The sequence below is a fragment of the Pelobates fuscus genome, chromosome 5, assembly GCF_036172605.1.
Source record: "Pelobates fuscus isolate aPelFus1 chromosome 5, aPelFus1.pri, whole genome shotgun sequence".
NCBI lineage: Eukaryota > Metazoa > Chordata > Amphibia > Anura > Pelobatidae > Pelobates > Pelobates fuscus.
In genome coordinates, this window is record NC_086321.1 from 117044957 (window position 1) to 117298399 (window position 253443).

At 42.0% G+C, this 253443-nt stretch overlaps 1 protein-coding gene across 1 annotated transcript; it reads left to right on the forward strand.

The window, feature by feature from the left end:
* The first annotated feature begins 113125 nt into the window (after positions 1 to 113125).
* Positions 113126 to 243575, forward strand: ZNRF3 (zinc and ring finger 3). The gene is made up of 9 exons (XM_063456967.1): positions 113126 to 113847; positions 207715 to 207840; positions 234196 to 234270; positions 236476 to 236607; positions 236815 to 236925; positions 237297 to 237464; positions 238148 to 238250; positions 240008 to 241603; positions 243319 to 243575. The coding sequence occupies exons 1-9, from the start codon at positions 113629 to 113631 to the stop codon at positions 243348 to 243350; spliced, it is 2562 nt and encodes an 853-aa protein (XP_063313037.1). The 5' UTR covers positions 113126 to 113628; the 3' UTR covers positions 243351 to 243575.
* The last annotated feature ends 9868 nt before the right edge of the window (positions 243576 to 253443 follow it).

Below are 253443 nucleotides of genomic sequence, written 5' to 3' on the forward strand. Positions count from 1 at the left end.
GGGGGAAGACAATAGGTCCCCCCCATTTGTATTTAGGGCCCCCACCCGCCGCTCAGGGGTGGGGGCCAGGGGGGAGGACAATAGGTCCCCCCCTTATTTTTGTTTAGGGCCACCACCCACCGCTCAGGGGTGGGGGCCAGGAGGGAGGACATTAGGTCTTCCCCCTTTTTTTTGTTTAGGGCCCCCACCCACTGCTCAGGGGTGGGGGCCAGGGGGGAGGACAATAGGTCCCCCCCTTATTTTTGTTTATGGCCCCCACCCACCGCTCCAGGGGGGAGGGGAGGGGAACTTATTTTTTTTTCTTTTACAGTGAGCAGCCACAGGCTGTATCATTTCTAATAAACACAGGTTACTGGCTATGCGGAGGATAATGTATAATAAACACAGGTTACTGGCTATGGGGGATAATGTATAATAAACACAGGTTATTGGCTATGGGAGGATAATGTATAATAAACACAGGTTATTGGCTATGGGAGGATAATGTATAATAAACACAGGTTACTGGCTATGGGAGGATAATGTATAATAAACACAGGTTACTGGCTATGGGGGGATAATGTATAATAAACACAGGTTACCTGCTATGGGGGGATAATGTATAATAAACACAGGTTACTTGCTATGGGGGGATAATGTATAATAATCACAGGTTACTGGCTATGGGGGGATAATGTATAATAAACACAGGTTACTGGCTATGGGGGGATAATGTATAATAAACACAGGTTACTGGCTATGGGGGATAATGTATAATAAACAAACAAAAAAAAATTGAATTCAGTTTCAGAATTAATCTAAATTCTATGCTGTCTAGGAGGTGGGAGGGTCTGGGAGGGAGGGTCTGCTGCTGATTGGCTGGAATGTGTCTGCTGACTGTGAGGTACAGGGTCAAAGTTTACTCAATGATGACGAATAGGGGGCGGACCAAACATCTCATATGTTCGCCGTCGTGGCGAACGCGAACAAGCTATGTTCGCCAGGAACTATTCACCAGCGAACCGTTCGGGACATCACTACCCATCTTGCTACATGTATGCATGCTTAGATGTATCCGTCCAGGATCCATACCTCTGTGGCAGGTGTGAAGCTCATATTGGAAATCTGTAGAAGCAAATTGCAAAATTGAGACAGATTGACCATCTTGAAAGGGGTTGGCAGCTCAATGAGCAGAGCTTAGTGGTGGCCTCTAGTGGAGTGGGAGGAGATAAGGCAGCTGGGAAGCAGGTATGTAGTTAGGTAACAGTTTCACTTGGTAGCGAGGAGGGGGGAGAAGGGGAGTATTGGGGGTCGAGAGATGAAATTTGCCTGGTTGAGTGAAGATGTTGGGGGCATTATCTCAGGAGTTGCTGTACTGGAGGAATTTGCTCCTTCAACCGCAGAGGGAGGGGCTTGGGGATGACCCAGCTGTCTATGATGGTTAGAAGGTTGGAGGAGATTTTAAAATAGTGGTGAAGGGGATGGACACAGAGATAGGACAGAAAGGGAATGGGTTTTAGCTCATCACTAAGGGATAGAGATGGGAGGTAGGGGCAAGATCAGAACAGAGGAGATATTTTATAGTAATAACAATTGACATAAATACAAGTGTCTCATGCTAATATGTAACCTATGATTACTAATGCAAAGAGTCTAAATAGCAAAATAGGGAAATTAGAGGCAATAGCATACACTAAGCAACATGACATAATAGGCTTAATGGAAACATATCGGGATGAGACACATGACTGGGCAGTTAACTTAAATGGTTACGCATTGTTTAGGAAAGATAGAAAAAACAGGAAAGGTGGTGGGCTATGTTTGTATGTCAACCATGAACAAGTGGAATGTGATGAGGAAAATATGGAAGCATTATGGGTAGATAAAGAAAGGAAATCAATTATTGGTTGGGATATGTTATAAAACAACTAACACAGATATGGATGAGGAAGAAGAGCTATTAGAGCAATTTGGAAAGCTGTACTTTTGGGAACACATTAATTATTGGAGATTTTAGTTACATAAACTGGCATAGATAGAGGAATCCGTTTTTTGAACCTCTTAAATTACACCTTCATGTCACAACTGGTACAAGCACCAGCTAGAAAGGACTCTTGTCTTCATCTGGTTATAACAAACAATGTTGATCTTTTGACAAACATTCAAGTAGGGGAGCATTTGGGCAATAGTGATCACAATATAATAATAATAATAATATAATAATAACAATAATTTGCAATTTTTATTGCGCTTTTCTCCCTGTGAGCTTCAAAGTACTTTAAAAAAAATAAAAAAACATGAAGACATAAAAGTTAGGAGTTTCTGAAGGTCAGATGAGCAGACTGAATGCCTGACAGAAGAGGTGGGTCTTCAGCTTTTCTTTAAAAGTCTGTAAGGACGGTGCCTCTCTGATTGCTCACGGCAAAGAGTTCCAGAAGGTAGGGGCAGCGTCTTTATTCTTGGCACGGACAGGAAGGATTTGCTGGCTGACCGAAGTGAACGGGATGGAATGTAGGGTGTCAGGAGCTCTTTCAGGTACTGTGGGCCTTTATATTTTAAGGCTTTGAAGGATAGCAGGCCAATTTTAAAATATGTTTGCCATTTAATTGGAAGCCAATGCTGGGAGTGGAGAACAGGTGTTATGTGGCAGGAGCGAGTTTGATTGGTCAGTAGTCTGGCTGCTGCATTTTTTTACAGTCTGAAAGCGATGGAGTTCTTTTTCTCGGAGGCCTAAGTAAAGTACATTGCAGTAATTTAGCCAAGAGGATACAAATGCATGGATTAATGTTGGCATATCATCCGGTGGAATTAATTAGTGTTAAGTCTTGTATCCTGGCTATGTTTTTCAGATGAAAGTAGGCAGATTTTATTACAGAGGAAATCTGCTGTTTAAATGATATAAGTTTCGTACCTTTGATGAACTGATGAGTTCAAAGCCTCAAAGCTCCAGGCCAGTTGGGTGATCATGGGATATTTTTGTTGCCTGGGGTCCCCTCACCAAGAGTAACTCTGTTTTGTCTGGGTTCACTTTAAGCCAACTAGCATTCATCCATTCTATGAGGTCTGCTAAGCAACTGTTGATGCGGCATGTTTAGTATGTGGTATCTGGAGCAAAGGAGAAGTAGAGTTGTGTGTCATCAGCGTAACAATGATACCTTAGGCCATGTCACTTAATGATGTCCCCCAGTAATAGCAAGTAAATTGTGAATAGCATGGGAGACAAGCAGGTCAATTCTGTTGGTGCCGATGAGCTTGATCCTGATGTTACTCTCTGTGATCTACCAGTGAGGAAAAATTTAAACCAGTTAAGGACTGTGCCTTCTAGAGAATAGATGTGCTGCAAGTGCTCTATTAAAATCCAATGGTGTCAAATGCAACTGAGAGATCCAAGAGGATTAGGATGGAGTAATCACCTTTGTCTCTCGCCATAAGGAAATTATTTATGGTGTCTTTTGAAATAAACTTGAAAAAAAAATGCATATGGGGTATATTAAAACATAGAATTTAAAAAAGCCAATTTTAATAAGATTATGGCAGCTTTACAACATAATGACTGGCATAAACGCTGTAGTGAATAAACCAAACACTGAGGATAAATGGAATATCTTCAAATAATTACTCTTCTCAGTATGTACCATTGCACAATAAATATAAAATAAACAAATTAAAATAAATGTGGCTTAGAGGGAAGGCAAACCAAGAAATCAAAAATAACAAAAGGGCATTTAAGAGGTATCCTATATAAGATAGCAAATAATGCATGCAACAAAGTGATTAAATGGTCTAAACTAGAAAATAAGAAAATGATCTTATTGAGCAAAATCAACCCCTTAAAAATGTACCTAAATTAGAAAAAAAAAATCAAAGTGTAGATACACTGAAAACAGATATGGGTGAGTTAGTTAATGAAAACCAGGAAAAGACAGAAATATTAAACATTATTTTTTCCTCAGTATAAGATAAGGAGGAAGCAAAAGATATACAAATGATTGCTACAAAAAAAACAAAAAAAACTTGCAGAAAATGTGATTGGATGACTCAAGACAAGGTGCTGCAGAAACTAAAGAAAGTTAATGCAAACAAAGCCCCAGGGTCTGATGGTATTCACCTATAAGTACTTAAGGAGCTAAGTGTGAAAATAAGTAAACCTTTGTTTTTAAGATTTCAAGATTTTTTTGTGGTATGAAAAAAGGGTTCAATCGGGGGCGGAGCCTGGCTGTGGAGCTGATCAGAAGTGTGTAACACGAGCTCCAGCCTGAAATCCCTGTTTAAGCTAAATAAACTTGGTTCTCATGCTACAATCTCATCAAAAACGCACCACCCTGGTAGGGGATGCAGGCTGTATCGTACAGAAACTACTCCCATAACACTGAGCCACTGAGAACGCTGGGCTGCATCACTGGGGCCTACCGCAGCAACAACAAGCCTGACTAGAGGCCTAAGTGGAGGTAAGGGTGCGGGTGAGGCGACCGATCACCCAGCCTGGGACACCCCAAAAGCCAATATTAACACTGCAGAGGACCACCCACAAGCCTCCCCCCCCCTGCCGGTGGGGGACATCCCGGCAACAGCAGCACACCCTCCGCTGACTCACACAGGGACTACAAGCTCCTAGAGTCACTGACCCCAAAATGGATGCAACGAGCAAGCCGGCAAACAGGGAGGACTGCGGGGAGCAGCTGAATAACACAATGATCAAGCTGGACGCTATCCTTGCTGCCTTCTGGGCCGGGATCTCGGAGAGGACGCTGACCACAGCTAACGTCAAGCGGTCTAATCCCGCGCCACTATCCCCGGTACCCACAAGCCCAAGGGGCGGACACAAACCAACAGTCACTAGAAGTCCCCTCAAAAGGCGCCGAAGAAGGGATCGGAGACACAAATCGACACGCAGAGGCTGCCTCAAGACAAGCACCCGCCTCCTCCTCAAGCCGCGTCAAAACCGCACCGGATATATGGCACCCAGCCCCCCGGGACGGTGACGACCAGCTGACGGAACAAACTTACCCCACCATAAGCCGGTAACCTGGCGCTTCACAGGACACTTGCCTCTGATGTTCCGTGTGATGGAGGCCCCCGGGGTATGTACCAGCAGGGCCGGATTAACATAGGGGCTGATGGAGCTGCAGCTCCAGGCCCAGGCCCATGGAATAGGCCCATTAAAAAAAAAAAAAAAACATTTTTTTTTTTTTTTTTTTACACACTACTCTTAGGTTTGCCACCTGACTGGTATTTTACTGGCACAGCCAATATTTGAGGCTGCCGTGCCGGTATTGCAGTAATACCAGCAATACAAATGCAGGTATTTTTCTCAAAATAATTAGATTACTCTGCAATACCAGCACCAGCCAGTAGGGGTCACTGTGTGTGGAGAGAGGCAGGGATAGGAAGTTACAGCATTTTCCTGCCTCTCTCTACTACTTACTGATCCATAGGGGAACAGCAACACAGCACAGAGTCCAGACAGCAGCTCTACAGCTCAGGTAAGTGAGGGATGGGGGGAAAGGCAGCAGGGACACATGGGGACACTGAGACACTAGGGGACACATGGGGACACTGAGACACTAGGAGACACAGACACTAGGGGACACATGGGGACACAGACTCTAGGGGACACATGGGGACACAGACACTGGGAGACCTGGAAACACTGAGACACTTGGGTACACTGGAAAACATGGGGATGCTGAGACTAATGGGGACGCTGTGAGACATTGGGAGACACTGAGACATTGGGACATGGAGACACTATGTCCCCATTTCTTCCAGTGTCCCCCATCCAGTCTCGCTAGTGTCTCAGTGTCCCCAAGTCTCCCAGTGTCTGAGTCCCATGTCTCTCAGTGTGCATATATGCCCCAGTGTCCCCATGTCTATGTCCACAACTGTCCCCATGTCTCCAAGCCAGTGTCCCCTAGTCTCCCAGTGTCCCCATGTCTCTGTGTCCCTAGTGTCTTAGTGTCCCCAAATGTTTCAGTGTCCCCATGTCTCCCAGTGTCTGTATCCCATGTCTCTCAGTGTGCCTAGTGTCCCCATGTGTCCCAGTGTCCCTATATGTCCCAGTGTCCTCATGTCTATGTCCACAACTGTCCCTATGTCTCCCAGTGTCCCCAAGTGTCTGTTTCCCAGCCAGTGTCTCCTAGTGTCCCCTAGTCTCCCAGTGTCTGTGTCCCCGGGTCTCTCAGTGTCCCCGGGTCTCTCAGTGTCCCCGGGTCTCTCAGTGTCCCCGGGTCTCTCAGTGTCCCCGGGTCTCTCAGTGTCCCCATGTCTCTTAGTGTCCCCAGTATCCTAGTGACATGGGGACACACTGAGGCATTGGGAGAAATGGAGACACTGAGACACTGGGAGACTAGGGGACTGGGCGGCATGGGGACACTGACACTGTGATACATAGGGACACTGAGACACTGGGTGACTTGCGAGACTGAGGCACTGGAAGCAATCCATCTATACAACAGAATCAAACTGTGAGTAGTTTGTTGGTGATTTTACAGAATTTTCTCTGATGTCACTCCTTGTGATTACACAAATGATTAAGGCTGGTATTTTATTCCAAGAAAGGTGGCAACCCTAACTACTCTTCACATACTCTTGCTTAAAGAAGCACTATAGGGTCAGGAACACAATCATGTATTTCTGACCCTATTATGTTAAAACCACCTGGCCCCTTCTTGCCTCCCTAAGTATAGTAAAATATAACTTGTATTCAAGTCTGCAGCTGCTGGCTCTGCCCCTGAACTGACTGTCTGCTGACATCATCAGAAGTGGTGGTCTGAGCAAATTGCAATACTTCCCCATAGGATTGGCTGAGACTGTCAACTAGGCAGATCAGGGGCAGAGCCAGCACAAGTCCAACATAGCCCTGGCCAATCAGCATCTCCTCATAAAGATAAATTGAATCAATGCATCTCTATGAGGAAAGTTCATTGTCTGCATGCAGAGGGTGGAGACACTGAATGGCAGTGCTGCACACTAGGCAGAACTGCCCCAGGAAGCACCTCTAGCAGCCATCTAAGGAGTGGCCAGTGGAGTTATTTTCTCTGAAAAGACAGTGTTTACTGCAAAAGGCCTGAATGGAATGATTCTACTTACCAGAACAAATACAATAAGCTGTAGTTGTTCTGGTGACTATAGTGTCCCTTTAAGTTTGGAATCTTAAAAGGGATGTATGTGAACAAAACTTGTGTGGACTGGCTGACAATAAAATTAGTTTAGGTAATGCAGACGTTGGTCTCTCTAACACTGTGGCATATCCCCTTTCTTCTACACTCACTACATACACCTTTTCTCTGTCTCAGACTATATACCAGGAACTTCTGCCTGCTAATAAGAAGGTAAGGAGACAAGTGGACCAGCGAGTGCTAGGGGACAGTCCTTAGAAAGCATGGAGTGAGAGCATCATTAGACGCATTTATGTAAAACTCAGGTTGCTGCCTGCTTAGTATGTCCTTAGTTGGACAGCCTGCAAGATTGGCGGGCAGCCTGACATGCATTCATGCCAGGCTGGCCTTCCAATTCTTTGGACAGACATGCCCCCTTTTTGGGCATGTTCTCCCCTTTTGGCAGGTCTGGTCACGTGATTCACACCAGGGGCCCAACCCTTTTACCCCACCCATTGACTTCCTGCTTCACTGGACACTGCTGTTAGGGGTTATGGATTTACTTAACAGATGAAAGCATAAATTCGAGAGAGATTAGCATAGAGTATGTGTTTTTTTTATAGCTGCATCCTATGAGTTTCCCTCCAACACCATCTCCATTAGATACATGACGCTTGGGAGGTATGACTGTTTAAGTGTTTTTGGTCGATAAGATTCTGTAATTAGGCCTATCATAATTGTCAGCACCAGGCCCAATGTGCTCTTAATCCGGCCCTGTGTACCAGGCGCCCAGAAGGGATCGGATAAGCACAAGCAGGAGTGCGGAGTCTGACAGGCATGTTTTGCTATAAATAGACTTCCACATTATGCTGTTACTCATATGAACTGCTCTCCACAAGCCAGCTATTCATAAAGTAACAATTGGTTTAAAAATGCTGTTATTTCACCTCCCGAAGAGTCTATAACCATGGTCCCTCATACATATATCTACTATATTTACTATACCCGCTTATGTATCTTGTTATTGACCAGTCTTGTCTCATGGGACACCTTCAGTTTGAATTAACACTAGCGGTAGTCCTGCTGACATGTCGTAACAGTTGATAACGTGCAAATCACACCCTAACCACAACAGCTGTTGTTCTTAATAATGCAATGCCTTAGACTTACAAACCCCAGCGCTACTAGCCATGTTAAATGCACGTTCAGTCTAGCATGCTACACTATACTACCTTTATGTTTAACTGCCTGTATTCCTCATGTTATCTATAAAAAAAATGTGCTGTCTAAACTGCTAAATGATATGAAAATGCATGCAGAAGCTGTCGTGGCTCTGCACACTTGTTGTGAATCTGAGCACATGAAAAATAAAGAATAAAAAAAAAAAAAAAAAAAAAAGGTTTCAATCTTTGCATGAAAGTTTTAGTCTTGTGAGCTTAACTTCTGTGGCTGGGAATTATTTGAAGGGTTTTAAAGTGATAAAAACTCTGTAAAATAATACAATGTGAGCAAGATATTACTTCATTGCAGAGAGATTTAGATAGATTGGTAGATGGAATTTAATGTATATAAATGCAAAGTTATGCTTTTTGGGGTAATAAATGCACAAGAAAATTACACCTTAAATGCAAGTAAATAAGGAATAATAACATATGAGAATGATTTGGGAATTGTTATAGACCTCAATCTAGGCAACAATATGCAATGTCAATCAGCAGTTGCTAAGGCCAGTAAGGTTTTGTCATGTATTGATTCTCGGGATGAAAATATAATTTTGCCTCTTTATAAATGATTGGTAAGATCACACCTTGAATACACTGTGCAATTTTAGTCACCTGTTCTAAAGAAGGATATTATGACATTAGAAAAAGTGCAGAGACGGTGTTATAATTTTGTAGCATGTTTTCTTTAAATGTATTACGTTCTGTACGATAGCATTATACAAATATATTCGGGGCCAATACATTATACATGATATAATAACATTATACAAATACATTTTATTTTAAATTTACATTGGACAATTAGGATATTACATCACAATCCAGTGCAGATCAGGCAAGGCCAGGACACAAATAGAAAATAATGAGACAAAGGAACTTGGTTTAATTTTTGGTCTTCTCTGTATGCTTTATCTATGCTGATTGCCAGGCGGAATGGGTTAGCTTATAACAATGACTGACAGGGAGCTAAAATGATGGGTGCCCAGTTTCAGAATAAAGATATCTACATGCAATTTTATTTTTCACAGCTCGTAAATACACATGTCTTAATAATATATAGACCATATAGAGTAAATAAATATACTAAAAATCATATGACGGGACAGTCCTTATTTAAACGATGAGTTGCTTAATTAATACAAACAAATGGTTCCCTCAATTTGTAATAAATACAGGTTGTAACCATAAATTCATGTTTCTTTTCAAGAAAGAAACTAAATACGCAACACACTTGTAAAAAAGAGAACAACAAACAGCACAACCTGTTATTCATTCTTCTCAGTTTGTTAATATGTGATTTATAGGTAAGCTAACTTAAACCCTCACTATGCATATACAACTACCCTGGTTATCATGTGACCATGCAATGCGACTATCTGAATAAAACACATGCATATGCCTAAATAATGAATACCAGGGATTACCAAGGAAACTGTATCTGTTTTTTGTTGTTGTTGTTGTTGATTTTCCTTTTTTTCCCGTTCTCTCCAAAACAATTCTCCTAACCAAACTCTTATATTTTTTTTATGTTCTATTTTATTGTTCTATGCAACTTGTTTATTTTTTAACGTGATCATGATAATGTTTGTTTAGAAACTCCAGTAGCAAATATTCTGCAGGTATGCTTACAACTAAGCCAGGTTATACCTTTAGCATTAATCCCTCTATTTGCTTTTTTTTTTTTTCCATTTTCAAAGTTTCTAAATAAAGTTTAAAAAAAATAAATAAGGGGGGCTCAGTGAATGGGCATACATTCCCAGGACTCCCCATGACCCAGGGAGCCCTTAACCCCTTAAGGACACAACCTCTGAAATAAAAGGGAATCATGACGGAATATTTCCGTCATGTGTCCTTAAGAGGTTAACACATATCCCCTCTTCCTCTTTTGCTATGATGAGGTGGAAGATAAACTCATTAATGGAAAAGGGTACATCAATTACCCCCAGCCTTCCTCTCCCCTGTGTGGAGGTTATTTGAGGCCAGAATAATATAAACATAATGTAGTCTGAATCTGTAACTGGAGCATTCTAGTCCTCGGAAACTGGATTTTTTTGGTTTCCCATCCCTTGTCTATGAATGTTCCCTTAATTTTCTTGATACATAAATCTTGGCTGTTAAATTAAAAACCAGAATTAGAATAAGCCCCATTGTTCCATTCTTTAGACTGATACAGTGAGATCAAGTTTATCTTCCGTTATTTGAATGGCTATTGTTATTTCGAATCAAAAATATTAGTAGAACATCATGCATCTATTGTCAGCTGTGCGTATCATGTCTACGTTTTCTACAGTGTTATTTACTCTCTCACTGACTGATATCCGTGTAACTTTCCATAACTCACAAAGAATAAAGGATTGTTAACCAAGACCAGTCAAACTTGTTCTTTTGTAATCAGGATATGGTCAGGATCACTAGCACATTTTATTAATCCTCGGAATAATGGCTATTGTGAAATGATGGATTTTAGGCAACTTGCTGTGTGCTTTTTGTTTTAATTCATTATTTATTTTTGCCATTTTCAGACATTCCCTTATGAGCAATAGCTCACAAGTATATCTCAAACAATATACAGAAAATTAATAATATAAAAAGCAATGGTACTTAGCTTATAAAGATGTATGACAGCCTCCCTAGGTCGCTACCCAAACAAGCAACCTATATCATATATAGTGTTGACCAGAAACAAAGAAGATTCGGGATATGGCTATATAAATGTACAGAGAAAGCATAAAACAAAACATAGTGTGATCACACTATGTTTTGTTTTAGGTTCTCTCTGTACATTTATATAGCCATATCCCGAATCTTCTTTGTTTCTGGTCAACACATTCCCTTATGAGCAGTGGAAACATTCAGGGTTATTCTCCAGACTCCAATTTGTACAGTACTGAAGATTAAATTGTAAAATTGAGACTAATATAGTTGATCTGAGACGCGCAGAACAGATATTTTAGCTTTTATTTTATGTACTTTTGTCTGGTAATCAGAATAATGCAATAATTCAGAAAGCATTAATTGCCTCTCCCCAAGTTCGAAAGGTTAATCCAGACGTGGACCCTAAGCTCACTGTGCCATGAGGGGTGTCAGCTACACCTTACTGACGAGGCCCAAAGAAGGCCGGAACAATCATCCAGGCTTGCTGTCTCTCTGCATTTCGTTTCTGGACTGCCCTTATGTGTGGGATTAGTCTGATTTGTCTTGGAACTATTCCTCTTTGTAATGACACAAGTGAGCAAAACTATTTTGAGATCCTAGCAGGGATTTCCCGAATGACAAGCTACTGAGTTCCTCTAAACGTTTTTCCGTTCTTAGAGTTCTCATATTTTCTGTTTTTGTTAAAATTCAGAATATCCATGATTGATATGTTCCATCAATGTCAATAGACGTCAGGTATGTAAGGTTACTTCAGTTCTCTGACCAGACAGAGTTAAAATATAAAAACACCTTTAAATGTATCTACATCCTTGATGGGACAAATAGGGCTGAAAGAGGAGCTAGAAAGGATGTGAAATACAAATAACCAAATGATGGGCACTTATTACAGAAAGCACAAAATATAAATTTAAATAGGGTCAAGTTGTTGCCAGCTGAGCAATATAACAGAAAATCATAGCTCAAAATATACCTTTCCGTATTTTTAATCTAATTATATACAGCCTAAGAAAAAAATAAAGAGGAAACAGCACTTTTATTTCCTACAGGTCCTGGTTGCGTTCCAACCTGGGGCTGGCATACTCCACTCTCATGGGGTCACGGCTTACCTGGGTTGGGAGTCCGGCAGGCAGAGAAGTATGCTTACCCTTGCAAGAAAACACAGGCCAAGGTGGTCAGGCAAGAATTCACCTGACCTGTGAGTCGGTGCACGGGGGCTGTGCAAGGTAAATCCAAATCGCGGTACAGAAACAAATAAACCAGGAGAATAGTCGTGGGAAGCCAAGGGTCAGAGGAAGCCAGAAGTCAGGATATTCGGAGTAACAAGCCAGAGGTCAATAATAAACTGGAGAACACGAAACAGCAGAATGATCACCAGAGTCAAGGAACGGACACTGCCTTCTGGGAGAGGCAGTGTTATATACCTGGCTAATGAGACATCAGGCTCAGGTGCAACATGAGTGGCAGGAGTAGTTCCAACGTATGTCCAGCTTCCAGTGCTAGATACTAGACAGGGCTAGATACAGGTAACAGTAAAGCGGAGAGATGGCTCAGAGGTAACACAAAGCACCAGAACTGCCATGTTCCCAGGTTCGAATCCTGACATTACCCCCTCCTCAAAGCCGCCTCCAGGCGAGAAAAAACAAGAAAAGGAAAAAAAAAAAGTACGGCCCAGGAGGTCACTTTTTAGACTTCTTGTTTCTGGTTTTGCCAGCAGGATCGGAGGACATAGCTTGGGCGTTCTTGATGGCTTGCAGTGCCCTTTCAAAGTCATGCAAATGTTTCGAAACCACTAGAGTCCCATCAGATGCACAAGTGAAGCCAGGAGGAGGATCATTCTTCACAGAACAATTTGCAATTTCAGGTACTACTGGAGAGAGGTTAGGGTTGGCAATGGATTTATTGCAAGTGGCAGGTACCTTGATCCCAGGTACCTTGATCTCTGAACCTTTTTCCTTATGTATGTTACCATTGGAGGCATAGGTACAGACGGTAGATAACTCCTCTTTAGATTGACAGGAAGGGATGATGGTACCAGCTTTAACATGAGTTTCTACCGGCAGAGGTTCAGACTTCTCAGGAGCACTGGGTAAGTTATTCACCATAGTTTGAGTACCCTTCTGTGTCACATAACGGGGGACATGACTGGCAGTAACCTTGGCAGCATCTAGACGGTGTTTCTGAGATGACTGGATAGGGCCATAGGGCACCCAATAGAAGGGGTCTTTGCTTGGGTGGACGAATTGGGCAGAGAGAGATGAAATGCCCTCTTTCTCCACAATATAGGCACAAGCCATGGGCTCTCCTACGGTCTCTTTCCTTTAGGGGCAACCTAGTCCTGATATATCCGATCTCCATAGGTTCCTCCCTGTCCAGAGAGGTGCTATTGCTAGCTGGAGTACACTCAGGGTAACAGGACAGGTTCCTGGAAGTGGGTTCACGCTGGAACGAGATGGGAACTTGAGAAGTTTGTACATAGTCTTTAGGTAACTGAGCTCTGCGGGTACTTTGAGCAGGTTTGGGGTTTTCATTCTTAGAAGCCAAGCACTGTGAGTCCATTGCAGACATAAACGACTCCCAAGTGTCCAAGACAGTACTATTCTCTTGCAGCTTCTGGTATGCCCAGACCTTAATCCGTCCAGAAAGTACATTGATAGCAGAACGGACCTTGATAAAGTCGGTGACGTAGATTCTGGGTTTCAAGGCAAACAGGAGTTCACAGTCCATCTTGAACATCGAGAAGGTGGAACAAGAACCGTCGAACCGGTCAGGCAGTATAACATAGGGTTCTGGATAAGCAGGTTCCGGGGCTGGGCGTACTGTCCCTTTAAGAAATAAAATTTCTCGCTGCAGCAGGCTAGACACTTGCTGGGGCAGGGGTGAGCACATCTCTGCGGACTCCATATTGGTCAGTTCCTCATGTCACGGCTTACCTGGGTTGGGAGTCCGGCAGGCAGAGAAGTATGCTCACCCTTGCAAGAAAACACAGGCCAAGGTGGTCAGGCAAGAATTCACCTGACCTGTGAGTCGGTGCACTGGGGCTGTGCAAGGTAAATCCAAATCGCGGTACAGAAACAAATAAACCAGGAGAATAGTTGTGGGAAGCCAAGGGTCAGAGGAAGCCAGAAGTCAGGATATTCGGAGTAACAAGCCAGAGGTCAATAATAAACTGGAGAACACGAAACAGCAGAATGATCACCAGAGTCAAGGAACTGACACTGCCTTCTGGGAGAGGCAGTGTTATATACCTGGCTAATGAGACATCAGGCTCAGGTGTAACATGAGTGGCAGGAGTAGTTCCAACGTATGTCCAGCTTCCAGTGCTAGATACTAGACAGGGCTAGATACAGGTAACAGTAAAGCGGAGAGATGGCTCAGAGGTAACACAAAGCACCAGAACTGCCATGTTCCCAGGTTCGAATCCTGACAAATGGTAAAAAGAACATTATAGTCCAGGCACGCAGGATCACCTACGCAGCAGTTTTTTGGAAGAACAGGAAAATCACACAAGAGATTCTGTTGAGATCTTTTTCAAGCTAACACCACAGTGTAGATCTACGTATTGTATAAGGTATACAATTAAACAAATACTTAATAAGCAATTTGAACATAATTACATTAAGGTGATACATGGGAAATGCACATAAAACATCAACAATCAAATTCCTGTTGTTCCAATAAAACTGCTGCCTTAGGGATCCTGAGTGCATGGACTATATTGTTCTGTTTATTTTAAAAGAACGTCAATAAAATATATATTGATCAATGTTTGCCTCTGTTGTGTAAGTGTCTCCTTTTCTAAATATACGGGCCAAAACAGATCGATTCAACTGCTTTCTGATGTGGTAGCAACACTAGTGAGTAACTCTTTATACAGATCTTAATGTGTAATGAATAAAAAAAAGCACATGAATTAGAGAATATTCAGAAAAAGAAAATGGTGCTGGGGTAGAAAAAAATATATAATAATTATAATATCATTAAATGTATTATACCTAACGTTAAAAAGAAAATAGGAAGTTTCCGTTGCTATATGTAATGGGAAATGCATCTTAAAGGTAACACAATAGTTTGAAACTTTATCTATATTTATTATCATGCCAATTGTTGGTGAAACATCTCATAATCTCAGATCAATAACTCAATGCCTTATCATGTTTCCGCCTTACATCCGTTTCTCTGTTGAATGCTTAATGATAACAACTTCTGGTGAATGAACACTGAAATGTGTAGTGTAAAATAATGCCTTCACTGTAGAGTTCTCTGTACCCTGTGCTTCGTTCTAAAGATAGCGCAGGCCGCTTGCGTCAGATGATGTTGGCCTTTGCCTCACGAATGTGGCTTGGCTTAATGACTGCAACGGCAAAACAACTGAAATCAATAGAGAAGAACATTTTCATGGCCATCTGTCTTATTTCTAATTAACTTTAATAGCATTTTAAACCTGGGTGCGTCAACTAATTTGCTGCTGTGTGCATTGGTTACAATGTGGGGTCTGCTCACTTAACAGTAATTTGTGTTTAATTTGAGAACAGACTTGCAACATTTACTCTGACATAACTGGATTTCTGCAAATGTTGCTGAATTGTAATTTTTACATGTCTATTTTTCGTTCTATTTTTGTTTCAACTTGGCTTTCAACCGATTTGTCCCAAATTTTGCAAGTAGGTAGACTTTGCTGTTTAGTGACCAGGTCACACAAACTGCAGACGGACTCACCGTGGGTCACTGTAGTTTGTACCTTGAATTTCAGCCTTAATAGTTATAATGGATTAGTAATAATATATATATATTTGTGTTAGGGGCAAAAAGACCGTATATGATGTAAGAGATAAGTATAAGAGTAGTTAGACTATAAAGGCAACTCGGTTGTGGTGTGCCGGAACTGACAATGAGGTAGGGCCTGTAAATAAAAGAGGGCCCACCCAAGGGTAAAGGGAGAACAAGGAGGATATGTTGCGTAGTGGGAGTGGAGGGAGGGTCATGTAAATCGCTAGACCACGGACGGTGTGGAGTAAGGTAAGGGTTCCCTTTAAGTAGGGAAGATCCATGCCTCTCCCACAATTACAGGCCAAACAGCCTTAATACTTGTGTTAGGGGCAAAAAGACTGTACATGGAGTAAGAGATAAGTATAAGAGTAGTTAGAATATAAGGGCAAGTCGGTTGAGGTGTGCCGGAACCGACCATGAGGTAGGGCCTGTAAATAAAAGAGGGCAATATAGGGTGATATAGTTAATGTTAATATATGGTATATGTGTACATATTCAGTATCTCCTGCATGCAAGCTGTCTGGATTTTATTATGGCACACAGCGATTTGTACTTGGTGCCCTGCTGCCCAGCCCCCTCTTATAAATCTCTTCAGTCTTCAAATATTTATTTAAAGTTTACTAAGAAGCACACTCTGTGCACGGCTAGGATACAGTGTATGATTTTACCATATGGTTAAGTATTTTTTGTTGAAAAGATATAATTTCTTTAAGACAATAGCATGTTATTTAACATCATGAAATAATTGTCTTTCAAACCAACGCAGGAATCAGATGGTTCAGTAGGTATTTTTCTATCTATCTATCTATCTATCAATCTATCTATCTATCTATCTTTTTTCAGTCTATTTATCTAGACAAACATTTTTGGTGTCTGAGTGCCCAAAGATCTGTGAGAAACCAGTTAATGGATCTGAAGGTGCAATTAAAAGCATTAAACATGCTTCTTATTTATAACAAAGCTGCATACTAAAGTTGTGCTTAGGACCGGATTTGCCAGTAGGCCGGTGCATACAAACATTTTACATTTTGTTTAAAATATAAATTTTAGCATTTTAATTAAAAGGATACTATGGTCACCAGAACAACTACAGCTTATTGCATTTGTTCTGTTGAGTATAATCAGTCCCTTCAAGCTTTTTGCAGTAAACACTGTATTTTTAGAAACAATGCAGCCATGGGTGTACCTAGAGCATATGGCACCCGGGGCGGGTCCTATTTTTGGCACCCCTCCCATGTAATCCATGTACAGCTACAATGCACAGTGAGAACTGCTGAAAAAAGGCCCTGTTATTAAACCTCCTCAGATAGCCGTCCCACACCAGCAGATCCGCTCTCATGGCCCGTGATACCCTCAGGAAGTGGTGTCCTTCCCGGATGCCCGCTGTGGCCCTTGAGAGGGATCGCCAGAAGGCCCTCTTTGCCGCAGTTAAGCAAAACTGATCTGCCAAATCAATGAATGCAAGTGCTGAAGCCAGGGCCGGTGCAAGGATTTTTGCCGCCCTAGGCAAAAAAATTTTTGCCGCCCCCCCATATGTCCTGCCCACCATGTGACATCACAATGCCCCGCCCATATGCTCTGCCATATGGGCCAACGCCAGTCTTCATAAAGGGTCTTTTATCTGAAAAGACAGTGTGTTTACATTAAAAAGCCTACAGGCACAGGCTATAGACACCAGAACCACTACATTATGCTGTAGTGCTTCTGGTGACTATAGTATCCATTTAATGTGAGGTAAATTAGAAATTAGTGCCACTAATAATATATTGGATTGCCTACTTACCACCAGATGAGGACAAGAGGCTGATGATGGGCTCAGTCTGGCTCCACAGGTCTGGTGTAGAAGAGGCTCTCTGGAGACTGTTTTTAACAGTGCTCACAACAATTAACGAACAGGAAGCAGCTCCATTTTTTAGGGCCCCTTACACAGCTCAAGGTCTGGGCCCCCAGGGGGCATACGCCTACAATGCCCACCCATAAATCCACCTACATGGCCCATCCATGAGTTGGGGATGTTTTATGTGTGCAATTTGTGTAAGGGATGTAGTGTGTTTATAGGGGATGTGTTTGCGTTTAAGGAATGCATTGTATGTTTCTGTGTGTGTGTGTAAGGGGTGCAAGGTTTGTTTCTGTGTATGTAATTTAATAAAAACCAAAGAAAAGAAAATGTTACTTGCGCTTTCTCCTTAATCCCTATGTATATTTAGACAAATGGAGGTCATTTAGTTGCTCCAATGGCCATTGGAGGGAATGCCCGCCTGCCAACGTCAAGGCAGACCCCCCTAAGCGGGTCCTAACACTGACCCTTCAGCCTGCTTCCTTGAGCTTCTGGCAAAGATATCTCTAATGAGACAGAAAGGGGTATTTTTTATATACACCCCTATACTTATTAACCCTCAATAGGGAACACATGGGATGGGCAGCAGCATTGTAACCAGGCTGTGTGATACAAAGTAAAAAAAATTCATAGTGCTCTCCCCTCCGGTCAATTATTGATTTCCCCCTCCCTTCTGTCCCTCTGTGTTCTCCCCTTCTGTCACTTAGTGCTCTCCCTTGGCCCCCTGTCCCCCTGCAGTCCCCCCTTGGTGGTCTTCTCACTCCCCCCTCTCCCCTTAGTGGTCCTCCCTCTTCCAAACCCCTTAGTAGACCTTCCCCTACTCCCCCCACCCCCTTAGTGGTAATCTCCCCCCCTTAGTAGTCCTTACCCTCTTCCCCTCTCCTTAGTAGTCCTCCCTCCTTACCCCCCTTTGATGGTCCTTCCCCCCTTAGTGGTCCTCCCTCTCCCAAACCCCTAGTGGACCTCCCCTCCTCCTCCCTCAGTGGTCCTTACCTCCCCACCCCCGTTCCCCCTGTGTTCCTTCATCCCCCTCCCCCAGTGGTCCTGACTCACGCCTCCCCAAGTGGTCCTTACCCTCCCCTCCCCTAGTGGTCCTTACTTCCCCCTCCCCTCCCCTAGTGGTCCTTACCCTCCCCTCCCCTAGTGGTCCTTACCCTCCCCTCCCCTAGTGGTCCTTGCTCCCCCCTCCCCTCCCCTACTGGTCCTTACCTTCCCATCCCCTAGTGGTCCTTACTCCCCCCTCCCCTCCCCTAGTGGTCCTTACCCTCCCCTCCCCTCGTGGTCCTTACCCCCCCCCTCGTGGTCCTTACCCCCCCTCGTGGTCCTTACCCACCCCCAGTGGTCCTTATCCCCCCCTAGTGCTCCTTATACCCTCCCTCCCCTAGTGGTCCTTATCCCCCCCTCCCTCCCTCCCCTAGTGGTACTTATCCACCCCTCCCTCCCCTAGTGGTCCTTATCCCCCCTCCCTCCCCTAGTGGTTCTTATCCCACCCTCCCTCCAATAGTGGTCCTTAACCCCCCTCCCTCCCATAGTGGTCCTTACCCCCCCTCCCATGGTGGTCCTTACCCCCTCCCTCCCTCCCATGGTGGTCCTTAACCCCCTCCCTCCCTCCCATGGTGGTCCTTACCCCCCTCCCTCCCATGGTGGTCCTTACCCCCCCTCCCTCCCATGGTGGTCCTTACCCCCCCTCCCTCCCATGGTGGTCCTTACAACCCCTCCCTCCCATGGTGGTCCTTACCCTCCCTCCCTCCCATGGTGGTCCTTACCCCCTCCCTCCCATGGTGGTCCTTAGCCCCCCTCCCATGGTGGTCCTTACCCCCCCTCCCTCCCATGGTGGTCCTTACCCCCTCCCTCCCATGGTGGTCCTTACCCCCCCTCCCTCCCATGGTGGTCCTTACCCCCCCTCCCTCCCATGGTGGTCCTTACCCCCCCTCCCTCCCATGGTGGTCCTTAACCCCCCCTCCCTCCCTCCCATGGTGGTCCTTACCCCCTCCCTCCCATGGTGGTCCTTACCCCCTCCCTCCCATGGTGGTCCTTACCCCCCCTCCCTTCCTCCCATGGTGGTCCTTACCCCCCCTCCCTCCCATAGTGGTCCTTACCCCCCCCTCCCATGGTGGTCCTTACCCCCTCCCTCCCATGGTGGTCCTTAACCCCCTCCCTCCCTCCCATGGTGGTCCTTACCCCCCCTCCCTCCCATGGTGGTCCTTACCCCCCCTCCCTCCCTCCCATGGTGGTCCTTACCCCTCCCTCCCATGGTGGTCCTTACCCCCTCCCTCCCTCCCATGGTGGTCCTTACCCCCCCTCCCTCCCTCCCATGGTGGTCCTTACCCCCCCCTCCCTCCCATGGTGGTCCTTACCCCCCCCTCCCTCCCATGGTGGTCCTTACCCCCTCCCTCCCATGGTGGTCCTTACCCCCCCGCACCCCCCCCTCCCTCCCATGGTGGTCCTTACCCTCCCCTCTGCCCATGTAGCGTGGCCGGGCGGCGCGGAACGCGGGACAGGAACCTCTGTTTCCTGTACCCGGCCACCGGCGGAATGACAGGAAGTGCTCACTCAGTGAGCAGTGAGCACTTCCTGTCATTCCGCCGGCGGCCGGGTACAGGAAACAGAGGTTCCTGTCCCGCGTTCCGCGCCGCCCAGCCACGCTACATGGAGAGACCGGCAGGAGGGAGCGCTCTGCGCTTCCCTCCTGCCGGTCACTCAAACCCGGCCGCCCTCACACAGCAGTGCTGCGCCGCCTGGGGCTTGTTAAAGCGCTCAGGCGGCGCAGCATGAGGAGCCACACCGGGCACAGGGATCCGGCGCCCCCTGGTAAGTTGCGCCCTAGGCGGCTGCCTAGGTCACCTTACAGGTGGCGCCGGCCCTGGCTGAAGCGTGACCTCCTTTGCCCTCAAAACACCCGTCAGCACCTCCCTCAACATTTGCAAATTGTCCACTGGCAATCAGCGCACCCCCTGTACCATAACCATTTCCAAACCCAGTAAACAGAGGCAAGAGGTCAGGCCATCAGTCTTCTCTGCTGCCATTAAGCCACTCTTTGCATCATCCACAGAAAATGCAAGCAGTCCCCCGGTATATTGTGAACTGACACACAAGTCGGCCAGGCAAAGAACCAGGAAGTCACACCCAGACTCCACTTCGACCACCCATTCCAGGAAAGTACTAAACTTCTAAAAATAAACACCGGAGATGGAGCACCCTATTGGGAAATAGGGATGTTGACATTCATGATGGACTAGCAGCAACTGAAAGCGGCCTCAATATCCACTTTTGCCAAAGGCGCCCCAGCCTCCTGACCATTATCTTGCACTTATCCACATTAAATGTCAGCTGCCACAACTCTGACCATTTTTTTAGTTTACCTAAATCATTTGCCATTTGGATTATCCTTCTTAGAAAATTAAAACCACTGACAGGTGAAGTGAATAACATTGATTATATCATTACAATGACATCTGTCAATAGGTAGGATATATTAGACAGCACGTGAACAGTCAATTCTTGAATTTCATGTGTTGGAAGCAGGAAAAATGGGCAAGCAAAAAGATGGCAGCATAATGCACTTTGGAAGGAAGGCAGGCTGGCGGAGGCAGTGTTATGCTCTGGGCAATGTATTGCTGGGAAGCATTTGGTCCTTGTATTTATGTGGATGTTACTTTGATACATACCACCTACCTAGAGATTGTTGCTGACCACGTACTCCCCTTCATGGCAATGGTATTCCCTGATGGCAGTGGCCTCTTTCAGCAGGAAAATGCACCCTGCCACACTGCGAACAATGTTCAGGAATGGTTTGAGGACCAAACAATGAGTTCAAGGTGTTGTCTTGGTCTCCAAATTCCCCAGATCTCAATCTGATTGAGCATTTGTGGGATGTGCTGGGGCAAGAAATCCCATCCATGAAGACCACCAGGCCCAATGCTACCACTAGGCACAAGGGGAGCACACTGCACAACCCACCCCTCCTGACAGTCACTCTATGTAGCGTGACTGAGCAGACCAGGTATAGGAGCTTCTACATTCTCTAACCGGTCTCACAGGGAGTGATCGCTAAGAGCAACAGACACTTTCTGTGAGACCAGGTAGAGGATGCAGAAAATCCTCCACCGCGGTCCGCTCGGCCATGCTACAGGGGGTGGGGGAGTGGGGGGAGGGAAGGAGGAAAGGTGGGAGGAGGGATATGGGGGGAGGGAACACAAAGGGATGGGCAAAGAGACCCACACAGGGCTGGGTTGGTGACAAAGAGACACACAGAGGGCTGGACAAAGGGATACAAAGGCTCAGGAGGACAAAAAGACATAAAGAGGGGTTGAGGGGCAAAGAGGCATACAGAAGGGCTGAGTGGGACAAAAAGACACACAGAGGGCTGGGGTTACAAAGAGGCACATAGAGGGACTGGGGGGGATAGAGAGTCACACAGAAGGACGGATGGTGTCAATTAGACACATAAAGGCTCAGGAGGACAAAAGGAAACACAGAGGGGCTGGGGGGTAAAGAGGCACACAGAGAGCTGGGAGGACAAAGAGGCATGCAGAGGGGCTGGGGAGGACAACGTGACACACAAAGAGCCTGGGGGGACAAAGAGACACATAGAGGCCTGGGGTGGACAAAGAGACACACAGAGAGGCTGGGGGCCAAAGAGGCACACAGAAGGGCTGGGGGACAAAGAGACACAGAGAGGGCTGGGGAACAAAGAGACACACAGATGGGTTGGGGAGGACAAAGAGGCACACAGAGGGGCAGGGGACAAAGAGGCACACAGAAGGGCTCGGGGGACAATGAGACACGCAGAGAGACTGGGGTACATAGTAGTTTTAAGTTTTATGCTTTTCATTTTTTCTATAAATCTGTTTAATAAAAATCCAAGTTAGCAATTTTTTTTTTTTTTTTATTCTGGCTGGAGGGGTGCAAATGGTTGGTCTTACTTAGGGTGCAAAATAGTTTACTGCCAGCCTTGGAATACCCACCTCGCAACTTCCAAGACTAAATAGATCTGCTAATGTCTTGATGCCAGATACCACAGGGCATGTACAGAAGTCTTGTGGAGTCCATGTATTGATGCATCAGAGATGTTTTAGCAGCAGAAGGGAGATCTTCCCGATATTAGGCATGTGGTTTTATTGTTGTGACCGATGAGTGCTCATAATAATGAATAAATACTCTCTCTAGAAAACATAAAAAACAACTCCTCAAGATTTATGGCAACAAGCATTTGATATAATGTACAAACAAATTCTAATGATGCTGGTTCAGAAGCCACAATGATATGCCTTTTAGAAATGATTAATTCCCCAGTTAAATATTTTTTTCAGCTGGACTATTTTAGTGTTATTTCATAGCTGACATAATTATGATACCTTCCATTGATTACTGAAAACTTTACCCACCTGACAGCTGCTTCCTGTGGTAAGAATTTTGGTAAGAAATATGTAAAATTGTTCTCACTTGAATTGTCAAAGTGAAAAAGAAAAAACAAAAACAGGTCATCCAGGAATCAAATAAAATGTAAATCACCTAGAAGGGGAAATTAGACATCCTTTTGCTCAACTTCGTAATTATTTTGTGATATAAATATTATGTATACAATAGTATAAAAAAAAAAGTAAAATTGAATTGACTGTCTTGCTACATACAGTAGAAGTTAAAAAGGAGAGATTTGACTAATTTGATACTCTGTTTAGATGACCAAATGTTACAGTCGTATAGTGACTTTGTTTCATCTTTCAGTTTAGCAGTATAGATTTTTCCTGTACTTTGGGAATCAGATACTATTCGTTCTGTTTCTATTTATCAGTATAGTAGGGACAATATTATCTGTACTTCTATTTATATTTTTTCTTTCTGTACCCTCTTTGTTCTCCCTTTCTTCTCTGATTGGGTTTATGTGGTGTTTTATATATGTATTTGTTCAGACCCAGGTATTTTTCCAGCTCTTCTTAAATTTTGAATCTATTAAAAGTTCATTTTTATCATACATTTTGGTCACTGGACAGCTCGGTTTCTTTTTGTTTGCCATATAGTAGAAGTTATTATTTTCACGATCTCCACTGAAAACTGTTTAGGCAATATTTCTATTTTACTCAAACTAGAGTTTGATTTGTCAAATGACATTACAGTGACACTGTAATGACCCTGCATTCACAAACACGAATACTGAACAAACTGGCTCAGTTTTCAAAGGCCTTCTAGAATTAGGAGGTACCGAATGCTTAAACCTAGAGAAAATTCTTTTTTAGTTTAGGAGTTTCGTAGCTTCTGCAGTACATGCAAGGGTTTGATGTAGCATAGACTGCTGGGCCCCTCATTTTACAGTTCAGTTGCCAAGCCATCTCTGTCCCAGTGGCACCCTCTGTTTGGGGCACAGGGATCATCAGATCTCACCTCCAACAGGGGGCCTAGTGCTATAATCTTGAGAACTCTAAACACTCAGAGCATTGCTATGGGTTATCATGGCAAGACTCTCGCTGGAGCCTGTCTTAGGCAAGTGTGCCACCAGCCGGAGAGTGCTTCCAACTTCCAAGATGTCCCTTCATTGGCCAAAGATAACAGAAGTATCAGAAAAAGGGAGGGGGGGGAAGAAATATTTCCTTTTTATTGTTATTATTATTTATTTATTTTTATTAATATTTTCTTCCCCTGTGCACCCTGAACATCTATGCCCCTCCACACACAATAGCCCCTGTACATAAACACTGTGGCACCCTACACACCCACTAAAGCATATATTAAAACACACACACACACTACAGCCCATATACATGCACATTAGATACCTTTTATGCACACTACAGCCACTAGATGCAGACACACTCTCTAGACACGAACTACACCCCATAGACAAATGCATACACTACACCCTTTAGACACACAAACACTCTCTACAGCCTCTAGACACACACAGCTGCTCCTATACAAACACAGATGCTCTGCAGGGACAGCAAACTGACATACTCACTTTCCAGTGGTGTGAGTGTTATTGTTGATGACATGACACGCACCATCTCTGTCCTTGTTCTCTACTACTGAGCTGCTCTGCAATTAAATACTGGGCTGAATTTTTTTTCACAGTCTGGCCCTGGTCACCAGTTCCAGCCCCCTCAGATAACCTTCAGCATAGGTTGGCTGATACCGGCTTCCCATAATCCTGCAGGGTAGAATGGTTATAAGAGATGATGAGAGTGCCTTTTTGAAGCCATAAGCACTGTTTTGTCCGCCTCTGAGTGGAACCACACCAGAAGGTCTCTTGAGACATCAACTGGGGCCCTGGGAGACTGACCCACTATGAAATATGAGTCCTCTTTTATAGACTTCTCCTTAGTAGATGGATCTAGGGATGTCCACAGCCATCAGATGAGGTAGGGCATCTCTTGTAAAGGCACTGAATCAGGAATGCCCGGATCCTTAGATTTTGTGCTAGTGCAAATCTTCCATAGTTGCAATTTTCATCTCAGGTCATTGGTGTTCCTGTGATAACTATTCCACTTTTGCAATTAAGTCATGGTAATGCCTGTGACAAACTCCCCTTTTCAAGTGAGTTTGCCATGAGTTCCTGGAGGAGCCTGCTTGCCAGCCTCCTGCCTTCAGACTATGGACCCTGTAAACTGTGATATAAAAGTCTCCGTTTGTGAAATTAGACAATTTTTTTCGGGAACCCAACAGCTGCACGAACCAGAGACCACCCTGGAGCTTGTTAAGCCTAATTGCTACTTTGTAGCAATTACCACCTCAGTGTTCTAAATGTTCGTCTGGGTGGCCGCAATTCCTATGGATGACCACGAGGTAGTGGTCATCTTGTTCGCATGAACGCAGGCAGCGGTGTTTGGTCGTTGAGTTCATGGAACCATTTTCGAATTCTAAAACTCCCGAACACCCCTGGACTTTCATGATCGCCTGTGTTCAGTTTTATAACACTTAGGAAGACACTGTTCGGTGGAATCATTCAGCTGAATAAGGTGAACTAGCTCGAGGGTAGAAATAAATGACTTCCAGAAAATTCCTGAACTCCTGAACTGATATGGGTGATTTTTGGATATGTTGGTCACCCAGATCTGGGGATGTAACTTTTGTGGGGTTTTATGTATGTTTAGGGTACGTTTGGGGTGTTTGGGAAAAAGTATGTTTTTTTCTGTGCTTGGAGATAATTGGATTAGATTAGTACAGTTCCTGATCCAATTATCTCCCAGCAGAGGCGGCTCTAGACTTTATGAGGCCTTAGGCGAAACTCAAACATGAGGCCCCACTAACAAAAAAGTGTCGCATATACACATTGATGCACAGTTTACCTGTGTATGTGCCTGAGAGTGTGTCTGACAGAGAGTATCCTTGTGTGTGAGAATGTATGTCTCTGTGAGCATGTTTGTGTTTTTGTATGGGGTAGCTGCTTGAAGTGTGTTGGGTGTATGGGGGGGTGATGGTGAGAGGGAATGGCGGGTGATGGTGTGAGGGGGTGATGGTGAGAGGGAAAGGGGGGTGATGGTGCGAGGGAGAGGGGGTGATGGTAAGAGTGAGCGGGGGTGATGTCAGAAGGAGGGGGGTGATGTGAGAAGGGGGGTGATGTGAGAAGGGGGGTGATGTGAGAGTGAGGGGGGGTTGATGTGAGAGTGAGGGGGGGTTGATGTGAGAGTGAGGGGGGTTGATGTGAGAATGAGGGGGGGTTGACGTGAGAGTGAGGGGGGGTGTGATGTGAGAGTGAGGGGGGTGATGTGGGAGTGGGGGGGTGAAGTGAGAGTGAGGGGGGTGATGTGAGAGTGAGGGGGGGTGATGTGAGAGTGAGGGGGTGATGTTAGAGTGAGGGGGTGATGTTAGAGTGAGGGGGGTGATGTGAGAAGGAGGGGAGTGATGTGAGAAGGAGGGGGTGATGTGAGAAGGATGGGGTGATGTGAGAAGGAGGGGGGTTGATGGTGAGAGTGGTGGGGGTGAGGCTAAGGGTGGTGAGGGGGTGAGGCTGAGGGTGGTGAGGGGGTGAGGCTGAGGGTGGTGAGGGGGTGATGCTGAGGGTGGTGGGGGGTGCTGAGGCTGAGGGTGGTGGGGGGTGCTGAGGCTGGTGGGGTGGTGAGGCTGAGGGTGGTGAGGGCGTGAGGCTGAGGGTGGTGGGGAGGGTGAGGAGACTGAGGGTATTGGGGAGGGTGGGGAGGCTGAGGGTGGTGGGGAGGGTGGGGAGGCTGAGGGTGGTGGGGGTTGTAAGGCTGAGGGTGGTGGGGGGTTCTAAGGCTGAGGGTGGTGGGGTGCTGAGGGTGGCGGGGTGGTGAGGCCGAGGGTGGTGGGGAGGGTGGGGAGGCTGAGGGTGGTGGGGAGAGTGGTGAGGCTGAAGGTGGTAGGGAGGCGGAGGGTGGTGAGGCTGAGGGTGGTAGGGAGGCTGAGGGTAGTGGGAGGGTAGTGAGGCTGAGGGTGGTGAGGCTGAGGGTGGTAGGGAGGCTGAGAGTGGTGGTGAGGCTGAGGGTGGTGAGGGGGGGTGAGCTGAGGGTGGTTGGGAGGGTGGTGAGGCTAAGGGTATTGGGAGGGTGGGGAGGCTGAGGGTGGTGGGGGGGTGGTGAGGCTGAGTGTGGTTGGGAGGCTGAGGGTGGTGGGGAGGGGGGTGAGGCTGAGGGTGTTGGGGAGGGTGGTGAGGCTGAGGGTGGTAGGGAGGCTGAGGGTGGTGGGGAGGGTGGTGAGGCTGAGGGTGGTGGGGAAGGTGATGAGGCTGAGGGTGGTGGGGAGGGTGGGGAGGCTGAGGGTGGTAGGGAGGCTGAGGGTGGTGGGGAGGGTGATGAGGCTGAGGGTGGTGGGGAGGGTGGTGAGGCTGAGGGTGGTAGGGAAGCTGAGGGTGGTGGGGAGGGTGGTGAGGCTGAGGGTGGTAGGGAGGCTGAGGGTGGTGGGGAGGGTGATGAGGCTGAGGGTGGTGGGGAGGGTGGTAATGCTGAGGGTGGTAGGGAGGCTGAGGGTGGTGGGGAGGGTGGGGAGGCTGAGGGTGGTAGGGAGGCTGAGGGTTGTGGGGAGGGTGATGAGGCTGAGGGTGGTGGGGAGGGTGGTGAGGCTGAGGGTGGTGGGGAGGGTGGTGAGGCTGAGGGTGGTAGGGAGGCTGAGGATGGTGGGGAGGGTGGTGAGGCTGAGTGTGGTGGGGGGTGAGAGAGCCTACCTTTACTCCCTGGTGGTCCAGTGGGCTCCCTGGTGGTCCGGTGGCCACTGCTCCCGGTCTGCAGCTCCGCAGAGCTGCAGACCATGTAATCTCGCAAGACCATCAGAGCGTTGCCGTGGTAACCCGCGGCAACGCTCTGATTGGCCGGTTTTCGCGAGACACATGGTCTGCAGCTCTGCTCACTGCGGAGCTGCAGACCGGTGTCTGTGGTGGCTGGCCGGGCAGCCAGGAGGGGCCTCGCACCCGGCGGCATACCGGGCAAGCCGCCGGGCCCCCTCCTGGTGTCAGGTCCTCGGTCAGTGACCGAGGACCTGACACAGTCTGCCCACAGGCGGTTTAGGTGGCCGCGAGGTCCCAGCCAGCGCGAGGCCTTAGGCGGCCACCTAAACCGCCTAATTAGAGAGCCGACTCTGTCTCCCAGGCACAGAGGAGGGACTATCTGATTTTGTATGGGAGTGTCCTGGACCTAAGAGCCAATGTAATTGTGTATTTGTTTTTACTGTGGTTTACTGTCATGTCCAGGGGGGAGTGTCCCTTGCATGGGGACATGCATATAAGGCCAGTAAACCTGCTGTAAACCTCGTCTTGAGCTCTGTGAGCACGTTTTTTTTATCAGCCTTACTTGTTGGAGTACAATTCTTGTTGATGGGATATATGGTCTACATCGACATCAGGGGTGGGTATACCTTTGATGTTCTTTTGTTATAGGCCCCCAAGGGAGGACCCTGGATAGTCTTACCCATATGTGTGGTAAGTACCTGTAGATCTTCACATATGAGGTTTGTGTCCTTTCTTGGAAGAAGGTCATCAGGCTCATCCATTGCACTTCTGAGTACTCAGGGGAAGGCTCTTTCAGAGGCACCATCTTTACTACATGCGGCCTAGTAGTTTGGAGAAGCAGATGAGTTATTTCAGAGTTGTTCGCAAAAGATGTTTTGAAATAGATGACAAATGTTGAGTAGTGCTTAGGGGAACAGTAGGTAACCCACAATCTCGGTGGCTGAGGAGTAAATAATATAAAGAAGTAGCCTCTTCTCAGAGCTCAAGAAACGCAGTTCAATCGATAGCTCTGCCCTTTTCTGAAACCATTTTTTAATATTATGTTTGATTTTTTTCTGCCTTAAATTTTGTGGAACCCACCTGTTTTTAAAACATTAGACAAGCCATATCCTGACCTATTTAGTTTAAACACAGGTTCCAAAATGCACATTTAATCCATTTATCCAGCAGTTTAGTTGCTTCACCAGCAAAGTATAATCCCTTAACGAATGACCTTTATTTAACCACCTGTGTATGTATTTCCTTCTCTCTAATTCTAAAGTTCACATCAATTTTGTTTTCCATCTTTGGACTGTACAATATATGCATGTCTGGCATGATAATTGTCATGTACCCAGGATAAATAAACATTCAGCAATAGAAATCCCATCTCAAGTAAAATACATTTTTTTGTGTATCAATATTCTAGAGGCGGGCAATAATGTCTAAAGATGGGTGACAGAAATTCCTAGACTCAATATGAACAAGAATAAGTCAACATGTGTTGTATGTCTAGATATATAAACTGCTCCAGAAGGCCTTGTGATATCTTATTCCGTTATATCTGATTTGGCATCATATAATCTGACTCCAGATCAGAGCTATCTATCTGGCAGCCCATGGGCTACATGTCGCTTGCTATGCTCTTATATGTGACTCAAAGAGGGCAGTCTTTTTTTCATAACATTATTTTCAAATACATATAATTCTTCATCATGGACTTTGTGGTCAGGAGGCCATCTGTAATCCTCTCTCCTGCTGATGATATTCAGGTAGGAGCAGTGACAGGGCTGTATCTGTCAAGTTCTGATACTTTCAGTTTCTCTCTGAGCATTAAGCCTGGCCGTTCTAACGTCTACTTATCTTTTCCTGCGGTTCCTATTTACTGTTTTGTATCTTGCTAAGGATTCTTCCGTATACTGACAATGTAGATGATTTTTACTGAAAAGAGATAATTACATGGTCATTGATGTATCAGGCCTCTTTACAGCTATTGACTTCAGGGTGCATGACCTGGGTTGCAGGCAAGATGAAGCTAAATCTCTTTACTCTGCAAATCTGAAGCCTACAAATGCTGTTTATTGCTGAACCAACAGCTTTTATGGGTCGCGATCACGAACAGACTACCACCAAATCCAACCAACAGAGAATGATTATTTTCAGCCTTCGGACCATCAAACATATTCAACACCCTGTTAAGCATTGGAGAACTCCAGACACTAAGCTCAACTGCTGACTGGATTTGACAATGCACCCAACCAATAGACCACTGTGGTGCAGTGATATGAGAGGTCATACTAGAGGAAATATTTTTATTGCAATTGTTACGCACAAATCAGTTGGACAGTAAAATGTTGGCTTGTGTTACCTGTTGGATAACGCTATTCTTTCTTGCTTGATTTTATTTCCTTTTTTTAATGTGATTGATTTTGATTGCCTATGACATGACCTAGTTCTGAATACCTTTATTAATGTCTAACTTTTGTTTGGGGAAATAAAGTATGATAGTGGCCCACCCTTTTAACAATGAGCAATATTTTTAATATTATGTCTTTGGGTTATTGTGAAGATATAGTTAAGCTTGTTTGCCCCAGGAATTATTTTCTAAACCTTGACTGTTAGTATGTTGTCTTCATTCCAAGGGGCAGGAACTGATACATTCTGTAAATATGCAGTTTACTGCGTTTACAGCCCCTATCTGTTTATATATCATTGACCTGATTATTTCTGTACTTTTACACTGCATCATGGGATTGATCTTGTCTTAGGAGCTGCTTTTACGGCTCTGACTCATGTTCTTCACTTGCAGCATGGGAGTGGTTCTGCAAATGAACAGGCTAGCAGAAAGGGGGTGAAAGATTTGTCACCCCAGGCTTGTCGGGTCACGTTTACTCGTGAAAGGGTCTTTTAGTGCTACAACCAGTATTTATGGTAATAGTTCACTTTACTGCACGGAGGATCTTATAAAAAGGCTGGAGTGGCAAAGGTCAACCTTCGCTTGCATAGAGAATGTCAAATTACACAAGCCGTTTTGAAATGTAGACATTACACTTCCTGTAAACATGTGTTTAGCACATGGTGTTGGCACCAGGCGAGAGTAAATTTGCAAAGACAAAGAAATAAACAGTGATTTCTGCTTTGTCCTCTCTGTCTATTCACTGAAAATGTTACTTATCTGTACGTGGTATGGAAGGTTTACATCGTTTTTAACCAGATCATGAGTTTTTTATGCAAGGTACTGTCACAAGTACACTTTATTTAAAACGCAGGGAGAGGTTGCAGACAAACTAACGACAAAACAATCATTTTGTGCACAGATTACTGTTATGAACAGATTACTGTTCATAGCTACGGTAATAATAAAATCAGTAAATATGTAACATTGTTACGAGATAATATTATTTAAATGCCCTAGGAAAAACTTGAATACAATAGCAATCTCGTGTTTCTTTCCTGGTAAAAATGAAATAAAAAAAATGTTTAAATAGATAAACAATAAAAAACAGCATTTTGTTAAGATGGTAGAAATATTCTTTAAGTATACATTATTTTTTATTATACGGTATCCCTTGTTTTTAATTAGTGACTATTATTAAAAGACTTTATGTACAACATTGCTGTTTTTGTTTGGATATGTGTTAAACATTTGCACTTACTGTACGTTTTTTTGATAATGTGAAAATAATTTAATCGGTGTTATATATGTTTGACAACAGGCAACTGACTACATAAATAGATAGACCATTATTGCTGAATACAATTCCACTAGTCCATAGTTTACAACCACTACTAGAGAGACCCTAATACTCCAACACAGGTAAATAAATGAAAGCAAATAATACAGAGTTTGAGTTCATATTAAATAAGTAAAAGTAAAGGTATAATTCAGCAGCAAACTGCTCAACAGAAAAAAAGAAAAGAGGTAGAGAATGTAAGTGAACAAATTAAACATATGAAGAACAGGAATACAAAAAAAATAACTGAACTTGACTGCTGACCCTCTCCCTTTTATCTTCCGTTACCCTTCCCCCCAATAAAACACAGACAACCAAATTGTGGGTAAGGGCAACGGCCACAGCTTTTATTATTAAGCCAGCATAATTTAAACCAACTGTCAGCTGCTGGGTTTTCCCAGCAGACAGCTAACACAACAAATCTTCCAGAGCCTCTTCAGCCTGAAGTCCGTCCTCAACCAGACCAGGCTGCGACTCCCCAAGCCCGTCCGGGCACTGCTCTCAGTTCCACTTGCTGGCGAAGGACAAACCGCAGCTGTGACAAAAGAAACAGAAAAGAAAACACACCAAACACAACACATATAACCATAACATATCCCGTGTTCACACCAACCCAGGGAGGGTGGGCGGGAAACAGCACTGCTAGGTTCCCTCAGCGTGCTCTCCAGTGGTCTGGTAAGTATTTCCCAGTGACCCCGGTCCAAGTTCATCCTAAACATTGTATCAATTTTTTGTCACCATGGCAACCTCTCCGGGCAGCAGTCATGCTCCCCCTCCTTATCCACTCCGGGGGTTGGCCTTGACTGCTGACCCTCTCCCTTTTATCTTCCGTTACCCTTCCCCCCAATAAAACACAGACAACCAAATTGTGGGTAAGGGCAACGGCCACAGCTTTTATTATTAAGCCAGCATAATTTAAACCAACTGTCAGCTGCTGGGTTTTCCCAGCAGACAGCTAACACAACAAATCTTCCAGAGCCTCTTCAGCCTGAAGTCCGTCCTCAACCAGACCAGGCTGCGACTCCCCAAGCCCGTCCGGGCACTGCTCTCAGTTCCACTTGCTGGCGAAGGACAAACCGCAGCTGTGACAAAAGAAACAGAAAAGAAAACACACCCATCCCTGGAGAGGCCTGCGTCCCCCCGAAGCCAGCGCCTGTTCAATGGCTGACTGTAATCCCAAATTAAATATATCCAGCCCAATTTCGTTTAGGTGGACCCCATCAGCCCTCATTATGTTTGCGTTGTTCCCTTCCAGCTCCACATGACGAGCCACAAAGCCACCCAGCCTACGCACAAAACGTGAAATCGTCATGTTGAAACGACGCCTGCCGCGCTCCACCGCCCTGGCGTGTGGCAGCGCCCCCCCAAGCCGGTCGAGGAATAACTTCAGACCACACCAGTGTGACCTCGCTGAAAAGCGCCATACAGCGGGCCAAGTCGTGCTTGCACGCGTAAATTAAATCCACAGCTCGGCACCGTCCCAAGTCATTCCCCCCGGCATGAAGTACCAGAACCACTGACCCGGTCACGAAGCGCCGGAGCGCGACGCACTCCGGATACACTTGGTGCCACTCCAAACCCCGTATCCCCCGCCATCGAACCCTAACCTGTTCATGCGGGAGCCCTAGATTCCGGCCGTACGGTCTGTGCTCAGCGCGCCTAGCCGCCCAATAAATAAAGGAGTGACCGATGATCCAAACATACCGGGGGGAACCTGTGAAGAAAACAACACATCATAACTACCAACAGACTATAACAGATGAGGACGTATATACAGTTGAAACCTGCGAGAATCCCATCGACCCATGCGCTGAATTGCAGCATCGGACAACCCTACCTGTCGCGCCTGAGTTGCTGCACCAATCCGGAAGGAGTGGGGAGAATATCCCTTATCCTCTATGCCCAAAGCCCGCAAACTAGTTTTAAAAAACACTGGAGAACTGAGACCGGGTTAAGACTGACCCATCTGCGTGAAGCAAAAAGGATTCTGCAGCCTCCGGCCGTAAGCGCGCGTATTGACCTACCAGCGCCACAGGACACCACCTACCCCCAGTAGCACCAATGCTAACCGACCTCCCCCGACCTAACTGATCTGTTTTGGACTTCCGAATGAAAACCTCCACTCCACTCTGCCCTATGCGAACGTCCCCCCTTTGAAGAGATGCCAGAGCCCTAGCCGACGCGGCCACCAACTCACCTATCCGCAGCGCAGCGTAAAAACACAGAGAAAAGGCCACCCTGAAAAGCAGCGCCTCGAAGGGGGAGAAGCACACCGCAGAGAGAACCCCACATAGATCATCCAATAAGTGGACGGACACCGGCCGTCTACAATCAGGAACCCTATCTTTCCTCCATCCCCGAAGAACCCTCTGGACCACGAACTCTTTTGAAAGGTCCTCCCACCCCATACAACGCATCAGGAAAGAAAGAGCCCCTAAACTGCGTTCCACCGATGACACCGAAGCTGCGCGCTCCCGTAAGGAAGACATGAAAGCCAAAGTAGACAGCAACCTACCCTCAGAGGAGTACAAACCGAACTCTCTCGCAAAGACCAGCCACCGATCCCACACTGCCCGATAGGCAGACCACGAAGCGGGAGCCAGCGATCTCCTGAACAGGTCTGCTAGGTTCCGAAATCGAGGGTCCATAAGCACGTGGGACATACCAGACCAGCTTCCTCAGCTCCTGGAGCGACCTCCCGAAAACGATCCCACTGAAAGCGAGAAAGAGAGTCGGCAATGACATTAGACACTCCGGGAACATGGATTGCTCGGAACCAAATGTTAAATTCCAAACAACGCAGAACCAACCGGCGTAACAAAGCCAATACTGGAACCGAGCCAGATGATAAACGATTCACCACATGGACCACGCTCATGTTGTCCGTGCGGAAAACCACCTGCCTGTTCGCAAGCTCCTCCCCCCACAATTCCACTGCTACCACAATAGGGAAAAGCTCGAGAAAAGTCAAGTTACGTATCAGGTCCGCCTAGCGCCATGCAGCAGGCCAAGGCTCCGCGCACCAACGTCCCCGAAAAAATGCCCCGAAGCCCAGGGAGCCGGAGGCATCCGTAAACAACTCCAGGGCCACGTTAGATATCGCTTCTCGACGCCAAATTGTCCGACCATTGTACCCTGCGAGGAACTCACTCCAGACATTCAAATCGTCCTTGAGCCGCTTGGTGACCCGAATAAAATGATGGGGAAGGCTAATGCCGACAGTAGCCAGAGACAGCCGTCTACAAAACACCCGACCCATAGGCATGATCCGACATGCAAAGTTCAAGTGGCCCAACAGGGATTGCATCTGACGAAGCTGCACCTTCCGCGCACCCTTCACCCTATCAACCATGGTCGTAAGAGTTCCCAATTTATCACTGGGCAAACGAAAGACCAAACCGATGGAGTCAATCTCTATACCCAGGAAGGAAATAACCGCCTTCGGGCCCTCTGTCTTGTCCTCTGCCACTGGAACCCCTAAATCTCGCATAACTGCCTTAAACTGTCCCAACAAATATTCACATTGCGAAGAGTGAACCGGACCGACGAACAGAAAATCGTCAAGATAATGCAAGAGGGAAGAAAAACCTGACACCTCCGATACGATCCATTCCAGCAATGAGCTAAAAACTTCAAAATAATAACAAGAAATCGAGCAACCCATGGGGAGGCACATATCGTAGAAAAATTCCCCCTGAAACTGACATCCCAACAAATGAAAACAGGAAGGGTGAACTGGGAGCAACCGAAAGGCCGATTGAATATCAGACTTAGCCATCAGGGCCCTAGGCCCTGCTTCCCGAACCAGATCCAGAGCACGATCAAAAGAAGCGTATCGGACCCGACTATCCTCCTTCGCAATCCCGTCATTAACCGAAGCCCCCGCTGGAAAAGACAGGTGATGAATCAGCCGAAACACCCCCGGTTCCTTCTTAGGAACGAGGCCCAAAGGGGACACCCGCAAATTATCAAACGGAGGAAAGGAAAACGGACCCGCCATCCGTCCCAAGTCCACTTCTTTTTGCAGCTTAGCCGCCAGAATCCCTTCCCTACCCCGAATCGAGGACAAATTGTGCGCAAACGACGCCTCCCCAGACGGAGTAAATGGGATCCTAAAACCGTCGGTGAAACCTTCCCAAAGCACCCGCGCATCCCTATGCCTGGGGTACCGTGCGAGCCACGGAAGCAGTTTTTTTTCGCCCGAACCGGAGTCCTCCCCCCGAGGAGCGTCATCCTTAGATGACGTCCTGGGGAGGGGTTTTCCTCTTCTAAAACACCGAACTGCCGGGTGAGCCCCACCACAGTGGGAACACTCATGTTTAAATCGACAACTGTTGTACCACCTGCACTGACTCTCATTGAAGAGCCAGCAGATGCCCTTCTTGATCCAGGCCGACACTCCACCAGGAGCGCCGGCGGCCGAAGGAAAGGACGATGAGGCTGGACGGCACGGGGTCATGAGAAGTAACCAAAGGTTACCATCTTGCATGCCAAAATGCATGTGCGGTCGAACCGCCATTTTTTGTCTAAATTGCTGGTCGTATTTAAACCAGCATTGACCCCCATAAACTTTATAAGCCCCCCAAATTAAATCCAAATAAGAAAACAAAGACGGGGCCCGCTCTGGAAACCTCGTCGACAAAATACTAGCGTAAGTTGCAAATCCTTGCAACCAATTACCGAAGGTACGGGGGAGCTCCTTACCTTTTCCAATCTCCGTCGCCTCACCGCGTCGCGGTCTATCAGCAGATTCCCTATCAAAAGGGACTAACGATATGAGGTCCACATACTCACCCTCAATATTTTCTCCTTCACCTCCAGCGACACATGCATCCCCAGGGGGGCTATGTCACACACCGGCCCCCCTGCAGTACCCTCCAGAGAACCCAACGGAGGGGTCCCCGTGGGAAGCGAAGCGTCCTGCGCAGTTAAGCCAACCTGCCCTAAGCGATCTAATACTAAGCGCAGCAATTTTATGACTTCCCCAGTATTCCCTTGTTCCAGCCCAGAGACCCCCTCTGCCCCTAACCAAGCGCGTGCGCACTCCAACTCACGGTTCTGGAGCAGGGGTCTCTCCATCAGCTCCACATCCGATCCATCCGTCAATACAGGTCCTGTGGCCAGCCTGCCAGCCTGCCCTCCAGGGGGCTGGCGGCTCACCCCCATGGTAGCTCCAGATCTTCTGGGGTGGGTGTGTGGAGGGGAATCCTGCGTCCCTCCCTCCTCTGTGGCTGCAGAAGCACCTTCAGGTCTCCTGGGGTGATGAAGAAGAGGGGAATCCTGCGTCCCTCTCCTCTCCCTGGTGGTCCCAAGATGCCCTGGCGAGTTCCTCCGCCGGCCTGCCTGCACCCGCTGGCCATCTCCACTTTCGGGGGGCCAGCGGTGCTCCGTTCCGGAATCCCCGGATCCATCTTCACCCGGACTTCCGGGTTCAGCAGTGGCCTGTGACGTCTGCGCTCTTTGACCCGCTGACGTCACGTACGCGCCACCAGCGTTCCGGCGTGCGGCGCCCCGCCTCTTCCGGCGTGCAGCCGCACGCCCTGACGTCACATCCGCTGCAGCCGGAAGAGAAGGGTGAGGACTGCGCGACCTCACCTCTCCCACAGCGCCATCTTGGGATCCGCCATCTTGATGGCCAGGCCCCGACCGGGCCATCCGACGCGTGGAACACCTCTCCCCGCTCCTTCTTGTTCCGGAAACCGGATTCCTCCGCAGGGGGCCAGCCTCGCTCGGCCCCGGACTGGTAGTAGTTGGTGGCACAGCCCTGGCTCTCCTCACCGGACTGGGAGACAATCTGGATGGCGGCCTGGAACGGCGGGTACGACGTCCTCTGGTGGGCCCCGACCCCTCTTGAGACTCCTGGGTGTTTTGGACGCTGTGAAGCAGTGCAGCATAGGACTCTGCGCCGTGTGTCCTCTGAAAGGCCTGCAAAATCGTGAGTAGAGCCTCTCTGGGCATGTCAGGGACATGAGCCATGATGTTAAGTTATTAACTGCAGTGGTAAAATTCTGGAACAGCAGTTTTTAAAACACTAACAGCAGTTTTTTTCTTTTAAGATGACCAGAAACAGCACTGCTAGGTTCCCTCAGCGTGCTCTCCAGTGGTCTGGTAAGTATTTCCCAGTGACCCCGGTCCAAGTTCATCCTAAACATTGTATCAATTTTTTGTCACCATGGCAACCTCTCCGGGCAGCAGTCATGCTCCCCCTCCTTATCCACTCCGGGGGTTGGCCTGTATGGGATCTGTAAAGAATACTTAAGTATCTGTGATTTATGTAAGGTAAACAAATAAAAACTGATGCAAAAGAAAAAAATGTCAAATTTAATATAAAAATTGGACCCAAAATGTGCAACTATCTGTTTACTGACGAAATTCTTAAGAATTAGGGGTACTATGATGCAATCTCGGTCTTCTCTAGAACTTAAGAGAGCAGTTTTGCCTTTGGCAGCAATGTTTGTACTGTTCTTTGGAAATGTAAACGTACAGGCTGGGATATCACTGAATCCTGTGTTATTTCATGCATGGAAAATGTCAACATGAGAGTACGAGGGAGCAGACATTTACAGAACAATGGTAAATATTAACAATGTAAGTAAGACATTAGGAACATAGACTGGGTTATCTACTGAAGGTCAAAATTGCTTCAAGTTCAGCCCAGATCATTTGGGGCGACTGAGAGGCTCAAATTCTGAGGAAATTCATGAGATTTAAAACAATGATCTGAATTGAGCAAATCAAACTATGAATTGATCTGTATTAGCCCTGAATTTGAACTTTTTCTAAATGACTGAAAATACTTCTGGATCCCTTCTAATGTCTTCCACGTGTTTCTCATATCCTGCAAAAATAAACATGACATTTAAAAAGATACCTTCCATTCCAACTCACATGGAACACATATCTCATGGTACCCATTTATTTTTGTGTTGAATTGTTAAAGAACCAGTGCTTTATCAACATACAGTTTAAAAGATACCTGTCATGATACTTTATTTAATTGAATTCCTCTTCTCAAATTATCCATATATTGTGCCATTGAAATCACTAGCAAATGTGCAAGTGTTGAAAAATCACCCCCATCCTCTCTCCTGATATTCAGACTATCTATCGGCATAGGCTCTATGCCAATGTCTATAAGCTGAGAACATGCCTACAGACAGTTCTCTTGCTTGTCTTCAAAGCTACAGGTACACCATTACCTCCCCCCCCCCACCCCACATTGGTATGAAGCCATAGTAACAGATGCCTGTTGACTGTAAAATACATTAATTGTGCATGTAGTGTACTATTAAATTATGTGTGAAGCATGTTCTTGTGACAGAGAAGAGAGTGAGGTCCTGCCTCTACTCATCCTATTCTAAGTGTTAATCCATTCAATTAGCTGCAGGGCTGGCAATGCAGCATTATCAGCATATTCAGGGGCTAAAACTGTTCTGCAGCAGGTGAGTATCACGAAAAGAAGACTAAGACACACATAGAGAGGATAGAAAAGTATGTATTTGGACACTAGAAATTACACACTGTAAAATAATCAATGACAAGTTGTGTAGGAGCAGCCAATATCTGGGAGCAGCCATTTTGTCTCCTCTGCCCATTAGGTCTACTGTTTGCCTATCTGTTGATGGATTGTGGGTAAATCTGGCGACTGAAACATGAATCTTGCTTTTCACGACTGCTACATGTAAGGAATGTAGTCCCTACTATTCATTATGTATTAGATGGTTATAGAGCCCTCAGGAAAAAATATAAGCAGAGATTCAGACACAGAGAGCTATACAGAAGAAGATTAAATCACGTTTATTTTTGGTAACAGAGCTGCTTTAACAAACATTAACTGTTCTATTGCCTGCTTTTACTACTTTAGAAATTCAGTTTAAAATGGTTTGACAATGGTTAGTTACAATGGGGGTTTGCCAGAGCACTCCTGGAACCATAACCACTACAGCAAGCTCCGGTGCTGGGAGTATTATTTTAACTTTGCTCCTCTGGATTTAACCCCGTAAGGACCAAACTTCTGGAATAAAAGGGAATCATGACATGTCACACATGTCATGTGTCCTTAAGGGGTTTAACTGACGCCGTGCTTAGAAGCCATTTACACATCTTGACTGAGTGACAGATAACATTTGAGCTAGTCATAATTTGCTTCATGTTGCACAGATTCATAACTTTAGCTTCTGTTGCTCTCTACAACAGTGTGAGTATTGGAATATCTAAGCGGCATTGTTAAAAGTGTAAGAAGTGCAGCAATCCATTCATCTGACGATGCCCATTGTATGTAAATATAACTCAGTAAACTGCACAAGGAATATGATGTTCTCATTTAACTATGATTTGTGCCGGCTGTTTAACCTTACTTATTTAAATCTCTTATATTAATCCAGACCAGACACAATATTCCCCCCGGTGTCTCATTTCATCCAAGGCAGCTGCGTATTCCTTCACCAGCTGGATGTATATGTACAGAAAAAAGGCTGACAATCTAAAAAAAAAATCAGGAAAACAGAGAATACACCAATGCGCAGAGTGATATAAAAATAGTATTTTACTGTTATCACTATTTGTTACACATCTAGAAAAAAATAAAAAGGTATAACTAGCACAACTTCACAATTACGCATAACTGACTACTTTTTGTTCTGTTAAATCACCCCTTTAGGTCTACATCTACAGCTAGAAACAGGTCACCATAGAGCCTGCTAATAAAAAATATCTAAAAGTATAATTACAAGAAAGTACCTTCAAATTCTTCTTTCAAGATGACATGTAGACTGTCAGCATATGTACTCTGATTGCTCTATGAACACATTAATAAACCATTGTAAAGATGCTAACTTGCTTTCAGATACAGAGTGTGGAGTAACCATAAGTCTAAATGTGTTTGAAAATAATATCTTATAATCTTTTAAACAGTACAGCACAAACTATGAGTAATCCGTAGATAATCAATGATAAACTTTTGTGTTTTTTTTTTCCAGATGACAGGTTCTGCTTAAACAAAATGACAAGCAAATCAAACAAATAGATAATGATGAACTGTGGGATTTTAAGTTTCTAAGCAGAAGGAAGTCAAGGTGACATTTTCTCTACAAACAGTACTAGTTCTTTGCCTCCCTGAGCAAATATTAATTGCTGCCAAATTATGAGGCTTTCGCATTCGTGCATTTAATGCTTGGAGGTCACAGAGTTGGAAAAGTAAACATCGCACTGTCAAAAGCTTTTGAAAACTTTGCGACCTTACATTTTGTGTAGTAAGGAATCAAAGTGGAAAAAGTCCCATTGACATATCTACCAATAGCTGGTTTGACCCAGCAATTCTGGGAATATTTTCAATTTAATAGAAAAAGAGGCCAAGACAACCTTAACCTAACAATTGTAAAAAAAAAAAAAAAAAATAGAACAGGATGCAAGAATCAGCGTTAAGTTATTATATATAAATATAATCTATCATTCTATTCAATAGGTATTAACAAAGAAGAAAGGAATGAAGAGTCTGTTTAATTTAAAATACTAAATATATATATATATATAAGCTGATAATAAACAATTAATTAATATACCCTTTCCTTCAGAATGTCCATATTGCATAGGTGTGGGAGTCAAAGTAAACACAAATTACCTGAAACGTGAGATGCTTGCTGACATAGTGACCATGTTGAGGGAATATTTTGAGACCAATATCCTGGACCAAACATGTCAAACAGTAGTGTGGGAAGCCCCTAAGAGAGTGGAGAGGGAACACTTTATCCAAAAAGGCGTAGCCCTGAAAAATAAAGAAGAGGGCCCAAATGACAGCTATCATTATGGAATTCTACTAGTAGAAGAACTTAACAAACGCATGCAACACCTGACACACCAAACGAGACTGATGCAGTTGCGACGGGTACTGACTTCACTACTTCACTCCAAACACCACAAGGATACATTGAGACTCAACGCTTTATTTTCCCTACACGAGAATAAGAGCGGTAGGTTTCTGGCTAGGATGCTGACTAAGAGGAGACAGGCAGTGTACATTGTCCGTATAAGAGATAAACGTGACAACCTACACCGCCTACCTGCTAGACATGTTCAATTAATTTCGGTCCGAATTTAAATTCGGCTGAATTTTGGCAAGCATCCTAATGTCCGATTTGCCGAATTTCCATAGTGCCGAAGTACCGAATTTCGGAAGTGCCGAACCAAAACGAATTGCCAGAGTGCCGAATTGCCGAAGTCCTGAATTGCTGAATTTCGGAAGTGCTGAACCGAATTGCTAAATTGAAGTGCTTCAGATTTCTGAAAAGTGGCAAAACAGGAGAGGGAGGGAAAATTAAGGAAATGATGACAGGAATCTAACCCAAACCCTACTCCTAGCCCTACCCCTATCCCTAGGTAGGGGTAGGGTTAGGATAGGGAATTTCCGAAGTGCCATATTGCCCAAGTGCCAAATTCCTGAATTGTTGAAGTCCCGGATTTTGGAAGTGCCAAATTACCGAAGTCCCGAATTTTCGAAATGCTGAATTGCTGAAGTCGTGAATTGCCGAAGTCCCGAATTTCGGAAGTGCTGAACCGAACCAATTTTTTTGCCCATGCACATCCCTACTACATTCTAATGTTCAAGACTTTGTGCGCACTTGTTACTCAGATCTATACTCACTCCTGCATCCCTAGTCAGAGTTGGCGATAAAAAGCCTATAGGACTTCATCCAAACATATCTCACATCACATTCACTGCAGACCCTAGACAGGGACATGTCAGACCAACTTGATGAACCAATTACACCTGAGTAGCTTACATTGGCGGTAGAGAACACAAAACTGGGCAAAAACTCTTGCCCAGATGGGCAACGATAAAAGCTTTGCCGAAATACTATATCCACCACTGCTGGCCTCCTATAACACGGTAAGAGAAGGACTTTGCCTACCTAAACAATCACTGACAGCACATATTACTATTATACAAAACCAGAGGTATCACTACCCAACATCCTGAAAGCTTTTAAAGCAATATCGAACTTAAAGATTAATTTGTCCAAATCATATATACTGAATGGAGGGGTCCCCAGAGCCCATACCATTCTGCCAGAGCTATACATTCCAATGAGCGGGTCACAAGATTTGATACTTAGGCATTTGGCTGACTAGTAGGAGTGGCGACCTATTCATGGAACATTTTGGCCCACTGAAGGTTAGCCAAGGACCAAGTCACAAAAATGAATTTCCTCCCACGAAGGCTTTACCTGTTAGAGGCCATTCCCATCAAGATCCCCCTAAAAAGTTTAGCATGCTCATACAGCCTAAGAAAAGGAGGAACTGGCAATGACAGACTTCTACCTCTATGATACAGCCTGCCACTTCTTGAGGGTGATGGAATGGTCAAAAACAAATGTACACAAACTGCCATACTGCCGTGGTGATGAAAGGGGTGGAGGAGGGTGGCGGTAATACTCCATATATATGTGCGACACTCTAAGGGTGTGGTGAAGAATCCTCAGGAAGTGTGCCCTTTTGCCATACCCATCCCCTTTTCTCCCCCTGACTTACAATGATGACTTTCCACCTGGCCTTGACCCTAATGCTTTCCGGGACATACTCAGCAACCCGACACCCAGACTTTATCACCTTCACTACACGACAGGCAGGAAGTCATCATCAGATATTCTGGAGGGCTCCACCCCCACCTTCATTCAGAGCTTCAAATATAAATAACTATAGAGCTTTCTTAACATCCTTCCCCAGGGTCCAGCATTGTCTTGCAAACCTATCCCATTTGAAAGGGCATGCATGAAGCCAGACCCCTTACCTCATGGGGTATAATTATTGTATTTCATGTTGCAATTAAAAACCCAGATGAAAAAAAAACAACATTTATGGGGAAATGGGAAACTGCCCTAAAACGTACATTTAGTGATAAGGAATGGGAGAAAATGTGCTATCTTCCACACCACTGCTCAGTTTTTTGTAAGACCCAGGAGACAGCCTTTAAATTACAGACTAACTGGTATTGCATTCCTGCCTTACTTAAATCCATCAATCTGTATTATTCCAACCTTTGGAGATGTGGAAAAGAGGTGGGCACCCTACTACAAATACGGGCGGGTTACAAGAAAATCCAACCATTCTGGTAAGGGATACATGGTATGCTGGAGACGTTCTCTGACAGGCCGCCCACTTGGACCCTGCCACAATGCTTACACCACATGAAAAACCCTAGGTCCAAGTATAAAAAGTCGATCTCTATACTGATCCTGTACAGTTACCTCTCCGTTGATGGTGTGGTTCCCCCAAATGGAGGAACTTAAAATGGGCGGCACCATGCACACCTACACGGAGATCTGGTTTCAATAGCTATTGACAGCTGCCAGAGCTGATTTCGCACCTACACTGCAGTATTAAACCTACTAGATGGACATATTGATACTTGGATGACAGCGGACTTCCCCACCTTACAAGCCCTCCCCCTTTTATTCTTCTAAACCTTTTCCCCTTCAGCATACCACCCAGATCCCCAGTTAGATAAGATGGGCCCCACTTGGGCATTAACCGACACTCAGTAACCAAGACATACTTAACGTTTATACAAATATTCCAATAACTTTAAATGTATTCACTGGACTGGGTGATAGATAGCTTGATCCCAAAGTTCTAGTTTCTTTACTGAGCTATGACTGTAAAATCAAGATTTTTTAGACCAAAACTTAGTCTCAATCAGTGTGTGAAAAAAGATAAATTCTGAATGTTGTAGAACTACAACTGCCATGATTCTTTCCCAGACTTTGGAAAGGCAACGCATCATGGAAATAACAATTTCACAACTTCTGAGGATCTATCATTTGGTTACCATTTGGGGTCAAAGTTTACTCAATGATGACGAATAGGGGGCGGACCGACCATCACATATGTTCGCCCGCTGCGTTCGCCACGAACAAGCTATGTTCGCCAGCGAACGGTTCCTGGCAAACAGTTCGGGACATCACTAGTCTTTAGGAAATGTGAAAATTACAAATCTGTTTGGAATCTGAAAATGTTCACCAAGTATTGGCCAATTGGACCAATTCTGATGCTTAGTAATTAATTATGTAAGTGTATATAAAGAAAAAGGGGTGTATGAATGAATGCTTGAGTGTCTAATTGACAGGGACCTGCTTAGTGCCAGTATGAATGCATATGTGTATTTGCATGTAATGGCAGTGTGAATGAGAGTGCAGGATTTGTTGAGTACTCGTACAAGCATGTAAATTCATATGTATTTGTGTATTGCTTTAGAATGAATGTCTGGATATAGAGGTGTATTTCTCTATAGTGTCAGTGTTGTTTTCATATTTAATGTTAAGATGCAAAAATATATTTGTGTGAGTGCCATCATGTTTATATGCAGGAGTGTATGTGCATTAATTGTCAATGTGTGAGAGTGTGTGGGTATGAGTGAATGCAGATGTGCTATTGATTGTAGAGTTTGTTTGAATGTAGTATTTTTGCATGGAGTCTGTGTGTGAACACAAGGGTGTATTAGAATGTTGTGTTTGTGTGTGGGTAAATGCAGGGGTAAGGCATGTCAGTATGTGCGTGTGTCTTTGAATGCAAGATATTATAGATGTTCCTGTGTGTGAATGCCTTAGTGTATTGAGGAAGGAATTCATAGATTGTGTTTTTCTGTTCCCTCACCTATCCCCACAATAACCCTCCATACTATGTGACCCAATATGTGTTGGTGGTGGTGACAAACCATGGGGGCCATCAGCTCTTGACTGCACTCCTATGACCAAATGCCAGCATGTCGGTCCATCCCTGTGCACTTTGTACTGTGCACTTTGTACGGTGCACAGGGAGGGTTGTATTATTAATGGGGAGATGCCATAATAAGCTGTGTCCCATTTCCTAAGCAACGATATGGTTAACAGGGTTATTGTTGGTTTAATATTGAGGACCCATAGTAATAATGACAGAGGTAACAATGTTATTTACAATTAATTTGGCTATAACAGAGTTAACAACCACCAGGTTCTTCAGTGAAATTTGTTGACATATTGGAAAATCACCATTATAGTTGTTCTCAGTAACCTTGACATGGTACAGAGAGTTAAGATGACCCTGGAACTGTTCTGACCAACAGTGCAGGATTTGAACAGCACACACTTTGATGCAGGAGTTTGTATTTATTTCTGATAAGCTTTTGCTTTTGCAAACACTGTTTCCTGTAACCTGTCCAGAAATGTAACAAATGCTGAAAAACTGTGTATCCCTTTCAATCCATGCTCTGGATAAAATAACTTGCAAACTCATATATCAATACAAATTCTATTTCTTTTTTATTTTGTTTAAGAGAATCTGTAACTACCAAAGCAATGCACTAATGTTTTCACTGACACAGAGCACTGCATTAACTTCTTTAACCCCAGTACCAGATAATTTTATTACACAAAATAAAAATACATTAACAAATTAAATTTATCACTGGGCTGTAAGCATCAAGATATGGGTTCCCACATTTTGTGAAAGTGCCCTCTATGACATATGATATATACAGAGAAGAGGGACAAAAATATAATACAAAATGTGAATGGTATTGATGACATTTTATGGTATAATATTACATTTCTTAAAATACAGATACCTCACAGAATTAACGATGCATTTTTTTTTTTTTTTTATATTCTTTATTTTTGTTGTGCACGAAAGAACATATGCATGTTAGCAATGCCACAATAGTAATCACATGTAATTTGTAAACAATTATTAGTTAACAGTTACATGGCATTCTGAGTGTCGCACAATTTTTTAAAGGTGTATAGAAGCTAAATACAAGCTGGTTAGTTACAGGCTTAGAACATTAAGACATGTAGCGTTCCTTAGGAGCAGAAGGGTTAATATAGGCATACATAAAGATTTCAACTAGCAGGGTCACTTTTAGCAGACACAGCTATATTCAGCTGAGCTCCTTAACAATTTGGGGAGAGACTAGCTAGCAGTGCAAAACATAATATTTTTCAAGAAACTAGTTAGCCTTGGATGAGTCCCATAATAAGTGTTCATTGTTGTCTGGGGTATACTCAAGTGACTCTAGAGTGTCCTGCTGCCCGGTACAGTCCATATGCTTGGTAAGTGGCGTGGTAAAGGCACCTTGGGTTCGTCATTGGGATTCTGCAGGCTGCCGCCATACAATTGGTTCAGTGATAGTCTCTATCAGCCGATGCCTTCTCTTGTGGGACAGTGAGTGGTGGTTGGTGTGATGTTGAAGGCCGCGGTGGCAGTGCGCAGTGTGGTGACATCCTTCCAGCCCCAGGCTGTTTTGTAGGCCTGCATCTCGGTGCCACGAACTCGAAGACTACTGGAGCTTGAGTTGCTTCCCCTCTCGGGGGCAATGGAGGGCCTGCTGGTCTTTGGCCGCTTGCGGCGATAACGCCTCCTTGCCTGTGGACGATGCGTCCGGGGTTTCTCCCTTTTGGCCTTCAGCCCGGGTGGGCTCTGTGGTGTGGGGGTGTGTGGGTTGCCTGTCGCTATGCCCGAGGGTTCCCCTCCCTGCATGACACACATGCAGTGATGCAGACACACATACTGGTCAAAATTAACCCTGCAAGGGCTCAGACTGTGCTTGCACAGTGGTGAAAGCATTTATAAGGCCTTATAAGTCTATATTATATGTAATCTTAGCCAGAGCGTTCTGCCCAATATTGCATAGCATGGGAAAATGTTTCCATGCAATATCAGTCAGAGAGCTATGATTGGTTCATAACACTATGACTAAGCTTAAATAGCAGGGTAAAGCCCTTATAGTTCAGTCTGTGCTGAGTCCTTGTAGGGCAAAGATGAATTGTGTTTAGCTTTTTGCCATTTGTTATCAGTGTTTTTTGCATTTTTTTATTACTTTTTATTAAGAGTTCCATTGCATATTGTGGATTTTATTTTGGACTTTTTGGGGGCTGAAGAAAAGAAGAGTTAGAAGAAATAAGGCTTTTGATGGTTAATAGCCCTCACCTGCCATCCATGGATGTGGGCTGCTGGACATAACATGAGTAGGTCACCCGTAGTATAAAATTACAAGCCCCCACCAAAGGCAACCTTGAATGGTATAGAGCCTTTTTAGTTACTGGGCAGCAATGTCAGTCCAGTCAATAGTTTTAAATATTCTGTAGATAAGGTAGCATGGAGATTTTATTTTAACCCTCCATATCAGGGGCATATGGAGGTTTAAAACCTCCATAGGTTTATTGTGACGGCTGGTTAGGGCTGCCAGTGGACAAATAGTACTTGCAATGAGCAATTCACTTGCAAAAACTTGCAAAAAACTTGCAAGTGAACGATAATGATGTGCATCCTGCCAGAGGCGTTCAGTCCCAAATTTGAGTAAATACAAATACAAAAAGAGAAGTCCTGCGCTTAGTCCCATTACTACTGGGCCAGCAGCAACGACTACAATACACATCAGCCCCAATATATAGTAAAAACCACAGAAAAGAAAATGTTACTTGCGCTTTCTCCTTAATCCCTATGTATATTTAGACAAATGGAGGTCATTTATTTGCTCCAATGGCCATTGGAGGGAATGCCCGCCTGCCAACGTCAAGGCAGACCCCCCTAAGCGGGTCCTAACACTGACCCTTCACCTTGCTTCCTTGAGCTTCTGGCAAAGATATCTCTAATGAGACAGAAAGGGGTATTTTTTATATACACCCCCATACTTATTAACCCTTAATAGGGAACACATGGGATGGGCAGCAGCATTGTAACCAGGCTGTGTGATACAAAGTAAATACAAATACAAAAAGAGAAGTCCTGCGCTTAGTCCCATTACTACTGGGCCAGCAGCAACGACTACAATACACATCAGCCCCAATATATAGTAAAAACCACAGAAAAGAAAATGTTACTTGTGCTTTCTCCTTAATCCCTATGTATATTTAGACAAATGGAGGTCATTTAGTTGCTCCAATGGCCATTGGAGGGAATGCCCGCCTGCCAACGTCAAGGCAGACCCCCCTAAGCGGGTCCTAACACTGACCCTTCACCTTGCTTCCTTGAGCTTCTGGCAAAGATATCTCTAATGAGACAGAAAGGGGTATTTTTTATATACACCCCCATACTTATTAACCCTTAATAGGGAACACATGGGATGGGCAGCAGCATTGTAACCAGGCTGTGTGATACAAAGTAAATACAAATACAAAAAGAGAAGTCCTACGCTTAGTCCCATTACTACTGGGCCAGCAGCAACGACTACAATACACATCAGCCCCAATATATAGTAAAAACCACAGAAAAGAAAATGTTACTTGCGCTTTCTCCTAAATCCCTATGTATATTTAGACAAATGGAGGTCATTTAGTTGCTCCAATGGCCATTGGAGGGAATGCCCGCCTGCCAACGTCAAGGCAGACCCCCCTAAGCGGGTCCTAACACTGACCCTTCACCTTGCTTCCTTGAGCTTCTGGCAAAGATATCTCTAATGAGACAGAAAGGGGTATTTTTTATATACACCCCCAAATTTGAGTAAACCCAGAGTTCTGTGAATATTCTGAATCGTATACTGTGCATAGGGCTTGAATGTGAAAGCAGTGATTTTAACCTAGATGCCCAATGTACCCGGCAATTGTAAAGTAAATATGAGAATTACCATTGTGGTTGGAGTTTGGTGAGACATATGGACAACATCTGATATTTAGTGAATAACCAAGTCAGTTTACCATAAAAAAAGCTCCATGTAGCAAACCACATGCAAGTCACATGGAAAATGAGAAGATATTGCTATTATGTCCTGCACAGTTACGCACATAGTGAATATTGCTGTGCATTTGTCACATTGTAAATGATTTAAAGCAATATGTTGATGTAGTCCCATAATGCATTTCTGCTATGCTCATTGGAAGTATTCTCTAATAGGCGTAAATATTTCTACTGTTTGAATGAGAGCATGTGTCTAGGATAGCAGTGTGTGGGAGGATACATATTTACCAAACCTGACTCATAGCTTTTCTGTGCCTGCTTTCTTACCTAGATACACATTACACCTGCTGCTCCATTAACATAACTCTGTTCTAGGAAAGGTGTTTGCATCTGGTAAGATCTATAAACCAATATAAATGGCTTCATCTGAAAGGTGTTCTTCACATCTTCATAACCAGTAAAAAAATAAATAAACCCAGAACTCAGATAAAGTATTTGATCCCCTGCTGATTTTGAACGTTTGTCCTCTTAGTAACAATAAACATGGTGTGTGTACTGTGTTAGCAATATTATATTTTATTAGCATTCAGTAAGAAGGTATAGCAACAGTTTAATGGAATAATCAACATCTTAAATAACAAAATACTAAATATTATACCAGTGTATACCACATTTTCATAATTAGTTATTATGGCTGTGGTAAGACTGTGTCATTGCCGTTAGGTTGTAGCTTTGCTGCCCATAGATTGATGAGATGGAGAAAGATGGGACATTTGAAATATTTCCAGAAAACACAGCAATTGAAGACACTAACATGTAACCATTTGTATTTGCTAGAACATTTAGGTTCTAACAGTGTAGAACACAATGGCAAGATAGTCCAGATCAGTAGCCTCAAAGGCAATCTCCGGCACTCCAGATATTGTGGACTACATCTTCCCTGATGCTTTATTTATTATTTATTTATAAAATATTTTACCAGGAAAGATACATCGAGATTTCTCTCGTTTTCAAGTATGTCCTGGGTCCACAAATCATTGCATTGTTACTTTAGGGTACAATAAAATACAAAAACAATATTAATACACAATATATACAAAACATAACATAGGGCAGGTAGCACATATATTATCAACCATGACAGGTGCATTCTGTTTTGAGGTATGCAGAGAATGATCTCTTAAAGGATTTTAGGCTTGGGGAAGATTTTAAAGTGTGCGGGAGGTCGTTCCACAATTGCGGCGCTCTGTAGGAAAAGGAGGATCGGGCGCTTTCTTTTTGTATTGAGGTAGACAAAATAAAGTGCTGGTACTGGATCGGAGGTTATAGGAGGTGGGAACAGCCAGCGAGAGCATTCTGCTCAGGTAGGGTGGGAGCTTCCCAGAAAAGCTCTTAAACACAAGGCTGGAAAGATGAAGGGTGCGTCTGGATTCCAGCGACAGCCAGTTTAGTTCTTTTAGCATGTCACAATGGTGAGTCCTGTAATTACATTGTAGCACAAATCGGCAGAAAGAGTTATACAATGTATTGAGTTTATTAATGTGGGATTGTAATGCAGATGCATATACTACATCCCCATAATCAATGATTGGCATCAGCATTTGCTGTACAATCTTTTCCATTACTGTAGGGCTTAGGCAGGATTTGTTTCTGTACCGGGCACTTTTGGATAAAGTGTTGATACTTTGCCAGCATTATGGCTCTTAGAGCACTATGGGACATGTGGACCCCAACACCTGGAGTGTCAAAGGTTTCCTACCCATGCTCTAGCTTAATATCTAGAAGAGTGCTGTCTTTAAATAACAAAAACTGTGTTGTTATCTAATCATGTCCATATCCATGTCTCATCCCTGATGTGCACTTTGTGCTTCAAAGTCAATTATTTCTCCTGTACGTGAGGGGTCTGGTTTTGTGGATAACAAGCAATGCCAATACCAGTCCTGTCTAACAGTAAATAATTTATATTGCAGCACATCTAAAGTAGCACCAATTAGAGGAGTTTTTACTAGTCAGAGCTACAGTTGTAGCTATTTATTGTCTATGTCTTGACAGTACTAGTACTGTTAGTGGGTAATGTATGTTTTTTTACAAACTGCATATTAAGTGAATTATATTGAGATAGTATATACTTGATTACTCTTTATAATTAGTCAGCTCTCTAAATTCGCTAACTATAAATCAGCATGCTATGTAGAATATTATTTGGAGCTTTCAAACCACATCCTTTTACAACGTAGACATCTTCAATTATCCATCAGTGTGGATTTTGCAGTATTTTTTTGTAATTCATTTTGAATAATTTTCTTTTTTTTCCCTTTACACTCACACACTTAAAACTGGGTCATTTTGCGTTTATTTACTAGATTTGAACTTTAAGAAAAGGTTTTACTTTAACCCCTTAAGGACCAAACTTCTGGAATAAAAGGGAATCATGACATGTCACACATGTCATGTGTCCTTAAGGGGTTAAACTATAAGTGTTTGTGATTTTCGAGAAAAGTTTCTTTGCAATTTATTAGTTCGGATTACTTTAAATGAACCCTGCAAAAACAAGTACAAGGTTCAAAATGAAGATTAAGTTATATAGTTCCCCGATAAAATGCATCACGTTGTACATTCTTCAAATTGCTCCCATGCCAATAAATGTAACAAAAAGAGTGCAGAATGTCCAAAGTGTCTTCAGAATTCTTCCTGCTTTAAAGCTTGCTAGTTGTTTAACATATAAATGGACTAACTGTATTTGCCTCAAACAACTCAGTTTTGCTAGCATGTCTATTCCTGTGTTATTCAGTGTGCTCTGTGTGTTTTGACCATAACCCCCACACAGAGCAAGAATTCATCTCTCCTTATTTACGTATAATCGTTCAATCAGTGTACTAATTTTCCACTTCTATCCCAGAAATGAATGTATAATTCTGCTTCTCTGTATCTTGTGAGATACTAAGTCTGTTTGAAATTTAATATAAAAAAAGATATGCCTTTAAAGGAATATTCCAAGCACCATAAACACTACAGCATGCTCAACCGGGTTTAGCTCATTAACTGAGAGCAAAGAGCTTATGTACTCGGTCAGTGACCTGGCTGTGCACTGCAGAGCCTAGCTCAGGAAAACTAGTCGAACCTCCTACATAGTAGCACACAAATACACCACTGCAATCAAATATACACACTACAAGCAAATACACACGGATTCACACACGCCATAATAGACACACAGACACTGCACACAAATACAGCCAAGCAATGAGGGGAAATGGTAGAATCCCAGCTGACAACATGACCAGATTAACATAGGGGCTACTTGAGCTGACGCTCTAGGCCCATGCTTTCCAATAGGCCAAGCTGCCTGATGGTTTTTATTGGTCTGCAACTGCCTGGAAAAGCTGCACGCCATACTCATGCCTGCATCATGGCCTGCATCATGGGAAACATTGCTCAGAAAGCCTAAAATGTCAAAAATAATTTAACAACTTGAATTTTTTTTTACCTATTAACAGTAGTATGCAATCCCATATGACTGGCTATGACCCCCTGTGCCCAGCGTGTTCCTCCACAGCTCAATCTGCTTGTGATGATGGATTTTATATGTTTGAAATGTCCACTTTATAATTGCGACATTTAGGGTTAAAGTTAGGGTTAGACTTAGGGAGTAATTTGTTTTATAGATTAGGGAAAAATCATTAAACAAATTTTTTTGTCTAGGGTTAATTTTACCTTTCTCCTATAGATAGAGTTAGAGTAAGGAGTGAGAGAGGTTAAGGATTAGCGAGTAAGACCTAATAAAGGCGGCATACGGAGGGTGATAATATAAAGGGAGGGATGGGAAGAGACAAAATTAAGTAGAGTTTCAAACAAAAAATAAAATAAAATAGAAAACACACAGTGCGCAGCTTAGGAAAGTAATCCCCTTGGGACGCCTGCTGTGTTTGGTCTTCCACCTCCTCAAAGCCACCTTCCTCCTCTGACTCCTCTTCTTCAGACTCCTCTCTCTGCGTTGCCTCTCTCTGCGTTATTATAAGGTGTGTTAAGTAGTACTATTCCTATCAGTTTAATCCCTGTTACGTCCCCTATCAGGGGACGTGTATATGGCATCGATTTTAGGAACCGGGAGATGGAAAAAGATGCTTGGTTGGTCCTCCTACTTCAAATTTGGGGCACTGCGCGTGTAATCTAATGTGCCACCAGATAGGAGTGGTGTGTTAAGTAGTCCCCCTCATCAGGCCTTTTTTAGTCGAATGTATCGCACACTGTCAGTCCGTTCGGGATCCATCCCTCATTCATCTTAATAAAGGTGAGGTAATCTAGACTTTTTTTACCTAGGCGACTTCTCTTCTCAGTGACAATACCTCCTGCTGCACTGAAGGTCCTTTCTGACAGGACACTTGAAGCGGGGCAGGCCAGAAGTTCTATCGCAAATTGGGATAGCTCAGGCCACAGGTCATGCCTGCACACCCAGTAGTCAAGGGGTTCATCGCTCCTCAGAGTGTCGATATCTGCAGTTAAGGCAAGGTAGTCTGCTACCTGTCGGTCGAGTCGTTCTCTGAGGGTGGACCTCGAAGGGCTGTGGCGATGCGTAGGACTTAAAAAGCTCCGCATATCCTCCATCAACAACACGTCTGTAAAGCGTCCTGTCCTTGCCAGCGTGGTCGTGGGAGGAGGAGGATTACTTTCACCTCTTCCCCTGTTAGATTCCCGTTGTGCTGTGACATCACCCTTATACCCTGTGTAAAGCATACTTTTTAATTTATTTTGGAACTGCTGCATCCTTTCCAACTTGCGGTAATTCGGTAACATTTCAGGCACTTTCTGCTTATACCGGGGGTCTAGTAGCGTGGACACCCAGTACAGGTCGTTCTCCTTCAGCCTTTTTATACGAGGGTACCTCAACAGACACGACAGCATGAAAGACCCCATTTGCACAAGGTTGGATGCCGAGCTACTCATGTCCCGTTCCTCGTCCTCAGTGATCTCACTGAAGGTATGTTCTTCCCCCCAGCCACGTACAACACCACGGGTGACAACGAGCACCCTGGGATGCCTGTTGTGGTTGGTCTTCCTCCTCCTCCTCAAAGCCACATTCCTCCTCTGACTCCTCTTCCTCACAAACAGTGACAGTACAGAATTGTGTTACATTCCCCATATGCTTACACAATTCATTCCTTTGCATACACATATTAAAGTTTTTTTAACATACCCATATCAAAGGTTTTTTAACATACACATATTAAAGGTTTGTGAGTCGCTTTCCTCCCTTGTGTGTTCTGTACCTGTTTAGCCCGCGGTGGTGGGAAGTAGGTGGGGGGGGGGTGTCTATGTTGCGACGGGGCTGGTGGCCCTACGAGGACCGAGTTGTCCTTTCTCCAGGTACTCCACATCTCCCACGCCCCCTTATGACACTGTGTACATGTATGTATTGCATTGTAGTGCGTTTCGTATATCAATTGCAAGTCTTGCAGAAGGTGTTGGGTATTGGGGGCCTTGGTGGATTTCCAGGATCTCGCTATTAGTTTCTGCGCAGTTAGTAGGATATGGTATATCAATTTCCTCGCCTTAGCCGGCAAGTCAGTGGAGATGTCGAGTAATAGGAAGGTCAAGCGGTCAAATGGTATGTCGGCTCTGGTGGCCCTGGTTATAATTTGGTGTACCTTTCTCCAGAACCCCACCAATGATTGGCATCCCCACCAGGTGTGTAGCACCGAACCCAAGTCCTGCGTGCATCTCCAGCAAGTCGGAGGTGTGTGTGGATACAACTTATGTAGGCGAGTTGGTACCATATACCACCTATACAGTGTTTTTTTGTATTGTTCTATGAGTGGGGCCGACGTAACCATCCTCTTTACGGAGGATGTGATGTGATTCCATTTACTCTTGGCTATGTCAGTGCTCAGGTCAGAGTCCCATTGTTTGGCCTGTGTTGAGCCGTGGAATGTTTGATATGGTTGGATGAGTTTATAGCATTCCAAGAGTGGTTTGAATTTAGGTGGAGGTGTCCCTGATATCCCTATTTTCTCTTGTGCCTTTTCTTTGTGTTGTCTGCTTAAAAAGGATTGGAGCTGTATATGCGAGTATTGCGATGTACGAGGTATGTTAAAGAGGGAGCAAAGCTTTGCAAAGGTCATAAGTTTGCTGCTTGTACTCATGTGTTGATCCCATAGGCGTTTGTGATGTGCGATCATGTGCCTTCGCAAAGCAGTTGTACCTAGGTGGGTGTTGGACTTCCCACAACTCAGTTTCTTTTGGCACAGGTTGCAAATGGCATCGCTGTTGTCAGAGGCAGACACACAAAAAAATTCCACACTGCTGAGCTCTGCAATGACGGCATTCTGGTGGTGGCAACAGCATGCGTTGATTGGCGTGCTGTCTGGCTGACCCCGGGTGCCGATGCATGCTGTCTGACTGTGCCACTAGCTCCTTGCGATGACCTCCCTCTGCATCCAACTCATCTCCTCCTCCTCTCTGTCTCCCCATCTGAACTTTCTCCCTGTTCTTCTTCTCTTCTAGCGGGCACCCAAGTGACATCCACGGACGCATCGTCATCATCAACCGCTTCACTTGTAACGGACAACTCAGCAAAGGAAGCAGCAGTGGGTGCAACATCATCATCATCACACCGTACGTCCATGTGTGTAATGCTGCCTGACTGAGACATATCCCTGTTATCTACATCCTCTGGCAATAATGCTTGTGCATCACTAATTTCTACCAACTGATGTGTAAATAACTCCTCTGACATATCAAGTGAAGCGGCTGTGGTGCTAGTGTTGGTGGTGGAGGCAGGCGGGCGAGTGGTAACTTGAGAGGTGCCCGAAGCTAAGCTGGAGTAGGTTGGTGCATCAAGGTTCCGAGCGGAAGCTGTAGAAGATTGGGTGTCCTGTGTTAGCCAGTCAACTATGTCCTCAGAACTTTTCGAGTTCAGGGTACGTGGCCTCTGAACACTGGGCATTATTTTAGGGCCAAAGGGAATCACAGCACCACGACCACGATGGCACCTGAGGGGTGGCCTGCCTCTGCCTGTCATTTTTTTTTCGATTAGTGGTACTATGCGTGCAGGGCCGGTGCAAGGATTTTTGCCGCCCTAGGCAAAAAAAAATTTGCCGCCCCCCCATATGTCCTGCCCACCATGTGACATCACAATGCCCCACCCATATGCTCTGCCATATGGGCCAACGCCAGTCTTCACAAAGTGTATTTTATCTGAAAAGACAGTGTGTTTACATGAAAAAGCCTACAGGCACAGGCTATAGACACCAGAACCACTACATTATGCTGTAGTGCTTCTGGTGACTATAGTATCCATTTAATGTGAGGTAAATTAGAGATTAGTGCCACTAATAATAGATTGGATTGCCTACTTTCCACCAGATGAGGACAAGAGGCTGATGATGGGCTCAGTCTGGCTCCACAGGTCTGGTGTAGAAGAGGCTCTCTGGAGACTGTTTTTAACAGTGCTCACAACAATTAACGAACAGGAAGCAGCTCCATTTTTTAGGGCCCCTTACACAGCTCAAGGTCTGGGCCCCCAGGGGGCATACACCTACAATGCCCACCCATAAATCCACCTACATGGCCCATCCATGAGTTGGGGATTTTTTATGTGTGCAATTTGTGTAAGGGATGTAGTGTGTTTATATGGGATGTAGTGTGTGTTTGCGTGTAAGGAATGCATTGTATGTATGTATGTGTGTGTGTGCGTGTGTGTGTGTGTGTGTAAGGGTGCAGGTTTGTTTCTGTGTATGTAATTGAATGCAGTGTGTGTCTGTAAGGGGTGAATTAATTATGTAAGAGAACGTAAGGGATGTATTGTGTGTGAGTAGGAATGCATTGTATGCTTCTGTGTGTGTGTGTGTGTGTGTCACTTAGTGCTCTCCCTTGGCCCCCTGTCCCTCTGCAGTCCCCCCTTGGTGGTCTTCTCACTCCCCTCTCCCCCCCTTAGTGGTCCTCCCTCTCCCAAACCCCTTAGTAGACCTTCCCCTACTCCCACCACCCCCTTAGTGGTAATCTCCCCCCCCTTAGTGGTCCTTACCCTCCTTCCCTCTCCTTAGTAGTCCTCCCTCCTTACCCCCCTTTGGTGGTCCTTCCCTCTCCCAAACACCTAGTGGACCTCCCCTCCTCCTCCCTCAGTGGTCCTTACCTTCCCACCCCCGCCCCCCCTGTGTTTCTTCACCCCCCTCCCCTAGTGGTCCTGACTCACCCCTCCCCTCCCCTAGTGGTCCTTCCTCCCTCCTCCCCTCCCCTAGTAGTCCTTACCCTCCCTCCCCTCCCCTAGTGGTCCTTCCTCCCCCTCCTCTAGTGGTCCTTACTCTCCCCTCCCCTAATGGTCCTTACCCCCCCCCCCCGTGGTTCTTACCCCCCTGGTCCTTACCCACCCCCAGTGGTCCTTATCCACCCCCTCCCTCCCCTAGTGGTCCTTATCCCCCCTGTGTTTCTTCACCCCCCTCCCCTAGTGGTCCTGACTCACCCCTCCCCTCCCCTAGTGGTCCTTCCTCCCTCCTCCCCTCCCCTAGTAGTCCTTACCCTCCCTCCCCTCCCCTAGTGGTCCTTCCTCCCCCTCCTCTAGTGGTCCTTACTCTCCCCTCCCCTAGTGGTCCTTACCCCCCCCAGTGGTTCTTACCCCCACTGGTCCTTACCCACCCCCAGTGGTCCTTATCCACCCCCCTCCCTCCCCTAGTGGTCCTTATCCTCCCTCCCCTCCGCTAGTGGTCCTTACCGCCCCCTCATGGTCCTTACCCCCCCAGTGGTCCTTACCCACCCCAGTGGTCCTTATCCACCCCCTCCCCCCAGTGGTCCTTACCCACCCCAGTGGTCCTTATCCACACCCTCACTCCCCTAGTGGTCCATATCCCCCCTCTCCCTCCCTCCCCTAGTGGTCCTTATCCTCCCTCCCCTCCCCTAGTGGTCCTTACCCCCCCTCATGATCCTTACCCCCCCAGTGGTCCTTACCCCCCCCCCTGGTCCTTACCCACCCCCAGCGGTCCTTATCCCCCCTCTCCCTCCCTCCCCAAGTGGTCCTTATCCTCCCTCCCCTCCCCTAGTGGTCCTCCCCCCCCAGTGGTCCTTACCCCCCACCCTGGTCCTTACCCACCCCCTGGTCCTTACCCACCCCCTGGTCCTTACCCACCCCTAGTGGTCCTTATCCTCCCTCCCCTCCCCTAGTGGTCCTTTCCCCCCTCATGGTCCTTACCCCCCCCTGGTCCTTACCCACCCCCAGTGGTCCTTATCCCCCCCTCTCCCTCCTTCCCCTAGTGGTCCTTATCCCCCCTCCCTCCCCTAGTGGTCCTTACCCCCCTCATGGTCCTTACCCCCTCCCCAGTGGTCCTTACCCACCCCCAGTGGTCCTTATCCCCCCCTAGAGGTCCGTTATCCCCTCCCTCCCCTAGTGGTCCGTTATTCCCCCCTCCCCTAGTGGTCCGTTATTCCCCCCCTCCCCTAGTGGTTCGTTATTCCCCCCCCCTCCCCTAGTGGTCTGTTATTCCCCCCCTCCCCTAGTGGTCCGTTATCCCCCCCCCTTCCATAGTGGTCCGTTATTCCTCCCCCTCCCCTAGTGGTCCATTATCCCCCCCCCCCCATAGTGGTCCGTTATCCCCCCCTCCCCTAGTGGTCCGTTATCCCCCCCCTCCCATAGTGGTCCTTACCCTCCCCTCCTGCCCATGTAGCGTGGCCGGGCGGCGCGGAACCCGGGACAGGAACCTCTGTTTCCTGTACCTGGCCGCCGGCGGACTGACACTGACAGGAAGTGCTCACTCAGTGAGCGCTTCCCTTCAGTCCGCCTGCGGCCGGGTACAGGAAACAGAGGTTCCTGTCCCGGGTTCCGCGCCGCCCGGCCACGCTACATGGAGAGACTGGCAGGAGGGAGCGCTCTGCGCTTCCCTCCTGACGGTCACTGAAACTCGGCCGCCCTCCATGCAGCAGTGCTGCGCCGCCTGGGGCTTGTTAAAGCGCTCAGGCGGCGCAGCATGAGGAGGCACAGCTGGGACAGGGATCCGGCGCCCCCTGATAAGTTGCGCCCTAGGCGGCTGCCTAGGTCGCCTTACAGGTGGCGCCGGCCCTGTATGCATGCAAGCTACTGTGACAACAGATATGAGTGGCACTGTGCACTGGCAGAAGTTGGCAGAGTAGACGCCGTAGGCCTGACACACACGCTTGCAGACAACTAACTGCTATTCAATCTATTACAGTCAAAATTTTATTTTTTGTTTAAATGTACACTACTGTTACACCAGATATGAGTTGCACTGGTGTGACACTGTGCCCTGGCAGGCCCTGAAACGCACACGTGTGTAGGAAACGGACTGCTATTATATTACAGTCAAAAAAGTTTTTTTGTTTTTTTTAAATGCAAGCTATTGTGACACCAGATATGAGTGGTGGCACTGGGCAAGTGGGCACAGTATACGCTGTGAGCCTGACACACATGCTGGCAGGCAGGCAACTGCAATTAGATTACACAGGAAAAAAAAAAGCAGACTGATGTTCTAGCCCTAAAAGGGCTTTTTGTGGTGCTGTCCTTACAGCAGAGATCAGATAAGTCCTTCAGGACTGTAGTGGACACTGAATACACTAGCCTAGCTATCAATTTCCCTATTAAATCAGCAGCAGCACACTGTCCCTCCTCTCACTAAGAATGCAGCTTCAGAATGAATCTAAAATGGATGCTGTCCAGGAGGTGGGAGGGTCTGGGAGGGAGGGTCTGCTGCTGATGCTGCTGATTGGCTGGAATGTGTCTGCTGACTGTGAGGTACAGGGTCAAAGTTTACTCAATGATGACGAATAGGGGGCGGACCGAACATCGCATATGTTCGCCATCCGTGGCGAACGTGAACAAGCTATGTTCGCCAGGAACTATTCGCCAGCGAACCGTTGGGGACATCACTATTGACAATATACAGACATTATCTTTAGAAACCTCTTTTAAGGGAGTAGCCAAAACTGAGGTTTCTGATATCTGATAATAATAACGAATTTCGACCAAACGCTTGGTCAGTTTATGAAAGGTTACCACTAAATTCTCATTATGTCAAAATAAACTGTGCAACAATGACAGTTTGCAAAACCCAAAATTACGTATCTAATCTTGATAACACCAACAGTCTTTCTTTCATTTCTCAGGGGTAAAGCACATATTCAGAGAAGTGGACTACTTGACTTCATGCTGTATAGAGTCCTGAAGTTGACCATATTCTTCACTTAGCGACCAGTTTGACTATCCCAAACGTGCAATCAATGTTCTTTCACAATCTGATCTTCCTTCAATGCAGTACCTCAATTTTCTACATATGAATTGTAATCAAATGCATTTACTTACCAACTACTTTTATGGATATTTCTCTTTGTATAATAGTTACAGTAAGCTTGTTTGCATGTCTTTTTGTTGAGCTTTAGCAGAATTATAAAATTGCCTAGAGCTGGACTATAACATGCTTTACCGCTGAGATTTGGTAATGTAGGCTCATTGTATTTTCATCTTGTGCTACAGCGCCACCTAGGCTTTGTACATAAGATAACTGACTATTCAATTATCACTGTTTTAAGTGAAGAAGAGAACTGTCAGGAATCAAACAAGTATCTTACTTGTAACTAACTGATATTTGTGAGATGGATGAATAACGAAAGACTAATGATGGACTTGGTGCCCAACTGAATTAACCGAATAAAGTTGATCATGCATCCTTACATGTGTTTTGCCATGGACTTACAATCATAATTTAGAATCTATATACAGGAGTGTTGCTCCAGCCCAGGGCTAAAATGTACAGACCCGCTCACATATGCTGACTCATGCTCCTCCTTAAACCGCCTTAGCAATCCCTATGTCACATTGTACTATTATCACATATTCTCACACATGCGTGTGAGTATTGCTTGTATGAATCACATTTTTTTTACTTCTTTCTGTTACGTTCAATTCTGTATCGCTTCCTCATCTCGCCTTCAATTTCTTCTTCAACAAAGATCTTTACAATGCCTCCCCATTTTGTCTCATGTATCTCTCTCCATTTCACCTCACATCTTTCTCCCTGTCCCATCTCCCGACTAGTCTCTCTCATCCATCCCTCTCCTCGCTTGTCTTCCTCATTGGTATCTCTCATACTTTACTCACATCTCCTGTCATACACCCCCTGTTTCATCCTAATCACCCTCATGGGTCTATCCAAGTTCTACCCCATCACCAGGTTCAACCCCATGCATGCCCTACACTAGCCTCAATCCAATGCCTGTCCCCTTACCTGCTTGATCGACATTTCAACCCCTTCTGGTCTTCCTCAAGATCTTGAGGAAGAACCGAAGGGGTCAAAACGTTGATCAAATACATGGAATTTTGTTTTTCTGCATAAACACCATTATATTTTGCACCTCATAGTGCAACCCTACTTTAACTTTTTTTATATATATTTTCAATGCACCAGGGCATTTTTGGAAGTAAATTTTGGGAAGGGGTGAGTGCCAAGCTATGTGTGAGCGTATATATACATGTTCACATACAAAACAACAAATACACACACACACACACACACACACACACACACACACATATATATATATATATATATATATATATATATTTGTGGTCAGGGAAAAAAGCAGAGTAAATGTTAACCATTATATGTACTAAAGTCATTTGTGGTGGGTGGGATGACCAATAGACGTCAGCACGGTATGGAGGTAGGTTTGGGTTTATATAGGCCGGATCAACCCCTCCCACAACTCCAGGCTTCGCCTTCCTATTTGCGGTCAGGGTAAAAAGCCGAGTAAATGTTAACCATTATATGTACTAAAGTCGGTTGTGGTGTGCTGAAACCGACGTTCGGGCAGGCCTGTAAATAAAGAGGGCACACCAAGACGGAATTTGTAACTAGGGAGTAGTGGGTGGGATGACCAATAGACGTCAGTCCGGTATGGAGGTAGGTTTGGGGTTTATTTAGGCGGATCAACCCCTCCCACAACTCCAGGCTCCTCCTTCCTATTTGTGGTCTCGGAAAAAAGCCAAGTAGATGTTAACCATTATATGTACTAAAGGTTGTGGTGTGCCGAAACCGACATTCGGGTAGCCCTGTAAATAAAGAGGGCAAAAATAGATTTGTAACAAATGCAAACTTTAATAGGTACGTAATCGGAAATATCAAACACGAACATATAACAGTTTATCCTTATTTAGCTAACTCTTTAAGTGCTTGTCTAAGTTATTTTTCAGGTTGTGGTATGTGTCGGTTGTTTCCATCGTCCTAGGCTTTTGATTATGTGCACTGGTACATTTTGACTAGAGGCTGCTGTTGCTGCACCTATACAAAATGAATGGCCAATGAAAGTCAAAGGATCGCAACCTATTTTTGTAAACTAAGTCCTAATGTATACAATGAATTTTGATGTTGTTAATGGGTTATCATGTAAGCTCAGTAGGGGCGCACTTTTGGCCTGACCTATCAGAGTTAATCGATACTGGTCAAGTAATTGAACTGGGCACCACTTGTTACCTGTAGGGAATAGTTGTAAGTCGATAGGTGGTCCCATTTGATTTGTTTTAGACTGTCGTAATGTTAAAATATAGTGGTCGCCTATTTTGTTTAGGTCAGCAATTTTTAGCATGTTGGAAGTGTCTTTTACTTTCTCTACTGTGAGCTCATTGGGTCGTAAGAAACCATAGAAGGCCAGATTTATAGCAGTTTTTATTGTATTGTTTGTTTCTTTTTCAAAAGGTTTCATATCCAAGACACAGGATAAGGTTCTGAAGTTTTTTCCATCTATTGGTTGCCACTTTATAGGTTTGGGGCCTTCTAATCGTAGAATACCTCTTAAAATGTTCTTTATTGGGTGTGATGACATAAAGGTACTTTGGCTGGGGTATGTGTTTATAAAGTGATATTTTATACCTGTTAGATATAGTTTTATAGTATTATGAGTGAGTTTTAGATTTAGGTGGAAAAATAGGTAAATGCCACCATAGTATCTAATGTCAAAGGGTTCTTGATTTGGTATTCAGTAATTAATCTGTTGAACATAACGAGAGCTCGACTGTATGAGCGTCTAGTGTTATCCGATAGAGCGATTTGCGCTAGCATTCTCCCATGAGCCATGAGTATTGCTAGTCCAGGATGAGGTCCTGGAATAATGCTGGTCTGTTTGGAATTCTCTTGGCTGTGGGATGAACTTGAAAGAAAACCTGCAAGTTTGAACGAGAGAGGGCGTCAGCTGCTGTGTTGTGATTGCCCGGTACGTGTACACAAACCAGAAAAAAGTGTTGTGTAGCTGCCAACCACGTAAGTCTCATGATGAGACTCATTAATTGTCAGGGAAGAGGACCTACCCTTATTGATTATTTCACACACTGCTATATTGTCTGTATAGTATTTTACTGCTTTTCCCCTCCATAGGTGGCCCCAGACTCCTGCTGCCACGATGGAATATATTTTGAAAAGTGCGGAGGTTCTATTGAAAGATGGCAAAGTTAATGTCTCTATAGGCCATATGCCTCTGAACCACCTGTCCCTGAGGATGGCTGGAAATCCTGAGTGGGTTGTTGCGTCTATCCATAACACTGTGGAGTTATTTGATAAAGGCAGGATGAACATGTTTCTCCGGTTCCAGTCTGATAAGAATTGACACCTCATGGTCAAATCTGCCCTAGCCGGTATGTCCAGTGTGACTATGCTGTCGTTGTTTGGTAGATTTGGTAACAGACTAAGTAGTCGTGAAATAAAAGCATGACCGTGTGGCATTATTTTCATGGCAAAGTTTAAAAAACCCAGGAGAGATTGCGGTCTTTCCGAGAACTGGTTCCTATGATGAGGAAATATTCAACCTCTGCCTTGATTCTCTGAAACTTGTCAGTAGGGAGACCAGCTTGCATCGTGGTTGAGTGTAAGCATATCCCTAAAAACGTAAATTTAGTGGTGGGACCTACTGTTTTATCAGTAGCTACCGGCACTCCTAAAGTGGCAAATAGCGCTTCTGTTTTGATTATACTTTGAGGAGTAGTTTTGGGGTCTTCTACTGTCAGAAAATCATCCATGTAGTGAATTATGATTGGACAACAGCTGATGTTTAGCAGAAGCCAGCACAGGGCCTATGCGAACAGATCAAATAATTTGGGACTACTTTTAAGTTAAGTTAAGCGGTTGGCAAAATAATAAAGACCTTTCCATCTTATTCCATGCAAATGAAAAAAAAAAAAAAATAATAATGATATGGAAATAGAGATGTGCATGTGAAAAATATTCGGTTGGTTCGGCATTTCGAAATTTGGGACTTCAGCACTTCGGAACTTCACCACTTTGGTTCGGTTCGGCACTTCGGAACTTCACCACTTCGGGACTTTGGCACTTCGTAACTTCAGTAAGTGTAGGGTTAGGGTTAGGGTAGTGTTAGGAGTAGGGTTAGGGTTGGTTTAGGGTTCGGGCTAGGGTTAGAGGTAGGGCTAGGGTAGGGTTAGGGGTAGGGTTAAGGGTTAGGGGTAGGGTTAGTGTAGGGTTAGGGGTAGGATCAGGGGTAGGGTTTGGGGTAGGGATAGCAATAGGGTTAGGGTACCCTACCCCTATACTAACCCTACTCCAACCCCTACCCAAACCACTAACCCTACCCCAACCCTTAACCTTACCCTTACCCCTACTCCAACCACTAACCATAACCCAACCCCAACCCCTACCCCAACCCTTAACCCTACCCTTAACCCTACCTCTACCCCAACCCCAACCTCTAGCCCTAACCCCAACCCTCTCCTGTTTTTCCACTTTCCAGAAATTTAAAGTAATTTAGGTGACTATAGTGTTCCTTTAAGGGGTTGTAACTATGGATGGGCTACTTCTGGACGTAATAGATTAAGGGATTGAAATGAGGCTTACGCTTAAGTTTCACATGATAGGTGTGACTGTATTATATAATTAATTATATGTACCCAGTAAGTAGTTTGTTTGTTTGTATGTATGAAATTATTTGTACTGAGTGCAGACATTTGATATTAATATGTAATTGTCATACTTATTATGTTTGTGAAGTTACGTATATTGTTTAGACTCCAATTATAGTATAACCCGATTACACGTAGTATGGTCTTTTAAGTTATAGAGCTATGTATGCTTGTAGCTGTAGGTGTATGTTGGCTTACATGTATTAATACAAATTGAGGTCTTTTAGTTACCTCCAATGGCCATGAGAGGATTGAGCCCACCTGCCACATCAAGGCAGACCCCCCTAGGTGGGTCCTAACTCTAACCATTCACCTTGCTTCCTTGAGCCTCTGGCAGATTGTTTCAGATTGTACAGATTGTAATAGCTTTATTTAAAAACACCTCACCTAGGCAAAAAACAATGGGGTTTAGTTCCAGTATATGATCATACATTGCATGAGCCTGCCACAACATCAATGTACCCCATTCTTGGCAGGTCCTTCTCTAGCAGCCTAATGCCTGTTCTTATGTGATTATTCCACTTACTTGGTAACTACTTCCTCCTGGGACTCTCTGCAGGTCAAGGCTAAATTGGCCCCAGCAGCACCTTATAATGTATGCATGTTCAGGTAAGTGCAGCCGCTCTCTTGGTTTCATTTGTATTTTTTTTATATATATTTCTGCGCCCCTCCTTATTAACAGAAAACATGAAACATGAGATTATTAAGGACCCTGTTTGAATGAGCTTGCAATCTAGAGCAAGTGAGATATGGAGGGATAAGAGTTAGCGGGTAAGAGAGTGAAATGGATGATAGAGACACTAATTATGGCCTTAAGTTAATATTTTTAGATAAACTTAAAAAAACAAAAAACAAAATATAAAAAATATTTCATATATAAGTGAATATATGAAAAATATCAAGATATTCAAATATTTTTCAAAATATTACATTATTTTTTAAGCTTATTTAATAAGATAGAATGGAGGGGACATACAGCTTTGAGAAATGAAAATTGGCAGGGAGGGTATAGGCTTGGCTAAAGAGAGATTTAAATATTTTAAGGGACTTCTGAAATTATTAGGTTATGGGGAAGACTGGTTATCCCTAAGGAATGTTGCAACCAGGAGAAGTGAGAAAGCAGGGGTGTACTAGACTCCAAAACTTCATATGGATGTATCACAAAACAAACAAAACAGGCGAAGGAAAGCTTTATAATTTGTTTTGTGATTCAGAGTTCTGTCTGTGCCACCAGAAAAAGTGGGAGGGAATGGAAAATAAGCTGATATTTAGAAGGGCAGCTGAGTTTGCCATGATGAACCGTCCTATGGTGTGGGCTATATCTTCTATCCAATCAAGAGGTAGAAAAAAAGTTGATTGATATAAAAATAAAGATAATTGATGGTTAGGGAACAGCCACTAATTATTTATTCTATTCACAGATCAAGTGAGAAATGATAGAGCGAAAAAAGTGGAAAATGGAGGAGCAGTAAAAAGTCTTTACTTCTAAGCAAGATTCTTCTAGAACAGTGTTCCTCAACTTTTTATGGAGAACTACCCCTGCAGGACTAACAAAGAATTCCTAGTACCCCGGCCTCTCGAAACTATTTTCTTTCGTTTTAAATTCCAATTGAAACACTGATACTTAAAGGACCACTATAGGCACCCAGACCACTTCAGCTCAATGACACTATAGTGATCCCTTAAGTTAGTCCTATGTTGGAGAATAAGCCTGATTAAAGGTAGTAACTAATATTTTTAAAATAAACATGACAATGTGAATATTGTGTATGTAAGGAAGAGAGTATGAACAATTCATCTGAAGTATAAAAGTGACAAAATGAAGATATAATACATACATAATAGTTATACACAGAGGATACTGGTGCACATACAGTTACACACAGAGTACACTGACACACACACTTACACAAGAGGACATTGACACATACACACATTTACACACAAAGGACACTAACACACATTTACATACAGAGGAAACTGGCACACACACAGACAAATTACTGACAGACAAATTCTCACTGATTTGACACACACTTACAGATACTTATTGACAGACACACACACCGTTACACACAGAGGACACTGACAAACACACATATAGGATACTGACACACACACACATTTACACACAGAGGAAACTGACACACACACTTGAGTGAGAGGGAGCAGTGCTGGAAGAGCACACAAATTACAACTCCATCGCCGTCTCCGCCTTCATTGTCCCCCAACTGGCCACCTCTTGGGGGCATTAAGGTGGCCACCCGGACACCACTGGGGGTAACCCCTGCCTGTGGTGTGCGTACAGCATGGGATACGCGTACCACGGGTTGAGAAACTAGCTCTAGAAGACAATTTGATTTCAGCTACAGACCAGCAGACAGGAATAACCATCTTTTACCCTTGCTGTGCCTGTGTGGGAGTGGGTATTCACCTGTGTTATTAATCCTAGTGTGAGACTAATTAGGTTTAGGTTTCTTCTGTGCTTACCTACTGACAGTGTCACTTACATCAACTTTGAATTGCTTTTCCAAAATTATTGCATTGAAAAAATGTGACCAAACTGAAATGCTACATAGTTGAATTGCGGTTAGTCCGAATCAAAAAGTTTTTTCAGATAAACGATTCAGACAAACAAAATGTTTTCTGCCGTGAACAAGTAAAGGGTGTATCTATGAATTACTAAAGACATGTATTGTGGCTAGGGCTGTTTTGTAAATATTAATATATTTAATTGAATCTTAAGGGGTACAGGAGCCAATGAAATGATTGGCAAAGGGGTGAGGTGTGAGGAAAGCTACTAGAAAGAAAAATAAACCTGGCAGCATTATTCACAATAGACTGTAGAGAGTCTCTATTATTTTCACAACTCTAATTCTCTCTATTTGGCTAAGACCTAAGTAGTATCCTGGCCTCACACCTGATGATACTGGGCCCTCTTGTGGTAATAGTATAAATTGCTAGCTTAAAGAGACACTGAAGGCATCATAACCTCTTCAGCTGATAAACAGTTTTAAAGGAACACTATAGTCACCTAAATTACTTTAGCTAAATAAAGCAGTTTTAGTGTATCAATTATTCCCCTGCAATTTCACTGCTCAATTCACTGTCATTTAAGAGTTAAATCACTTTGTTTCTGTTTATGCAGCCCTACCCACACCTCCCCTGGCTATGATTGACAGAGCCTGCATGAAAAAAAAACTGGTTTCACTTTCAAACAGATGTAAACTTACCTTAAATAATTGTATCTCAATCTCTAAATTGAACTTCAATCACATACAGGAGGCTCTTGCAGGGTCTATCAAGCTATTAACATAGCAGGGGTTAAGAAAATCTTAATTAAACAGAACTTGCAATAAAGAAAGCCTAAATCGGGCTCTCTTTACAGGAAGTGTTTATGGAAGGCTATGCAAGTCACATGCAGGGAGGTGTGACTAGGGTTCATAAACAAAGGGATTTTACTCCTAAATGGTAGAGGATTGAGCAGTGAGGCTGCAGGGGCATGTTCTATACACCAAAACTGCTTCATTAAGCTAAAGTTGTTCAGGTGACTATAGTGTCCCTTTAAACAGTTTACTAATTGTTTAGCAGACATTCTGCTGCAGTTACACTCCGCCTCACGCAATGCCAATTCAAACCAGAGATTGCTAGGAGCAATAGGCTTTGAGCTGATACTCTCAGTCTTTCAATTACAATTATTTGTATAGCGCTAACATTCTGCAGTGCTCCTACCCCTGTTATGACACAAAGCAGTGTGTAATTCTTTATCCATGTCATCATTAGGGGCTGGGCTGCAGGCTTACGGGACCGAGCATGAGTAAAATGTTTAACAGTATTGTGGGACTTGGCACCCACAGACTCCAGGTACCATAACCACTTAAATAGATACTAATCATCAGGGGTGGACTGACAGCCTCTTGGGCCCCTTATACCAGTATTAAAAACATGTTTCAAATAAGTGTGCATTTTTTTATTTGTATATGCTGTGAGGCTATGTGTATGAAGGCATGTTTGTATCTGAGTGTTAAAAATATTGCGAAGACTGTTGCACTTTGTCCACATCAATGCATGTGCTAGTTTGTATATACATACCTGTACTATGGTGTAAATGCAGCAGTGTATTTCAGCAGAATTTCAATGAAAGCAGGAATGTATTTGCTTGATTTGTTAGTACATGTGTATTTATATTTCTCTTCCTGACAGACATACATCTGCACTGATCCATGCACTGGCATACACTCACTTACAGTTACACAGTCATTGTCACACTGTTTAACCAACACAAACTTTCACAGACATATGTACTCACTCAGTGTCAGACACACTGTCATGATCTTCATCATGCCTGCCACTATGACACACATGGATTTGTGTTCTTGAGCCTGGCTGGGTTTGAACCTGGATTCTGTACATCCAAGTCAGTGAACTTACCTTTAACACCACACATCTTTGTTTTTTTCTGTTTTTCCATGTATCCTGTGTTGTGTCCTAGATCGCTGCACACCTGTTCCTGGTTTCAGGCTTAAGTGACAATTATCCACCTATTTAACCCCTTAAGGACACATGACATGTGTGACATGTCATGATTCCCTTTTATTCCAGAAGTTTGGTCCTTAAGGGGTTAAACTCTGCCTTGGTTCAGCCTCATTGTCAGATCGTTTTTTTCTCTTTGTGGAAATTCACTGTTCGTCTGACTCCTGGTTTGAATGACTGCCTGTTTGCCGCCTGTCCTGACTCTTGGTTACGACCACGACCTCTTTTTGGATTATCCTTGCCTGTACTATGTTTCTGGAAGCACTGTAATTTTACAGCCCCAGTGCACTGTTTCACAACCTTGAAGATTTCTACTTTGAGTCTCCATGTTTTTTGTTAAATTGCATAGGGTGCTTTAACTCTGCATGTCGGACTCCTCCTCAAGGTAAAACCCCTGACACATACACACACACACTGGGACATACATACTTACTGACAGATACACACATATACAACACTCACTGACAGACATATATACACTCAGTGAGAGACACACACTAACAGACATACACATACTCTCAGTGACAGACACGCATACACACACTGACAGATACGGATACACATGCTGAAACACGCATACACACACTGACACGTGCATACACACACTCTGTGACAGATACACAGACACTGACAAACACACATACACACTCACTGATAGACACACACTCCCTAACACACACACACACACACACACTAACACACTCATTAACAGACACTAAAAGACACACACACACACACACACACACACTCACAATTTTTTTTTTATTATTCAATCCACCCAGCCTCCTTACCTTTTGGGAGTGCTGGAGTGGATTCTTCCCTGGGGTCCAGTGGGGTTGCTGCTGGCTGGGCTGGCAGGCACACGAGCGGTCGGGACGGGCAGACAGGCTCGCTTGTAGTGGAGGTGGTGAGGGAGCTCTGATCTCCCTGTTCTGCTCCCTCGCACGGCTCTTGGTGATGCCAGAGTCCCTGGGAAAAGCTCAGGGGACAGTGCTCCCTCGTCGCCCGCCTCCTGCATCAGTGCATGCCAGCGATTGGGGGTGGCTTTTTTTGTCTCCCCGCCCCCCCCCCTGAAAGTGACACCCAAGGCAAATGCCTTGTCAGCCTCACGGTAAATACACCGCTGTCTAGTCTTCCAGGTTGTTCCTTTCAGCATGGCCACATGGTTGAAGCTGGGGGCAGAGCTTAGGTGCTGCGGGCTTTGGCCCCTGAAGCTTGTCTAAGGGGTGCTGCTCCAAGGGAGAAGCTTATATGGGGCTGTGTTTTATGTTCATGGAGGGGAGGGGGTTGAGGGAGCAGCTTCTCAGGATATTCTGAGGGCACTTGCCTTGGTGTCCCCCTTGGATTAGCCCCTGATGTAAGGTATGTTTGTAAATGCTGGTATATGAATAAAAGCGAGAGTGCTATGGCATGTCAGTGTGTGTGTGTGTGTGTGTGTGAAAGACAGTGGTGTCTTTAATCAGTGTGTCAGTTTGTGTGTGCCTGATTGTATTGCCTGATTGCATTTGTGTGAACGTTTGGTGAGTGTTTGAAGTCTACTTATCTTTTAGTCACTCTTTGTGTCTCCAACCATGTCTCCAATTCCTTCAAATTATCCTCCTCCTCCCTAAGCCCTCCTCTGGTGCCTACACTGCTATCTGTGCCCTTACCTTATGGAGAAAAAACGCTCCTTGCCCTGGACATTTGCCACAAATTCATGGAGGAGTGTAGAACCTGGCCTCCTGACCACCGACTAAGGGCCGTATAGAAAGTCTCTGTTCAGGAGTTAAATCTTCCCAACTACCAGTACTTAACCGCGACTGCTATGGAACTAATTTTGGCATGAGGTCTTCGTGGGTTCCCGGTCACCTCAGCAGGACTTAGCAGCAAATGTTATGGAACTGTTTTTGGCATGAGGTGACTGTGTGGTTCCCGGACAACTTAGTTTGCAGTTTTGAATCACTTTGAAATCCGCCAGGAGAGCGCTTTTTAGGGGGAAGGTGCCTGAGACTAAGGGGAACAAATGCTACCTAGGAGCCAGCTGGAGCAACTAGTATTGCAGCCGCAGTAGCTCCCTGAAGTTGACTGGCAAAAGCACCAAATGCCCTGGAACCATTTTGGGCATAGGACCATATGTGCGGCCGGTCAGAACTTTTACACGGTGGCATTTCCCCTACACTGCATGGATCTGAGTACTATTTGGAGAACTTGGGCGCTTAGATCAGGGCTATTTAACGATATAGAATTTTGTGGGTTCCTATTTGTTTTGTATGTATATTTTTATGTATGTTTTTTTTAATATTTTATGTTTACCGGTGTTCGTGCGAGTGCCAAGCCGAAAATAGTTCCAGGCACTCGACGACCAAGTACCGCTGCCCTCGGTCGGGAGACAAGATGGTAACCATTCTCCCAGCCACGTTTTCCGTTTGTATGAAGCCTCCCGAATGGTCAAAGAAGAACCACACAAAATAACCGGGCAAAATGCACAAAATAACAGGGGGAAGATACAGGCCGCCAATATATGGGATAAAAATTAGCTTGAAAATGTCCATTCCGCTACACTGCTCCCCCATAACCACAAGCCGGTATACACAGTCTGATCCTCCACGGAACGGCTTGGGGGATGACCGGGGGTGCTCACGGATCATTTTTCCAGTTCTGTCTGTCTAGACAACCCGTCAGCATTTCCATTTTGTTTCCCAGAGGTGGTAATTTATAGTGAAGTCAAAAGGCTGCAGCGCCAAACTCCAACGCAGGCGTTTCCCCCGCCACTCGGTTTAACCAGACCAATGGGTTGTGATCCGTGAGCAAAGAGAAGGGTTGTCCATATAAATAGGGTTGCAACTTTTTCAGGGCCCACACCACGGCCAGTCATTCCATCTCGATGTCGGCGTAGCTTACTTTTTCGAGGTAATAGCTTGCGACTGTTGTTAGCCACGGGATGTTCTCCGCCATCGGGCCTGACTTGGCTCAGTACTGCTACCAATCCAAACATAGAAGCGTCTGTATGGATGAGAAAGCGTTTAGTTGGGTTGGGGGCGGCCAAGACAGGCACTTTTACAAGTGCTTTTTTCAACTGTTGGAATGCCTGCTCACACTTACCTTTGTCCAGGGAGGAGGGACACTGCTTGCGAATACCCTGTTGGTCCTAGTGGTGAGTGAACTCTAGCCTGCAGCTCCAGGAGCCAGCGCTAACTCTTGCGAGATCAGAGAATTGCCATGGTAACCACGGCAACACTCCAACCTCACACCCTGCTCTGAACTCCTCTGCCAACCTCGGCCCATGGTCATGGCGGCCCACCAGGTTGCCACCCTCCCTAGGTTAAGCTTCTGTGGGTTCTCCTAATTCCCATTTTAACCGTGTGCCTCTTAACCTACATTACTTTCTGTGTGAACAATGTCTGGATTTTGCAGTCTGAATGCCCCATTTAGAATCTGTATTCATAATACTTTATAAACAAATATGAATACCGCACTCAAAAAGACCTTTGGGCAATAAAGCTTATTGCTAATCACGCTTTTAATTCAAAATATTTATTGTGTAAGTTTTAAATAAATTCATAAAGGTAATAGTATATCCTCATAGTGACACTCATTTCAAACTATTTACATATATATACACATACACAGGACCCTCCTTCGTCTGTAATAAAGTTCATAGTATATACACGTCAATGTACAATAGGTAATGATCCAAAAAAAACACACTGAGAAAAAATGATAAGAAAAAAATGATGAAAATGATGAATAATAAAAAAGGAGAAACAAAATGAAAAAATGAAAAAATAGAAAAAATCTAAAAAGTAGAAAAAAAATAGAAAAAAGTAGTGATAAAACGAAAAATTGATGAAACAATCAAAATAGAGAAAAAAAATAGAAAAAAATAGAAAAGAATAGAAAAAATTAGAAAAAATAATGCAGTCCTAACAAGATAGTAGTCCAGAATATAGTGCACTATATGTATCACTTTATAATGGATGGATCTCACCAATGTGTCAGTAGCTGTATGGTGTCCGTGGTAGGAGGATGCTGTAGATTGCAGATGGTAATGTCCTGAAAGGGGATGAAAAAAGGTGTTGAAAGTTTCCTGCTCAATGCACAGTGATCACTCCGGCATCAGTGGTCAGCCAGTCAGGTCACTAGGTACTCCTTTGAATGTACTGCTGTGTGATCCGGTCAGATAGGCAGGTCACTGGGTAATCTTTGGATGGGCGGGTAATCCTTTGGATGGGTTTGAATGGGCTGCGCGCTCGGGACGTACGTGTCCCTTCGATGGCCCCTGTTCTCTCCGTCCTCCGGACGGAGAGAACAGGGGCCATCGAAGGGACACGTACGTCCCGAGCGCGCAGCCCATTCAAACCCATCCAAAGGATTACCCGCCCATCCAAAGATTACCCAGTGACCTGCCTATCTGACCGGATCACACAGCAGTACATTCAAAGGAGTACCTAGTGACCTGACTGGCTGACCACTGATGCCGGAGTGATCACTGTGCATTGAGCAGGAAACTTTCAACACCTTTTTTCATCCCCTTTCAGGACATTACCATCTGCAATCTACAGCATCCTCCTACCACGGACACCATACAGCTACTGACACATTGGTGAGATCCATCCATTATAAAGTGATACATATAGTGCACTATATTCTGGACTACTATCTTGTTAGGACTGCATTATTTTTTCTAATTTTTTCTATTTTTTTCTATTTTTTTCTATTTTTTTTTCTCTATTTTGATTGTTTCATCAATTTTTCGTTTTATCACTACTTTTTTCTATTTTTTTTCTACTTTTTAGATTTTTTCTATTTTTTCATTTTTTCATTTTGTTTCTCCTTTTTTATTATTCATCATTTTCATCATTTTTTTCTTATCATTTTTTCTCAGTGTGTTTTTTTTGGATCATTACCTATTGTACATTGACGTGTATATACTATGAACTTTATTACAGACGAAGGAGGGTCCTGTGTATGTGTATATATATGTAAATAGTTTGAAATGAGTGTCACTATGAGGATATACTATTACCTTTATGAATTTATTTAAAACTTACACAATAAATATTTTGAATTAAAAGCGTGATTAGCAATAAGCTTTATTGCCCAAAGGTCTTTTTGAGTGCGGTATTCATATTTGTTTATGATTATGATTAGGAGGTTGTTGTGGGGTTAAGCCTCGAATACCTGCACCTTGCGTAATTGAGTGCCAGCACACAGTGTGTTTTCATAATACTTTAGTGCCCCATGGTCAAGCCATCCTCCCGTGGACCATATAGGGTTAAAGAAACCTTTATTTGCTCACCCAATTCCAGCGCTGATGTCCCTCATCACTGGGTTGGTGCTCCGCCTCCTCCACCTTCATCCAATTGGAATCAGTGCTTTCCTATGGGGATTTCACTGACGCTGGTTTTCCTCATGCAGTGACAGAGGGCATCCAGCGTCATTTAGAAGACCTAGAGTCCAGTAAACTCCCAGAAGCGCCTCTAGTGGCTGTTTTAGTACTGCAGTGTACCATTGTAGTTTCTCAATGTTTTACATTGCAGGACTAAGGGGGACTCTGACACTGCACACAGACCACTTCAAAGAGATTAAGTGGTCTGGGTGTCTATAGTGTCCCTTTAAACATTTACTTTTATTTTTTGCTTTGATGACCTTACATAGTTATATAGCTGAAAAGAGACTTGTGTCCATCAAGTTCAGCCTTCCTCACATATGTTTTAGCTGTTGATCCAAAAGAAGGCAAAACTCTTATTCTGAAGCGCTTTCAATTTTGCAACAAGCTAGGAAAAACTCCTTATTTTTGGCAGTCAGATATCTCTTTGGATCAAGCAGCTATTACCCCACTAATTAGAAATTATATCCCTGTATGTTATGTCTTTGCAATTATTTATCTTATTGCTGTTTAAACATATGTATGGACATACAGAAGTAAAACATCCCCACAATGCATCCTGGCTTCCTCCCCTCTGCTCTGGAGATAATTGAGAAGTAATTCAATTACCTCCCAGGACAAAGGCAAGACTCCATTACACACGTGGGGACACAAAGGCAGACTATCACTTTAAAATACATAATGGGACAAATGGTGCAGCAGATATATACATTTAACATATTCCCAGATAGCTCAGGTCTGAGTGCACATTATTAGGTGAATGGCACTCAGACCACACGAATACAGTTTAATTGCCATGGAGCCAAAGTCTTTAATTCCACGAATAGGCTCCATGGCTGTGCTATCTGGGTTAAAACATTCCTCCAACATAAAATACCGAATTTAAATGCATTCGTTACATTAATACGAATTAGAACCAGGGGCTGGAGGTTCAGCGGTGCCTGCACGTAAAAGTGTCCGGGTTTGGTGCATTAGCGCCGGGCAGAAAAGCGCTGGCTGCCCGGGGAGCTCCAGAACACCGCCATCGTGTGGCGGCTAAATGTAACCGCGACCACCCAGTAACAATTAATTAAGCTGCGGTTAACCGCAGCTACTGGGTGGTCAATTGCCGGCACACGCTTGTTAAGCCGCGGTTAACCGTGGCTTCAGGGAGGTAAATGGAGGGCGCACTCCAGCTTATGGGTGGCCCATTAACAGCGCCAGCCGGCTTCCCACGGCTCTGGGGAGGCTGAAACGAAGCTGTTTGTTCGGTAGATAGAATCTACCGAACGGCTGTGCAGAAGGGGAGAAATAAATCCTTCTGCACAGTAAAATTAACCCTTTAGCTGCCGGTCCATAATCCAAAGGCAGCAGGCAGGCAACCAGGCTTCTCCAGTTCACAGTGGCGAGGTTGGTTTTGCCACACTTCTCCCCTTTACCAAATAGACTAACAGGGTACCTGACCTCCTGCCGGTCAGTGCCCTGGTTAGTCCAGCAACCCACCCACAAAGCAGAAACCGCAGTACAGCCCACCCACAATAACTGGTTACTGCACCTGGGTAGAGCAGAACTTTGTGGGGGACTGGTAGTCTGCCTTGGTGGGTTGCTGAGTGGGGGACTGGTAGTCTGCATTGGTGGGTTGCTGAGTGGGCAGAGACCAGCGGTACTCTGCCCTGGTGCCAGTACTACCGCGGAAGTAGCCTGGTTGGAGCCTGGTTGTGGAAGGGAGAGACCGACTGTCTCCCCTCTGGATACACCGCTCTGTGGCTGGGGGACAGGACCGACCGTCCCTACCCCTTGTGCTGTAAGTGCAGAGACTACAGTCCCATCTGCACAGTGGTGGTAGACATGAGAGTGTAGTAAGTGTGCTAAATGGTGGCTGAGAGAGACTGAGTTGTGTTTGGGAGACCGGTTATGGACTCTCTGAATGTCCATGAGTGGGTCAGGAGTGCAGTTAAAGTCCCCGCAAATGACAGTGTGCCCATCCCTATACCGTTCTATTTTACGGGGGCCATACTTAGAAAGGATTTCTGTGTGTCGTTCGGGGCATACAGGGAGGCAACCGTAAGCTGGAGGTCATTTGGGGAACCCACTAGTATGAGTAGCCTGCCATCTCTACTGACATATTGTTTGGTGGGTGTAAAAACCCAGTCACTGTGAAAGTAAATGGAGACCCCTTTTGACTTGGTGCGAGACATGGCGTGATAGGCCTGAGCGGACTGCTTGACCTTGAAGGGGGGAGGGTTACGTTCACAAAAGGGAGTCTCCCTTTGGACATCTCCTGGGCAGTTAGTCTGCGCTTGTGGGGGCTATTAAGGCCCTTAACATTCATGGAGAGGATTTTTAAAGTATCATCCATTATCTATAGGCATGTATTTGCTAACTTGTGATAAATGTGGTTTTCGTAGCATCAGGCATGTTTGGCAAAGAGGGGAGTCGGGATAGAAACATAACATTAACAACCATACAACATAACTAAGGTATATACATAGCGCCTTCTGTACAATTGGCACTCCTCTTGATTGAGGCACAGGCCGGCAACCCCTACCGGCTACTGTGCTCATCCTTGGGAGTACGCTCGGTGTTCGGAGCGAAGTGTGGATGACTTACACGCTGTCCGTTGTGGCACAACCCTAGGGTATTAAGCAACTGTGTGCCCATATTCAGCACCTCTAGGGACCTCTCCCCCCAACTATAGCTTACCCTCCCAGCTTGTGGATAAGTGACATTGCTAGTGGGGGAATGACCGATAAATCTGCTAAAGTTGCAGGAAGCCTGCACAGGACCAATCCGCAGCCCACGTATTGCTAGGCCTAGTCGGGAACCCAATGGTGCTCGGTCTTCCCTCTATAAACAGTGTGTTCGTTTAGCTATACCGCCCGGAACGGGCTTATTAATATTGCCATGAGATGTAGGTTGACCAGTTTAGAGTGCCTGGCGATTAGAGTCAGATGCGTAAACAACCCCACAACAACAAGCAGCTTAAAGGATATATTTACGTGTGCTTGTCCACTACTACTGCTATCAGGCGAGAAAGAGTCCCAGAGGCACAGCCCTGGGTAGGCGGTGGGCCTGATCCAGAAGTCAGTGATGTCTGGCTACAGGGTTTTGCAGTGTCCCATGATGTATGACAGGAGCATATCCATTACTATGGTTTCATGGATTCCGCGGAAGCGAACATTGTTCCTCCTCGAACAGTCTTCTAGGTCCACGAGCTTGCGTTTAAGTAGGTGTTGTTCCTCCACTAAGTGGTGCACTGTATCCACGAGTGTATCGTACTCTGCGCAGATTTCTTCGGTGCGGGCCTCCAGGCGGTTTGTCTCCCTTTTAATTTCACATATTGCTTGTTTCAGGTTGGATTGTAGGGTGACCCTGAATTCTTGCAGCATGGCATACAGTCTTTTTTTCAGTGAGTGGAGCATCAGTGTATTGACCTGTTTCCTGGTCTGATTCCTGCAGGGCTTCAGATGTCTGCAAAAGGGATAGGCCATCGTCGCTGTCCTGGTTAGGCCTCAAACGATCTTTTCTTGCAGGGCGGATCAGGTCCGTTAATTTGTTTTGTTTTGTGGGTGCCATCAATTAGGCAACGCCTGACTGCCAATTTGTCGGTAGTAGGGCCGTGTATGCGATAAATAACCAAGCTTTTAAGTAATCCAGGACCGGGAGCTCTCACTCCATGTGTCCGCTCACTTGGACAGTCGGCCATGCCCCCCATGACGCCCCCTTTTTAGTGGTCCACTGTAATTGAAAAATGCCCGGGCCAAATTTTCTTCCCAGTCTGGCCCTGGTTGCGCTTCTGTCTGTATGTGTAGCATTTTGCTAGAAAACAATGCTTATACTGAGTTTAACCTCTTTGTTGCTGGAGGTGTAACGCCACCTCTGACCGCAGTATTTGGGTATCATGGTATGATGTTTTAGGTAACCATTTTAGAAGTGGTGAGAAAAAACTGGTGAGAAAGCTTATTTGCAACTTCCAGTTCCATAATGCAGCTCTAACTCTAATCTCTAATCTAATTTTGTGTTTACATGAGACCCCCTGTAATGTAATTTATTCGTTCTAGATTTACTACCATTTTTCGATAACTTTAATACATTTCACAATTGCTTCTGTTCATAACATGTATTACATTCATTTGAACACTAGAGGGCAATGCAGATAAGTAAATTATGAATCAAGCAGCACCAGTTATATTTGTTTGGGAATGATAATGCAACATATGTTAATAATGCAATCTTATTGCGTCATGTTTAATTTTTTTTATGTAAAATTTTTATTACATTTGAATTTACATTTCATTTTTTGACAAGTGACACTTTAGTGAATAACAATTAGGGGTTTATTCAATAAGGTTAGTTTAACATATCCCAGCTGTGAGAAGAAAGAAAATAGATTTTTGTTTCATCAAAGAACAATTCACATAGTAAAGTATGACTGATCACAATAACAGTATGCTTTATTTGTTCCAGAAGAGGATACACATTTAACGATCTGACAAGCTATAGTTGAGTCTCTGACCGTTTTATACATTGGTTTTGATGATTTGATCCTATTCATTAGGATAGGATCAAATGTCTTGCGTTGTATTGGAAGCCTGCCTCTACTACTCTCTTCCTCTATTCAAAAAGGTTCCTGTTCAACCCAAACGAACATCTATAAACCATGCACAGGCTTTTGCACAAGCCATAAAACCATAAAACCGCAATATGTGGTAACCTCTGTTAATGGAAAAAAAAAAGAATTGTTAAAAAAAAAAAAAAAAAAAAGTTCCTGTTCCTGTACCTGTGTGTGGTTTCCTTTTTTTTCTATTTCTCATGTCTAACGTGTAATGGCCAAGAGCACAGTTGTTCATGTCTTCAAGGAGAACATCTACAGTTTATGGGTGTTGTAATCTACTGTCATCTTCATAACATTAAACCCCTGCTCAGAGAAGAAACTGTGCCTATGTAACTTTGTAATTGGCTAATCAGTCTTTCTTCCCTTCTTAGCCTCCAAATACCAGAATACAAGACTCCTGATTGGTTGTCTTGGCAAAGATATAACGAACATTCACAATTTGAATAAACACAATCCTAAAGTACAAGAGTATATAGCGGCATATTACCAGTTATTAGAATGACCAAGCTTAAAGGATCACTTTAGGGTCAGGAACACACACATGTATTCCTGACCCTGTAGTGTTAAAACCATCATCTAGCCCCCCTGGGCCCCTCATGTCTCCATAAATATAGCAACATCTTACTGTATTCAAGCCAGAAGCTGTAACTCTGCATGCTGTTTGCCAAAAAAAACAAGCAGTCTGCTGACAACATCAGAAGTGGTGGCCTGATCCAATCACAATGCCTCCCCATAGGATTGGCTGAGACTGACAAATAGGCAGATCAGGGGCAGAGCCAGCACAATTCAAAAACAGCCCTGGCCAATCAGCATCTCCTCATAGAGCTGAATTGAATCAATGAATCTCTAAGAGGAAAGTTCAGTGTCTGTATGCAGAGGGAGGAGACGCTGAATGTTTGGATGCATTTTAGGCAGCCATGACCCAGGAAGCATCTCTAACAGCTATCTGAGGAGTGGCCAGTGAAGTTATCACTAGGCTGTAATGTAAACACTGCATTTTCTCTAAAAAGACAGTGTTTACAGCAAAAAGTCTGAAGGTAATGATTCTACTCACCAGAACAAATTCAATAAGCTGTAGTTGTTGTGGTGACTATGGTGTCCCTTTAATACTAACCCTAAAGAAGGTAAAATTACACAAGTGTAATCAAATAACAAGTCTAAGAATAACATAAATACATAATATTCTATATATATAATATAGAAGTCAGGTCAGAGAAACCAAAAGTCATGAATATGAAGAGGGAGGTGAATCAATAACCAGAAACAATCAGAACAAATATGAACGCACTATTGGAATCTTGAGCAAACCACAATAGGGCGATGTGCCCCAGGGTATGAGGGATTTATGAATGAAGCATGGTTATCTGTGTAATATTACAAAACAGTGATAATTGTAAATAAAAGGTATTGCAGTGTTCGGCATAAGAAATTAGACCTGAATGAAGGATGCATGGAAAACTTACATTGATTGAGCAACTACATGGAACGAGCAACGCTCAAGGCTGATAATGTAATGAGCACGGATTTGCACAAAACAAACTAATATCTTTTTGTCTTTATTTTTTTAGATGGGTCATTTTTGAAAAACAAAATGCATTAACTATACAATGAATTTAGAAAGAATGGTCAAATTCCATCTTGGAGTACACCTTTGAGTGTCAGGACTTCACCATGACATTGAAAAATCTAATCTTTTTAGTTAAATTGAAAAAATTCTGTCGGTTTATTTTTTGTCAGTTCCCTTTTTGTGAATAACACTGAATCTTTAGCAGCCAAACTAGGATGCTAGAGTGAAGGAAACATCTATTGTATCATGACTAATGAACATATGTAAAGATGATGATGTGGTTGCATGGCAAATCCTTTCTGGAGATACATCACCTGTGTCATACACAACACAAAATATATTCCTTGTGTTGAATGCACCCCAAGGCCTTTCTACAGCCAGGCCATTCTGTGCTTGCAAACATTTGATGTGAACAACAATATCCAGTAGCATAGCAAACTGCTTGCTGTCTGCATATGATTAAGTGCATCACCTGTGAAACGCGCTAAGTTGAGCTCTTTGGATGCTCCTTTCTGATACTTCACCACTCATGTAGTCCTGTAATGTGAATATTATCTTGAGTTTCAATAAAGGTTAAGTATTACAGGGTGCGTTTTAATAAGTGTATTTGTGTATCTGATGTTATGGGTCTTTCTGAAAACCTATGTTAGGTCCGGCCAAGCCCTGGCAAATTACACAATACATAATATTTGTTGTAAGAAAAAGTATTGTAAGTGAAAGAATTTCTGTCAAACTTGTTCGGAGAATATGATTGTGGGTAGAGCAACTATCTTGGTGTAATTTATTCTGAAACTTCAAGAAACTAACTGGAAAGAAAGTGACCCGTTCCCTGATTCCGACACATTGGCGATGGACAGAACCTCTGACTTCTCAGGACTGGCTTCAGAGAGTTGAAGAGATCAGACACGTTGAAGAAGAGGTGGCAATGTTGGGTCAGAAGCTGGGAAAATATTAGGAGGTCTGGAGAACATGCATTTTTTTAAACTGAATATGAGAGAATAGATGGTCTGGCGGCACAGAAGAGACGCCGGTGTGACATAGGGGATCGGAGCTTTCTCTTCACGGGATGAAGGAGACTACAGAGGGTGGCAACCCGTATCTAGCCAGTTACCTGTCCTTCACCCATCTCCTTCTCATCTCACCCATCTCCTTTCTCTCATTATCTATCTTAATTGCAAGATATGCTTCTGTTGGTGCAGGACTGCTACTTGTGACTGGGTTGTCCAATTTGCCATTTGGCTACTGTGGAGACAGTAAATCCTCAATCGAACAAGTAGTTCAAGGGTTTCCCACATTATGAACGCAGGGTTTACTATATCTAAGCCTTAGCAGGAAGGAAGATTCTCTTTCATAGAGCATCAGTTTTAGTAGGCCAGACATTGGTTAAATTCAACTGAGATGGAACACAACTCGCTGTTCAAAGAACTACTTAGCTGTTAGGGTTTTATGTGATCTTTGTTATGGGTTACATATGCTCTTACTTTGTACTCTTTATCCTCTATCATATTACTGCACTTTAATAATTTTTTTTTTTTTTTGACATTCTTTATTTAACGGTTTTTCATATTTTAGATCAAGTGGGGGGTACAGTAAAGAAAAAGGGTATAGGATGGGGGTTACAAAAGGGTTACAGAACACGCAATAGCTATGCTTGACAGATACATGTGCGTTTGAAGTTACACAGTAGGTTTTTGTTGGTTACATGAGGTTGTCTGAGGTTGGAGGACCAATGTAGTATTCCGTGTTTGTATCGGCATGTCGTAGTAACTCATATTAGTTGTGCAATTATTCATTTATTATTTGATTGTGGTCCTGGTGCATTTATCAGCTAAGGTGTATGTGGCAGGTGTGAGGGCTTAGGTGGGTCGGGCAGGCGGGCTGTATGCTACAGTCGTGCGTGGGGTGGGGCCTGTTCCGGCCCAGCCCGCCTCGTGCACTTCCGTTTCGGGTACAGGTGTGCTACCTGGGCCGCTAGGTCTTGTCCATTCACTGCTGCTCGGTCGCTATGTGTGCCGTTCCCTCAGTCCTAGGTACTGCTGTTGGGATCGTCTAGTCGCGTTTTTAAGTGTGTCTATCATGTCTGGATGTTGCCTACGTGTGGCGTGACTGTTCGGTGGTACCCGTGTACACAGGTCTATCGCGGCGCCTGCTGTGAGTCTGGTCATGAGCTATGGAGTATCGTACAGCGACTTGGGGGCTGGCGGTGTCTCATCCCGTCCGCGTGGGGTTCCGTCTACCGGTTGTTTCTTTGTCTGTGTATAATCCATCACGCTATGCGTGTTCCAGTCCAGTTCTGGGTATGGTTCAGTCGTGTCTGTCTCGGTTCCGAGGGGGGAAGGGGGGGGGAGGAGAGTAGGGGGTGAAGCGAGGGGGGGAGGGAATAGTTGAGAAAGAGATGGGTGGGGGAGTGTGGGGGTGCGGGGCGGATGAGGGCTAAGGTATGTGCTGAGGTCTCAGGGGGTTGTCCTGTCTGCAGTTATGAACAGAAGCCAGGGGGTCCACGTCAGGTTGCATTTCTCTGTGCGGCCTTGGAGGGAGGCCGTCATTGCTTCCATGTTGCGTATTTCTCCCACCCTATCCACCCATTGTTGGAAGGTGGGGGCGGTGGCCTTTTTCCATAGAGTGGGTATCAGGGACTTTGCCGCTGTCAGCAGGTGTTTTGTCAGGGATTTCTTGTACGTTTTGAGTGACATGGTCGTGTGGTGTAGCAACATGGGGAGTGGTTGGAGCGGGAGCTCCGGGTCCGATATTTCCCGGATGTTGGTGTTAACCATCTACCAAAAGGGGGTGATGGCTGAGCATGACCACCAAATATGAAGCATAGTGCCTCTCTCTTCTCCACATCGCCAGCAGGTCTCCTCGATGTCCGGGTTCATGCGGTGCAGCACATCCGGGGTCCTGTACCAGGTTGTCAGCAGTTTGTAGCTCATCTCCTGGTACTTTGAGCTAATTGAGCTTTTATAAGTGAGCTGAAATATTTGATCCCATTCTTGGGCGGTCAGGGTTTCCCCGGTCTCTCTCTCCCATCTGGCGATGAATTTCGGCGGTGGTCTGTTGTCTCCTTCCATAAGCATTGCGTATAGCGTAGAGATTCCCCGTTCTAGGTGACGACCGGCCGTGCAGTATTTCTCAAAGGGTGTGAGATCCCGATGGAATTGTCGCTTGGCTGCTGATGTGGAGTGGTATGATTTGACCTGTAGGTATCGGAACCGATCAAGGATCGTCGGGGTAGTGTCCGGGAGCAGGTCTGTCAGGGCTTTGAGGGTGTCACTGCCGCACCATTGGCGCATGTAGACCCAGTTCGACTGAGTGAAGTTTTTCAGGTCCGCCGGTGTTAGACCTCCCCCAATGTCTGGATTGTAAGTAAGGGGTGTTAGCGGGCTGGTGTGGGTGGTCAGCTGTTGTGGGTATCTCAGGGCGCACCAAGTCTTCAGGGTTGCATCGATCAGGGGGTTACCCGTCTTGAGGGCACTGAACGGGGTTCCCGTCCTCCACAGTTGCGAGGGGATTTTCCCCCCTACCTGGGTCACCTCGGCTCCCACCCAGAGCTTTTCCGTCGTGTGAGCGTGCCAGTCGGTGACCCTCAGCAGGTGGGCAGCTCGGTAGTACCCCAGTATCGAGGGGAGCCCTACCCCCCCACGCTGTTTAGGCTGTTCCAGTTGGTGTTTACTTATCCTTGAAACCCCTCTTCTCCACACGAATCCCCGTATCGCTGCAGAGATAGAGCGGAAGAATTCCCGTGGCAGGGAGATTGGGATCGTCTGGAAAAGATAGAGTAAGCGAGGTAGGATGTTCATTTTAATCGCGTTTATGCGACCGAACCACGAGATGTAGAGGTCCGTCCAACGTTGCATATCGGCCTGTAGGGAGGCCAGGATGGGAGCAAAGTTTGCCTGATATAGGTGTGCAAGTTCTTTGGTTAGCCAGATACCAAGGTATTTCAGCTTAGTGTCACACCATTTGAATCCGAATTGGGAGCGTAAGTGCGTTTCTTCGCCGGTGGGGACTGAGATATTGATTGCCTCCGATTTCTCCGTGTTGAGTCTCAGGTTCGAGACCTTCCCGAACTCACGGAAGAGGCTCAGGAGGTTCGGGATGGAGATCAGGGGTTGCTGCAGAAAGAAAAGCATGTCGTCAGCATATGCTGCGACCCGGTGTTCCACTCCCCCCATCTTATGCCCCGTTATACCCCCATCCGCTCTGACCGCCTCCAGGAATGGTTCCAGGGAGAGGGCGAACAGAAGGGGGGACAGGGGGCATCCCTGCCGTGTGCCATTTCGTATGGGAAACGAGGCAGAGAGGGCACCGTTAACTCGGATTCTGGCTGTTGGGGTCGTATATAATGCAGCTATCCAGGTTCTGATATTGGGTCCGAATCCCATGTATTGCAGCGTTGCCTCGAGATAGGCCCAGTCCACTCGGTCAAAGGCCTTTTCTGCGTCTGTGGAGAGGAGGACCAGACCTCCTCCCTGGCCCCTGGCCGAGTGAATGATGTTAAGGGCCCGGATAGTGTTGTCTCGGGCTTCCCTGCCCGGCACAAAACCCACCTGGTCTGGGTGGACCAGCTCGGGCAATGCCCGGGCGAGGTGCAGTGCCATGACTTTAGCATAAAGCTTTAGGTCTGCATTTAAAAGGGAGATGGGGCGGTAGCTCGCACAGCAGGCCGGGTCCTTCCCTTCTTTCGGCAAGACTGTCACTACAGCTCTAAGTGAGTCTACCGGGAGCTGCCGACCCTCCAGTATCGAGTTTAGGCCCGTTAGTAAGTGTGGCAGTAGGATATCTTTGAAGGTGCGGAGTTAGCTTGCGTGGAGGCCATCTGGTCCTGGGGCTCTGTTGGGTTTGGTTAGCTTGAGTGCTGCGTGGAGCTCCTCGAGCGACACTGGGTGTTCCATGCCTGCGGCCTTTTCGGGTGTGAGTTTGCGGGTGACATGCGCGGCGAGGTAATCCGTTAGTTCACGTCTGCGTCGTGCCGGATCACACGCATTGGTCGGATCTGCCAGGTTGTAGAGGCCGGTGTAGTATTCCCTAAACGCCTGCAGGATCTCCGCTGGGAGTCGTGTTACTTTCCGCCATTGGGTATTGATTTTGTGTATGTGGTTTTGCCTCCGTCTTTGTTGTAGGGTCTGGGCAAGTAGTCTACCACATTTGTTTGAGTACTCATAAAAATAGCGGTTGGACCTCTGGAGTACGTTGAGCAGCTTCTGGGAAAGTATGTCCCTGAGTTTTCTCCTCGCGTCTGTCAATCGCAGATATATGTCGTCTCTTGGGTCTCGTTTATGCGTGGTTTCCAGGACCGAAATCTGCTTGGTCAGTTCCAGGACTTGCTTGGCGTTTTCCCGTTTGCGCTGCGTACATAGGCTGATATAGTGCCCCCGAACCACGCATTTATGCGCCTCCCATGTAGTCAGCGGAGAAACCTCGGGTGTGGCGTTGGATTCAAAGTATTGGGTGAGCACTTGCGAAGTCAGTGCAGTGCATTCCGCGTCAGTGAGCACTGTCTCGTTTAATCTCCACTGGCGTTCCTTCGGCTTAAAGAGGGGTGATTTGAGATGGACGGTCACCGGGGCATGGTCGGAGTCAACGTGGATCCCTATATCTGCCGGACATGAGCAAGGGGAGGAATTCCTGTGCCACGAAGATGTAGTCTATCCTGCTGTGTTGGTTGTGAGGGGCAGAATAGCAGGTGTAGTCCCTGCCGTCGGGATGTGCTGCTCTCCAGCAGTCGACTAGTCCTAGTCTGGCGAGTGTTTGTTTGGCCTTGCGCACACAGTGGGCGCCTAGTATGGCGCTGGAGCCCCGGGAAGTGTCCACCCGTGGGTCCAATGGGAGGTTTACGTCCCCCGCCAATATCAGGAGGCCCTCCCGGAATTTCTCTAGTTGGGATAGCGTCCGGGCCAAAAATTAGTGTTGGCCACGGTTGGGGCAGTAGATATTGGCCAGGGAATATGGGCGGTCTGCTATGGTTCCTTTCACGAAAAGGAAACTCCCTAGCGGGTCAGCCTGAGTGGCAGTGCATTGAAACGGCACCGTCCCCGCAAAGAGAATGGCAACTCCTGAGCGCTTGGAGTCCCGGTGATTCGCAAAGAATCCCTGAGGGAATCGCCTGTCCTTCAGTGTGGGGGCACCCCCGTCTTTAAAGTGCGTCTCTTGTAGGAATGCTACAGACACCCTGAGAGACCATAACGTCTTCAGGAGTTGACTGCGCTTTTCAGGGATGTTGAGGCCTCTGGAGTTATTGGTCCAGAGCTTGAGTGAGGCCGGTTGGAATCCCTGTGACATTGCTGCGGTCTGTGTGTGTGGGGAAGGAGGGGGGGATGAGTAGGCAAAGAGGTGGTAGGGGAGTAGTTAGAAACAGTTAAGAAGAGTAGGGAGATGGGGGGGGCGAGGTCAGGGGTAGGGAGGATGTGTCAGTCAGTCAAAATCAGTCAACTGGTGTCGGGGTGGGTTGGAAGGGAAGGAAACGTCGGGTGGTGTTAGACAACTATGACCCAAGATCGGGTTAGCGCACCAGGGTCTATGCTACCTGTCTGAGGTCAGCGGGCAACCCTGGGCCCGATCTAATATACAGTTCGGGTCTGCTGCGCGGGGTCGCGGTGACCAGGTAGAGTGTAAGGGGTTAGTGGTCTTGAGGCTACTGCCTGTGACCGGCTCAACTAAGCAGCTAAGAGCTCCTGAGCCTGGTGGGGGAGCCAAGTGTGTGGTTGGTCCAATTGTGGACTGCGTGTACATAATACAATAAAGCTAGTCATATGAACAATATTCAACTTAAACATTTTTGCGAGTTATAATGTAACAGAAATTGCAATTAAACCGGAGAATAAAACAGAGTAAATCAGCAACTGTAAACAGATCATTGGGGTGCGGTTGAGGTGGGGGGCTGTCAGGGGTGTGGTGTTTCGGGCAATGCCGGCTGTCTGGGGCGGAGGGGGTCCCAATCTCGTGTCTGTAATATCCATGGTGGTCCCTCTAGTTCCTCCCATGCGGCCTTCCCACGTCTCCCCTGTCGGTGCGGAGTGTTCCCTGTCTTGAACCTGCTGGTATCAGCCTCCCCTGTCTAGTGCGGTCCCCAGGCCTGGTGTGGGGTAGTCAGATGGCTTTGCAGGGGAGTCTGCATGGCATGGGTCGGAGCGTCCGGGGGAGTCTCTTTCTCTAGTGGTCACTGTCCCCACATCTGTCTGGGGTCTGCCCTCCTTCCATTGCCCTTTTCCCGTCCCTCCCTTCCCCGCTGCTCGTGGTAACAACTCTGGGCCCAGAGAGGGCCTTTCCGGGGTGTGTGGCCGGGGTGTACCGGGGTTCGACCAAGCTTGAGAGTCCCTGGGTATAGCCGGGTCAGTGCCAGCATGAGTCCAGATCTCCGGTGACAGCATTGTCTCATGTCCGTGGGCTGTTGGAAATCCCCGGGGAATACATCCCCCCACATCACCGCAGGGCGGTACCAGAGTAAAGATATGCCCGGGGCCCCCCGCCCAAACAAACCTCTCCCTCCCGCTGGTTGCGTTGTGTTAGCAATGTGAGTCTTGGGTTTAGGGTCTATGTTGACCGAGTCTCGTTGTAGACTAGAGCCCGATACAGATGGGTTTGGGCTGAAGGGCGGCTACCTCGTGCAGCGGCCGTGCCGGGGGTCCCGGGGGGAGTGTGGGCTGGGAGTGCAGGTGTGTTTGCAATGTTACTTACATACCCCTGCTGGTGGCTCCGCTGCGGGGTCCAGGGCATCGGTGCCGGGTCGGGCGGAACGGCGGGGTAGGCTGGCCCTCCGCAAGGTGGGGGCCCCGCAGTCCTTGGGGTGGGCCGATCTGGGTGTGGCGGGGAGTCATTCTTCCGAAGCGTCCGGACCCCCTCTCCTCAGGGGCCGATTCCTACCGATACCGGGGTCAGCGGGATGTTGTGGTGGCCCCATCAGTATCCAGTTAGGGACTGCCACTGCCGGTAGGTCCAGGGCTCGCAGGAACCCGGGAACATCGTTTGGCCATCTTAGCGTGCGCCAGGCGTTGTCTTTACGTGCCTGCAGGCTAAACGGGTGGCCCCACTTGTATGGGATCCTTCTGTCTTGTAGCAAGCGGGTAAGCGGCTTCAAAGCACGGCGCGCTTCGAGCGTCAGGGGTGAGAGGTCTTGAAATAGAGATACCTGCGAGTCCATGAAGGTAATGGTCTGCGGCCTGGCTGCTCGCATAATAGTCTCTTTCAGGTGGAAGGATAGCAGGCAGCATATAATGTCTCTAGGCAGACCGTCATTCCTCGGGGGTCGGAGGGCTCTATGGGCTCTTTCGATGTGGTAAGTGTCTGGAGCGTCGTCCCCCAGTATTTGTGTGAAGAGCCTGGACAGTATGGCCACGAGATCTTCCCCTACCTGTTCAGTCAGGCCCCTGACGCGTATGTTGTTTCGGCGTCCGCGGTTATCCAGGTCCTCAACCTGTCTTCTCAAGTCCAGAAGGACCGTGCCCTGTCTGGAGGTGGCGTTATCCGCTGCCTGGGAGTGTTGGGAGGCCTGTAGGCAGTCTGCCTCCAACTCTGTTACTCGCTGCTCCAGGGCAGTGACATCTCTCCGCACCTCTTGAATCTCCTCCCTGATTGCTGTGCGCATTTCTCTCACCATGGCTGCCTTGTCAGCCTTAGTCAGCATGTTGGATGCTATGGCTGTTAGTTCCGCCGAGATTTGTGCCAGGGAGTCTGTTTGCAGAAATCCCGCCGTGGATTCAGCTGTGCTGCTGGCGCCCGGCGAGTCCGGCGCCATCTTGTCCGCCGGCCGCATGGATTTGAAGCCGTCAGGGGTGGACAGGTATCCGTCCATAGGTCCGGCTTGTCGTTTCGGGGAGGTAGTCCCTGCGGGTCCAGGAGTCATCTGGCGCCTCGTTTTCCCCATTTTTGGCTGCAGGAGGGCTGTGAGTACTGTGCTTTGTGAGCCGGGTTTGCAGAGCCTCACGAGCGTGCGGCTTACTCCATGTCCGGTCGGCCACGCCCCTGCACTTTAATTATTATGTGTATTTTACATGCTCGTAGATTTTTATACTTATACAGTGATATGCAATATCTTTTAATCTCAGAAATGTTAATAGTGTTGAATGACATGAATGTGTACAAATGGTTTATATGATTATATCACTTAAAACACACAATGTTCGTAATGGGGATCTTTGTAGTAGAAATCCCCTTGTGTCCAATGAGTAATATTGTGTAAATGTATTGACTTTATGTTATTTCATATACAAATTAGCAATTAATAACTAAATCAATAAAAGTACATAATGCTACCCATTCAACAAAGATAATTTCCGAATAGTTTGTGAACTATGACATGTAAGGGTACACTATAACAGAAAATATAGGAGGTCCAAAATGAAAAAGTAGGATTTGAGTATTACATTGATACTTTTGCTGTATATCTTTCCACAGCCAGAACAAAATATAAGCATCCTAGCTTGGAATGTTTAATTTAATGCCAGCACCTATGTAGTCCCTCAGATTTTGTCAAAAAGTTTAAAGTGGTTTTACAAAAATAAAAATAAACATAGGTTTTCTCAGTACAAACATTTCCGACCTGCTTGTGTCTGTCTGCCCATTCCTCCGCCATCTTGTGTCACCTTTGTCTTTCTTCCTAGCCAGGATACAGAGTAGCCTAAGCAAGCACAACCAATCAGATAGCAGAGCATAACAAACCTAGGATAGGAGAGAATTACTTATTGGTAGAATACCTGTTGCCAATGCAATATTTAGGTGAAAAATAGTAAACAGGTAGGAGAGTCTGAGTTAGCCAAGGCCAAGGACGCCAGAGAGCATAAGAAATGTTATACAGACTTGAGCCAGTGAAGCCAGAAATCAGGATAAAGGTTATGCCAAGCTAACTCAGGGAGCAAGATACCAGGATAACTGAATTACAAGCTATAGATATACAAACATTAAGAAACATGGGAATGGTTTAGAGAACCACAACAGGGCACTGTTCTATGCTAGAGAAGGGATAGGGTTTAAATAGCCCATAGAAGCGCATCCCTTGTATTGTTCCCACTTCCCCCTTTATTTGTACAATCTTTACCCCCCACTTGTGCATCTCTGCCCATCTATCCCTACTTTTTATCCCTACAAAATGGAAAAAAGCTGAATTGTAGAATATTTCTAATTAGTCTATTTGGACTATAATTGTTTTTATTAAAACCAAGGAGTTCACTAAACAATTCCTTGGTTTAGTGGAAGTTCCCTATTTATTGGCCTCAATCATGTTTTGACATAGGGTTAGTAAAACCCTTTTATACTGGAAAACAAAGGAAGTCCAGTACAAAATATAATATCAGCATTGTGTACACATATACAGAAGTTGGCCAATTTTTTAGCCGTAAACCATTGACAAATTTAAGTTTTGTGTTGCCTGGGCCTAATTAGGGGCATGTGTTCCTCTGAAGTGGTACAATGATTACATTCACTCATTGTTAACCATTAGCAAACAAATGACATGTTTAAAAATGTCTTTAATTTTAAAACCCTGATAAGACAGGCATTGGCAGAAAGCAGAGATGGTGTGCATAAATTAGGACCTGACAGTGAATCACAAGATGTCGTGAATCAGGAGATAGATCACAGTTACTCAATGAACACAAGATGTACTTTCCTTAAATTGCAAACACCTTTATAGAATAATTTGAACGAACACTTCCTAATCAGTTCTATCTACAGTATAAATAATATAAAATGTATTGAAACTTTCCATCATTTTTATTATGCGTGGGTTAGTTCTTCCCCATAAAATAACTATATAAAATTGTCAGAGTCTACTATGGGAGGTAACTGTGTATGCTACCATGGAAAGTAACCTGAACAATGAGGTATAGCAAACTAAAATAGGAAAAATTTATTGAGACTAAAAAAGTCTGCTGAAAGGACTCTGCATCCATAACTACCCTTCAGGGAAGATTTGCAGTATTTTCTGAACGATTATAAAGAATTACAGATGAAGCCTCAGATTCAGCCACTCAGAGTCACTGGCAGATCCAGAGCCTTATCTCGGGAGGAGTACTCATAGATTATTTAAAGAAGCAATCCAGGCACAATAACCACTACAGCTCTCTGTAGTGGTTATGGTTCCAGGAGTGCCGTGGCGTCCTCTCAGAGTAAATAGTCAAGCTGTTTAAGAACAGTTTGACAATTTGCCTGTGGTCTGCCAGGATAGGGGCGGCAGTAGGGGATAGGGCCTCTAGTAATAGCTTATTAATAATATTCTATCAATATACAACTCCTGCCTTTAAAAAATATATGTTTACACACAAGTAAAATCTTATATCAACGTTTTTTTTATCGTATGTCAGCTTGTTTATAACGCCCTTCGTTTTGCTACAACACTGTGGAATTTCACTAGGGCTCAATAATAATATAAAAGAAAACCTAATCTTGCTTACATCAATCTAAATTGCATTCAGACATGTGGCACCTCAAATTTGACAAGCCTTGCCTTAATGATGCTCTTAGATCTGAATTACCTACAGGATTTTACCTTCATTAAATTGAGATATGACATAATTCAGCCCTACAAACATTTTAGTGAAGATGCTGACTTCTGGGATATATACGCATGCAAGAAATATATTTATGGCATCACAAACAACCTCCACCTGCTCAGCAGATCCATCCCCTGAGGAATCGGTCTTCTGGGAATCTACTGAAAAACAATGACATCAACACTGGTAATCTATCTTGGTAGAAATATCTACTGAGATAGTTCGTACCTAATGAGTAAATGACTATGTTTCCTGCATTGTTGCCTGCAAAATATTCACATAATCCGTTTTAAATTTATCAAAATAAATATTCTGCCAGTAAAAAAATAAATGAACACTGATTACTAGTGTATTTATAACTTCTGTAATTTCATTTACTGTATCTGCATTGTTTACAATGTATTTTATTTTATCAAACCTCCGTTTCCCAGTAAACATTATATTAAAATAAATAAATAAGTGCACAGTCCTCACTAAAACATGACACAGGGCTGAGTGAAGTTTTGGATGACATGTTTCTGGGAGGAAGTGAGGAAATAAATAAAATCAGCAATACTCCTATTGCCACTTGCCTATATATACATATATATATATATATATCTTTTATTATTCTTCCTTCCACTGAATCTCGATACAAGGGTGCCTCCATTATGTTCTGCTCTATCTATGTCCCTTCTGTGGGATAATTAGACCATAATAATAATTAGACCAATGGAATGTGGGTAAATTAGTTTAGTAACTGAAATCTGTAGATTGTTCTCAATATAACAACCAGTAAATAACATGATAGGTATATCTTCCTAGTGACAGGAACAGCCAATCAGAATCCTCTCCTCGGCATAATAGGCAGTATCCAGTAAACCACTTACTCTTTCTTGCAATTCCAAAGAACAAGGACAAAAAAATAATCAAACAGAAAAAGAACTCCAAATAAGAGGACGTGTGTGAAATCATGTTGCTTGAAAAGTGTTGAATAGGTCGAAAGTAGAAATCTCTAAATGTATGATGACCGCTTGAACAAGTGCCTTAGTTTTATCTTGAGCTAGCAAAGGGCGATTGAGGGCAATACGTTTAAGGTGGATGTTACAGGATTTGGAGACCAACTGGATGTGAGAAGAAGCTTGAATGGTTGGAGTAATAAGTGTCCCATTGACATGCAGGATTGAGGTAGACTATTTGATGAGGGAAAGATGAGGAGTCCAGCTTTAGAAAGATTAGATGTTACAGAGCAGGAAGACACCCAGCTGGAGATGGAAGAGAGGCAGCTTGTGACTTGTACCAGAAGGACAAGAGAGAGCTCAGGGAAGAAAAGATAAAGCTGAATATCATGATCAGATAAATGATACTGATATCCAAAAGAGTTTATAAGGCAGAGGCAGTTTAAATGGAGTGTAAAATACGTCCATGCCAGAACCTTGGATAACACCAAATAAGATTGACAGTGGAAAGAGGATGGCACCAGAGAAGCAGACATTAAATGAGCATTCAGAAAGATAGGATGAAAACCAGGAAAGTATAATGTCAAGGAGTCCAAGGTTGTGGAGGATTTAAAGAAAAAGAGAATGGTGAACAGTATCAAAATCAGCAGAGAGATTCAGAAAATATTAAAGAGTTGAGAGATTACCTTTAGACTTAGAATATATTAATTCATTGGCTACTTTGATCACTTTGGTAAAAGCAGTTTAAGTAAAATGGAGGGAGCAGAAGTCAGAGTGAAGAGAGACAATAAGGGAGTTAGTATTGAGAAAGTGAGTTTGAGGGGTAAACATAAACCGCTTAAGAAGCTTAGAAGTGAAGGAGAGTTCCATTGACCTAAGGAGGAGGTGATACATAGAAATCTAGATGCTATTGAGTTGGTTAGTAGGGAAATTTAAGTTGATAAAAATGAGGGAAGGTATATCAAAGGAGAGAAAGTAATGAAGCCAAGCAGAAAAATATTCAAGTAATAGTACAGGAGAGCTGGTGGGACAGCAGAAATGAGACACTTGGAGGAGCTGAGGGTAGGGAATTAGACACATGGAGTGGCTGGGAGGTGAATGAGGACATGGAGGCTGGGTAAAATGGGACACATGGAGGGGCTGAGAAGGGTGAATGAGACACATTAAGGGGTTTATGGAGGATGAGACAGATAGAGGGGCTGGGGGGATTAATAAGACACATGGAGGGGCTGGAGGGGAAATAGGACCATGGAAGGGCTGAGGGGAAATAAGACACATGGAGGGGGTGAGGTGAAATTAGACACATTGAGTGGTTGGGTGGAAATAAGACAAACTGAGGCTCTGGGGGGATGAAGCACATGGAGGGGCTGGGGGTATGAGACACACTTAAAGTGGCTGGGGGGGCATGAGACACATGGAGTGGCTGGTATGAAATGAGACACATGGAGGGGCTGTGGGGAGGAAATGACACAAATTGAGAGGCTGGGGAGGAAATGGAACACATGGAGGGCTGGGTAAGGAAATATGACACATGAAGGGTTAGGGGGAAATAAGACACATGGAAGGGACATGGAACACATTGAATAGCTGGGGGGAGTGGGACACATGCTGGGGCTGGGAGAGTGAGTCAGACATATGGAGGGGCTGGGGGGAAATGAGACATATGGAGCAGCTGGGGTAAAAACGAGACACATGGAGAGGCTGGGGAGAGAAAAAGACACACAGAGGGGCTGAGGGGGAGAAAGAGACAGACAGAGGGGTGGGGGGGGAACACACCAATGTGCTTGGGGGGAGAGGGATACACACAGAGGGGCTGAGGAATGGGAACAAGAGACACAAAGAGGGGTTAGGGAAGGGGTGAATGAGACGCACAGAGGGGCTGTAGGGAACGTGACACACAGAGGTGCTGAGACAAAGAAAATGACACACAGAAGTGCTGAAGCGGAGAAAGAGACAAAGGGACTTGGGCTAAGATACACATAAAATGTGCTTGAAGGAAAAAGACACATAACCGGGGGGAAAGAGCCATACAGAGGAGCTGGTTTCACAATAAAAACACATGGAAATATGTTAATTTTATGTAAGTGACATTTAAAGGGACACTATAGTCACCTGAACAACTTCAGCTTAATGAGAAAATACAGTGCTTACATTGAAAGCTAGGAACATCTCTAGTTGCAGTCACTCAGAGTGAACCAGAGGGACTTCGGAGTTGATGGAGGCATAATATGCCTCCATCCACTCAGATCTGCTGTCAGCAGAGCACAGGGCAGCACTGTGCACAGCATCCTGTGATTCAGTATCTCCTCCCTCTGCATGCAGACACTGAACTTTCCTCATAGAGTGTCAGGATTACAGAATGATCCAGCACGTAGAATTGTGTAACACAGAGGACTGATAGGTAACGTATACCGGACCTTACGACCTTAGGATACAGAAAGAGACACAACGATAAGGAAAAGCCAGGAGTCAGGGATACCAGAAAATAGGGAAGTCAAAAACAATGCCAAAGTCAAATAACCAGAATACCAGAATAAATAATGCGCTCTCGGACAACCACAAGGGAAACCACGACAGGGCACTGAGCAGGATGAGAACTGGGCCTAAATACCCCTCCTCTAGATCTGATAGGCTGAACCGGCCTTTGACCCCAAAGGCAGTTACCAGGTTACCATTTGCATAATTGCTGCTCCGCATTAACCGTTCTGTGGATTTGGTTGCTGCTCGGCACAACTTTTCCTGTGTGGACAGTAAATGCCATTAACTACATTTTTATAAGCGGATGAATACGTGACATAGAGATTCATTGATTCAATTCAACTCTATGAGGAGATGCTGATTGGCCAGGGCTGTGTTTGAATCATGCTGGCTCTGCCCCTGATCTGCCTCCTTGTCAGTCTCAGCCAATCCTATGGCTGATTGTGATTGGATCAGGCTACCACATGTCAGCTGACTGCTTGTTTTTCTGAGTCTAACAGCATGCAGATTTACAACTTCAGGCTTGAATACAGTAAGATTGTTACTATATTTATGGAGGCATGAGGGGCCCAGGTGGGCTAGATGGTGGTGTTTGTGTTCCTGACCCTATAGTTATCCTTTAATATATGTATGTATTTTTATTCACTATTTATGAGAGTACTGCAATTTTACTCGATATATTAAATTTTGGCAGTTAAAAAAAAAATTGTAGAAGAAATTTTAATTATTATGAATTTTGTCATACACCATAAGTTTTACGATTATTTTTCAGTTGTGGTTGGTTTGTACACTGCTGTTTTTGATATTGTCCATGGCAGTTTGTTATCTTCTTGGATAATACTTTCTTTGGTTCTTTCTTTTTTTTTTGCCATTTTTATTCAGGGTATTGCATTGTTGCTAAACATACGATTGCTTGCTATTGGCTACCAAATAGCATGTATGCCATTTCCAATGTGCTATCCTGTTTCTGCGTTACGTATTCCCTTTTCTAATTCTTGAAAAATAATTGAATTATCCACATAACATCCCCATGAATATTTTTTTTTTTGTACCACTGCACTCATTTTCAATTGTTTTAGTTTAAAATGTTTAAAATGTACACCTTGAGGGTTGTTTTACTCAACCATGTGTTGTGGTAAATGTGACTTAATAACCAAATTTTGATCAAGCTTTGAAAACAGAATTTTGAGAATGTTTGAACTCTATTATGTTGGTCCAAATTCTGCTGTTTGGTTATTGTGTTTAGTCTGTTGTATAAGTAAAATAGTGTGGTATGTCATATCTATAACACAACATTTTTACATCCTCCATGAATGGGTGCCTGACACGCAGACAGCAAAGTAAAAGAGAAGCAACATTAGACAAGCACTAATAGAATCACAATCCGCTTCTTTGCCATTAGACCACCAGGGAGAATAGGATTGAAATATGTAAAACGAAAAAGGAGTGTTAAAATCAAAACAAGAACGTTATGAGATGAAAGGAAGGAAATGAGATGAAAAGAAGAGGGAGAGATAAGAAATGAAGTGGAGAGATTGAAGAAAGATAAAATGAATGAGGGATGAGAGAGTAACATGACATGAAACGGTGGATTAAGGCTAATAAATGTCACTGAATATGTAAAAGGATGATTTGAGGGTTATCATTCGGAAATTATCACAAACTATAGAAAACTGTCCCACCGAGGAATGGACATCAAGACAGCTTGGGACCAGCACTATATAGTGTCCCATATACATGGTTATTCATTAAAATTAGAATTTCTGGGAATTCAACATGCCCAGATTAAAAATTTAGGCCAAAACAGTCAATTTAGAAAATTCTAAGTCATTTATGCATTCAGTTGGCATTGCATTTGAAATTCACTTTGAATTCACAGCTATTCTCATCAGCAGGGTAAATAAGCACTGCCTCGCCCTGGGAACCTGATCAAGTCTTTGCTCCTGTTGTTGTATTCAGTTCCTGTGTTTCAGTCTCTTGAACTTATAGTCCAAATTGGCCCTGGCTTCTGTCTTCGTTTATCCTGATCTCTGGCATCCTTTGACTTCGACTACACTTAGTTAATCCTGACCTCTGGCATCCTTTGACTTTGGCTATTTCTTGACTATCCTGCTGTTTGTGTCCTTGTCGGTACTGCATTGGAATCACCTTTCCTGCACAGCCCCCGTGCACAGATTAACAGTCCAGGTGGCTTCTTATCTGGTCACCTTGGACTGTGTCTATCTGCAAGGGTGAGCAAACATATCTGCGCTACAAACTCCCACCTCAGGTAAGAACCCATGACACAAGCAAAGAGATCTGTTTGACTTTGACCAGGCCCAAAAAGTGATGGCTAGACAACTGGGTCAAAACATCTCCAAAACAGCAAGTCTTGTGGGGTGTTCCCAGCATGCAGTGGTTAGTACCTACCAAAATGGCCCCAATCCTGATTGATGCACGTCTGATCACAGCTACTGTAGCTCAAATTGCAGAAAAACTTAAAGGGACAATATAGTCACCGGAACCGCTATAGCTTAAAGTAATGGTTCTGGTATCTATAGCCTGCCCATGCAGGCTTTTCAATGTAAAAGCTGCCTTTTCACAGAGTAATACTTCTAGTGGTAGTCACTCAGATAGTAATTACTGCTTCCAGTCCAGCACTAAGTGAGGAAGTCAGAGTGTGGATGGGAAACCCTGCGTCTGCCCTCTGACTGCAGGAACCGTAAGGGACTGCAATTAATATGGTACTACATGGACTACCAGGAAATAATTTTTAGTTAATATATTGCAGATTTGCTATGTTGCAAAGTTCGCACACAAAAAAGACCAGCTCTGGGCCCACTCTGGGTTGGAGCTCCAGGTTTAAACACTGGTCACTTTATGGGTAATCTGTCTCTGAACACAGCCAAGATCAGGAGAAAATAAAGTAAAATATTCAAATCTGTCCTAATGTAAAAAAGACAGAAACATATTACTAATGCAGAATTTCTACTTCCACATTCCCAATATCAATTTAATAAACCTTTTAAACATGTTAGACCAGTGGTGCTTAAAGGGACTCTACAGTGCCAGGAAAACAAACCCGTTTTCCTGGCACAAGAGAATCCTAGAGTGCCCTCCATCTCATGTTTCTGAAGGAGTTAAAACCCCTTCAAACACTTACCTGAATCCAGCGCCAATGTCCTTCGGTGTTGGGTCAGGCTCCGCCAGTGGGGGAGATGTCCGCCAGCGGGGGAGACCTAATGTGCCTGCCCGCACGCGCATTAGACCTCCCCATAGGAAAGCATTATTTAATGCTTTCCTGTGGGGATTCCAGCGATGCTGGAGGTCCTCATGCATAGGGTGAGGACGTCCAGCATCGTTTAAGCAACCAAAGAGTTGTTTAAGAACCCGGAAGTCGCTCTAGTGGCTGTCTGTAAGACAGCCACTAGAGAAGGACTTAACCCTGCAAGGTAATTATTGCAGTTTATAAAAAATGCAATAATTACACTTGCAGGGTTAAGGGTGATGGGAGTTGGCAGAAGTGGTCTGGTTGCCTGGAGTGTCCCTTTAAAGGGACATTCTAAGCACCAGAGACATTACAGCTTAATGTGGTGGTTCTTGCGCAAAAAGACTGTCTCTACAGTCTCAGCAATGTAAACACTGCCTTTTCTACCATTTTTCTGCCGGACCAATGTTTGGCATCTTCACAATCTGCTCACAAGTGGCAGCTGTGGATAGACCAGCACAGGTAAGGAACACAGGTTAGTACATTTTTTACAGGGGGACAATTATCTAAATAGGCAGGAATATACTCTAATATTAGAAATACATGTTTGTATGTCTAACATTAAAGCATTCTTTTAATCTTTTGTAAGCAGAACCCATGCTTTGTACATGGCTTTAGCTTAACAATCCAATGGTTAAATGTAGAGCAAAATCAAACAGGATTCACAAATGTTTTAGATTATATTGTGGCTTCAACTTTTTCTTTTAGATATAAATTAATCAGCTTTCATATTTTATTGCCATTTATAAAGCACCAACAAATTCAGTAGTACTGTACAGTTTGGTAAAGAAGGCCCTTTCCAGCTCATATAGTCCAGTAGTCCTTAATTCCCCCAAAATTAGTAGGGATTGCCCGATATTGATTTTTTTAGAGCATATACCGACAATCTGTGAACTTTCAGGCCGAGAGCCGATAACTTACCGATACCGATAATCTGTACATTTACCATTTTGGAAAAATACACTATTTCTACACAAATCTACTGTTAACTGAACGTGTTTATTATTTTATTTTTTTTGCAAATCTTTTTTTTTATTAGGGTAAATGCACAAAATATACATGCCAGTTAGATTTTTTTATATTTTCAAGAATATAGTTGCATAGCTGAAAAAAGACTTGCGTCATCAAGTTCAGCCTTCCTCACATATGTTTTTTGCTTTTGATCCAAAAGAAGGCAAAAAAAAAACCCAACAGTTTGAAGCACTTCCAATTTTGCAACAAAGTAGGAAAAAAAATCCTTCTTGACCCCAGAATGGCAGTCAGATTTATCCTTGGATCAAGAAGCTATTACCCTACATTGAAAAATGATATCCTTAAATATTCTGATTTTGCAAGTATGCACCTAGTTGCTGTTTGAACATCTATATGGACTCTGATAAAACCACTTCTTCAGGTACAGAATTCCACATCCTTATTGTTCTTACAGTAAAAAACTTGTTGTTTGCCTTAGACGAAATCTTCTTTCTTCCAGTCTAAACGCATGACCTCGTGTCCTATGTGAAGTCTGGTTTGTAAATAGATTTCCACACAATGGTTTGTATTGGCCCCGAATATATTTGTATAATGTTATCATATCCCCTCTCAGGCGACGTTTTTCTAAACTAAATAGGTTAACATTTGTTAACCTTTCTTCATAGCTGATATGTTACATTCCTTTTCATCTAGACTGATTTCTTTGAGTGTGATAACTAATCTATTGTGTGGAACTGTATCAAATGACCTCCCAATAATCCATCCACTATGTCAGCAACATGCCAGACCCAAGCACCCGGGAGACCGCAAACTGTCCGGTTAAGCCGATCAGAGCGGCAGATTGCCCTATCTACTCTCCTAATGATAGTCCTCTACCACCACAACCTGTCTAGCCTTCATTACATTTTCATCCCCACCTGTACTAAAGGGGCTGTTCCCTCTGGTGTTAGAAGTAACAGCTTCCTTTAATACAGCTACTCCTGAGCTGATGCTTCCAACATCTTCACTCAAACGGGCAAATCTGCTAGGTTGCACAAAATCAGGACTAGCTAGCCCTTTCCCTCCCCTCCTCTACCTCGTCCCACTGTCACCCAGCTATGTGCCTATGCACTATCTGTCTTATCTCCTCCCTCTCTACTACCTGTTCCCACTAAACTCTGCTCAGTGGGCAGCAGATTGTCGATCTTGTGTGTGTAGTGGATGCAGTGTGTGTGTTTGTGCAGTGTGTGTGTATTGGATGCAGTGTGTGTTTGTGAAGTGTGTGTCTATAGTGAATGCAGTGTGTTTGTGTAGTGTGTTTGTGTAGTGTGTGTCTATAGTGAATGCAGTGTGTGTGTTTGTGCAGTGTGTGTGTTTGTGCAGTGTGTGTGTATTGGATGCAGTGTGTGTTTGTGTAGTGTGTATATATAATGAATGCAGAGTTTGTGTAGGTATGTAATGTGTGTAAAATGAGGGGGTATTTGTTTTTGTTTTTTACTTTTGAAAAAAAAAATATATTTTTTTTTACATTTTGTTTTAGTCCCCCTCCCTGCCTCTTACCTGGTCAGGGAGGGGGATATGGCATTCCCTGGGGGGCCCGCAGAGGTCCTGGGGGGCTCAGCACACTCTTACATAACTTCCCAGCAGCTCCCTTCAGCTCCCCTGTCTAACTCTCTTGGCCTGCATGCTGCGCGGTGCGTTGCCATGGTAACCCAGTCCTTATACTGATATTGCTGAAAATACAGAATATTGGCCGATAATATCGGCCAGACCGATAATCAGTCGATCCCTAGAAATTAGTATCTCTTCAATTTTAGTGAGCCCCATTGGTAGGAGAGAGATTATATAGATTGGTGAAGACAAGAATAAGAGTGTTTCCCGATGTATAGGTTGCTGAATTAGACTCTAGCGTGAGGCCAAAAGAGGAGATTACAGAGAGCATACAAGAGACATCATTGCAGTTGGGGTTGTTGATTGAGATATTGAAATCCACAAGAATAAGGGTTGGCGTGCTAGAATAGAGGAAGTGGGGTTGTCAGGAAGAAAAGTGTTCAATAAATAGCCTAGGATTACTGGGGGTGGAGGTGGGGCGATAAATTATGGCAAATGTTAAAGGAGTAATATGCCCACTTGCATGTGGCATCCAGACGGAAAGGTAGATATCCTACCTAATGTTCTCCCTCTTTGGCACCATCTTCAGACCCGGTAGATGAAACCAGTAACTGTCCCACTGGGTTACTATCTCATGTGTGGTATACAAAATGTGGTTTATGGAAGATGCTGCGAGACACTGGGTCTGTTGCATTTGCAGCAGGTGGAAGCTATTTGAGTCCCTTTAGAATATCAGTGAAATTCCATTGCAGTATGATTGTCTCATAAATGTTCTATTTTCTGATTTAGAATGTAAATACAGATTGCTAGAACTTAGTACACAGTATGTCAATCACTATATTGCAGAGCTTCAAGATATTGCCCTTTTTAGGTTATTTCAGTTAATTTTTACATAAAGTGTTTACGTATGTATAAAGTGTTACTAGGAATTTAATGCAACGCTAACAAACAAACTAACAAACACCTGATACAAAACATGCTCATAACTGACATACTCTACCAGAGCCTGGGATAAAGTATACATTAATATGTATTTAAAGTATAGTGAATTAGTGTATCTCTTTTTTTTCTTCTAGATGAAAGACTCTGGTCTAGCTGTATGATAGCTATTATGCTTGGCAACTCTCTAATGACAGTGACATTTCTTGAACATAATATAGTACATTGATTTATCATGCCTTCCATTGCTCTCAGCCAATCCTTGTTGTATAGGAGTCTGCATCATTAAAGCGGCACTGTCATGCCGAACTTACCTTTCCTCAATCTCTTCCTCTTCTACCCCTCTCTCAGGATCTGTTCTTCTTTTCTTCCTGTCTCCTTTAGTTTTCTTTAAAACCATAAGACAAAGTAGGGACTCTTTGTCTTATGGGATTCCTCCGCTTGACCAGCTCTGACCAGCGGAGGAGCAAAGTGTGCTTCATTTCCGCTGGTCAGAGCAATTTTCCCATGATCCCTAGCTTTCCTCCCTGTTCCCACAATGCTTCCTGTCAGTATTGCCAAACGTCCTGTCACTTAGACAGAACGCCGGCAAAACTGCCGAATTGCATCCTAACAGAATTCTCCATTGGTGTTAGGATGCAATTCGGTACTTTGTTTGTATCGGAATTTCATTCTAATGAATGAAACTCCGATGCTATTCATTGCCGCGGCTGCATCTTGCAGCCGCTTAGTAGATAACTCCCTAATTCCCACGGTATCAGGGAGCTATCTACTAAAAGGCTGAAAGACCTGAATTGGTCTTTCAGCCAACTTTACTAATACTAAGTAAAAATTACTTAGTATTAGTAAATAATATGCCCCTACTCGCTATACCGCGAGTAGGGGCATGTCTAGTAAGCAGTGAGCAGCCTGTGGCTGCCTGTGGCTGCTCACTGTAAAAAACAAAAAAAAAAACCCAATAAACACCCCCCCTCCCCTGCGCGGGGGTTAAAGATTGGGGGGGGGGGGGAACCTACTGTCCCCCCCCCGCCCCCACCCCTGCGCGGTGGGTGGGGGCCCTAATAAAACAATAAGGGGGGGGGACCTTCTGTCCTCCCCCCCGGCCCCCACCCCTGAGCGGTGGGTGGGGGCCCTAATAAAAACAATAAGGGGGGGACCTATTGTCCTCCCCCCCTAGCCCCCACCCCTGCGCGGTGGGTGGGGGCCCTAATAAAACAATAAGGGGGGGGACCTATTGTCCTCCCCCCCTGGCCCCCACCCCTGCGCGGTGGGTGGGGGCCCTAATAAAACAATAAGGGGGGGGACCTATTGTCCTCCCCCCCTGGCCCCCACCCCTGCGCGGTGGGTGGGGGCCCTAATAAAACAATAAGGGGGGGGACCTACTGTCCTCCCCCCCGGCCCCCACCCCTGCGCGGTGGGTGGGGGCCCTAATAAAAACAATAAGGGGGGGGACCTACTGTCCTCCCCCCGGCCCCCACCCCTGAGCGGTGGGTGGGGGCCCTAATAAAACAATAAGGGGGGGACCTATTGTCCTCCCCCCCCCTGGCCCCCACCCCTGCGCGGTGGGTGGGGGCCCTAATAAAAACAATAAGGGGGGGGGACCTACTGTCCTCCCCCCCGGCCCCCACCCCTGAGCGGTGGGTGGGGGCCCTAATAAAACAATAAGGGGGGGACCTATTGTCCTCCCCCCCTGGCCCCCACCCCTGCGCGGTGGGTGGGGGCCCTAATAAAACAATAAGGGGGGGGGACCTATTGTCCTCCCCCCCTGGCCCCCACCCCTGCGCGGTGGGTGGGGGCCCTAATAAAACAATAAGGGGGGGGACCTACTGTCCTCCCCCCCGGCCCCCACCCCTGCGCGGTGGGTGGGGGCCCTAATAAAAACAATAAGGGGGGGGACCTACTGTCCTCCCCCCGGCCCCCACCCCTGAGCGGTGGGTGGGGGCCCTAATAAAACAATAAGGGGGGGACCTATTGTCCTCCCCCCCCTGGCCCCCACCCCTGCGCGGTGGGTGGGGGCCCTAATAAAAACAATAAGGGGGGGGGACCTACTGTCCTCCCCCCCGGCCCCCACCCCTGAGCGGTGGGTGGGGGCCCTAATAAAACAATAAGGGGGGACCTACTGTCCTCCCCCCCTAGCCCCCACCCCTGCGCGGTGGGTGGGGGCCCTAAATGAACCCCCCCCCCCCCCATCAAGGTGACTAGGGGTCCCAAGCCCCTAGTCACCCCCCACCCAAAACATTCTATCCCCTACCTACCCCCCTCACCCTAAAAATAGTGAGGGGGGAATAAAATAACTAACCTGTAAAAAAAAAAAAATTAAACTTACCATTTGACGTCTTCTTTTTTCTAAATTCTTCTTACTTCAGCCCCCCAAAAGGCCAAATAAAAATCCATAAACCCGTCGCACTTTAAAAAAAAAAAAAAAAAAAAAACCGAGCGCAAACAAAAATTAATCCATCTTCACCCATGGAGGGCACGCCGCGTACTGAGCTCCGCAGGGCGGGTCAAGGCTTATAAAGCCTTGCCCCGCCCTGCAATTAGGCTTAGAACACAATGATTGGTTGGTTTAAGCCAATCAGAGTGCTCTGTGTCATTTTACACAGCGTGGGAAAATTCAAAAGAACTTTCCCACGCTGTGTAAAATGACAGATCACTGTGATTGGATGGTTTTCAAACCATCCAATCACAGTGCCCTGTGTCATTTTACAAGCGTGGGAAAATTCCAAAGAACTTTCCCACGCTTGTAAAATGACACAGAGCACTGTGATTGGATGGATTTCAAACCATCCAATCACAGTGCTCTGTGTCATTTTACACAGCGTGGGAAAGTTAAATTTTCCCACGCTGTGTAAAATGACACAGAGCACTGTGATTGGATGGCTTGAAATCCATCCAATCACACTGCTCTGTGTCATTTTACAAGCGTGGGAAAGTTCTTTGGAATTTTCCCACGCTTGTAAAATGACACAGAGCACTGTGATTGGATGGCTTGAAAACCATCCAATCACAGTGATCTGTCATTTTACACAGCGTGGGAAAGTTCTTTTGAATTTTCCCACGCTGTGTAAAATGACACAGAGCACTCTGACCCCCATAGAGTGAGGAGGGGACCTGGGGGGCTTATGAAGTGGTGGGGAGCACTGCTCCCTGCCGCTTCTATAGTTACATATTACAAGGAGGGAGCTGCACGCCGGTAGCTCCCTCCTTGTAATAAACTGAACGAACAAACTAACACTGATACTCAGTGTTAGTTTGTTCATCTGATTTTTTCTATTCATTCATTCGTCTGTCTGATGAATGAATGAATAGATGAAATTCCCGTTCGCATGTCCAGGTGTTTCACTGGGCATGTGCGGGAATCTCACAGTCTGTGTAGTGTGGGTAGATGACGTGTCCCACAGGGACTTCACCTACCCACACAAAGATGGCGGCGCCCTGAATATAGATCGGGGCAGAAGATAAAGAATTAAAAAGAGGTAATGTGGGGGACTTAGGGGCATTTGGGGGTGACTAGGGGGTCGATTGGATGTAGTGGAGGCGGGAGGGGAGTTAAAAAAAAAACGGCATTCGGCATGACAGTGCCGCTTTAATGTGGCTGGAGAGGGATAGGCTACGGGTGCCAAAAAAATGCATGATTATTTTATTTATTTAATCAATTTGCTCCCAAAAAGTTTCACAAAAAACTGTGGCATGATGCAAGACATCTTCTACACTGACTTGTAGTGCTTATAGTGCCCCTTTAAAAATGGTAGTTGATATATAATGATATGGGCTTGTGAGGCTATGGCTATTATGTCCAATGATCAGTCTACACCAGGGGTAGGCAACCTTTTCGCATGCGGCACAGATGCCATGTTTGTGTAGGGATGGAGGGACGCATTCATCCATATAGTTACAAAAGCAATATAGTAATGATACGAATACTGGTAATAACAATAAACACAGGGAATAAGACAATTTCTTTAATTTTTCAGCAGTTTAGTAAATGGCTACCTAATTTGGTCTCGTATGTGTGATTGCTGTATATACAGATAACAAATCAGAAAGCTCTCTACTAAATAGCTGAAATCTCAAAATTAAGAAAATAAATTTTCTTCTCCACATGCCCCTTTCTTTCTCATTTGTGTTATACCTCTTCTCCCCTTGACCCATACTTTTGCATATATATCATTTTTCCATGATATAACATATCAAACTGTTACTTTTCAGAACACTTACATTTCCCCCACAGCGCCACAAACACACATGCACAACAGTCATACAGGCACATATAGACAGACATACAAACACACATACACACTCATAGAGACAAACAGGTGCACAGACACTCATACAACCATACATAAATTCATACAGACACAGCCATACACACAATCATAAAGGTAACCAGAGAGGTATAGCAATGCAGACACAGCCAGTCACATACATACACACTGATACAGCCACACATACAGATAGCCATACAGCCATACAGACAACCATGCATACAGACAGCTGTGCAGACACTCATACACGTATAGACAATCATACAGACAGCAACAGCCATTCACATACAAACACTCATATTGACAGTCATACAAACAAACAGTCGTACAGACAGACACAAAAACACAAATACAGACAACATTTATGTGTGTCTGTGTTTTGGTAAAATACTAGGAGCTAGAATGGATTTAAAATTTTGAGTCTTTTTTTTTTATATAAATTTGTGGTTTTGTTGGTAAAATGCTTTTTAAATATTGGTCTTAAAATTGGTGTTAAAATCAGCCAGTGTTTGTGTTTTTCTTTGTTTTTAATAGCTTTCTCAATGTGCTTTGCTATTAAACTTTGTTATAAAAGAAACATTAAAATCTCTTTTGTTCTTTCTAGCAATTTTTTTACTTTTCAACAGGTCGACTCTATTTCATTCTTCTACCTTTTTGGGGGCGTTAGTTAGATCAGGAGGATAATGTCTTTTTTATTTTTTTTATTTCTTGTTTAAAATTCATACTTGTTCTCTAAAATAATTTTTCTCCATGCAATTTCTTAAAAGTCTAATTTGTTGGCCTTTTTGTATATTGTTCAGCCAGTTAGGATGGTGACAACTGGAATATTCAATGAAACCATTACCATCTGTTGGTTTAAAATAAGTTTTGCTGTATACAAGATTTTCTTTGATAAAAAAAGTTAAATCTAAAAAAATGTATCTTGCTAGTTTGAACATCAGCTTCAAACTTCAATCCGAAGGTATTGGTATTGATAAAATCAAAAAATTCTTCCAGTTGTGACCTTCCTCTCTTCCTCCAGATAATTAAAACATCATTGATGTATCTTCTCCAAAGCACCAGGTTAGCACCAAAACTTGGGGAACAGCCATACACATACACAGACATTCTCTATCTCTCACACACACACACACTTAAAAAAGATTAGTGACTTGCCTGGGTTCCAGTAGCTGCCGCATGCTGATAAGAGTCAGAGCTCCCACTCTGACTCCCTCCTCTCCTCCTGCACGGCGCTCTGTTGGCTGGGAGGAAGTGACGGCTTCCTCCCAGCTCTGACATCATCACTGGGTTTAAAGCGCCGCAGCGCTGACCACGCCCCAGGAAATCCATTGCCATGCAGCCCTGGCAGTTTTTCCACGTGGTCGTGGTCGCACCTGGAATGACGGGCCCGGTCGCAGCTGTGACCGCGGTAATTCCGCCAGTGCCCCTTTCTGTAAACCTACTCTTGTCTTGTGATCTAGCTCCCTTTCCATATACTAACTTTATATATGCAAAACCAAATGCATGACAATATAGGTCATACTTAGTATTACAGATTTCACCATTAGTAATACAAATAACAGCCCTATTAATATTTTTTTTTCACATAGTGCGCCCAGGGCTGTATTACCCATTAGGCAAAGTAGGCACCTGGCTACAGGTGTCTGACCACTAGGGGGCACCTGTTTTCTGCAATTAAAATGTGCCTGTTTGAGCTAAAATACACACTCAGACAGTCGTACACACAGCCATACAGACAGAGGTATGCAGTCACAGCAATACAGACACAGCCAGGGCCGGACTAGGAAAAAAATTTGGCCTGGGTCATTTTTTTAATCACAGCAGCCCACTGAGAAGGGGGCGGATCAGTAAGGGGGGTGGGGGTGTTTTGCCATCACCAATGACAAGCACGCCCCCTCTTAAAGTGAGCATGTTGGTTCAATCCGCAGAGCCCTTCTGAAAAGCTCTTGCATGTCTCCATAAGTGGGATACCAAAGGACAAAAGTGTAAGGAAAGCATATTTGTACATTGTTTAGAGCCTGCGTGTGGGATTGAGTGTGTGTAGAGTAAGTTGATTGTGGTGTTTTGTGTAAATGTCAGTTTCAGTTGTGTTGTGTTTGTGATGTAATATGTATGGCTAAGGGCTGTAGAGAGTGAGTATAGGTGATGTAGCGAGTGTGTGCATAGGGGCTGTAGTGTATGTGTGTGTATAGATGATGTAGTCTGTGTAGGTGTTGTAAAGTGTGTGTGTTTAGGGAAATTAGTGTGTGTTTGCTTACAGGGAATCATCTAGTGTGTTCATAGGGGATCCAGAGTATGTATGTCATTAATGTAGTGTGTAGGTGGTGCAGTGTGTGCCTATAGGGGATATATTGTGTGCGTAGGGGATCTAGTGTGTGTGGAGAACCCAGAGTGTGTGTAGGAAATTTAATGTGTGTAGAAGATTTCGTGTGTGTGTAGAGGATCCATAATTATGTACGGGATGTAGTGTGTGTGTATAAGTGATGAAATGTGTGTCTAGAATGTAATGTATGGAGGGTTGCAGGGTGTGCACTGTGTGTGAAGCATGCACTGTGTAAGGGGTGCAGTGTGTGTTAGGAGTGCGTGTATGGGGGGTGCAGTGTGTGAGTTTGAGGGGTGATGGGTGCGCTATGTGGTCTTTGGGGTGTTGTGTGTGTGGTGTTTGGGATGTAGTGTGTGTGTGTGTGTTTGGGGTGTAGTGTGGTGTTTGGGGTGTAGTGTGATGTTTGGGGTGCTGTGGGGTAAAAATAAAAAACATATATACAGTATTTGTATTTTTAAAAAAAATTATATTTATGTCCCCCCCCTCCATTCTTACCTTTGCGTGGGAGGGGGGACTTTGTTGGAATCCCTGGTGGTCCGGTGAGGAGTGAACTCTACCCTGCACTTGCCCGATAGCCAGTCCGCGCCTGGACACAAACATACACACACACACACACAGCCACACTAATAGACAGTCATAGAACCACACAAAGTCATACAGACACCCATATAGACAGCCACACATACAGATCGTTCTGAAACAGTTTAACCCCAACGTTGCCGCCTGGGAACAATGCCAGTTTCCAAGCCAGTTTAGTGGATGGGGAGTCACCGATTGGCTGAGAGTGTCAACTGACTGCTCTCAGCCAACCAGAGGCACCTCTGCTCGGTGGCACTCTGCGATTCCTTAATCTGAAAATTCAGAATCCAGATGCCGTCTAGGGGTAGTGGATATTCTTGAAGAATGCTGCAATATTCACTTCGCAAAGGGGGTTATGAAGAATGTATGTGTGCTCCAGCTGTGACAATCTAAAACAGTGATATAATTACTATTAAGTTATTTTATTGCAGATTATGAATATATAAAAAAGTTACCATGTTTTGCAATTTCTTCTTTGAATTATCCTGCATTTCTTGTACTGTAATAAATTATGCAAATATGAAAATAAAAAGTGGGGAGGGATAAGTACCAGGAGCCTTGGCCAGCGTCACCTGTGTCCAGTCAGCCTCCTACACTTGGCATCATCTCTGCAGGAACAGTCACAGAGGGTGTAAAACTAAGTGCTGTCCCAGCTCCCCCAGTGTCTGTGTGAGAGGTTGGACAGGAAGTGACAGGGATCAATTCCCACCTGCCCACTAACAGCCTCTCACACAGGAAATGTCTTGCAAGATGAGCAGGGGAAGCGCTCAGTGATGCACAATGTATAATCACTCCTGCAGCTCTAATTTCATCAGTCTGACTGGTCTATAGAAGACATTGGAGGGTAAGTACTTTGTAAATAAACCTTCAAACTCCAGCACTCAACGCCTAATCCTGAAAATAAACCCTTCACCTTAATGTGTGACTTCTCTTGAAACACCTCATGTACCCCAATACTAAATTTAACCCAACTCCAACCCTAAACAGACTTTATACTACAACTGTAACCCCTATCAAGCTATTAATCTATTTAGCACCCCATGTAATCAAATGACATTAACCTTAAAAGGAAACCCCTCCCTCACACCCCACTGTGGTACAGAAGGAGTTAACCCTCAAAGGTAATAATTAGCTTTGCCGGGTTAAGGACGTGGGCAGTGCCACAGACCACTTCAATGAGCTGAAGTGGTCTGGGTGCTTATAGTGTCCCTTTAAATCCCCTTTACCTCAACCACATCTAACATTATCTTTAACCCTGCATGGATTTACACAGCCGCATACACTTACTATACTCACAGATTTAAACAATACATTACAAACAAGGCAAATATAATAAAAATTATACCACGGAGTGCACTCGAATGACTTAAAATACACCAAATAACTGCTTTGTTTTATGCAGTTGTGCAAAAGCATGCAGTCAGTCAATGTTTCAGCCCCATTAGTTCAACATGCCGTAATATGACAGAATTATATGAAATGTCAACAGTATAACATTATTATAATTTTGTTATAATTAAATATGGCCTTTACTAACTGCTCTTGCTTTTTTGAAAGTAAAGAGCCCATACTTACGCAAATACTCTCACTGACCTCCCCCCACACACACTAGCGCTTTAATACATACACACTACACACATTACACATATATACACACAAACACTGTTAAGCAGTGACATACACACTAATATGTACACTCATAGTTACACATATGTGCATGCACACAGATATACGCACACACACTGTTACATACACACAAACACTGTTACACTTATACACACACTGTTACACATAAACACAGACACTGTCACACATACACACAATTTTTTGCATATACACAAACTTATTCGCTCACAGATCGAGTGTCCCTGCATTGCTACACATTACTGTGGCAGAAATTTTAACACCGGCATTATTTAGGCAGACTAAAACTTGATGCTTAAAGAGTTATTTGGACGATATGGGCTTTGCCTAGCCTTTATACTCTGTGTATGGCCAGATTTTACATTACTGTGTAAATAGAATATAATCTTCCACACAAATGAACTTGCAGATCCCTGGTTCCAGCCACCAGTACCCCATTCCTGTCTTCTCTCCATTTCTTCCCTTCACAGCTCCATGTGCTGGGAGGAAATTAAGTTTATTCACTTCCTCTCAGCACAGCGGCCATGGAGGATCAGTGACTGTGGTTGCCGGGTATGGGGGACATGTCCCTGGACCTGTTTTTCCTGTCACAGGGGTCTAACATATATGAGTGTCCCGGTAAAAACAGGGCAGTTGGCAAGTATTCTATATTTTTATATTGCTTAAATTTTCGTTGGCCAAAGGATTGCAATTCCCTTGTCAATTCTCCACAATGATCAAATTTGCGAACAAGTTCTGTTATAATCTGACCATGTTAGAAAGATTACAAAACATTGTATACCATAGAATCTCATATACATTGCCCCTCCATGTTTCTGGAAATCAAGAGTGAGAAAATAATGTGTGTGTGTGTGTGCACACTTAATTGTTTCCTTGAACAATTACTTCACAAAATTATTATTTAGCCTTCATTTGCCACCTATGCACCCTAAATTGACTCTGTCACGACCAGCCACGTGTTACGACTTCAACAATGCAATTTGCCTGCCTGGTCCCTAATCAGTAAGAAAATAAATGCTATGCGTAATTTCCTCGAAATGTCATTTTTCACAGCTTTGTCACAATTGTGCATTCCTCAAGAAACGTATGTTATGTATCATTGTAATACATTAGATCCACTTTAAAAAGAAATAATCAGCTGGAGAAAACCATTTGAGAAAAAATAAAAAAAAATAAAGTCAATTTATGATTGCATTAATACAATTTGTTGAAGGGCAAGCAAAATCTGTGAGTTAATCTTTTTTTTCCTCTGTCACTCCTTGCTAGTATTTTTGTTTTTGTTTGTAGTCTTTTATTTTCAGGTTGTTTTTTTTTTTTTTCTTCTGCAGTGTCCCTGGAGAATTATTTCTTTGATCTTTGTCTCCCCTCCTTCTTTCTCTGTCACTCCCAACCCTCTGACATTCCCTGTGTGTCTCTCTCTCCCCCCTGCCCTCCCTCCTGCATACCCCTTCTCCTGCACACATTATATACATTATATGAGGACAGTTTGGAATGCTGCAAGTACTTCTTGATCTCCTCTCTCTCTCTCTCTCTCTCTCACACACACACCCTCCCTCGCTGCCTTTTAATTCTCCTTGTGTTCTCCTCACTCACTGACTCTCCCCTCCCCTCCCTGCCTGGGAGTGGATAGTGAGGGGTCAGAGAGATTTGGGAGGCGGGGACAATCCCTTTTGGGTAAAAAAAAAAGAAAGACAATCACGTGGATGAGATCAAAGGGATGCCGCTTGGCAGAGAAGGGAGAGAGAGAGGGAGAGAAGAGAGAGGGGAAATAAGAGAGAAAGAGAAGATCTCAGAGCCATGTAAGTGACAAAAGCGGCAATGGTGAAATGATAGGACTGTTCCCGATGTGATCCCCCTCTTCCTGCAGCGGGGATCTGCTCCCAGCGACCATCCCCAAGATTCTGGATTCTGTTTACTCATTTGCTACAATCGCCTGGAGATTCTTTTTTGGATTTGGGGGGGTGGGTGGCATTTGCATTTCTTGCTGGGGTTGTGCCTGCAGGACCAAGAGAGTCCGGATCTCCTGAGCCAGTGGGTCCTTCATTGAATCAGCTTCACCCACCCAGCCCCCTAAGAACTTGGAAATTATGTTCCCGTCGGTACTGGATCCCCATCCTGCGAGATGAAGCAGCCAAGGATCCAGGCAGGATTGCCCCTGTTTTGGCTAGGGGTCCTGTTGGCTGTGGGTCCCAGGGGGTCCCTAGCCAAGGAGACTGCATTTGTGGAAGTGGTTCTGTTCGAGTCCAGTCCCAATGGAGATTACAAAACCCACACTACAGAGTTACAGGGCAGGTTTTCCCGAGCTGGAGCCACTATTAGCGCCGAGGGGGAGATTGTGCAGGTAAGAAGAGAAAGGGGGGTCCCCCCAAAACTTCAAACCCATCCATGCAACCCCTGCATGAGGGTCCATGCCTGGAGAGGGGAATGGCGAGCAAGGGATGATGAGCCTGTATTATCTGGTGCACATTTTCTGTCTGCTAAATGCTGAGCTCCCTTCTTGTTGGTGAGAAGAAAACTTTCCTCTCTTGTGGGAGGGGGAGTGATTTAGGAAGGGGGCAGTTTGTATAGTACTTTGGTCACAAGATGGCTTCTATACTATGAGTGTGTGTACTTCATTCACAATAACAAGGGACGCTCTGCTATTGAGTAACCCAGTGTGAGTTGAGATAAGCAGTGTTGTTTGGTTCACAGTTATGTGCCCTATCACCAACCTTCCACAGATTATCCATCTGCTTACAACTTTCTTTTATTAGTGCATTTGATAATGTTTACTGTACATTCAGAATCTTACACTTTACCATCTGCAGCAAAGCATGCTGTTTGAAGTTTGTTTAGGTTTTTTTTTTTTCAAGCTGTGTATTTTCTTTATTCTTATTTTGAAGTGTATTGTTACGTTACTAGACACGTATAGAATGCCTACATTCTTTGAATAGTATAACACGCACACAGCAGATTGATGTATGCATATGTTTTTACTCAGTAGCATGTGGATATTTTGGCATGATGAATGGACAGACCATTGTTGTAGGTTTTTTGTTTTTTTTCCCACTTGGTCTTTTTAACGTTGTGTTTTTAGAACAGTAACACTGTATACAGAAGTTTATTTTTGTTGTGTTCCAAAGTTGTGATCCATCACATATACTGCATTGCTGTTTATTCTTTAGTCCATTATCCTGTGTAGTAGGCAAATGCTAGTTTAATAGTTTTTGTCTAGACTGCATCTATAGGAATCCTAACCATCAAAGACATTGCTCTGCTGTTAAACGGGATGTGGATTTGATTTCAAACACAATTAATTCTTACTTTTGTGCCAAACTCATGATTTGTTTGTGACAGTTAGGGGTGGGGGTTGAATTAGTTCCATTCTTACATCATGCATTGTCTATACTCTATACCCTGTAAGCAAAAGTATAGTGTTTTTTTCTTAGTCATGGGGGGGAAAAAGTATTGCAGAATTAATTATGTTAGTAAATGCATGTTCTTCATTGAGTTTGGAATGTAGATCATTCAGTGAGGGGCACATTCTGCCACTAACACATTGTACACAACTGTTTATCTGTGTTACACTCTTGTGAGGTAGTGCTGACAAAGTCGATTGGTTGGTACAGCTTAAAAGGCCTGGATTTTTCCCTGCTATGTCCTATGCATTTTTTTAATGCCACATGCGGAGCATTTTGTTTAACCATCTCTAAATGGAACTAATTTGTGTTGTTAACACCTGTATTTCTCAATTACTGTTAGCAAGCATTGCAAGTCAGAAATACAAGCACACATTTGGTTCTGTTGTCAAAACAACTTGCGCATGTCAACAATTACATTTTCAGTTTTTAAAAAAGTTATTTTTGAACATTTCTATGCTAGTATGTAGATGTATCAATTTGTAGTTCAAGACTATTGTCGTAGTTTGTTGTAACTTGTCCACAACAATATTGTTAATAGTAAAACATTAAACATTGATCACCTCTATTGTTTAAAATGATTACACTTGCTGTACTTATTAGTAGATGCAAACACATGTGTTAGATTGCATATCATGATAATTTTAGAATGCATTTATAATATTTCATCATGGGGACGCAATGATAGAAGAGATGGTATGTTGATACCAACATGCACATGTTTTACGATTGTACAATGGCCATGACTTGGGTTCTCCTCACTTGACATGTAATGGTTAAAGTGTATATACAGGAATCCACCCCTGACTGTGGCCCTCACAAATACAATTCAGATGCTTTTCATTGATTCGAGTACAAGAGAGGAAGCATGTTTCATGGAATAGGAACATTCTGTTTTCAGAACATAGTATTTGAGTAGCAGTCATTTTCTTCTACACTATATGATGTTTGTCAAATGGCTCTATAGTGTTTACTTTACTGCATAAAATGGAGCATGACAGATATCAATTGTAGTGGCAGGAGATCCCTCTGCTGTCACTCATTAAATTCTAAATGTAAGTAATGATTTAATGACTTCTTTACTTCATATATTGTATAATTTATTTGGTAGAACAAAAACATGCATGAGGAGAATAACATAAAACAAACTCCATAGTGTACATCAAATAGGCATATTTAATGGCACATTTAAGAAATCCAATATAGTGACCCATAGGTGTCAGTTTCCTGTGAACCTCAATCAAACCTTCAGGTTCTATTCCGACCACCATTTTTGCAGTCAAAAGTTTATTTAAAAAGGTAAAAAGCAAGCTCATTATTTTAATTTACTCTATAAAGTAGTCTTTTTTTTTTCCCCAACATGTTCATGCTAGTGCGTTAGTGCCTTGAATTGTTTGATCTCAGAAGGCCTGTAGTCTTTTCTTAGCACTTGTAGCTGGGCAGGGAGTGATCTTCATATCCAAAGGATTCGAAGAGGCAATCCAATAAGGGAACAAGCATCTTAGGGATGCATCAATAGGGACCAGAGCATGATCTGATTACTTTCCAGGTATCCTGGATGTGTAAGGACCTATTGTTATGGGTATACAATGTTGGGATCTGCTTTGTGAAAGAGATGCTACTTCCTGTAACCAATAGCTGCATCCTTCCTCTGCTAATCACTAGGCAGTGAAACAAGATACAGCATATGATGTCGATAGCATGTATCTTGTGGAAGAAATTATTCATATTTACTAATAAATCCAAATACAGTCATATTAGGAACGTTGTGCACTGATGGCTTCCAACATCGGTTATGTACAGAGAGATAAAGTAGGTATTAGACTGAATTCTGCTGATTTTTGGCAGATCGACTATTTGGCCGAAGCACCATGCCGACCTATGACCGAGCAAATGATTATCACGGTGAGAGTGCTTGTTTGATTCAGGATTCAGTCTGTGGTACCACCCCCCCCCCTCTTCCTCCCCCCCCTGCCAAACCACCCTCCCCCCCCCCCCCCCCCAGAGATGATTGATGGGAGAAAAGATGATTAATAGCTAGGGGACAGACATGGACTGTTGATTTTATTCACAGTTTAAGTGAGAAGTGACCAATAAAGGGAGAAAAAAAGGAGCAGGATAAATATATATATATATATATATATATATATATATATATATATATATATTATAGTGTATATTTAATGAATACTGTATATACATATGGATTTTATTTACTGGTCTTCCTCTTGGTTACTTTTTTTTAAAATTAGATGTGTGGACCAATTGGCTGGAAAATGCACCTATCAGTGTACGGCAAAGTATGTACATAATATTTGTATAATTGTATTGTGCCGAACAAAAACAATGTTTCAGCAAATAATTATTTGGCCGAACTGCACAATCTTCCCATGCACAAGTCTAGTAGTTATATTGAATACTACTTAATATGGTTTACGCCAATTTCCCTCTACATCTCTTTGTTTCTCAAAGCAAATAATACAATTTTATTTAATGTTGGTTAAAACCATTTGAACCATTATGTTGTCTTATGTGAAAATTGGCTGGTGACATATATAACCTTGCAATGTTTTGCCTTCCCTTAGTAAAATGTATGGTTAAAGAGATGTGATTCTCATTGGCTGTTTTTATTGGACATGAAATGTACCATGATGTGGACTGTGCTAGTGTTTGACAAATTATCCCCAACTGGACAGAATGCATGCATGGAACCCTTTCAGTCAAAACTACCGCCATCTGAAGGGTTATGATGACTAGTATTCTCTGTACATTTACGTTCTTAATTCTCTGTGTCATTTAGTTTACATGAACAAATAGGTTGCTACATGTTATTGCAATTGGTTCACAGTGCCGTCCAGTTTCTCTGGTGGAAAATGCTGTGTAATCTTTTAGATGTCTTGCCAGCCAGAAGTTATGATCACTGGTTTTCAACTTTACGTTTATGTATGAGTATGTTAATTCTATGTGTCATTCGGTTTACATGTGTGGTATCTGAATGGACTCTCTGTATAGTCCAGTTTCTGTGGTTGTGTTTGCTGCGTTTGCTTTATTTTGATTAGGAACTCTGATTGTTTACTCAGTGGCTTTCTGTAGCTCAGATGTGGCCCGCGGCTACTATTTGGCACCCACTCCATCAAAGTATCACCCTTAAGACCCACTTACTGAGCCAGTGGGAATACCTTCTGAATTACCTTAAAAATAAATAATCTATGCTACCCAAATAATGGCTAAAATGACAATTTAATAAAATATTAAGATGACCGAAATCACTAGCTAAAAAATTGCGTGACTTGTAGAAATGTAAAAGTTATACATGTGAGAGGTGCAAAATACCATGACTAATAAAAAATATTAACAATTACAAACTCATGCAGGTTATCCGCATAGTTATCCTGAATCAGTAGTATAAGACATATAACTATCAGAAACCCCTACCTCGATGTTTCCAGCAAAATAACACACAAGGCTCAATATAGGTGCAAGAGCCCATAGGCCACAGTTATATAAGGAGTGCTCCCGGGTACTGATACTTGATGGTATGGTAGTGTTGCTAGTATGTTCCTGTAACTGTAGAAAAATGTCAGTGATGGTATTCCCCATTCTTCTAGAATACTTAAATAGAGTGCCAACAATGTCCCTGTAAGGTAGAAGAATTGCTATGTGGTAATCCAATAAGTAACAATACAAATCACAAGGCAAACCTCAACCTGCTGGAAAAGGGTTCTGATTTTGCACAGATTCCTGACAAATACGTGATTACATCACCTTGTACGTCTGGGAATCTGCGCAAAATCAAAGTGACCTAGGAAAAAAATAATACACTCATAGGCATTATTCTCCAATTACAGGAACGAACTAGCAACACTCTCAGATAAAACAACAGATTTAGAGATTTAGAGAATTTCCACCATCTAACTATTTTGAACCATAATAAATTAGTACTTTTAAACATATACATATTGGTTTTCTTTGGTGCATTTCCAATCAAGATTTGTATGATCTTGATTCACTTAGTAACCACTGGTATATGGAATTCTAGCCCGGGCACCCTAACCTTACCAAAGACACCATATACAAGGGACGTCTAGACTTGGAACCCCTGATATGTGTGAACATTTCCAATGGTGCTCACCAAGCCTGTAGTTGGCAGGGCATCATAGGAAATAAAGTTCACACTTATCTAAGTTCATCCCTGCTATTGTTCTAATTTGGTTTAAAGTACGACTAGAGGTAGAAGAGAGGATGTGAGGAAAACAAATAAGTTAGTGTTTATCTGCATAGAATTGACTGACCCCCAGAGTGTTGCCATCATTGCGAATAAAATATCTAAACAATATATGGCAGGGTTTTACAGCTTGGATGGTGGTCATGGTTGAATAGGAAAGATAATTGTTCTTGAGTGTTTCATGCTGTATCAGTGCAAAACTGCACTTGCTCAGACATTAAACAATGTTTATGGCCATCATTTGTAATATTACAAATAATAATCCAATTATTGTGTGATTTGTTAATCTAAGTAAAGTTCCTTGGATAAGGACGCTATATAAAATTGTTAAATAAGTAAAAGAACACTAAGAGCTGAGCGGGTACTGGATTTCACATATTAAGAGATATTTATGAAATAAGCAACTTGCTTCAGTAACTATGGACTTCAACTCTCAGAATGCCAGCCATATGGCCAATCCTTGAGTGTGTTACTCCACTGGTTAATTTTTTTAAATGTCAATGTTTTAGTATATTAAGGCACTGTGAGTGTGCATTACAGTCACGTAGAACTTCAGTAACATCCTCATTAGCATCAATTGATGACTCTGAGCACTGTTTTTGTTTATTCCTGACTGTGATTTTAAAAATGTGTGATCATTTCAGGTGAGTGTTTTCTCATTCAATGCCAATTTTTTTACTTTCTAGTATTTCATACAATACACTGATCAGTCACAACATTAAAACCATGTTCCTCATATTATGTAGTTCCACCTTGTGCAGCCAAAACAGCTCTAGTACCTTGAGGTATGGACTTCACAAGACCTCTGACATTAGCAGCAGGTCCTTTAAGTCCTAAAAGTTGTAAAGATGGGGCCTCCATGGATCGGATTTGTTGGTTTCAGCACATCCCACAGATGCTCAGTTGGATTGAGATTCAGAACTTTGCCCTGAGAATAACATTGCCTTCACTGAACTGTCTTCTTCCTATAGTGACTTATGCTGTCATCTCATCCCCAACAAAACACACACACCCGGCCATCCACCTGATCTAAAAGAAAACATGTTTCACCAGACAAAGCAACTTTCCTCCATTACTCCATGGTCCAGTTCTGATGTTGCCGTTTACATTGAAGGCACTTTCTGCAGTGGACAGGAGTCATTATGGGCACTCTGACCGACCTATGGTTACGCTGCCCCATATTCAGCAAACATGAACCTTTGTATCATGGCCAGCATTAAGTGTTCCAGCAAATTGAGCTACAGTAGCTCTTCTCTGTGATCAGACCAGATGAGCTAGTCATTGCTCCCTACGTACATCATTGAGCATTGGACATCCATAACCCTGACACCAGTTCACCGGCTGTCATTCCTTGCACCATTTTTGTTTAGTACTAACCACTGCGTATTGGAAACCTCCTATAAGACTTGCTGTTTTGGAGTTGCTCTGACCCAGTTGTGTAGCCATCACTATTTGGCCCTTGTCAAAATCACTCAGATCTTTTTGCTTGCTCTTGAAGTGTAGGTGAAAAAAAGAACTGACTGTTTACTTGCTTCCTAACATATCTCACCCCTTGACAAGTACCATTGTAAAAATATAATCAATGCTATTCACTTCTCCTGTCAGTGGTTTTAATGTTGTGACTGATCAGTGTAATCGCAACCATTAGTCTTGTGAGAATTGTGCTACTTATAGCTGGAGTGCTACCATTTAAATGCTGTGAAATTTAAACTACTTTAGGACTTATGCCATGTGATAAGGTTAATGTTTAGGTTTTGCTGTGGCAGATTTGTATCACACACATGCACGTTTACATCTGGATGAAAACAATGTTGAAGAAGTGTGAGGTGTATATAATGGGAGTGCATACATAATAGACTGTTAAACCAGGGCTCGACAAATCCCAGGCGCAAGTTCGCCGTGGCGACTGGGATTTTTGTCCTGGCGTCTGTGATTTGCTTGCCCATTCTGCCCGTGAGGTGGCCGGCTGTTTATTAGTGGAGGCGGGCGGCCGGCAGGCTCATGAAGAGCATGGGCTTACGTGTGGGTGATCAGTTGGTCGACCAGCCAGCTCTGTAAGTGCATGGGTGGGCGGCCTTGCGAGTGAGAGTGTTGGTTTGCGCACGGACGGGAGGCTCCTGGAGGTTTGAGACAGATGGGCAGGTGCGTGGGGGAGCTGTAATATGACTTCATTCCGGCCACGGCATCACTAAATGGTGCTCTATGGAGCAGTGCAGGGAGATGACTGAAGCCCCGCTGGACCACAGGCAAAGCTGAACCAAGGTAGGGAGGCTGGGTGGTCAGATAAATGTGTGTGTATATTGCAGTGAGTGTGTCAGTGCGCCAATAAGCATCTTCTCATAGAGATGCATTGATGCAAGGCGTGAAGACGCTATACGTAGGTACTGTGCAGCACTGATCCAGGATGTACTCCAGAAGCCGTCTGAGTGACTTTCAGGGAACAATGTAAATACTGCCTTTTCTCTGAAAAGGTAGGGTTTACATCGGAAAGGGTGCAGGGACCGATTATAGACACAAGAACAACTACATTAAGCTGTAGTGTAGCTGTAGCTGACTATAGTGTCTCTTTAAGAATTGTATTTTTGACATTAAAAAACATGGCTTCTAACATTTTTTTGCTGACTCCTAGATACCAAGCAAATTTGTCAAGCCCTGTGTTAAGCCCCCAATAGGCAATAAAGTGCCAAACTACAAGTGGCTTCATCAAATTAAAAAAGGAATGTCGGGCACACACCTGTGCAGGAACACCAGCATATACTACCTCTCAATGATTGTGCCTTAACTTAACTACAGTGTACATTTTTTCAATCTATTTTATTTAAGCATGTACGTCCAAACCTTTACATTTTACATTGTATTGCTGTTTCATGTCTCATACATTTGGGAGATCTTATAAGACATCTTGCACTCTATATATCTTAGCCTCTGCGGGAGCCTTGCTTGATTCTAATTCGATTTTAAAGTGTGTGAATTTCCAAAAAATCTTTCATTTGCGTATAAAATCCTTGTGCATGGGGCTTAGTGGTTGGGATAACCCATTTGGGTCTTGTATTAATGCAAGAAGTGGATCAGATCCAAAATAAAACCTGCAAAAAAAGAATCCTTCTATTGTTTTTTTACTAATATATTTTTAATGCAGACTACAAGACATTAAAAATGAGCGAAAAATCCAGTGTCCTTTTAATACTAGGTATTAGCAATAGCTGATACACTTTGTTATTTGTGTATGCATTCTGGAATAGCTGATGGATTCCTTGTCTTTCTCCTATTTGAGCGAAAAATACTTATTGGTTTTCTGGATGCTTAAGTAAAGTTAGGTAATGTTTAATGCTGTTTCAAAGTGTTGCTTTCAAGCTTTGCTGATTTGAATTGAGTATATACAGTCCGTTTAATGCACCATGGGAAGGGGACTGTCTCCTCTCATCCAGGTGTACATAAAGAAAGGGGAGACTTGAAGAACAGTATTTATTATTATTATTATTATAAATATTAGGGATGCACCGAAATTTCGGCTGCCGAAATGTTCCTATCCCCGAATTCTTAACAATTCAGATGATTATATATTACAATGAAAGATAGTAATGATAACATTAAAAGTCAAGAATACTGCACTTGGGACAGAAGGGGGGGGGGGGGGACCCTATGGTACAGGGTAGATGGTAAGAACACTGGGACAGGGGAGGGGGGAAAGAACACTATGGGACAGGGGTGGGGGTTAAGAACACTATGGGACAGAGGAGGGGGGAAAGAACACTATGGGACAGGGGAGGGGGGAATGAACACTTTGGGACAGGGGAGGGGGGAATGAACACTATGGGACAGGGGAGGGGTGAGAACACTATGGGACAGGGGAGGGGTGAGAACACTATGGGACAGGGGAGGGGTGAAAGAACACTATGGGACAGGGGAGGGGGGAAAGAACAGTATGGGACGGGGGGGAGAACACTGTGAAACAGGGGAGGGGGGAGAGAACACTAAAAAAGAGGGAGGGGAGAGGAACATTAAGGGGACGGGGACGAGGAACATTAAGGGGACGGGGACCACTAAAAGAGAAGGGAAGTTTTCCATATTAGATTAATTAAATGAATTAAAAAGTCTAATGTTAATAAAATTATAGGATTTTTTTTTTTTTTAAATCATTTGGGGGTGGGGTCATTTTTGGTTTCGGCTTTCGGCCAAGGGCATCCTGAATTTTCGGTTTCGTCACAGAATTTTCATTTTAGTGCATCCCTTAATTTATTATTATTATTGCCATTTATATAGCGCCAACAGATTCCATAGCGCTTTACAATATTATGAGAGGGGGGATTTAACTATAAATAGGACAATTGCAAGAAAACTTACAGGAACGATAGGTTGAAGAGGACCCTGCTCAAACGAGCTTACAGTAAGTTTGCTTAATATAGTTGTTTCATATTAGCAGTGCTTAAGGAAAGGACAACAGGGTGCTACAGGAATTAAACAATGTAATTTAATGTAAACTCACCATTTATGTAAGTTATTTTCAAAATGTAGTTTCAAAAAGAGCACATCCATATCTAATCAAGTTATTTGAAAGGGCTTTTTACGCTGTAGGCTGTATAACAGTTGATCTAAGTAATTTGGAAGTAGTGCCTGGCTCCCTGGCTCCCTGGCTCCCTGGCTCCCTGGCTCCCTGGCTCCCTGGCTCTGTCCCTTCTGGTCACAGGGTTATTACTAAAGAGAGAACTGTCAGAAATTCAAAGTAAATTTCAAATGAAAGGCCATACTAGTTGAAGTGGAAGGATGCTTGAATTGGAGAATTTTTCTAACTTGGCTATTTCAGCCTTAAATGTGAAATTCTCTTTGATGTCGTGAGTTATTCCTGTGAGAGTTAAACAATTTTCGAGCAGTTTAACAGAAAATAAAAGCCCATGACCACCCATAGTCCAGCCTGAGTGAATGGCTAAGATGTTACACACTTGCTTCTTGCCACATCAATTCATAGCAGAAATGACACTGGAATAGGCCGAAAACTTTCAGCTAACACTCTCAGCCAATGACCTCTGCCCATTACTGCTCAGACAGCACAGGGGGCAGGGGTTAGGCATTAAAGGAATACCAAAATGTGTAATGTGTATTCCTAATTCCATAGCGTCCTACTCACTGTTTAGGTGACCGGCCACCCCTGTAACTAGTAAAAAGTTAACTTACCTTTTCGCCTGATGTCCAGCTTCCATGGCTGAGATATTTAAGATTGATGATCATAGCCTATCCAAGGCTTTTCCATTGAAAAGCATTGCGAGACTAGTGCACGTGTGCCACAAAAGACTGTTCTGTGCCAATCCGTCTCTTTGAGACCATCTGATTAGAATAGCCGAGTTTTACGCAGCTATTTCGGAAGTGACGCTAGTAGCTATCAGAGTGACAGCCACTAGAGGCACTTAAACCTTGCAACATCCTGCAGAATGGCAATATTAAAACCGGGGAACATCCCACCCGAACCACATCATTGAGATAACGTGGTCTGTGTGACTATAATGTCTCTTTTTAAACATTAAAAAACATTTCAACGCTAAATGGAAAAATGGGTAATGGGGACTCCAAACGCTAAATGTACTTCACTGAGATGAAGCAGCTACAGGGCCTAGAGTGTCCATTTAACCATTTTTTTTATGGTCTACTTTTAAATGTAAACACATAAAGCATACAGTACTAATAATTATTATATGGTTTGTTAAATGCAAAGTAAATATCAGAATCTTAGTAACCAGATTTAAATGTGATTTCCTTCCCCCTCCTTTTGTGCGTAGCACAGCATTCACTAGTCAGCCATATCACTACTGGCCTCTCATTCCACTCTCCTCACACAACAACAATAAGCTTTATGACGCTCTCAACAGCACTTTATGGCTCCCATCATATACAACAGCCAACAGTTGTCCTTATAATACCCCCAATTACATAAGCCACCACTCTGCAATTTTACAATGTCCCTTGCTCTTCCCACATCCTCTATATAAGTACTAAATGTATATGCATTCACTCTGTTCTTACAGCGCATGATAGTAGGGCTTACCACTGTAGTAGCGCCAAAAACAGAAACAATGCAACACTAAAAGAATGAATGTATAGTTACATCTTGAGCTGTCACTGACTAGCTGACAGGCAGACAGACTGGTATCTGGGTACTGGTTCTTAAGTCGTGGTCCATCATATATACATATTTAACATATTTAGGTTTAAGAATGTTTTGGCTTGGTTGGACTCTGTAAAGCATTGCTTGTGTTCAGTCCCTTTGTGCCAATTGTTTGCTGCCCTCCCTCTAATCTCATCTGAAACTTTTTAATGCAAAATTAGTAACTTAAACAAGCCATTTAAAAGGCTTTTCATCCTGCCGAGCTGAGAGATAACGTCAGGACTAAGCAAAGTAAAGTAGCATTTTATTCTTCCTGCAGCTTTTCATAAAACGTATATGCTCATACAGTTTATATAAACTCTTTTGTAACCCTTTATGTGCTGAGGAACGTAAGGGATTTGCCAAATGTTTCTTCTTTCAGTTAGCAGAGCAAGTCTGTAAGTAAAAAAACATTTAGTAAAAGCGATTTATATTCATGTATAAAAGCATTCTTTATTAGAATTTTTTATAAATCATATTTGCTTTTTATTTGTGTACCAAATGTGACATTTTAGACATGGACAATTTTGTGTGACCATCGTCATTTTTGTTCTGAATGGCATTTGATTTCTGTTAACTAACTTTTCTCTAGATTCTCTGATAATATATCGCTTGTTTTTAGATGTATTGCGCATTGAGTTGGGTTCATGATTAGGAGGTCAGTACTGGAAGCAAATAATTTAATTTACATAAAAAGCCTTTGCTGTGCCTTTACCAGAAAACCATTTTGATATCAGTGTTAATTTATTATTCAGTCAATAAAAAGCTAGTGAGAACTACTTTTATTGGATTTTAACATATATTTCAAAGAAGATTATTTCTCTTAAAGTGTTAAAGTATAGAAACCACATTCTAACCAACATAAAAATAATCTTCTCAATCATTTTAGATCTTTCACAATGACTGCAAAAATGTGATATATTGAGTGCTACAAGAGACAATTACCTAGTGCCAGCATGTTAAATACTGCAATAAAGGGCATTTTAAGAGATAATTTGACAGACAAATCAATACTATTGGCTCTGAGTTCTGCTCGCAAGCTTTCCATATTGAAAGCATAAAGATTGCATGTGTTTTGTGATATTACTTCATATATATTTCCCAGGAAATCTCAGTAATACCAGTTTTGATCCTTTGGATTGCGTGTGCGTTCATGCTTGTACCTTATTCCCTTTATCAAGTTGATGGCTCTTTTCTACTGAAACTATCACAAAATATATTTACACATTTCACATTTGCCTAAGAGTTCTATCACATATCCAGGAAATCTCACTTTGTGGATTTTATCTGCAAGCTTTAGTTTAATCTATAGCATATATAAACACACACATGGATAATACATAATCTTGAATATTTCTTTGGAGTGATGGTTGAATGATTTACAGATACGAGGGGTTGCTGTCATCTGAATAAGGTGCAGTAAAGCTTTAATGTTCCACAATGTCTTGTTGTGTCATCTGGCCAGTTGGGAATAATCAGAGTTGCAGTTATACAGCAACCACTGGATGATAAGTCTCTAAAATAATATTTGTGACTGGTAATGTCACCAGACGCAAGCAAGAGGGCCGTTGACCAGTTCCATGGGGAAATGGTTTCCAACCTGACAAAAATCTAAGACTTATAAGCTGTTACAGTAGTTACAGTAGTTTATATTATTGGTTCCTTTGATCTATTGATCTATTGCACTTAAATCTGTTGTGTTGCTTAGAGCTACTACTGTATTTACGTTAATCTAATACGCCATCGAATCTAATGCGCGCCTCAATTTTTGAAACCTTGAAGGTGAAAAATGTTTTTGCTGGCGAATGTAATGCACATTTATACAAGGATAATACAACATTGTGCTACTATGAAAGTGTTTATTGCTGTATACCATAGCATTGATGGTAATTACATTTTAGTGTTACATGTTCTATACTTTCTTATGCTCTGTTTCAGGAACAAAATTTGCCTGTGTGAATTCGCCAGAATGAAATTTGCCTGTGTGAATTCGACTGTGTTAGTTCTGTCTGAGTGAGTTTGTCTGTTTGAATTCACCAGTTTTAATTTGCTGGAACGAAATTCGCTGGTGTGAAATTCATCAGAAGATTTCGAATTTTGCCCCGAATGTAATGCGCCTTCAAATCTAATGCGCATTTACATTTTGGAAACGTTATTTTCCAAAGAAAGGTGCGCATTAGATTTGAGTGAATAAGGACATTTATCTAAAATGTTTGATATGCAGTTGTACACACATTTGTATTTAAGTATAAATGCAATCTATGTTGTGGTACTCCAAAGCTACTGTAGTATTTGATGGGTAGTAGCATACCAGCAATCAGAATATGCATAATAAAACGTGACATGCTTAGGAATAGAAATGCTTAAATACAGCATATTTTGACCTTTGCTTGAAAAGTGTGTGTGTATATAGATATATATGTATGATTTGTGGTTTTATGGATATTTGTGTGTGAGTATGCATATGTACAATACATGTGTAAGCCTATATGTTTGGAGATATATATCAATATTCATAATTGTACATTGCAATTTTCCATAGATGTAGACCACATTTTGTCAAAACGTGTGTTTAAAAAAACAATGTTTTCTGTTTGCGGGAGTTAAAAATGGGACTTAAGTACAGACTGCAGTTTTCTGGATTGATGGGAGAAGAAAGGCCCTCCTTTGTAACCCAGACAGTGTTCTCCACCTCTTGGGCGTCTGGTTTCCTACTTTTTTAACATGAGCTGCCAGCCTTAAATATTGCGTTTTACTTTCCCCTATGTGAGGATGTGCCAACCACCTACGCAGGCTTAGGAAACTGTATATTCACTTACCTCAGCCTCTCCTGTACTTTTATATGATTAGGTACTGCATTTAAACATGAAGTAAGTAATTCCAAAAATGAAAGCAGGAGATATTTATGTTTCTGGGCATTTATAGATGTCTGACAATATGTCCTTGTACTTAATGTAGATTGTAGCTGAATCTCTGCACATGTAGTAAGGTCTGTTGTGATATCCTAGTCGGATGATATAAAAACTTTAAAGGAACACTATAGGGTCAGGAACACAAACATGTATGTATACCCTATAGTGCAAAACCAACTATTTGGGTGGCTTGCCCCCTTAAAAGTTAATAAAACTCACCTTATTTCCAGCGCTGCGCGGGTCTGCCGTTGCTGGCCTGCCCCCTTGGTGACATCATCAGAATTGCCAATGTTTAGCCAATCAAATCCAATGCCAATCCAATGCTTTCCCATGGGGAAAGCATTGGATTGGCTAAAATTGGCAAGGGGGCGGGGCCAAATGCCATTTTGTCCAATCAGCACCTCCTGATGGCGTCGGCAGCCAACGTGAAACAGCAGAACTTGTGTTCAAGAGTTGAAGTAGTACAGGTGAGGTCTACAGGTGAGGTCTAAGCTCAAAGTGGTGGAGGTATTTGTGGACTGTGATAACCCCCGCCGGTTCAAGGTTACTGACAATATTGGTAGAATTGAGTCCACACTAAGGTTGGGTTGCTCCCTTGCAGATAATAGTAGGTTCAGTACCGAAACGTCACAAAATGGGGGATTCTGTGTTCAATTTGATTAGCTAAGGAGCAACATGCATTCTGCTCAGACAGCGGTCAAACCATGCTTTCTGAACTTTTGTTTTCAGAAGCATTTCGAGGGTAAAGTACATGGAACATAATTAATGCAAATAATTTAACCCCGTGAGGAATTAGCTGTTACCTACATGCAAGTAATTTAGCCCATATTTTCTACAAACAGGATTATTTACTAAAGTCAAATTTTAGACCAGAGCAGCTAAACTGAAAACAGAGCAGACTTAGAGAATTTTTCCTGTTCACCTATTTTTAACTTAATTTTGAAATTCACCTTGAATTCTTACTTAATGAATAAACCTGTAATTTATGCTGTGCTATTTTTATGTGACAGGTATAGTTGAATAAGATATTTTATTTAAAAAAAAAAGGAAACCAAAATTCCGTGCATCTGATCTGGCCAGCTCAGTATTCAAGTTCACACAGTAGTTCTCCTGAAGACACTAAAACAACATGTCTCTTTCTCTGTCTCTCTTTTTGATTGCATAGATCTATCCCCCACCAGCCGTCACTGTGTCTCAGGTTGCAGAGCTTCCTCCACTTGTTCTGTCGGTTCAGAGATCAGAGGTTCCTGCATGTTGGATCTGGCAGCGCCAGGGGCCAATTTCTATCTGTGTGACAGCGTTTTTAATTTAACAGCGCTGCCTTTGATGTTCTTCAAATATTTATAGGCAAGTTTAGATGACTCCAGTGGGGATTATGTGTTTGTGTGTGTGTGTGTGTGTGTGTATATATATATATATATATATATATATATATATATATATATATATATATATGTGTGTGTGTGTGTGTGTATGAATATTAATGTATTACTATATATATATATATATATATATATATATATATATAATATTTATATGTACACACATAATATTTCAAAGACAAGCTTTCAAGAGTTTGTCTTTGAAATATTATGTTAGTCCAATAAAAAAGGTATCATTGCATACTGCAATACTCTGGTATTTTGGCATTATGTATATATACATACATACATGTCAATACAATGTTAAACAAATATCTGCACACTAGTCAAGCCATAAGACTTGCTTTTCCCACAGAAATCAAAAATTTGCAGTGATGTTACTACCGCAAAGGATTCTGGGCGGCATATACACTGCCTGCCCCCCCAAAAAGTCGCCACCAAAAAAAAGGTCACACACTCTAATATTTCGTTGGACCGCCTTTAGCTTTGATTACGGCAAGCATTCGCTGTGGCATTGTTTCGATAAGCTTCTGCAATGTCACAAGATTTATTTCCATCCAGTGTTGCATTAATGTTTCACCAAGATCTTGTATTGATGATGAGAGAGTTGGACCACTGCGCAAAGCCTTCTCCAGCACATCCCAAAAATTCTCAATGGGGTTAAGGTCTGGACTCTGTAGTGGCCAGTCCATGTGTGAAAATGTCTCATGCTCCCTGAACCACTCTTTCACAATTGGAGCCCGATGAATCCTGGCATTGTCATCTTGGAATATGCCCGTGCCATCAGGGAAGAAAAAATCCATTGATGGAATAACCTGGTCATTCAGTATAATCAGGTAGTCAGCTGACCTCATTCTTTGGGCACATAATGTTGTTGAACCTAGATATGACCAACTGCAGCAACCCCAGATCATAGCACTGCCCCCACAGGCTTGTACAGTAAGCACTAGGCATGATTGGTGCATCACTTCATCTGCCTCTCTTCTTACCCTGATGTGCCCACCACTCTGGTACAGGGTAAATCTGGACTCATCAGACCACATGACCTTCTTCCATTGCTCCAGAGTCCAATCTTTATGCTCCCTAGCAAATTGAAGCCTTTTTTTTTTTCCCAATTAGCCTTCAGTCCCAATCCCATGAGTTCCCTTCGCATTGTGTGTGTGGAAATGCTCTTACTTTCACTATTAAACATAGCCCTGAGTTCTACTGTTGTTTTTCTACAATATGATTTCACCAAACGTTAAGTGATCGCCGAGCTTAATCAATCGGGATTTTTTTCTGACCACTTTTCTTCCTCAAAGACGATGGTTCCCCACTATCCTTCAAGCTTTTAATAATTTGTTGGACAGTTCTTAACCCAACCCAACATCTTTTCCACAACCACTGGATGTGTCTTTCGACATGGTTGTTTAAGAAATGAGAAGCTACTCATTGCATCATTTGGGGTTAAATAACTTATTGCCAGCTGAAAGATAATCGCCCATGCAGTAACTATCCAATAGGAGGCTCTTACCTATTTGTTTAGTTAAATCCAGGTGGCGATTTTTTTATTTATTTTTGCCAGTCAGTGTGTATGTATGTGTGTATATGTATGTATGTGTGTATATGTATGTATGTGTGTATATGTATGTATGTGTGTGTGTGTATATATATATATATCAATATATGTGTGTGTTTGTAAGCACATGTATATGTACATACAAACAGATATCTAATGTTAGATGTGTTTATATATTCTTATTTTTAACAAATGGACCGCTCTTAAGGGAACTTTATGTTGTATGGAAATCAAACTTATATTGGTTGCGCTATTGTGTTTTACCCCCCCTCCTTTGCTGAGATTATAAATCGTGATATTCTCAGCCAATCCAACGGTTCCCCAGTGACAATGCTTTTTCTCCAAAAAAACAGGGTTTACACGGCTGTGCCTTTTAAACCGTTTTAACTTCCTACTTGGGGTCTCTTGTAGTAGAATGGTGCATGGAGTGTTCCTTTAAGGAGACACTGGCAAATCAATTTATTATCCTACGCCTCAGCAGAATGAAAGTTTCCCCCAAAAGTAATTATATATCTTTTAGTAAACGTGTTTCCTTTCTAATTTGCAAGTTTTGTTAAGAGTATCTGTTGCCTTTGTTAAAGAGGAAATGTATTTGCCTCAATTTTAGAACAACGTAGTGGTTAACTAATTAGCTACTGGTTGTGCTAGACGTTTTTTTTAAATTCTTTATAGTTTTATGTTATTTTCATTGACATAATTTAAGGACAAAGTATGTAAATTGAATTAACTCTTCCAGTGTCATAAGTATGGTGCATGCACACCTACAGTGCTGCTGGAGAGAATGCTGAGCACACGCATGGCGTCATTGAGCAGCAAAGTTACCACAATATGGAATAGCAGCAGAGGTGAGGTTTTTTTGTATTCCCTATTTCTGCTTCTTTATTCATCCAAGACATCCCTGAAATTTACTGGGGCAAAATAACAAGAAACTGGCCCTTAAATGGGTCAGATGTTTCATCTCTAAGGCTTTTAAAGAGGAAATATACTTGATAAAAGTATTTTGTCCTGACTAAAAAGTGGAGTTTTTTTGTTGGTTGGATTTTACCACTAATTGGCACTAAAGTGATTGAGCTCTACACCAACAGAGTGGTGGGGGCATGATATTCCCTACATTTTTATGTCATGTCTTGTCCTCTCTACTCATGAACAGAATGCAGCGAATGCTTTCATCAATGATAGCTCAGACATAACCATAAACATTTTGCGCAACCATATATTCTATTCAAACACCAAGCTACCTAATATAGTGGTGTGCAGAAAAGCTCTGCTCCTAAACACCCTGTGTTCACAGTTACTTATAATAGGTGTCTGCTTTGAGAAGCACATGCCTGATGTAAAATTAATACGCAAAAACAAATCACTAATAATCTCTGTCCCCTTCACAAACTGTAGAGAACCAGCCCTCCCTAACGAATATGACATAGGGAAAAAGGTTTGCATTGTTTTTGCTTTATGTAGTTACTGGGACCTATTGTTGTAATTATTAATGGGTCATTACATTCCTCTTTGTAAATTGCATTCCTCAGAGTATCACTTGTTTCACAAATAAACTTCTCAAAAAATGTCATGCTGAAATGCTTCCCTGGGGCACTCTGGGGGCATTCAGTTCTTACTACGCTGTGTTTACTCTGTCAAGCCTGGTATTATGTATGTTCACCTGTGTCCTTTCCAGAGATAAGAAGTTCTGGCATGGTTATGCACTTGAATGTAAGCTCATGATACAACATGCTTGCACATGCTCAGTAAGGTCTGTAAGAGAAAAAATACTAGAAGCTCTGGATGCCACCCTTTAATGATTTGGATAGTGTTTCAACAGCCTGAGGTCCAGACAGAATTTAGGAGCCAAGTAGCCATGACTTTTAATCTCTGTTGGCTGGCTCCTGTCTAATAAGAGCACTGTGATTGGATAACAATGAGAGTGTTTTTTCTTTAATCCACTTTGCAGGGTTCTTTTTGCTTAGTCGAATTTAATAAAAAAAGTGTATGAAAGAAATTCTTATTTGTGTTAAATAAAGTTAGAAGTAATTTTTCAATGCCCTAGATCTTACCCGTCTGCCGATTAATTTTGCTTTTAGCATGTGCATATTGGCTAAAAATTTGAAATGGTACAATTCTCACTCACGTGATAATGGAAATGGAAGAATGCAAGTATAGTCACTCATGCAGTTGCCTTGATGGTTTGCAATGATGCACAGTTCATCTTTTTAGCACATACACTCTTATATTTTGGTAATATTTAAAATATATTTGTAAAAAAAAATGCTGTGTATACAAATATGCAGGGAGAATGTGGAACATAAAATATATTGCATTAATGAATATTAAAGACACATACATCTGCTTTCAGTAGATTGTTTTTCAATATGGAGGCAACCACCTTGGAATTCTATACCCATTTATATACTTTTAGTGAGAACTATGGAAGTCGAAATGACACCCAATCAGCCCCCAATAAGAATCTTGATTTGTTGAGTAGCTCATAAAACTCTACTATGCTTGGTATCATTTCTTTCAAATCCCTAATGGTACAAAGTTCCAATTGGGACAAAGAGATAAATCTCCTGAGAATTTTTATATTGCAAGTGGGGCACATGCCAATTTCCCTGCTAAGCAATTTATCTTGCATATTTTAACCTTCAAGTATATTCTCTCATTTTAGTGGCTTCAGCCTAATTCTACACATGTAAACTTGCCTCACAGACACTTTGCTGATATAATACTCAGTCTTAAAAATGAAACTATAGCGTCTTCCCACCAGAGAAAAAGCCCAGGATTAGCTCGGATTGTTTCTCAGCAAAGCGCATGAGCTTGGGAAAGAAGTTTTCAAATAAGAATGGATTAGTGAAGGAATAAAATTGAAGTAAAGTTTAATATACAGCCCGTCTTATGTCATGTAAATACAGCATCCTGTCTACATGCTAAAGCTTTGATATTACTTTAATGGGGACATCGTTGGCCATTAGGAGATCTAATAAAAGCTGAAACCAGGAACTGCTGATTTTGTGATTTTGACTGCAGTGGTAATTCTTAAAAATGTTTAACTGGATTTTATTAAAGCTGTAACCAAAGTCATTGCATTATCTTCTCAAAATCAATGTCACAGAATGTCATAGATTATCTATTGGTTGACGTTTGTTCAGTTCAGCTTCCATTGACTGGGAGATTGTGGATTTTCCATAGTAGCCTCAATGGATATATTGAACATTAAAGGATACATAACAGAAATCAGGTAATTTACTGTTGGAAGGAATCAACTGACCCATTTTTCTTTGGAGCCTTCATAGGGGAAAAGAAAGCAATCTTTAATTTTTTTGTAGCATTGCTAATCTACCGTATATATTATCCCTGCCCCACCCTTAATGTGTGTTGTGGTTGTGCGCAATGTTCATGAATGTTAGCTGTAAATAATGTTTGTGTGTGTTGTATGTGCTGGCTCTATGTGGTGTGAGGAGTGTGTCCTGGCTGTGTATATTTTATATGTGTGTGCTGGCTGTGTATAATGTATGTGATGTGTGCAGGCTGTGTGTAACGTTGCTGTGTTTTAATTCCTGTTGGACCAGTGAGTGGGGGAGGGGGTTAAAAGTTGCCTTGTGGTCAAGCAGAGTGATTTAAACTAGTTATTATAGTGTGTGTGTGTGTGTGTGTGTGCGCACGCACGTGCGGTGGGGGGAGGGGGTGAGGGGAAAGGGGGGGGGGGTTAAACCTGCATGGTTGTCCAGAATGTGTGGTAAACCTTTCTGTTGGTCCAGGGGGGTTAGAACCTGCCTGGTGGTCCAGTGGGGAGGGTTTAAAATTTGCCAGTGGGGGTCAATGTCCCTGGTGACCCAGTGGGGTGTGTGAGGTCTGCACCTCCAGCAGGTACAGTCTTCAATAATTGATCCCTTGCTTTCCCAGTATTCAGTGAGTCAGGGTACATTCTGGCAATCTAAGCAGTAGCACTCTGACTCACTAGTGATCACCAGCCTGCAAGGGATCGATTACTTACGTCTGCACCAGCTAGAGGTGCACACCACACAGTCCCTGTGCGGACTCTGTCCTCTCCAGGAGCTACTATACAGTTTGCCTGCGTCAGGGCTGAAGGAAAATATTAATCTATCTGCAGGGAAAAGCTCTGAAGTCATTAAATTGCTGGTATTCTGTCAAAGTTTAAGTTCCCTGACTGCAAGCATATGGTGGTTTGTATCAGATGGCATATGGGGAGGAATAAAGGTGAGATGGCTTAATGGAATGGTGAGAACATTATAGGGCAGGAGGTTATTTTGTGTATATTAGTGGTATAATATAAAGCTACTTTATCCTTGCAAATATATTATATACCTTTGTAATCTGTTTGTGCATGTCTCCAGACGTGTGTGATGGCATTTGGTTCATCATTACGTAACATACTATGTTTTGTTCTTATTGTTGTACTTACCGTAGACTAAAAGTTCAATACAAAGTTTTGATTATTGGGTTATTGGTGAGTATTTGAAAATAATGACTACATTAATAAACTAAATTGATTTAACCAGTTTGGACTTTTAGAACTATCACGAAATGCGTTATTTTCTAGTTTCATTTTTATATGCCTCTCATTAACAGTCTGGACGGGGACCTCTTATCGTTTTGCATTTTATCGCTTAGGATAGAAGAATAGTGCCTGAATAATTATTGCACTTAATACTCCCCTCTAATGCAAACTTTTAAAAGTGCTAATTTTACTAATATATACCTAGAGTTATGATGGGGGAAAACAAGTGTTTGGGAACCCCTTTCACCTGAAGTCAGTGGATACATCGCTGCAAATTTTGAGATTTCGGTGGGAAAAACAAACAAACAATGTATTGACTATGTATATTGTGAAAACCATGTATTTAATTAGATACAGTCCATAGTTTCATGTTATATTATTACATGGTAATATACAAATTCAGTTTGGTCAGGATTATCTCTATTCCACAAGTAAATAAGAAATTGTGCCTGTTTTTAGAAAGTTGAAAAGGAGCCTGTCTGGATACTTAAAGGACCACTCTAGGCACCCAGACCACTTCAGCTTAATGAAGTGGTCTGGGTGCCAGGTCCCTCTAGGATTAACCCTTTTTTTTTTATAAACATAGCAGTTTCAGAGAAACTGCTATGTTTATACTGAGGGTTAATCCAGCCTCCTAAACCTCTAGTGGCTGTCTCATTGACAGCCGCTAGAGGCGCTTGCGTGCTTCTCACTGTGAAAATCACAGTGAGAGCACGCAAGCGTCCATAGGAAAGCATTGTAACTGCTTTCCTATGCGACCGGCTGAATGCGAGCGCGGCTCCTGCCGCGCATGCGCATTCAGCCAAAGACGTCGCAAGGAAGAAGAGGAGGAGGAGGAAAGCTCCCCGCCCGGCGCTGGAGAAAGAGGTAAGTTTAACCCCTTCCTCCCCCCAGAGCCCGGCGGGAGTGGGTCCCTGAGGGTGGGGGCACCCTCAGGGCACTCTAGTGCCAGGAAAACGAGTATGTTTTCCTGGCACTAGAGTGGTCCTTTAATCAGGTGTTCCACAGCAATACGGTTTCCAAATGATCGGATTTTTTTTTAAGGAATAAACACCATAACAACATAACCTCCTTGCTTGATGGCAGAAGGGGTGCCCCTGCCTTTCACTGCAGCAATCTAAAAATCAAATATATCAAGGGCAAAAGCTCTGCTTTATCTTGCTTAATTATTTTTAGGGCCAGTAGTGTGAAAATATGACCAGCCACTTATCAAACCAGTGTGACTCTACAGAAAGCATGTCAAACTCAAAGTCTAGCACGGGCCAAATAAACAAGGTTTAAGTTTATGTGGGCTGCAAAAAAAAAAAACAGTTTCATAGAAACGTAGGTTTATTTTGAAAAGTACAGTATTAAAAAACAAACAAACAAACAAACAAAAAAAAAAACCAGCATCACCCTCTACTAAACTACAGCATCCCCCTCTACTAAGTCCCAGCATCCCCCTCTGGCCAACAAGCAGACTCCACTCACATTGCCGCTGCCAGTATGCGACTCCGGAGTCCGGCATCTGGTATACGCCAAATGACTCCATCCGCATTCTGTGCCAAAGGGGATCCTCCCGCTACTTCTTAAAACCCTGTGAAAGTGGAGCACGTCGACGTCACACCACTGTCCAGCTGCGGCCATCGCAACGCAGACACAGACACACACTCACACTCACTGACAGACACACACACACTCACTGACTGACACACACACACACATTTATACATTTTTGCACACACTCACATCATTCCCTGGGGTCCAGTGGGGATCTTCCATCTGTAGATCTCCTTACTGCTCCCTCACACGCAGTGTAGTGATGCCTGGTGCTGGAATATGACGTCATATTCCGGCACCCGGCATCACTACAGCAGGCGCGCGCAAGGGAACAGGAAGACTGAGCTCCCTCCCTGCCACCAGCGTCCTGCTTCCTCCCCGGCCTGGTAAATTCAGCAGAGTAGGCACCTGCAATGTGGGGAGAGCAGGTGCCTACTCTGCTTTACACCAAGCATGTACTCGCCGGGTCGCAAAGATGTCCATTGTGGGCTGCGAGTTTGACATGCTTACTTTACAGGGTTGCCATGACTAGAACCTGTAATATAGATATAGATAAAAATGTTCAGCACAACGTTTGGTGAGATAAGCTACTGCTCTAATTATAATCAATAATACAAAAAACAGATATTTTGGAATGTTGGACCAGGTAAAGGTTTCTAGGTACATAGAAACTTGTCCCTTGCTGGATAACATCTTATTAAGGACCATAATGATCCAAATTTTGCACCCTGTTCAGGAAATAACAGAGAAATTGGTGGCTCAAATTGATGGTGGCATTTAGTAAAACTGTAACATGACTGAATTTTAGTGCCTGCCAGTTTGTTACTGCAATCATTGCAAAGTGTAGGTTGGCTCAGATGCTGCTTGTGGGAGGCCCAGCAGTGGGATAGCGGGATTTGGCGGAGGTCTTAGTTGGCAGAGTTATGTAGGAGAAACATTGTGGAAAATCTAATTTTACCACAAAACTACCACTTGTTTATTTTATTTAACACCTAGTAGGGACTCTGTTAAATGTTGAAGGGGCACAAAAAAAATAATGATGTTTAATTACATGGAAGGCTGTTACGTTGGGCTGAGAACCAAAATGATTAAGACAATCAATATGAGCCCTCAAAAAGACGCAACATAGCAAACTGCATTGTTTTACCTCATTCTCTCACACACAAAGTAGAGACGAACTTAGTGTTGTGATAATTTATTTTACCCTTGAATACTCTCCTATGGGTATTTATTAAAATTATAGACAGCAATCTTTTAGTAAACTGCTTGTTTTTATTTAATGTACCCAATGGAGTTATTTGACTCATAATTTGACTATTAGAAAAACTGTATTATGACTAAGGATATGGCAAATTTTAGGCAAGGATAGGCAAACTCAACAATTCACAGTGATTTTCTCAGATTCATCCTAAAATATTCAGTTCACTGGTCAATGCTCCTCAATTCTCAGTTTTAGCAAATAAACCTCTCAGGGTTGGTACATGACCAAAGAAAATAAGATGAAAAATTCTCTAGAAAATAATCTTTAGCAACTCTAAATGAGGATTATGGGTGTGTTTCTGTATGAAAATCAAAACCTTTTTGATTTTACGTAGAAGTTATTATCTGCTTGCCCAATATGCTTGGTTTATGTGATCTGAGTTTAGACACCTTGGAGTTTCACCGAACTAGAGTTGTCATCTTTTCACAGGTAGTTATGGTGTTTGGCAGTGCATGAATAGTGCTGCCTGGCATTATGTGGAATTCACACACTGTCGTATGAAATCATCTTGCTAAGCATGACCTTTAAGAACTAGTTTTGGTGTACAGGATTTGCATTGGCATTGAAAAGATGGAATGTTTTAAAATAAAAAAATATGTCCTGTATAATTTGCAGTTTGAAAGATTCCATTAGGACAGAGCCTAAGTGCTGCTGACACAATACAGCTCAAACTTTCCATTCTCGTTCAGTAACAGATTGAAAGTTGATTGAATGTGCCGGCACAGCATGTTGGGAGTAGTATTTCAGAGGGCTGCTTGTTCGGCTCCAAATACCAATCACCACATTTTCCACTGTTGAATAAACATCACTCCTAAGTGGAACTTCTTTAAAATGTATATGTTGAAGTAACGGGGCAAGTTCAGACGCTCTGGATGATAGATGGAAGTTATTTTCATACCTCGAGTAATGCTGTAAGTTACGAAACTCTACCGTGTTTCCTCTCATAAATGAGTTCTGTGAGCTGCTGCCTGTGCGCCTCATACAGCCAGAAATGCAACACTCAGAGCAAAGCCCCCGCTTCAGATTGGATTGCACCAGCCTGGGAAGCCAAAGCATCCTTTCTAGTGGAATCCAGTTACCTTCTCTTGAAAGCAGAGCCGAGTAAATTGACTCCAGTTAGAAACAGACACCATGCGGTTAAATAAAAAAAATACAGAGCTGGCTGGATTCCCAAAATCTGTGGATCAACAGCAGAAATGACTTAATAGAAACCTTAACTTCCCACCCAGATCCTTTTTATAAGTTTGTTTGATACCAGGTGGGGAGTAGTCTACATTTGGCCCCATCATAAGAGTCATACGTTCTTCTATAGCAGCATGACAATTGTTTTATTTTAACATGAATGTGTGTGTGTATGTTTATATATATATATAATATAAACGACCTAAAGGTCTCTATTGTAGATTATCCTACTCTTTAAGTGCCGCCCAGTAGTGTTCCCAATGTGCTGTTTTATTTTCTTTATGATCGAATAAAGAAAATGTGGGCAACCCCCCCAAGAGGAACTCAAAACAGTCATTCTAAACATCATGTTCGAAAGTATTTGGACATTCCATCTAATTAAAGGATTTTGCTATTTCGACCCTGATTTGTGCTGACAAATGTGTAGATAGTCAGACACAGTCATGCAGTCTCCATACATAGTTCAAAGTAGAACGGCCTATACTGCAGACCTTAGTGACTTTCTCCATGACACTGGTACCTGGGAGTCTCCCTCAATTCAGTCAATTCAGGATATGATAGTGGATGTAGTGGGCCCAGCTTGCTTGATACAGGTCAATACTAAAATTTGTATTGTCATCGGTCTGTAACACTCGCTGTCCAATTCCATACTGCCAGTGAAAGCAAGATTGGCACAAGAAGTGTTCATTGGGGCATCATGGAATGCATTTCCATGACTGAACTGATGCAAACAAGTCCTCATAAGTCACGTGCATTGGCCAGACTGGTGAACAAAATATAATGGTTCAGAGCTCTTTTTTGTGTTTCAGGCTCTGCCTTTTAGTCCCTATAAGGGTCATCTAAATTGTCCCGCATATAGTGACATTCTAGATAGTTTTTCCACCCAAAAGATCCTTACCTGCCAACATGACTGTGTTCCTGTGTACAAAGCAGTGACCATACATTGTCTCGGAAGTTCTGAGTAGTACCATGAAAACAATGGACATGAATATACATTTTATAATGATTATTGGGCAGGGGCGTATTAGCCGCGAGGCAAACAAGGCATTTGCCTTGGGCGGCATTTTCCAGGGGGCGGCAAAAAAAGCCGCCCCCCAAATGCCCAAGGCAAATGTCTTGTTAGCCTTGCGGCTAACAGACATGCTGGGCTGCTGCTGGGCGGTCGGGTGGCGCTGCTGGGCGGGCGGCGAGGGAGCACTTCCTCTGAGCTGTCTCTGCTCAGCTCCCTCGCGCGCCGCAGAGTGAGGCTGGGAGCCGGAATATGACGTCATATTCCGGCTCCGCCTCCCAGCCTCACTGTGCGGCGCGCGAGGGAGCTGAGCAGACAGCTCATAGGAAGTGCTCCCTTGCCGCCTGCCCAGCAGCCACTGGACCACCAAGGAAAAAGATGACCCCCCCCCCAGCATTCCCAAAGGTAAGAAGGCTGGGGGGGGGGTTAAAGTGAAAAAAAAAGGAAAAGTGTTAATGTGAGTGAGTGTGAGTGTCTGTTAGTGTGTGTGTGTGTGTGTGTGTGTGTGTGTGTGTTAGTGAGTGTGAGTGTGTCTGTTAGTGAGTGTGTCTGTTAGTGAGTGTGAGTGTGTCTGTTAGTGAGTGTGTGTGTCTGTGTGTCTGTTAGTGAGTGTGTGTGTCTGTGTGTCTGTTAGTGAGTGTGAGTGTGTGTGTCTGTTAGTGAGTGTGTGTGTGTGTCTGTTAGTGAGTGTGTGTGTGTGTGTGTCTGTTAGTGAGTGTGTGTGTCTGTTAGTGAGTGTGTGTGTGTGTGTGTGTGTGTCTGTAAGTGAGTGTGAGTGTGTGTGTCTGTTAGTGAGTGTGTGTGTATCTGTTAGTGATTGTGAGTGTGTGTGTCTGTTAGTGAGTGTGTGTGTGTGTCTGTTAGTGAGTGTGAGTGTGTGTGTCTGTTAGTGAGTGTGTGTGTGTATCTGTTGGTGAGTGTGAGTGTGTGTCTGTTAGTGAGTGTGTGTCTGTTAGTGAGTGTGTGTCTGTTAGTGTGGGTGTCTGTTAGTGTGGGTGTCTGTTAGTGTGGGTGTCTGTCTGACTGTGTGTGTCTGTTAGTGTGTGTGTGTGTGTCTGTTAGTGTGTGTGTTTGCCTGTGAGTGTGTGTGTCTGCTAGTTTGTGTCTGCTAGTGTGTGTGTTTCTGTTAGCTAGTGTATGCGTATCTGTCAGTGAATGTGTGTGTGTGTGTGTATTTAGAATGCGGGGCGGGTAAAGGTTGGGTGGGGGTGGCGCGCAGGGGGGGGAGGGGCGCCTGAGTTTTGTGCTGCCTAGGGCAGCACAAAACCAGGATACACCACTGTTATTGGGTCTGCTGGGAAGAAATGCATCCCTGTTCTAACCATGTTCTCTAATGATTAATGACTGTAAATTATGACTAACAGCCACTGGTTCTACTTACGATGGAAACTTCTCCAAAAGCATATTGAACTTTCTGATCCAAAACCATAGTAATGCATTATTGTTTATCACATCTGCTCTGATATGAATGTGTTATCACAAGCCAAGGCTTTAGCTTCAAAATGATTACTTTCATTGGATCTGAATTATCAAATAATTCTTGGCTTGCATTACAATCTTTTGTTCCAGAGAAATTGTAACTTCTTGATACATTTTTGGATGGATGCTCTTTTCGGAAGGTCTGGAAGTTTGCAGTTTTTGTGATTTACCCTTTCACTCTTATTAAAGGGGCAGACCCACACACCAGGAAAACAGATAATATTATAAACACTGTATGTGAATTTAATTCACTTCTTCTGGAAGATATAATCCTCTAGTGAGTAAGTTTTTTTTTTCTTCTACTTGCTCACCCCTCCTCTTCTGTTTAATTATAGTCTTATTTGGTATAATAGCTGTAATTATTGCTCTACACAGTGTCTCTTAAAACTAATTATTCTACCATAAGTAGTGAAACAGTATAACAAAAGAGAAGAAAAAGGATTAACGATGAGATCAACAATATACCTCTATATCTAGTTAACAAGATAGAATCAGTCACTCTAATAATTCATAAACAGCTTTGTTACTAAAGAGTTTAATGGCAATCACTAAAATAAATTGGCATGTTAATCATACAACTTGGTTTGGTCATCTAATGACATCCGCTTTTACTGATGGAGAAGAACAGAACTTCGATGATCTTTATATTTGCCTTGTGCATCATAACCCACTGATCATGGCCACTAATAAGCCATGGCATCGTAACAGAGTATACATCCTACACTGGCACAGTATCTCTTATTCATTCCACGTTACTCTTTGTCGATGATGGTAAATTAGCAGGAAATTTGATTCTACTTAAACAACCACACAAAAATAGGCGGTATGTCAAAGATATACACTCCAGCATAGATTGTGGAGAATTAACAAGGGAGCTGTAGTTTTTTTGGTCAAAAAGCTAGATCTGTGGCGGAGGTAATCAGATTCCACTACTTAACCAGCTCTTACATTTTTGTCTAAATTCTACAACTCCCTATTCATGTTTATGTGAATAAACTGGCAAGAGTGGTAACAAAAAAGGATTTTAATGTTCTAGGTTCTGATACCAAATGACTATGAGGAACGTGGAAGAACTCACTTGCACTGTCTAGACAGGTTTGTGACGTATTTTACTGGAGTCACTGGGCATTGAATAGATCCTTTATTACCTATTAAACCTTGCCCATTCGATCCCTGGTGAAAGCTGTCTTATTTTAACTGCAGTGTGCCTAAAGGTGCTGTGTCAGTATGCCGTTTAAGGAGTTAACTTGTGTGAATAGTTAATGGAAGCGGGTGGCGCTGTAGAAACCTGTGCAGCCAAAGCCATAATGATCCTTTCAAAAACCCACACCTTTCCTCCGGGCTCATTGAAATGGTAAGATCAAAGCACACACACTCGCAGACTCACACACACATCCTTCAAAGCAATGCACGATTGATACTGAAAACGGAAAAGCTGCTGGTGATGTAATATAGCTTTTTATTTCACCCCCTTCTCCCGCCCTTTCTCTCTCTCCCTCTCTCTGTTTAAACAAAGGCCGCCCTTGTTTATTTAGAGAAGCAAAGTGTGCGGAGAGTTGGGGAGGGAACAAGAAAAGATACCCAGGTATTTCAAACTACAGCCTGATTTCGGGGAATGCTGCCAAATATTACAGACTGATTGCCACCCAGGTTGATTGGGTGCTTGCCCCCCTTCCCTATTTTGCTGTTGTTCATCTTACTAGCTAATAATACATTTAACTGATCTGCTGCAAAAAAGGGAACTGTAGAGGTAGTGACTTGTCTGCCAAGGATTGGGATGAAACGGTTATTATATTAATGTGTGTACGTGCATTAATTATTTTATATAGGGCAGCGAGATAGCTCAAGGGTTAAAGCTCCAGTTACAGTATCTCAGCATCACAGATTGTCTTCCAGACAGGGGCAGTCCTGATTTGTATCCTTCCATTAAAATGACTAATGGTAACATCTAGATCCCAGGATGTAATATACTAGTAAAAGCTAAAGGTTCCTTCTCTGTTAAAGCTGCACTGCCACCGTCTGAGCAATTTTACAGAATTTGCAAAGACTCCCGATGATGACTACACCTCTGGTGGTCTGGTGGCCGGTTAAGGCAGGGAAAGGTAATTTCTACTTACCTGAACCTGTCCCTTGCGTGCACCGCCATCTTCTTCAAGCTGGTCCTCTTCAGCTCCTGACGCCTCTGTCAAAGTACAGCATTGCGGTTATGGAGGATCTCGCAAGACTGTGAGATCCTCCGCAGATGGAGCCAATTCCCTGCAGCCATCATTGGTGATGGCTAAGGGATTGACACTTCTAGGCGGTGGTAGCTCCGCCAAGTGTCTAGAAGTGTCAGGCAGAGGAAATATACGTAAGACAAAGTAGTACATACTTGGTCTTATGCTTTTATTTACAAATAGATAAAAAACTAAAAAAAGAAAGACAGAGTAGGAGAGAGGAAGAGAAGAGTTAGCGATTGGGAAAAGGTAACTACTATAATGTTATTGTTATATACTTATATGACTGCATGTAATAAAGATCAGGGCACAGTGCATTGAATCATGCATGTTTAAGTTTTGATCTATTGCTGTCAGTACCTCTGGCACCTTGACGTGAGTCCGTACTTATATGTCCATACCTACAAAGTTATATCAACATAGTCAAGGAAATAAATTAACATGTTAAAAAAAAATATATATATATATAAATAAAACGAAAAAATATGTAATTAAAAATAAAAAAGGTAAAAGACCTTAAGAAAACTACAGACATAGTATATGTTTATAAATGTGTCATATATCTGACATATACACAAAATAGATATGCAACATTCCATAAATAAAGAACTGAAAGGAAAAACATTATAAAATACTTTTTCCACTTTTCTTTGCTTTTAACTTATTAGTTAGGTGTCTGTGAGGTACACCAGGGAAAACTTGGTTTTCACGTATATAATTCTATTTTGTCTCTAGTGTGTATATATATTTTTAGTTTTTCACTTTTTATGTCTTTGCCTTTTATGCAAAGCTCCCCTAAGAAGTCATATCTGCTAATATTTTGTTTTGAATATCTTTATTGTTTTCACAATATAAACGCATATATCGAACTGAATCATAGTAAAGCAGATATTTGCCCACGCAGGGGCATAAGCATTGGTAAGTAAAAGTATAGACAGTTTGTCGCTTACGCAGAAGCGAATTAGTCTTAGCCTGTATAATGTGACATAACGGATTGGTTCATATTGTCAGCTGGCCTATGTACTCATGTTAGTTTTACGGCTGTGTGTTTTAGTTTTTTGTTTTAAATATTTTTTTTTTATTGTAGTCGTGTCAAAAGCTAGGGTAACAAACATTTTTTTTTCTTTTCTTTATAGCATGCAGGTGCCTGCGCAGAGGCATGAGTCTCAATACAGCGTTATAAGCCATTGGTTGCCTACGCAGAGGCGAGATTGGCATTCTTTATGCATTGTAATTATCTGTCATACTGTGCGATTTGTGCATGTCTGGATGTGCACGTTTTTTTGTTTTTTTGTTTGTTGTTGTTTTTTTTTGTGGTGGGCACCCAGGTACATTTTTGGAGCTTGTTGTGGATTTGTTGTGTCTAGTTAGTCCCTGTGTGCTTTGCGTATGCTAGTGTTTTCGTCTATTCGTCGCGTCTTTTGGGATTGCTGATGTTGCGGTTGATTTTTACTTATGGCTGTGTGTAGTTGGCCGTTATACGAGAGTGTAGTATTGTGTAGTTGTGTGTGACATATCTCCTGTATGTTATCTCTCCTGTTTGCCCCTGCAGTAGTCCCGCTCGTCTCGGCCTCTTGCCGTGCTTACTACTGTAGAGTTTGCAGGGTTTGTTGGGGTCCGGTGGGTGGTGCGGAGTCTATGTTTTCTAGTAGTACTGTGTCCTTGGGTCTTTTGTGTATCTTGTCATGTTGGCCCCTCTTTCTGCGTCAGTTTTATATTCGGTCTCCGGGTTGGGTGAGTGTGTTTGTGTGCGTGTTCTTTTTGTGTAGTGTTTGTTTTAGCGTGTTTCGGGTGTGGTCGTGTTGGTTGTTCGATGTGTTAGTTTGTCCGTGTCTCAGTGGGGATCGCCGTAGCGAGTCGTCGTGTTTGTGTGTTGTTTAATTGTCTTCACTCTTTTCGGTAGCGTGGTCTTTTTGCGTTGGAGTCTGTGTTCGTCCATTTTGGAAGTGTTAGGGGTGGGAGAGGTTGAGGGGGGGGATGTCTTGTCTCCCATTGCCGCTCCGGCTCACCGCGCCCCGCGGCCTTCCGAATCCTCACTCGGGTCTGTGTTTCTCCCTCCCTCTCTTCCTGCGGTTACTGTGTTATGTGGCGGTGTTGAAAGGAGTCTGAGGTAGTATGGCGTATCCAGTGGAACCAACGTTTTATGTAGCGGTCCCTTTGTGTTGGGGTATTGGCTTTCAGGTCCTCGAATTTCCGTGTAGCTTCCACCTCCTCCACCCATCGTCGCAGTGGGGGTGTGGTGGTCTGCTTCCAGTATATGGGGATGGTTGCCTTGGCTGCGTTAAGTAGTCTGGGAATGATGGATCTGGCGTATGTCTGTGTTGACATGGTGGTTCGGTGTAGGAGGAAGGCGGCCGAGGTCCTCGGCAATAGTTCGTCTGTTACATCCTGTATCGTTTTACGGATAGTCTCCCAGTATGGACGGATCCTGGGGCAGGACCACCAGATATGTGCGAACGTGCCCACCTCCTCTTCGCATCTCCAGCAGGTGTCTTGTATTTCTGGGTTTCTCGCGTGGAGCGCTGACGGTGTTAGGTACCACCTGGTGAATATTTTGTAAGAGTTTTCCTGTAGGCGTGCGGAACTCGGTGTTTTCTGTATCAGGGTGATGGATTTGTCCCATTCTGCCTCGGTCATGGGTTCGTCTATGTCTTCCTCCCAGTTTCTGATGCAGGGGGGCGCCAGTATATATCTGCTTGCGATCAGGACCGAGTAAATCTGCGATATAGCTCGTGGTGGTTCCTTGTCCTGTGTGCAAAGGAGTTCGAATGATGTTGGGTCTCTCAGGAGGGATGGTTTTTGAGGGATGGATCGGGCGTATTGTGCTATTTGTGCTCTCGCCAGAGTGTGCATGAATGTGTGTGGTCGATCCGGGAAGAGTTCAGTCAGCGGGCGGATCATGAATGGGCGTTGGAGGACGTCTTTCATGCGGAAGATTGGTTTCTGTCCTATCGCTCCCAGGGTCGGGCCGAGTTCTCCCGCTGGGAAGTCCGGGTTGCCCCTTAGAGGGAGGAGTGGGCTCGGGTCTGTTGTTAGGTAATGTTTCGTGCCCTGTCTGTGCCAGACTTGCATTGTCGCCGCCACAAAGGGATTGGTGATGCGTTTGTGTCTGTACGCTGTTTTAGGGATCCATGGTAGTGTTCGGAGGTCGCATTTGGTCATGTCCGATTCCAATTGGGTCCATGGTTTGGTGCCGCTAGACACCGACCAGCTGATAATTCTCGTAAGGTGTGCAGCGTGGTAATATTTCTCAAAATCCGGCAGCGCCAAGCCCCCTCGGAGTTTAGGTAGGATCAGTTGGGAGTGTGCTACACGTGGGGATCTGCCCTTCCAAATGAATCTGCGGACTTCTGTCTTTAGCGTCAAGAAGAACGTTTGCGGGGCTAGTATCGGTATTGTTTGGAATATGAATAGCAGTTTGGGTAATAGCGTCATCTTAACCGCATTCACCCTTCCCAGCCACGACATATAGTATGAGTTCCATTTGTGTAGTTCTTCTGTTGCTGTTTTCAGTATCGGGAGGTAGTTGTGTGCGTATAGATCCGCCGGGTTTGGAGTGAGCCAGATTCCTAAGTATCTCATACGTTGGTCGCACCAGCGGTATGGGTGTTGTCTCTGGATCGTTTGTTTGAGTGTGTGGTTGACGGTCAGGTTCAGTATCTCCGACTTCGAGTGGTTGATTTGAAGGTTCGAGAGGTGGCCGTATGTCTCGAATTCCGTCTGTATGGCTTGTAGGGAGGTCATCGGGTTCGTGACTACGAACAGGAGGTCGTCGGCGTATGCCAGAATTTTATGGTGTGTGTTTCCAATTGTTAGTCCTTGTATGTCCGCATTGCGTCGGATCGTGTTGAGGAAGGGTTCTAGTGTCAGCGCAAAAAGTAGGGGCGAGAGCGGGCAGCCCTGCCTGGTGCCGTTGTGTATCTGGAAGGGGTCCGATAGTGCGCCGTTGATCCTGATTCGTGCCGTGGGGCATGTGTATAGCGCTGTCACCCAGGTGAGGTATTTTGCCCCTATGCCGAGGTGTCGGAGCGTTTCGAACATCAGGTCCCAGTCTACCCTGTCGAACGCTTTTTCTGCGTCTGTGGACAGGAGTAGCACTGGGGTCCGTTGCGTTCTGGCATGGGCTATATTGTTCAGGGTTCTAATGGTGTTGTCCCTTACCTCCCTGTTTGGGATGAACCCCGTTTGGTCGTGGTGGATAGTAGCAGGTAGCAGCGGTGCCAGTCGGGTCGCGAGGACGCTTGCCAGGAGTTTGAGGTCCGTATTTAGCACGGAGATCGGGCGGTAGCTAGGGCATAGTGTCGGGTCTTTTCCCTCCTTCGGAAGAAGGGTAATGTTTGCCGAAGTAAATTGGGTTGTTGGTATGGCCCCTTCGTGGATGGAGTTGAGGGCTATGAGGAGTTTTGGTACTGTTTCCTGTGTAAAGGTCTTGTAGTACTGGAGCGGAAGGCCGTCTGGTCCCGGTGCTCTGCCCGTTTTCGCTCTCTTGATAGCGTGTGCCAGTTCCTCCGGTGTTATGGGTGTCTCCAGTGTTTCTCGGTCGGCCTCTTCTATTTCGGGCACATTTGCTGCAGCTAGGTACCTCCTAATGTCATCAATGGTACTGGGTCGCGGTGCTCCTGGGGTCTCCCGTCGGAGGTGGTATAAGTCTTGGTAGTAGGCTTGGAATGCTGTGGAAATCTGGTCCGGCATGTGCCTGAGTCGCTGTTGTGCGTCTTTGATTTTTGGGATGTAGAGTTGGGTTTTGCGTTGTCGCAGTAGGTTCGCTAACAGTCTCCCGCATTTGTCCCCGTGTTCGTGTATCATGTGCTTGTAGTGCTGGTAGGAGCGTTGGATCGAGCGGTTGAGGTGTGTGGTGAGTTGGTCTCGTTTGGATATTAAGTCCCTGTACGTCTCCGCGTCTAGGGTGCGTTTGTGCCTGGCCTCCAGGTGTGCTATTTCCTGGCTGAGGTCGAGGACCTCCTGCACCGCTGCCTTCTTGCGTGCTGCACATATCGCGATGATTTGGCCACGTATCACTGTCTTGTGTGCCTCCCAGCATGTCAGAGGTGTCACATCGTCTGTCTCATTTTCCTCAAAGTATTCCTGGATGGAGTGGCTGATCTTGTCCACTACGGATTCGTCCGTGAGGATCGATTCATTCAGTCTCCATGACATCTGTCTGGGTCGGAACAGCGGTGATTTCAGCCGTATGCGGATCGGGCAGTGGTCCGACCAGGTCATTGGTAGGATCTCCGCGGTGGTGAGCAGGGTCAGGTTTTGGTGTGGCATGAGAAAGTAGTCCAGTCTTGTGTACGTTGAATGGGTCATTGAGTAGAAGGTGTAGTCACGGGTCGATGGGTGTAATGCTCTCCAGCAGTCCGCTAGTTGGTGGTGATGAAGGAGGCGGAGCGTGTTAGCGTATCTGTTGCGTGGGGTTGTGCCGTGTGTGGATGAGGAGTCTTGGTCCGGATGTAGTGCTAGGTTCAGGTCTCCGCCGATGATCAGAGTGCCTTCTGTGAATTTCATCAGGATGTTGAGTATTTGTCGTAGGTAGTGGTGTTGTTTCGTGTTAGGGGCGTACACGGTGGCAAACGTGTAAGTTTGGTCCAGGATTGTGCCTTTTGTGAAGAGATACCTTCCTTGCTTGCATCTGATGGTGGCTTTCTCCGAGTAAGGGACTCGCCTGGAGAAGAGGATGCATACTCCTTGTGAGCGTCTATCTGGGTTGTTGCTGAAGTATCCTGTTTGGTAATTGCGGTCCCTTAGGGCCGGTGCTCTGCCTTCTTGGAAGTGTGTTTCCTGGAGGAATGCTATTGATGCCTTGTAGTGTTTTAGGTCGCGCAGAAGCCTCGTTCGTTTCTCTCTAATGTTTAAGCCGTGCACGTTGTAGGAGACTATGCTCAGTTCCTCCCGAGTGAATCCGTTCGGCCCCGGGGTCAACATCGCCCGGGCGGCCAGGGGAGACAATTTGGTAGGGCAGTGGGGGGAGGGAGGGGGAAGGAAGGTGCGGGGGGGGTGTTTGTTGGTGTAGTGTGGTGCGGTTGTGGTCTCGTCTGGGTTTTTGTATTAGGTTTGTGTGGTCTTGTTCTGTCTTAGGTGCTACGTGTTGTATACAGGTTAATGGACAAGTGTCCCGGTGGTGCGACTGTTGGACCGGCCTGTTGGTAGGTCTGAGTCGACTTCGGGAGTTGTGTGACCCCTTACCGGAGGGGGGGGTCTTACGTCCTATGCCTGTGGGGGTGGCGAGCTATGTGTCTGGGGTGGCTCGGCCGTGGCGTCCGCCTAGTTTATGTGGGTTTTGTAGTATGTGGTGGGTACGTGGTTCGTGGTCTCCCGTCTCTCCAGTGGCTGTGTGTTTGGAGCGTCCGCTCTGTCTCTCGCTGTATTTCATGTGTGGGTCATCTATGGTATATTAAGTGTGCAATTGCTGTCCCTCTGCTGCCTCGGGGTGGTCAGTTTGTTTGGTCGTCTCGTCAGCTGGTCCGCGGGTGTAATTGAGTTGGGGGGACCTCTGTTTGCGGGTCTTGTGTGTTTATCGTTTTGTTTGTGCATCTGATTGGATTTGTGAGGCTAGGTTTTGCTGGGTCAGGGCGTTCTTGTGCAGCTTTGGGGTGGGCCGTGTCGTGGGTCAGGTCTGGGAGTGCTATTTCGTAGCCTGTTTTGGGTCTCGCGTTGTGGCGCAGTGCAGGTGAGGATTGGGGTGAGGTCACACCATGCAGCGGTGTTCTATTACGTAGCTTCCCCCACGTGTTTCTCGTCTCTAGGTCATAGATGCTGTCAGATTCATTAATAGGTGCTCGTCTGATGCCATATTTGGGTGGGTTCGGGTGAGGCGCGCGTGTGTGGGGAGCGTTAGACTTGCATTAACATTTGCAACATTGGTAACAATTGTAACATTTATAACATTTACATCTTTAAAGTTAATTAAATACCCCCATGGTCATTTCCGTTTTGTATGCTTACTATTTTTCTGCAAAGGTTTGTTTTGCTTTTGGCCCTCTATCTATTCCCTATATTACTATGCTGTGCTGTCTGTATTTGACTTGATTTGGGGTGAGTATGCGTATGTATTAGCCTTAGACTGTTCCATATCTGTGCCTGGTCCCCCTGAGCGGTATCTGGTCCAGTATTATGGTGACTATATTTAATTAACTTTTTTTTTATTATTATTATTATTATTATTATTTTTTTTTTTTAACTATATTTCCCCCCCCCCCTCTCCCTCCCTCCCCGTACATACGTCCTGTGTATCTCTTCCTGTCCCCTTTCTGTCTCCCCTCCCTCCTGCATCAATATCCCCCTCCCCCTCCCTGCCTCCCTCCTTTGCCTCCCTGCCCTTGCATTTGTCTCACTCTTCCTTTCCCAACCTCCCTATGTGAGATGTGGTTGCGATTCTAATGTTCGTGCCACCTTTGCATGCAGTCTTTTTGCCATTCAATGTCACGGTGCTGGGTAGTTGTGGGTGGGTTCGCCTGTTTTCTCGTCAGCCCTCTCAGGCGGTGGCGTTGGCACGCTTTCCCGTCCCCCTCCCCAATAGTTCTGTTCCCCCCCCTTGCGGTGTGGGTCCCCATGGAATGCTATGAATGTTGCAATTTTTGTCCCCTCTGTCCCCCTGGTATCCGTCCCCCACCCCAAATTCTGCTTGTGTAGATGGTGAGCCCGTGTTTGTCTCTGTTTTGTGTCCCCTCCCCCCTCCTGTTACTCACTGTTCGTCGTGCACTGTCGGTGCTTCATGGGTCCCCTTGTTGTCGTCTTGGCTGCGTGGTGCGTCTTCTGTTTATTGATCCCGTCTCGCTTGGTCTTGGTTCCAGCCACGTTGGCGTTGGTGTTGGGGCCTTTGAGGGCCATTGTCAGGTCTGCGGGGTTGGGGCGGTCCTGGTGGTTGCTGGAGGAACGACCTCGCTAGCCAGTCGGGTACTTGTACTGGTGGGAGGCCCATGGTGCGCATGAAGCCCGGGACTTCTTCTGGTTTCCTTATCACCAGCTGGTCAGGACCGTGTCTGGCTGTTAGGGAGAATGGATACCCCCAGCGGTACGGTATCCCTGCTTGCTGCATGGCCGACGTCACTGGGCGCAGGGCTCTCCTTGCCTGCAGCGTGTATCGGGATAAATCTTGATAGATGGTTATAGTTTGCCCTTCCAGGCGGAGCGTGCCCATGCGGCGGGCTATGCGTAAGATTTCTTCTTTTAGCTGATAATTGTCTAGGCAGCAAATTATATCCCTGGGTTGGTCCTCTGGAGCTGGTTGGGGTCTCAGTGCTCTATGTGCCCTTACCAGGCCTATTCTGGGTATATGCTGGCCCCCTAGTACCTGGGTGAAGATCTGCCTCAGCATTTCTGGGACATTTTCTGATGGGCCCCCTTCTCTCACCCCGCGGACGCGCAGATTCAGCCTGCGGCCGCGGTTATCTAGGTCGTCCACCCACGTGGTGAGGTGCGCCATGTCTGCTTCCTGGGCTGTTACTGCTGAATTAGTGTGTTCTAGGTCTGTCCGCAGGGCCTTGGTTTCGGCCTCCGCTACTGTCATGCGGGCCTCCACATTGGATAGGTCCGCTCGAAGTTGGGCGACTTCTTCACGGACTACGCGGCCTAGGCGGTCTGAGAGGGCCTCAAAATCTGATTTAGTGAGGAGGTTGGGTAGTATGTCCCTCCACTCGCCGTCCGGCGTCACTTGGGGCTCTGAGGTGAGGGATGGGGCCGGGGAGTATCTGGCTGGTGTGGATGGGAGTGATTCCGGTACCTGGCTTGAGGCCTCCATCTCCGTTTGCGGTGACAGGGCGCGGGCCGTGGCGTGGAGGTAAGTTCTGATCGACTGTTCTCCCCCGCGGCCCGCGGGTCTCGGGGTGCTTCCTGGGTCAGCTTGCTTCTTCGTGCGACCCATCTGCGGTGTGTGGACGAGCTGGATGAGCGTGATGTGTGCAGTTTATGCGGGCGCCACGAGGAGCTGTGGGTTTATGCGTCCATCTTGGTCGGCCGCCGGACACGCCCCCCCATATCTGCTAATATTTTGTAACTTGGGGAGGTCGAGGACTGGAGTGGTTGAAGTTCTAATTAGGGAGATATATTGACATAACGCTGCCCCTCCTTAGTGCCTCCATGTTTGCTGTCACACACCATGTGTCTTTAGTTGCTGCCAGGAGCTCTTTCAATTGTGCTCTTTTGCATATGCGTGAGGGTATATAATACGATATACAGAATAATCCTATTAGAGTATGAGATCATATGTATGTCATAGACATCTATTGCTCCTCACACACAGTGATATCTGTTCCTATCAGCTATCAGAAGGGCAGACTGATGTGGCATTGCATGATGAGGTAGTGGAAACGCTGCCCATTGCCACACGTTTGACCATAAAATAGTACAGCATACAGTAGTAATTAGCTCAAACACCTGTGTGGTATCCCCTTCACCAACACCTTCAAATGAATAATACAAAGATACAAACAGGTGGAGATATAAAATACTTCCCTCTTTTCTTGGTATTATAGTGTATGCTGAAATACAAACAGGGGGTACACAATAGTGCAGATTAAACATTTAATAACATATGTTGTCAAATATTGTATAAAAGCACACTCACAAGGATAGTACCAAATAGTACGTGGCTCCAGTGTGTATCGCCTTCGGATCCTTTTTGAGAGATCCAAACCCCACTTCTGATAGGAAGATGTTTCAGCTGGTGCCCTCCCAAATGATGAAGTTGCAAGTCCAGGTATAAAATGAAAAATGTATTGATGTATAATAAAATAAAATAAATTGAAGGAAATAAAATGAGTCCATAGTAGATTCACCAATCTTGGACTACTATGGACTCATTTTATATACTTCAATGTATTTTATTTTGTTATACATCAATAAAGTTGTCATTCTACTAGCTTTTCCTGCAGTTCTTGAAATGTTTGGAATCTTAATATTTGCACAGCCAGGCCTATCAGACATCCCTATCTAAATCCAGATTTAATTTCTTGCGTAAACCCATAAGTGACTGATTTGAAGTGGGTCTGTGTGTATAGGACACAGCGTCACCTTGAATTACAAGAGTATTACTAAATGCTTTTGATGTTACTTCCCCACTTCCTGAGTCGTCTCAATACCTCTTTGATGGATTATTGCATTTTGCCTTTTCAAAGCAACGGGTATTGTGTGTCTGGTTAACAGTAAAACAAAGCCTTTACGTTCTCGTCTGGCCCTTTGCTCAGTAACCCTGGGAAGAGTTGATTATTTTAAAAACTGTTGGGCCGTGATTGGGTTAATAAACAAAATCGTTTATAAAGAAAACAAATCGGGTAAGGAATGCTTTGAAAGGAGGACACTTAAAAATAGAAGGGCCAAATTAATTACAACCCACTTCTTAAACATGCATATTTATTTTTTTTCATAGGTCCAAGTTTCATTATTCTTGCAGCAAATGGGTTAAAATATCCTGAACATGGCTCAAACTTTATCTGAAATCCCTCAACAATGTGTAACTAGATATGTAGATTCTAAATAACAGTCTAGTTTTAGCCAGTAGTAGTAGTAGTATTCTATTGCATGCCAGTATTTATTAATGGTGGATTTAATACAGACCTCTAAATGTTTTACTCTCCATTTATTGTTCTAAGAGAACTAGCATTCAGCTATACTTAGCAATGTTAGTATGCTATTAGCAAAATGTTTGTTCCGTATAACAATTGTGCTGTAATGTGTCACCTGGATTATAGTTAATTATGGTATTGTGCAAGGTATTAATCAACATTGTCCCAGGCCTTTGCATAGTACATGAATAATACACATATTTGGGTCTTTCACACCAAGCTTCTAGATTTTTACTTGGCCATCAATACAGGTTCTGAGTAGAGATGTCCCGAACAGTTCGCCAGGAACTGTTCGCCGGCGAACATAGCTTGTTCGTGGTCGCTGCGGCGGGCGAACATATGCGATGTTCGGTCCGCCCCCTATTCGAATATTCGAATAGGGGGCGGACCGAACATCGCATATGTTCGCCCGCCGCGGCGACCGCGAACAAGCTATGTTCGCCGGCGAACAGTTCCTGGCGAACTGTTCGGGACATCTCTAGTTCTGAGTGTAGTACAATCAACTTTAACTCACTTTATGAAAATGCTTCAACTTTTTAATGAAATGCTCCATATTCTTTTAGATTTTCTTTTAGAAAATCTTTTACATTTATATTAACGATTTAGCAAATAATGTGACAGCCCAGTTCATTCCATGCACAGACAGAGCACACATTGCAAATCAAGAGGAGAAAGAGAAGCATGTCTTCTTTACAGGGGAAAAAGTATTTGATCCCCTGCTGAATTTGAATGTTTGCCCAATGACAAAGAAATGACCAGTCTATTATTTTAATGGTAGGTGTATTTTAACAATGAAAGACAGAATAAAAGCAACAACAAAAAATTCCAGAAAACAACAAAAAAGTTATAAATTCATTTGCATGTCAATGAGTGAAATAAGTATTTGACCCCTTCGACTTAGTACTTGGTGGCAAAACCCTTGTTGGCAATCACAGAGGTCAGACGTTTCTTGTAGTTGGCCACCAGGTTTGCACACATCTCAGGAGGAATCCTCTCCAAGTCATTAAGGTTTTGAGGCTGACGTTTGGCAGCTCGAACCTTCAGCTCCCTCCACAGATTTTCTATGGGATTACGGTCTGGAGACCGGCTAGGCCACTCCAGGACTTTAATGTGCTTCTTATTGAGCCACTCCTTTGTTGCCTTGGCTGTGTGTTTTTGGTCATTGTCATCCTGGAATACCCATTCACGACCCATTTTTAATGCCCTGGCTGAGGGAAGAAGGTTCTCACCCAAGATTTCACGGTACATGGCCCCGTGCATCATCCCTTTGATGCGGTGCAGTTGTCCTGTCCCATTAGCAGAAAAAAAAAGCATAATTTTTCCACCTCCATGTTTGATGGTGGGGATGGTGTTCTTGGGGTCATAGGCAGCATTCCTCCTCCTCCAAACACGATCAGTTGAGTTGATGCCAAAGAGCTTGATTTTCGTCTCATCTGACCACACATTTTATAGACACATTTTATACACTTTCACCCAGTTCTCCTCTGAATCATTCAGATGTTCATTGGCAAACTTCAGACGGGCCTGTACATGTGATTTCTTGAGCAGGGGGACCTGCGAGTGCTGCAGGATTTCAGTCCTTTACGGTGTAGTGTGTTACCAATTGTTTTCTTGGTGACTATGGTCCCAGCTACCTCGAGATCATTAACAAGATCCTCCTGTGTAGTTCTGGGCTGATTCCTCACCGTTCTCATGATCATTGAAACTCCACGAGGTGAAATCTTGCATGTAGCACCAGACCGAGGGAGACTGACAGTTATTCTGTGTTTCTTCCATTTGCGAATAACCGCACCAACTGTTGTCACCTTCTCACCGAGCTGCTTGGCGATGGTCTTGTAGCCCATTCCAGCCTTGTGTAGGTCTATAATCTTGTCCCTGACATCCTTGGACATCTTTTTTGTTTTTGGCCATTGTGGAGAGTTTGGAATCTGATTGATTGAATGCTTCTGTGGACAGGTGTCTTTTATACAGGTAACGAGCTGAGATTAGGAGCATCCCCTTTATAAACGACACCTGGGAGCCAGAAATCTTACTGATTGATAAGGGATCAAATACTTATTTCACTTATTGACATGCAAATCAATTTATAACTTTTTTGACATGCGTTTTTCTGGATTTTTCTTTTTATTCTGTCTCTCACTGTCCTACCATTAAAATTACAGACTGATCATTTCTTTGTCAGTGGACAAACGTTCAAAATCAGCAGGAGATCAAATACTTTTTCCCCTCACTGTACGTGGACAGCTAAGTGCAAAGGCAGAGCTTATAACAATGATTGACAGGAAGGCAAGATGGAGGCACCCAGTTACAGGAAGAGAGAGATCTGCAATTCAACATTTCATCTTATTTTTAAGACTTTGAAAACAAATGAATGTTAAAGGGACACTCCAGACACCCAGACCACTTCTGCCTATTGGAGTGGTCTGGGTGACAACTCCCACTACCCTTAACCCTGCAAGTGTAATTATTGCAGTTTTCATAAACTGCAATATTTACCTTGCAGGGTTAACTCCTCCTCTAGTGGCTGTCTTTGCTTTTAACTTACTACACAGGCACTAGAGGACACTTCCGTGTTCATAGAAGTGTGTTATAATGACGCTAGACGTCCTCACGCTGTGTGAGGACCTCCAGCGTCGCCAAAATCGCCATAGGAGAGCATTATTCAATGCTTTTCTATGGAGAGGTCTAATGCGCATTCGCAATAGATCTCCCATGCCGGCTGACGTCGGCGGGGAGGAGCGTGGGCGGACCCTGACCCCGCGCCGAGGGACATCGGCTCTGGATACAGGTAAGTCACTGAAGGGGTGGGGGGTGGGAGAGAGAGGGGACCTGCAGTGCCAGAAAAACGGTTTGTTTTCCTGGCACTGGAGAGTCCCTTTAAATATATAGAATAAGTAAACCTGATATAAAAAATCCTGGTCTGTGACCGTTCCCCTTTAATCTAAATCAGTGGTTCTTAAAGGGATTCTCCAGTGCCAAAAAAACATATTATATTAGTTTTCCTGGCACTGCAGGACCCTGTAGTGCCCCTCTCCCTCCCACCCCCCATCCCAAGTTGCTGAAGGGGTTAAAACCCCCTCAGTGACTTACTGGAGTCCAGCGCCGATGTCCCTCGGCGCTGGTCAGGCTCCTCCTACTCTTCGCCCCCGCCTACGTCAGCCGGCAACGTGCATTAGACCTCCCATTACGAAAGCATTATTCAATGCTTTCCTATGGGGATTTCGGCAACGCTGGAGGTCCTCACATAGCGTGAGGATGTCCAGCGTTGCTTAAAATACTTTTCGTGTTCTATGAACACGGAAGTCCCTCTAGTCTGATAGACAGCCACTAGAGGAGGACTTAACCCTGCAAGGTATATATTGCAGTTTATGAAAACTGCAATTATTACACTTGCAGGGTTAAGGGTAGTGGGAGTTGGCACCCAGACCACTCCAATGGGCAGAAGTGGTCTGGGTGGCTGGAGTGTCCCTTTAACCCCTTAAGGACCAAGCTTCTGGAATAAAATGGAATCATGACATGTCACACACGTCATGTGTCCTTAAGGGGTTAAACCTTGGATCGGAACCTAAAAGTAGACCCATACTAGCTGGCTCAGGCACCTCATATTTGGCATTCCCCAAATAACTGCCTCAACTAAAATTGTTTCCTGTAGTGTCACTGTCTTCAAACCTTTTCATTTTTTTTTCACAGTGACAATAATTGTGTTTTTGCAGAAAATATTTTGCTGTATCTTATATTTAAGTGGTAGAATGAATCACAAAGCTTATGCCATATGCATCATCTTAGGCACATTATGTTTTATATAATGCTATATATAAGTAGCACATACACAGTTTAATTGTTGTTTAACAAAAACTCTTCCTATGAACTGTATTCTTTTTTTCAGTTCTGTCTTTCTGTGTCTTTTTCCTTTTAAACATATATAGACGTGACAAAATTGGCTGAAAGAGTTGCCAGCAGGAAGTTTGCCCCAGAATATGCCCCCCCAGGTGGAATTTTCATTTTTTTTTTCTATATACAGAGAAATGGGTTTTCTGTCTTTTGAGTGCTGCGTTTGCTAACAAGTTTCAGTTTAATGTGTCCGCCCGTGAGAGAGGGGATCTGCCGGCTGCAGCCTGCTGTCCTTTGAAAGCTGAGATCTTTAAAGTGCAGCCAAATGCTTAGTGAGTGAGGAATGATGTGCGGTGGAAAGATTGTGTCTTACTTCCTGCTAACATGCTCTGCATATTATACCTCATCTATTATACCTTCTTCAAAGCTGCGGCTCAAATCTGAGGCATCGCTGCCATCTCCTCTTCCATTAGGCCCCATTGCAGGGGTATGTCTGACTCTGTGGGGGTTTATCCACTAAACACTGAATTGTAGCAAATTGGGGGGGAAAAAGTACCCAAACTGTGCCTGTAGCTAAACTGGTGAATTTTAAGAGATCTGCACTTTTTGCTTAAACTATGCACCTCTGTTTTCATTTCAATACGTTTGTATTTAATGTTTAGTAAATAAAACCCCTTTAAACCAGCGTTACTATATTCCTTATAGTTTATTAATATCACTATGTGTACAGCATTAAATCTCACTGATATTTGGGATGTTCTCAAGGCCTTAGGTTTGGTCTGGAAACCTCTTCCTAATATCTGGAAGGAACTTACTTTCATGGATTGGTGCATTGCGCCAGTAAGACTCTCTGGTTGGGAAGCTTTTGGGAATTCCTTGGGTTGACTGGCAGTGCAGCTTAAAGAAAATCTGTCATCATTTTTATTATTGTTAAACTTCAAAGGTTACATGTAATATAGCCTCTTATGATGTGTATTATTATTTTAAATGAATGCATCTAAATGCATCTCCTGGCTTACCTTTGCTCCGTCCATCTTCAATTACTATTTGGTCAAAGCACAACTAATCTGACTAAGAAATTCAGACTGAAAAATATGTGCATCTCAGAGGTGTTTTAATGCCAATTCAGGAGAAAACCGTATAGTAAAACACACAATTGCTTCACGATTATATAACGATTTGGTTATATAAACTGTGCAACAAAAGGGGATTAAAGATGGCTGCCCCACAGAACAAGGATAGGCCATGAGGTGCACTAAAAAGAGGGGTTTACTTTTATATGTGTGCATTACAAGATAATACGCACATAGGCTGTAATACATATAATCTTTTATTTTGTAAAAGTAAAGAAATAGGAAAAGTGAAGAAAAAAAAATTCTCTTTGAATTTGGAGGGAGAAATTACCTGTGTATATGGTTACATATGCGTGCATTTGCTATGTACCATGTACATTAAAAACATGAAGTCCAACACTTACATTGTTAAAGTTTGAAGTGCTTGTTTTAAGGCCAGTGTCTAGGGGCATGAATTTAATTCTATGTGACATTAGTGACCTATTGATACAAAATGTATGTGTTCCATACCTTCCAACTTTGGTGGGTTGGGTAAAATGGGTGTGGGCCAGTGATGCAAATCATGTCACTGGTGCCCCCTAAAGGGGGCAGACTCGCCTGAAAAGTGGGTCTGCCCAAAGAATTGACAGGCATGAATGCACACTAGGTTGCCTGCCAATCATAAAGTCAAGCCCACTAAGGGCAGACAATGCAGGGAGAACGGTTTTAGTGATCTCTGCAGAGTCCTAGTGCCCTTAGCATAGTGCCAGTACTCCTAATGATGAACTTGCATTATATTTTTTGGGACACCAGGGAAGAAAGTTGGGCAAAAGACAATAAAATCAGGACTGTCCCGTTGAAATCGGGAAGGTTGAGAAGCATGGTATTCCGTTACGTAATTCGCAATATAAACAACAAAGTATTACACATGTTAAGGGCAAAATACTATAGACCATCCAGAATTTTGGATACACTGCTCCATTTTAGTTAGCCTTTGTCAGGCAGCTAGCTGGGATAAGTTAGTTCACACAGGCAGCATGTCTGATGTAAAATTAAGTGTTGTCAATGTATTGAAAAAAGCTGACATATTTTATAGCATTTCCTCACAATGTATGTAGATTAATACATAGGTTCAACAATTCTCATTGGTTAGTAACTTATCACCAGAAGGTGATATAGCAAGACTTGGACATTTTACCATTTCAAACACATTTGCTCCAGTTGTAGAGGTATGTGATAAACTCATGATAAACATTCTTGAAACAAAAGAACTGGGTAAGAAAAGAGACCAGGCACTTAGAGCCCTTTGGTAAATGTGCCCTCCAAAAGAGGCACATTTAGCAGGTATGCATGGTAGTGGGACTAGAACCAAAACTCAGTATTGCAACCAAGCATGTGTATTGTCGTTGTTGTGTTTCTAAAACCATCCAGATGTGACATTTTTTAAAAGTTCATTCCTATTTGTCTTTATGTTACAATGCCAGGCATTTACCACTTCGACTACCAAAATAATGATGTCTTGATATCTGCTCTCGATAAGGTATTTAGCAATTTAGCATGTTTTGAATTTGTTGTAGTACTGCAGCATAATTCAAAAGGTGGTAAAGCCTTTCACAAGAGTATCTAGTTAATGCATAAAAAGGTGCCATGTTCATTGTAGCAGTAGGCCAACATTCCCTGCATGGAGATGCTATGAGAAAATGACCATTGTTGTGCAGGTGAAAGGTCAGTTGTGAGTAAAGCTTAAAATATTTGTGTTTGTAACACAAAGGACACACACATATTACAACTTATCTTTAGCCTGCTGTTCACTATTCAGAGTGCCACAAAAGCAGAGTCTGAATTGAATTCCTCTGTTTGTACATTTTTTTAAATTAATATTGTTTGTTAATAAAAGGGTTTATGAGGGTAATTTTCTGAAGCCCTTATAATGTCCGATGTTGTTAAACCAGTTTACCGTTCACTTGGTGGTAAGGTTACTTTGTTGACCTTTGTCTCTCCACTATAAATTAATTAGCAACATTTGTTTTTCCTTGCTTTTTATTTTATTACTGATCAAGAGTCCTTCTTAGCAACATCTATAAGTGACATTTTAACAATACATAGGTTAAAATATGATTATATGGCCTTTTAAATAAACAGATATATAATGTTATGTGAATGCATTTCACGATATGTGGGGAGATAAAACGTTGTAATTAACACAAGAGACAGCCTGATCTTGGGATAGAAAGGACACACAGTCAAGGAATATTTATTTGATAATAGAGAGGAATAATATTTGACTTAATTCTCCTTACCAGATTCCATCTTTGCATTTGATATTTTTCTTTGTGCCAATCACAGCGACACGGAGTGTCTGGCAAAGACCTCGGCAGATCGAGTCCTTGTCAGAACTTCCTCAAGGACGTAGGTTCATTAAGAGCAACTGGCATTTCATCCCACACATGCCATTCCAACACACAAACATATACACACGCACGCACATCACAGCTACCGGTCTGGCATTCCTATCCATTGGAGCTTTGGATCTAATGTACATGTAGGCTCCGAGGGTGTCTATTCTAAAATCTCTTTGCCCTTAGAGAATCCATCTATTGCTTGCAAGATGAGAGTGAACAATGTTTCAAAGCGAATCTGCCTGTAAAAATGTCAAAAATGTAGGTTGATTGGTTTTCAGATATCACAGTGTGTTCCTGAATAAATCAGCTAAAAATAAATTGCTTTTCATCTAAGGAGGACAACTGTGTATTATGAAGTTTGACTTAGAACCCCACACTTGAAACATTCCTTGCAGTCCCAAGCACTCAGAAGATGGGTTTTATGTTAAGCCTGTAGGAGATTAAAAATAAAATGCATTGTTTACAACTGAAGATGTATTCTATTCCCACATTATTTGTAAAATCCTGACTTTTAATTATCACCCTGGAGGTAGGTATTGTTGAACGACAATTCCCATAACTCTTACCAGTTGGTAACCACAATAAAAATAAATAAATTTATATTTACTTTTTTCTTCTTTAAATATAGCAGACATATATATTCTAAAGTGCAAGTACTATGAAAAAAAATTGCATGTATGTCTTAAATGTGCACTAAATGATAAATACATAAATGTTTACAAAAGTGACATGAACAAATTTAAATCAGTGCTTACGCAAAATAAGAATCTTGAAAAGCTCTAAAAACACCCATTTATTTTGGATTAAAACAATGAGCACTAAAATAGATGTTTTTACAATGCTCCTTAAAACTATCAACTGGCATAACTGGTATAATCCTTTAGGCAACTGTTTTAGTAGTACTCAAACAAAAACAATTAAAATATGTTTATTCAAGGTTGTGTATGTCATTTATTTTATTATAGTGCATTTCACTTAAACATAATGCCACTGCTTTCACTTAGAACAGTCTGAAATACTATCTTTTGCCAAAGCAGTGATCACAGCTCTGTATTATTTATGGCCAACATATTTTATATGGATTAAGATTGCAAACCCCCATTATTGTTAACATTTGTGGATTCCAGCTAGGAGTATCCTTTAGAGCTGGGACATGTCTATGTTTAACTCCCGGATCATTGCTATTCTTAATTGCCACTCTTTTCAAGTGACCCTTTCTGACCTTTAAAAAGACATGCTCGCAATCTCCCTAATCACAGTGCTTTCTTGTTACTGAGAACTCTATTTCCCAAACAGAATTGGAATACTAATAACACAATGTAGAGTTTTCAAGCACTAAGTTAAAGCCCAAATCTGGTTATAATGAACAGAGATATTCTTGAGAATGTCATGTAGGTGTTTAGCTTTATCCACAAGTCTGGTGGTGTTGTCAGAAGTTAGGGTTATAGAAGCATGTTTACTTTTAAGGTTCTGCTATCTTTTTAACGCAATATTGGTATAGTTCTGATCTCAGATACTCTGCATATACCTCTTAACATTTCAGCGGTCTTTAACATCAACAACACAAATAAACTGATTTAGCCTGCATTATAATGTGGTTTAATGTTCGAGATCTAGACAATGGGAGTGTGCTAGTGATTGGTACAGAATGCAAAAGAAGATCCCACAAACCCTTATTCTGGTTCTTTTCTCTTTAAACAGTATAAATGAGTTTTACATTGTGAAGTTGGCTTAATCACCATCAGCTTTGGGTATGTGACTTGTGGTTACAAATATTAAAGGAATTAAATTCCTTTGCCCATGTTTTTTTTCTTTTTTTCCCATGTACGAACACCCACCTCCCCTTGAAATATAGTGTGTTTCTGTTGTTTGTTCCCCCTCCTCTGTACCCTGGCTCAGCCGCACCCCAGAGCTAGCCGCGGCAGCTGCAGAACTGGGAGGGCGAGCATGTTTCTACCCAGGCAACTGCTCCCCTGGCAACCAGCTCTTTGAAGATGACCCCCTTGTGGTTTGCTTGTTATCTCCCTTGTGTAGAATTATTGATTGGAGTTTGGGGGAGGGGTGTACTTCACAGTCTTTTCTTGTAAGTTTCCCCAGCTAGACTTTTTCTTAAGCTTATTACATGTTTGTCTTGATGTGATAACAGTATGTGCTTATACTGTGCAGTTTGGATCTGTCTGTCTTTCTGTATATCTCTCTGTTCGACTATCTGTCCATCTGTCAATTTTTTTCCATTAGTAAAGGTGCACATATATGCATACATACTTTTTTTCTTTTCTTTTTTTTCAGGCAACTGCTCTTTACATCTCTCCATCTCTCATGCTCACTTTACATTCTAAATCTAAATGCCTCTTTGTTATTGTTTATCCCCTAATTGGCAACAGACCAGTTGCCCCTCTTTCACACAGTGAGCGACACCAGTGATTTGTGGTCCTTGCAATGTAGTTATAAGATTGATGCTCTGAGACCTCTTCTCTGCTACACTTGTCTCTCTCACATGCATTTCCTCCTACCAACTGCTTGATTGTTCCTGTAACTTATCTATGTTTATTTTTTCTGTGCTCATTATATCTGTTTTAGCCTTAATACTTTTGTTTTTGTTTTGTGCTTATGTCTCAAGCCCCCTAACATCCTTTCCTGCATCCTGGTACGACCAGACACTTGCAATTCCAGTAGGTCTAATTACATTTATTTAGCAAAAATGATTCCTGTAGCCTAAAATGTTCCAGAATAGACACATCTCCAGCCACATGCCTAATTAGTGTTCCTCTTTGGACATATGATATATTGGGAGGTATGCACATATCCTTCATCCAAGGAAAGGTTCTCTTGTTTGTGGTCAAAAAAGTGTATTGTTGAGAAATGTTGTACGATGATGTCTAGTTAGCAGCTGGTTCCATTGTAGCCAAATATAGAAGTCTATACTACTTGATATTAAATGAGCACCTCCACCCCCGTAACAACTTCTGCTCATTGAATTTGTTATGGTGTCAGGAGTGTCTGTGCACTGCCTACCCTTCAAGGATTACACCTATTTTTAGTAAATTATCCTTGATTTTGTGACTCTGGTGCCCACTCTCCACAGTGTGAGGAGGATTTAGCTGGGTAGCTGGTGATTTAGGAGCATCAGATGACATTCAGAGAGAAATAGTGTGTACTTACTCTATCAGTGGGCAGCCAGTTATAGGCTGAGAGTGTTGGGGTAAAATCATTGTTTAACCCCTGCTGGTAAGATGGTGACCAAACACGCCTGCCCACATAACAAGTTCAATCAACTAAAGTTGTTATAGGGTAGGGAGTGTTCCTTTAATGAGCAACCATTGTGAATAGCAGACTTCATCTGTTACAAGATTTTTTAATGGCTCTAAAATGGAAATAATAGATACAACATCCTTGCAAACCTCCTCTGCTGCTTCTCTGTACTTTAATACCTTGTTATACTCCTCATTGGCTTCCCAGTTCTCATAACATTGCACAGGAGATTGACAAGTGGCTTCACGTGGCCATGTGCATTTATAATAACATTTATACACTTTATGGAAACTGGTATCCAAATTAGGGACAGTCCCATCAGATATGGGATAGCTTCACTGCTTTGCTTTCACCTTGAAGCAAAATAATTACAGGCCAGGGTCATTCCCTGTAAACTCAACTCACCAACAAAGCACAGTTGAAAACTACAAGTCACGGACCATTTACTAAAGTGAGAATTATGGGGATTTTAAAGTGAATTCAGAGTTGATTTCAAATTTAAGACCAAAGTAGCCATAGCTACTTTGACCTTAAAGGGCACCAGTTTTGCCCCAAGCAACTTATGCACGTGAGGTTTAAAAATAGTTTATTCTCCTAGCTGTCAGTCAATTCCTCAGCATGCCAAGGCATTGACTAACAAGAGAGAGCAGGAAAGACCTCCCAAAGGTGCTCTCCTCCCATAGCAACCACAGCACATGTGCTGTAGTTGCAATGGAAACCCCACTAGAAGTGCTGGCTAAGGACGGAGTTGCATAACATCACTCCTTTCCGACGCAACTAAGCCAGTATGCCAACATCACTGACCAGATTTACCCTGCTTTGCGATGCATCCCAAGCAGGACAAATAAAATAAGAACAGAGGCAGAGAAGAGGACAGCACGGAGGTGGGTGTTACATGAAGAATAACACCCACAAAGCATGAAGATGGGATCGCTGAAACAGAGGTAATGGTAGTAAATCTCTATATTTTACATTGATTACGCTGTGTATCTTTGTGATATATGGTATATTCATTGTATATGGTAACGATTTAAGGTAAGTTAAATGATTTATAAGAAGTTCACTTTAAATGTGTAATTTACTTTGAATTCCCTTAAATTCTCACTTTAAACTCTTTTTCCACTTAGTATTTTTTTTACTTCATATTTAAGAGGATTTCATTAGAACTATACAAGAAGGTGTCATGCCGTTCCTTACAAGAAATATGAAAAACTGATAAGGCAGTGCTTTGAAAAGATGGTTTCTGAGTTCAAACTGACACTCTTCAAGCAGTGGAGTACAGATAACTTTCTTATCTTTAAGATTCCCTTTGAAGTCAGTGATCTCTCAGTAGATAACCACAATGGTGAAATAACCTATTAAGGCGTCAGCTGCTGTATGCTACTTGGTGTTCAAATTCTGTGCAGTTTACAGTCAATGTTTATGGAACAGGATCATGGGAAAACCCACTTAAATAGGCTATTGAAGGCTTACTCGACCCATATACCTATATACCTACGTTTAGAGCGTTGTCCAGCAGAATCTGATACTGTTATGTCCTTCTTTCCTTGTTAATTGCATAATTTGCTCCTGTTGCCATGAGCATTTCATATGTGAGATTCACATGCAGATTATCTCTAAAATTTGATACATGTTGACTTCACAAGATCTCCTTTTTTGGCTTTCATCATTTCTGATACACTCTGTGCTCTTTGCATGTCTGTACTTGACTAGAAACGGAGGGAACTGTGATACCACCAGGGGCCACGAATAGTGGTGCAGTTTGCATAACATGAATTACCTCTGTTTAAAATTAAAATATAATAGATTATTAGTTGCTGATTTATGACTAGATTACAGAATTGAAAGTTTACTAACATATTAGCTTGGGTTATGAAACCAAAAGAAGGAATTGCCTCTAACAGTTTGAAGTCGTGTTGGGACTATGGGGAAAACATGCATATCTGACAAAATGGTTCTGAGACTGTACTTCTGTCTAAAGTAAAACAAATAACAAATTCTGCTCCTTATTTGTTAACATTTGAATGGTCTAGGAGTAATAATAGACACAGGGATTGTAATTGTGTTTGTGCACAACGCTGTGTACCAGTTCTTCAGAGTCCAGTCAGGAGAAAGTGCTGCGTATATCTCAGGACACCACTTCGCAGCCAGCAGCTCAGTTACCAGACTGTCCAGTCAGACACTGGCCACTTGGCAATATTTCCCTGATATATATCTGGATGCACATTCTAGTAATTGAGTAACCAGCAGCTTCCCCATACAGTTAGCCAGTTAGGGGGCGCAAATGGCCGACAGGCCTGTACTTTGAGACCCCTCATGTAGAAAGTATTGAGAGAGAACATACAAAGAAGACGAGAATTTAAACAATGTTTCCATGTCTTCTCTTTTCCAATATGCTCCATGATAGTACCTCAACTGTGGTGGATTGATGTGTTTTACAATTTTTTTATATATATATATATATATAACATTTGAAATAAAATTGATCATCATAAGAAAAAGGTTAGCACAAGTTGTGTTATTTTCAATGTTTTATTTATTGGTGTGACAGTTTCTCTTTTAAAAAAAAAAAAAAAGAAAAGGCTAAACTATTCCCTTGTAAGCAGAACAAACTCTATGTTTGCTTTAAACGTTTTACAGGATGTCACGGATGTAACTGTTATTGTATGTGCCTGCAAATCTACTCAAAGTGGCTTTAATGAACTAGTTAAGGGCTCTCTATCATTTCTCTATTGGTACTGGGATAACCCTCAATAAAGTATTTTATTCCACAGATAGAGGAAGGAGCTATACTGAAAAAGTGTGCATGGTGTGCTAAGGGGAGGAATATTGATGCTAGATATCAGACTACAGTAACCCTGACACTTGCTCTGTAAAAATAAATGTGATGTGTGGGGGTCATACTTTCTGGAGTTTATGTTCTAGACTGGTTAGATGGGTAAAACTGTGCATAGCGTGTAGAGAATAATAAATAGAATATTGAAAGTGAACTTTGCAGGTAAAACTTGGGACAATAAGTGAAACTCATGCAAAGTTGTACAGATACAATTTATCAGCTCTAAAATTTGCCTCGCTCAAAAAACAACAACTTTATCTTGTTTAGGAACCTTTCTTGCTAGAGTGTATTGACTGTTGTGGTCAGGAAGAAACTAGATTTGGAGATTCATCATAGAAATTCTAGTGTTTCCGTTTGTTATCATTATATAAAAAAAAATATTTAGAGATGTCTTAAAAATATGTATGAAGGGGGGCGGAGCCGACGGCGTTCAGGAGCAGACGCCATTTCACTCAGCTCCTCAGCCATAGCCCCAAAAACCGACTACTACTACCGCATAGCCAAACATCCAGGGCTGCGATAGCGACCCTCGCACTGGGGTCCACGAACCGGTCCAGTGGATGCCTTTTTTATGCCCATCGGGCGTGAAACTCCGGCGCAAAGTGCCTCGGGCCTACAGGGCGGGAATCCCGCGGCGGCCGCACAATACCTCCTGGGACGAAGACTTCTGGGACACAGATCCACAAACAGCCTACATACCCTGGGACACACCAGGACCCTCGATGAGCCGCAAGTCGCAAAAACCGGCTCCTGCCGCAACCACCTCGACTCACGATATCGGCCAGATGCTGACCGCGACACCCCGCACGTGGGAGCCCGCAACCCCCCGGCAAAAGTCTACCACAGACCCGGTGAGGGATAAGGTACCTGGGACTGGAACACAAACTACACCCGATACGGAACCGCCTGCGACAAAGCGGGACATACATGATCTCTTGGCACACTTCCAGGACATGTTCTTTGCAGAGCTTAATCTGGTTAAAGCAGAAATGCAAGCCATCACAGAACGCCTTAGAGTCACTGAGGAGGACTCTGCTGAAACAAAGCTACACATGGCCACCCAGGGGGAAACCATAAAACAACTACAAACCCACCACTCACAAATAGCAGCCAGAATGGATGCACTGGAAGATAAAAGCAGACAAAATAACATCAAGATAAGAGGAATAGCGGACACAGTACCAGCAGAAGAACTGCCCCATCTTATTAGGCGACTAACTGCGGCCATCATCCCGACCAAGCATGCAAAACAGTTTGCCTATGATGGACTATATCGCATCACAACATACTCGCAAACACCAAATACCCAGCCTAGGGATGTCATACTCTGCTGCCGAACCATCGCAGACAAACAACGACTGCTGCAGGCACTACGGGGGAAAACCCCATTCCAATTTGAGACTCACTCACTCACGTTCTATCAGGACCTGAGTAAGGCCACACTCATGTGGCGGAAGACAATGCGCCCCATCACGCAGCCTCTGCAGGCCGCTGGTATTCCCTATAGATGGACTAACTCAAGGACACTGCTATGCACCAAAGAAGGGAAATCCTTTAAAGCAACCAACCCCGCCGAGGGCCCTCAATTTTTCAAAGCCTTAGGCCTTCCAGCGCCAGACCCAGCGACACTACCCCAGAGAGTCTGGGATGTTGACAACATACCCCCTTTTATCCCCGGAAGGGACATGGACACTGTCACATGAATAAGACCGCGACTGCATGATGTTTTCTGATTAACGTTAACACAACTGTTCAAATATTGTACCTTAGGCCAATACGTGCACATATGCACTGTTAATAGTTCCATAGGCATTCTTGTTTAATCATGTTCAATGTCTTCTTGTTACATACACAAACGACTTCCACACTGATCCATACATATGCTCCTGACGCTACTGTCCGAACAACGTCAGAGGCCCCACTACCTGCTCAGCCACTACACACAATCACCACAAAGGGACCCTCTGACACTGATACGCTCCTACTCTCCTCCCCCCCCTCCATTCCACCCTGTGAAACAGGGGTACTAGGACACATAATGGACACCGGGGTCTAGACCTCGCGAGCGAGCCACACAATTAGCCCATAATACCCCAGAAGCAACGTGACAATGGGGCCAGGCCAACACCTCCTAGCCCTACCCTCCAGTCCCATCGAACAGACCAACTAAGCCAACCAGAGAACGACACCTTTGCCTGAAAACAGGGCAACCTATCCAGTATGGGCTAGCCTAACAACATAATGGGCATTACGCCTATTGCCCCCTACTCACATCATACAGACATAACTTTGTGACACCACAATTCATTCACATGTTAACTAGTTACTACTGTAAAACATAACATGTCACTAAATAAGCACACACCAGTCACTCTACTGCTATTACCAACACTCTGCTCCAACATGTGTACCTCTTTTTTCTTTTTTTTTCTTCATAGCTGATTTAACTACTGTTAGCCTGTTATACCTTATAATTATAAAATGTGCAACTGTTTAACTATGTCAAAGTTTGACCCGAATTGCCAGCAGCTGCTATCGTGGCGCTGCAGGCGTGTTTGTAACCAATTGCACGAGAAAATAAAGAATTACAAAAAAAAAAAAAAATATGTATGAAAATCATAGATCATTTCATATTTTTATTTAATTTTATTAAAAAAAGCTGCTATTAGTTAATTGCTTGTGTTCTTTCATTAATAAGATTATTTTTTCATTTGTGAGCTTGCCCCAGCATCCTTCTTGGGTATTAAACTATCAGTACAAGTTACTTTTTTTCCCAGCATTATTAAGGTTCTTTTAAAAATCTGTAATTTTTGTTGTTGCAGTTTTGTGTTTTTTTTCGGGGCCTTTACATTTGCCAGTTTCTTTGTATGTAGACCACTACTCCCATTTATCAGCCAGGTCTGGCCCCTTCTGATGGGAGTTGATGGAGCTGGATAGTTGCAGTTCCCTGGCCTAAGCAACACATAGAAACTGACAAATATAACTACAAATACATTCACGCGCGCATGTTCTACCCTCTCCCCGAAAACAAACCTCAGTACATCCTCATTGATTTCATTTCTACAGGACAGAAGAATGCATGTAGTGATGTGCAGAGTTCTTTGCCAAGCTCAGAGAGGTTGGGAACATAACTCGGTTTCTGTTGCTTCATGCCCTGTAGCAGTAAGGAATTTGAGCCCGAACAAAAGAAAACTGTAAAACGCTGTGTGTGTGTGTGTTTTGTACCTTTAACCCTTACCCTGCTGGGCACAAAATCCCATGAGTAGGAATGTCTGGGATCTAAGCGTATTTCATTTGTGGATTTAGTCATTGAATTATATTTTCCTAATACTTTGTTGTGTTGATAACGATCATTTGTGAGCATCCATCATCTCTTATATTTCTTTTACTGTGACACTGTACCCCTTAGCAAGAGGCCAATCAATTATCTTTTGAAAGACAAATGCTATAATTTCATTATGAAAAAACTGACCATTTTAGCAGTTGTATCAAAAACTTTTTGTTAACCTGTAATTCTTCAGGAGGCCGAATGGAATTATAAGTATCAGATCAATTCTAAGAAAAAGGCAAATATAAGAGTAAGAATCATTGGAATATACAATGGAAGACTATGCAGTATTAATGCAAAGAAGATCCTGTGCTGGGAATATTTTGGATGCAGATGTTGCATATTAGACGCAGGTAGAGTTATGTTATGATTGTTTGGGGCTCGTGGGTGGCAGAATGTTTTTGGACCACCGTAGAAGCTTTGACTATGCACTGTTTGTGACCCACTTTGTGCCTGCTTTGGGATAATTGAGGAAGGAAAGAGCCCAAATATTCAGGGCATGACGCAGCCCTCTTCCCTCAGGCTTATGTAAGGTATTTTGCTGAATTTGTTCAATGGTACATATTAATGTATAACAGACCAATCACTGTAAGGTGTAGGGTGTATTTGCTTTTATTGGCATAGACTTTCTGATAAATGTGTATATAAACGTTTGCACATTTTACCTAGTCTGTAATAACTATGTATCCTCTTTCTATGTAACCAGACAAGTCTAGGTGTAAGACCTTCTATTTGAGCACACCTCCCTACCTCCCCCACCCCCTCCCTCCCTAAAAAAAAAAAAAAAAAAAAAAAGAGTCAACACCAGCAGTTAATTCCTATTCTCTGCTATTTTTAAAATATGTGTGCTGTATATATATATATATATATATATATATATATATATATATATATATATATATATATATAATACCTACATGGACAAAAGTATTGTGACACAACTTTTAATTATTGAGTTCAGGTGTTTCAATCAGGCCCATTGCCACAGCTGTATCACCTAGCCATGCAGTCAGCATTTACAAATATTAGTGAAAAAAATGGGTCGTCCTGAAGATCTCAGTGAATTCAAGTGTGTATACTGTGATAGGATGCCACATTTGCAGTAAGTCAGTTTGTGACGTTTCATCCCTGTTAGATATTCCACTGGAAGTGGTATTCTTGGAAAGTATAAGCAACAAACAGCCACGAAGTGAAAGACCATATAAATTTGCAGAGCAGGTTCACTGAGTGATGGGGCGCATGGTGCGTAAAGTCACCAATGCTCTGCTGATTCCATATCTAAAGGGTTCCAGACTTCAACTGGCATTAATATCAGCACAAAAACTGTATGGCGAGAGTTTCATGGCAGCTGCATGCAAATCTCACATCACCAAGTACAATGCCAATGGTTAGATTGAGTGGTGGGAAGCACGCCGTCATTGGACCTTAGAAACTTGTTCTTTGAAGTGACAAATTATGCTTCTCTGATGGGTGAGTCTGGGTTTGGCAGATGCCAGCAGCCTGACTGCATTATGCCACCTGTAAAGTTTGGTAGAGGAGGGATAATGGTATGTGGCTGTTTTTCAAGGGTTGGGCTATACCCAACGAGGCATGGACTCGAGGCATGGACTCCACAAGACTTCTTAATCTGTCCTTTGGTATGTGGCCCAAGGTGTTAGCTGCAGATTCATTAAATCCTGAAAGTTGTGAGGTTGGGCCTACATGGTCAGCCGCAATCTCTAGGTAGGTGCTACATATCACAGTAGCATCCACATGAATGCCAGGACCCAAGGTTTCCCCGCAATACATTGCCCAGAGCATAACACTGCCTCCGCCAGCCTGCATTCTTCTCATTGTGCATTCTGCTGCCCAGTCTTCCCGAGGTAAGCAAAGCGCACGCAACCCAGCCATCCACCTGGTCTAAAAGAAAACATTGCTCCATGGTCCAATTCTGACACTCATGTGCCCATTAATGCCAGAGGACAGGGATCATCATGGGAACTCTAACCAGTCTGCGGCCGTGCAGTCCCACATGTAGCAAACTGCAATGCACTGCGTGTTCTGACACTTTTCCGTCATGGCCAGTACTACGTTTTTCAGAAATTTGAGCTACAGTGGTTGGACCAGACAGGCCAGCCTTCACTCCCCATGTGCATCAACCTGTTCATGGTTGTGGTGGATATTTGATATTAGGCATTGTAAGCCATTCATATTGTGTTATTTACACATTTCATTCATACTGTTATTTTTGTTTGTTTTAATTGTGCAGTAAGGTTTGAAGTTTAGTTTTAAGGTCATTCATTTAGGAATATGTCACTTTACACGTTAGTTGTAGTCACTTTTGGTAGGTACTAACCACTGCATACTGGGAACACCCCAAAAGATTTGCCATTTTGGAGATGCTCTGACCGAGTCATCTAGCCATTACTATTTGACTCATGAAATTCAAAAACTTTCTGTTAATTTGCTGTCCAATATATCCCACCCCATGACAGGTGTCATCGTATAGATACAATCAGTTATTTACTTCACCTCTGGGTGGTTTTAATGTTTTGACCGATCAGGTTATTTCCTCCAATAGTAGAGATCCCTTGGTATATATTTTGTCTACATATTATGTATTTGTATAGGTTGTGGTGGCATTACTGGGTTTTTAAATAAAAATATATATTTTTTTTTATTGTAATGAATGTCATTTAATTATGTCATTTATTTATTTTACAGGGTATTTTATTTATTTTTTTTTTTTTTTAGACAAAGATCCTAAAGGGTTGGTTGAGTGAAGTCCAGACTTTGCATGATAACAAATACTTAAAGGGACACTATAGTCACCTGAACAACTTCAGCTTAATGAGGTTGTTCAGGTGAGTGCTACAGCTACCCGGAGCCTTTTTCTTGTAAGCACTGTATTTTCTGAGAAAATGCAGTGTTTACATTGGAAGCTTGGAACACCTCTTGTTGCAGTCAATCAGACGGCCACCAGAGGGACTTCCGAGTTCAGAGGCCCTAAAAAGGCCTCTCGTCCGATGCATTCTGGGTGAATGCATCAGACGGGCTATCAGCACACAAAGCACTGTGAACGCGCTTTGTGTGCTGACAGCCTGTCAGCACTGCTGTGGGCGTGGCTTCAGCTGACAGCTTCAGCTTCAGCTGACAGCTGAAGCCCGAACCCACAGGGGCGCTTACGGTCCCCAATAGTGGTTGAAGGGGGGGGGGAGACCGGGTGGGGGCCCTAAAATTATCAATAAGGGGGGGACCTATTGTCCCCCCCGGCCCCCACCCCTGAGCGGTGGGTGGGGGCCCTAAAATTATCGATAAGGGGGGGGACCTACTGTCCCCCCCCCCGGCCCCCACCCCTGTGCGGCTGGTGGGGGCCCTAAAATTATCAATAAGGGGGGGGACCTACTGTCCCCCCCCGGCCCCCACCCCTGAGCGGTGGGTGGGGGCCCTAAAATTATCGATAAGGGGGGGGACCTACTGTCCCCCCCCGGCCCCCACCCCTGTGCGGCGGGTGGGGGCCCTAAAATTATCAATAAGGGGGGGACCTATTGTCCCCCCCGGCCCCCACCCCTGAGCGGTGGGTGGGGGCCCTAAAATGATCAATAAGGGGGGGGGACCTACTGTCCCCCCCGGCCCCCACCCCTGTGCGGCGGGTGGGGGCCCTAAAATTATCAATAAGGGGGGACCTACTGTCCCCCCCGGCCCCCACCCCTGAGCGGTGGGTGGGGGCCCTAAATACAAAGGGGGGGGGGACCCTAGTTAACCCTCCCCCCCCCCCAAAAAAAAATATCTCCCTACCTACCCCCCTCACCCTAAAAATAATGAGGGGGGGAACATTAACTAAAAACCTGTAAAAAAAAAAAAGAGATAAAAAAAAACTTACCATTCGATGTTTTCTTTCTTCTAAAATCTTCTTTCTTCAGCCCAAAAAAGGCCAAATAAAAATCCATAATAACCGACGCAATTAAAAAAAAAAAAAAAAAAAAAAAATAATCCATCTTCACCCATGGAGGGCTCCGCGCAGACTGAGCTCCGCAGGGCGGGGGAAGGCTTATAAAGCCTTGCCCCGCCCTGCAATTATGCTAAGAACACTCTGATTGGTGGGTTTAAGCCAATCAGAGTGCTCTGTGTCATTTTACAAGCGTGGGAAAGTTCTTTGGAATTTTCCCACGCTTGTAAAATGACACAGAGCACTGTGATTGGATGGATTTCAAGCCATCCAATCACAGTGCTCTGTGTCATTTTACAAGCGTGGGAAAATTCCAAAGAACTTTCCCACGCTTGTAAAATGACAAAGAGCACTGTGATTGGATGGCTTGAAATCCATCCAATCACAGTGCTCTGTGTCATTTTACAAGCGTGGGAAAATTCCAAAGAACTTTCCCACGCTTGTAAAATGACAAAGAGCACTGTGATTGGATGGCTTGAAATCCATCCAATCACAGTGCTCTGTGTCATTTTACAAGCGTGGGAAAATTCCAAAGAACTTTCCCACGCTTGTAAAATGACACAGAGCACTGTGATTGGATGGCTTGAAATCCATCCAATCACAGTGCTCTGTGTCATTTTACAAGCGTGGGAAAATTCCAAAGAACTTTCCCACGCTTGTAAAATGACACAGAGCACTCTGATTGGCTTAAACCCACCAATCAGAGTGTTCTTAGCATAATTGCAGGGCGGGGCAAGGCTTTATAAGCCTTCCCCCGCCCTGCGGAGCTCAGTCTGCGCGGAGCCCTCCATGGGTGAAGATGGATTATTTTTTTTTGCGCTCGTTTTTTTTTTTTTTTTTTTTAATTGCGTCGGTTATTATGGATTTTTATTTGGCCTTTTTTGGGCTGAAGAAAGAAGATTTTAGAAGAAAGAAAACATCGAATGGTAAGTTTTTTTTTATCTCTTTTTTTTTTTTTTTTTTTTTTACAGGTTTTTAGTTAATGTTCCCCCCCTCATTATTTTTAGGGTGAGGGGGGTAGGTAGGGAGATATTTTTTTTTGGGGGGGGGGGGGAGGGTTAACTAGGGTCCCCCCCCCCTTTGTATTTAGGGCCCCCACCCACCGCTCAGGGGTGGGGGCCGGGGGGGGGGCAGTAAGTCCCCCCCCTCATTGATAATTTTAGGGCCCCCACCCGCCGCACAGGGGTGGGGGCCGGGGGGGACAGTAGGTCCCCCCCTTATTGATAATTGTAGGGCCCCCACCCGCCGCTCAGGGGTGGGGGCCGGGGGGGGGCAGTAAGTCCCCCCCCTCATTGATAATTTTAGGGCCCCCACCCGCCGCACAGGGGTGGGGGCCGGGGGGGACAGTAGGTCCCCCCCTTATTGATAATTGTAGGGCCCCCACCCGCCGCTCAGGGGTGGGGGCCGGGGGGGGGCAGTAAGTCCCCCCCCTCATTGATAATTTTAGGGCCCCCACCCGCCGCACAGGGGTGGGGGCCGGGGGGGACAGTAGGTCCCCCCCTTATTGATAATTGTAGGGCCCCCACCCGCCGCTCAGGGGTGGGGGCCGGGGGGGGGCAGTAAGTCCCCCCCCTCATTGATAATTTTAGGGCCCCCACCCGCCGCACAGGGGTGGGGGCCGGGGGGACAGTAGGTCCCCCCCCTTATTGATAATTGTAGGGCCCCCACCCGCCGCACAGGGGTGGGGGCCGGGGGGGGGGACAGTAGGTCCCCCCCTCATTGATCATTTTAGGGCCCCCACCCGCCGCTCAGGGGTGGGGGCCGGGGGGGGGCAGTAGGTCCCCCCCCTCATTGATAATTTTAGAAAGCGAGCTGAGCTGTCAGTCAGACAGCTCAGCTCGCGAACGCGCATTCCGCGCACATGCGCGGTAAAGCGCTCAGGTTCTTCATAGGGCGGCATTCAATGCCGCTCTATGAAGAACGCGATTGGTGCAGCGCGAAGCCGTCCCATTGGGCCCCGCGATTTCGTCATTTTGACGAAAAAGGGGGCGCGGCCGAGCGGGGAGCTCGGCGCTGGAACGGAGGTAAGTTTTTAATATAAAAACACCGTTTTTTTTTTTTTTCATGAATGAAAGTTCATATAAAAGCAAGAAGGAAGGCTGGGGGACCTGTCTTTCTTGCTTTTATATGGTGACTATAGAGTCCCTTTAAGGGTAACTAACCTTGTTATTTTCCCATTGGAGTGGTATTCAGTGAGGTAATTGGTTTTAACTTCCCATATAGGTGGGGATCTGTGTTTGATTTGATTTATTTTATTTGTTTTACATTATTCCATTTCTTTTGCTGTTCAAGTCAGGATGTCAGGTGCATCCAAACAAAAATGTAAGACTTCAACAATAAACTGCTGCGTTATATTTTCAGTCTTTGCAATTAAAACTATTGCGATTGGACACTGTTGCTAAAGATTATAGTAGTGAGAGAATGAGTTTGCAATTACTACATATTCCTAGCCATGCATGTGTGAGTGGGGTACTGGGAGAAATGTGTCCCACATGTCCCAGAAGTCGTCTTTGCATGTTTGTCTACATTTACCCAACATTAGTCTAGTCTTTAAAAGCAAATACAATTATCCAGCTCGTAAAACTCTGTTTTACAACTCTCCCTGCAGAACCCCTATCCCTTAATGACAAGCTGCTGCTAAACAGAAATTTTTTTCTGGTGTCACCCAAGATAAAAAAAAAAAAAAAAGATGGCTGGACGGGGCTTCAGTTTTGACCATAATGGAAGTTGTAATAAAAACAAAACAAAAAACAGCTTGTTTTAATTCATGGTTTCCTGTGGATGAGTTTCAATGCAAGCCTTATCTATAATATTGGCCATTTCTTGCATTATTAACCATTTAATATGTTAGATTATATTTAAAGTAATTTTCGGTGCCTTATAATGTTTCATTTTTTTCGTGCTCCATCGTCTTCTTTCAATTGAATTTTAATGACTTATGTGATGATTGCATTTAACATCCTGCAGCAAATCCCACAACTCTCAGGCCTCACTTCACACATTTCCAGAACCATCAATACTCAAGCTCTGCATTTTTCCTCAGCACTACCCACCCACGTTCCTCCTAAATTTATAGCATGCTCCCCCAGTTGTTTGAGATTCTCACTCAATTACCTCTTCATTCCCTTTACACTTTACCAATAGCTGCAACTCTCTGTGAACTTCTTTTAGCAATCACTTCCAAACTTCCCCTGCTACCTGTTGTCTCAAATCCCCACTGTATTCTTTAGATTGTAAGCTCATGGGCAATCTAGCTAAGCACTTTGTATAAAAAAGCTTCAATGGCTAGATATCAGCTTTCGGGCAGGGCCCTCTCTACCTTTTGTATTTGTCGGTGTATATTGTATGTCCTCCACTAATTGTACAGCGCTGCGGAATCTGTTGGCGCTTTATAAATACCAGTAATAAATAAATAAATTTAAAAATTGTGATATTTTCACATTTCATTCATACTGTTATTTTTGTTTGTTTAATTGTACAGTAAGGTTTGAAGTTGAATATTAAGGTAATTAATTTCGCACTATGTTGCTGACCTTTGAAGGAAAGTCCATATACAGGAATGTGTACTAACGAAATTTGAATGGTCATGGTTTGCACAATTCAATGCTTCTCTAGCCTTTTTATTAACAGCCATACTATTTTATGGCCTCTCATTGCTGCCACTCCGTCTATTTGTCAGAGATCATCAATGTTGATATCAGCCAATCCAGAGCTTCCCCATTGGGTAGCATTGGACAGCTAGTGTGCATGTGTGGCAAAAAGCTACACTGCGCCAATCAAATGCTGCTCTATGAGTAGCATTTGCTCTATAACCAACTTTTACTTGGCTATAGCAGAGGAAACACCTCTAGTGGTTGTTGTAGAGAATCAATGGGTTGGAACTATGCATGTGCGGTCAAATACCACACTCCGCAGCATTTGATTACAGGACCGAATTTCACTCGGATCTGGAGGAGAAGCACCTCTAGTGGCTTTTAGGAAAACAGCCACTAAAAGTGAATTTAAACTGTTGGTACAGAGCTTTAATGTTTTACATTACATTACAGGGTTAAAAAGACAAGAGCACTGCACCCAGATATAAAGTGGACTTTAATATTTTAATAAACATTTTAAAAGTTCATCCAAAAATATTAAATAATTTTAAAAGCTTATCCAACAATATTAAATCATCTAATAAGGAGGACAATGCCCAAGTGCACATCATAGAAAGTGTCCGCTCCTGCATCCGGAAGTATAATTTATACAAATCTCCACTCCACTCTACTCTAATAGAGTACCCTAATAAATATAACAAAAGCATATGTTGGGGTGAAGAAAATAAATATTGCCACCATCAAAATTGTGTCAGTACCTCTTTAATTGTAAAGGGTAAACATATGTGTGACAGACTGGTTTGGATAAATACAGCTTCAGCAGGGAGCTGTACACTGTGCTGTTCTTAAAATATAATGTAGGATGTCTCTTTATACCCATTCAGTTTTTTTTTTCTTCCCTGACAACTTCTTCCTTTTCCTCTCTCCTCTGAACTTGGCCCTGGGTGCCTGCTGAGACTTATAACATGCTAATACACTCCCTAGGGCAATCTGGAGGGAGGGTGTTTGCCACAACGCTTAAGTCTGAAGTGTTTCCAACAGCTTCCGGAGCGGTCGAGGGGTCCCCTCCCTGATGGGATAGCCGCCTGGCCTTAATTGCACTCGTCTCTGGATATTCCAGGAAGCCACGGATGTACATAATCTGGCTTCCTCCAGGGTCCCTGCACGCAATGTTTGGGAGGCTGCCTGGCCTTCCTCCATTTGGGGTTAACTCCATCATTGCTGGGATGCGTACCTATCATAGTATAATGAAGAAGTAACCTCCCTTAATGAACATATGCCTTTATAATGGCCTTATTGTTCATTGTTGGCTTTCAGACACTTATCTGTACTTTCTTTTATTCATGCATATTGAAAGAAGCAGTAGGCCTGGTTTCCCTTTTATTGAAGTAGAGATGTCAAAATCAAGTCTCAGGGATGCACAAAAAAAAAAACAGGCTTTCAGTGTGTTGCTTACAGCAGTATACATGGTTAACTGGTTAATTGCATGTTAATCGCGGAAACCTCAAAGTGGCAGAATTGTAGTCTTTGAGAACTTAAGCTACTTGTAGAAAATAAAACATTATGCCATGTCAACTTCGTTCCGTTGTGAATATGGAGTACTGCAAGATTTACACCCCTACAATCTCTTCCCCTCCCAGATCTTAAAGCTGTACCTTTAGTTCATGGGTATCAAGGTTAGTCTTAAACCTGTATGTCTTAAACACCTAGGCATTAATTGTTAATACTGACCCCATTCTCTCATTATATTTTTAAAATAGCCAAACAAAAAATGTGTATATATAAGTCGTCAGGGCAACTTCATTGAGCACATACATGTTTTGGACCTTGCAAATGAATCAAGCTTCAAATGGGCTTGAAGCCTGTTACATCTCTAACCACACTTTCTACTGAGAGCAAATTGAATATTTTATGATGTACTCGTTACCTGGCTCAATATTGCTGTAAAATAATGAACATTAAAACAAAAAAAATCACCCTGTTTGCTAAAATCTAAAAATTATTATCCAACCAGTTTCATACATTAACCCTTTCGGGTACCAGTAAAGTGTGCTGTGCATTTTATTGTCCATTTTATAGCACTCAAAGTGAGACAACCAGTTTATCACTATTTAGCCAAATTGCTAGCAAATGTATAGATACAAAAATATATATATATTTAATCTTAAAAATTACATGTTTCTTATATTGTGATACAATAGAACTTACATTACATCAACATAGACTACATTTAGATCAAAATTTAGTTTGAATGTATATATTTGCTAGGAAAACATGTTTACACAATGTATGAGTTCATTATTTTTTTCTACACTACAATAATTTCTTCGTCTGACAGGTTCATGTTTGAAACTTATACACACATTTTATTGCATTACCTTTAAAAGATTGTTTAATGGAATTACTACCTTAATAAATGGTAGACATTGGTCCTAAGGAGACACATAAATCTCTTTGTCTCTTCCTGTGATTTGTTACATTGGCTGACACCCTAATGAGTGAACTTAAAGGAACACTCTAATTAAATGGCAAACATATGTGGCAATCGCCAAACATGAAGACCTCAAGGTCTTAGGGAATAGCTAAGTAATAATATTGTTTCCCTATAAGAGTAATCAGATGCTGATATTCTGCATATTGTGGGATAAGTATTTTTAATTTATTGCACGTTTGGCATATTATTTTTATGCACAGTGCACTTTCACTGGTATGACATTCTAATGGTGTATCGTATATAGAAGTCTACATTTTAAAAGTTACACTATTTATTCGCATGGAATTTGTATTTGCACTTTTGAATATTTAAAGATACAGCGCACGTCTTTTATATTTCTTAATAACTAAGTACTGCCCGATAGCCTTTAGAGGTGTGTTTTTCAATAAGTATAAACATTGCTGTTTCTCAACATTAATGTAACCAACATTAACTTTTACATAAAGATTTTGAGCTTGCACACAAGATTAAAAACAGAATTTGATCCTTTGGTCTGAGGAAGAAAGTGCAGGTGAATTATGTATATCCTCTCTCCATTACAATAGGCAATCTCATACAGGGGTTTGTAAACAACACTAACTGCTTTTAACAAACTTGTAATAAACTCTAGTTAATATTTTTTTTTTTTTTTATGAAACCAACACAAATTGCATTATAAAGCAATATCCTCTTGTAACCATAAAACAGTATCACATGTGCATGATCTATGGATATGTTTACAGATTTATTTAGTTGTTTCATATTACTTCCTATTTTGATACAATAGAGATGATAAATATAAAAGCCTTGCCAGGGTGACTCCAATCATTATAACCACTACGGCCCACTGTATGTTGTACAGAAGTGACTATAGCCAAGCAGAACTCTGGTTCCAGGCTGGCTGATGACACCTCAATGACACTTCTGGAGGTTGAGTATCACATCCGGCAGCAGAGGGTTTCAACTATGTATATTTAGATTTAAAAAGTGCCATTTCTTTAGGAAAGCTTATGGCCTCGCAGAGTAACCTCTACCTCACATACCTGTTCTTGCTCTCTCCTAAAGGGCAGCACTCTACTCTCTCCTCCAGCTCTACTTCACTCCACCTTGTTTGATTGCTACCTCCTGTCCTGTTGTGTTTTACACCCCACCTCCTATAGACTGTAAGCTTGTTTGAGCAGGGCCCTCTTCAACCTATCGTTCCTGTAAGTTTTTGTAATTGTCTCATTTATTGTTAAATCTCCCCCTTTGATAATATTGTAATGCACTACGGAATATGCTAGCGCTATATAAAAACCAATAACAATAATAATAATAATAATATATTTAATAGTGAAATGCTGCATATACTTGCTCCAGGCATTGTGACTTCTTCAAATCACTAAAATGGTCATGGTGCTTTGAATAACCCTTTAAGGTGGAACACTCATGATCGTGCTGTAAAATGTTCTGATTTTTTTTATAATAAACGAGAACACTTGATGTTGCATACAGACATGCTTTCCATGTGAACTCATTTCTTATCCCAGCTAGCTGCCTGCCAAAGCTCACCACGACCTGTCCTGTTCAGGTATGTTGGCCAACAGGTGAATGAAGAGTAGCCCTTTGTAGGAATGTGGTTCTATATTTATTTAACTTTCATTGTATGCAATGGGGTCAGTGGCAAAGGAGGTTAAATGTATGGACACATTCTATACTCCCTCATTATTATTTAAAAATTATGTCAAACGCTTATAAATATAGTGCTGATAACAAAACATTTTTTTAAAATTACTGGTAGTATAAACATAAAAGTGAGAAATTCAAAGTTATTGATTTGTTTGTGAAACATACATAAAACATTGTGTTCAAAAGAAACCTTAAAAAAAACAAAAAACAGGAAATATTAGCTAATGATTTTCTTTTATCATTTGGTGAATATATCATATGTGTGTACTACAGAAAATATTTGCTAGGTTAATGGTTCAGTTGTATGTGTACGGTACATAGCCTTCTTGACAATTTGTTGAAGTCTAACCATGGGTAAAGTTGACTTCTTGTGTTTAGTGTATTGTATAGATATGTTAACTAATAATGCCAACAGTTAGAGTTTGCAACTGGTTTCAGACAGACTCCTCACACACTACTGTAGTTACAGAGCAAATAGCAGTATTTCATTCTAGTCTGTGGGGGTCTTTTTTTATCTCATAAACCACTGTGCAACTGAGGTTTATGGAATACATATCTGATTGGCATTTAGATAGAAAATGTGGGATGAAGGGGGGATGGGGGGGGGGGGGGGACAGTTATTATCCCATAACCACCACTGTTATCTGTAGTTATTATGGTGCTTGGAGCCTGTAAATTATATGTTGACAGTAACACATGATGGTGTCTAATTAAAAGGAAAACTCCAAACTCCTAAAAGATGTAAAGATTTAGGGGTTATAGGAAAACGCTAACATGAAGGTGTTATGCTTGCACATTAATAACTAAAACATTTTACTTACCTTTATTCCTGTGGTGTTCTAGTCGAAGCTGCACTTCTTGCTAATCCAATGCTTACCATAGGGAAGTTTTGGGGACTTGTGCGCATGCATGCCAATTGCTGCACTGTGCATCTCATCATAGAGGTGCATCTCTGTAGGGAGTGTTCAGTGTCTTCATGCTGAGTGTAAAGGTGCTGAACGTCAGTTTTGTTATCTGTCTGAGTGACAGCCACTAGAGATGGCGTTAGGCAGCACTGGAAATACTTCCCTTTCTCAAAAGAGGCAGTATTTACTCTGCTGAGATTTCAGGGACAGTCTATTTGACCCAGAACCACCATATGAAGATCGTCCACTATTTTTCACTTTAAAGGGACACTATAGTCACCAGAACGACTACAGCTTAATGTAGCTGTTCTGGTAAGGATAGTATGTTCCTGGTGGCATTTTCTTGTAAACACAGCCTTTTCTGATGTGCTTTCTGGGTCAGTGCTGGACATCGTACAGCGTCTCCACGCTCTGCATAGAGATGCTGAACTTTCCCCATAGAAATGTATTGATTCAATGAATCTCTATGAGGTGATGCTGGTTGGCCATGGTGGGGTGTTTGGCTCTGCCCCCTTCCCACCTCCTTGCCTGAGATCATCAGAACTGACAAAATCAGCCAATCCACAGCTTTCCCACGGGAAAAGCATTAATCTTAACTGATTTTTAAGAAATGTTATTATGTATAATTTGGGAGTGTTCTTGTAAGAAAGAACAGTAACAGGTATTGTTGGTTACAAAATGGCCCCTGTTGCATCTTTCTACCATACATTGCTTAGAAACTTAATAACCAGAGATGGAGCCTATTCCTGTGGCACCACCATAATGTTACATTTTATTTTCCCATTGCTTTTTCTTTTAGGATAGAGGCAATGAAATCCCTGTCTTTTGAATTTACTTTTTTTTTTTTCTCTCTTTAACTGCTCTTAGAGTAATCTTAAAAAACACTACAGACCTTGCGTTTGTATATTTATTTTTGCAAAAACAGTGCAAAAGGCATATTCTGGTCACTGATCCATGCAGCTGTTAAACACTTGGGTAAAATTTCTTTGAGGAGTATTTTATCAATAAGAGAAGAGAACAGCAGCTGTTCATTCCTTTTAACCCTTTCCCCACTGGTTCTCGTAACATCTGAAGAAAAAAAAGGAGGGCAGAGAAGTCGAAAGCAGGGTATTGCATTTTTTAAACCCATGCAACACTCGTGTCCATGAATACTTTATATGCATTTTTCTGTGTTCCTTTGAAAAAGCCATATTTGGTAAGCAGTGGTAGTCCCTAATACTCTTTGTTAAATCCTGTGTTGCTGTGGGACTCCTTTGTAAAATATCATATGAATGCAAGCCTTGTTGGGATACATTGCTCGTTGCCACAGTCATGGTTCTGGAATCATTTGCACAACATTATATTTGTATCAATCTCCAGGTACTTTTATTTAGATCTCTGATTTAGCATTGAGATCACTCAGTTAATGACTGTATTATTCTAGAATGTTAATGTATCACCCAAGCTTCCTCATAATATAGGAATATGTTAATCCCCTTTACCTTTTGAACCAATTCTAGATTTGCATCAAACTAATAAAAAGTATTCTTAGTGTGAATGGTAGCATAGATAGTCTGGGATGTGGTGCCAAGTAGATATCCAAAGAGGTCAGGCAGTCAAGGGTCAGGAACCTTGAACCACTTGACCTGTCAGGAGTCCGGTTTCAAGTCAGCTGGTAGAGCAGATCGGAAGAGGATTAAGGGAACGGTGCTGAAGCGGAAACAAGAGGACTTTAAAGTAGAAAGAGAGGCACCAGAACTATTGAACAGTGTCTGGTGTCTGCCCCAGATTTTTATACAGCCAGAAAGGATGTGTCACATGTCAGAGCACCACCATTCAAGGAACACTCCCACCTCCATAACAACCGCAGCTCATTAAAGTTGTTATGGGCGCAGGAGTGCCTGGCAACCATCTTACATTTAGGGGTTAAGCCATATTTTAAAGATTCATCCCACAGTTAGAGCTCTGGCATTAGATAGTTGTCCAGGCTGCTTTTCTCTTTTGCTCTGTAGCATGAGAAAGGTTTAGCTGGTCAGCTTTTAATAGGCTAAGAGTTTCAGCTGTTCGGCTTGATAAAGACCATTGCAGTAGTCGAAATGTTGCTGTTTTACACTTTGGGCATCTGAATAAAGGGACAAACTAGTTTCAAAAGGAAGTGCTGAAATTTATTTTTATCTTTTATTTGAATATCCCCTGGTTTGGGTGGAACCAGATTACCTGCACCCTTGTGTGGTTGGTAGGTGCTGTTCTTATTTTGAGAGTTTTAGCTGTGTTAGGTGTTGGAGCTCCAACTTCGAGGTTAAACCATTGGGAAACAATAAAGTTAGTTCTGATGCCAAATGAAGGGTCTGTGTACCTCTATGGAAATGTGGTGTAGGCTCATCATCCAGCTCGTTAGCAATAAAGTGGGAATGCATCCCAGCACCATTTAGGTATCCACAAGTACATGAGGATCTGTAGTTGACACAACATGACTCGCAACCCTACATTTCAGATTGTGTAGCACCTTTAAGAAATGTGTAACATTCTTCTTACTAAATGGCCCCATTGGATATTTTGAATTGTTTTGACACGAAATGTTTATGTTGCTGAATCTTTGTCCACTATGTCTATATATCATTCGGTGGAGGTCTTCAAAATGGGTCTTTCTAAGGATCAAAGACCGGTACAAGGGCTTCAACTGAAAGACAGATGAAGTTTTCTTTCAAAACGAACATCCATAAATATTTTTGACATTTCTTTTTGTCTTCTCTTCTCTGTAAACATGTCGAACAGAGACAGACTCACAGAGGATTGATTATGATTTTCTTTGGCTGCTCCCATCTGGCCGATAGAACTGTGTTTTCAAGAAGCTTGCGGATCATGCTAGCTATGCCCCCTTTGTTGACTGTAATACTTTCTGAATAATGAGAAATGTAGAAATGCATATATGCATACAGACCAGGACATACTTGAAAACGAGAGAAATCTCAATGTATCCATCCAGGTAAAATGTTTTATAAATAAATAAGTAAATAGCTTCCTTATATAGTGGTGCAATGGCTATATATCATATTGTAGCATAACTTTCTACCAAACCACAATAAAACATAGTATATTGAACCAAATCTGCACCAACATATTTTAACCAATTATGAGCTGTATTGGTTAATATGCTTGGAGTGTGCTTTTAAGTACATTCTCAAATATTCTAAATAGTCACATCCACATATCATAATGATTTTAACGAAAAAAAAACATTAAAATATAGTTATTTTAATGCTTTACCTTAAAATATGTGTGTTCATTTATTAATGCAACCAATGAAATTAAGACTTAAAGCATACCTGTTATGCTTTGTTACACTTACCATAAATAAATTCCACTTAAGAGTTTATCTACACATTGTGTTTGCTAAATCGCTAACAAATTGATAGATTTCGGTATGAATTGACATTAAATTCACTTTTCCCATCCCTCCTAGACTCTATGCCGATGTTGGTCTGCCTGAGTACATGCTTACAAGCTATGTGTGGGCTGTTCTCAAGTCCAGCTTCGTGTGCATGTCATTGATCTTAGCACCATCTTTTATGTGCAACTGACAATTGACTTAATCTGAAATTAAAAAGCGTAAGCATGTCTATGCATGATTTTCAGTGAGTCAGTGAAACTCCATAGAAGATAAGTGTGAAAAAGGACATTTTAGGAAATTACACAACTAAAGGAAAAGGTTTCAACAAAGTTTAATTTTCAACAACAGGTTCGCTTTAAATGATTTTGAGGTACCTCTTAAGTTATTTGTGTGAATAAAATATTTACAGAAATTTATGGAATAGTGTTAGGAATACCCGCGATGCTTTACCTCACATGGCAGCAAATAAAGGGTTAAAAGCCCCCCCCCCCTTTTTAATTCTTTATTTTTGTTTCAACACCGAATGCGGCTCAAAAACAGTAGGAGGCCCACGCAGGGGCCGATCATTGACATATAGTACATTTCTTTTTACAGAGAAACAAGTAAGTGTGTACAGCATATATCAGTTCCTTAGTGCCGTTCGGTGTTGTTTTTAAATTTTAGGGCATGTCGGGCCCTTAGTTCGAACATGAACATAAATTGAGTCCACTCACTGCAATACATGGCAATTTAACTGTTTTTTTTAAAAAACCTTTCAAGTTTTGTGCGGTTCTAAAGTCCGCACGTCAGGGTCAACATCGTTGTGGTCGTGTGTGTCTCACTCAGAGCGGTTCTCATTGGTGTGTACAGGTTGTGTTTGCTAAAGCGTCTAGCTTGGCTTCGATCTGTCTTGGCAGCGGACGCCTCGTGGGTCAGACCCCTTTGGGCATGTACAGCTATATCCTCGTCAGGCGATCTCCCCGATGGGGGCGATCACCTTGGAGGTGTCAGCAGCCTGTTTATGGTGTTCGTCTCTGATGTGGGGTGGGTCCCTGGAGGACCGCCTGTCGGGTCGTGTGCTTGTGTTTGTCTAAGTGCCATCATGAGCTGTCATAGCCTTGAGTGTTCTGCGCTGAATAACCTTATTTTGTTACCCAATTGGATTGCTCTGGGTGATTCCCTTAAGCATTCAGGTAGTCGTGAAGGTTGGTTTGGTTGTCTGTTCTGGTGTATCGCGTATCTGGTGAGATAGGAGTTGGGAGGGGTGGGGGGGGGGTGTTGGACGGGACTGTGGGATGAAGTGAGGGGGGGAAGAGGGATAGGGTTATGAATCGTCGGGGCGCCCGGCGGGTATTGGTCTCAGCACTCGTCTGATCCCCTGATCAATCTGAGTGGTAAAAGCCCTTTTTTAACTTACCTGATTCCAGCGCCGAGAGACATCAGGACACCACAGTGATTCAGAAACCTAATGCGCATGCGTACCGAGCTCCGCACTTAAATGAGCCTTTCCCTACAGTAAAACTTTGAATCGATGCGTTCTTGTCAGATTTTGTAAAAATGTCAAAGCTTCAGGCCATGCAGTTTCCTTTCACCAGGAAGAGCCTCTAGTGGTTTCCAAGAAACTGCAATAATTAACATGGCAGGATTAAGGAGACAGGTGCACTGCACCCAGACCACTTCAATGAGATGAAGTGGCCTGGGTGCCTATAGTGTCCCTTTAACAAAATACCGAAAGTTTTTTTTTTGTTTTTTTTTTAACATTATATGCCAAGCTGTCATAGCACTGCCATGGGATGTGATGCAAATTAATTAAATCGCACCTGTTGCAGGTGCACACACTGTGAGTAGTTGCACACATAGAACTAATTTTATAAGAATGTGGAAAACGCTCGTATAGCATGTTTTACATAGAACTTGAAGTAACTTATATCTTCACCATGAACATTAAGTCCTGCCGAGGTCTATGTGTTTTATATAATACGTATCTCTGCTGTACTCTTCTCCTCAGTAAGCATTCCTGTATTTGGAGGGGGAGGTGAAGGAGTAATTTACGATCCTCTTAATCTGGTCTTAATCTGGTCTTTTATATTGAATATATATATATAAAAAAAAAATTCCTTAAAAGTAACTGCTGCTTCTGCTAACACACTGAAAGCAGTAGTAGCAGACAGACCACTCACAAACCATACTACATCAATCAGCCTCTTAGACGGTTTTTTCTTTCCTCCATTTTTTTCATATCCCATAAACAGTGGTCCACCAGGGGTTGATGGAATAAGCTCCCTATTAAGAAAATTGCGTGAAAAGGAAAATACTTTTTTTTTAAACTTATTTTTATGAATGGCTTAGCGTCATGTAGAACTTACTCCTGAGAGGAGGCAGGAAAGGGTGTTTGGTGGATCCCAGGTAAGATGTCAATCTGTCACTAAAATGCTTTACTACTTAAATTGGGTGTGATGGCACCAGTGCACTTCTGGCACCATAACCACTATCTTATGATGTAGTGGTTATGGTGCTTTGGCAGTTTCTTCTAAAAAGCACTAATATAATCCACACCATTATACAGCATTATTAATGTGAGAACTGGCAGCGTTTCACATTGATTCCAATATCAATACACAACATACATGATAGGACCCTAGTAGTGCGCAGGACATTTCACAGCAACAGCATATGGTGTGCATTGGAACCATTTTAATTTTCACACGCTGAGCCATTGTCCCTGAAATAGCACAGTTTGTGATCCTTTTACTCTCTGAGGACCTAGCCATGCTTTGTCCGGGCCCCTCATATTGCCACAGCTCCTAAGCAATCATCCTTGGGCTAATCCGGCTCTTAAATCTGTACACTTGTGATGTATGTTTAAAGCGCCAAGTTTATATATGCTATAAGAGTGAATGTAAAACATGAGTATGGCTAATTAATGCATTGTACAGTTTGCATAGCAGTCATCAGTAAGAAGTTGTTGTATTCTTCTAATAACACATATAGGTTTTGGGGTTCAGCTATGATTACTTGGTTGCCAGCAATTGATATGAGTAAAATAACCTGCTTGGAAATCTGTGCTACAGGTCAGATCCATTTTGTAACTTTGTATATTTTATTGAGCTTTTAGCTTATCTCCATATAGGTAAGAAGAACTAGTTTGTTTGCACAGTGTTCCCTAGGTACAGGAGATAAGTAATGTTTAACATTTATTAGTAATAGTGAAGAAATTATCAAGCCCTGATCAATTTATGACTCTCCCTTTGATGTTCACAGAGTAGAATATGCCTTTTGTATTGTTGAGCAATAAAATTTTATGGCACATTTTTTGTTGTGGATGTTTTAAATACACTTGGGGAAACTAGTGTGGCTAATAACTTCCTTTCAAACCCCGCTCGCACTATTTCCTATACCAACAGTTGTTTTTTTGTTGTTTTATGTTTGTTAAGCTATGTTTTAATCATCCAGTATTTTCCGTTGTAATGTATAATGTCACGTCTGCAAAACACATTTTATGCATCTTTTCCCTATCCATATTTGTGCTCGATTTATAGTAGGTGTTTGTCAGGTTATAGTTTGTTTTATACTTAAAGACTGTTCAGTAAACTTTTCAGATCTATTCGCAGTTGCCATTCACCATAAAGCCAGTTCTAGATTTAGATGTCTCTGTAGTGATGATAGTTTATATTTCAATTTTACCTCTTCTTCTTATATTTCAGTTGTTTTTTTTAACATTGTCCATAGGTTATTATGTCTTAACTACTAAGACTGTGCATATGAAGGACATACAAAAATATACTGAGGGGTTTGTTCATAAACTCTGACCTCTAGTCAATTGAAAACCAAATATCAATAGTTGCTGAGCTTTTTAAATCGGCAATTTTTGCATAAATTTCACAGTTCGATTTTCAGCTTGCTGCAGCATGGTGTTGGGTGAATAACGTCGCTCCCCTGCAGGTAAAATAAAAGTATTTTTAAGAATAGCCCTAGTGCTGTGTTTATCATTTTGTGTTTTACATTGTTAGTGCTAGTGAAACATTATAAAACTCATACAGCATGGTATTAAAATGTTTATAGTTTATGTTATGGTGTTAACACTTTAAAGCAGCTCTTTCAATTTTGTGATGTTGGCATACTTGTGTGCAGAGATGGTAATGGGAGAAACTCTCCCTCACAGGTGCCACCATTTTACTTGTGATCTCAGTCTTCAGCTCCTGGTTCTTTGTCCAACAAGTGTGGTCACTGGACCATCCCATGAGGCCACTGGACTAATTGTGCGAAACGCAAGAAGTTGCCTTTTTCCACAGTCGCTGATAGTGATGGCTGCTGGGAATTGGCAAAAGTTGAAATAAGAAGCTCTACCTTTTGCTAAGTTTAGTGTGCTTTACGTTTGTCCATAAGACAGTGTAGTCCCTACTTTGTTTTATCTTATCTGTTGATTGCATTGGAATTTAAATGAAATTCAAACAAAGCCACTGTGAGTCTTTCATAAAGATTGGTTTTCATTATAAAATACTGAAGAGTGACAGAGCCACTTTATGGAGCAATGGCAGTAGCTGCAGTGATGACTTTAATTCACGAAGACCCTTAGCCAAACTAGTATGTTTTACATATTTAATAATAGCAGCTTTTTAAACACAGTACTAAATAAGTAATAAGAAATACATCCCCCTACCTCGTTATGGAACAACCTGCTTTAAATAAGGTTTTTATATATATATATATATATATATATATATATATATATATATATATATATATATATATATATATATGAAAATACTCTGTAGGCCACAACAAAATAACAGAAAAAGTTATTTACATATGAGCTGTAAAAGCCATTGGGAGAATTTCAATTAGATATATTTTTTGGCTATTTAAGATATTAATTTTGATTAATTGTCACAACAAAACAATTATTTATAATTACATGTTTCACTATTCAGTAAAAAAAATATGATACACATGTGTATCATGTTTGAGTCTATTCATAATAGATTGTAAAAATGCCACATGAATAAAACATTTTAAGACTCTTTTAAAATGTATTTCAGAAACCTATGTTACTCTACTTTTTTTTTTTTTCTTTCTTATTAATTAGGCTCCATTTTACCAATGCAAATTTCTACCTTGTGACTTCTGTGGAAATTCTTCTTAATTAGTCCCTGAAATCTCTCATCATTCTTTTTACATATCAGATAATTTATCACCTGTCATTAATGGGGTTGAATAAATTAAAGAGTAGGATTAATTACATAAATTAGGTCAAACACGATTAACATTTCAAAAGATATCAGGTTCACCTTAAGTTTAATCAATCCATACCTTTTGCATCAATGTGTTTTAACTGATGCTGCCAGTTGATTAGAGACTAGAATTACAACAGGATATATTTGCTACGACCAACTTTCTTTAACAGATCATATGTTACATTTTACACTTTATATTAAATGGTAACTACATGGTAACTAAAAGGACTGGATTAGACCCCCACATTATTGATTTCTAAAAAAAAAATAATATTGTGTCCAATTAGATTATTCTGAACACTTAATGAATATATTATAAAGATTAATAGCTATTCATTTTCTTTATCTCTGGGATAAACTGCGGTACCTGTGCCATTGGTGCTTGTGAATGATTACGGTTTTCCTTATTTTCTATATTTTATCTCCTGGGTACCCCACGAGGGGCCTTACATTCCATGTTCTTTTAGTCAGCACATTCCAAAGTGGAAGTCATTGCTCTGAGTACATTCCACACAACTTCTTCCTTTAGGAAGAGGGCAGATTGGAGAAGGGTGAACACTTCAAAGGCTTTTGTCCAGCTGCTGATTAGGAAGAAGATTAACCCCTAAGCGTGCCTTCTGGCTAGGACAGGGTTAATCATAAACCAGTATTGTGGCAGTGACAGGTATATATTAAATAAGGGTGATTGATAGCTTTTTACTTTTGTAAATCATTTGTAGGGCTTGGTTTGTCTTTCTCCCTAAGCACAAAGGAGTAGAGTCTGATATCTTTTGCTACTTATATAACTAACTGCTTTTGTTTGGCTGGGCAGCCTGCTGTGCTGGGCCTGCCATTGGCAACTTGCACTTATTTCCTGTTTATTAATGTTAACTAGTTTGAGGAGCCCATTAACTGGTGCATTTTTACTTAGCACGGTATTCGTTATAAAATTAAAAAAAAATATATATTTATTTCATTTGGGGGGGGGGGGGGGGGGCACATGATGCTTATATTACAGGAAACTATTTACAAATGTTAAATGGTTCAGGAGCTGGGGAAGAGGAATAAAGTACTGGCGAAAATGTGGGTTTGAAATATTTTACTTTGGGGTTAATATTTTATGTCTTTTAGTTTAGTAGATGATAACGTTATGTTAGAGGACGAATATTGTAACGTTAAGGGAACACTCTAAGCACCATAACCACTACAGCCGCCAGTGCTCTTGGCCTGTCATTGACAGCCAGGTGAAATGGAGCCACACTTGAATAAACAGAAGTGTAGTTTGAACATTATCAGTGTTGCAGAAGAGAGGATATAGGGTGTGGGTATCAAGCAGAGCCCTGTTTTTCGTCAAAACATTCTAAAACAGTCTCACAAATACGGAGGGAAGGCACACACTTACAATGAACTATAGTGGTTATGGTATATGAAGTACTCATTTAAACAGTGCTTTTAGTGTTAAATTAAGTTAAAACTGTTCTGGACAGATATTACTGAAAAAAAAACCTCCTCATAAATATAATAGGTTTTGCTAATTGTATGGAAATAACTAGTCTTAGTTTGTACAGTGCTGCGGAATTTGTTGGAGCTTTATAAATTAAAATAATAATAATAGGAATCCAGAGCAACATATTTAGTCTGAAAGGAGGTTGAATCAGCGCCCCTATTATGAAATAAATAAAGCATAAGGTTTTAAAATCATCTCTTATCCAGTAAATAACCCCATCACGTCCGATAACATTAATACATGGGCATAAAAGGTAAGTTTCTTTCTCCTTAATCCCCTTAAAAAAAATTTCTTAAGATTCTGTGACTAATTGGATTGTTTTTCATTGTCCACTAAAAAATGTTGTGTGAGATCCTTCCGGTCTGCACTGTTGTGCGTCCACATTAGCAAAATCAGCTATGTGCAATTTTGGCTGTGTGTCAGCTGTTACAAAAGTACATGGCAGAGCTAATTAAATGGCAAAACATCTGTAAAACATGTGGCAGCTTACCATGAGAAGGCACCAGAGGACCCTGGCACTATAACTACTACAGTTTACTGTAGTGGTTATGGTGTATAAAGTGCACCACTCTCACTTATACCTAATGGGTTATAGAAACAAAATTGTACGCCTGTTCCATATGTCACTGAACCATATTAGCACAGAGTCCAAAATCTACCCCAGTCATTACCATTGAGTGAATATCCCACCGTCCCTATGCTCCTGTTAGCTGGCGTACCAATGGCCTCAACCCTTACTCATAGGTTCTATTCCATTGGATGGGATAAACTATCAGAATCCTTTGGGTTTTTTCCCTCCTTTCTTTTGTAAAACACAGTTCATTGTTTTTGCACTTTTGTAATCCAATACAATTAGTTATAAGTTTTTTCGTAAACTCCGTGATTTACAGTAATAGCCAGTTATGCACAAGGCAATTGTGATTGATATTTCAGCCCATGTCATGGTTACACGCACAGTTGTAACATTTACATAGTTGTGTCCACTAAGCCTCCCGTTAAACTGAAAGGGAGACCTGTAATTGGCTGGCTTAGTCCAGACCAGTCCTGTATGATCTCGTGGTCAGAGTGGATCAGGTCCATAGAAAATCACAGGAGGGATATTCATCTTTAATTATTTATTTTAATACAATTAATTTACATAATTATTTACCTTTATACCGTTGTAAATTCTCCCACAGAGTCCCATTGTTATCAGTTTAACATTTGTTCTAATTTGTTAATTTTCCTTATATTTGAATAATACATTACATCAAAAGTGTGATGCCATGTTGTCCTCATGCTTCGCAAAAACACACATCAAAAAAGGATCTTAAGAAAGGGTGTTACGCCTTCAGGAAATATCTAATGTATCTTGGATCAGCATTTCCTTTAATAAACAACATAGTTTATTGGTTTTATGTCCTTGACTTTATAGGATGAGCACCTGTAGCCTCTGTTATTGCAGATAAGGGATTAATACAACCTCTTTTACAGATTATTTCCCTGTGGGACACCCAGCCCACATTCACGCTTTACTCCTTTCACTGCTATTCTAGTCGGGACAAAAGGCAGGAAGCAACTTCTCTCACTCATTTAGGGAATGTCCCTCTCTAGGTGGATCTTGTTACTCGCTGTAGGATTGAGATGCCGCAAGTTCTGTGTGTAACTGTAACCTGCTTTAATACCTCGCTTTGCTGCTTTTGAAGTTATTTTAAACACCTCTTTCAAGCCCCATCCAGCCCCTCTATCACACTTTCTGCTTGCCAAAGCAAACCAAGTTTTAACACTGTGAATTAATCTTGGTATTCGTTTATCTCTTACTTTGCACTATAGAGGAATTAGCTAAAGTGTGGCAAATTGGTGATCTGTGATTTAGTCTTGGACATCTTCCAGAATGCAGCAATATCACTTACATAGTTCATAAAAAAATCCTATTTGTTTTAGCTGGCTGTGATCGGAACATTGCACATAGATGACCATTATAATGTGAATATAACCAGATAACACAACCATCATCTAGTGCTTCAGCACTTCCTTGGTTATTCTATAATGTAAAACGTTTTTATACAATTGTTTCCTGGACCAAATTGCTAACGTAAAGAACGAGGTTCTATAATCACAAACACATGGTGTGCAAATTCAATTTTCCCAATCTATAAAAGAGTGTGCAGGAAGGTAAAGTCTCAGCGCTCACACCTTCGTGTAGTAACAGTGGTTCTAGCAGTGTGCATGTTCCTGGGTTTGCAATCTTCAATAGTGAGCTTGGTCCCCAATACCCCTTATTTGGCAGGCCTGGTGACAGGTTAACGTTCTCTGGCAGTAGTAACCTGTTAGCGTAGTCACTGATTGTTGTTTCAGAAGGCAATGTCTATTCATATCTAGCTTTGTCTGAGTATAATGTTCCTCATCCACCTACTTTGACTAGGTTCCAGGTTGTACAGCCTCCTAATTTGGATGAGAAAGCCGGTACCAGTCCTTCAGGAGAGCACAAGTCCTGGGTTTTCATTCTCTAGTAGATGACATAGTGCTAGGAAGTTGCACAACCTCCTAATTTGAATGAGAAAGCTGATACCAGTCCTTCACATAGCTAGTTTGACCGAGTATAATGTTCCTCATCCATCTACTTTGACTAGGTTCCAGGTTGCACCAACCTCCTAATTTAAATGAGTAAACTGGTTCCAGTCCTTCAGGAGAGCACAGGTCCCAGGTTTTCCTTCTCCAGTACATGACATAGTGCTAGGGACAAAGATGTTCAAAGTTCTCTTTATTTTCAAAGGAAACGTGGTCTCACAGTCAAAAGTAAGACTAATGTTTTCCATATAAGGTGAATTATTTTAGGATCTAATTTTTTATATTTATTTTTTAACCTACATCTCTCAAGCAGAGCTTGGGTCCAGAGTGACATCTTCCAGAATGACAGAATGTTGTTACCAACTTCTCTACCGCCACCCCAAAAGAGAACTGTTGCATGCACCGACTGCATTCTTGACTAGTGAACATAGCATATCCTATAAGCGGGGCGACTGGCCTCAAGGTCACCGTTAAGGAATAAAGAGCAGCTGAGCTCCTGTCACTAATAACGAGGGCTGATATGTAAGGATTTGGAGACTGCACATCACAGAGTGGAATCTGAGACTATCCCTTTCCACACAGTGACTTGGCGAAGCTCTAGACAATTTAATGGGTCTTTTCTGTTGTGTAGAACAAGCAGCTGGCTGGTTAACCCTTTCAGAGCAACACTCCAGCACCTGTGGATGGGTTAGAAGGACCACTAGCAGGAATCTGCACTATAAATGGGCTGCATGCTGTATCCTGTATAATAGATTTAATCACTAAACTTCAAATAGTAATGAATTAAAATCTGCATGAAAAAATTGGGCCCGAAATAGCTGTTCTGGAAGGAATCTGCAAATTAGCTATAGGAATAACGCGACTATTTAACCCTGAATTTTGTTGTACAATTCAGTTTAGTGAATAACTCTGCAGATGACCAGTTAGCCTATTCAGTCTTTCTTCTTCGCTATTCCCCACATCCGTCCCTTGTCTACAACAAGTTTTCCCATCACATCAGTGTTTATTATAGTGAAGCTGCCTGTTCTGTTAATGAGGAGAGAGCAGAAATAGACCAGACATACAAACCTTTTAGTCTCTGATCTTCTGAACTCACTTCAATACCATTTACCAATTCTGCTTTATTTACTGTTATACCCCAAAAGAGACAGATCTAAATCACTTGTTTGCTGACTAGTGTTGAGGAAGGAGGCAAAGATTTCCTTTTGTTTTCAAACTGATGTAGCAGATTACAACTGATAGCTAGCTACTAGCTTCTCTTTTAACCCCTTGTTTGCCTCTCACAGTGCTTTGTGTTGCTTTATTCAAGGACGATGGCACTGAAGGGGTTGAAACTGTTCTCCTTTGATCGCTCAAGCTCACTCTATGTTGCTTCTAAAAGCATGTCTGAATTTGCTTACTCTTGAAGCCTTTTAACATCACATCTCCAGGGAACGACTCAATGAACACACTATGCTTCTTATAAAGAAAGCACATTACCCCCTGTGCCTGACAACCTTTAGTTTTAGAGCATGGAGTCTGATCCTTTGCCATTTTCCCTCCCAAGTTCTGTATTTTATTGAATCTATCGACATCTAGTTATTTTCTCTCTATAGGGTCCAAGCATATTTACACAGCACGATTACAAACGAAAGGGGAAACCTTTGTGTATGTGCTAAGGGGAGAGCATCAAGTGAATAAATGCTGTTTACTCTTGCTATTTAGCCGTGTTTGGAGATGGTAGCAGACCGCTTGGGGCATGATGGCCTGATGACAAAGGTGTGAGCATGATAGCACATAGCTGTTTATTTGTCTGCCCTCTCCTTTTCTAGGAATTAAAGTTAATTAAAACGTTATAGTTTTCATTAACCCCTTAAGGACACATGACGTGTGAGACACGTCATGATTCCCTTTTATTCCAGAAGTTTGGTCCTTAAGGGGTTAATGGTTGTTCCTTTTGAAATATGCTTAAGATCAGGATATGGCAGCCTACAGCCTTTCAGCTACTGGACTTAAGCATTCAACATTCACAGCTAGTGTCTGGTTGAGCTTTAACTTTATCCTGTACTACTGAATCACTGTGTCTTACATTTAAGAACTTGCTTCTGATCACACCCAACAAGCTGTTGGATAAAGCCACCAATTCTCAATACTTAAGTAGTGTGAAAATTGATTATTACACAGGAGATGACCATTTTCAGAAGTACCAGGTTTGTTATCAATTACTTTCATACACTTTTTTTTTTTTTTTTTTTTTACAAGAAGCACTGCCAGCAGCTTACCACTGTGGACCATGTGCGGAGTACTGCAACCGTGCTTTTGCATTGACCAAAATGCTCTGCTATGGGTTTGTGTATCAGAGAGCACCACGCAGCACTGTTTGCAGACCTGTCTCTGGAGTTCCACTTCTTGAAGCGAGATCTCAAATCTGATGTGAAGCATTTTGGAGCATCTATAAGTGAACTAACAACAAAACCTTGTGTCTTTTGCTGGTGAGAGATACATTTCTGTATGCTAGAATATAGCAAACACTGGTAATTTATTGTGGCCGGTACAGGAATCTTCTCCCGTTTTTTTGGTTAACTGATTCCATTCCATTTTTATTCTCTCTCTGTTCTAACTTTCTACATTTCTTGTTGCAGTGCTGTGAGTGGCACTTGCTTTCTGCAGCTGGCAGCTCCTCATTCCATTCATTTCTTTTATTTTGGTTTAATGCCATCAAAAACCAGCAAAGTCAACAACTGCGCTTTCAAACCACTCCTTAATCAAAGTCACTTCAGCTTGTGGGCCCACTGGCATGATACAAAGCCAAATGAGCAAAATAAAGTTGCTCATTGAAGGAAACTGCAATTAAAGCACAAGTAACTTTGCTAAATTCTACTTTTTCAAGTTTTGTGTGTGTTATTTTATATATATATATATATATATATATATATATATATATATAATCACAATCAACACAGACACTTTTAATTAATAACTGGATGTGTTCATAATACCCATTTCTCTGCATTTGTGGGTCCAGGGCCTTTTCCCCATATTGCTTCTTTCCATGTCTACTTGGGAAAATGCTGCACACTCAGGCATTCCTTAAAAGGCACCATGGAGGTTAATTTAGTTTGCATCATATGCTCTTTGTAAATAGTCAATCCTGGACCGTAGTAAATCTATAAACATGTCAAATGTACCCATATTTTCTATGGGCCTGACTAATACTAACTTGCAACCGTATCACAATACAAGATTCTACTGAAAATGTTAAAGGAACACTAAAGCGTTAGGAATGCAAATGTATATTCCTTGTGCTTTAGTGTTCCTGTCCCAAGATCTGGAGCCCCCCATTGTTCGTCATAAAAGGTTCTTTAAAAATAGATTTTTACTTATGTTTTTCCAGAGCCAAAGCTCCATCTGTGCTGCTTACTTATCATCGTCCCACAGCCTGACGGAGGAGGCCTGATCTCCTCCAGAGTCAGTCCAAACCAATGCGCCTCATAGAAGAGCATTGGGGTACCTGAATATTCAGTGCTTTTCTATGGGGCTGCAGTTTACTTGGTTTCTGCTGCAGGAAGCGCCTCTTGCCTAAATCGATCAGTCAAAATTATCCAACATAAGGGCAAACTGCAGACATCAAGGACAGAGGACAACAAAATAGAGGCATCCAGGTGTTGAAGGAAGACTAAAAATAAAGACAAGTGGCAAAGAGGGGAGTATTAAGACACAGGGGGTATTAGCAATGGAAAACCAATGTGACTGAGCCGCTTTAATGACCATGTCACAATAGCAAGGGAAAACTTCTTAAAGTAGATCTGTCACAAGTGATTTATTTATTTGTAAACTTAATAGCTAGCTATGGTAAAAAAAAAAAAAGTTTGTTTTTATAATAACATAACTCATAACACCACTTGTGACAGTTCTTCTACTTTGAGACATTTTTCTTTGCTGCTATGGCACCAAGGTAATTATCATTTTCAGTATTACTTCAGATAGCTGCAGGTTATAATTATTCTGGCCCGCAGAAAATATGAATCTTAAGCTCATGAACAAATATTGTATGTCTTGGAATTTGGGGCATCTGTTTGTGAGCCACTTTAAATTAGTTGTACCTGTAATTTAAATTATGGTATAAGTACAGGTTTGTAATTAAAATTCCCCATAATCCTTGTACCATAACAGGCTCTGACTTTGGCAACAGGCAATGGGTCTGAGACAGGAAAGAAAATCTTTTGTCCTACGCTAAAGGAGCCAGAGCAGCAATCAAAATAAAGGCATTGTTATTGGGTAGAACACAAATATGCATCTTTTAATGTAGTGATGGCTAATCTTGCCAACATCAATGTTTGCAAACTATGTTCTGTTGGCTGTGCATTATGGCAAGTGTAGTTCGCAAATATCTAGGCATCACTGTCTTACCTTTGAACGCATAAGGACAATGACAGTGATTGTACCTGTCCTTGGGTACAGTGGTTTCATAATATAATAATGTTGGCATAGACAGGGTAGATTGATAAGGTTGCTCTACCAGTAGAGTAAGGTTATTTTTTGGCATTAACCACTAAGCTGGCAATTCTTTTTTTTTTTTTATTGCAGACCTGTGGATATTATGCCCCATATCATTTATTACTTTCATAGCGGTCTTTGTCAAGATTATTTGCAAAAATCCTGATTAAGAGGAATATTGATGTTATTTTAAAGCATTCTTTTTTATTTTATTTTTTTAAACAATAGTACTGGTAATGGCATGATTTGGGAAGTGTGAAATTAGGGTGACAGGAAATGAATCCAACGTGGGGATATTTACCACGGAAGCAGTGCTGGTGATGTGTACTAGAATGTACTCTTGAAAATGGTGTGTGTCACAAACATGCATGGCAAGTTGAAAGACAGTTCTGCAAGATGTTTAGCCAGATTGCTGTAAGTGTAGCCTTACAAGGGAAGGAATGCCTTGTATTGACCCCATAAAGATAAAAGGAAAAAAAAATCGTAAATCGGGACTGTCTTGCAGGAGTATTGGGAGGTTAACACATTCAGGGGTAGAATGTGGTCCCCCAACTTTAAACTTATCTCCTCCATATAAGATCTTGCACAGGTATGCTCAACTAATCAAGTGATGCATCACAATAGAATATGTGCATATTTAGATATTCAACCTTGTTCAAAAACGATATTTGAGTGTGTTTAGCTTGTATACTAAATCTTGAATGAAAACTCAGGCATGAAATCTGTTATATATGTATATATATATATATATATATATATATGTATATATATATGTGTGTGTGTGTGTGCACTCTAAGTAGAGTATCCATGTATGTTAAAGCGGCTCTGTCACCCCAAACTTACCTTTCTAAAATCGATTACTCTTGTCTTAATTTCTTTCCTTTTTTTCTTCTCTTCTTTGTTATTTATCTTTCTTAGTTTCTTAGTCAGCCCATGACAGAGCCGCTTTAATACCTTTTTGTTTTTTTGTTTTTTTACTGTGGGGCTTTCTAAGGAATCAAACAATATTTGCACAGCCATATCAGTATATCAGTGGATATCAGTGAAAAATATTATTAAAGTTGTGTGAGGGGCAAATAAGGCCATATAGGAAGCGTACGAAGAGTAGCATAGTATAGGGAGAGATAAGTTGGTTGAGGTGTGCCGGAACTGACTTTGCGGTAGGCCTGTAATAAAAGAGGGCCCACCCATGAGGTATAATGAAAAGTATAGATAGTGGGAGTGGAGGGTGGGGACATGCGAATCGCTAAAAGCATGTACAGGACGGAGGAAGATAAGTAGGGGGGGGGGGGGGTTAAGTAGGGTAACCTGCCACTCCCACAACTGCAGGCCAAGCCTTTGCATTTATCAAATCCATTAGATTTATGCGATTTCATTATTTAAGAGGTACTTCATGTAGTGGTTTTCATGGAATGAATATTTAGGTACAATGTTTTTTGTTAAACAGATTTTGAGTAGTTAACAAAAGCAAGACTCTGTCACCCATAATTCACCCCTCATTCATTGCTAAAATAATGCTGAAGTGGTCCAGATTATCCATCCTTGACACTTCTGCAATAAACTGTAGTGTTTATGGTGCTTATAAGTCAAGGTGGATATTTATGAAAAGCTAAAATTGTTTTAAAAATAAAAAGTATTTCATGATTTTTATGTAAAACACATGTAGGTACGAATTTTAGATGAAGTGAAACAAAATCAAAATATCGAAACTTGGACAGAATAGTTATTTGCTGCAAATTAAGATAAAACAAATCAAACTATTCTATTGCAGAGGGTACTGTTAGAGCAGTTCTGCTTACTGCAAAGGACATGCTAATCCTATGGAAACCAAGTCTAGACAAAACTGTAATGCAATGAGCAAGGTATTTAGGTGAGATCTATACGGTCATTAAAGTGACAGTATCAGCCTTAAGTTGCATTCCATTTTAGTCTATGCTTGCTTGCCTGTGATGTACCTCTATATTCAGCATTTTTATTTTATTTTTATAAGCTCTAAGATTATTTTTTACAGAAACGACTGATGTTAACCCAGAAAAGTACAAACCTATACAGATGTGTTATTGTTGGCACAGTTTAATCTAAACATTCATGCGTGCTCCTAAGACCACATTTTCCATAGCATCATTATTCAGTAGATTATTTTAATGTTTCTAGAAATATTTTGCTTTTGGAAAATGTTTTATTAATCTTGAATTGCTGCATGTTACATATTTTTTTTTTTCCATGACTGCCCTGTCCAGTTTTTCATTTTTTTTGAATTTTGTTTTATCTTTCAGTTGTTGTGGAGGTAAATTGTGATTTGTTCCACTAATAAAACAATCTAGGATTATTGGCCTCAAAACTTGTCTCCATGCACCAACAGTGATTCAAGGTTTAAATTTCACTGTTCTGCTCCAAAGGCAGTATTGATAAAAAAAAAAAAAAGTATAACCTCCCTCAAGTTCCAAACTACCTCTGTAAAGAGAGTATCTCTGTCAAGTGAATCACATCCTTTGGCTAATGCATATAAATACCTATCATGCTTTCACTGTTGTACATTATATGTATATTAGATGTGGAATTGTGCCAGACCAAAATAAAAATGCTGGAGCCATATGTATTGCTAACCTTAAGAAAGCAGACATGCATCCTGTGACTGTGGTTGAAAAGTGTTGTATTAGCAAGGCACTGTAAAGCACAGCTAAAGTATTACTGTATGAATATCAATGAAGAGTATGGTATTGAAAGCCCATTTAGTACACGCTTGTTCGTGATAATTGTCATGTAACTGGAAAATTTGCAAAACCAATACTGGTCTCAATGGATTCCGTATGATGCGTGCAGGTGCACCCTGACTTGAGGGGGTTAAACTGTTTTCAAATGTTTTAACCCTAGAGTTCTTTCAAAGAGCACAGTCCTCCAGGGCCTTCCGCCTTCTCCTCCTCCGTCTTCCTCCAGCCTTAGCATCAAAGCAGAAGTCTTGCACTGGGTGCCACTGATGCTTACAGCCTTTCACTGGTCGAACGCTGGGAAAATGGCATCTGAAACTTGTGTATGGTTTGTCGTTTCTGAGAGTTTGCAGTACGTCGATAAAATAAATACCTTTAAATTAAACAATCATGCCTGGCTGGAACGGACTCCATGTTTAAACATCATAGAGATAAAAAAAAAATAAAAAAATTAAGATCTGCTGCTTCTACAGTGACATCTTCAAAGACCAGGAAGTGGCTGAGCTCTCTTAGTCATCTTTGAACCTGCCTGTTCTTTTAAGTAGCAGCTCCATGTGTGTCCCCTAAATCCATACACGGAAGCCTATAAGTTTTTAGCAATAAACTAGTAAAAATAAAATAAAAAATCAGTTATTTTTCTTTTGAGAAGCAGAACACATAAAACACTATAAAAACAAACGTAAAAAAAAAATATATAGGAAAACGTTAACATGGAACCAACCTACTCATCAATACTCATTTATTGTTTAAAATAAACTACAAACGTTAAATATGCTCGCAGTTTGGCAAATACAATAAACAGCAAACATTTTATAATGTTTAAAGTGATACTTTGTCATTTTTTAAATGACATGTTCACTTTAAAATGATAGAAATGTCATTGTGACTTTCCATGAATATCCTTTAGCTCTGATGTAGTAATTGCTCGCACATTCTTTCTTGGGTGTGAAAGAAAAGTAGACGGTTTGTACTGTAAAAAGTGTTTTTTTTTACATGACAGGCATTTAACCTAAATATTTTACTATGGTTATGTATTAGTAACCTGTGGGAAATAATTTTTAATGTTTTCAAAAGGGAAACAGGTGTACGTTCAAAGAGCTGAAACTCAAGTAATATCCCACTTGTAGTTAGAACTATGAATAGACCACATACACTTTTTTTTTAATGTTTTTTTTTTACCTGTCACTGGAACATATCTGCTTCTATCCATATTAGGTATTCTATAATGATTTCAATATTAGATTTTCTCACTGCAGAAAGTGTGGCACGTGGCCATATATCAGCAGTTCATTCACTAATGTGCCACAAGAGCTAGATGCACAATGACAATAATACAGTTCCAATTTAATGCGATTACAAACTTTGCAGCATTTTTACATTTATGTGTAAAATCTACCTGTAACACATAGCTCACACACCACATTACTAACTCTATCTAAGGTAGATTGGTAATAACTAATCAGTGGCATTGTAGTTATTGTGATCAATATTTCCTATTGGGCCAAGCCAGCCAGAGGAAATATCTGCAAAATAAATGTGCTTTCTTTTTTTAATTTTATTTTTTCTCTTTGGTTTTCACTGTATGTATTTGGGCTGATGTGTACTGTGGTCGTTGCTGCCGCCCCGGAAGTAATGGGAGTTTGAGTGCAGGACTTGTTTTTTTTGTAATCAATGGCATTGTAGTTATTGTGAGCAATATTTCCTATTGGGCCAAGCCAGCCAGAGGAAATGTCTGCAAAATAAATGTGCTCTGACTGCATCATTACTTTTCATATGTATTTTTAAAAATGCAGTTTTAATAATGGATTGCTATAAACATAAATGTTATAGCAGTAATGCCGTACCATCTTGTAAAAGCAGTATTTTACACATTTTGGGGTGCTGCACCCCAGTGCTGGTTGATGGGTTAAGCTCTTTGTAGTGAAAATGTTTGGATCAATAGCAGAGCTGTCTGCGCTGATAAATGCGAACTAAAGGAGATTTTCATTTGAAACTGGAACTTGTCATCAGAATTTGTGACCCATGAGAAAGATTTGAAGACAATAATTTGCCTCAATTCCTGCTCCTCACCCTGTGCACTCTCCGTGCCACCCTCCCAAATACACAAAACTCTCTCTCCCCCCCCCCCTTTTGTTTTGTCATTATCAGCCTAATCGGATTAAAGGCTCACAAATTTCAAAGAAAGTTTAGGTCCCTTTTTAATGTGTCCTCCTCTTCCCCCATTTCTATTCTAAACTAGCACATCCCCCAAAATATACCTCAAGAAGAAAATCCGTCTTTATCTCAAGCTTCATAATACCACATCTAAGTCCATGGTTCACGTTGAGATGATCGTCACTTTTGGAGCCACTACAAAAAAAGACATAAAGGCTGTGAATCTTCTGAATCTTAGCTATTTCTTGTATACTTTTCAGAGCACCTCTTGCTGTGCAGAAGTGTACATTTACAGCTTAAACGCTCAGTAAATTAACATTGACTTTCAAAATATTCACATACATTCAGCACAGTTGTCAAAACGTAAAAAAATAAATTAAATAAATATATATAATAAATAAATATATATATATATGTGTGTGTGTGTGTACATAATAGTTAATACGTTGCTAAACACAAATACACACACCAGTCAAGCCATAAGACTTGCTTTTCCCACAGAAATCTCACTTTAACAGTGCGCTCACTATTGCAAGGGATTCTGGGTAGGCATATTCAAATGAGCTCAACAAAGAACCACATTTTCCCCTCAATTCCACTTTATACTTGGATTCCTTGGAGTGTGTGTCTGCAGGCCCGTCGCTACCGGACAGACAAACCAAGCAACTGCTTGGGGCCCCGATCTGGCCCGGGACCCCAAGCAGAGCCGGTGCTTTCTATAAGGCTGCAGCCGCCTGAGCGCTCTATAGACTCTATATACTCGTTCAATAAAAACATACTATAGTGCCCTGAGCGTGCCCCCACCCTCAGGGTCCCCCTCCCGCCGGGCTCTAGGGGTTGGAAGGGGTTAAACTTACCTCTTTCTCCAGCGCCGGGCAGCGGACTCTCCTCCTCGGCTGAATGCGCATGCGCGCACGCATTCAGCCAGTCCATAGGAAAGCATTCTCAATGCTTTCCTATGGACGCTGGCGTCTTCTCACTGTGAAAATCATAGTGAGGAGTGCGGAAGCGCCTCTAGCGGCTGTCCATGAGACAGCCACTAGAGGCTGGATTAACCCTATTATAAACATAGCAGTTTCCCTATAGTGGTCCTTTAAACCAGATATATCCCTGTGTTACCCCCAAGAGTTCAAACATGACCTAATAAAGCACCCTGGATTCTACTCCCCCCACCAACCATTAACCCACAGAGGTTAGACAGTCCATGGTTTCCTATTTTCTCTTTTAGATAATGTATTTTGTTTTGTTTCCCCTGGTACTTTAGAATTAGGAGGTTCAGTAAATTTAAAATTGTAGCGAACTGTAAATCCGATTTAGACTAAAGTAGTTGAATTGTGAAAAGAACGGAGTTTGACAGTTTTCTAAATCTGCTATATTGGCTTAACATTGTTGCTCCTTAGCCAGTTCGCCATAGTTTTTGGTTTAGAAAATAACCGTGCTAATGTTAAGACTAAGAGTATTGCCATTGGTTAGGTAAATATCTTAAAGTAAACGGTAATGAATCTTGAATGCGCAAGCTGTGATATTGTAATCTATCTGTCTCTGTCGATCCATCTATCCATCTCATGACATTTTACCTAAAATTAATTTTAATGTGATTTTTCTTGTCCTCAGATGCATCCACTGGGATTGTGCAACAACAACGATGAGGAAGATTTGTATGAATACGGTTGGGTTGGAGTGGTGAAACTGGAACAGCCGGAGATGGACCCTAAACCATGTCTGACTGTTTTGGGAAAGGTAATGATCATGTTGTATTATTTATTGAATACATAAATGCTGCCTTATTCATTCCTGTCTTATTTAGAAAAATCTCAAACAAAAGTTTTCTAAAGTATTTTCTTAAAATATTTTTTTTTTGTAATGAGTGGTCCTCATTATACCTATTCCTGACAACTTTCAAAATAAGCTAACCTTACATCACCCTAAATAGTATTGTCATAATATATAGCCATATTAATTATATTTAATGCACTAAGTGGGATGTTCTAGAATTGTTAATTAGCGTAATTGAATTATTGAGAACCCCAGAGTAAAGGTTCCATGGTACAATTATCCAACATGTAAGTGTTGGATTAATACCTGTTGATGACTGCTTGCAAAATCTTTTTTTCCATTAGAGTGGTCTAATAAAAGCAGAACACTTATCTTCAATATCTTATGTACCATATAAAGCATGTATACATCATTTATTTCCCCAACAATAGGAAACTATTGCAATTAGGCTTATTATTATTATTACCCCCCACGTTTCAGCCTGATTTTTGTCTGATTTATGATTGCCAGTTTAAAACCATTGGTGATCATAGATCATAGATGTGTTGGATCTCTTGCCAATATACTGAGTTATCACAAACAAAGAAAGTGAACATGCTGCCAGGTTATATATCTGTTTTGAAACTGGTTATTTGCTGAAGCAAAATCTCTTGTAATATCTACTGTTGTAATCACTCGCTTCCAAGTATGAATGAGGTTAAAGGTTGTGCTTTTTGGACACATCCTGTTTAAATGTACGAAATATGCAATTTTTGCAATGCCGGAATCAAATATCCAGTTTATCAGTTAAATTCTATAAATCGTTTTGAATCACAGGCAGTGATTTAGGATTAGTAGGAGAGTTAACTATTTCTTACCTGCATAAGCAATTGGTGATCAGCTTTACAAACTGGGCTACTTAAAAATAGGAAGAATTTGTGGACAAATGCTAGTTTGAAATGTACCCATTAAATTTACTTTTCAATCCTTCATAAAGCTGTTTAGATTATTTAAAGACAGTACACTTTGCAGTGAGACATAACATCCATCGTGACAGTGACAAACTGTGAGATAGAAAGTTTATTTGTCTTTTTATCAATCCTTGGCAAGATGTCACCTGCGTTATAAAGTACAGTTTTAGACACGGATTCTCAGAATGACATTATGGAACAGGAAAATTTTCAGGGACAAGCAAAAAAATTAATGGAAGATTTTAGTTATAACCACAGGCTGTCCAAATTCGGTTTGTTTACTCTGGACAAGAGGCGCCTGCAAGGGGATAGGATAATTATATACAAACATACTCAAGGTCTATATGAAGAAATGTCTGATGACCTGTCTATCAGCAGGATATTGCAAAGGACAAAATGGCATGTTTTGAGACTTGAGAAAATGAGATTTTACCTTCAGCACTTGATATAATCATTTGCAGCAAAAGTAAATATAGAATATTGTTCTTTGAACGTGGCAATACCTTATACTAAAAAAAAAAAAAAATTGTTGCCGTACTCCACAGCATCTCAAGATGAATTTGTATTTTTTGATCATCAGTCACAGTAAGAGCTTCTGGCTTCCAAAACATGTTCCAAGTGGAACCACAAATCAAGGCGCAACCTCACACGTATCACTTGAAAGCATTGTCATAAATGGGGTCTATTTACATGTACTTTGAACACATTGACAATGTAGGAGACACACTGATAACTCCAATAAGTACCGATATCATACAAAGTGTTTAAATAATTAAATATATGTCAGTATTTTTTTTTACATAATATTACTTCTTTGCAGATTAGTTATTTTCAAGCTTTTCACAGATGCCCATTCAGTTTGTTAATAAAACAGCTGGTTGTAAGGATTAGTTGCCTCTGTAGCTTTAGTATAAAATCAAATAAATGTTATAAGTATGTGGGTTCAAAACTTGATTGGTTACATAGCTAACGATAGTATCTGTCAAATAAACAGAATCTGAAAAGGAAGACAGACACCAGACAAGCCTCATTGACATCAATATCACAAAAAGAAGATCTGTCTGACTGTCTGTCAAACACTTTATTTGAAATGTGCTCAGTATGTTCGTGTGTGTGTGTGTATGTCTGTTTATATATATATATAATTACTGTGCTGCTAGAACTTTGGCATGAAAAAGCTTATTTATTTTTGGTTTCCTCAGTCCTTTAATCAATTAAATCTGATTTTGAGACCTTTTCCTACTATTTCCCTGTGGGTTTCGTGGGAGTCTTGCCAAGACAAAGATATTGGGCTAGTTTCTTCCCGTTTAGTCACCACACTAACACTCCATATATTGTGACTGTTTTAAACACAAATCGACAAGAAAACACCGTATTTTAACTCTTTATCTGCTTTAAACTTTTGCTACACAAAATTATATATCTGTCCATGCCACAGAGCAAACAAATCTGTATTTTGCCTACATTTCTGAGAGCTTGTAATTCAGGTTGTAATTTGCATTGTTGCTCTTTCATCTCTCTGTGCTAGAGCGTAATTAATTAGCCCGCAGTTATATGAATGTGCTTTATTAGGATTGGTTTCTGTACCAGTTCCTTGTGCTAGCATTTACAGCCTGTCCCACGACTCGCCCCTCCTGGAGGCTGCTATACATATGTACCCAGTCCACGCAAAGCTTCTACTAAGAATGTAGCAGCATGCCCTCAGTGGGAATTTGCATTTGGACAGGACATATACTCTAAGTGTTCATATATATTTTCATGTACATTGGCAAGTTTATATGTAAACAAATCGGTGTGGATATGTATAGCATGTGATTCTGAGAGCATGACAGCCTTGCACACCTGAGTAAATTGTTGACGCACAGATTGTTAGGTAGCTAGTCCTGCACATGTGTAGATCGTTAAGGAATCGTTCTCTCCAAGCAGAGAGAGATATTTACGTGTGTCATTGTATTCTGAGACATGGGGGTTATAGGCAGGGCCGGTGCATGGATTTTTGCTGCCCTAGACAAAAAAAAATGTGCTGCCCCATTTGTTCCACCCACTCATGCAGACTGACATACACTGACCCAAGCAGACAGACGCACACGCACTGACCCATGCAGACTGACGCACACGCACTGACCCATGCAGACTGACGCACACGCACTGACCCATGCAGACTGAAGAACATGCACTGACCCATGCAGACTGACGCAAATGCACTGACCCATGCAGACTGACGCGCGCACACACTGACCCATGCAGACTGACGTGCACACACACTGATGAATGCAGACTGACGCGTGCACACACACTGACCCATACTGCAGACACACGCTGACCCATACTGCAGACACACGCTGACCCATACTGCAGACACACACTGACCCATACTGCAGACACACTCTGACCTGACCCATACTGCAGACACACTCTGACCTGACCCATACTGCAGACACACACTGACCCATACAAACACAAATTCTTCACAAATACACATTGATCCACTTACCTTTCTTCATATTTGACTGCCTCTCATGTGTTACTGGCCTCTTCCCTGTGCCTGGCCGCCTTCACTCCGTCTCAGCCCCTGCTATGCTCCTGCCCACTTATCCTCATGTACAGGGCAAGGGACGGGAGCCAGAAATGTAAGTGCCCTCGCGCTGTTGCGACAATGGGAGTCCTTGTGGGGGGCCTGGCTGAGCAGGCTGAAGTGGATGCCGCCGGACCAGTGTTACACTGGGCGGTAGACAGCAGCCATGTAAGTGCTCCATATCGCCCGATAACATGGCCAGCCGCACGATTTCTATAATTATTTAAACATAGAGGGGCGGCCAAACGAGCAGAGCAGTAAAGCTCCCGCCTGCACCCCCCCTTAAAGAAGTGCACTAGGCGGCCGCCTAGTTGGTCTATAGGAAGCGCCGGCCCTGGATATAGGACATTTTTTATTTTTTATTTTATTTAAAAAAGATTTTACCAGGAAGGTTAAATATTTAGAGAATTATCCAGGTTTTATTTCTTTGTGTGCTAAAGCAGCTATAGAATGGAAATCATTTTGTATCTGCTGTGGCCTTAGCCAAATAAGTGGCAGGTAATCTTTCTTGGGAGCCATGTTTCCTGCTGTGATCGGACTCTTTTTGTCTATTTTGTATCAGCCTTTGTAAAGGTATAAACAGCCTGGCACCTTTAAGTTATATCTCATCTATAATTTCTATATGAAACGGTCTGCTCGTATGTGCTGACAGTGGGTTACTGGATTCATACACACAACAAATAAGGTAGAAACTGTACCTATATAGAATGCTACCTACATAGAATAATTACAGCATAATGTAGCTCTTCTAGTTAATGTATACACACTGTCTCTATTGCAGAGACTAGTTAAAGCCATAGTAATTTCCATACAGGGGAGCATGATCCGCCTTTCATAGCTTAGTGAAGATGGGAAAAGTTTTCCCATCAATAATTCTACAGCTAGCAATGTAAAGCGTTATCATAAACATACAACTTAAGTTTGTTTACTGATCTCATGACCTGTGGGAACCTGTTAAAGATGTTTACTCTTGCTCACTGACATAGTTAACCCTATGAGTTTTAGCAGAAGGTATGTAGTATGTCTGACGGTTAAGGAGTTCAGTGTTTGCTATGAACTCTGCTAGCCTACAGTTTGTGGTTTACTTACTAAGCTAGTTAATTTCTGGTGAATCTAAACTGAAACCTCTAAATTGACTTAAATCGTTATGGATGAATTTTCACTGCATTATCGTCTTTGTCAAATAACACCCCACATCTCTTTTGATGACAAATGTTTGCGCTACAATCACTAGAATAGGTTATTACTTTCTTTCTTGGTATTTGCTCAGTAACATTGAAGCCATCATTATTAATGCATTTAAATACAGAGATATCAATACCTTATTTAGATGACACAGACAGAAGGAGCTATTTACCGAGAGAGTTAAATAGAGGTGTAATATTCTGTACTCTCAGACACTTTCGAGACAATATTTTGTAATCACATCTACCCTAGTTATGTGTGCATATATTTATTCTGTGACTAAAATAACAGATTTGAAATAAATCGCAGCTATTGACTATTCACTAGGGAATTGCAATCTTAGGCTCAAAATACATTGGATTAACGCATGGGAATAGAGAATAGGCTGGCAATTTTGATCTATACATTTTGCTGGCAGATTCACAAATTGTATACGTTGTAGAATTGTGACATAGAGCACTGCTGTCATTGAACATTCACAAGATATCACCGTGTAGAACAGGTCATTCATTTTATATGACAGACTTTTTGTGATTTTTTTTTTTTTTCTTCTTTTCTTTTGCATTTGCTGGCAGGTAACATTTATTTTTTTAAGCTTATGGTTGGGATTTTACATTTACAAAATGTCGATCAATTTAAGTGCTTTGAGTCATTATATCACTGTAAAGAATCATGCTGTTATGTTTTTGACTTAACTATCAAGGCCTACAAGTTGCTGGTTTAATGATCAAACCCTGAAGCCTGTGTTAGTTTGACATCTTTATTTCAGCAACGTACTTGCAGAACAGATTTATTATCAATGTAATACATTAATAAGTCAATTAATTAATCCATTAATTTAACAATGAATTAGTCAATACATTTTCACTATGATGGTTAATAGCAAATTTGATAATACTTTAGCATTAGTTTATTGGTTGTATAGCAAATATAGCTACATCAGGGTTTTTATACAGTTCACCTGATATCACAGGGGTCAGTTCATGACACTGCAGGAGACTAGTAGGGATTCTATGGCTGGCATTCCATTAGTCTGTCAAACCACAAGTGCCAAATATCAGCTCAATGGGCTCCAAAACCAGACTCCTGACATGTCTGTTTCCTTGGTTACTCAAAACAGAGACCCTGAGCCTGACTTTCCAAGTGGAAATCTTTCTGGATACTCCTGATCATGTTCCTGTGGCTTCCCTGGCTACCCCCCTCATCATGCAGGATGGACACCTGCTTCTGCTGAATTCTCATAGTGCCTTTGATGTTGTGCAGGCAGCAGTGGGTGGGAATGGGGAGGGAGGAGGAAAGTGGGTTATGGGGCCCATCTTTCTGCCTAGACTAAGAGACAAGCAATGTCCAGACTTGTCAAAAAGGAATTGAGTGTTTATCTATGTAAACCACAACCTCCCCAGGCATTCTCTCAGGTGTGTGTCTGAGACAGTGGGAATATGAGAAATACACACATACAACTTCAATTGAGTAGTAAATATGTGGATCCCCCGCTAAAATATAGCTGGGTTTACTTTGTCATCATTTTCACCTTTATTTACAGGAATAATTTCCTTCTTTTTTTCTTTTTTTATTGCATTGTAACCATAGTTACATTAAAACAGCCACTGCTGCAATTTGATAATCTTATATACCTTAACCAGTTAGGTTCCAGAATTGTTATCAGACAATAGTTCTAGACACACAGGTTGCTGTGGATGGTCTGGAAAGCTATCGGTAAAATTAGGAAAACAAAATCAATTTGTCAGGAGTGGAAACGGGTAATGACTCACAGTTATGTTTAGAAAAACATTGAGAATTATTCTCACCTATACCTAAAGCCAACAATCACAAAAGGGAACGCAGAGACCCATTACATATTGAATGTCCGTCAGCAAAACAGGGCTCTCTGTGCACATAGTACTGCAAAGGTGCTCTTGCATGATCACAAATAACTGAAATAGCATTCAGATGTGAGTGTCTAAAGGAACAAGCAGTGTAGTTACCAAATAGCCTGCTGTAGTGGCACTATCCTAGTGTCATTTGTCACAATGTTTCAGTATGGATTGGCAATTTACCTGGGTGATACTACATGCCCATGGTCAGAGCCCCTGTTTGTGGACATTTCTGTGGTACATTCAACAATGATATAAAAGCATGGTTAACATTTTAATGGTTCCAGATTGAGAGTGTTAGGAAATATGCTTGTCTTGAATTAGTTTTATCGTAAAGAACAGTCACTTTTGAACTGCAATTGGCTAGGTACTAAAACCAAGGCATCTCATTTAGGTTATAGTGGCAGCAGGAAGCCCTGTCACTATCTTTCCATTCCCCAGCAGCTACTAAAACTACTTCTTACACATTAATCCAAGCAGTGATAGGCAGTGGTGAATGTATGAGAATGTCAACCTATCACAGATGCTCAATGCTTGTATGAGTTGGTATAACTTCCTCTGCTGATTTTACCCTCATTGAGTGTTAAAGGATCACCCCACTCACATAAAGCACACAAGGACACTATAGGCACCCAGACCACCTCATGTCATTGAAGAAGTCTGGGTACAATGTCCCCGTCCCTTAAAGGACATGGTACATTTTACCCCTTGATTTAATAGTGAGCCTCGGGACTCCTGGCACCATAACAACTTTATTTAGATGTTGTTTTGGTGCCTGCAGTCTTCCTTTAAACCTGCAATCTAAAACACTTCCGTTTTAATGAAGTTATAATGTTTACATTGCAGGGTGAAGACTGCCTCTAGTGGCTGTCTACCAGACAGCCACTAGAGGTGCTTCCTGCTGTTTCACGGAGTTTGATTCAAATTTTGCACAAGGACATCGAAAAAAAAGTAAACCCCATAGGAAATCAGTGAATCAATGCTTTCCTCTGGGGAAGGCCTAATGCGCACTTCTGGGGAAACTGGAGAGGGTTTGCAAAGGTTGCAGTCAACCATCCGATCTGCAGTTTTTGAAAGAAAACATGCAGGAAAAATACATGCAGGAAAATGAAAAAATGTTTTCTTTGGAAGTATATCCATTGAGTTGTTTAAAAAATAAAAAAAATAAAAATCAATAGCATAACTATAACCGGTTCAACGAGATGAAGTAGTTCTAGTGCCTAGAATTTCCCTTGGATTCATTTTTTGTTAGATGCAGGATAGAAACAGTTCCTCTGTATATATGTATACATGTATATACTGAAAACTGGACGCCAGCATATTAATAGCTATTGTTTTGTTGTGCTGGCTTTAAATCCTAGACTAAAGTGCTGTATAAAAATATTTTGGTTCTACTAAGCATATTTAGGAATCCTTTGTGGGCTATATCTGATATATGGGCTCCCAGCTGGACATGCCTTTTATAGGGAATATATTGGGCATTGTGCAAAGCTATTGTTGATGTTAGTTACAGGATAGGAAATAAGACTAAACTATGAATGGGGGTTTGGCAAATCTCCCCTTTGCCCAAACACATGTTGGCATAGAATATACGTACTTCCAGAACCTATAATTACTTTTACATTTTGAACTGAATGAAAAGTACACAAGAGCCACAGGATCTCATGTGCCTAATTTAGAGCAATAATAGTATTTCTCATTGTGACATGGCATAGATGGAAAAGGGTGAGGTTGTGTTACATTTTCTTGTTGCAACCTCAATAAAATAATTATTGAAACATTGCAAACTACCTGTGTGTTACAGGGGTTCTCCAGTCACTGGTATGTTACGGAGCAGTGGCTGCTCTCTTTAGTAGTCTAGCAGCAATTTTGCCATAATCTCTACAACTAATCCTCCTGCTGTAATATCATAAACTCTTATTTCTGCTGGGTATATTTCTCAAACATGAACAGGTTGAGCTATTTTTATAGTTGTACCCCAGTTAGGTAATTCACGAACGAACACGGTTTTGTATATTTTTTATATCTTTGTGTAATTTAAAACACCCAAGAAGGTGACTTCCCAACTTGTGTTATGGTGGCCTTGGGGTATAGCATAGGGTAGATAAACTAAACTGAAGTTGTCCACCAGGGGCGCTGCAATCTTCTTTTTTCAATTCCTGTTGGTTTGTCCGGTAGAGAATCATGCAAGTACAAAACTAATGTCTGAGTGTGGATCCTGTAATGTAAAACAAGTTTTGTGATCTTCAAAAATAATCCTAATTCCCATAGCCATCAGTAGAGACTGCTCTGGGAAATGGCAAAACGTAATCTGCCTCTTGTATACAACAAAGTAGTCCCTACTTTTTCTTATGTCTTTTGAATGCGTCAGAATTTTAATGAAATACCAATGCGGTCAATGTGAGTATTTGGTCAGAGAATTCTGGGAATTTTTTTCCTACAACATCTTGGAACACCATAGTTGGATACAAGATGATTATACAATGTGATTTGGCTGCACTATACTACTGATTGGCCCTACATTTAGCACCATTCTTGGTATAAACTGACTACTATCTCAGTGTATCCCTTTTAAACTATTTTCTAAATAGGAGGTAAGGATTGCTTCTCCCTCCCAGTAAAAATAAAACATTTAAGCTGTCTGAGTGGTACTATTTAGATGTTGTTTTGGTGCCTGCAGTCTTCCTTTAAACCTGCAATCTAAAACACTTCCGTTTTAATGAAGTTATAATGTTTACATTGCAGGGTGAAGACTGCCTCTAGTGGCTGTCTACCAGACAGCCACTAGAGGTGCTTCCTGCTGTTTCACGGAGTTTGATTCAAATTTTGCACAAGGACATCGAAAAAAAAGTAAACCCCATAGGAAATCAGTGAATCAATGCTTTCCTCTGGGGAAGGCCTAATGCGCACTTCTGGGGAAACTGGAGAGGGTTTGCAAAGGTTGCAGTCAACCATCCGATCTGCAGTTTTTGAAAGAAAACATGCAGGAAAAATACATGCAGGAAAATGAAAAAATGTTTTCTTTGGAAGTATATCCATTGAGTTGTTTAAAAAATAAAAAAAATAAAAATCAATAGCATAACTATAACCGGTTCAACGAGATGAAGTAGTTCTAGTGCCTAGAATTTCCCTTGGATTCATTTTTTGTTAGATGCAGGATAGAAACAGTTCCTCTGTATATATGTATACATGTATATACTGAAAACTGGACGCCAGCATATTAATAGCTATTGTTTTGTTGTGCTGGCTTTAAATCCTAGACTAAAGTGCTGTATAAAAATATTTTGGTTCTACTAAGCATATTTAGGAATCCTTTGTGGGCTATATCTGATATATGGGCTCCCAGCTGGACATGCCTTTTATAGGGAATATATTGGGCATTGTGCAAAGCTATTGTTGATGTTAGTTACAGGATAGGAAATAAGACTAAACTATGAATGGGGGTTTGGCAAATCTCCCCTTTGCCCAAACACATGTTGGCATAGAATATACGTACTTCCAGAACCTATAATTACTTTTACATTTTGAACTGAATGAAAAGTACACAAGAGCCACAGGATCTCATGTGCCTAATTTAGAGCAATAATAGTATTTCTCATTGTGACATGGCATAGATGGAAAAGGGTGAGGTTGTGTTACATTTTCTTGTTGCAACCTCAATAAAATAATTATTGAAACATTGCAAACTACCTGTGTGTTACAGGGGTTCTCCAGTCACTGGTATGTTACGGAGCAGTGGCTGCTCTCTTTAGTAGTCTAGCAGCAATTTTGCCATAATCTCTACAACTAATCCTCCTGCTGTAATATCATAAACTCTTATTTCTGCTGGGTATATTTCTCAAACATGAACAGGTTGAGCTATTTTTATAGTTGTACCCCAGTTAGGTAATTCACGAACGAACACGGTTTTGTATATTTTTTATATCTTTGTGTAATTTAAAACACCCAAGAAGGTGACTTCCCAACTTGTGTTATGGTGGCCTTGGGGTATAGCATAGGGTAGATAAACTAAACTGAAGTTGTCCACCAGGGGCGCTGCAATCTTCTTTTTTCAATTCCTGTTGGTTTGTCCGGTAGAGAATCATGCAAGTACAAAACTAATGTCTGAGTGTGGATCCTGTAATGTAAAACAAGTTTTGTGATCTTCAAAAATAATCCTAATTCCCATAGCCATCAGTAGAGACTGCTCTGGGAAATGGCAAAACGTAATCTGCCTCTTGTATACAACAAAGTAGTCCCTACTTTTTCTTATGTCTTTTGAATGCGTCAGAATTTTAATGAAATACCAATGCGGTCAATGTGAGTATTTGGTCAGAGAATTCTGGGAATTTTTTTCCTACAACATCTTGGAACACCATAGTTGGATACAAGATGATTATACAATGTGATTTGGCTGCACTATACTACTGATTGGCCCTACATTTAGCACCATTCTTGGTATAAACTGACTACTATCTCAGTGTATCCCTTTTAAACTATTTTCTAAATAGGAGGTAAGGATTGCTTCTCCCTCCCAGTAAAAATAAAACATTTAAGCTGTCTGAGTGGTACTTAGGATTTTAAGGCAAGAAGGGGCACACTAATATTGTGATTTTATTTTTTTCATGGACCTTTGAGAATCGTCTTGTCACATCAATCACTTTTTTAATTAGGGCCTAGGAGCTACAGAGACCAGACTCATTATTCTTTGTCATTTGAATTTCTTCTAAATCTGCTTATCTTATTGCACAGACAAAACCTGCCTGCTTTAGCTCCCTCCAGGGGTTGGTCTTAAACAACAGAAATTACTTAAAATCAATGTGTTACTTCTAGAAGTCCATGTTGGCAGGCTTGTAATGTGTGCATTTTTATTTTGGGCTAGAAAATATATTGTAAATACAGCACGCTCTTTATCAAACAAGTTCAATTCTATTAACACTTTGACATTGTTCGAATTAACAATGAATTGTGATACCTTTAAAACCAAGTTTGGTAAATGTAAGTAAAAATAGCCATAATTTAACCGGTAGTTAGTAACAGGAAAACTATTGTGATTGATTGAAAATAATTTAGTCAAGTTGGCTATTTACCAAAACTGTCCCTACATAGGTCTGCATGGAAATGCCATGCTCAGATTGTGTCTGTAGGTAGCAGTTTGTTAGAGAGAAACTAGTAGACTATATCCCACTGTAGTGTTCATGGTTCCATGAGTTTCCTTTCGTCATCCCACTGTTAGTAGTCACACTATTTACTGATGGTTTGACACTTACCTTGGTCCTTTGGGCACCTCTGCCAAAGCTTCATTTTGTGATAGCACTTATACTTACCTCCCCATTAGTGATGTGAATTCCTCCCATGTTTGGTCTGAATTCATGGCTTAGAGTGTCAGCTGATGCTCTTAGCCAAGAAACAAAATATAACAATGACACTGTCCAACATACAGTAGCTTTAAGGACACCGATTCTGCCTAAAATTCAGCAATATGCAACCAAATACAAACAAAATCATTAGATATATTACAATATGAAGCCAAATCAGAAGCATTTCTGGGATCTAGAAAGCTTCAATCCTTAAGGCGGCACTGTCATGCCTAACTTACCTTTCTTTAATCGCTTCCTCTTCTCTCCCTCTCTCAGGATATGTTCTCCGTTTCTTCCTATCTGATCTAGTTTTCTTTAAAACAAAGACATATTAGGGACTACTTTGTCTTATCTATTTATCCTACGCCTGACCAGCAATGACCAGCGGAGAAGCAAAGTGTGCTACATTTCCTGTGGTCAGAGCAATTGCCCATAAGTCTCACTTTTCCTCCGTGATGTCGCGATGCTTCCTGTCAGTATTCCTGAACGGATGCTGGCAAAACTACCAAATTTCGGCCTAACAGAATGAGAACAGTTGGTTCATTCATGCTAGGACGACATTCGGTACTTTTAGGTCGGTTCAAAATATCATTCGAATGAATCAAATTCCGATTTGTGTCGCGGCTGCATCTTGCAGTACTGGTTAAATTAATACCCCATGTGTTACTGTTTAAAAATGTTAAACATTCCACTAAGGCTTCCGAACCTCCTCTCTAGATAAAAATAAAATATCATGTATCTCTGTACCAGCAATAGGTGACCAAGCTTTCCCCCAGCTATGTTCATCGTAGACTAAATGATTTTTTCCAAAAGGACATAAATAAATTGGCATAGCTGGGGGCAAACTTGGTCCCCATGGCCGTTCCATTAATCTGTAAAAAGAACACATCTTTAAACCAGAAAACCAGACCCTTTAATAAAATAGTACTCTTATAAACACTTTTGGCATCTGCTTCCTGCTTATATAGGAGTGTAGTCCTCAACTACACATTGTGCTGTTATTGAGCCTATTGTGATGGCTCCATCTTTGTGAGTATAATTCCACATGATCATTCTCCTTCTTATATTGGATATACAATATTGCACTATATACTTTCTTTGTTTGAGCCTATATATAGGACAAAAGAAAGGATTACACATAAAGAAAGGAAAGGTCGCCTAAATGGACCTACTGGCTATTCATCCTTGAGCTAGGTTTTTAGCTCAAAAGAATGTGAGTGGTTCCATACTTTATACAGTACAAATGCCCCTAGTCACCCCCACCCAAAAAAATGAAATAAGTCCTACCTACCCCCCTCACCCTAAAAATAGTGAGCTTGGAGACAATTATTATTATTATTATCATTATTATGATATTTATATAGCGCCATCAAATTCTGCAGCGCTTTACAATGGGTGGACGAACAGACATGTAGTTGTAACCAGACAAGTTGGACACACAGGAACAGAGGGGTTGAGGGCCCTGCTCAATGAGCTTACATGCTAGAGGGAGTGGGGTAAAATGACACAAAAAGGTAAGGATTAGTATTAGACAAATACCTGTAAATAAATAAATAAAAATACTTACCATTTGATGTCGTCTTTTTTTCTAAAACCTTCTTTTTTAGCCCCCAAAAAAGCCAAATAAAAAGCCACAAAAACCTGTTGAACGAAAAAAACAAGAGCGCAAAAAAAAAAAATTGCGACGCTGAAAAAGTAGTCCATCGTCACCCAGTGAGAGCACGGCGCAGACTGAGATCCGCAGGGCGGGGAAAGGCTTAAAAAGCATTCCCACACCCTGCAATTTGACTTAGAGCGCTCTGTTTGGTTGGGCTGGAATCCAACCAATCATAGTGCTCTGAGTCATTTTACACAGCGTGGGAAAGTTCTTTGGAATTTTCCCATGCTGTGTAATTTGAATCATAACCCTCTGATTGGTTGAAACCCCCCTTATTGTAATTGTAATCATGGGTGGGGGTTGGAGGGGAAAGACAATAGGTTCCCCCCATTTTCATTTAGGGCCCCCACCCGCCGCTCTTGGGTGGGGGGAGCACAATAGTCCCCCTCCTCTACTTTTTCATTTGAGGTCGGGGAGGGACAATAGATTCCCCCACTGTCTTTTAGGGCCCCCACCCGCCGCTCATGGGTGGGGGTCAAGGGGGACCCTATGTCCACCGTTTATTTGCATAGCCCCCTCGCGGGGCATGGGTGGGAGCTAGGGGACACACACAATGTGTTGGTTAATAGATGCAGCATCATCTATTGGGACCATTTGTTCGAAGGGTGGGGGGGGGGGGCTTCTTTGTTTTTTTTACAACAGTGAACAGCCACAGGCTGCTCACTGTTTATTAGACGTGCCCCGAGTAGGGGCATTCAGGATATTTTAATCTCCCCTATGCTAATATGGGGGTAATATTGACCCCCATAGAGTGAGGGAGGACATGGGGGGCTTAGAAAGTTGCGGGGAGCACTGCTCCCTCCCGCTTCTATTTTTATATTTTACAAGGAAGGAGCCATGCGCCGGTAGCTCCATCCTTGTAATATACTGAACGAACGAACATGGTGTTTGTTTGTTCGTCTGAAATTTCTTTTCATTCCTTCGTCTTTCTGACAAATGAATGAATAGACAAAATTCCCGTAGGGAATACCCAAGTGTTTAACTGGGCATGTGCAGGAATTTCACAGCGCTGTCTAGTGTGGGCAAATGACGTGTCCCACAGGGACTTCATCTACCCACACAAAGATGGCGGTGCCCAGGACCTAGGTTCGTTTACGAAATGAAGATTTAAAAATTGTTAATATGGGGGCTTAGAGGCATTTGGGGGTGACTTGGGGGGACAATTAGATGTAGTGGAGTCGGGAGGGGGGTTAAAAAAACAACAACCTGGATTCAGCCATGATAGTGCCGCTTTAAGGAAACTTACTACTTATCAAATGGACAGCTCCGGGGTATACTGGGCACCATATCCACCACAGTGGGCTGTAGTGGATATTGTGCATATCTGCCCATTTAAAATTGGTGAAATGTTTAGTGACGTAATGTAAAAATTATGCTACTTCATTGGCACAATTTTGGGGTCATTCCCTTCATGATCCCTGGATGTATGCATGCAAGCTCTTTATCAACGCAAAAAAATCCTTGAGGAAATCATGGGGCATTAAGAGATTTGTTTTGCTGTGCTGTGATAAATAACGGTTAAGTACAATCAGTTATTATTCTCTTGGCAAACTCTATCATGCTTTTATTTTTCAAAGATACATTTACAAGAAGTACAAAGTAAGCTATTCTTTTTTCTGATTAGACATGAAATTCCAAGAAGTTATGGAATTTGAAGTCACAAGGCATTCATTTTCCTGAAGTTCCATGCATGAGTTTCTCTCTTATCTTATAAGTGGATTCCATTGACTATTTTTCCGTGCATTGTAGTCAAACCAAACAAGCCACTGTGGTCCTGTGGGATAGGGAGGAGGACCTGATCACTTGTATACATACACTTAAAGTGGCATTCCCAGGTGTGTTGGGCAAGAACCTGTGGAGAGGCAGTTAAATATTCTAACAACACAGCTGGCAAAGAAAAAGCAGAATAATGAGGACTTGTGTTACATGTCTTAACAGCCACTGTAGGTATCCACCAGTGCGTGAACAATGTATCCTGCTAACCGAGGCTTGCGGTACGAACACCTGCGCGCAAGCACATACACACACTGAGTAACTCTGAGTGTAGCCCTGCTATATTGGCCGTACATTTTGATTTGTGTTACTGTTTTAGTAAAAACAAACAAGTATATGCCTACATGCATACATATATTATAATCATCAACCCCCCTCCCAAAAAAAAATTATAATAAATATATATGTATAATTTTATTTTTTTATGTTATTTTATTGCATGATGCCAAAAGCATATTTAAACAAAAACAAATTTAAGTAAAATCACTTCCACCTTTGCCTCCAAGATGAAGTATTATAACACGGAAAGAAAAACCGCAAAATATGAAAACATACAGCTGTCTCAGCTGTTTTCTAATCATAATCAAAGCTATACAGCAGCTGCTCATATGTGCATTAGGACCAGGTGGAAGTTTTTTTTTCATGAAGGAAAAAATATTAATTGTACTTGCACAGATTGATTGCATTTTTCGGGGTTATCCCAAAACTTTCTTGAGTAGCCTCATTCATATATTTCATGAATTAAACCACTGTTACTGGGTCTGTTGTACATGACCTAGATTTAGTGGATGTGTGAAATGTCCCTGTTCCTTTAATAATACATTGTAATAGCACTTAGGGTTCTACCGGACAAGGAGAGAATATAATCGTTTGATCCAACCTAACAGCTAGACGTCTGAATATGTTTTGGGTACTGTGGGATGATGTATAATGAGCATTACTAAGGCATTTAGAACATGGGGTAAAATGTGGAACTATTACCTTGCTTTCTAGAGTAATTGCAAAGAAAATAAAGAAACCTTCCTTTTAGTTACACCCTAAATATCCCTAAATATTTGTACAAATGACCTCCTTATGCACTTTTTTCCCAATACTTGTGCAATATGTATTAAGTTGTTATGTGTATTTTGTATACCCTGCAGTAGGCCACAACATGATTATACGAGTTTCATAGACAGGTCTTGTATACACAAGCATTGGCAAAATGGACTCTGTATGCCAATTCAGTGAATGGCCTCAGGCCATTGCATTTTAGGGCCAGTGTAAAACTCAAGGTGTGTTTTTGTGCCATTCCTAAAACAACTTTCATTTGCTGCCTAGTGATGTGTTTTTGTTGTAGCACAAAAGATTAAAGAAAAACAAAAACAAAAGAGACAAAACTTTTTACAAATGGCATTAGCAACATTAAATTGCTGTGGCTTGACTCCGAGACCTGGCCATATTTCCTCCTTTAATTCATTTGGGAATGATTTTTATTTATTTTTAAACTACAGAGCAATTTTTGTAGTTCCAATTGACTCTGCGCAAAGTACACTTCATAGCATTGTGTTCCGAGACGACTGGAGGATTTCACAGAAAGTCTTTGATTAGGATGAAAGGGAGAAAGTAAAGTAATTTAAAAGAGAAGTATTTGCGAGCTGTCTCAGTGGGAGAACAGCGGGTGATCCCACACTGCCCCATTTCATCTCTTCTCTCGCTCTTTATTGTACGCCCTATGTGCGCGTCTCTACTGCTGGTTTTCTTCCCGAAGCGTCCAATAAGACTGTAACCATGGTCCCTGGGAAGCTGTTCTTGTCATGTGCCACAAAGAAGCCCCCTAAGTCTTCAGCCACCCACATCCAATGTACTGCACGCAGACATCAGAGAGAGAGACAGGGAATACATTGTAGATACAGCGGCACAGACCGCTGTCTGTTCCAATTGATTACATGTAATACCTGGGTGGATTGTCTGGAGCACTGTAGCTCTGTAGTACTAACTCATTACATCGACATTCCATGCTGATACAAAATACACATATCAGTGTGCAGCTACCCACTGACGCAGATCATACTTTTACATCTAAATAAATTGCACATTTTTTCATATGGTTACTCATTATTACATTGAATTTTTTTACTGGGTTCTTCAGTTTTCATAATTTTGTGGATCAAATATGATAATTTTTTGGGTGGGTGGGGTTTGAAAAGAAGGTTGAATATTTATTATAACTATTAAGAGTAGTAGCATGTATAAAGCGACAACATATTACGCAGCACTTTGCAATAATGGCATGGAGATATTTTACATTAATTTGCATACAGGATATTAACAGAGAAGTGAAGAAAGCCCTGCTCAAACAAGCTACAACTAATGAGAATTTATTCAAAAAGTCACAACCTCTTGGATTCTGTTTTGGATTCTTACATGAGTAGGTGCCCTAATCAGAAAAAGGGAAACTAATCGGGAGGAGTAAGTAATAGAGGAAAACAGATATATTTCATGTTGCAGTCAGTTAGTGCTTTGAATCAGGAAGGGAGTATACGGAGACACATCTTATATTAATGTTCCTCTGGTCACTAGTTTAGCACTTTCCAAAGCCCAGGGTCAAAACATTCTCTGTACACGTGTTCGTGTGCCCATGCAAGAATTCTGTAGGTGGATCCATGAACAAGGTGTGAGATGTCCTCTCCCATTGCATAACTGGTGCCCACACGTTCCTCCACTCTTGTTCCCCTTCCCCCAACCTTTCTTTTCTTTAGCTTCTCCTTTCTTATTTCAGCAGCAGAGGTTGGGAACATTGCCTATTTCCTTCCCTTTTATCATCGCCGCCAGAATGACCTGTGAATTGTACATTAACCACCCACTGCCTCTGATCTGTTAATCATTAATTTTGTCCGTTAATGCTGCAAGTATCAACAGCGTTCTCTTGTCTCCTGCCCTGTGTTCTCACTGCTCCCGCCTCTCCTGCAAGGCTAGGGGTCGGCTGAGGAACTTGGGAAAGTACCCGGGTGAACTCGCATATCAAACCAGGTGGCAGTGGCACCCACAGGAAAGTTGCAGGGTGCTGAACTCCTTTGGCCGTTGAGCCATTTTGCAACAAAACACAGCTGACAGCAGAACACAGATATCTGGCATTACCTGCGCATCTCTCAACAGACCTTTTTCATTGCAAAATCAAGTTATTTCTCTGCGCCGCACACAAAGAGTTAAATTACTATGCAATCCAAGCTCTCCAAATATTCTAGTCAATAAAACACAGACAGCACATGAATTGTGTATCCTTCAAGTCACACTATACGTTAATGGTTAATATTTACATTAAAACATATTTGCTTAAAAATGTTTGAAATTGCACTCTAGCGATGGGCAAACATTCTCACAAATTTGGTGTATTTGAAATTATTATTTTTGTTTTGGGGGGTGGGGGTTATGATCTACTTCTTTTGTTATAGCAAAATGTCAATGTTGATCTTGTAGAACTGAGCAGCTTTCTGGGAAAATAAACAGTGAATTGCAGTGATTTTTACTATGCTCTAACCTTGTATTGTTATCATTCTGAATTGGTTCTGTTTTTACAGAGAACATTAAATTGCCCACAATGACAACATCACAAGGACAGATAAGCTAAAAGAAGCAGGTGCCAAGCAATCCTCTCATTTCATCAGCACTTTCATACAATGCCATTGACGCATATTATAAGCTCCATAATAAAATGGTGGCAATGTAAGAAGTATCTGAATATAACAGCAGTCGGTTTATAACAGGGTAAACATCTCATGTAATAAATATCTGATTCTAACTGAGCGCATATCCTATAATAAGCATCAAAACATAATTGTAGTCACCACATTTTACAGCATACTATATATTGTTAGCAGGACATAAAATATCACATTCTATGCTACACGCCAGGCCTTAAAAGGTACACATCCGTCTGGAAGGTACATGACTCACTAGGGAGAGTTTCTACTCGCCAGGGCTGAATTTTCACTAGCCAATGGCTAGAGGCGAGGGGAAACTTTAAGGCCTGCATTATATCTTATGATTTTATACCATTTAAAGTGTGTGTGTATATATGTATATGTATGTATGTATGTGTGTGTGTATATATTATATATAGTGAGTGTTACTGAATATATACCATACAGACTGTCACTTTCCAAACCATATATAAGGCACTGATCCTATAACTAGCAGTGAGTGCCATTGATCCCATATATGGTCAGTGCCTTTGAACCACCTACAATATGCTGTGTGCCACTAATCCCATACCACATACACTGAGTGATGGAGCAAGATGTATGATGCATGACTATTTTTACTGCCATGTTCCGTCTACTACGATTGAACTTCTGAATCTCCGAAAGTTCACATTTATTTCACAGCAGACGTTAATCTAACTATTTCAGCTGCTGTACATCGATAGCATTAATATTTTATGCACTACTGAGAAACGAGGTTACAGCTCTGTTCAAAATGCGCTCACGTTTGACCTAATTTTAGATATTCTTTTTTTTCCCATAGAAGACACATATACATCCCTTTGTACAGCGCTACGGAATCTGATGGCGCTATATAAATAATAAAATAATAATAATAATAATATAGTAGAGCGGAATGCTTGTGTGTGTCATATAGGAAATCCCAGGAATTAAAATGCGTGTTTTTGTTGCGTGTACTCTACGTCTGCAGATTGTTTAGCCGATCACACTTTGTTCTCTCCCCATTATAAGGTCTGTATTGTGGAATGAAAGTGTTGAAATGTTAGTGTTCGGAAGGAACTGTTAAAACTTGCCTAGTAGGTGCTACATGCCTGAGTGCTTTCGCTCTATGACTTGTAGGTATAATGTAGATGACCAGTGGATATTTAAACAAAGAGTACTATTGATAAGCCAATAGACACCCCTTCTGTGTTTGTTAGGGTCATTTTGCACCATCCCTTCAAATATTTACAAGGTTCATACATTCAGGAAATTGTCTCTACAAACATGTCCCGCTATTGAAGACAGAAGACAACATGCAGAATACAAATGTATACACTCACACACAAGCACACAACCTTTCACCAGCAAAGCCATGGAATCCTTATTTGTGTTAGAATCTTACCTTCTTGTCTGTATTCATACATGCGGAGTAAATTCTTATCAACCACATTCGAGTGTTATTTGGTCACTTTGCAAGAACCATATTGTACATCTCTGGGTCTGCTACAATAATGATTGGCCACCACCACCTTATATGAAATTGTTACATACGGTAAGTATATACAGTCTTCAAGATTGTTATCTAGGTTATTTACTAGAAATTACTGGAATTGTGAGTTCAAAACCACCAAGTTGAAAAAATATTTGAGGCCAGTTTAACCCCTTAAGGACCAAACTTCTGGAATAAAAGGGAATCATGACATGTCACACATATCATGTGTCCTTAATGGGTTAAATGGGGCTTTTTTTTTTTACTAGGATGTAACTGCCACTAAATGCTGGTTGGAGATTTTTCTAAAGCAGGCAATTTGACCTCAATTTGGCAAATCGGTTTTCAATTGACTACAATTCACTATTTTGTAGATATAAACCTGGGTGCATTATGGTTTATGGTAAATCTCCCACTGCTGCAAAATTCAAGTCGGTCATTAAAAAAAGTTACAGACCGTCTCATAACCTACAATATCAATAAATCAAAGGTCTTTTTTTTTTTTTTTTACCTAAATGCTGCTTCCCAAAGTGGGAACGTTTGGAGTTCTGTGAAAAATGTAAATCGTTCTACAGTGAGCAGCTTTAATTTTTCTAAAATGCTAATATTCCTTTTAGATTTTACACAGCCTATAAACCATCTGTCAGTTGCAAGTTAATGTATTATATCTGGCACACAGATGTTCTATGTGTATGGTGCTGTGTTTTAGACAATAGATGTAAGAGGTGCTTTGTTCTGTGTCCATCACACCATAATGTAGCACAGGTTACGCTATATAATGCAGCTTCTCTAAAAGGCGGGAAGCAGCACAGGTGATGCAACAGTGTGTGCAGAGCAAGAGACATGGACTTTGAGTGTCCTTGAATCTCTAATCCCTGCACATGTCCTGTATATGCGATACATACAATCATATCCATTCATCTGTGTCAGCATAAGTTCTTTGGTGAATTCATTAATGCAGATAAAATGCTTACACACCATCACATATCACATTGTTTTGCAAAATGAAGGCTACAGTTAACATGCGGAGGGAGCAGAACTAAATGTTTAAATGTGGGCAGATAAAGCCATAGTAGGCACAGAATTTTCCCTGTTTTTGAACTGTAGCGCTCCCTCCCCCATGTGTGCATGCCGAGCATTCTGGGAGTTGTAATGTAATAGCCACAGTTCTTTTAATATGTTATTTTTTTATATTATTGCATCATTTTTAAAACACAACTTTAAATAAAATGACAAGATACAACTGCTATAATGCCGTCAATGAACTTGCTCAGGTTCTGAGGCAGGTGCTTCTACCGCAGCTCCCGGAATAATAAGGTCACTGGAGATCATGTGTATACACAGGCATAACACTCTCACTTGAACAAATGGCATCACAGATTTTGCATCTCCATGTACAATGCATTCAGAAGGTACATGTATCACAGAATTTGTTATCGTTTTCTCCTCAATATATTACCAAAAGCAAAATAAATCCAGGGTAATAAATAAGCAGTGTTATATATATATATATATATATATATATATATAAATATATAAAACACTGCTATATATATATATTTTTTTCTTTTTTTAAATCAAATTGATCAATTAGCACATATTTTTCTACTTAAAAAATAAATTTTAATTAATTAACAAGACATAATAAAAAGCAATATGTTGTAACAATGTAAATGGTTCAGTAGCAGTAATAGTAGTTTTTGGAATAAATTATATTTTGTATTTGAAATTTTATACCGTGAACAAAGGCATTATATCAATTGATGTAGATTAACTTCTATATCCTGTGTGTGTTGTATTTTAAAAAGTATCAAGTGTGTGCCCTGGATATGTGCTCTGATAAAAAGGTGTTTTGTCTAAAAATATATTTGAGATATTTAAGTTTTTTTTTAGAAAAAGGATTCTATATTCACCAGAACAGCTTAATGTAGTTGTTCTGGTGAGTATAGTCAGTCCTGCAGGATTTTTAATGTAAGTGTTTACATTACTGCCTAGGAACACCTCTAGTGGCCACTCATCAGACAGCGACTAGAGGTGCTTCCTGGGTCAGTGCTGCACAGTGTTTCCACGCTCTGCATGGAGACGCTGAACTTTTTTCATAGAAATGCATTGATCCTCTATGAGGAGATGCTGATTAGCCAGGACGGTATTTGGCTCCGCCCCACCTCTGTGGCTGAGATAATCAGAATTTATGATATCAGCCAATCCAATACTTCCCTATGGAAGCAAGCATTGTGATTTGCTGAGATCATGCCAAGGAGGCGAGTTGGGGGCGAAGTCAGCGCCGGCAGACCTGTGTGACGCTTGAATAAAGGGGAGTTTTTACTACCGTATATTTAATTTTTAATTTTTTTTAAATGCTCTACTGGCACTCAAATGACTTAGAGGTGCTGGTATTATGGCCCACACTCCAAAAGATACCCTAAAATAAACAAAAAATAATAATACTGCACTCACCAAAATGTTAATGCTAAGCTTAATATGTAGTATTTATTAAGTTAAAAAGGTTTATGTGAAAAATAATTCTATATGTTTTTCCAACAAAATAGTTTTAGTTCAAAAGAAAATTGCCAAAATTTGACCAAAGTAAATATATATCATAGACTTAACCACTTAATTGTCTAAACTGAGTGTACCAACATAGTATAACGATCACAGTTTTCAAGTAAATTCAGAAAATAATTCCATATACAAATCTTTAGATGTTCTTGGAATGGTGAATAAATTCTTCGTTTGTAGTAGATAGTGGAACAGTTCATAGTTTAGTTTGAATCTCAAACTGCTGAAGATTATAATAGTAATTGTCATTATTCTCAGAGCACAATTAACCATAAGGAGACCCTAGGCATCCACCTATAGCCCAGGGGTTAGACAGGTACCCTGGAAACATGAATTTCCTTGGCCTTAATTACCATCACTTTGTTTACAATGAAGGAGGGATGAGGGTAAATCGGTAACTTGCCTAGATAGATCCCTGTGAGATCTTAATCCTTCTCTGATACTACAGAGCAATGTTTTTTGTGGTTTTTTACAAAGTGTGATTTTGGGGCAGATATCAAAGATTACCAAAATACTGGCTTAACTTTTATTTTCTCCTTAAACAGCTCGTTATATGTATCTCTGTGAGTTTTTAGTAGGCCGACAACAGGCGAGAGAACAAAATTAGCAGAAATGATAAGAAGGCCAGTGAATGAAAGTTAAAAAAATAATAAATATATATATATATATTTATATATAGATAGTTTTTTTTTTGTTTTTTATTTAAACTGCATAAAAATGTAATCTCAGACACAAAAATAATCCAATTTTGTAGGAGGGAAGGAATTCAGATGAGAGGGAGAGAGGAGAATAAGGAGAAGCGAATAGAGGAGAAGGGAGAGTAAGTGATTGCATTCCATGTTGTTTGTGGCTTCAAAGCTTTGATCTCCTGCCAAGAGAACCTGCAAGGTCGAAGCCGGCAGCCCTGAAGTTCCGGATATGGGAAGCTTGTGGAATGCCGGAGTGGATGTATGAAGTGTGTGTAATGTATTTGATTGGTGCATTCACTAGTGAGACGGCTCCACTGAGAGCATGTCATTCCCTTTAACTGTAGGATGTGATATTTAATAACTTTTATACCTTCAAAAGCATTAAGAGATACACATGACTGCTCTGATCCACTTATGTGTGCAAGACTTTAACCCTTTTAGTGCCACAAGGATTGCAAATCAATTTTCTTAGGGCAGCAATGAATCTGAAATGTTGCGTCTTTAACCCTTTAGGCATCTTATGGGTGACGGGTTTCTTAGTTTACTTATCTCCCATTCATGTTTTGACAAGCCCTCATCGTTTTTGCGGTGGATTGCAGGTTTCGTTAACTACATATGCAAGGTTTGGGGATTAGCTTTTTTTTCAACCTCTGCTATTTCAGCCTCGGTTTTCTTACTTGTTTTGACAACTCATCTGAATTCAATTGTTGGGAATTCATTGTGAATTTACAATTTTATGCCAAAATAGCCAATCTAAAAGCAGGTCTGACTTTTTAAATTCACTTTTTATTTTCAATCATTCACACTTTAGTGGAATAATCCTGACAGGTCTAGTGACTAAAGCCTTCATTTAATGAAACTGAAGGTCTCATATGTCACCTGAATTTGCACCCTACAAACCTAGACAAGCATAAAGTATTTATTAGACGTCTTCATGTAATTAAACTCGGCCGCCTTTTAAAAAGTACCGTGAACGTACTCTTGATCAACCTGTGCACAGATATTTCTATGTATGCTGCTGGGATATCATTTGTAGCAAAATGGCTCCAGATGTGGAATAGGCTGCATGAATTTGAGATTTATTCCACAATTGAAGAAGTGCCCGGGTTTGTTTATCTCTGTTTAAAGTGAACATAATGCTGCTGTTTTCTTTTGTTCAAAATATTTTCATTTGAATGAGTGGAAAAGGTTCAGCTTGGATCAGAATGTCTAAACTTGAAATGTCATCAAGTGTTTGTGTTGTGCCAGCTTATTCTGTACCACAGTACAATGTATCGACACTGATAAACGAATAAAAGGAAAAAACATGCCATACCATGAAAACATTAGGGCCTGTCATGAATTTGTGTTTAGTACAGGCTGTGCGTGTGTGACCTCTAGTGGCAAGAGTTTAATACAACAGTTACATTAAAAGGACAATGCAGGCACCCAGACCACTTCTGCCCATTGGAGTGGTCTGGGTGCCAACTACCATCACCCTTAACCCTGCAAGTGTAATTATTGCAGGGTTAAGTCCTCCTGTAGTGGCAGTTAGCCTCTAGAGGGACTTCAGTGTTCTTAGAACACGAAAAGTGTTTTAAACAACGCTGGGCGTCCTCACGCTATGCATGAGGACCTCCAGCGTCGCCGGAATCCCCACAGAAAAGCATTGAATAGGTCTAATGCGCGTGTGGGCATTGACGTCGGCGGGGGAGGAGCGTGGGTGAAGCCTGACCCAGCACCGAGGGACATCGACACTGGATTCAGGTAAGTCATTGAACAGGTTTGTTTTCCAGGCACTGGAGAGTCCCTTTAAGACTTGCTTAGTTCATCCTACTGGTTGGCAAGTACCTTTTAACAGGTAAAGGCATCATTCAAGCAAGTTGTATTGCATAATATAACACTGATGGTACATCTTCAACAAATTGAAATACAGTTATTGTTATATCATTTATCTTATGCAATATGTGTAATTGTGATAATTCATCAACAGGAATAGCATCCCTTCATATTTTGGTCTCATATGATTTGCCCAGTATGACTTGCATAGTTAGTTGTGTGTATATAATTTGTAGAAGTTTAACATGGATTAGAGAAGCTCCAACTGCTGTGTTGCATCCATGCCCCGACTAGGAGAAATGCTCTTGATGTCAATCTTGCATATTTAATCGGAGAACCTGATTTAAAAGGAGAAAAAAAAACAGTTTAGTTAAACTTATGGATAAACCTATCAATAAACCTCTGCTAGTGTTGACAGTGAATTGATTATTTCAAGTCTGCTGAATGACTGGTTACATTTGGTAGCTTATTTACTGGTTTCTTATCAAGCAAAGTCACACAACGAATTGAGTTTTTAAATGTGGTTCCTCTCCGATCTCTTGCTTGTATGAGTTTTGATGAAATGATTAGAATATCATCCCAGCCAATCAGAAACTATTATTAGCACACAGGGGTTCTAGAATGTTTAAAATACTTAATTATGAAAACGTTAAATAGTTACTATAGATAGTTGCATGGCATGTCATCCCAGTAGTCCAATAACATTATTTATTTTTCTCTTTTAGGCAAAAAGGGCAGTGCAGAGAGGAGCCACAGCGGTCATATTTGATGTCTCTGACAACCCTGATGCAGTTGAACAGGTATGAATGGGTTAGAAATTAAATTGTATATCGTTTGCATCACGTAGATTCAATAAATGTATTTTTGATTGCCTCTACTTTTTATGTACAGCAATATAAAACATTGTGCTATTAAAGCTATAACCACCTCCTTGCACTGTAACTCCAAATCATCCACCCTCGATCATCCTGTAACTTTCCAGAGATTGTTAGACTAACGAGCTGCTGGTTATAGCTGGGGATCATCCAGTTTGTAAATGGAGACTGGGCTTAGCAACTTGCCAGGATTTGGGAGATGTGGCCTTTTATCTGCATGTTGATTTACTATTGTCATTTTTAATTACACCATCTCTACGACTAAGCCACACTCACATTGTGCCCAGGCCCATCACGTTCGTGTTCCAAGTATTATAAATTAACCATTGTGAAAGTAGGAGGGTTTTATTCACTAGAAACAGTGTATTTCCTAGACGTGATGATAGGAGTAGTAGTCTTAAAACTGAATAGGTACCAGGCACTCTTGACCTAAATGAACCTTTGTTAGAAAATTCTGACTGCCAGGAAGTGCTTACATTGTAATAGATACATGGGCAGAGTAAACGATATGGGATTAAGTCAAAAACACGTTGTAGTATAACTAGTTATCTTGTGAATGCTGCATTCAACATATGTGCTTTCATTGGGGGCTTACAGTGAAAATGAGAAGGAAGGAGTGTCCTGAGATGGGTTTGAGGGAAAGTAATGGAATAGACCTATTGTTTATACACAGCTAGAGCTATTATAGGAAGATATTAAATATGTATCTTTGTACAGCCTGAGGTAAGAATAGAAGCTGTGGTAGAATACATCTTATTTATTATTAACGTTCAAGAGAGAAGCTTTAGAGAATTGCTAGCACAACACTGGAGGATAATCTGAGAAAATGCTGTTTTATGAATGGGTGCTATTTCTCAAATTAGCCCACTAGTAACATTTAAAGGGGCAAACATAGGTTTTCCATTGCCTTACTGTATCTGTTCACTGGAGCATTGCTCATGTCTACTATAAAAACCTGCACTTTTGTAGTGTTCCCTTACTTTTCTATGTATTTGATTTCTTTCTTTATTTGTTTAATGGAAACATTCTGTAGTTAAGCGGATACTTTATGGTATTAACATTATATAGATGTAAACGGCATAGAGTCTTGCACTCTTCAGATCTAAACATCATACTAATGGGCCTCAGTCTCACAAATGGTCACTTCCATATTATGTAAACCATATCTGCATGCTGGTTATCTAATTCTTCACCTAACAGAGTGATATGTACTTACCACTGTCTCCCAAATTGAAGGTGAGAAACAAGCAGGCAGATATTAGAGACGTTAAACTTCAGAGATATGTGAAAGAACTAAAAGTTCCCTTTACTGAATTTGGTGTTATTAAATGGATCAGGTGGTGTGGAAGATAGCAATCTACAGGGATTGTTTGTTTTAGGAACAAACTTTATTGCAAACATTGTTCTTCATCTGTAAATTAGGATAGTGTTAGCCCTTTAATAAAGCTTTATTGTAGTTATAAACACCACCGACAAGCATATTCATAGTCTTAAAGCGGCACTGTCATCGTCTAGGGACTTTGCAGATTTTGCAAAGATCCCTGTCAGTGACATCGCTGCTAGGGGGCCGCGGGAGGAGGGGGAGCAGGCAAAGATGAGTTCTACTTACCTGCATCTGTCGCTCACGGGCATCGCCATCTTTTCAAGGCGAGTCCCTTCAGGACTGTGCAAGAATACAGCATTGAGGTCTATGGAGGATCCCACGAGAGCGCAGGGACCTCCATCAAAACCAATTCCCTGCAGCCGTCACTGGTGATTCTATCTTTATGAAATACTAATTTTCTTGGGAGAAGGGACCGTGCTGCTTTAAGGAAGTACAATTGGTTACTTTTTCTGAAAATAAAATATGAAAAATATAAACACAGTTATGTTGTTTAAACATTAGAATTCATACATTTATCTTCTTGATTATTGCTTATTCTTAAAACGCTGTAGAGCTGCAGTTTTTGGCAAACTATTCCATATTTTGGAAAATATTTCTAAAAACATGTAATCCTCTTGTGCACCCCAAAACCCATTATTTTGCACATCCCACAATTGACCACAACAGGGAACTGGAGAACACAATTATGCCTTTGTGATAAAAGTGAGCTAGTATAATGTTGTTAAATGTGTCCTGCGATCTTACAGCTGAACCAGGGTTTGGAAGACCCTCTAAAGAGGCCGGTCGTATATATGAAGGGCATGGATGCCATTAAGCTCATGAATATTGTAAACAAACAGAAAGGAGCCCGGGCAAGAATTCAACATCGACCACCTCGGGTAAGGTGAACTAGACACACACGAGGCCAACAACTACACTAAAACTCTGTGTATCTGTTTTTATTTTGTGGGAGAACTGTTTTGTGAATTAGTGAGTACTATTATCCTCACATGTGCGAACGCACTTTTAGTGAATACCTAGAAAAACATAATTACATTTACAGATGTATTATCTGTTTTTACTGATAACTTCTGTTCTTTATCTAGCAACCAACAGAATATTTTGATATGGGCATCTTCTTGGCCTTTTTCGTGGTGGTGTCACTGGTCTGTCTTATTCTACTAATCAAGATTAAATTAAAACAACGACGAAGCCAGGTACTGAAACAAGTTTACAGGCTAATTTGACATGTTTTATTACTAAATTGTTCATGTGTTATATTGTTAATGTTTGGAAAGATCTGAAAGAAGCACATAATCTACAAAATTGTAAAACAGCTGCACACGTCTAACACAATGTGCTTATATGCTGTGTTTTTAATGTGTTCTTTATTTATTTTATTGTTTTGTAAATTCTGAGATTATTTAAGTGCATTGAGAGAACATATTTCCTCAGTTGTACAACTTTAGCCAAAATTCTCAAAGTCATTTGTTAAAAACACACAGTGTACATTTCTTTCAGTGTTTGGCTGTGGGTAAACAGACAAAATACATGTTTATATCAATAACCTTAATATTCTCTCTCGTAGAACTCAATGAACAGAATGGCTGTTCAGGCTTTGGAAAAAATGGAGACCCGGAAGTTCAAGGCCAAAGGCAAAGGGCTTCGGGAGGAAAGTTGTGGGGCCCTTGACACTCTTAGCAGCAGCTCCACCTCTGACTGTGCTATTTGCCTAGAAAAATACATTGACGGAGAGGTAAGATTCTTTTGTAAATAGTGAGATCTGGGGGCAGCCAAATCCCCAAATTAAGGTGATTGTAAAACCAGTATGCCTTTAAAGAATTGTATTAAATCCTGATAAGATGGTATTTATTCTCCTTAATAGCTATTCTCAAATGTAATTTTAGAAAGGGCCTTAGGGAGGCAAAACTTTTTTTTTTTTTAAGATTATTAAGTTGTTTCATTTTAAAAAACACTGCTATACTTTAAAACTATACCAAGTACACTCAGTCTGGATGCATTGCCTAACTCTGATTGCATTGACCTTGGCATATGTTTTACTTAGACAAGTGCACCACGTTAATAGGTTCATAAATACATTGTTGGTGTAATTAAATAGTGGTTGGTGCTTCCTATTGAGTCTTCCAGGCTCTAAGGTTTTATTCACCGTAGCTTTTCTTTCCCCCGATGGCAATAAACCATTTAGACCACAGCAGGAACCTTGATAATACTTTGACGTTATTATCAGCTACCATTCAAATATTATTTATCCTGGCATCTGAATGGCCACTGAAACTTAATTAATAATTATTTATTAATAAATAATACATTTCTGGTATCCATTTTCAGGTTTCCAGTCTGCATTGTTGGCTGCATTGTGCTTTGCGGTCATTTCTTCATATGTTAAAATACCTTTTTTATTCCCCGTGTCCTCTTCAGGAAATAAGAGTCATTCCCTGCACGCATCGATTTCATAAGAGGTGTGTGGACCCATGGCTATTACAGAACCACACGTGTCCACACTGCAGACATAATATTATTGGTAAGTATTATATGTAGAGAAGAAAATCTGTTTCATTTGCTCTATTTCTTGCATGTATTGGAACTTTCATTGTCTAGAAATATCATTTCACTGCTGTTTTACACTTAAATGTTTCGAATGTTATTGTTTTACCTAGTAGAACTGCCGCTCAAATTGTAATTTATCAATTGTTTGATTCAAAAGTGTTATTGGTCTTTTGTAGCATGATGAACAAAAACACAGTACAAGGAGACATATATGCAAAGAATGAACATGGATTGATGCCGTTTTTATGTAGATTTGAATAGATTTATCCTTTTATACACATTTTTTAGTTTTCCATAGCATATAAACAGATACCATTATTGGCCCTTAAGCTATTTCCTTATCCACTTTCTTGCTCAGCGATTCTATGTTTAAAGAAGCCATAACCCCATTTGAATACCCAGCAGGAATTCCTATCTTGCTTTAAATTGTACTATCGTTAATACGGAATCAGTCTTTCAGCGTTTCACCCACTGTGTTTTAATGTGAGTTTAATTAAAGAGTGTCTCAAGTTAAGAAAGACAAATTGTTGCCATTGAGATTTCAGATATGACTTTTGGAAATGTTGCTGTCTTCTTTGTCTATAAACATTGCCTTAAAGGACCACTATAGGCACCAAGACCACTTCAGCTTAATGAAGTGGTCTGGGTGCCAGGTCCCTCTAGAGTTAACCCTGCCTGCTGTAAACATAGCAGTTTCAGAGAAACTGCTATGTTTACAAATGGGTTAATCCAGCCCCTTATTGACAGCCGCTAGAGGCTCTTCCGCGCTTCTCACTGTGATTTTCACAGTGAGAAGTCGCCAGCATCCATAGGAAAGCATTGAAAATGCTTTCCTATGGACTGGCTGAATGAGCGCGCGGCTCTTGCTGCGCATACGCATTCAGCCGATGACGACCGAAGGAGGAGGAGACTCACCAGCGCCGAGGGAGTCCGGCGCTGGAGAAAGGTAAATATTTAACCCCTTCCTCCCCCTTCACCCCGGCGGGAGTGGGACCCTGAGGGTGGGAGTACCCTCAGGGCACTATAGTGCCAGGAAAACAAGTTTATTTTCCTGGCACTAAAGTGGTCCTTTAAATAATGTAATTTCCTTTCATACTTGTGCTGGTTTTTGTTTAGTTTTTTGTAAAAGTTTACAATTTTGAAGATTGTGTTTTAGTATATGGTTTTGAATGTAGCAGCAGCAGCAGCATTTGCAACTCTTATATTGTCAGCCCGCCGCAAAGAAGATAAGTCAATTTATACCATATATATATATATATATATATATATATATAAAACAAATTTAGTTTGTTTTCTGTTAACTATTTTGATTGTTTGCTAGAGAGAAAATTTAGTCGATTAGTGCATTTGGAATGGAAAAGCGTATGTGCTTCTTAAGACACTAGTTCAGGACCTGTATTCTATAAAGTAATGCAGGTGTATTTGGTCAGCAACAGTCGGGGTCTTTTCTCTCCATGAGAGTCTATTACTTTCATGTATAATTGTTAGAGGGGAACGTAACCATGTCCTTCCTGGGAGTTACAGCTAAAAATCTGATGAGATTCTTTTCATATAATCTGAGTCTCCAGAAATGTAAAGTTTAGTACTGTGCATTGAAAAGAAAGACCGTGTTTTCTTGGAGGACATTAATGCTTTACTTTTAGGGGTTAAAGACAGCAACATTGAGAAAGTAATAAACCTGCCAATAAGAGGAATTTGTATTCTCCTTAACTATTTCCTGTTTGTTTACAGAGCAGAAAAAAGGAGGTCATGGTGCAGCATGTGCAGAAAATAACACTAGCCGTGGCCGTCAGCAGCAGCAACAGAGAGTTATCCTACCGGTGCATTATCCAGGGCGGGTACAACGGACTGGTCCTATTGCTGCCTACCCGACTCGCACCAGCATGGGCCCCCATGGCAATCCAATTACGGTACTCACAGTGGAACGGCCAGTGGAGCCTGATTTATATCAAAGTCACACCCCTGCTTTTCTTGCAGGGTACCGACCTGTATCACTGGGCCACCCATCTTCAGGACATCACTGTGACCTGGAACATAATCCTTATCCAGCAGGGCCATCTGGTCATACCTTTCGCCGCTCCAAGTACAATGGGCGTGGATTTAACACTGGAACTTGTTATTCTCAGTACGAAACTATGTACCAGCATTACTATTTCCAGGGCCTGAGCTATCCACAACAGCAAGAAGCAGCTGGAAACCAGGCCTCCAGAGGAGTTGAAAAAGGCCTCCCCCATCCTTTTCAACCAGGTACTAATTTGCTATACCAGCCTGCACCAACCATGATGCACATGGCACCACCTTCTGCTGGTGGGAGCTGCTACCTCCACAGCCAGCACCAACATCGCTCAGTTTGCAGTGGGTATTTAGCTGATGTTCCTTGTAGTGACACTAGTTCTAGTTCTAGCACCAGTTCAGCTCAAGGACATGCATCATCCAGCGACTCCATGTTGGACTGCACTGAGGCCAGCAACCAGGGAGTTTACGGCAGCTGCTCCACTTTCCGCAGCTCTCTAAGCAGTGACTTTGACCCCTATGTATACAGGAGTCGCAGCCCAGCCAGGACTGGTGGAGGGGAAACTACAGGAAGCATTGGAGAGGTTGGAGGAGGGCCTGGGAGAGGGAAGATGGACTGCAGACCTCTCCAGGCCTTCCCCAATTCCTCCTCTCGGGATCGGCTATCCAGCTGCAGCCTGGAGATGAATTATAGCAGCAATTCATCACTGGAGCGTCGTGGGGCAGCTTTGTCCACTGGGTTAATCTCAGATGGTCAAGTCTCCATTTCTCAGGGGACTGTAAGGGACTGGCAAGGTCATGAGAAAAGCTGTGGCTGCTGTTTCCAGAGGCCGGCTGGGGATCCCAGTTCAGACTGCACAAGCATGTATCTGGGTCCAGAACCTTCTCAAGCAGGTGGGAAACCCACCAATGGAGGCTTGTACAGTGTTTCCTCCAACTTCTTACATCGGACAGACCAAGGAACAGTTTTAGGTCATTCTTCCCGGCCCTGCTGCCTCTATGAGGAAAACCATGGAAGCTGCTATACCGAGGACTATGCGGTCAGCATCCAATATGCCTTGGCAGAGGCTGCTGCTGCAGCAGCTGCAGCTGCAGTGGCTGGATGTGAGGCCAATCAGCCTATCCCCATCATTCCCGAGGATCCGGGCAGTGAGGGGGGCATGGACTGTGTGGGACATATATCCTGGGCACTGGAGGATGAAGGAGAAGATGAGGAGGAAGTTCTTTACTGCCAGGATGGACATTGTTGTGTGTTAGAGGAAACACGTGCTCTTTGTCAGAGCACGGGTGAAAAGGATATCGGAAATGTCACAGGTAAGTGCCAGCAGCTTCTCATTTAAATGTGTTTTTCTTTTATTCACTAATAAAAAGGGAATACAATAACACTTTCTTTTTTTATATGTTCACAGTTGTGCTGCTTGCTATAAATTAGATCAGGCATAAACATAACATTAAAAGTTCTGAAAAGTGACGGTAAATTTGCCTTGTAAATATGACCTGATGGAATCTCCTCATTTATATCTAAACATTTTGCTAGGCAGCTTTGGAATTTTTATATTTACATACCTTCCCCATCCATGGTCTCTGCGCATCTGTAGCTGCATCAGTTCTACAGGTCTAAATATGTTAAAGGGAAACTATAGTGCAAGGAAAACCAAGTTGCGTTCCTGGCACAATAGCTCCCTATCGTACCCCTTCTGTCACTTACCTGATTCCAGTGCCGATATCCCTCGGCGCTAGTTTAAGCTCCGCTGACGTCAGCCAGCAGGGGAGACATAATACGCATGTGCGGCAATTGCATGCTCACATTAATATTTCCCCTATAGGAAAGCATGGGGTTTTACATGGCACTGAATGTCCTCATGCATAACGTGAGGACATCCAGCTTGAGTTAGGTGACCAAAAGTCGCCTAACGACGCAGAAGTCCCTCTAGTGGCTGTCTGGTAAAAACTTCAATAATTACCTTTGCAGGGTTAAGGGACCTGGGACACTGCACCCAGATCACTTCAACGAATTGAAGTGGTCTGGGTGCCTATAGTGTCCCTTTAAAGCACAGGGAGCTGAACTTTTAGAAGACTTTGATAAAATATATTTTGTTTATTAAGCAGAGAGACTAATTTTTCAGTGCATCATGCAGAGAAACTGTAAATTATGTAATCATACTGTACAGTACCTGTATGGCTGATCATTATATTGCTGCAGTAGGTGCACAGGGTCCATCCTACCTAACAGATCATATTTGCAGGTTGCAATACCGCTTAAAATACAGATGCTTTTCTTCATCCAGGCTGTTTATCTAATGTATGTGACCTGCATGCCAGCATACATCTGCAGCACTTACATGCTGTTGCTATGTTGGGCATTCTTAAAAACACAAGCAGATTCGTCACAAATACTCTTAGCAATATATTTGTCCATTTTATTTATGTTTTAGTTTTTCATATGTTACATGTTAAAATTATTACTTGTCTTTTTTTATATAAGTATTGCAGAACCAGGAAAACCAAAGAAAGGATTAATGATGTGTTTTCCCAAGAACGTTATACTTTTATGAATATTCCATATATGTATAGTCCATATAACAAAGAATTGTGATAATAAATTAATGTTACGTGTTAAATTAACACAATTCTTTAACAACGTAAAATTATGTTATAACTAAACTCAGAGCAAAGATGTAAGGCTTCAATCAGAGTGAAAGGCATACGTAAAAAAATTATTTATTAATCAACATTATTAATATATTCAGTTTTGGAAAATGTGCATCTGTAGGGATTTTTTGCTTTATTCGCTAAACAGATAATTGAAAAGAGAATTGCATATTTTTTAGGACCGAAACAGCTTAGGTGGAAAAATAGTCAAGTTGTAGATTTTATTCAGATTTGGTTGTTTTGGCTTAAAATGGGCAATTACCTTATCAATTCTCCATAATTCTAATTTTAGTGCATATGTGTCAGTTATACTATATCAAGTTGTTGTTTTACCACTATAGCATTATTTCTTACTTTTTTCTAAAATTATTTTGCAGGTCAGGGCAGCCAACCAGCAGATAGAGACTGAGCACTATGGATGCAAACTTCTAGGTCTTTAATGAACTTTGGGAAATCTTGTATGAACTTGTATTAAAAGAAAAATGCATTTTAATGAACAAAAAAAAGAAACAAACAAAAAAAAAAATCTACATTTTATTGTAACATTGGACACACAGTTCAACACAATCTGGAACCCAATGCCCATTACAACCACTTTCACCTGTTCTATTTCCAGGACTCGACTATTGGAGAATCTGTGATATTTGTTTAGTTTTATTTTTTATCATTTATTTTATAAATATATATATATAAATATATATATAAAAATATAAATATATATTGGTTGCTGTTCTAGAACCTTTTTTTTTTTCTTTGAGTTTGTACATGCACAAGAACTGTCTTTCCTGATGAAAAAGAGAGATATATTTTTTCAATAAAATAAACAAGAAAATATTAATATTATTTTTATCTGTCGGCATGTTCGCCAGGGAAAGGAAAAAAAATATTTGAAAAGGAATAATAGGGAGTTGTCTTTTTCTGCCTCTTTAAAGGACTTATTAAATAATGTTTTATTTAAATATTTCTCTGCTAAATAGATTCCTAATGTTTATTCTGTATAGTTTCAATTTATCATATTTATGATGCATTAATTTTGATGACCATAAGCTAAAACCACTTTATAAAATACTTCAATCTTTTACTTTTTTTTACATGAATGTATTTGTACACCTCAAACATTTTTTTTTTAATATCTAGTCTCAAACTGCTACAGCATAAATGTGGGTATATACACAACATGCACATATGTAATATAGAAGCCATACATTGTACAACTGATTGAGTTTTTAGCTCGTCCACATTTTATTTGTTTGTTTTTTTACTTTTTAATTTTTTAAGTTGCCTTACTGTACCCTGATGTTTAGTAGCTTAGTGGTGTTAAGTAGCAAAGTGGCAAGTGCATAAGTTAAGAACCACAGAAAATGATATGCCATACATTTTAAAACTAGTTGCATCTCCCCTTGTCCAGTTTTTTTGTTTTTATTTTGTTTGTCCCTTGACATTAATAAGCATAGTAATCTGAAAATAGCAAGTTGTTACACAGCAACTGTTATTAAAGAGCCATTCTAGATACCTACCATAACACTGCAGCATGCTGTAGGGGTTATGGTGCCAAGAGCTGTCTAGTAGTAATATGTCAAACTATTAATGAACTGTTTGATGCTTACCTGGCTTCTTCATGTACTCATGGTCCTTGCAGTCTGAGTTAATCTGATAAAGCACATGTTCAAGCTTTCGTATTATCACACTAACTCATATCAGGTATATGCAGTATTCATGGACTGAGACTGTCTGCTGGGTTATGGTATGAGTTGGTAAGATAATACATAAGATTGAACTTCCAACTCACTCATACAACTGCTTCTGACACAGTGTCAAACCACTCATAAATTTGACAGATGGTGCTCGGTGACTTCTGACACCATAACTTCCACAAGAATGCTGTACGGGTTATGGCACTTAGTGTCACTTTAATCTGCAACTCTTATCATATTTAAACTTCCAACTTCTTCGGGGCAAATAAGACCTACCCCTGTAGTACTGTTGTTTTTATATCAGGATCATCAGTGGTAAAAGGTTTTGTGATATACCCTTGTCAAAAAGTTGGGTAAAGCATAAAACATGGACAATTGTAGGTCTTTGAGTGATGTGTTTTGAAAGAGGTTTGCTTTTTGAAATAGAGGAATGTCCTTAGAGCGGGTATGTAACACTGATTTCTATTTTGACACACCTTGCAACATCCAAGTCTGATACACTAAGAACTCCAACCCCCAAAACATCAGTGTGTTTGTCAAAACTGTAATGTGAAAATGACAATGTTACATAATGGAGCGCAAATCTAAGACTCTGTTACTAACATTGGAAATATTGCTCCACTACTTAGTTGATATGCCCCTGATATTTTACATTGATTTCTTATGTTACAAACTATTGACCAGATGTGGATTTGCAAAAAAAACTAACTAAACAAAACAACAATTAAGATTTAAGTATGCGAATGCGCCTTGCCTTTGTAAAAGAAAAAAAAAAAAGCTATAAAGTGAGCTAATTTTTACAGAGCCGGCTTATATTCAACATTACTGATATTTTTTTATGATTATTAACAGAGTTTGTAGGCTAACCTGCTTTCTTTAATACAAGATGAAGACCATATTTTCTCATTTAGCCAATATAGGAACAGATTTGTCAGAACGCTAAGCTACCTTTTATATATGTCAGGACACAAAAAATACTTGTGAGTTGTTAAGACTTGAAAATAGCTTAATTTTGAACAGCATAGAGGACTTGGAAAGAAAAATGTACACAATTAATTCAAACTCACCTAATATTATCTAGACTTTCAACTGGCCACAACATAGATTCTAATATATTATAACCCTACAATAATATGTTTTTCTTTTTAAAAGTAATTTCCACCCCAATGAGCCTAAACGTTATTAGTGTATGCTTTTTAAAGTTTGAGTTAACGAATAACTAATTAACTGATCAATCTGTCCATACCAATAGGACGCGATGCACCCCAGTCCTGGCAAAGATTAATATGAAGAATATTATCTTTTCATATATAGACTTAATGGGAAAATATGCAAAAGACGTTTAACCCCTTAAGGACCAAACTTCTGGAATAAAAGGGAATCATGACATGTCACACATGTCATGTGTCCTTAAGGGGTTAAGAAGAAACATCCAAGTAAATAAAGAAATGGGTCTTAAGGATGTATTTTGCCAAACAGGTTATAACATATAACAGGTTATATATGCACGTGTGTAAATGTGGGTCACACACACACACGCGTACGCAAATATAAGTCCATATAATGAAAAAAAAAAAAAAATTCAAGGCCTGTAAGTGGTTATTGCCAAATTACGTTTATCCCTTTCCCTCCATGTTGGTAGGCTGATTTCAGTTTTAGGCCATTTTTGGTATCTTTTACAAGCATTTGGTACCACTCTGTACAGAAAATGCTGCTGTTACACAAAGTACTTTTGATTTTCCCATAATATATCACTTAGATTATGTTGCCACATACATATAAGGGGGAAGACCGGCTTGCACCTGTACGTAAAGTGTTATTTTGTGCTACTACATTGGTAATAGAGCACAGAGTATGGTGCTGAACCCCTAGCACAGGTAAGCAAAGGTTTAAAACACTGGATTTTGTATGTCTTGTTTTGTGGTGTTGGCACAGTTCTCATATTGAATAAGAAATCCCCAGAAATTCTTTTGTGCCATGTAACACTTATGAATATGACGTCTGAAACACAATGTTAACACAAGCTTTAGAAAATGGTTATTCATGATGAATATTTTCTTTTTGTGAATATAAATTTGCACCCAGAATATGAATGTACTTCACACTGCAGTTCAACAAGTAGCCAGGTGATGGCAGTATAGTGCTGTCATAAAGTCTAGTTTAAAGAGGCAGACACATCTAAGTTAATTCAGCTTCTCGTTTGTTGATACTACTGCAAAAGGAAAAAAACATGGAGGCAATATATACGGACAACTGTTTCAGCAAAACGTGGTCTGTAATAAACTCTTTTAGGTAAATGTGTGAGAATTCAGAGAATTTTAATGCCTGTGCTGGATTAGGTGCTTTATGTGTTTCCTGGATTTGCCTGGGAGTTTTGCTGATTAATTAAGCCATTTTGTCATGCAAACTTCTCAACGTCCAAAGAGTTAAAGCCACATATGCCCCATCTCAGCACCCAGTGGTTTAAAACTGCTGTGTTGAAATAAACGGGGCTTGGGTGCTCTACTATCTATTTGTGTGGTATTTTAACCATATAGGTGGTATTGAAACCTCTGGTTAATTAATGAATTTCTTATTTCTCTGGGTGCTTTCTAGAATCCCATCATAATGGCCTGTTTAGCACTGGACCAGTTAATGCTGCTAACATAAATTAGTTTATTCTTTTACTTGTAGTGCCTGAAACAAGGCAGACAATATACAGAGTTTCAGACCTTGAGCTGGAGGGTTTAAAAGTACTTACTGAATTATCATAGGCCTTTTGCTGTGTTCTGTCTGAAAGTGACAGTTTGATGTAGAAACTTAAAAAAATAACTATTTACAAGTTGGAGGCCGTAATTGGAGTTTTGGAAGTTTTTGACAGAAGCAATCAATCTAAAACAAGCATAGTACATACACTATAGGTATGGGGTGATACTACCTAGTACTGGCCTGGGCATAGCAGAAGATCACATATAATCATTATAAATGGGCATACCAAGCCATTTTAACTGAAGTAAGATGTTGCCTAATATTTATCTTAGTTCTATCTTATTACACCACCGTCCTGTAAGCGCCACACCAAGTGCCTTAAGTGTTTTGTTCTTTTTCCATAATGAGACATTTCAATTGATTCAAAACACTGTAATGAAAGGATTCAGTCTTTCGTAAAGTGTCTTGAATTAAAATTATACTTTTGGACTCTTCAGCAGTAAAATTTTTAATTTTAAACAATTTCTACCTTTGTTACAAGAAGAGTGTTCTTTAGAACAGCCAATGAGAACAGCGTGTTAAGGTTTCTTCCCTAATAAAAGTTTGAACCGAGGGAGCAATGGTTGACTATTTTAGATTTTTCTTTGCAAAAATACAAAATGTTTTTTATTCTGTTTTTATTATGTTGTTTTCATTTTGGCGTTTGGTACAGCAGCTTTAACAGGTATCGTGTAGCACTTAAAAGAATTTTATGCTAATGAGCAAAAACTATTTTTGGGACAAACCTTTTGAGTCATAGCATTGTATTGTTTTCCTATTAAAGTTTTTTCTTTTTTTTTTTCGTTTGTAATTTTTTTTTTAAAGCTTTTTGTAAAAAGCTAAAAAAAACAAACATGTTGTGTATATGTGTGTGCCCTTTTCATTTATGTAAATGTTCTCAGAATATTTATTTACTAATATATTTATCTTCAGACAAGTCTTATGTTGAGTGTTATTGGGATAATCAATGAATATTTCTAACACAAATTTTTTTAACTGTCCAGAAAATGCACATGGATGTAATTTTTTTGACCAAATTATGATTAAAAATAAATATGAAATAATTTTAGTACTATACAGTTTTGTAACAAAGTGTACAAATGTTAAAAATACAATTTTACCAAGAAATGTGTTTATTGTCCTTGTTTTTTTATGCATAACAGAGAATCTATATGTAGTATACTCTACATGGACAAAAGTATTAAAACACCTGACTATTACAACAACAGGGAGTTTTATGACATCACATTCTAAATTCACAGAAATTAAAGTGTAGTTGGTCCCTGCTTTGCAGCTGTAACGGCTTCCACTCTCCTGGGAAGGTTTTTCACAAGATTTTTAAATGTTTCTGTGAGAATTTCTGCCCATTCATCCAGTAGAGCATTTGTGAGGTCAGGCACTGATGCCGGACATGAAAACCTGGCTTGCAATCTCTGTTACAGTTCATCGCAAAGGTGTTTGATAGGGTTGATGTCAAGGCTATGTGCAGGCTAGCCAAGTTCTTCCACACCAAACCCATCCAACCATGTCTTTATGGACCTTGCTTTGTGCACTGGGGCACAGTCATGCTTAAATAGAAAAGGGCCTTCCCTATACTGATCCCTCAAAGTTGGAAGCATTGCATTGTCCAACATGTCTTGGTATGCTGAAGCATTAAGATTCCCTTCATTGGAAGTAAAGGACCTATCGCAACCCCTGAAAAACAGTACTATAACAGTTCTCCTGGCATCCGCCAAAGTCGGACTCAAACATCAGACTGCCAAACAGAGAAGCGTGATTCGTCACTCCACAGAAGATATTTTTACTGCTCCAGAGTCCAGTGGCTGCGTGCTTCACACCATTCGATCCAAATCATGGCATTGTATTGGTGATACGAGACTTGCATGTAGCTCTTCGGCCATGGAAACCCATGCTTGAATCTCTTGCCACACCGTTTTTGTGCTGATATCAATGCCAGTGGAAGTTTGGAACTCTTCAGCTTTTTTTAATCAGTAGAGCGTTAACGACTTTTACGCAACTCTGCACTCAGTGACCCTACTTTGTGACTTTACGTGGTCTTCCACTTCACTGCTGAGTTGTTGCTGTTCTTTAATGCTTCCACTTTCCAAAAATACTGCTTACAGTTGACTGTGGAATATGTAGGCATTTCACAAACTGACTTATTGCAAAGTTGGCATCTTATCACAGTATACATTCTTGAATTCACTGAGCTTCAGAACCACCCATTTTTTTTAAAATCACAAATGTTTGTAAATGCAGACTGTGTGGCTAGGTGCTTGATTTTATACACCTGTGGTAGGTCTGATTGAAACACCTGAATTCAATAATAAAGTGGTGTGTACCAATACTTTTTTCCATATAGTGGATGTATGTATGTATGTATATGTGTGTATATAGATATATATATATATATATATATATATACAGTCATGGGAAAAAGAAAGTGCACCCTCTTTGACGTCTATGGTTTTACATATCGGGATATAAAAACAATCATCTATAAGACCTTAGCAGCAAAATTTAAGTAAATACAACTTCAGATGAACAACACATGACATATTACACGGTCATGATTTATTTAACAAACATGGAGAAGCCATGTGTAAAAATTCTTTAATAATTAAGATTGTTAAGTATCAGACAGTTGCTGTTAATCAAATGCCCTTGATTAATTGATCATCAGCAAGTGTGATTACCTTTATAAGAGCTAAAGTTTTAGCAATTTGCTGGTCTGGACTGTTCAGATGTGTGTTAACACAATGCCAAGGAGGAAAGACATCAGCAATGTTCTTAGAGAAGCAATTGCTGCAGCCCTTTAAACTGGGAAGGGTTATAAGACCATTTCCAAACAAGTTAAAGTACCTCATTCTACAGGGAGAAAGATTACATTCAAGTCAGTTGCCAATCTTCCCAGGAGTGGACATGCCAGCAAATTTACCCCAAGGTCAGATTATGCAATGGAGAGAAATTGCAAAGAATCCAAGGGTAACATCTCAGAATCTACAGGCCTCTGTTAGCATGTTAAATGTTTAAGTTCATGTACAATCAGTACAATTTGAAAAATAATTAACAAGTATGGTTTGATTGAAAGGGTTCCTAGGAGAAAGCCTCTTCTCTCTAAAAAGAACATGGCAGCACGGCTTAGGTTTGCAAAGTTGCATCTGAACAAACCACAAGACTTCTGGAACAATACGAGTGGAGAGGTTTGCCCATAATGCACAGCGCCACATTTGGCTAAAACCAAACACAGGACAATGATTCCAGGCACAGCAGCAAATCTACAGAAGAATGGCTGAAAAAGAAAATAATCAAGAATGGCCCAGTTAAAGTCCAGACTTCATCTACATTGAAATGATGTGGCGGGACCATAAGAGAGCCGTGCATAAACAAATGCCATCAAACCTGAAGCAATGTTGTAAAGAAGAGTGGGAAAAATTCCTCCACAATGATGTAAGAGACTTATAAAGTTATACAGACAGCGATTAGTTCAAGTTATTACTGCTAAAGGTGGTTCTACAAGCTATTGGATTATAAGGTGCACTTAGTTTTTTTCACACATGGCTTCTCCATTGTGGATTTATGTTTGTTAAATAATTATGACACTGTAATATGTCATATGTTGTTCATTAGGCTTGTGCATGGGAAAAATTTTCGGTTCGGTTCGGCATTCCGAAATTCGGCAACTTCGGCATTTCAGTAACTTCGACACTTCGGCACATCGGAACTTCTCTTGCACCTGCTTGGTAGATAACTCCCTAATTCCCACGGTATTAGGGAGTTATCTACCAAAAGGCTGAAAGACCTAAATTGGTCTTTCAGACAAATTTACTAATACTAAGTAAAGATTACTTAGTATTAGTAAATGATGCCCCTACTCGCTATACCGCAAGTAGGGGCATGTCTAGTAAACAGTGAGCAGCCTGTGGCTGCTCACTGTTAAATAAAATTAAAAAAGGGTACATACCCCCTCCTGAGCCACCACCCCTGAGCGGCGGGTGGGGGCCCTAAATTAGAATGGGGGGGGGACCTATTGCCCCCCGTCCTCACAGATTTGGGGATGGATTTATTTATTTTCACCCGTTTCAATTGTCAAGCCATCACAGTTTGCTTTTTGGAGCCGTGGCACTACGCCAAAGTTTCTAATTTAGGTATATCCCAATTCTGTTCTTATTGAGATTATAAAAAACCTGGACTGCTGGTGAACCTTGAGTAGAAGGTTGGAAACCACTGTTTTCATGTACAAGCCTTTGAATATTCTGTCAAAAAAACAAAAAGGTAGATGAAAGGCATTTCCATATTGTGCTTTTTTAATGTCAAGCTAAGTGAAGATAAGGCTAGAGATGTGTTTGGAATAATTTGCTGTAATGTATGTTTTGATGTTTGAAAATGTAATAAGCAAACCAAGGATCGTTGAGGCCGCCATATTGAGTTAATAGCTCTTTCCATCTGGATTGTATAGGAATGATCATTTGTAGGTTGCCGATAAACTGCCAACATATGTTGTACAATACAGATGTAGTTATTTAGGAGTCAACAGCAGAACAGATTAGGGGGTTCCAACCACACTAACTTTCCCAGCATGTTTGTAAATAAAAACGTTTTTTTATTTCCATCTCCATTTTCCAAGTGAGAGGTGTACATTTGTATCAGGCAGGGAAGAGAGTATGTTTTTTATATGGTGGACATATGGAGGCTGTGAGATCATGAGAAGAGAAAAATGACAATAATAAGTAAAAGGTTTTTAAAGGGAGAGGAAGAAAATAGCCGGAAGTCTAAAGAGCAAATTCAATAAAATTCCCTTGTGCAGCACAAAACAGAGGAGCAGAGCAATGAATTTGAAAAGTAGTTTGCCCATAGTAATGATCTATAGCTATACATACTATGAGGTTCGAACCACTGTTAGCCATAAGGCTAATCTAGATAACGGTTATGCTTATCATTTTTTATATTTTCTGTTGCTAAATACACGATAAAAATGCATTGGTATCATGAGCAGCAATATTGCGAACTCTGTGCTTGTTAAATTGTTTGCCCTTAAAGGAACACTTCAAGCACCATAACTACTACAGCATGCTGCAGTGGTTACTTGCGCATTATCCCAAATCCTTATTCACGTTTAAATAACTGGGTCTTTTTTTAGTATCACTCCAATAGCCATTAAAGTGTAAGTTTACCTGCCACGTAAAGGGAAAACCTCTTAAAGGAGTCCTACAATAAACGTTCAGCTTAATCTGAACTGCAACATCTTTATTAAGACAAGGAGGGGGATTTCTCTAAACCCCTATACACTTATAGACCCTTAATAGTGAACACATGGGATGGGTGGCAGAATTGTAACATGGCTGTATAATCCAGAAACACATACAAATGAAGCCCTGTGCTCATACTCCCACTACTCTTGGGCAGCAGCAATGATTATAGTACACGTCACCCCAATACATACAATATATTTTTTTTAAAAAAGTTACTTGCACAAGTGGCAGGTGAGTTTACACTTTAATGGCGTAATTGGAGTAATACTAAAAAAAAAGTAAAACCTCCAGTTATTTGAATGTTTAGAAAGGTTTGGGATTGTGCAACAGGAAGCTTAAAAAAATAAAATAATTATTGCATCCTTTGGGGCAGATGTATACTACAGTCATTGCTGATGTCCAGGAGTAATGGCAGTTTGAGTGCACAACTTAATTGTGTCTGTTTGTATATGCTGTAGTGGTTAATTATGGTACTGGTACTGCCTCCTCCACATTTTAGAGCTGAAGAGGAGAGCAGAGCCGGGCAGGTTATAAGTCATTTTTAAACGGTTTAACTACTTACATTGGATGGGGTGCCAGGTCAGACCTGGTGCCATAACCACTACAACATTCTGTAGTGGTTATGGTGACCAGAGTGTCCCTTTTCAATTGTTAAAAGAGTTCAAAACTCAGTAACCTTCCTTGTTAGAAACGTAAGCGAATGAAAACGTTTAATAACAATGTGCCTTAATCCCCAGGTCTTTACAGTAGAAAGACACTTCTCCATCCTTTCCCACTTATCTTCCCTCTGACCCTTTCCCCCATTCCCTCTTTTTTATTTTTTGCCTCC

Excerpts from the sequence above, each read along its gene's own strand:
- ZNRF3 (XM_063456967.1), top strand. The coding sequence starts at position 113,629 with ATGAAGCAGCCAAGGATCCAGGCAGGATTGCCCCTGTTTTGGCTAGGG. Across the intron at positions 236,926-237,296 it reads TAAAACAACGACGAAGCCAG|AACTCAATGAACAGAATGGC; the intron begins GTACTGAAACAA and ends TCTCTCTCGTAG. Across the intron at positions 241,604-243,318 it reads GGATATCGGAAATGTCACAG|GTCAGGGCAGCCAACCAGCA; the intron begins GTAAGTGCCAGC and ends ATTATTTTGCAG.